General features: G+C 31.0%; 7 protein-coding genes and 1 long non-coding RNA gene across 25 annotated transcripts; 4 read left to right on the top strand and 4 right to left on the bottom strand.

The window, feature by feature from the left end:
• Positions 1–105,955: 105,955 nt before the first annotated feature.
• LOC132943404 (protein-L-histidine N-pros-methyltransferase) lies at positions 105,956–234,672 on the top strand. Of its 6 annotated transcripts, none has more exons than XM_061012379.1 (8): positions 105,957–106,147; positions 112,035–112,202; positions 127,988–128,178; positions 217,957–218,166; positions 220,525–220,545; positions 223,360–223,541; positions 225,585–225,855; positions 234,535–234,672. In XM_061012379.1, the coding sequence occupies exons 2-7, from the start codon at positions 112,113–112,115 to the stop codon at positions 225,809–225,811; spliced, it is 921 nt and encodes a 306-aa protein (XP_060868362.1). In that variant the 5' UTR covers positions 105,957–106,147; positions 112,035–112,112; the 3' UTR covers positions 225,812–225,855; positions 234,535–234,672. The 6 variants fall into 6 exon arrangements, with proteins under 6 accessions (XP_060868364.1, XP_060868362.1, XP_060868361.1 ...); XM_061012378.1 differs by lacking the exon at positions 234,535–234,672 and adding an exon at positions 230,516–230,661; XM_061012380.1 differs by lacking the exon at positions 234,535–234,672 and adding an exon at positions 110,412–110,449 and having other exon boundaries at positions 225,585–227,018.
• On the bottom strand, positions 229,790–234,518 carry LOC132943403 (uncharacterized). Of its 2 annotated transcripts, none has more exons than XM_061012375.1 (8): positions 234,269–234,518; positions 233,989–234,210; positions 232,885–233,047; positions 232,048–232,213; positions 231,612–231,962; positions 230,743–230,865; positions 230,492–230,588; positions 229,790–230,397 (listed from the first exon to the last, which is right to left on the bottom strand). In XM_061012375.1, the coding sequence occupies exons 2-8, from the start codon at positions 234,198–234,200 to the stop codon at positions 230,301–230,303; spliced, it is 1,209 nt and encodes a 402-aa protein (XP_060868358.1). In that variant the 5' UTR covers positions 234,201–234,210; positions 234,269–234,518; the 3' UTR covers positions 229,790–230,300. The 2 variants fall into 2 exon arrangements, with proteins under 2 accessions (XP_060868358.1, XP_060868357.1); XM_061012374.1 differs by having other exon boundaries at positions 234,293–234,518.
• LOC132943406 (large ribosomal subunit protein uL29) lies at positions 234,567–236,645 on the top strand. The gene is made up of 4 exons (XM_061012385.1): positions 234,567–234,704; positions 234,867–235,003; positions 235,177–235,258; positions 236,452–236,645. The coding sequence occupies exons 1-4, from the start codon at positions 234,702–234,704 to the stop codon at positions 236,599–236,601; spliced, it is 372 nt and encodes a 123-aa protein (XP_060868368.1). The 5' UTR covers positions 234,567–234,701; the 3' UTR covers positions 236,602–236,645.
• Positions 236,646–238,577: 1,932 nt separating this feature from the next.
• Positions 238,578–240,190, bottom strand: LOC132943405 (N-terminal Xaa-Pro-Lys N-methyltransferase 1). 2 transcript variants are annotated; one of them, XM_061012384.1, is made up of 4 exons: positions 240,072–240,190; positions 239,554–239,915; positions 239,369–239,480; positions 238,578–239,254 (listed from the first exon to the last, which is right to left on the bottom strand). In XM_061012384.1, exons 2-4 carry the CDS (start codon positions 239,876–239,878, stop codon positions 239,029–239,031), a joined length of 663 nt encoding a protein of 220 aa, XP_060868367.1. In that variant the 5' UTR covers positions 239,879–239,915; positions 240,072–240,190; the 3' UTR covers positions 238,578–239,028. The 2 variants fall into 2 exon arrangements, with proteins under 2 accessions (XP_060868367.1, XP_060868366.1); XM_061012383.1 differs by having other exon boundaries at positions 239,554–240,149.
• A 2,759-nt stretch (positions 240,191–242,949) lies between these two features.
• LOC132942697 (BOS complex subunit TMEM147) lies at positions 242,950–244,513 on the top strand. Its single transcript, XM_061011315.1, has 4 exons — positions 242,950–243,255; positions 243,315–243,447; positions 243,574–243,795; positions 244,207–244,513. The coding sequence occupies exons 1-4, from the start codon at positions 243,179–243,181 to the stop codon at positions 244,471–244,473; spliced, it is 699 nt and encodes a 232-aa protein (XP_060867298.1). The 5' UTR covers positions 242,950–243,178; the 3' UTR covers positions 244,474–244,513.
• Positions 244,514–250,805: 6,292 nt separating this feature from the next.
• Positions 250,806–259,379, bottom strand: LOC132942696 (DDB1- and CUL4-associated factor 8-like protein 2). Of its 6 annotated transcripts, none has more exons than XM_061011310.1 (11): positions 258,639–259,372; positions 258,353–258,528; positions 256,923–257,121; positions 256,684–256,862; positions 256,378–256,627; positions 255,169–255,419; positions 254,677–254,866; positions 254,258–254,594; positions 252,830–252,960; positions 252,652–252,774; positions 250,806–251,805 (listed from the first exon to the last, which is right to left on the bottom strand). In XM_061011310.1, the coding sequence occupies exons 3-10, from the start codon at positions 257,115–257,117 to the stop codon at positions 252,655–252,657; spliced, it is 1,653 nt and encodes a 550-aa protein (XP_060867293.1). In that variant the 5' UTR covers positions 257,118–257,121; positions 258,353–258,528; positions 258,639–259,372; the 3' UTR covers positions 250,806–251,805; positions 252,652–252,654. The 6 variants fall into 6 exon arrangements, with proteins under 6 accessions (XP_060867293.1, XP_060867292.1, XP_060867294.1 ...); XM_061011309.1 differs by having other exon boundaries at positions 258,353–258,510; XM_061011311.1 differs by lacking the exon at positions 258,639–259,372 and adding an exon at positions 258,596–258,611 and having other exon boundaries at positions 258,353–258,510.
• Positions 259,380–264,331: 4,952 nt separating this feature from the next.
• Positions 264,332–265,699, bottom strand: LOC132942281 (uncharacterized). Of its 2 annotated transcripts, XR_009664271.1 has the most exons (3): positions 265,381–265,699; positions 264,817–265,047; positions 264,332–264,643 (listed from the first exon to the last, which is right to left on the bottom strand). It is a non-coding gene; the product is annotated as an uncharacterized LOC132942281 (long non-coding RNA). The 2 variants fall into 2 exon arrangements; XR_009664270.1 differs by lacking the exon at positions 264,332–264,643 and having other exon boundaries at positions 264,717–265,047.
• Positions 265,700–265,785: 86 nt separating this feature from the next.
• Positions 265,786–285,055, top strand: LOC132942280 (ATP-dependent 6-phosphofructokinase). 5 transcript variants are annotated; one of them, XM_061010552.1, is made up of 17 exons: positions 265,786–266,235; positions 266,310–266,403; positions 267,753–267,904; positions 268,888–269,288; positions 271,720–271,828; positions 277,118–277,306; positions 277,913–278,103; positions 281,457–281,544; positions 281,654–281,665; positions 281,761–281,781; positions 282,108–282,254; positions 282,318–282,476; positions 282,546–282,698; positions 282,803–283,029; positions 283,103–283,200; positions 283,328–283,550; positions 283,984–285,055. In XM_061010552.1, the coding sequence occupies exons 2-17, from the start codon at positions 266,316–266,318 to the stop codon at positions 284,123–284,125; spliced, it is 2,400 nt and encodes a 799-aa protein (XP_060866535.1). In that variant the 5' UTR covers positions 265,786–266,235; positions 266,310–266,315; the 3' UTR covers positions 284,126–285,055. The 5 variants fall into 5 exon arrangements, with proteins under 5 accessions (XP_060866535.1, XP_060866536.1, XP_060866538.1 ...); XM_061010553.1 differs by lacking the exon at positions 271,720–271,828 and adding an exon at positions 272,694–272,802 and having other exon boundaries at positions 265,787–266,235; XM_061010555.1 differs by lacking the exons at positions 281,654–281,665; positions 281,761–281,781 and having other exon boundaries at positions 265,788–266,235.
• The last annotated feature ends 3,303 nt before the right edge of the window (positions 285,056–288,358 follow it).

Here is a 288,358-nt window from a genome sequence, read left to right as displayed (position 1 = left end):
AGTCGTTACAGTGGAAGGTAGGTAGGTAGGTCGGTATAATACTGTAATATACTGTAACTGGTATAATGGTAAAAAAAAATAATAATAATGACGGCGTACTTATAACGATCGAAAAACACGCACTAATTAACCCGCGCGAAATAACGCCGTATTACATTTTAATATGTAGGTAAGTATATAGGTACATTATACGTATCGGGCATATTATACCTAATATGTATCAAAATATTATATCATTTGTCCGGTAAAAAATAATAATATATTAATGACCGTGGTGGCGGTGGTGGTTACCGTTGACCTTAGGAAACAAAATAATATAATTGCAGGTATATATTATTTTAGAAATTATAACTGTTGGTGTTGTATTATAATGCGAATACTACCTCCAGGGGCAGATTACTGACTAGCTGCGGTCTGACTCGCTCAATGTTGGTGTTAGAATAAATGCACATTACAAAATTAAAAGATGACAATATTTTATGGGTCAAGACGTTGAGTTTTTTTTAAAAAAAATTTAAATTTTGAAAAGTTGATGGTATTTTAAAAATGTTGAAATTTTTACTATTTCTAAACGATATAATGAACGTTATATTGGGTATAATGGAAAAAACGCAACGACTTGCCCTCAGAAATATTGTCACGATTCAATTTTATAATAGGTATTTTTCCTCTAGAACCAAAATTGAGTGATTTATACTCTGACAGCGTAAACGCGTTTTGTCTATATTGTAGGTACATGTGTAAGACGGAGACAACACATGTGGATGTGACATCCTCTTAATATACCACCCAGCAGTCTTATACCTATAATCGGCATTTCCTTCATATGAGCAAATTTTATTAATCCATAAACCTCGATAAAAGTTTATCATATTTTGTATTTTATTTTATTTGTTTAAATGCCCTTTCCCTATAGCTGATATTCCATCTCTGGATTCATGCTGTGATATTGCGGGCATGTGTTCATCTGTCATCACCAAACTACTTAACTGCGCTATACTCTCGATGACTCCGACTTATTATATCCTCAGTCTCCTTCCGTGCTCCTTCCACCCCACAAGAAACCAATCCTTATTTTCTATTTCATCTCACCTCTTATGGACATAATCAGGCACTTCAGATAATGTTACGCTGACTTAACCAAACTTAGTCTCATGATTCATCATGACACTTCACTTATCAGATATTCAGATACATTGGCTTGTAGTATATATTTTCGTTGCAAACTTATGTAACCACTTTCCCTCGGGGCGTCTAATCATCAAATAAATGAATATTTGATTATATTTGATAGTTGTATAATTACTTTGAAAACAAACTTGGCGGGTGTTAAAGTAGGTTGTCTGTACGGCATTAAGTGCAATAGGTTTTATCCCACAGCTGATCACAGCTAATGCCTTCGCGGTCTTGTCCTACGCCACGCTCCTTGCGATAATATAGCAACTTGGACATAAGAATTTTGCATCGATACAATTGAAGACAATTATATTGCCATAGGTATGCATTTAATCTTTTCTAGCCGTGGATTCGTGTTACATCCTTATTCATACGATTCAATCAACGCAGACGTCAGACGTAGCTTAACTGATCATAATAGGTAGCATTAGAATTTTTACATATAATATATGTATACATAAGACAGTAGCTATATCGGTTCTGGTTGCTCTATAGTTCGATATTCAGCTTTTATAACATTCATGTGGAGAAAATGCGATATCACACAAATAGGTAAATTTGAAATATGCATATAACTGTATCTTCAAAATATATAACAATCAGTTATAAATTATAATAAATAGGGATCGACTTTGAAACTGTCTAAGATCGACCGTTTGGCTGCCCCTTATATAATATAATTTATACAACATATTAATATTAAACGAAAGTTAAATAAGTTTAAAAGTTTATATTTTGTTCAAGCATATTACGTATTATTATTATTATTATTATAACTTGGGTGACATAACCGTATACAGTATAATACACTATACACAAATATTATATTTAAAAACTTACATCTTGGTGATTTTTTACCGACGTGGTGGAAGTTTCACAAGATTGTGGTGGGGGTGATGATTGAAAAAAATACTCACATCCGTGACATATAGGTCTTTTATTATATATGGCCTCTCCCTCTCTCTTTGTGTATCCTCTTACACCCACCCACACACACAAATATACATTTTACAGGCTAATTTGTGTTATCTTGAACCAGTCAACTTTCTTATAGTAAATAAACCTACTATATTTTTTATTTTCGTTTATTTTAAAATTATAAAACAAATTTGAAACGGATACCTATATCTATATACCTATTTTCTTACTTCTTAAACGTTAAAGTTTTAAATTCCATATACATATCTACTTTCTGAGATATTACATGTACGTTCACTAACATAAAAATCACACTATATACATATGTATTATATGCTTATATGAATATACCTACGTATATTACATGCGGTTTAGGCGCCGTGGGCACTGAACGAAATATTATTATTAAAAGTTACCGGAGCGAAATCTCTGCAAACCGTCGTGCGCTAATATAATATTTGTGTGTTTGTGTGTGTGGGTGTGTGCACTTGTGAGTATGTGGTAGAACGTATAATATTGCGTTATAGGATAATAGTAATAACTATAATGGAACTTACTCTAGTCCTCACATGTTAAGGCACATTGTGTACCTAATATTAAATAAAGTTCATTCAAAGTTTTAAATATAGATCAAGTCGGTATGAATAGAATAATATAATAGACGATCAGAGGCAACATATTATGTGTGAAAAAAGGATATGTTATAACTTATAACTTATAAGCGATTATCGGCCTGCGGGGAAGACGAAAACGAGAGACTACCTACTGCAGAATCTTAAGTCTAAACCGACGGAGATAAACTGCTGCAAAAGGCACCTATATAGAAATATAATATTATATTAAATAGCAGCTTTTTACGCTCAGATTATGTTATATTTAATTCGACTGCATGTAATAATTACAAAATTACCTGTGAGTTGTGACCGGCGACCGCGTCCACTCGATTCTAAGAAATTTAATAACTTGTCCATATATCCAATATTGGATATTGATGTTTACTTAATGTCAACAATGCCACCTTATATTGTGCAAATAGTAACGTAGGCGGGAATATTTTTTTATATAATCGCTAATGTTTTTATATTTTTAGAAATTAGAAGACGCCCACGTGATATGCACATTCAACGCATATTCTTGCTATATTTTAAATGTGTCCCTCACGTATCTTAAATACTTATTTTCTTTTTCTTTTATAATATGTTTTTGATAGTAGATGAGATGATCTAATGCTTCGAAAAATTATATAGATCGTAATGCCAATTCAGATCACAGAAATGGATAATGTTTTTAAGGTCAAATATACTTACGAAATCGTTTTGTTACACAGCTGATTAACGCAACTTAATCGTCGAAACGTTACAACTTGAAAACATGTTTTTTTTCTTATACAATAATTATTATATACTAGGTAAGTGCTACCTAGATACTACCATCCTGTAAAGCATCAAATTAACGAACTACGCGTAAAAATAATACTTTGGATTAATGAGTGGTAATTTTATAACATTAAATATTTCTTTTTTTTTTATGTGGCAAATGTGTTTTTATAGGATTTATATTTAAAAAAATTAAAACTCGCTAACGACATTAATGAATTTATACGAATAACATTTCTATGAAACTCGAATATCGAGTTGGATTATAATGGTCATTATTTAATAATTTTTTTTTACTCCGTATATATGTTATTATGAAGGGTAACAAAAAAAAAATCAATATATGAATACCAAGTACCTATTACTAAATATATATGTGAGATTAAAACAGATAGACGTCGATCACGAATTACTTGATTAACTTAATAATTTATGCAATGTGTATAATTAAAGAAACCATAAAACGACTCGTATTTTGGGATGTTTTAAAAAATATTTTACATGCAAATGGACAAATGAAATGTTTACTAAACTCAAGTGGGTACTCAACTCAATTTAATAATCAGATTGCAATCACAGGAAGTGATAGGGTTACGGCGTAAGTACTTACCTAAAATAGATATAGATATGCCTCATATAGAACTTTTGACCATCGGAAAAAAGCAAACATTTACAGCGATTACATACAAATCGATTACCTATAGAATATTTTATGAAAATAATAAACAAAATAGACGGTGACAGGTGCGGACCTCCCCGAGACACCGTCGAAACAACATCAATAAACTGAATTACCTCGACTCGTTGTCTAAAACAATACATTTATTACACGGCCAATAATATTGTAGGTATAGGACATTGGTTATACACGTTCGTACGAATTAGCAGAAACTCTGCCAAAACACGTATAATTTCGTAATAATATTAGACAAACTAAAAAACAATTTAATAAAATCCACAGTCGTCGTAACTCGTATAAATAGGTACAGTAAGCCATTTTCCAGTTGCAAGTTAAATTAAAGACGCGCGGATATTCACAAGAAGCAAAATTAAAATTTACTACTTTATTGGGTAATGCAGTAGTAATGTGAATAAATGTGCCGAGAACATATTATTAGTTTATTATAAATACACGTTTATTTGGTAGGTAGATAACCAATACATATTATATAAGCTGTAAAAAGCAACTGTTACGGTTATAAATGTATACAGAGCTCGGCATGGCAACGTGTTAAATCGTGTGACTTAATTAAAAAAAAAAATAAATTATATCATTTATGTGATACGGATTAAAGTAGAAATGGAAATTATATACTTATTTGACCGTCCGGTGATATTAATAGTTGTTATCATATTATTAGTTACCCATTTATCGTTCCACCGTTAGTCCTTGCGTATTGTATAATACGCCTATCTATATTATTAAAAAGCAATGTTCGTTATTATGTGTGTGAGTACGATCCACAGCAAAGTCTATCTCACTCATGGTTCTGAAATTTGGTACATACGAACATACGTCATCCTATGTCCGAGGATGTGCAAATGGAAGCCAATTTTTTAAATTTTGCATAACAAAAGTGGAGGTAACGCTCTTACGCCTCACAAAGAGACTTTTTGGTTCACAATAAAACAATATTTTTTCGTTATAGGGTTGTCGTATTATATTGGTTAGATGATATAAAATAGTTATTCCTATTTATTTTAATTGGATATAATTTTAGCCTTTAGGCCTGTATTTTATACTTGGTCAAAGCCACCCATATAACTGTGTTATAAATCGGTGCAGTTTACATTTAACAAAGTTAAAAAGAGGGGTTAATCCACGGTCAACGCCGTCCAGGAGCAAGTAATATACAAGGTGTAACAAAAAGACTTGACGAAAACAAAATAAATGATGCTACTTAAACGTATGACAAAAATTGTTAAAATGATCTGATTAGTAAATAATTTAAGAAATATACTTGTCAGCTAATTCCCCAAAAAAATATCTTGAAAAAAGTCATTACATATTACATTCCAAATTCATTAGATAAATGTTTTTACTATCAAAATTGTTCTTATGATCAGATTCACAGATTGGCTATTTTGAATACCTCCAAAACAATTTAAATCGAATCTTAAATTTTTATTTTCAGCGTTAAGAAATAAAAATAATTTTTTGAATGATATAATATGTGTAGCGCAATAATGACCATAAATTATATGTAAAAAAAAAATTTTAATATTGATTAAAACAAAAGTAATTCCAAAAGTCAGTGCTATCTGTTACATCCTGTATAATATTGTAATATACATAATTATATTATAATGTTCCTAGGCATCACACCATTGCAACGGCGATCGAAAAACACGGGTAACCACGCCGTGGATACGTTTGTACTTCTAAATAATTACATATTACACGCATTGTATACACACACACTAAAAATTAGTTCTCATAAACTTGATATTATTATACGTCATCGTGTCTTCATGTCTGCAAGTTTTACGGGACATCCATCGACCGCTGTAGCAGCAGGAGCACCGGCAGTCCGCGGCTACCGGTTTTATTACAGCGCGAGTCGTTTTGAAAAATCGCGCGAGATCACCTGTCAGCATTAGAGCCGAATTATCGGCTTAGGTTCTTAACGTATGCCGTCATCGGTGAAACACGTTTTCCGTCAGAATACACACGTATATGTATATAATATTATACCATACATATTATAGGTGGGTACCTACTAGGTACCTACTCTCTGCGGTAATTCGTGTATAGAGACCGCGGTTAACGATTATAAAGTTTATACCTTCGAATATAATAATATTATAATATTATAAATAAATTATGTATGATTTAATTTTGCTGGTCCGTACGAGTAAACGGCAATGTCCATGCTGCGAGATATTTTGTTCTATTATTATATTATTGTCGTTTTAACGATATTATAATTTATAACCCCGCCTGGACGCTGTCTGCGGCTGCTGTGACAAGATGCACGGCCTATTGTTTCGGATTTGTCCGAAAATCTTACAGTCGCCCGACCGGACCATAATAATTTACTCGTCGTTATTCCTTCCTTTGCCTTATGTACATAGGAATCGCCGTGAGAAGGATACCGTGTTCGAGCGCTTGTGGCAACCGCGAGTGTTGATGAAAACAGAGAGAGAGAGAGAGAGAGAGAGAGAGAGAGAGAGAGAGAGAGAGAGAGAGAGAGTGTGAGTGAGAGAGGAATTTAACGCGTGTTTTGTTCTCCAAAGCATTGTACGTTACAAACAATTATTATTAATACTATTTTTTATCATCGTTACACGTCTTTTCATAAAATTTGATCACACATGGACGGCGGACGGTTTGCCAGGGGAAAAAAATAAAGAATAAATACAACAAATACCGCGATATCGATGATTTCATGAATTGTGCCTTGAGAAAATCAACCGGCACGAAATTACCGATTGGTCACGGGTTTTTGAATGTACATTGGGAATACGTCGAAGTAATAAGGATTTTATATATAAGAAAATAATTATAATAAATGTGAAAAAAAATTATATACCTATATATAGGTACATCGGATTATCGTCCTTCCTACGTAACACGCCGGCGCGTATTAGGTACACGTCAAACCAAAAAATGTCATTGTATGTTATATACGCATTGTTCTTCAAATTTTCCGCCAACTCGTATATGTATATAATTTATAATAGCAACAATAATTGATATCGAACATTGTCAAAGAGAATATTTCTCGAGTTTATAGAAATTGTGCACCGCTGGCGAAGAAGTGTAACGATTGTATCTCGTAATACCTTTATAATAATACCAGAGTCGCGAATAAATTGAGATACCACGTTTGGTTGTATATAATATATAATATCATATACATACGTTTGCCGAAAATAATACACATTAGGTACACGTGACGACGATGACGACCAGTGTATCGTGGCAATTTTTCCCCTGTGTTAATAAATTAAAATTCCGTTACGGTCGACGATAAAATTGTCGATCATACGCGGACATAGGTATCTATATATTATGAAACGCGTTGTAATGACGTTTATTTTAAATACGAATTCGCACTCTAAATCGCAGGGTGACAAAACAGAGGAATAAAAATATTTGCTTACGTCGATGACCTAAAATTTAGGTGCACACCTAAATCTCGAGTACGGTTTTATTTCCATTGCCACATCCGCTTGTTCTTTTTTGTCCGCGAACTATGAAATAATAATTACGTCGCGTACGACCTATAGGTAGTAGGTGCTTATACCTATATTGGTACTATACAATATATATAGTGCGTTTGATCAATCTCTGCGAATGATTATCGTATAGATAGAAGTGTATAAATCAAATTGCGGCAGAGTTCACAAGAGATTATTATACTATTATAATCATGATGTTATTACAATCGCATAAATATATATACGCAAGAACAGGAGAGAAAAATCATTAACTCGTAATATTGTTCATGGGCAGCATACACAGTTTATTTGTCAACTACAATTTATTTTAATGGCGTTATTAAACGGTTTTTTTTATTATTTTTATTAATTCATTTATTTCAACCGCTCTCAAAGCTTATAACCAACATCAAAAACCGTTATTGTATACTATAATAACATATAAACCGTAAAAGACATTCATTCACTTCATGTATTATTCATGTTTCTAGCCTCATAATTAATAATATTCATAATTGTTGTGATTCCATAAAATTATATATATCGGAGTCCGTTGACATTTCGGGCACAGTTTCTGGTTATTATTAATAATTAATAACCACGTACAGAAACATATGTATATATACATATGTAGACATTCGGTAATTTAAAGTATTAAAAATAAAAAATATTGTTATTGCGAAATGTCAAAAAAAATACATTACTAAAACTTGTCTGGCGAACAACACAATAATAATTAATACCATCGAATAGGGTCAGATGCGTGTGTACCTACGTATATATACCGTACACCTTTCTATACATCGCGGTTCACGGTAAGACACAGCCAGTTACTCGTTTGTGCTGTATAATATTATGTGCTAGCTCAAATACCATAGTAAATTCACCTATTATCAAACTTGAAGGTAAGAACAATATTTGCAGTGATCTCTCGTTGTTTTTTCACGATATTTTAGCTTTTGAGCGCAAGTTATACGACCGTGTTAAATATTGTAATTTAAGATTACACAAAACTAGCTTATAAAATTAATGCATTGCAAAAAACAAACGAGAGAACACTTACCTTTAAGACGTTTGATAATAGCAGTCAATTCGCTCTGATATTAAATTTAACAGCACACAATGATCGGAACTGATGATTGCGAACTTGCTATGTTGTCCACGTGTATGACAGATGCTACGTCATATATTATACACGTATGCACGTTCTTCTTATGTGTAGGTACAATATCATAGGTAACAACTAATAACAATAATAATAATAATATACAGTTGGCCAGCACACACGCAAGCGTATCAGCGCCAACACACGACGGGGAAATGCATTTCGGTGTGTGGTGTGATGGTCGTAAAATAGAGACAATAGTTTTAAGGCAGTCCTTTTGCCCGGGTCGTGAAAAACAATCCATATAAATCATTGCATTGTAATAAATTAATATAAACTGTATAAGTTTTGAACTACGAGTGCGTATATTTATAACAGTTTTTTACTGTATATGGTTCGACTGCGGTTTCGAAACAATAATAATATATAATATTTGTAACAGCTGTTTAGCAGCATGCGCGTATACATACATTATATAAAATATATTATATTCATCATTTGAGGTATTCTCGATCTTTTAAGACGACTATTATTATTATTATACTATACGCTGACCTAAATAACGTTATACGCGTCTCACGTCTGAATGCCGTCCATTGTTCGTGTAGGGTTGGGGTGGTTTTTTTCCTTCTCTTTTTGTGTGCATATTTCAGTTTCCGGAACTCTCGATAATATTCCGTTCATTCGATTCATTAAAATATAATATCATTAACATCGGGGGTATACAGTATAAGAGTATATTATTATACCATCTGTTCGATAAATTTGTATTAACGCGTTGTATCCAAAATTTAATAATATTATAATATTATATCGCTTATATCATAATATAATATAATACATATTGTACTATGTAAAATTTGTAGTTTCGGGGTACGGTTATGGCGATACTGTATTATGTGTTAAATATTTATCGGTCATGTCCACGCCAAGTCCGCGAAATTGCGACCATTCTAAAGATGACTGATCTTTGGAAAACAGAATACATTTTCATGAAATGCGAAAATATTGTATAGTAATTATTCTTATATTATCACCTGAATTATTTCCCGAAGGCAGGACAATACACTAGCACACCACACATTATAATAATATATGATATCGTCGGATGACGTTATAATATTGTAATACCATCACAGTATTACAATAATAATAATATTATGTATAATATACTGTTCGTAAGGCTCTCGGAAACCAGTTTTCATTAAATCACGTCTGCTGACTTTTGGAGAGATTTCACCGTGTTTATAGACCAGGCCGGACTAGGATTTTTCTCGAATAATAATATTGTATAATACCAGCAATGGTATTATGGTTTATATCTGAGAGACGTTCGTCCGCCGGCCGGTCGCACTCATATAATATGCGATTGTAAAATAATAAAACTGCAGCCTGCCACACGACGAATGCAAAACTACGTTTCCGAGAACGACAGTCACGGGCCGCCGGCGTAAAAAGCAATAAGTCTCGGACAACGGTTTATCTTTTTATAATTTATATTATTACGTAGGTACTCACATATTATAAGCACCATAACTTTGGACCGTTTAATTAGCGTTTTGTTCGGAAACGCATTAGGTATACGTACGCAGGTATTATACACTGCAGTGAACGTTTGCTCTAAATTTGATTGCATTTCGTTGTTATTATATGTATAAACATTCGGGGATTCACTGCCGCCGTAAAAGGATTGCGTAATAATATAATCGCGATTCACTATTGAGCGTATCATATTTGGATCGTGTACAATATGGAGATGGAGGCAAAAGCGTCTTATTTTTTCGGTTTATGGTGGTCTACATCGCGGCGGAGGGTCGCCATAACGAGAAGACCCGTTTTCGGGGTCTCGTCTCTTCGGTTCTGCGGGAAGACTATAGGTGGCTCGTCTAAATTATTTTATATTATATATTGGTGGTGGCGGAGAATTTTTATCATTTTACGACCGTTAACGGTCGCGCAGTACAGCGCCCGGCGTGGTAATGTGTGCCGCCGCCAGCAACGTACTAAACAACACACATACAATGATACTAATAATAATGGTAACGGCGGCGGATAACGACTCCGATGCGAGTTTAATAAAAATGGATCCCGTTTTTAAAAGCGGGGTGTACGAGGCACGTTTTTAATTTCGACCGGTCCGCAGCGTTTAATGTGTGCGGTCGCTAACACGCGAACACGAAATTTCGGACCTTTGCGGCGTCTCCCCGCCCCCGCCACGGTCAGTCGGTCCGGACGTCCGTCCGCGGGCAATAATTCAAGTTAAATACTCTGGTATACGCGGTGTTCGTGGTCCGAGTAAAACCAGATCACGTCTCATCTACCTCATCCTCCTCCACCTCCTACTCTTCATCCGCCGACACCATCGCCGTCGCTTATTCGAATTCCCGACGCCAACAGGGTTTTATGCTATTATATTTTGATATATATATATGTAATATGATAATATATAATATCGTTATATTGCGTTATTGCGTTATAAAATATAAATTGTACGAATAGTACCTATATTATACGTATAGGTAAATGATCGGTTGTTTTTATTTTTTATACGTTTTCGAAGACGAATCGGTGCGAACACGTCGCCGTTGGGCTTTAAATACGGACGAGAAACAACGACCGCAATGATGATAGTATATAATATTGTAATAAGCAATAATAATAATATGTAAACTCGAGAGTTATTATACACGATCTTATTATAATATTAAGATCACGTGCGGTGTATAGCCGCTTTCCTTTTTTTCGCAACAATATATTGGAGGTGTACAATTAGACTAGGTATTCGCAATGTGCCATATTCAAATGACGTATGTAGTAGAATTTTGGTGGTTTATCAGAGTTTTATTTGAATTGCTTGCTGTCATTAATGGCAATGGGTTTTTTAATTTTGTTTTCAACTTGAAAATTGTATTCAGTCCACTGCAGTGCGATAGCGACATGTGTTTGAAATTGTGACATCAATATTTGCATCATAGTCCTGGCAGAATAAATAGATGACAGTCATCTAACATTCTAGGCTCTAGCTATACTTTTTTTTACATGATGAGCATACAAATTCTTTACGTTTTATTATCTGTATTATAGTTTTACAAATAATATACAAGTTTATCAAAATATTAAAAAGTTGATTTGACTTGTAATAATTTATAACAAAATTACATGTAATCATGTTACTATGTATTATAGTATCAGTGAAATAGCTAGAAGGGGGGAGTACCAGGGAGCAGCAGCCCCTCCAAAATTACAAGAAAATAAAAATAATATTTCTAGGTATATGGTCTAGGAAAGTTACTGCAAAAGTCATAAATATTGTATACTACTGATATTTAATTGTTATCATTATTTTTTAGCGTCGACATGAAATACAGAAACCTCAAAAAAACGACGATTAATTGAATCTAAGTTGAAAATATATTGTTGGTTGTAACGGTACTCGGCTGATGGCCGATAAGAAAACAATACTTAAATGCCGCATATTTTGGAAACCATACTGTAGATTTTAGACAGAACATATTTGAATAGAAAATTGTACAATTTTGATAAAACTAATTTTTACATTGATACACAGTATATTTTTAAAATCCGTAGCTATGCACAACTATTATATTCCAGGGATGTCTTTCAAGGGGGGGGGGGCGATTGGGCCCACAGTCGCCCACCCCAATACTTTGAACTTTTTAAAATGGTGTCTTGGTTTTTATAGTTAAACTTTCTATAACTGAACTGTTCTGATTAAATTAATATTAATGTAACTTTAACAAAAGTTATGAGCATTTTAAAATTGTATATTTTACAAAGTTTTTGAATTGTAGTCATACGTCATTTCACTATAATATTGAAAATAACAGAGAAAAATGTTAGTTATAATGTTAAATTATTATAAATCTAAAATGTGTTATGATATATTGTATTAGTAAGACAGAGATAACACACGTGGGTGCGAAATCCTCTTAAATATATATATATATATATATTATAAAACCCAATTGAAAACTTAACAGTACGTATCTACAGATTGACTGAGCTTATATAAAAAAATGTTTGCCCCCAGACAAATGGATCCATAGGGACGACCTAGAATTAGTCACCAAATACCCGAATACCACTCCTTGTCTATACACGTATAGGGGTAGCAAAATAATTTATATCGGGTCGTGAAAATTCTGAATACGTCTCTGTCTGCGGTAAATACGAATACGGAATAATACACCTAAGCTTTGCTTGATAGTAATAATAATCGTTTTTTGGTGTCGAAAGACCATCCGTCGGCCATAATACGCAGATATGTATTTATATATATATTAAAGATTATATATCTACGAGTCTACGAGCATTGATTATAAGCAATATAATATATAACATTTATAATCAACGATGACGTAATAGTCGTGTGACCGAAATAATTACAAATAGAAACGATCGTTACCCAACATAATTATACGAGCGTTTGACTTTTTAGCAATAGGTAATTGTTAGTATTTTAATTCATTAACGTCAATTTTATAAAGTTTAATGATATTTGTCTACACGATAATGGTATAGGTCAGACGAAGGTCTATAATAAAATGTGACAGCGGCTCGCTACAGTGATGATTATCTGCAGGGCAGGGAGAGATGGATTCCCCCTTCCCTTGGGCTTTTTCATCTTCTCTAACTATTATATAAACACGACACGCTTTTTTTGTTTCAAAATTTGTTATAACATTTTAGAAATATTTATCGGTGTGAATATAATATATTGTACGTGTAATTTGGACACCGATACGCTTGTTACGAAAGCACGAGCGACGTGCATAGCTATTTATTTATGGAATACAAAATGTATGAAATTGTCGAAAAAAAATTGTTTTCTTCACAGACCAGCAATTATAATTTTGAAAAAAAAAAACACAGTTTTGTAATAATATTAATAAAGTTCTACGTAGGCACCTACATATAATATAAGTAAGCATAAATTAATCATTTATTATAATTTATAGAATATTAATATATTTACTTGGACGAGTCTACCCTAATAAGTAATAAGTCTTATATTGCTTACAATTTGAACTACTTATCCATTTCAAAATCAATTTACGAGTGAATTAATAGAATATTTATACTCCTTAACTTAAAAATAATATATTGTTCCTATTTGCTACAGCTTAAGATGAAGATGTGTGGTAGTGTATAGTAATATAGTGTGTCATCGACATATCAGCAGTCTTACTACTTCAGAAAATTTATTTTCCGTCCTTTACTCCAAGATATTATAATTGCATAAATATACGTTAACATAAATCTGTGACTGTATTATCTTAAATATATCAGTGTGTACGAGTATTGTTATTTGTTACATTAGTACCAATTATTAAAAAATTGGTTACAAATAAACGTAAAGCTATTAAAAAAACTTAAGCACTTAAATCTTTTTTGTTCTTATATTATTATTTATTATATATATATTTTTAATTTTATTAGCTTTTAACAAAAAGTTATTATAGCTCAACAGTTCATTGTGTTTACATATTACATACTCTTAATGAATAATACATAAATTATTATACAAATAAGTGTAAAAATTTAAAAAATAATTTTTTTTTTTACTGACTGGATGGTGTTTATCGTAGTAATACCGAAGTCCATTTAATGTATAATCTCTAATCTAAACAGGACACCAATTAGGATATATCGTAGTTATCTCGTCCACGTCCAAAAAGTGTTTCATTATATTTTAAAAGACCTCAGGACTGTCTTTAGTTTCAACGGACATGTTTATGCTACATTTATAAAGTTTTTAAATACTAAAAACTTGTTAACGTTGAAATCAATAAGAGACTAAAAAAATGTAGAATATCATTAAGTAATGAATATTTTATGCACATTACATTATATACATGAAAGGATGACCACGTCATAATAATCGTAAAGTATTGTATTATGGTGAAAAAACACCAGTGGAAACTGATTGGGTTGTATGCTTTTAAATAAAATCGGACGTTGGATTTTTTGGCATTGAGCCAATTTGGAAACCCCGGAGTATCCCAATTCCATGCCACGTCCCACCCTTGTCAAATATCCCACTTTTTCCGAGAACTCTGGTTGTACTACCAACACTTCCTGACCAGTTGACGTAAACACAAAAGAAACTTAAATTTGGACCGCACACGGTTAATCGACCTGCAGTGGTCCGTGTGTCTATATATATATGTATTGGTACACTGTATATATTATGTATAGTGCATAAATACTGCGTCTTTCATCATTGATAAGGGAAAACGGTGCATTCTTATAACAAGTGTGGATCAATAAGCGACTTTCGTGCACTAGACAACTGCCAAAATACGTGCACTTTATTTTATTGAAATAAAGTTTTATGCAACATTTTTTTAATTAATTTACATCTTTACCATCCACATTTTTTAATACGTCGTTTCTAAATCCATATACAATAATTTATTGTCATGTATTCATCAGTTTTATAAAACGAGTAATAAACTCGTACCGATTATAAAATATGAGTTGTATAAGTACCTAATACAAGTTATTTTTATTGCCGGGAAACGTTTACAGTAGCTATTGGTAATATCTCTTTAGGTACATTCGATGTTTTTTTACTTTGACTTAGTTATTCCTTATAGTTTTGTATTAAATTATATTTTTTCGAACACCTGCTTTTAAAATATCAGTTTTATTAGAGGTTATATATTATTTTGATACAATTGTATTAGAGGGAAACGTGTAACTGTAATTTATGTGAATATAATTTTTTGTTTGAGTATTATTATTATATTATTATATTTGATTTTTCTTAGGATATACTGGATATAGAATATACTACTTATATAGATTTATAGTTTATTTGGAAATTAGTGTCATTGGAACCTGAAAAACTAAATTGATAATAAGACGTACTAAATTCATTTTTATTCACATGTTTTGTACTCAAAGAATTAAAATAATAATAATATAATTACAAATTTTAAAACTTTAAATAGTCAGTGCGCTAGGATAACATGTTTTATATTTTATTGAATTGATCATTGGTATGCTAAAGCTAAGTATCAGGAATGCCATTAACGGGGTCACATTTTTGATCTCGGGCCGAATGACTGACCGAGACGAATTATTGTTAGTAGCTTAAGACCTAAGTACCTCTGTATGGATGTTTAGAAATGTTTACGCTATAGGAAAAACGTGTAAATATTTGTCTTTCGTGAACAGAATTTACCTATAATATTTTGTAAATTTCTGAAATATTTTCGGTATAAACGTAACATTCTAACAGTCTAACAACTACTATTTGTAGCTATAATATATATTGTATAGTTTCGGTTAAAATTTGCAGGGAAAAGCGGTAGCCATTATCCCAACCGATAATTATTATTATCGTCGGTGAAATCCATGGGACCTATCTAGTCATTTAAACTACATTTGTAAAGTAACCTACAATGCGTCCGATTACTTTTTTTCTTAACTATACCTATCGTATTTTGTTACCGACGATTCTCAATAATTTAGTCCGGTGTCTCTAAATCGTTTTTTTTTTTTTTTTTTTTAAATATTTTCCCGACAATTTGGTTAACGATAGTGTTTAAATATTTGAATACACAACAGGCCACGCTGAAAAAAAAGTCGGTTCTCGCCGTCGTTACCGCAACAAATTCTCCCGTTCTCTTATTCAATTAATCCGCCCGACGATTAACATGATTATAGTATTATCTCTTACCTATCTGCCGCTTGTAATTGTATATATCATATCGATATCTAATCGTTGGTTTCGTCATTTTTTAATTAGCGAATGGTCTCGCTGTAACTATACGTACGTGCACGTTGCGGCGTGGCGCGAAATATTGAATTATATTTTATGAAAATTAATTCGCGTTTGAAAGTATACTACGGCCGTGTCTACGTATAATATAATAAGTTCAATTCATGATGAACCGTATGCGAGTAAACGGTCGGTGGTGTCATGATAACATAGCCAAAACATGTAGGTGTGTGCGCGTGTGTGCGTATAACGAAAAAAATTGCAACAAAAAAAATCGTTCGACCGCTTGCTGCCGTGTCTGCGGAATTCATCTCGTATATATATAATATAACTTATAAGTGAATAAAAATAATACATATTATATTATTATTATTATTATTATTATTATTATTATGTGTTTAAAGCCCGTCAGATTCCCCGTTTGCTGAAACACCCATAGATCCCACGCTCGTGTATCTATATAATATACTGTATATATATATGTATTATATTATATTTATACGACGGAGACCCGTTCGATCCGATAATCTGAACCATCCCATTGTCTGATCGTTTTACAGTTAGAAACCGTGGGGTTTCGTGGCATTTTTATTGCTGACAATTTCTGGAGCGTCTATTATACGCGCGTATACATGTGTTACGCAACGTGCAGTACTCTCTCACACACACACACACGTGCGCGGTCAGCACAATATTATAATATATTATTATTATTATTATAACGTAACATGTCATACTGTATAACATAATTTATATACACACATTATAACATAATATATATATGCGCCACAAGTGCGGGGCGATTTTGTTACATAAATGATAAATATATAATAATGATATATATATATTGGACGTTAGTTTTGGCACCCGAACAATATTCGGACGACATACGTGTACACTGCACAGGATCTCAGATTAATCCCGACCGATCCTCAAACCGACCGCTCACACAGTATTGTACATTATTATTATTCGGTATGGATAATATAATATAATAGTATAATACTATTGAGCATTGACGCGGATGCTGATTTCCTAGTCGAGATTCAAACTTTTACAATAATATACGAGTTTAAGTAGCCGTTATATATACCATATGTGCAGTGCTGCCCGCTGTTAAGGTATACCATTCATACCCTCTTCCAATGATTTACGGTTTTGGTGTTCGAAAACATAACTATTATACATTTATCGCTTCAGCGCCAGCGACGGGCGGCCGACGTACGAGTATACCTATTCTATTTTTTCGTCGAGATTTTCAGACGACACGCGCCTGCATTGTTGATGCTTTTTCCTGTATCCCACCGAATTCGACTATAGTATAATATAATAATTAAAGATATCATAATATAAAAACGCTCGTTCGGGTCTTATAGTGCAGCGCGAACAACAAAGTAAAATAATATTATTGTGTTGTATGAAACAGACGACAGATAACGAGGGATTTACACCGACGACTGTGGATCGGGTTCCAATGTTTAGTGTTTTCGAGACCGACAAACAAAGAGTTAAACAGGCCGATGATGTATATATATACCTGCAGGCTGCAGCAGCAGCAATAGCCGTCATTCGGATGGAAAATTCGATACACATAATTACGTTTTCGTATGTGTTTTTCAATTAGTCTAAAGCGTTTATCAAATAAGCGTCGTCGTTTAGAGGTTTTGTCCGATTTTAAACGGTTTTCTTCGTGTCGCGTTATATTTCAGTCAACTGACGATAATTCGCGGAGACAAGTGGGGACTCGCAAAAACATAATAATATGGTGTATATAATATCATTTTTTTGAACGAAAAAGAAATTAGGTTACTATACTCATCGCTTTTCGTTTACCATCTCTTCGTCACATCGCCAAACGAACACGACTTAGGGTCCCCCAAACGATACGATATTGATAATATACCAATAAGTATAACACATATAGGTAACAAAAGTATAGTAAAGTACCGATATCAGTATGATAGTATCAGTATATTAGTATGATTAAGCTAGGATAATTAGTTAGTACAATATATAAATGCCACTCGATCAGTTGATCGGGTTCTCGTTCACCTGTGATCTGAAGTCTGAGGAACATATTATATGGAAACGAGCCTTCGCACCACTCCCCATCATGTTTGTTTACCCGAATTACGGTAACGTTTGCACACACCACCGTGGTGGGGAACATCGTGTTCTAGGGCTCAAGGCCACAATCGGCCGACTCAACAATAATGATCAACACAGTGTCGTTGGCCTATAGCAGGTATTAGGGTGTACTTCCTATGCTACTATATTATATTCTCGTCCATCGGCCTGTCGGATGTATCGATTTGAATAATTCATACACCTAAGTCAAACGTGCGCGTGCGTTACAGTAGAGTAATTATTATTACATAATTGATTAGAAGACCTATATCTATCCGCGTATCTAGAATATATTATACCTCATGTAGTAGAGATTCTAGGATAATTAGAGCCGAAGGGTATGTGTAATAGTATATGCTAATATAATACTGCGTATATATATATACGACACGACTACAATATAATATAATTCCCTCGTCGTATGTTCGTAGGTATGCAAAGACTTCTAACCGACCGATGCTCCAAAAAAAAAAATTTTTTTATTGTGCTCCGATCGACCGCCGCCGTTGTCGTCGTGTAATAATAATCACCTATTATTATTATTATTTTATACTTCGGCTGTTTATTTTTTCGGAATAATAATTATCGTCGTTTCTCCCTGGAAATAAAGGCGGACTCGATCACGTTTTTTTCCTTCTTCCTATATATAGCGTACACATTATATAAGCGCGTTCGTAAAAGTGCAAACGGCTAATTATCGCACAGGACGAATTACGGATAATTATTGCTATCATTGTTTCGAGACATTGAATAGTGGAATATCCGGTTAATCATTTGTCCGTGTGCGTTTATAATTTCAGTAATTAAATGTGATTTAAAATACACTCAAAATAGAATATTCGGTATTGATAATAATTACAGGGGTGGCGCTTAAACGAACGTGTTCTAGTGCACATTATAATACCTATATACTGGAGCGATTGTGTCGGCGGCGCGACTGCGATGTGTGTAATATACGCCTAGCCTTAGCTAGGGAGCGTAAGAGCTGACGATAATAATATTATATATTATGCATTACCATTATCATTATATCCATCATTATTATCCCACACAACATACATATATTTATTTTGTGTACAATAAATATTTGATAAAAAATCTTGATGAATAATAAATATTTAATTTTTATTGATTAAAAATTTTTAAATATTTTATCAATATTTAATAAACTACGTTTGAACCATTTGGAGTTTTGCAATAAATATTTCTAAACAAATATTTAATTGTTATTATCGACTAATGTTCATTAAAAATTAAAAATTAAACAATTAATAGAGATTTATTTTTAATCAACAATAACTATATTATTCCAAATTAATAAAAATAAAAAAATAATTTTCTTGAAGCTACTATACTTTTATTATTAAAATCTAAAATTTTAACTATATCATATAAATTATCTACATGGTCAAATATATAATAGGCAAAATATTAGGTAAAATAAAATGAAGTCATTTAACACATTTTATGTATGTGAAACTATTTATTTTCATACAAATATTAGTATAACTAGGTATATTGTTATTATGTATAGTACATAATAATATAAATAGGTATTATGATATAAATAAACATAATATATTATAATATATCATTTACCTTTTTTTAAGTCATATGAATCATTATAAATAATATATATATTAATTTGAATTATATAAAACAAAATATTATTAACTTTAATCATAGCAAGCTTGTGCGAATTTGATTACATAATACATTACATATCAAAACAAAAAAAAATTTCAACTATTAAAAAAGCAAATTTAAAATATTTTTAAATTTATCACAGCTTGTGAGAATGTGTAATACTACATACATAATATATATATACTTGTATATTAATTTAAATTATACAAACAAAATAGTTTTAAATTTAATCATAGCTTATGAGAATCTTATTACATAAATAACACATACATATTGTATATAATATATATTATTATATATTATTTATAATATTATAGGTATAAAACAAAATATTTTTAAATTTAATCACATCTTGTGAGAATATGTTACTACCTAAATAATATATATGTTATATTAATTTAAATTATATAAAATAAAATATTTTTAAATTTTATCACAGCTTGTGAGAATTTTATTAAATAATATATTAAGTAGATATATATCAAAACAAAAAAAAAAAAATTAAATTCTTCAACTATTAAAAAAAGCAATTTAAGAAGAGAAATTATTCTTATCAGAAATTCTTTTTAAATTAAACGGGGCTTGAGCGAGAACATATTTGATGATATCCTCCATTTCATTTTGAGATGAATGTTTAAATTTATTTTGCTTCTTGACAGCATCTAAAAAATATTTAAAATGAATAATTATGGGTACCAAATATATTTAGGATGTTTGGGTATTTTAGCTCTATAAAGCTGCAAAATCTCATTATTTCTGATTATAATAATATTAATAACTATATTATATAATAGTAATACAATTATATCATACCGAAAATCACAGAAGTACAACCCAGACTGCAAAATTTTTTTTTGCCTTTTTTACCGGTGTATGAGAAATCTTTTAATAATTCGTCTTTAAATAATTTTCCCATCACCCGTTTGACCATTGCCTTGACATGTTTACCGCCGATGTATGAAAGTTCATTTACCTAAAAAATTAGTATACATACAAATAAAAGGAACATTTTCTTTATACATAGTACATTAGTACTAAATACATTAAAATACCGGTTACCCAACAGCATATTATATAATTTCTTACCAACTGAGTACGAAATTCCTTACTGCCAGAAATTTTTTCTTCAAAGATTTCAAGATCAATTATATTGTCAAGAGGTATATTGAAATCTTTATCAATTAAAGAAGATGATTCATTGTTGTTAATATTGGAAATGTCATATGATGGAATATTTTCAAGTCTAGTTTCTATTATCTCCAGTCTTTGGGCCATATCTCTTTGGTTATTTACTGCTCGCTTTAATTCAAATTTTAAAAATGAAAGCCTATGAAGCACTTCTTTTTCAAATTCTGTAGTTCCTGATATAATATTATAACTATTAAAAACTATATTATAATATACGCGTTGCCCAGCCCGTGACCGTTTTTATACTGAAATCTACCTATGGCTCGCTGTAGGTCCATCGTGCGTGGGTACGATGCTGAATGCCTTAATGCACCTATATATATATATATATATATACTACGGGCATATGTTATTATTTATCAATATATTGTAATAAACAAACTGTACATGATATTATTATTACCTAAAGATACGCGTACTTTAAATGTCTCGCTTACGAGTTAATTTTTATTAGGTATATTTTTTTCCCCGTAGGTACCTATATATGTATATGTATAAATTATACGTTATATTTTTATTATTATGCCTACGCTGATATTAATTAATTCGGTAATTTTCGGAATTTCGGGTTTTTTATTTTAAATGATCTCATTATTTTTTAATTCCAAAACCATTAGAACATCGATTTGATGAATAATATTTTATCGTCTCGCCTTGTACATGTACACATTATTATAAAGGCGTAATATACATGCAATGTTGTAGGTATAGCTTGTAGGTACCTTAGCGTTCGTCGAATAAATGGACTTTCTTGTTATTACGGTTCCTACGTAATTTTTTTTTTTTATGATTATACTCTCAAGGTTCGTTCAATTTAAATTATTATTATTATTTTTATTAACTTTTGAGTACGAACTGCTGTATTCATAAATATTAACTTTTTAACATTTTCATTATTTACATAAAACTTTTCTCCTTTTTCATTAGTTTTAAATTCATTAAAACAGAAAAGTTTCAGTTGTATTCTCTAGATTGCCATTTTTTTTTTGTTTAAAAGGTTATTTTAAAAAGTAATGGCTAAAAATAAATTAAAATCCCTCTTAAAATATATTACATGGTGTAAGTCTGCGAACAACGGGATCAATATAAATCAAATTAAATATCCATCACGTTTATTTAAAAAAAAAATTAAATAAAACTAATATAATATGTACCTATTATAAGTACTTATATAGATTTACAGCAGTGTGTCAACTATTATTTGGAGTAAGTAAAACCAGTAACTACCATTCGCGTTACGGGCAATGTAAAATATCTTTTATTGAAATAAATCCATTTCATTTTTAATTGCTAAAATGAAGGTAATGACTGAAAACATGGAACGATTTCAGTATACTCTCTTTATGCATATATTAACGTTACAATAATGTACCGATTTTAATTGCATCGCGTGATAATATTGGATTAAAACGAACTCTAATGATTAATGAATAATAATTATCCTTTATAACTATATACCTACATGTTATAAACTATTTGTACTTTGTTTCATGGTGAAAATGTTCATGTTACCTTAGTAATTATTTATAACGATTTATATGTATAATATTATGCCCTACAACTTCAAGAGTCTAGAACCTGTATATTATACTATATAGGTATGAGTATATTACATACATTAAACAATATGATTTTGTCGTAAATCAGTATATATACCTGACGTAGAATATTATACGACGGATATTATATCAGAACCCCTACAAGACTAATTGGGACGGATGTGCCGGTTGACTCGCACAAGGGGCACAAGTTTATTTTAAAAACGAATTTTGAGTGTGGTGTAGGACATAGGACATGACTGTGTAAGTCGTATACCTGTATGGTTATATACGCGTGTATAACTTGTTATACCTACAACGGAATCACACAGATTAGGCATATATAATAATAAATATTGCACCTATCTGGCTTGGACGTTTTAAATTGCGTCTCGCGGTTTTCTAGGTCTCGCAGAAGTCCTGCACGATGGTTGCACTCCACGGACATAACATTTATTATACCTACTTGTGTCTAGGTATATATACTCGCTCGGACAGAAATTACTGCTAGAGCGGGACAGAGCTGAGGTGCCGGCACGACGGCAGGCTCGTACACCTGGTTATGGGTAATATATATTATAACGTAATACTGCAGGAACCTATATAGACGCGCGTTAACCGTATATACCCGGTTATAAGTAGTATATATTATTACAATGTAGGTATACCTATATATATATATATATACACGCACGCCTATATAATAATGCGTGTACCCGCGGCTTTTAATATATATTATATACATGACTATACGCCGTGCGTCGTACGGGTATTATATATTGATGCGTTTATGTGCGCGAGAGGAAAAGCGGATTTTTTCCTCGTGAATTTCGCGCGATCGAGAAACGATAACCCTTTATATAATTAGCCGATAAACCCAGAGGATCGAAGATTGTTCCCATTCATTACGCCGCGACGACGACGGCGGCGGCACAGCATTCTTCGGTGCCAAAGCCCGGTGCAGATGACGGTTTGCCTGTCGCATTGTCTTCCGCACACACACACACACACACACATACACACACACACACACACACACACACACACACACACACACACACACACACAACACACAACACACTATTCTCGTCGCGGTCTCACGTTTTTCCACACACATATTATCATTATTATGTACACACACACACACATATATATATATAGGTCTCATTTTGTCATTATACACGTACGAGTATTCGTATATAACGCGCGTATTATATTCGCGTTTATTAAATCGGATTTTCATTCAATACGTTTGCCAATCCGAGTCATGTCCGACGACTGTTTTTTAACACTCGCCTGCGACCGAGTGTACAGACTTGCCTCCTCCGCGCGTACCTACACCAACCATCACCACTGCAGAACGTCCCCCCGCAACGATCTTTGTTATTATTATCATTATATATATATACCTATACTTATATATTATATTATATATGAGGCTGCATGTTTGAAATCTCTGTCAGCCGGCGATGTACACGCACGATGCACACGAGGTAGTGAGTAAGTGTTGAATGTTTAAAATAACATGTTTTATTAATTTATTTTTCTCGTACGTCGAAAACTATTCTTCCCGTATTGCACTATTATAGATGCGTGACATTTACTGGTTATTAAAATATAAAACACTACTACAGTTTCGAGTTTGTCCCACCGTGCGCTCGAATTACCAACTCGATTATTGATTTTCGAAAAGTTAAAAAAAAAAAATAACACCACCCGCCTATACCATTCTATAACCACGCAATACCACGACTAAAACCATAGTATATAATATTATATCTCGATTCTTTAAATTATATAGTTGTCTATAATTATACGTATAAGTAATATACCTATACCTGCATAGATAATACCTATCAAAGAAAAGGAAAATAGTTGTTTTCAATATTGATGTTTATTATTTTGACGAATCAATAGCCAATAGACATACATAATAACTATAGCCTACAGGCGTAGAGTGTGTATGGACTGATAAAGGCATTATCAGCTGGACATTTATTTGTAAAATATGTCATATTTCTATACTTGTTGTAATAAGGGTAAAATCGGTCGAAAACAATAAACGTCGTACAATAATAATTGTTGTCGGCCGCCGCCGCCGTACTTTCTGACAAAACATAAAATATAATATATAATGCCTATATAGTCACTTATCCAAATTGCCAAGGGTATCGCCGTTTTTCCCATAGTTTCCCGTTGCATTTTCGCTTTCGTCCCAATTGCACGAGATTTTCGTTTAAAACTTAAATCGTTTCTCGCACGAAACTCTGCTATTGTATTATTTTATACGCTAATATGTATAATACCGTCTATAAAATATACCTACTCGAGCGTAAGCGTTTTTTTTATAGCAAACGAATTAAAAATGTCGAGTCGGTACATTGTTTATGAATTAAAATTTTTTTAATTAAAAGGGAAACTTATTTCGGCTATATACGCATGTATTATACCAGATACCAACTACCTATACCCATGTCCATGTTTAATATACCTATAATACCTTAACTATATACAGGTGCTATACCTACATATATTTTATACCCGCGTGTATATTATTATGTACTATAATGTAGATACGCGAGTTTTACACGACCTTATAGAAAACAATGTACTCACGGACGACAATATTATATTCGAAGTCGAGTGTTCGAAGTAAAACCATACAATATTATATCGTAACAAAGGCACATTGTATATTACAAGTTACAGTTTTTATCGACACCGGTGCAAGCGCGCGCGTACATTTATATATATATGTATATAATATAATATATGTAAGGTTTTTGATTTATGTATATCGAAAATAACGCCGCACTATATAGTATGTGGACTGCAAACAGAAAACGGTTTTCTTCTTCTTTTATTCTAGTAAAATATTAAAATATGATTACTTAAATCGTTGACATTTCGAAAAGTTCGTGAATTACAATACAATATAATAATACATTATTATATAAAATGTATATAGTCCGCGTATATACGAGCGCTGCGCAGTCAAAAGACAAGGGTGGGTCGGGCGACGACGCCGTGAACCATGATGGTGTATGTTTATATCTACACGACTATATATATATATATCTACACGCAGAGAGAGCGAGAGAGAAGGGGAGGATAGACCCTTTGAACTATTTGCTCATTTCCACCCAAATCCATTGGATTATATTTTTATGCGAGTACATACACACGCACACACACATACCTATTGTATATGCATATATGCCCGTGACGCATATCGTTATTGGACCGAACGTAATATGTACACTCGTATAATATGTATGTAGAGTAGATATATTATAAGCGTTAAGTTTCAAACGCTTAGAATGATAATATATTATTGTGATCATATTGTTATCATTTTTACTTTGATTTATTAAAAAAAAAAAAAAAAATTAAAATTAAAAAATACAAACCCTGCGGCCCGTTTTTTTTTTGTGTTCGCAGTTCGTTTTTTTTCCGCTCTTTACACACGTATTATAATAGTCGAGTCGATACTTTTTTTACGGAAACGCGTTTCGGCTCATTAGAATATTACACAGACCGCTCGGGTCGGGTTATTCGATATCACAAAGGGTTCAAAACAAACAAAACGATATTGGTGTACTATGTACATATTGTAATATTATAGACGATATACTATTATGTAACACGCGCGCGTATAACTTTACCGTACATATATATATATATATTGGTTTTGTATTATGTCGATAAAACGAGTGATAAATTCGAACGTGTTAAAAACGAAAATTAATTTATTTTATTATAGTTTAATGGGATTATGTATAATTTTTTTTTACGTATTTGTGCGGGGAACGATATAATAATAAAATATAATATCCTGCGTATGAGTCACGCCCATTCGTGACGTCATGTGAGAGGAACCATTTGCGGTTATACATATTATTATATGATGTATACGTCTTGTACCTATTGACAAAAATAATATCATAATTTATTCATGTTGTTTATTTAATCTACACATATTTTTTTTATTAATAATTATTTACAATTTAAAAGTATATTTGAAATAATTGCATTTATTCACGTTTCATTACATTTATCATTATGTAATATCCTATTATAATAGTTTAATACATATTATAATATTATGTACACCGATAAACCGGAATAAAGTACATATTGTGTATAATATGTGAATAATACTTAATTCATTTCACTTTAAACGGCCATGTATTTCAGTATAATAATAATATAAGGAATATATAAAATTATAACTGTATTTTCCAACGATGAATTAAGTTGATTATTATTGTCTGTAGAAAGGATTGTTGAAAACAAATGTTATGTAAGCCGGAAATGTATCGAAAAATGTATACGTAACAAATTTAATTTACAAATTACAGCGTCATATTATCAAGGGTCGTTAAAAAACAAAATACTAATAATAATAGAACGTTTTTAATACGATCGGCCCTACTCATTTTACGTTCATTTAAAAATATTCTGTTTGTACACAAACCAGTGAAATACAAAAATAAGTATTATGTTAGGCGCATTATATTTTATATGTTATATACATAATATACCAATAATCTATATGTACTGAAATGGGATAATATTAACGTATACTACAGTTTCCATTTGTACAAACGTGTTGCAGACGATGGTTAATTGTTTCGTGTTTGTAGCGACGGGCAATATAATATATTATGATAACACACCGAACGTTATTATTTAGTTTCAATTCGTTTTAGATAACATCAGCCGGCGTCCGATGACTAAACGAAAAAGGTACCTATAACGTCGCAAGTCTCTGCGCAAACACTATAATATGCGCGTATAATATATGGGTACAAGGTATGGGTATTGGGTGACTGTACATAGATGCGATTCCTCAAAAGTGGATGGTAAATATTAAATTATTTTAAGCGTGTGCCGTCGGGTCGTGCGTCTCTTCTTTCCGTTTTTGATCTCTCTACGTAGTCTTAGCTACATACATTATATGTTTACGGAATTTCGTTTGGTTCGTCGTTCTTTTCGACCTCGTTGCAGTGCACCTGCCGAGAATATAGCACGTGATATCACGCACACGAAATACGTCGATGGCCCTTTCGTTTCACACCACGCGACTTCACATAGTTCCTGACCTTAAGCTTTTACGGACACCTACAACAGGTGTACGAGATATAATGTACGTCGTATTAAAGTAGGTTATAGACAGCGCAGCGATGAAATCTAAATGCATATTTTGTCAGTGCTTGAATTGAAAAAAAAATTTAGAATAGGGGTTGTAATGTAAAAAAAAATATGCATGCCTACTTGAAGATGTAAATTTCTTATTGTTTAAGATATAATTAGAATGGGTGTGCTCAAATACTTATTCTTTTGAGAGGAGGGATTTCGTCCCTCCCGTTTCTCCCTTAATTCAAGCACTGGATTGCATAATGAACGACTCTGGTGACGATGACTACACGAATATTACGTGTATACACGGTGACGTTTAAAAACCAGTTTTTTTCTCTAATGGAATTCGTTCGGAACCGATCATGTCCGAAAGCGGGAAAGGCTTTAACGGCGAACGTTAGGGTGGGCGTGTGTTGAGGGTTGGAATGATGAAGGGTGGATGCTGGAAACGTAGAGCCCGTGGTGACGTGCGGAAAATCGGACACAAATATATGTAATATATTGTATAGGTAGTATATGGGTAGGTTAGACGTGTGTGCGTTTGTGTTTACGACGCGGGCGCCGCAAGAGATCAGGTATTCAGGGTCCGACTGACAATCGGATTCGTGTTTGCGTGCAGGAATAAACGTCGAACCGTCATCGTCGTCGGGTGACCGAGAAAAAACTAATTATACCGTACATTATGTATGTTATACAAGTGACGATGCTCTGGAGGGGGCGTGCATGGATATGCAGGCGGAGAACGCGTCCCACGGCGAAGGACATAATGGGCATTAAAGTCAAAGGGATTCCAATGCGCGTTGCTGCACCTGGTCGTCGGAAGGTGAAATTTATAGTACACATTTTTTTCCTTCTCTTTTCCTCTTTTTTTCCGTCCCCCTTCGCGACATAAATAAAAACCGCTTCGGTTTTAAGTACACGCGATACGGATTTTACGATTTTTAAAACTCCGGTCGTTCGCATATATAAAATTCGAGCCATAAAACACACCCGATCGCCGAGCAGCAGAAGAGAAATATACTGCCTGGGCCCGGACCAGAATAATATACACCGCGGTATATATTACTATATATTTTTGTTCTTTGCTCGCATGTAATAATATAAATATATAATATAATATAATATGATTTCTTTTCTTTCTTTCCAGGTTTTTTTTCTGCTCATTTTATACGATTTTTGATCAATCATTTTCCATCCCCGGGTATGTCCGCCTATTGTATTGGCCGAAAATTATTGTTCGCGGTGTGCGCAGCTGGTCCTCGGGACTCCCACCTTTTGTATATTAAAATCGTTAATCGCCAAAACGGTAGAGTTTGGCCTGTCGTAAAAATCTGAAAAACATAATCCCCCGGAGGACCGAGTTAATCCCCAGAAAAGATGGAGATGAAAAAAAAAATATATATAATAAAGAAGAATCGAAACCATCACATGCAGTGACAGAAATTTGTAATTCTTTGTTGTCCACAGATCGTGGGTATACGAAACTAAAAGTAGACTTTGCCCGAAATGCATCATAAAAGTAAACGATGCACATACAATATAATATATAGCAATAAAAAAAAAGAGCGCTTTGCCGTTAAAATGAATACTTTAATGATATTATATCATATACAGTACTCGGGAGGAGAAGCATTATTCGAACAAATTCAATGAATTAAAACGCAGGATGTACGTTTTTTTCCACAATATTTCCAATGTACAGCCTCATATATAGAGGTACACAATATATTTTGTATTGTATTTTGAACAGAGAATCGTTGGGAAAAAACACACATGGACATTTAAATGACCGATTTTTGGAGCATGCATATAATAAATATATACATCATTATTATAAGTACCTATGTACCATGTACACGCACACATATATATGTATGTTTCTGTGTATTTTACATTTAACTCGTGTGTTTAAACCACGCGGGGAGTCTTGTAGTTGTCTTTTCTGTTTCAAACCGATATCCAAAAACGAATATCGTTTCTTTTTTCGAAGTCCGACGATGATCACAATACCAAAGTCGTATTGTTGTAAACGTCATGCCATTGAGGTGTTCTTATTTTCCCGAACCCCCGCGCCGACGTACACTATTTTAACCATTATATATATATATACCGTGTACCCGGTACCGATATTCTATTCGATTCGATTTGTACACATATAAATTATAATAGGTATCAGGTATTCAGGTATATATTGTTTTTGTTTTGTGCCTATTATATATATATATATATATTCAATTATATACTACCGTCTTACTGAACCGTATACGTTTATATTGTTTAAAAAGATTTAAAAATATCATAAATTGCTGAATAGAAGCACTGGGGGATATTTTTATTATATCCTATTTGTATATTATTATATTTTATTTACGGTTTTCAATTGTCGTTATCTTGGCTCCTCCGTATGGACTATAAGTTATAATAATAGCACACCTTTGACAAGCAGAGTGATTCACAATATATGCTCACCCTCATTTCCTTTAATAATGAATTTATTCAAAATAATAAAATCTGATTTTTTTAGTTTATAAATATTCTTAAAGACAATATTTTTACATTCTTGAGACTGTTTGTAATGTTTGAGGAGTGTCATGTGAAGATACAAACTACTGATTTTTATATCAGAATACCTCTTTTCTACTGTAAATTATTTAGCAGATAATTTTTCTGAAAATGTTGACATATTTGTTTTTGAGTTATTCAACTTTGTATATACTATGGATAATAGGTATATATTATAATAATAGGTTGAAAGATAATATAGGAAATATGGTGATTTAAAAAAGTTATCTATCAATATTCTTAATTTGTAAAAATAACCCAATTATAATAAATATTAGATCCAATGTAATATCTGTTTTTATTTTTGAAAAATCATTTTTAATGCCTATAAATTATAAATATTATAATCACAGAAAAATAACTTGTTCAAATTTTGAACAACAAAGAAAATGTATCCATTAAATAATTTACAGTACAAATATGGGTAGTAGTTCTTATTTGAAAAAAATAAGTTTGTATCGCCATAGTAGGACAAAAATCAGAGTTTTAAAAAACGGCCTTTAAGTGTATAAAAAAATTAAAAATATCAATAATTATAATTTTAACTAATTCAATATTAAAGGAAAATACACGGGTGAGCATGCCTGGCGAATCGTCTTGTACCTATATATATATGTATTGTTTTTACAACATTGATCCGTCTTAGTAGACTGGTCTGGCCGTTTTTATCTACTTTTGTGTGTGCCAGATAGCCGTATGTGTGTCCAGATGTGTTTCCGTCAGAAATTAAAAACGCATACGCCTTCTCGGAGTGCACGGAAAAGAAACGCGCGTCGTTATAAACGCGGCACCGCACTATAATTGTAACAGTCATAATATTATTACACATATTATATTATACGTCTCGTCTCTCTCTCTCTCTCTCTATACGTCATATAGGACATAGGTGTATATTATATGTATACTGTACAGTGCAGTACATCTCGATGCATATAATATCATACTGCATATTATATTATTATACACTCGAGGAAATGATAATATATAATAACGGTCAACGAGTATAATATAAAAGTTCACATTGCGGAAATGAAGAGGATAGCGTGTGTGAGGGAGAGAGATGTTCAGAGAGAAAAGAGATCAGAACCACTCCAAAATGTAACCGACGTATTCTACCTTTTATAAAATATATAATTTATAATAATGGAAATCGAAACGGTCCGGTTTTTCACCTGAAACGCCGCGCATCAGCTGCTGTGTTATGCGAAGTGCGTATTGTAGGTACATTATATTATATTATTATCTTAGTATTGTTATTATTTTATCATGTACCCATGTACATTTAGATTTGTAAATTCCGAGAAAAGGTCCTTTCGGTTCGATTGTAGACTCGGACGGGTCTGATAGATTCACTTCGCGGATTTTGCAATAATGATCAGGATTTTGTAATTGTCTCACCGTGCAACGAAAAACGTCATTGTCCTCGATCCCTGCAGATGCGCATGCTCGACGCTCGTTGGTCGTTATACACTGCAGTTTTTGAATTTGCGCACGACCCCCTCCCTATAGCATATATTCGCAGCTACGATTCACGAGTTTTGCGCCCTGTTTTAACAATATAGGAATGTGCCTATAATATGCAGCATCTATACAAAACACGCATTATATTTATATGGGCAGTAACAGAACGAGAGAAACGTAATTATGTCTGTTTACGTTTTATCGAGATTGGTGGGCTGCATCACCATGACTCGGACAGGCCACATTTTGAAACGCCAATTTCGTCGACACGACTCATAAACAAACAAACAGAAAAAAAAATCCATTTTTATTAATATATAAATAAATGTATTCGAGTACAAATACTTTTATACAAATACAAGAAATATATAATATAATAAGAAGGTATATAAAACCGACATACATACGTATATAGTGGGATGGGTATGTATTATAATCGCACACCTTGCGTTGAAGTTAAGCCGTCGTTATAAACGTTTTAAATGGAATTCTTCACCTGGAGTTTCTATACTATGCCTATTGTGTTTTATTTTCTTTATTTTTCTAACAGAATAGACGTGGGTTGTCAAAGGTCCTGAAAAAATGTAATTAAAATTGTCAGAATAAGATTCACGAAAAAAAAAATGTTTATAAAAGAAAAGATATTTTCCCAAGAAAAGATATTAATACAAACATATTTTGTACGTTCTAATGAATAAAGAAAGAAGAAATAATATTATTTAGGGCTTGTATACAATAATAATTGTATACACCGTAGTCCCAATAAAACAATAAAATACTATGTAAAAATTATATTTATTAGATGGATATTTTTTTAAGTCAACATTTCAAATAAAACAACACAAATATTTTTCTTATTAAAAAAAATCATAATAAAATGGTCGATATAAAAGTTTTGAAAGTCAAAATTTAAATAATTATTTTTAAGAGAATTGTATTTTAAGAAAATTATTGTAAAATACAAATATCAAAAAATCGTTTCGACCACAAATGTTATGTTATGCACATTTAATTGAATATATAATTATAGAAATATATATTTTAATTTAAAATTAATTTGGAATGATGTCAATAATAATGTTGTTTCCATATTAAGAAGTGAGGGAAAAGCGAATAGGAATTTTAACTAACAACATGATGTAAAATATAAAAATGATAAATTAGTAGGTATAAGTCATATTTATTTGCGTAATACGGCGGTAATATATTTGTATTCAAGTTGAGGTATTTTAATTTTTGTTTTTGAAGGTTTCTACGTGCTATTATTTGACTTACCTATCATATATTAAATATTATTATTATGTAAACTGTTACAACATTATATAATTTATATACTAAAATTATTATGAATAAAGTGTTACTGCATATTTTAGTATAATATACAAATTATAAATACACTAAATTATAATTTATAATCAAGCTTCTCGAGCACAAAGAGACGTATAATTTTCATATCGTTTTTACTAATCTACGAAATAATATTATTTTAAATTCGTACTCTGTGAATACAGTAAATTATCATAATGTGGTTAGTAGTCATTTTAAAATTGTAAATATATAATATACAGAGAGGAATTATGCTTTTGTCAGGCGCTGATTGATGAGAATAAACGAGTTGCTAATTTATTTTTCACATTACAAACTAATACACACTACATCACTAACACATATTTTCGTAGGTACCCATACAACTTTTATTTTAAATTAATTTATTATTATATGTATAATTTATATTATAATATAATATTCGGAAACAAACTACCCTACGCATAAAACTACACAACCTACCTATATAACAATAATAATAATAATAATAATTTATAAAATATACACTGCAGCAACCCACGCATTGTTTGCGTGCGTGTACAATGCATTATTTTGCAGGATTCGAAACTATAACAATGGGCCATGGCGTATGGTCGGAGGGTGCGTGGAGGTGCGGAGATTTAAATGGACGGCGATCGTTTTGGAGGGTTTTCGCGTATTTCGGTCGATTTACCAGTGGAGACTGCCACAGTTTTCGAGATTCGCGGACGTTGAATAATATCGTACCTGGCACCGGAGCTGGAGGATCCATTGTACTGCCTTTGATGTATGCCAGTAATTACACAGGTCCAAGGCGGCAACACTATGCCAACACCTTATCTTCGGATTTACTGACAGCCCTCTCTACACGCTGCCTATCATTATTATATATTATATAATAATATAGGAAACCGACACGTGACGTTTCGACCAAACAAATTTCGTAGGGTATAATCAGGGATACGACACTCTCCGAAATCTTAATGCTATTTGAAAAAGTGGTGACATGCGGCCTTGAATTCGTGGGCACCGCCGTTTCGATATTTATCAGAATCAACTGACGGCCCATATTATCATAATTTTCAATATGTAATTGATACCGTTATCAAAACAAATAAGATATATTATAATAATATTAACTTCAAAAATGTTTTTTCTTTTAATTTCTTTGTTTCTATATGTAATTGTTCATATTATGGTAGTTGATAACATCATTATAATATTACATATGGTTTTTGATAGATAATCACACATTAATAGGAATTTTTTTATTTAACAATTCATACATTTTTACAGCTTATTTTATAAAAATATCATTCATAACAACACACGAAAACCTCCAATTAAACGCTAGACCTCCAGTGATTCGGCTATCAAGCAGAGCGTCGCTTCTATATTGCTCTGTAGTATAATTTAGGCGTAGTATTTTGTAGAACTGCACGTTTCTATCATATTATGTTAATATGTTATTACTTATTAGTTATTACCTTGGTATAATATATATAAGTTTCGCAAAAAGTAAACCTGTGCGTGTATGTGTGTGTGCGTGCGCGCATATGCAGCACGTGGGCACGTGGCGATCCGTATTCTTTCTTCAATTTTTACCATGAAATCGTCATAGGATATTATACCATATTCTCAAATGTTTATATACTCGACAAGTCGTCAATAACAAACGTACCTGCATAATACATGCATATTTATAATAGTATAAGTACCCACACTGAAAACGGTCGTATTGCAATGTACTTGAACGCAAACATGTCCAGATTTTTTTTGTTAAATATCGATTTTAATATCTTGTAAGTATATACTGTACGCCAACATGAAGACGATCTATATTGATTTTTGACACTTTATAGTTTATACATCGATTGACTATTCTAATATATAAATATAAAATATAACTAACTACTCACAAATAATTGTGGGAATTATCGGGAGATATTAAATTAATATATGTCTTACAAATGTATCGATTATCGAAATCGAAATCGATGGTGTCGCCTCTGTTTATTATTATATCACCGAATAGGATAACCAAGAAAACAAAGACATTTTTTCTATAGGTATTAATTACATTATATTATTATAATCAAACACTCAAATTTCAAACCCGACCACGGTATCCCACGAACATTGTACCTGGCGAAACCAGGCAGTACAAGCAACAACTGATGCATCCTCCTATGTGATTCTTGGCGTTTAAGTTCAAACGCATCACATTTAGAAAAAATTACATCGAAATTTGTTATTAGATGATATTAGCATGATATCGAATGAAAAAAATTATTTCACTCTCTTGTATGTTTTGGTATATGTAATTTTAGTAAAGACACGCACCGCATGAACGCGGTGGGGTTTCTGAACGGAGTAGTGTATTATTTAGAAAATGTTTGTGAAATAAAAAAAATAACCAATAATTTATAGTAAAATTGCAATGATGTCGACGACGAGGACAATATTATTATCGAACTAGTTATAAAACATTGGTAAATAATCATTTTTAAAAACGCTATATTATATACCTACTTACATATTTTAAAAACGAAAACAATTTTCAGATATTTATACAATGTAGAGTGCGACAATCACGCTGTACCTATATACTTGTGTCTTGTCGTATATTATAATATACGATATTAACACGGGCAATAATATTTATATTCGCGTTGGAATAAAGGGAATTTTCGCAGGCCGACCAAATGTTATTATCGTCGTCAAAAACCACGCCGCCAACGGCTATCCATCAATATTGTATATTATTGACCGCGGCCAAACGTACCGTGAATGTATAATAATAACGTGTACCCAACATATATAGGTACCGACATTATATACATACTCCCAGCTATATGTATATATATATAGGTATATTATATATAGGTACATAGTCACCTCTGCTGCCGGCCGTTTCGGGGATGCACTTAAAAAACATGAAAAATTACTCCGTTTCGGTCGGCGCGGGGATTTTTTCCGCCCCCGCCCAAGGCTGCGGGCTACGTGCGTATGCGATATATTATATGCTTATGTAACATCATCGTGGCCAGAACTATATAAGTATAATACGTACACTGTATGGTGTACAATATAATATGTATAGGTAGCTATATATTATATTATATACACATAACATTATAGGTGTATTCGCACAGCCACATACAGAACAAGAAATGACGAAGCTTCCGACCGGATTTTTTGTATCCTGTATGACGATGTTAATGCCTATTGGCATAGATTTTATTTCTAATTTCACTTACCACCTTTATGTATGATAATTGATAATAATATAATAATGGTTAAGTATGGCGTGGTAATTAGAATAATAAAATCGAAGTACAAAAGTTTGAATGTTTAAGAGTTAGACAAAAAAAATCACTAAGCAATAATAATTGATATTACTTATTCTTAAAACTAAATCAGTGATTATTAATTAAGACACATTTTTTATTTAAAATTACTATATTGTGTTGTCGATTAAAGTTAAAAGTAAATAAATTTACATTTTACACAATTTCACATATTGTGTTGATGTTCTACAAAATTGAATAATTTTCATAATATTATAATTAACACATTCAGTTTGACCTATTAATTTGCAATTAATATTTAGTTTCATACATAGGTATCTAGCGCAAAAAATACTTACTAATACAGTACTAAAATATCTGTAAGTATGACTTATACAACTTTTGTCTGCGACCTATAAACTATGTGGGTGAGAGGGGGGCAAAGCAGTTTTGATTATATATCTCAAATGTGTTCCCCCTGGGCTCAAGCCAAGGGGTTGGATACCCATGTAGGAATAAATTATACTTCACTTCATGACGAGAAGGTGTTATTGTTGAGGGGGGGGGGGGGTTGCTAATAAGATGAGATGATTTTGAACTAACCTTATTTTATATTTTGTCGTTAGACAATATACTATATGTATACATATTTCAATTCACTTAATAAATAGATATGTAGATAATATTATATATATTATGTTAAATATTAGTAGTTTTTGTACATCTATTTTTTTTATCTTATTTCTAAACGTGTATTATTTCTATCAAATCTAAAACTGACTATATTAGTTATTGTAATTTTATTAAATTATTTCGGTCTCTTAAGCCATGCTTGCCATGTTTAGCCATGTTTATCATCAACGCTCATTGATTTTATTTATTTTTTCTGCTGCTAAATTCTGGTGTTGTACGCGTTTTACTTTAAATAGTTGGACGAAAGTGTGCAATGCCACCGGTGACTTTCTTTAAAGCAATTATTTTGTTTAAAGACTGAGTAATTACTACTTGCGAGAATGGTGAACAACGTAAGTATAGTTATACAAAGTTATACAAATAGTGTTTTGTAAAGTGTTACCTAGTAAAAATAATTAACACCACGCGACACGCAAAAAAAAAATTGGTCAATTATTCATCGACATGTAAATTAAAATTAATGTGTACTTATAATATTCGGTTATTTATTCAGTACTATAGTGGTTTCAAAACATGTTATTTTTAGGCAATTTTATATACAGACATAAATTTGGCAGTTTCTTGTGTGAACGCGCAAGTGATCATTAATGTGTGAGAGTTATAGTAATAGTTTTCTTAATAATCGACACGCTCACACGCACATGTTGATAAAATTGAAAACGCTTTAACTTTTAAGGTTGAGTCCAAGAATTTTCACCGAAATGAGCATATATATTACTATATAAATATATTTCAGCAATCTGATCGATCTATTTGAAGCATAAATAGTATGAAAGCAAATTTGAATTGACGATAAAGTCTACTGTCTAGTGTCTACGGTCAGACAGGACACTTTTTAAAATTAAAATTATTTTTTTGTAAGTTGTGATAAAAACTCATTGTTTTTGAAGATTCAAATTAAAGTTATGTGATTTATATAAGAACAATTCGGATTTGAAAATTGGTCAGATCAATCTCGATGATCTTACTTTGAAACTTGAGCCAAATATAAATCTGTTTTTAGATCGATAATATTGATTACACCGATTGAAGTAATTGTGGAAAGATACAAAGTTCATTTCATAATTTTCAGCCAATGATCAGTTGATACCAATTTCCTTAATTTTGCATGATTAATTATAGTTATGAGATTATTCATGTCGTGATACCTATAATAAATAAAATTAATATGAAGAAATAAGTGGTGGTAAAACATGCAGTGTTATTGGAATAAAAATACGAACATTTTATTGAAATTCGACGGATTTTCTTGATCACAATCCATTTCAGACATGATGGGCTCAAAATATATGTATAAAAATACATACTTAAAAATAACAAACAACCTACTGGCTTACCAGTAGGAACAAGCGTTAATGCCAACCACGCTGTATAGATGTCTCTTATTGTAGGCAGTTAAGTATATGGAGTCACCATTTGCAGGTGTTATATTATGGTGCCTAGCTGTTTCAGTGCAGTCGGACTTGGTTAACTTGAAGTTGAAGGGACTGGCTAACAGTTTGAGTAATCCAAGAATTTGAGTTATCCAAAGATAATAGAATAATATAAAATTCTAGTGGCCGGGAAAAAGTTTGAGCTACTGAAAATTTCGAGTTAACTGCCGAACTGGTTATTAAGTACGGCGAAGTCTTATTTAGCTCTGTGGCAGTTATGATAAGTTTTAGAAAGCTATAAATCATAAAATATTCTCAAGCATGCAACATATTATTATTATGCGTATCTCTATAACTAATTATTTAACTTATAAATTGAAGAATTTCCAGAAAATCGCATTTCATCAAGCTGAGGTGCTTTTTTAATCCACCATAAATCCAGAGCTCCGTCCGACAAAAAAAATAAATGCAATCCAATCTCTATTACGATGCACTCCGGCGGCACGGCGTGGTGCATCTGTGCAGTTTACACGGCATATATACTATACTATGCGGCGTGCTCGGTGGCCGGACACGAAGACGGGCTGTATCATCAGTGGCGGGGAAGTGCACGCTATTATATTATTATTATTGTGTGTGTTATTACGTGGCGGTAGTGGCGATCGGGAGCGTATTATTGTAGTTATAGATACCGCACGGATAGCAGGAGGCCCGAGAGAGTCGCGACTCGGCGTCATTGTTCGCGCGGCGTCCTTATAAATGTGCGCACCTGATAACCACCGCGGCCTGCCGCAAATCGCAATGATGATAATGATAATAATAATAAATGGCAACGACGAAGGGGCTATTAGCTACATATGGGTTCGGACGCATTTTATATATTATTTTATTTTACCCGCTCGGACTCGTATGTTTGTATGATAACAATAATAGTAATATAATTTATGCGCTGTTCACTGCGTAGCACCATACTATCTCTATACAGTATTGTTGTTATTATAATATATTTGTATCACTATCACGGTAGGGTTAGCGCTCTCCCGTAACGATTTCACGAGCATGCAACCGCCCGTGAGCTTTTGTCGAGGAGTGAAAATACCCGAGCGCGATGGAGGTAGATGCCTCCGCCACGAGTCAAAGTATTTATTATTTTTTAAAAATATTTTCAATATCCAATCAAAATAATATCGTATTATTATGTATTTTTTTTTCTTATTGTAAGACAGCTTCAACTGTGGTTATTGGTTACTGGCGTGGAAATCACTCAGTGTTGAACACGTATGGTAACCTCAAACTGCAATCAAACACACAATGTAATTTAAGCGGTAAAGCACAATTGAGCATAATACGATTGAGCATAGACTATTTTATGCGATTTTGCCACATCATGCTATTTTTTTTAATTCATACCATATTTTGATTTTATTATTTTCATAACTATTATTAATATTTTATTATTGTTACAGATTTATGAAATGCGATTATTATTGACTACGTAATCATGTTATTTTCTTAATTTGTACCATATTTTGGATTTATTATTATAATTTTTTAAATAAATATGTTTTGTATAATATAGTTCAAAATTGAAAATGGCAACGTTGGAGAGTTTCTTATGCTCAATATTGTATTTTTGATATTGTATTTCTATATCCTTCGATACCCAGACAAATTTGATCAACCGTGTCGCAAAAAAGGTGTTTAATGCTCAATTGTTTCGTAGCCAGTTTAAGTGCCAGAATATTATTATTATTATGTTTTTTTTGTTAGACATTATTGTTATTATTAATGCCATTATTAAGAATGACTAATTGAAAACTGTTGTGGTATTTTTATGTTTAACCTAATCGCATAGATCAATATATATATATATATATATATATATATATAAGTGGTTATATATAATATGGTTTAATATAACTACATCCATGATTTTGGGTAAGGATAAGTTTCAAATATATTGTAGCCTCACCTCAAGATCGTAGATTAAAAATATTCCAAAGGATGTCTGGACTCCTGGAACCTACAGCTACAGTCTTACAGTCTGAACACCCCTGACAAGAGGAGGCCGGGAACGTGTACTTATATTATGTAACTATAATAATATACAATATATGTCATGCTTTTAATGTATAAAATGCCTATAGGCATCCATCAAGAGTTTCCTTGTCTTAAAACGTGCTGTCGTCGTTACATGCTTTATTCCGTTATTACTTATTAATTTATTATACGAAGTTTTTTTTTTTACAAAAAATAAAACTATTTTTCAGTTTTGAGACAAAAGTTTATAAAAATATATGTAATGTGCCTTTTAAGCCTTGAAATATAACTGAAATGGAATCGTCTTCTTTTGGAAACACCATATTGATGAGTTTGGTCTTTGATTTAGTAAAGTGACAACAATTGGCAGTGAATTTAATGATCCAGACGATGTGTCAACAGGAATTTAGCCATTATCAATCTCAAGCAATTGTTTTGAAAAACGTTCTCGCGATAGGTCATTCTGCAATTACGACTGGCATTTTCGTATTTAATTTTAGTGTTTTTACGTATTTTCATAAGATCGACGGCTTCAAACATACATCAAATTCGTCTGCTGGCGTTAATCATGGAATTGCTGGCAATGTTTGTCGAAAATCACCTGCTAAACCGCTTATGTTGTTTCGTAAATCTTGCATCGTACGGTCCAATGCCCACAAAGATGATTTGTGTGCCATCGCAAATTCATTTCAAACGATAAATTTCATTTGCTGCAACACTTCGGCCATCGCAAAATTCCTCGAAAGGTTGTCAGTTGGAGTTTCATTAGTTTGAACGTTCAACGCAACTTGAATGCTGAATGAGCTGTTTGACCGACTCCCAACAACGTAGCTTCAATACCTGATGAAGCAAGTGCAAGTGCGATTCCATTTTACGATCGAATCGCTGCCAAAATCAATGATATTAAAAACGTTTTTTCAATTCCTTCGGTATCATAATTCGTAGGCAACGATCTTCGCGATTTTCAACGTATTCGCATTTTAATTATTATTATTTAATGTATTTTCTCGCTGGACAGATGGCGCCACTGTTGTATTTTTTCCATCAAGATTTCCTTCTCTTTCGTTGGATTTTCCCATGGACTAAGATATAATGGACTGGGAACGAGCAGCTTATCATTGGCCTTGAAAGTATATACAAGATGTATGTATACGAGGGGTCGCAATCATAATTGAGGGTTTACAGCGCCATCTGTATAAAACACGGACTGAGATACAAAATGTAACGCTAAATAAAACCACTGGTAGCTCTGAAAACATTCAATTATGAGTGTTGATGATAACAGAGGAACCTTTTGCGGGCTGTCCTCCGTCATCCGCCCGCCTTGTCGTTTCCAGTCCATTATATCTTAGTCCGTGGATTTGCCTAAAAATGTTTTGATAAAAACCTTGTCCAGAAAATTACGAACACAACAGAAAAAAAACCAACCAAATCGGTAAAGACGTTCTCAAGTTATCACGTTACCAGAGGAAACAGGGATTCGTTTTTATATAATACTAGCTGATCCCATGCTCATCGTTGCCCGTTAAATGTACCAACTCTATATGACTCAAACTTTGTTCAATCCGTTATTTAATATTCGGTGTATGGTGTTCTAAATTTATCTTAACTTTTCCGTTGCCTGAAATAAAATTTTTGATGTGGTAGATCGCGGACCCCGGGCTGTTTGTACTTAACTGTATGTTTCAACTCTAAAGTATCAAAGTTATACCAAGATTGTCTTTTTTACTTAATTCCACCTACAGTGGATTAATATAAACAATTTATACAAAATCCTAACCTAACCTAACCGTACTAAAATCCAATGAATAAAAAAACCAAATTTAACCCTTTTAAAATTAGCCTATCTTCTTCCCAAAAGGTCTAATCTACACACAAACATTCATTTATATATATATATATATAAACTGACAAAAAATAATAATAAAAATCAACAAACATGCCCGATTAACCAATAGCAACCAATATGATATAATACACTATTATTATTTTAATCTGCAACAATAAACTAAATTTTTATTATTTTCTGGACAGATGTCACCACTGTTGTATTTTTGACATCCAGATTTCCTACTTTTCCGGTGAATTTTCCTAAATTTTTCTATCATAAGAACTTTCTCCGTGATGTACTCTTTCGTTAAAAAAAAAAATCAAGAAGATCTGATAAGTAGTTCCAGAGTTTAGCCTGCAGAAAGATTTTCATTTCACATTTATATAGTTAGATAAATATAGATTTTATACTACATAGGTTATTATAAATGAGTTTTTATCATTAATTTTCATTAGTTTTAAACTTAAAAACTATATGTTGGACCATCTTTCATTGCCAAAATATGACAAGTTCTTAAAATTTTAAAATTTACAGATTACGTAAGTGGAGATAAATGCTGGCGACGACCGCGTTTTCCTCGGACTGACTGGTCGGTGTCCGACGGTTACGGTTATTCAGTTATAACGTATACAACGTGAACCATTTATATGGTTTACGTTACTCCCGAGCGAGTAGCCATGATATTTTCCGTAGGCAATTTTCAGATTTTCTTAATTGACAAGCCACCGCGTCACCCGATTCTCAATAATTCTATTGACACTATGACTGATGGAAAATATAAATTGTCGTTCTGTACAGTCGAATCCGGTATGTATATCCTAAAAATTTTTATCGTATATTATATAATATCCATCTGGTACCATGGCCACCGGTCGCTTACGACAATGCATCATTTCAAATTGTCTATTATTTTATACGAGTTTTTATGCAACAGTTGTGAGCTGTTTCACAAGCGGAAAAATTCTAGAAATTTCTTGTTCCAAACCGGTGTAAAATTATCCCGCACCGATAATAATAATTATAGTACGTACGTATGTATACGTCCCTGTAGTGCGTTTTTTTCACACTAGTTTGGGTGAATGAATTTCTTGAATATATAGAATTGTGTCGACAATTTTTTTAGATTATTGTCATGACAAATTTGATTTTATACGTTAATGGTAAAATACTTAAATCTGGGTCCTCGATGAGGTATCTATTTTACCTACAGTTGAAACACCTATTTGAGAAACGACGTAAGTCAATAAAAGGTAATTCGGAGAAAACAAGAAATAAATGTTTTTACGCTACCAGTGAATAGTACATACATGAACCGAGAGGTCTAATGGAAATAACTCGGCTATAGATACACATAATAAAATTTTATTAAAAAATAAAAAACTATGTTTTAGCCTTAGAGAGGGGGGGGGAGGTTGTGCACATACAGATTCTGGACTTACGTATTATTTCTACAATACACGATTCTCCGTGGTTTAAATGTTTCGCCGAATATAGGTTCATACTGCACTTATACGTTTATTCTCAAATAGTCGTATTCGGCCTAATTACAACAATAAAATATTATTAAAATTTTCCAAGTCCAGGACTTACGTTATTTCTCTTCCATGCTGATTATTTACAGTGGTGCTACAATCTTAAAATTAAATATTTTTGCAAATGTTCACACATGATCCGTCCATCGTTTAATATCACATTACACATTCCACGCATTATCTCAATTTGTGACATTTTGTGACTTACGTCGTTTTTCAAATAGGTGATTCAGTCTGTTGGTAGTAGCGGTCAGTGGCGCTGACGTAAAGTTTGATTTCTTGGGGCTAACTATAAAAATTAATTACTACATCCAACACCCAGTTTGGGTAGGTATAAATTGGAATGCTCTAAAAACTAAAAATTAAATTATGCTAATATATGGTGTACTATTTTTCCAATAGTATCTTTTTGTTTTTTTGTTTAAATATAAACATTTGTTGAAAAATAAAATAAAATCCTCATAAATAAATAATTTTACTTACGGTAAAATCATAAATACACATAAAGAAACAATCTCAGTTCTTACTTTATCCGTTTTTTCGATATTTTAATTTTGAAGCGAGTTCCGGTTGTTTGTTTCAGCCGTCGGGCCTAAATGGGTAAGATATTAAAATTTAAAAATTCTCGTAACTCACTCCAAAATTAAAATATCGAAAAAACATCTATACCAAAACTCCCAGAAAATGTTGTTACTTTTAAGTTTAACGATGAGTAAATACACTCTAATATTAAAGCTAACGATGCTAAATGAGAACTGATGAACCGTGAACGTTTTATTTGGAATGTTCGCACTTGGACGGAGGCAACACAGCCGGTCAGACATCCTCTTGAAATAACATTGCTACACAACACCATAATAATATATTTAAGCTGAATAATTAGAAGTAAAAAAAAGGGTTACCTGTTTATAAAACTGAAGTTTGTATCGTCACAGGATCATCCTTATGTGGTACAACAAATTTCAAGTTTTCGATAATATGCGGTTTACAAGTGTACGGTTTACAATTCCAAAAATCAAAATTGGAATTTATGCATTATTTGAGCATGCTTAAAAAATCCCCACGGACAATATATTGTTACTGCATTATAATACGCATATTAGATATAATATTATGTTTATAGTATTAAGTGCTGTACGTATATTAGGTACGCGTGCGATTCGCCTCTCGCGTCGATCTTCTGATCGGTAAATTAGTTACTTCCTACGTTTGTTCGTTTACCGTTCGAAATAGGCATACTCTATTACAGGGGTCACCAATTAATATTTTCCGCGGGCCACATTAAGAATTCGGAAAATTCTCGCGGGCCATAAAAATTCAAATTTCATAATAATTATTATAATATGCCGGTTGGTCAAAAATACTTTATTTCTAAAAAAAAAATATGTACACTTATTAATTATTATGTAACTAAAACTAATGCAAATATAATTAAATTTAATAAATATATGAAACAATTATCAATTAATATTTTCAATGAGAAAAATGGCAGATCTTGCTTTCAACTAGCTGCTTTAAGTCGGGGTTATGGTTTGTGGTAGCTATCTTCATCATCATTTCAAGGTGTTCGTTGGTGAGTCGGGATCGGAATTTGTTTTTGATATAATTCATTTTTGAAAAATATATATACTGATATTGCTCAAGTATCTCACGTGAATTATTAGCTGAGATGTATCTGTGATATCACAAGATTCATCCAAGGCTATAGAATAAAAATCAGCAGTAGATAGATCTTGTTTCAACTGATTGTGATTATCTTTGGCCAGTACTTCAGTATTTCTCGTGTTAGTGGATGCTGATATTGGGATATGACGAAAAGTTTCGACAATTTCCTTTTTATTTTCAAACAGTATATTTACAGATTGAAGCATACATTCTTTAACAATATCAGCATCTGTAAATGGCTTCATATGTTTACCGAGTATCCACGAAATTTGTAAAGATGCCTGTGCACATTTCTGTTGTTCAGTCATTGCATGGCTCAAAATTTGAGTTGCCGATTTATATTTCATTTTTAGATTTTCAATTTTTGTTTTACGAATGCCAGTACCCAATGGGAATTTTTCGGCAAATGACTTGTGTGTCTCATAATGACGTTTGATATTAAACACTTTCATAACAGCCACTGTTTGATTACAAATTAAACAAACAGGTAAGGCACCTACTCTATCTGGTAAAATAAAACAATATAAGTCCATCCATTCAGGACAAAACTGTCTATTTTCATTTTCTACTTTTCTTCTGTTTCTATCCATAGTCAAATTAAAACAAAGAATAATATATTATTTAATTACGAAAATTAATAAACAAAACGGAACGGACGAACAAAAATTACGTCGCAGCGAACACCACCGTCTCACCGATAACTGACGGACTGACGTGTAGTACGTATATTAATATGTGTGACTTAACGAGTTGTCGACTTGTCGTAATGAAATTTCAAATAAATAATAAAACAGATAAGATAAGATATGCTTCACGGCTAGTATAATATTTGTTGCAGCCGAAAAAACCTAATAATGCAGTAATAATGTACAAAGATAAGAAATTACCTGCAACATTTATTATTACAACAGTCGCGCTTTATAATAAGTACGTATTAAATTATTGGATTTTCCTCTCAGTCTGCGGGCCGGTTAAAATGCATTCGCGGGCCGGATGCGGCCCGCGGGCCGCCATTTGGTGACCCCTGCTCTATTATGTTTGGATGTTGCTTTTTGTTTTATTTTCTGGTTGTTGTTCCGAGTATTGTTATCTGCGTCTTCCCCTTTGGCGATTTTTCCCTTTTCTACGACAGACCGTGTAATTATTTACTATAAGAATTAATTAAAACCCGAATTAATCGCTGTAATTACACATATTACGCATATTATGCAGTCGATTGATACGAGAGATAAAAATATGATAAAAAAATTAACTGTTTATTATGATAGATTTCAGTTTTGTAATACTCACGTATTATGCATAATATTATACATTTTATAATATATACCAATTATATAGACTTCGTTTTTGTAGAATAATTACGTATGGAAAATAAAATATCATAACAGCTTATAGTTATGTATTATTTAGGATTCAATTTCGCGTTGGTCTTAAATATTTTTGCGTGACATTGTCGACAAATTATACACGTCATTGTGTTATTGTCGTACGAAACAATGTCAAAAAAAAAATGTGCACCATTGATGTAAGGTCTTATATAATCCGAGAACAAAGCAGAGCAATGACAATTTTTCGACAATAAAATAAAAGTTATAGACAGAAATTTTACTAAAAATAATATTTATAAGGCACGTAGGCGTTCAATAATTCTCCTTTCGCCCGTCAGTAAGTATAATGCGTAAGTAACAATATTTTCGTCATTAGGTAGACAAAAAAAGAAAACCGTTGTCCGTCATCTATACACATTATATTATATTATAATATACATATATAAACAATATAGAGACGACGACGACAAATCCTTGGGCGTGATTCACGCCGAAGGTTAATTCAATTATTACTTTATTATATTTTACTATCATAATAATATCATCGTTGTTATATTATTATTCGGCTACAGAGATATACACATTAATACATTATCAGAGCGGCGTTTGACGCGCAGACGGTTTGATTTGCATTGCATCTCGTACAAATATTTAGCATTGTATGTAATTTATTATTATAAATACAGTCGACTCTCGGTAACTCGAACCTTGATAACTCGAAATTAACGATATATCGAACGAATTAAATTCCCCTCCAAAAAACATTATAAAACACATTAAGATCTTGATAACTCAAACTTTTTAGTAAGTAGAATTTTTTTTTTCCCCCGTGAACTCCGAGTTGCCGAGAGTCTACTGCATATTCATTTTAGTTTTATTGCAATACGGACCGTGGTCCAAAGAATAGATAACTTATGAAACATAATATAATATTACGATACAAAATTAATGAGTTGCCGGCGTACCTATATAATAATATAACTAAATAAAAAATAAAAATTTGGATCTTTGTTGGCAATGCACATCATTGGCCGGAGTTCTTATATACAGTTCGTAGTAAAAAGTTATGAAGAGAATGGTCAAAGACACCAGGACTAGGTGCCCGGAATTTTGAAATAACATGTGGCAAAGTTGCTCGGAGGAATCAACCGACCCTCCAATAAGTTTTCGCAAGAAAACCTTGTTCACGGAACTATCGGCAATCAGCTATAAAGACTCAATATAGCCATATATAGATACTGGTTAATAATCATGAAGTATATAATAATATGATGGATTTTCAACTTACGGGCAGCAAAGCTTAAAGTGTTGTGCCCTTCCATGCTGATTCCTATGTACATAACTTGCTGCACTTCGAAGGTCCCAATCAAACGATAACTCCAAAATCGATCTTAATATGTATATAATACGCACACTGCACAGTATACAAAAACTTTAAGGACAAGGAGTTTACCGTTTACAGCATTAATAATAGGTAATTTACAAACCAGTTTCGGAAATCCGAGTGTTTTTTAGAGTCTTATTATTACAACGCGATGATTCAATATAACATGAGCGTGCGAAAACTCGAATTACGATCGTCTGTGGCTCGCCTGGATCGTTGACCATATAACATATTACCTTCATTATCAATTATGTAAATATACATTTTAAACACAACAAATTATTGTGTTACGATTCTCTGGTTTATAATACTATAATATAGTGTGCACACGATGATATAATAATTGTTACGCACACGCGAAACGATGACAGCATCAGATTCGTCGAAACAAAAATATATTGTACGGTTGTTATACGGTCGTGCTATATAATAATATGGGCAAAAGGCACTCGGCTGTCTATCGCGCTGTCCCGCTCATTGGCAAGACGACATTATATTATAATAATATTAAAATTATTATTATTTCATACGGTGGTTGAGGTGGTTCGCTTTAACGGGGACGTGCATCAGTGGCATCACCTCCGAGTTGAATATTCTTCGAGTTTACTTGTCATATTATTATACCCACGTGGTAGGTGTTGTAGTTATACACTGCTGCTAATATGCCTAATCGTTCGCAGCCGCACTTGTACGTCGTATGATAACAATGATAGTGCATATTATTGAATCGCATAATATTATAATATCGTTTCCGACGGCGTATCTACAAAACAATATTATCGTATACCTACCTACATAATAATAAACGTTGCGATGACCACGGTTGAGGTCGACCGTGCGCGACTCGTTATCGCGCCCGTCACATAATATTTTGCCTATACATCTAATATTATGGACAAACGTAAATTGCGCCCAACAAAGGGAAAATATTGTACATTTCGCCCAGTATTTTTCAGGTACAAATTTCTATGTAGTAAATTGTGCCCAATAGAAATATTATTTTTATTATTATCATTTAGCATTACCCAGAGGACACCACGATTAGGCGACTATCACTGTCCTCCAAAAATGATTTTTTTGGTTTACTTGAAATAAACAATTAAAATAATTCGGGATTAATAAGTTGTTTTAAATATTTTTTATTAAGTAAATTTATGCAGTAAATAACAATAAAAAATTAGGTCAATTATATAATATATATATATTAGTATTATAGGATTAATAGTAATACAGTTATAAGTTAAATATCAGCATAGCGCCTACCTAATGAGACATAATCTTAACATATTCACCAATAAATGAACAACAGTATACGTATTTAAAAAATATATAATAAATATTGATGAATTCAAGGTCACTTAGATACTATGGATGCAATTTACTATACCGACCCATTTTAGAAACTGAAAAATCCCGGGCGCAATTTACTGTACTATTTTTACTTCCAGTTCAATGTGGACGCAATTTACAAGCGTCCAAAATTATACGGAGTGATCCGTTTTTCATCAGACTACACCATGGTTTTCTAGTAGATTTTTAAAAAGAATAAAATATATTTTTAAATAGTCTTAATGGTATTTAGGAAAACCGCCATACAAAAAAAAAATTCTTACGACTTTTTTATCATAATGGTTTATTAGGTTGTTTGATGGTAAACTGGTTAATGACCATATTATTATATTATATTATGTCTTGTGATTTCTCTAAAACTTAATTATTTTCTAAAAATATTGATGAGTAAACGTGTGGTATTTGTTCAACAAATATCGGATACTGAACAAACCGTTTTTGATTAATAAGCACTTAGTGCGTTTGTAGATGAGTATACGGAGTATTCTAATATTGAACCTGCACTGCAACACTCGTGCGGGGTACCCCTCGTCGCTATTTTACACCGCTCGTCCGCGAGCCTTGAACGATTATCGACAGTAAAAAAGCTATTCGTTCGACATTTTTCACAAAACTCCGAAATCGTCTAGACAAAATTATATTACAACGTCGCCGGTGTTAAAATATGCGGATCGCTCCTTGTAGGTACAGAGTATCAAAAACCAGCTAGATAGTACACCACGCGAGTGGAATATTTTCGGGAATAAAACTTAAATTCGAAAAACGAACGACATCGATGTACCTACTGTTACTGACTGAAAACTGTTTTGCAACAATTATTATCATTATACTGTTCTCGGCAAAACATATCAATTTATATATATATACTATTCGTTTGGCCCGGTCGTGTTTGTTTCCGTTCGGCGCCCTCGTGACATTGTCCTAGATTTCGAATTCCACGTGCAGGAGAAAAAGCCCACTTGGAATAATATAATAATCGTGCGCCGGGCGCGCGGCGGCGGCGGCGGTAATGGTTGTCTTACGGGGCCCGACGACGGTGGGCGAATCTGACTAATTACCGGGCATTAGTCATCTCTGATACGTTTTCTCCGCGTCTTTTTCGTTTATTGTAATTAACCGCGCGCGCAGTTGTGACGGCCTCGGGGCCACTCGGCTCCGGTGCGGCCGGCTCGACCGAATCAGACCAATAATTAACGCTAATTATTGGTCAGGGCAATCTTTTGTTTTTGTTTTTTTCTAATATAATAACATATAATAGTATAATACACGTTTCACTATATCGTACTATTATGTTTGTGTTGTACCCATACAATATTCTCCTCAGTCCTCGCCGCCCCTGTACACGTATTATTACTATACACGTGTGTTGTATACGCCGTGCAGTGTATACTATATACATGTGGATTATAATGCTAAGGTCATTATAATAATGTGTACACGTGGAGGTGACCAGACGTCCCGTCCACCGTTTTGAACGATACGCTCCGGTCGGTTTGGTCCTCGCGGTCCCGTTGTCCCCGAGGGAATCTTCGGGATACTTAAGCTTGGCGCTTGCAGAGAGCGAGTAGGTAATATATAGGCTAAGAAAATAATGAAAATCAATTTTCGTTAACAAATTATTTTCACTGTCTATAAAATAAATATTTTCCGATTTTTACACTCTTGTATGGTGCGCTGGGACATAATAATATAACGATGCAATAATAAAATATAATATAGTTATTATTAGAGTTGTGGTGGACGACATATAACACTTCGATATCAGCATTTAGCGCCAAAATTGGATCAACACGGTCGACTGTTAATAACATTTAATGTATTGAACATTAATTTAACAAAATAATAAAAACAACTTCGGCCATGCACTGTTTTACATAACAATGATAAACATCAATCTTATAGGCTTATAGGTAGCTACACAGATCATTTTCCATTTATCTTTTATAATAATTATTGTAGTGCCTACCTAACCATCATGGTTTTATTTTAAGTCTATATGAGAACTTTCTAATACTAAAAGTATTGAGAATAAATTATGACTTTGAAATTACGAATCTGTTTTGATGTTTGAAATTGTTTGAGTCGTTTAGAAACTACTTATACATTTTTTGACCTGACGTTACAGGGATAGGCATCCGTTACCTACTACTATAGACTCTTTTCGTATACAATAAAATGTAGTGTACCTGCAACGTTGGGAGGCAACTGATATATTATAGTCGGGAGGCAATTTGTATAAAAATGATCGACCTTTTTGACTTCAGCCAGTAACTAGTGGCTGGTACCTAAATTAACAACTAATTTTTAAGAGTGAGTAAAATTTAAGACTGCAGGGACTGCCGCACGTCTGTAGGGATATGGAAGTGGAAGTCGGCAAACCGTGAGAGTGTTGACCAGTTTCCCTTAAGGCTATTTTTGGTATTAAAAAAATGTACCAGTTGTCAATTCCCTTTTATCAAATACGTACCAGTTGCCCTCAAAAGAATGTACCAATTACCCTCAACGTAAAATAGCGCATCTGGTACAAACAGAAACATTTTGCCAACATGAGTAATTTTCGACGTGCTAATTTTTATTTTTACTAATCACAACGTTTGACGCTTATTTTTATCATTTTTATTGAGTTGGTATAAAAAAAAGCAATTTTGAGGGCAACTGATATACGTCCGACCATGATTGGTGAATGCGGTTTAAACAACGATCACCGATGCCATACATTACTATTACCATCATATGTATATTTATTAGTATTAACATAACGATACGAATAATATTTGACACTGTATTAAGCTCTGCTGTACAAAGTAGTCCGGTGCAGCAGAGCAGGACGCACATAATAATAAATTATACCTTCGTCAAATTAAAATTGATCGACGCCTCCAGGGTTTGTAAGTCCTGCGATCACTAACAGTTTATATTATTATACCTACGCGATATAATACAAAACCGCGTGCAGGCGAGTTTGTACAAACAATTACTAAGCAATATAGCAATAAGGTATAAATATGATGATAAAATATCATAATAATATACCAATATATTGTTGTTTTGCACATTTTATACGTAAAAGGTACCTATACCTATACCTATATTGTGTTTTTGAAAACGTTTTACGATTTTTGAAATTTTACTCATTTATGATGATATTATGATATCGTATACTATTGTTGCATGTATATATACCTACAACTGCTTAAGTATAATAGTACCTATACTCACATAATATAATATCGAAGAATCCAACCGCGAAGACCGATATGGACCAGATACCCGTATTTCATTCGTATACTGTATTATATAATATTATACATGACTATACAAACTTAAATGGTTTTTATAGTTCATTGCGGATGTTTTTTATTAACAATAATTATTATCTAACCGGTTGAAAAATTCCAATTGAACACGTTCACCATGCACATATTATTTTCTAAAAACCAATTAAAATTAAAATGGCCCTTTTCGGTTGATCATTTAAACGCTATTTTTTAAACAGGTGTTTGATACATCTACGTACATTTAATAATATAATATATATATAATATTGCAGTCTATTATAAATTATAATAATAGTCGTTGTTGCTGTTGCTCGGACGATGTAAACTTTTAATGTAACATATTCATTAATGTATACGCGTTGACCTACTATGTGAAGTTTCAAGTTATACTAATTACAAAATATTTAAACACTAATGGCACACTGCACATATATATTCGTGTATATTATTATTATTATTATTATTATTATTATGTATATTATGCACCTATTTCAACTCGATGCGTTTTTGGTTAATTAAAATCGCGTACACACAATATGACTTAGTTCATGTGTTATGTGTATAATATATAATGGCCGAGTTAATAATTATAGTTGTGTCATTTTAGTGTTTTGTATTATTACCCCCGGGCTAATTATTACGACACTGATGGTAGCTTATAGTAGTAGGTACGTGTACACCTATAATATTATAATTGCAGTTCAATTCGAATTAGTAGTTATTTTTAAATGTATTTTACAGGCGCGGCAGCGGTGGTGGAGGCATCTGCGAGTGTAATATATATATATATCATCATCATCATCATCATATTATATTATAATATATAGGCCGACACATATATACAGTATATAGTTGGAAACACTCAATATCTCATCGTGGAGTTGTGGAGTTTTTTATTATGGATGTTCGTTAAGTTATGTATATATTAAAAAATAAATAACATATAAAACTGTATACTATTTCTATATATACCTATACAAAAATAAATCATTTAGGTTAGCTATTCCATTTTGAATGTCAGATATTATTCTTATATGATGCAACCGCTGTGAAATTATTTTTATTAATCGATCATTTTTGAGCCGTGAGAGATAGGCCCCGCACTAATTTTACAATAGCGCGTATTTCAGTTTTTTCTAAAAAATCAAATAAAAATGGTATAGGTATTAATAAGATATTAGTAAGAGACCCATGATATCACTCAACTATCAAGAACGATCGATTAATAAAAAATAATTAAACACGTCAAGCAGGCAAATAACATCTAAAATTCGAAATACTATTAGGATATTTTTAGCTGATATTATAGTATATATACATTATACGCACTGTTATTTTTTTTTTATAGGTATACCTAGGTCTACCTATTATATTATCTTGGCATACCTGTTTGGCTGTGCACACGGTAAACTCATCATATTGAATAAATCGTACAAAATATATGATGTATACATAGAGTTTCGTAACGGGGTATAAAAAATAACTCTGCTTTGCGTCGGAGGCACGTATTCGCGAGCAGTTTGAAGTGACTCGCGCCAATCCGAATATGGTTCAAAAATTACACCACGGATAAAACTGGAGTTTTCTTTGCATATAATGTATATGTCATATGTGTATATCATAAAAGATAAGGATAGAGATAGGAATAGGAGAGAAAGAGATAGAGAGGAGAAGGAAATCCTTTCATTTCGTCAAACACGTCGTTCGTTCGTTTCCCCGGCGGTTTTAAACGAATTTCCTCTCGCGCTGACGATGGCGGCGCGTTAAACCGCGTTGACTGCGAAATTCAATTTTGAGACTGAAATCGCCGTTGTGTAATGTCATTTACAAACTGCGATCGTTTTTTTGAAAAAATTAAAAACAAAATATACGTTTCCGCGTCGTTTTGTAAGATATCATACATTATTCTCGGAACTCGCGCACGACGAATATAATATATTATAGCATCGACTAATTTATATTATAATAATTGCTTATGCTGTATACGCTGCCGATATTTGTAAAAAGTCAAACTTGCGTGCGCAATAGCTGTTCGATCTTCGGCAGGTGGTCGCGGTGGATTATATAAAATCCTCGTCCCAGAAATCCTGAGCCGCAGTAAGTGCAAAGCAAACTGCAAAGTATCGTTTCAAAAATAATTTTTACTCAACTATATGCTCCCATCCCAAACCTACGCGTCTGCTCCCTCTCGCCAGAGCGCATAATATACCCCCAAGTATTTGCTCCGAATCCCGCCACTGCTTCAGCACGCATGTTATAATATTCCGGAATGCGCCGCGACAAGTGATGTATGCAATTTATAGTGGAATCCTCAGATTATAATATTTTAATAGTAAATGTATTTATTGTACTAGCATAATAATATATGGTATTATGTGTGTTATACGTATGTAACTCTACTACAGCAGAATAATATAATATGTGCGTGTGTATTATAATATGCGCACCAACATTTGTACCCATCACGACTGCAGTTTATGCGAGACGACGTTTTTATTACAGCTCCAACAATAGCACAATATAATAATAATATAATATAGAATACCTATATGCACATAAATACCTAATAACGTGACGTGTACAGCTCGTACCTATATGTGTAATATTATATGAGTAGAAAACTGAATATTATCATATTATTTGTTATGCTATTTGTCGTGTCTGCAGCGTTTAATATATTTACGCGACGTATCATGCCATATAGTATTAATCGCAACACTCCGCAAGCACATAATGCGTGTAATCACGGTAAACGCGAGTGGTAAAATTTTTTTTTAAAATAATTTTTTACCCCAAATCTAATATCCTCCTCCGCGCCGACGGGCTACTGCGACACACGCGTCGTTATAATATTATTATTTCACGTTTTCCCATTATCCCGCGCGCGCAGCAGCTGCAGTCGCTGCCGTTTGTCTCTTTGGTCGTCTTGGGTAGGTATAGTGTGAGTGTGTGTGTGATCGCGCGCAGTTTTTTATTTCATTATCATCCCGTATACACCTATTATATTATATTATGTATAGTCGTTATTATTTCGGTTCACATTTGATTATTAACGCCACGGGCGCGGGCAACAATGAGCGTCGTCGTTGTCGTCGTCTTCGTAATTTGTCCATGTACAGGGTGTACGTGTGGTAGGTACTTCGACGACGACGACGACGACATACCTGACTTGATACCTGATTTGATGTTATGGTATGTAGTCGTAACAGTGTAGATAGGCAGTAGGTACCTACAGCAGCGGGTGCAGACGGTAGTCGCCAAACATTCGAATGGGAAACGTCGATAGACTTATTATTATATACCTATACGTTTATTAATATTATTATATTATTATTATTATCGCCGCCGTTGTTATTATTATTTTTTACTTTTCAATCCTCAGCTTCTCGCGCGATGTGTCATTAAACCCGCGCGACCAGATATCGTCGTCATTGTCCGTCTCGCGCAGCGTCCGTTGTTGTTCGTCGTCCGTCTATAATACATGTACGCACTTACGACGTTTTTCCACCTCGCCTCGTCGACGCTACCGACGATTTTCCGACACGCTGCGCTACTAATAAGTACCTATAATAATAATGACTGTAATAATACGCGTGCACGACGGTAATAATATAATATTATGTCGTACAGAGCAATGCTATTATAACAGCAGTGTCGTATTTAGCCAAACTCCGGTGTGGCGTGTACGTGACGCGTGTGTGCGAGTTTACGAGGCGATATTATGTACCTTTATATAATATTATATTATATTATACACACAACTGCAGCATTACCTCCACGCAGATTTAATTAGGCCCAGTCATCTGCGCGCGAGGCCAACGTACCGAAATCAGCCGATTGTGTGACTTTATATACTTATATAATATTATATAATATTATATAGTTGTGTACATGCTATGCGCATATAATTATTATTACCTACATTAGATTGTTATATTTTTCAAAGCGCATTCGACGAACGGGAATCGTTATCAAAACAAATGTCGTCGCAGAGTGTTTTTTTTTATATATACATATATTCGTTAGACTTTAATTCGATCTCGTGCGAGGACACAACCGAACGGTACGCGCGTGTCGGACGCATTATCGGACGTACGACATCTCAGTTTTTATTTATGGCGGCAACGTCTCTCGTTCGGAACGCGTGGTAATAATAAGCTCGGACAGCGTCGGCGACAATAACGCGGTGCACAGAATATTGCACCTTAAAGTGCCGTCCACTGGTACACGCGATAAACCGGTTGTCGACTTTACGCCGTCGTATAGGTTTTTAACGTAACAACGCACAATTAAACCCCACTGTTGATAAATAAATTATTTTTAATTAATTTTTAAACTGCAGTATAACCGACGATAATGTCGTTATTACAGGGTACACGAGTGTCCAACCGTAAACGATATGTATAACTAACTAGGTATCAAGCACGGCAGCACTACCAGGGCCACACGATGCGTGTTTTCTGCGTTGGAACCTTGCTAAATTATACATATCTTCGATAAGACGGACGTTTTACGGGTAACTATAGCACACATAATATACGCCCTGTAAAGGTGTATTCTGAACAAAACCTTTTAACAATATAGGTACGTTATATACTCGTATACCTACTACGTTACAGAACAGAGGATGATGAGTGCAGCAATGGTGGAACGCTAAGGTGGATGTGTGCGGAGTGACTTAGGGGGATAGGATAAGAGATGATTATTAATTAGGGGTAATGTAGGAGTGGCCCAAATTTTAGACAACACGAGGGAGAACAGGTTGAGAAGACAGTTCGGTCATGTAATGAGGATAAGTGACTCGGGTGCAGCGAGAGTGGCTATGGAAATTAATGTAGAATGAGAGGAAGACCGAAGAAGAGAGATGCATAGACAGAATAGAGAGTGACACGAAAATAGATACAGGTGTGAATAAATTAGAGGGGGGAACAGAGCCCAACGGAGGAGTAAGACCAAGGGTTGCAGTCCCCACATATTGACGAGGACAAATGGTGAATTTCGCCTTCGTCGTGCGTATACTTATGGCAAATGGCTGTGACCGCTGTCCGGTGTACAGTTGAGTAGTTGACCAAACGTTTTGCACTTGTGCATGTTTTTGTGTAAATTATTCGTAACATTCCATATTGTTAAAGTGATAACGACAAAAACAAAAATGGGTCGAAGAAGTTTTCAACTTCAAACGTCATAATTTTAAAATAATTTATTCTACCCAGCTCTGTAATCAATTATTTACTGCAGACACCATACATAATTACATACCGACATTTATTATTAAGTCATAATTAAATGTTTATTTATCCGTGTACGGTGAGAAAAATGGCCGCCTATTTAACGAAACCAATTTAACTTAGTACATATTTTAATAGATGCGATCAACGTATTTCTACGAACATACGGAAATACATTAAATTGAACTGGTATAATCATGGTGATAATTAAATTGGTATACTCATGGCGATAATTACATTTTTATGTAGCAGAAAATCGTATATTATATTATATTGTACACCATAACCGTACCTTTAAGATAATAACAAAACCAATATTATATATATTCTAATATTCCATCAAAACAAAATGTAATTTATTGAACATTTACCGTTTTATTAGTAAAAATTGCATAATGATATTATAATATATTATTTATTGTTCATATATTATATGCATTTGTTAATAGATTTTGCCTAAAGCCTAAAGGACTTGACAACTGACCATCACCTGTGACGACTGACAATACAATAATAGAGTTGAAAGTATTATTTTTTTCCGAATTGGCGGTGTTCTATTAATAATTGTGAGTGATTTATTAACTCAAGCCAACTACGGAGAATATTATAAAGTCACCTACAAGTGTCTACAACTTCTTTTGGAGTATTAAAAAATAATATTATCGCAATGCATAAAATCAAATAAAATAACATTGACTATTATAACCAAATATTTGAGAAAAAAAAACTCAACTTTATATAGGTAAAACTAACAACAAAGGCTATGGAATGCTTCATAATATACACGTAAATAATTAAATTAACATATTATTCGGAGTGTATATCACTTCGACTACAACTTTCACTATACATTTTTTTATTATTATTATTCGTTACAATACCAATGTAAAATATTTTAATATGCGTTGTTCATTTATTAATTTATTCTATGTAGGCGTGCAGCTAATAAGATGAGTAATGATATAAGAAACATAATATATTTATATAAATAAGAAAATAATAAGTTTTCCCGATATACATTATATTATAGATTTGTATTCAAGTTAATATATTTTAGTGCATGTTCAAAAACTATAATATGTTATACGTACCTAACTATAAGTGGGTTTTAACTATTATTTTGATAATTATTGAATACATTTTGCCAAGGATCTTTCAGTATATTATAAATCGCCTTAGTCATTAATCATTATATTTATCAAAACATTATTATATGGCAATTTTCCCAGTCGTGTGCAACTATGTGTTTTACATTATGAATATTAAATACTATTTAGTTGAAATAGTTGAACTATAGGTAGGCATTATTGCTAAAAGTTAATGGTTACTCAATGTTAGAAGTTGAAAATTGAAATTAAAGATATTTATAATAGCCAATAGGCATATGCATTTAAGTGTAACTACGCAGGAAACGGAGAAATTAAAAACCGGTTCATTCGATAATAATTAATTCAAGTTGAAAAATTAAATAATTAATAATAAATAATTGATTTTTATTTTTTAAGTTTGAGACTTAAAGACATAGATATATTATAATTTCTACACAACTACACAATCACCTACCTATGTATAATACTGAATAACACATACCTATATTTTGTTTTTAAAATATTCTGAGTTTTATTATAATCTGTCTGGTTGAATTATGAGATTTGCTCTTGGTAATTATCATTATTACTATTATTATTAATTACTATCATTATTATTAGTTAAATTATTTTAATCGTCAAAACTTAGATACATTAATACGTCGAACGGTTTAAGGTCACAACACTAAATCAAAAATGATCCATTAATTACAGTGTGCGAAGGATGTATATTAAAAGCATTACTACATTTATTCATTTTAAAATGATATTTGAAGGACATAATATTATTATTATGTTTGGCCAGTCTAGATATCATTTTTTACTGAAGTATATACATTTTAAACACGCCTGATTATTAAATCACGTTTACTCGTGTAATAATAATAATAGTAATAGTAATAATATAATAACAGGTATATGTCGTCGTGTAGAAATGCGTTTTTTTTTTTTTTACAACACGAGCTTATAACGATATTTGCTTGACGAATATAGCCGGCATCCGGAAAGACGTCATGTATGTCTGCAGTACGTGCACCTACAATTTAGTATTTACGTATATATGGCGTAATGCCCGCAAACCTAACACTAATAGTGTTATATTATTAATAATTATCATTGCCGGAATCGGTTCGAAGTTGTTGTGAAGCGTGAGCTTTGCGATTAAAAAACACAGTTCCCGTTCGTGGACGACGTTCGACTTACTCGTGTGTGTGTGTGTGTGTGTGTAATATCATATTATATTATCCTGTATAATATTATAATGTTATATTATACGAGGTGTACAAGGAGCACAGTCACTGCGTTACAATATTGTAGTGCGTCGCGTGCGACCGGGGGTCGTGGCTTGTTGGGGGGATGGGGTTGGTGGTAATTTCTGGGGATCCGGCGAGCCTATTTATAACCAAAGGACGGAAAAGGGTGGTGGCCGCGTTAAATTCGAAAGGACATTTTTTCGGTCCCGATCTTTGTTAGAACGCGCGCACGCTGGTTTTTTCTTAGGTTTTTTTCTGCGTTATGTGTATGTATATATATTATATACATATACATAATATACTCTGTATTATTAATGCCCGGGCACGTTGCCATGACGACCGTGTCTCCAGCGAAAATGAGAGGAAAAAATTTGCGTTTCCTCCCCACGTCATTTCCATTCCACGCCACCGACACTGCCGCCTACATCCCGCCCGCCTTCTAGCCCGCGCACTACCCCTCACACCCTCTCATCATTTTACCCTCTCTTTCATTCCTCCTCGCCCACCATCACATCGTAGTTTGCCGCGCCGGTATATATAATATTATAATGGAACTTTGATAAATAAGAGATGCAAGGCCGGAGGGTCGTTCGTGCGAGTCGGCCTTGGTGAGGGGTAGGGAGCGTCGTGAGTGGGGTGTGTGGGTCGGGCAAGTGGAGGCGAACTTTTGATAAATAAAAACTTGGAAAGTTTCTCACACAGAATATAATGCGGTCCGGCCGGGGCTCGAGACCTGTTAAAAAATACACGCGCTGCGGCGGATACGGGGGTGGGAACGAATGGGCGGGGGTGAGATGAAAACCCCAAGGGGGGGATACCCGAACTCGTATTGATTTTTACATTAGCTTTTTAGCTTAGCCTCATACCGTTTATTAAATTACCCCGGGGCTCTGCAAGCGATGGACCTTCAACCCTCTTCTCTACGAAATTACGTCATTTAAAAAAATATATATGTGCAGCATGTATACACGCATTATGAAAAAAGTAATAATTTTTTTTTTCTTAGAGAAGGGAAAAACAAGAACGTTTTTCTGATGCACTCGTACGTCAATGAGTATAATAATATATTATAATATCATATACATATCATAATATAGGTGTAGATGTACACGTACAATCAGAATTATATTTATATAACGCAAATACGTAATACCGAAGGTCGCACTATACAGCATACGTACCCATGTACAGATATTTTTGCAGTTCATAATTTCCAAACGATATTAGTATATTATTTTAATATGATGTACCGTCGTCCGTCGAATTTTATTATCATTATTATTATAATGGGTACACTTGTACCAGTGTAGTATACTACAACTGTATATTGGCCACTAGTGACTAGTTGTATATAATAGGTAAATACAGTTGGAGTACTTATATGTACAATGTACATAGTATCATTTTATTGTGCACAGTACATGCAGACGGTCGTACCAATAACCTAGCTACTATGTATACGGAAATTCGATTGAATTAACCCTATAATATATACAATATCTAATAAAATGTCCGATATTGACGATATAAATTTCAAATTAACTGCAGTCGTTGATTTTTTTATACGCTAAGTGTTCGCTGTACGATTTGTAGACATTTAAAATTATTTAGACGCGTCATAAATAATAATTATTAACAAACGTGAAACGCGTATATTATATTATAATTACCTATATATAATATTAAAAGGGCCTTGCCAGCGTTACCTTCTCATTTTTACAATCGTACGACGAGGTTCTGTTTAATTAATTATATATATTTTTGTTATGTCTTATGTCTGATGCTATGCATATAAGTATAAAACCTACATTACGATATTATTCACCTCTATTTCCACGTTTATAAATTATATAATCGTTATATGTTCATGCGCATTAACATGATGGCTTATATCATGCATCTATAGTGTTCTAGGAGTTATTTCGTATGACGTTTATTATTATATGATCTGTATATCCATTATATCATACATATTCCTCATTATCAAACCAATATTTTGAAGTGATGCGTTATTGATAATATAGATATTATTATATTGTTATAATTTGATGTTTTAAAATTGGTTATCGGCAATAATCTGTTTGTGTGCATTTTTTAAGGAGTCGATTAGATTTCATCAATCGAATTAAATAAGCAACAACGCTCGTTAGCCTATTGCGAATGAAAAAAAAAGGTAATATATTATGATGCACCTAACTCTTGAATTAACTTAATGCTCATCGACGATCGCATATAAACGTGGTATATAGTATACTAATATATATTATATCGATACATTAATATTATTATCATGCTTGCGTCGAAGTTGCAGTACCTATATAATATTATATTATGGATTACGCGTATACTTCAGCAGACGGATATATACTTAGAAGAGCATTAAAATGCGACTTCTTAGTTCTTAGACGCGGACGATAAACTACACTTATACGAGAAAAAACACTAACTTATGCTGTGCCTATACATAAATATATACTTGTCACAGGTTCAAATGCTTGATGGTCTTTTATTCAAATATTTAATAAGCAGCGTACAGTCGTCGTGTCCTCTGTACACATATATTATGTGCCTATTCGGAAAGGCAGTTCACGCTGCATTCGATCAACACTTCTATATACGTCGGATCTGTTCGATATAAATCCCCCACGCGTACTTATATGGCTATATAGGATTTATATATATATAATGAATACGGCATATATATTCTATTCTATTATTGTCCGTTTGATTTTAACTACGGTTGATCGATTGTTCGTTTATTATTACTATTACAACTAACCCGTGGGGAAGGCAACTATTTATTTTATTCGCTGCGTATTTATATATAGGTGTACATAATATATATATTTAGTTCACTTCTCCTGCAGGAAATCGTTATTATATTACAAAACATAATATATCATCTTTCGTTTGCACTGTATATAGGTATGTTGTTTGAACAATGCGTTTCACTAAAACGCATAAGCATCTTGAACTCTTATCCTGATTTTCTATTATATATACCTACCTACCTGCGTAGGTATATATCAATACGACGTATTTTTTTTTTATTAATTTAAGTCCGATCACAACTGATCCATCGAAACCACGTGAGGATAAAATTATCTATATTTTTTTTTCATACATACCTAGTATCAATAATAGTTTGAATAAATTTCAGTTAATGGTTGTCATAGAGTCGTTTTGTATATTATATACCTACGTATATATACAGGTAGCTAAAACAAACGCAAAGTCGTTATTTTAAATGTACGACTGACTGACAGCTGTTGGTACTTAATAGATTAATTTTAGATATTTAGAGCGGAGCGTGGGAGCTATTTAATGTAATATATTATTGTATACCGGTAAATGCGAGGGAGGGGTTCGTTCAGTTCGATGTTTTAATGACGGGGTGACGGAATTACCGTACACCTATAGGCTTCAACCTCACTGTAAAAGTCGGAAACGCCTAATGAACCGTCCCCGCCGTGTGTAGGTATCAACCAATATAATATATATATATACGAGTACACATGTGTATTAAGTTTAAGTTTGAGTGTATAGTAATTCGGTTAAAAGAAGTTTTTTTAACTTTGTCAATTGCGAATATATACTTGTCACAGACTAAATCAATTTAATTTTAAAAAAGTTCGGTGTGAAGTTGTTGGACGTAGAAACTATAGAAAGTTGATAGTCTATATCTATCTCGTATAGGAAAATGTGAAATTTGTAAATAATATGATTAGGCTTTCTTTCATCCGAAAATCCATTTGATGTGATACGTTTATATATATATATATATAATATATATACCTATTATACCTATACATAGGTATTACATTTACAATTTACATCCATGAATTATATTTGACGAACGTATTTAAATATTTATAATATTATACTATGTATCTCATTCCCCCTTGTCCAATAATACTGAATAATATTATTACATCAAATAATAGGTATGCAAGTATATAGTTTCATATATGTAGGTTATTCTACGTTTGGTGCAATTTAACTGAATTATGTACCTAAAAGCTAAATGGTTATAAACTAAACGTAGGTATACAGTAAGTATACACTGTACACTTATTTTTATTCGACGGTAATGGACACTTACAAACCATAATATTAGCATTCTCATTTCTTGTTTCACATTATTTGCTAAAATATTTTATACATGCAGGTTATTGCCGTCATTTCATATTATTATATTTAGTTTATGTCTACATATAATATATAACATGTACGTATACCTAAAGCTTGGTAATTAACAACATAATTCTTATAAATTAAGCAAACGTGTTTATGTTATGTTCATGTTATTTATTGCTCGAAATCTGCGTATAGATGTCCACCATAATATTCATCGATCGTTTATATAATCTTCGAGTTTCTTTTTTGTATTTTACTGATCTTCGCTGTGAACAGTATTATATAGGTACACACCTTTACCGTTTGACTTTGCCGTAGTTGCTCCACGTCGTTCAACTAATACGTCAAAAACGGACCGAAACACAATAGAGCACGAAGCTCAACGACAGTACATAACACATACAATATGACATGTATAGTTAGTGATAGTAATAATAATATAATGGTATATAATATTATTTTATAGAAAATACCTACGATGAGTTTCGAAAACATTACATAATATTGAGCGGACGACCGGTTGGCCTTTAATAGACGCGGTGGTAGATTTGTATTAATTAACTTGTCACTTGTTACTTGTATTATTATTATTACTTGGATCGCGACTCTGGGTTCCACCGGATGTCTTCTATTGCTATACGTCGGCATGTACACCTAACCTATACGTATTGCACGCGCGGCCGTATACTATTCAGGTGACAGTTTCATTCGCTATTAAAAAATACAACTATATTATTATTATACCTATTAGGAACCTGTTGTTTAGTGTTTAATTCGAAATACCGGTGTGGTAATTAAACGCGCACACTACGACAATTTATTGTAACAATAATCATTTATTATTACTGTAACATTATAATTATTATTATTATAATAAACAAATTGCAGTCGGTTCGCTTTTGTTGCGGGTGACACTCCCGCGAGCGACGCTGCGGTTTTTCTCGAATTCCTAGCACGATGCCATCATGGGTATGCATAGCAGTGGAATTTGGCGCCGAAGCAGTACACATAATGTACAATTATTTTTATTTTACGTACCTATAGTTGTCACGTGTTTGATTATATTACATTTCGTACAAACAGTAGAACATCCCAAACGGTCCTACTTCCGACGTTGTTTTTCCGCCTCCACGCTGTCCTCCACGATCCGTCTTATAATAGGTAATAAAAAAAGTAAAGTAATTATTTTATATAATATATTGTAGTCCATATACATAACGCGTAAACCATCACGTCTTGAAGCCAATATATTATTATCATGCTGGTTACTCGAGACGTGAAATGTTGAAGAGCCTATTGTATTTTATGCACTGTACGCAATACTATGGTATAATGTGCACGATAAGTTGATATGTTTCACCGTCAGGAAACGATATCGTTTGAAATTTTAACGGTTTCTGTTTAGGGTCGGTGAACGATTTTTGAAATTTTTTTTAGAATTTAATTCGAGTAACATTCTTAGGTTTTATTTTCAGTTTTTTAACGAGGGTTTGGAAGCTCTTGGTTCCGGTCATATTATGGTACGGTGTTGAAAAATTCTTTTGTTGAAAGAAAAACCCAAGATTTTAACAGTTATTCAAAAAACTGTTTTCGATTCGCGATCTTTGGTAACTGCATTAACGCAGTGGCGCCTCTACTATACATCATCACGAAACTTCTTCGCTCGATATTTCGTATTATTTTGTATAATAATTTTAAACGTCTCTCTTTTTGTCGAGATCCTATCTGATTATTCCGCGAATTTCGTTTCACAGAGGACTCGATATCATAATATACGTATCTCTATCACAAAGATATGCGATCGATTGATCACTGTCAAGATATTAATATTGTGTGATGCCAGACCGTTTCGAGTTTCCTTCCATATAATACAACAATATTACAAACGATCCGAAGGAGGACGTTGGTAGCATGGCGCAGATATATAGAGCCATAGAGGTATAGATAATATAGAGATTCGTACATAGGTTTACACCGAGGCACCTACATACGAAATCACTTTATTCAAAGAAGACGAGTATCCTCGATAAAAATAACGATAATAATACGAATTATGAAAACCGTACGTCAAAGTTGTTCTATTTAATTAACGATTATTTATATTGCCAAGGTAACCGGCTCGGCTCGAGTATATTTGAATTATTCAGGTTGCCATGATACGACGTAGTTCTAGACGTACTTAATGTTTTATAACATGTCATATATAAATATATATATATATATATATATATGAAGTCTCCGTGTTATATAACACATCAGTCGTTCTTATAATGATATATACGCGTAGGTAGGTATGTTTATATATTTATATATTGTTATAAACGTACGAATTACGATCAAAGCGAATGGCAGAAGTCGAACTCGGCCTCATCCGGGGGGCCTCGGCGCGCGACGGTTATAGCAATAATAAAAACCCGAAAATCACTGGGAGAGTTCTATAAATTATAATGTATACCATAATGTTATTATACGACGTATACTGTATAGGACATACTATAGAATGTTTTTACATATTATGTGCGTTTGATATGTACGTGTATAAAAATAACGATCGCGGCGAGCTGCAGACTAAACCTGCAGTTAGCCACAATAATATTATAATAACATTATATTATTGAACGTATATGATTTGTATTATTATATTGTGTGTCGCGCGCGCACCAAAACGCGCGGTTTACGTGATTTTGGTTCGAATTCCGATCGAGGCGAGTGACATATGAAACCCTTTCACGGAGGGAACATTTTCGAAATATTTAACGACGACGACGACATCAATGACGGACCCCACCGCGGTACGATTTCGTGAACTACCTAATAAAAATTATCGTAATTTTTTACGATCGGCCGTCGTACGAAAAATAAACTTATATAGCATACGAGCACACATATTATTATTGTGAGTGCCTTATAACACCGTGAGAGGGGGTGGGGTGGTTACGCGGAATTCACACTCTACGAGCACAATGTACCATATATACACGAAATCCGTGCGCTCCGTATAAGGCGTATAGCGTGTACTTGCGTCGGTTTTTCGCGGGGCGGGGCGGGGAGGGGGGGGGACAAAAAGGACGAGATAAAAAATAAAATAACAAATCGTGATGTTGCGGTCATCCGCGTGAGCGGTAATAACAATTATTATCATTACGGTCCGGGCCGGAGGATCATTATAATATGTGAGTCGGTCGTCGTCTCGCGGCACACACATACACACACACACACTCACGTGTGTAGGTATACCGAAAAGTTTAAGAATAATAATAATTCTTCTCGGTTGGTCGGATGTCGTTATTAAAGACCGTATGTTTTTGTCTCTGTCCGTGTGTGTGTGTGTCTCACACAGTCTCTCGCCATCTCTGTTTGACGCGTTATTATTATTATTTTATTACTCTCAAGTGTGTGTGTGTGTGTGTGTGTGTGTGTGTGTGTGTGTGTGTGTGTGTGTGTGTGTGTGTGTGTGTGTGTGTGTGTCCATGTGCGTGCGTGCGCGTGTACGTGGCCAATTATTATTTACGGGCGCAGGGAAAACGATAATGGAAAAATATTTGTGGTCGACATCGGTCGCGCACCAACAAATGATAATTAAACCCGGTACGCTCCTCCAGCCACCGGGTGACCACCGCCGCCCGTTCATTTCTCGCGCAGCCGTTCGTTCATTACACATTATATTATTATATTACAATAACGTGTGTGTGTGTGTCAGATTGCGTGTGCATCGACGGGACTCGTAGGATACTATAGGCGAGCACCGTAGACGAGTCTTTTATGTCGTCAGCTGCGTATTTCCAAAAAAATTGTCGTGATCGTCATGACGTAGGGGACCCCCGACCCGACATGATATTATAATATATATTATTATCATCGTGCAAATTTTTAGCCACAGAGTAACGATAATTACCCGAGGTGGAAGCCGTTTTTAGGTGACGATCTATATTATAGGGTACCTATATATTGCAATGTATTCCGATGGCGAAGTAACACCCTGGACACGGTCTTTACTCGCACCTCATCCGGCATACTAGGTGATTTGATTTTCAGATTGTTTGGGAGAGTAATAGAGTATTCGACATGTCTACAGACTCCGTGAACAATTTAGTGTACCACAATATAGTATAATAGGTTGTGTAAAAAACATTTTCAAAAGTATTAATTGTTTTGAAATAATGTGAGAGATAATTAGAGTCTTATGTTAAATGGATTACCCCAGGTCTATAATATTATATATTATAGAAATTATTGTTCAGTATACAGTATATTCACCTATACTATCGTTCATCGTACATAATAATCTGTCAATTTTGTGTAGGATAGTACCTAGGTATAATATAAATATGCCCGATATGGTGAATACCCGCACTAAAAATGGATGATGATTGATTACAGCCTCCGCTAGATATTCCTCGCTTGCGAGTTGCGATTACTATTGTAATACGCTAACTATTATAATTTACAATCATACACGGAAACAATATTTTACAATACCTACGTAGTGTTGATGTGTGTTTGTCTCAATATATTGTCTTATTTGGTATATTGTAGTCACGTAGACTATAGTGCGTGCACCGAGCATCTGTACTGCAGACAGTTTTCTTCAAAACACTGTCGATGTGTTTTTTGATATTTTTTCAATCTATTTCAAACGGCGTGGCGGTCGGTGGTGTAAAACTATATTATTCTATCCCGACAAATCTATATAATGATGCGACATACCTGCTTTATTCGTCGGGACATAGGCGAAAAATACAATGACTGTACGTTTTCTATTTAACGTATATCAATGTACCTACTCGGAAACATTTAAATACAGTCATGAACGCGATATACATAAATAAAATTTAAAAAAAAAAATAATACTACGCATAATATTATACGGGACGTATATATTCACACTTTACAATGGTATCTACGTATAATCGATATTGCCGGGAACGTCTGAAAAAATTTGACAAGGTTGAACGGTTTTAAAACCGTATCGTTAAAAATGACGAAATGTTAAATGAAAATGCAATAATTGTAATTTATTGTTAAAACATTTTCGTTTAAAACGAATCTTTTTTTCTTATACGCATAATATACAACACGTGATCTATATACACGCGTATTACTAAAATAATTCTGTTTAGCGCGCCATTTGTAATTTTTTTTTTAATCAAGTTTATACGTGCGTTTATTCAAGAAACACAATATGTGTATATAAATTAGATAAATTACCTGCGAGGTATGCTCTTTTCCGATAGTTCAACGTTAATCATCACAGTTTCAGTATTGGCATTATAGTCTAAGTTTACTTTTAGATTCTAAACGGAGCGATGAATGAATTGATTTTACAATGATGTGTGTTTGTATTTTTTATCTGACATCACCTTTTGGGACAGTATAAAAGCTCTTCGATTTTCTTCAACAGCATCTTTTATGATAGAAAAGTGAATATAGTTTGGTACTTTGAGGGATCAAAAATAAAATATTTTTTAATAGTTTTAAAAATCGTTAGGAAAAACAAACAACAAATTAAGGAAAAACTAAGCTTTTACAAAAAAGTAGGTACCTACTGGTTTTGGAAAAAAAAATCAATTTTATTTTTTATTATAACTAAAAAAATTACAGTAGATGTATGATATTTTCACCGAATGTTTATATTATCAACTTCTACAGGCATTTAATTTCTAGTTTTATTAGTTTTTTATAAATAATGTCGATAAAAAAAATGTTTCCTGGTCAAAAAACTTGAAAGTGTAATACAACGGTCCTCATAAGTCCTTGTTAATGGAAATAAAAAAAACAACTGAGCGTAAATCAACATTATTTTTTTATGAGCGTCTGTAGTCAAAGTTTTGACAAAATTCATAAAAATCACGAAAATTGCCTAATTATTTTGAGTAAGAAATTCATAGACATTTTCTATGTATATCTAAGGTTAGCAATTGTTACACAGGATTTCCTTAAAGATTTCCTTAAAAATGTCCTACATTTAACAAAAAAAAAGTTTTATTATTTATATAATACGCTATCGAGTGAACTGCTGTATGTCTGAAATTGGTATAATATTTCGTATATATTATACATACAACATAATAGGTATATATTGTGTATATAGTTGTAGATTTGCACATAATACTCCATATAATATACGTTAGGAATTGTCTTTGAGCAATACTCTTCGTCATAAATTACTTCAAGTTAGGGTATTGCTGCAGGACTATAATAGTAGTGGCGTTTCATATACGCCATTAGGTCTTACATTTTCACCCCAAAAAGTATACAAACGTGCATATTATATCCAACCCCTGGCAGTTGTTTTTGTATCTATATTCTGCAGTAGGGTTCGTTCTCGGTGGGGGGGGGATGGCATATTCAACCTCCTGCCCCCTTGATAATTTTTTATGTAAAATGTACATTATATTGAATGGGTATTCATTGGCGACTGCTATGTGCTGTAACGAAGGACAAAATTATCAAGAGTGCAATTTAAATGGTCGGCTGCCGACTACGATGTCTTGTATCAATTATACCACGTGTACACAAAATATAATTGAAAATATTAATGTTTTCAGTTTAAATCAAATACGTTATAAACGTTTTCGTGTTTAGGTACTTCGTTATACCAAAGGACTACCGCGTATTAATAATATTTCCAGTATATTACTCTGAATCCGAATGAATGAAAAGAAATGACATTAAAACACGTTTCTTGTATAGTTTAACCGTTATTTTTCATTTTTTTTTTTACATGAGTGGTTTGTTATTATTGAAAGAGAAAAGCTAATTTAAATTTTGGTTACACTAGGGGATTTGTATAATATTTATTTGATATATACCAAAATCGTACGTCAAATTCCGGTTCCTCGTTTAGATACTGCGGCCATCTGGTTGATTTTAAAATTATTATTATTTTTTTTTTTTTTATCTTAATATGTTTACAAAAAGTTAGGAGTTCCTTAATATTCACTATTTGATTTAAAAGCAATCGTATTTATAAATTAATATCGTCTGTCCGCAGCTATGTGTATAATATAGGTACATACATAATATATTTATGTAAATACCGTATAGGTAAGTTTATTTAATTTATAATGTATATAATTAAAAGTAATTTAAAAATATAATATTTTAACGTGTGTAAAATACTCGAAAAAGTTGGTTTGACGCTAATACGATGTGTTCGACTGGCAAGGAGCTGAAGGAGCACACGTCACGTGTCAGAGGGGAGATAATAAGACAGCCTCGTTCGGCGATATATATTATATGTATATGAACATTTGAGTATCCGGCTACATATTATTATTATAATACATAATATTATACCTACTACGCACATTTTAGTAACTATAGTAAGTGCAGCTAAATATGGCAATACTCTTTCGATTCGTTGCAATTCGGAATGTGATTATAGGTAGCTCTTTAAGAGATTTAAATGACGCGATTCCGATGCCACCTGACATGTAATTTTGTAATATTATTAATATAATTCATTTTTGAATCCCGCGTGATAGGTATTTGTAGAGGGAGGTTATAAGATCCAAATAATTGGTTATTGTTCACCCACCCAACTGTTTTCTTATCGATTCACTCCCGAAAAGGGGAGGATGGTGGTAGCCTGCTCGTGGCCTTCCCCGCTTGCACCAAGTTACAAATCGACAGCTAAGTTCCAATAGTAGATTTACTTAGTGCAACTATAATAATAATATACCACCAACAAAGCGCTGTTACCCATCCTAATGAGTTAAATGCGAAAAAAAGGTCCTTCTCAGGACCAGGTGACGCTGAGAGTAGGACCTGTCTTGGCTATCAGTGTAAAAAAAAAATCCCCTGAAAATATAATATCAATATGTATAGTAATAAATTACATGACGATTTAATGACGATAAAATAATAATAATTGTATTGTGTGCAGTATAATTCGCGACAATACATTTGGAATATAATGTATGGAAATGGAGACAATCCGCTTGCATATTATACAGTGTGCGTGTATCGATCGGAGTTGAGAAAAAAAATTCCACCATTATTCTATATACGTAGGTGGTAGTGTGGTACATATTATTTTTATATACCTAGATATAAGTAAAATCACATTACCGCACCGTCGTCGGTCGTATCGTATCGTAACGGTGCTGGTTATACACAGTGTTCGTAATTTGTGTTCGATAGCAATATTATAATAACGTGCGCGCGCGCCCGGACGATAATAATATGGTAATTTCTGGTGATTTTTTTTCGTAGTCGTCTTTTCTCAATCCGGACGCGTCGCGTTATATCGCGATCGCGCGCGTACAATGATAATAATAATAATAGGTAATATGTAAAACGTTTTATTATTTTCAATTTTATTATATTATATTGTTTTTCCATAATATTCTTCTTTTTTTGTCGAACGTCGCCGCCGCCGCCGCTTACAATTTCAGAGCTTCGCGTGCACAGTAGTAGTTGTTCAGCACACAACGACTATTAAAACCGTACAAACAGCACATATAGGTACGGCGTAATTGTACACGCGCATAATATATATTATGTGCCTACCGGGGCAACAGCCCATTTATCTCTTCGTACGCGCTTGCTGCTGCGGAGATCGCCAATCGTCGATAATATTCAAACGTTGAAAAGCGCGTAACTGCGTGTGTGTGTATGTGTGTGTGTGTGTGTGTGTGCGGGTGTGTGTTTGTGTGATATGAACGCGTGCAACAACACACGTAATTAGTTTTGGATTTGCCGCGTGCAGTAAAGGGACCTTCGTACGGCGGCGTTTACAATAAGCTGCACATTATAATAATATTACATTATATTATTATATACCTGCACTGCGTGCACCTATACTATACCTAACTGGCTAACTATAATATGATATAATAGAATAATATTATGTACACAACGCGCACATAATGAAGGCGATCGCGTATATAATAGCCGATATCTGCACCGCGCAGAAGACAAAACGACAAAAATTTTGAAATTTTCCACGCCGAACCGTAGGTACGTATATACCTATACATAATGATAACAGTAACAATAATATTATATATATTATATATAATATAAGCGTGGCAAATGAATACAATGTCGGGGCGGATTGAATGCGAAATCAAATAAATAAATATATATTTATGGTACTTTTAAAATAATAATATAATGCGCGACGGCGCGTTTGTGCGCGTATACCTACTTATGCCATTCAAGGTTACGGACCATACAATATCACCGTAGGTCTACGCGCATTATATAATATAATATAATAATATATATTATTATATTATGGGTACGCGCACATACGCATGGGTGATGGGTCTATATATATATGATGTATTATAATAATTCATATGAATAATATTAAACGCCACACACGCAAATGTGCGTTCGCGATCGCTCCGACGACGATCATTAGCTTATAAATTATAATATATAGATTATAGACGCCAATATATATAATAGAAGATTTACCTGTACCCAGCGGCCTGCTTGATTAATCGAATTATAGGTATATAATTATTATAGGTATCACATTCTATACTCTATCCCATGTATTTAGTATATATTATAGTTGCTTGATTTTCATACATATCCTTCGAAATTAAATTACACATACATAACGTAGGTATATAATATAATATATACTATAAAAATTTCATATTATAATATTAGTACCTATATATGATTATTATAAACCTAATACACTTATATTGGATCGGTCACAGCCTCTATATAGAATCGAACTTAAAATATTCAAAAATAGTCCGTATAAACGTGCAGGTATAAACGCGTATCATCATCTGTCGTCAACTGCGGCTGCCGGGTGGGTATATTCACTCAAACCCATATTGATATACGCAATAAAAACTAAAAAAAAACGATAAATCGAAGATTTTGGAGACAACGTGCGATACGATCTATTCATTTTGTGATATGTTACAATCAGTATGTATATACCTGGTCCCCCCCTCTCCCACATGACACTACAGTGTCGGAAATCCGAATTGCCAATGTTTTAAAATTTAAACTTTTAACTGGATATTACGAAATATCGTTGTATGTGTTCTTAAAACATTTCTTGTAAAATATATTATAATAAACAAAAACAGTGATTTATTCTAAAAAAGCACATTACATATTATTATCGTTTTGTGTGCAGTGTTTTTATATTCGAAACTTTGAAAGCAATGATAAATCTTCACTCATTCATATATAACGATTCTGAGCGATTGTCGCATTACCCACGAAAGTGGACTGGATATTTTAGTTTAATACACAATTTCTATTATAATAAAATAAAATATTGGCCTAAAAGAATGCTATTTTTCAAGATCAGATTTTATCAAAAACTATTAAGTACTGCAAAGTGTAAACGAATAAAATTTGAATAATCTCCACTCCACTCCATCTCTATCTCCACTCCACCCCATCTCCACTCCACTCACAAGTTATTTTTCACGTTAAATTTCTGATATGGCCATTTTTTTATTTTTGTTTTTATTTTACTGTCAAAAAAAGTGTTTGGTGAAACACTTTCAAAAATATTAAAACGAACACATTAATGTATCACATGTATCACATCATGCATCCTGCATTCTTGTACATCATAAATAACTATATATATATATGTATAATGTAGGTATATAATATCATTGCTGTAAAAACCGATATATTTATCTATCCACTAGCGGTGTCCAAAAAGAATGAACCAACTCCTGTATCACTCGCAGCAGTACACATACTTGTGTACCTACAATATGTTTTGGATTTTCCGTATTATACACGTTCTTATTATCTGTGTATTGACCGCTTTCTATTTTTTACAAACGGGATAATATGTGTTTAATTGGCGCACGTATAATTTTGCGACTCTGTGTATTTCGGAAGTTATTACGCCGGAACCTATGTACACGCGAAAAGAATAAAAATATCAAATACATACGATTTAATTGGTTTTGTTATAAAATAACATTTCACACGATTAAATAGGATTGCTTTCGTTCCGTAAAGTGAAAAACAGTTTGTCGATTACTGCGTCTGTCACAGTATATAAACTATATACAGTATATAGTTGTGTGTGTGTATATACGATTTTTATCGCTATCCGCGGGAAACCTATTTGTCGGATTCGTGTGTGTATATATATTATATATACGTCTATACTGACGTTGTCGATGGAATCGATTTTTTTTTTTTTGGGAGAATTGCAATTACATATACTCGTGCTGAGAGAGTGGCGGAGAGCGAGATAGAGAGAGAGAGAAAGAACGAGTGAGGGAGATACACAAACACAATAATAACAGAGTATATGAATAGTGTGTATACACACGCACGCACAAACACTTTTGGCTGTGAGTCGTGTAAATTGAAAACAGTAAATATATAATAAGTGTAGACAATCACTCACGTATATAATATAATTACGCAGGTATGGTATATATATTTTCTTAGTAAAAACGAACTCTTATCTGTGCTGTGTGGCCGACAGGATTGACTCGAACGCTTTTATTTAGAGTTTTTACTACCTACCTATTATTATTATTATTTTTTACTTTCTAATTATTGGTGTCTTATTTTTTTTCTTAGAGAAGTTTACGACCTAACGCTTTTCCGAAATACGTATAATTATTGTTATATTAATATAATGCCTATGTATATATGTATATTGTAATAATATTTACATTTTAATGTACCTAATACCTATACTTTTTATTGATTTCATTAATGTAAATTCTCGTGCATAATCGTTCTTTACCACGTCGGCGACGGCCCACTCGCATACACCCATCCACACGGTATATTATTTTCGTCCGTTTATGGTTTGATTATAAACACAAATCGGTCAGATGGATAAAATAAATATTCGATTTCCGATAAAACCTATATAGTATAATACCTATAACGGAGTCTTTACTCAAGAATCGAGCTATGTGGCGCAGTTTATTATACCGCAGATAAACCGTATATGCATTAGGTAATAATATATATATTGTATTATGTATTATTATTCATCACATATACTATACATACGGTCGTGTATTAACGGTAAACCACCGCGACCAATATACGTACATATGGTAGGTCGTAGCCCGTAATAGGTAAGCTCGTTTATATATATAATATACCTCTATAGTCTATAGGACATAGGTGTTGTCAGTGTTATTATTATTATTCGTATGCTACGCGTAGGTATACATATTACAATACGTATATTCACGTATATAGCTGAGCTGCAGCCACCGAGTCACATCGACGCTCGCGGGCGGGTTGCATCCTCGAGCTTCTATAATTGATACGTATAATATAAAGGAAATAATAATAACAATGATTCGAAACGCGGATCGGCATCATCTGCTGCAGCAGCAGCAGCAGCTGGACCGATGTGCCGAATGTCCTTTAGATCGAGCCGACGGTCCCGAGTCGTTTGAGAGAATGAAATAATGTACCGTCTCCGCATGCCTAAACGGCGCGTATTCGAATATGATATTATAATAGTACGCGAGTCCGCACTCGCGTATACCTTATATTCACTTACACAAACACACACACACACACACATACACACATACGACATACTCATATATATATATATATATAGGTGCACGTATATTATAATATAGCCAGCCGCGCAGGGGCGTCGGTCGTAACAAGGTATATAACAAGGTAATCGACACCTGCTGACGGTGCGGGCCGGCACCCCATTTACCACACCCACCCGCCGCCGTCCGAGCACCGCCGCAATGGTCGTCTTCTGCTTAACCGTGGTCACGTACGAGTATAGTACATAATATTATACATATAATATTACGCTCATGTTATATATACATATAGGTCACTACCTGTACTAACCTAACCTGTATGATGTATAAAATATATAGTACTAAATAGTAAATAGTAATGCGATCGAGGACAGAGGATACAGAGTCCCACGTTTTCGGGTATATCGGGTTCGGGGTACATAAATAGGTACTTATATAGTTGGCCGTATATATTACATACTACATACAACACGAGTATACACGCCATGTATATGTCGTATTCCGTGTAAACATACCGACTTGATCCATCGCTAAGCACTTTTCAAATTTTGAATTAACCACGCACTATAACACCACGTCTAACATCTTTATAATATTATATATTATACAGTTATAACAGCTATTATAACCTAATCACTTTTTCACCTAACACCAATATTAATATAGGAACTAAATATTAATTATATATTCTGCAGTACCTATAGGTTCATAGGCCATGCATAACAATTTAAGATGCATTGATTTATGATAATTACTATGGACAAAATATCGCAATCGTTATTAATAATCTTGAGATTTTAAAACACAATTTAGGAAAATGGTATAGTTTTATTATTTATATTACATTTTTTTCATAACTCAGGTATTAATTATTTGCATGTGATTTAATAATAATTTAAATTAATTTAGTTACTAATTTAAATTTTAATGTGGGACATCATAATGAAGTACCTACTTGCATTTAGTTGGATGCAACTAGTTTATGTATCCCTCTGAGGACGCAACTTGCCCACAACAATGATAATGGGGCACAAGATGAGCTCTCCCACACACGTACCCATATAGTGCGTGTTATACACAGCTGCTCGTTTATACACATATTACACAGGGTGTTTCACATAATATATATTTCTCATATATATAGACGCATTCGCTTAACGACTATACATATTAATATTATGTATTGTAAAAAGTATTTATCTATAGTCGTGTCACTGCGTAATCTTAAAAACTTAAAACCGCTTAAGTATGAGACAGTAATTGATGGGAATGGCCGATTGGACTTTTAAAATATTTCGAGTTCGAGTGGACAAACAACTATATTATAAATTGCCACTACTATAAACTTCGACGGGTCGCTTTCGTGGGGGTCTCTGATGTTGCAGTAACAATTCTAATATATTATGTTATCGAAAATCGTAGAAATATCGATTGGAACAAAAATTAGGTATTCGGTATCGTCGACTGCAGTGCCCGAACGCTGCGCCGTGCACCCTGTATAATATACGATACGAGTATTATTATTGTTTACGTCGTCCAGGTGTCTCGCGAGCTCGCTGCAGGTCTTGCGCGAGCAGCAAACGCGTACGCGTAGGAGATTTGAACGAAGCAGCGACAACAGCAGCAGCAGCAGCAGCAACATCTCATATAGGTCCGGTACCGCGACGGCTCGCATTCCATTACCATTGTTCGTCCGCGCGCGCGCGCACACACACACGCGGTCCGATCCAGTCCCCGGCAGACTCACCGGTACCTGTTTGACCGCCCGCCCTGCCCCGTCATCGCATTTTATACCTGTACTCATATACGTATAAAGCGTGTGTGTGTGTGTGTGTGTGTGTGTGTATGTGTGTGTGTGCGTGCGTGTGTGTGTGTGTGTGTGTGTGTGTGTGTGTGTGTGTGTGTGTGTGTGTGTGTATGTGTGTGTGTGCGTGCGTGCGTGTATTCTAATGTATATCAGATGCAACAGTGTCCTCTCACCCGTTTTCCCAAGTCGAAGTCGTCGTCGTCGTCGTCGTCGTCGTCGTCGTAGTCCGTACCCCCTACGGTTTGGGTCAAGTGTGTTTCGCCCACACGTGAAACCGATTGGCATTCCAATACATATTATAGGTACACACACACGGACAAATTTACGTTCCTCCGGTATCTCTCTCTCTCTATTATAATATATATATATATTATAAACGTTGTACATATAAGCACTTATATAAAAAATGATGTATAAAATATATATATATATATTTATGTATTAAATGTGTGTGAGTGTAAATGAACGACGTTATGATGAAAAATGGTCTTCGAAACACTAGTAGCAGCGTCGCGTATATAATATATGTATATAAATGAGTACAGGTACCTAGGTCCAAATTACGTAATATATTATTGTAATAGACGCAAAAGTCTCGTCGACTCGCTAGACGTATGGAACGCGCGTCCATTGATTGGATGTATATATTATTATACCAAAATACGTACATTATTATATATTCGTATTGTTGTTGCGGTCACGTTATAATAGTGTATACCTTCGTCGGAGCTTATTTATATTACAACTACTCCGAGAATATATTAAGTACATTAAAATATGTGGGAAGAACTTATGTATACATAATATTTTTATATTATAATATGTATTATTATGGGCCTGCTTGATTTTTGATTTTTATTCCACACTCGGTGTTTAACCACGGCTCCTGCCGCCGCCTGCTTTGAAAACTATTATCGGCAGCATCCGTGGCTTTTGTCTTTTCATTAGTTCACGCATTATCGTTGATACAACACTGCAATCGCCGAATCGCCGAAACAACGCGTAGACTGATCGAAACTGTGCAGATATTTTCATTCGATCGTCCTGCAAAGAAATTTTTCACCAATTTTGCTCGACAGCTCTTCGCCGTACGCTTAATATCGACTATATATCAATCTATATTAACCTATTGGCTATGGCGGTTTATTTTTAAATTATTGTTGTCACTGCGCAAGCCACGACGTTACAGCATCCCTCGGCACTAAAGTTTGAGATGTAGTGCTAAGGTAGTACTGAAATCCAAAGTCGATGTTACGAACGATTTCTAAAAGACTTTAACGAAACAGAAAATGATGTTAAATTCCCGCAGGTGGCACTCTTCTCGCCATATCGTATAGGTTTATCGGTCCGTCGCCGCAGCCGCGGCTGCAGGTGCACCGAAAACGGTACGCGCGTAGCCGGAAGTGGATCGCGCGAGCTTATTAGTATTGTACAAGTAAATGCGCGTTTAAAAGGAAACGGTAATAATATCCTCCCGATGCCTAATCGTCTGCAACCGCAGCACCGGCGGAGACCTATAGCCGCCGCAGAGGAGACACTTTTCGTCGTATGCCTCCTTCGTTATTATTGCGAGTCGTTTTCGGGAGGGAAAAACCGTCGCGGCGTGTCGGCCGGGGGTTAGCTCAGGACGACGACTTTTTCTAATTGTTTTACGGCCCGGCGGCGATTAGTTCGGCCGTATTATCGCCGACGTTATCATTACACACAATTATTATTATTATTGTCATTATAGATCGTATTGTTCTTTCCGCCGGCGACGCGACCCGGTCAATTAGTACAGTCGCCGGCGTGTACACAGAAAATACGCGCAACTGCAGATACGACCGAGCGTGATATCCTCGCGGCCTTTCGGCGGACGACGGTATTTTCGAGTTCACCGACTGTACCCATAGTTAATTCCGCGTTGCTATATTATATATTATAGAGATATACCTATACCATACGATAGCCAATAATAATAATAATAACAATAATAATAATCGACGAATTCTCACGATTCGGCGCCGATTAAATAAAATAATATTATATTATACGAATTTGCATTTAATTGCACGGCACACGAGTACCGCGCGCGATTATTACCTATTACTCTATATATGTATAATATTGTGTGTGCGGGAGACCTACGTATTATTATATATACACATATATAGCCACTTATAATACGCGCGTGTTGATCAAACCGTGCATTAAATGCGTTGTTTTTTTCGTATTCGTTTCTTTCCATTTAAACGTACCCAAATACAGAGGTATTCTTTGGTTGCGTTTATTATATTATTGATATTTATAATTTCCGTTCGCACAGCACACGGTAGTCGTCGTGTGCGACCCGGCGCAACCGCCCGTCGACAAAGCCGTAGCATATAAATATTATAATCACATAGTGATAGACAAACGGCGGTGCCGTGATCGAACGAAATCTCCCCCCGGGCCCTCCGAGCTTATAATTTTTTAGACTCGCGCGCGCCGCAGCAGTAAAATATACATATTTTTACCGTATATAAAGTATATAATGCACGATATAGGTACGTTTTTCCACCCACCGGAGGAGGAATGGTGATTTCGTGTTTTCCTCCGATGTCGAGTTATTTTTTAATAACGGCCCGGGCGTATCGCGCGTATGGTCATGTGTACGTAATAATATAATTATTTATACGAAAGCCCGCGATTATAATATGGAATAAAACGGTTTACGATTATAAAATACTTTTTACGGACGCGATCGTAATAATAATATCATAGTATTACAATATTATTATGACGGAGTGTGTGCGACGTTTAAATGTATAAATGTGTAGGTATATATGATAATGATGTTCACGTTTCGATTTTTTTTCCCTCCCCGATCGATTCCTTAACGATTTCGTTTTTCACTCGAGGCGCTGCTTCTGTAACCGACCACTGATCACGAAATCACGCGTTTTTTTACCTCCTTTACTCTGTATATATTATATTACTACCTATACACGCGCGTCACTCGACTACCCTCGCATTCTTCGACGATGATGTGATAAAATATTTTCGAAAAAAAAATAACACCGACGAATATAATTGTTTAATTATCGTGCTAAACTATATTATACGGCGGCGCAGCGATCGGCCGTGGGGGCCGAATGGAACCGGAATGTTGTTGGCCCGCCGCGGTGATGTGTGCGCGCATACCATATTATACATATTATATCTCGGCCCGTCCGTACACCGGGGGTCCGTTTTCAATGCGGTTGATTGATTTGAATGTATCCGCCGCCGAAACGATTCATAATAAGAATAACACGTTTCGGATAATAAACGACGTTCTGTGGCGTGTGTGTGTGTGTGCGTGTGTGTTAGAGAGAGAGAGAGAGAGAGAGAGAGAGAGAGATATTTGCTGGTTAAGACATATTTTGTCAGACGTCGTGTAAGGGGTCGATGCGGGGGACGATTTCGGTCATTGTGTTCAGCGAGTGAAGGTACATACACGCCTAAAATAAAACATATACCTAATAATATAATATAATTATTATATTTTACCCATACCTACACACGGGGTTGTGCTGATTTCGAGTCACAAAATTAGTGGGAATTATTTAGAATTAAGTTGTATAAGACGCATCCTCGTGGAATCTCTACCATTTGTAACGAAAAATTTTGACCACCATCCCTCAGTGTGAAAACGACTGTGATATATTTACCACCATTGTCGTAAAATGATGGTTGGGAAATGTTAAAACCGCAAGTATGACAGATTATTTGTCGACGATTCCTCTCGCATCAATCTATACATAATATATAATATATACAGGGTGAGTTTTAAGCATGCTCGCCCCTATTTTTCTATTTAATAGTACATTTATTTAGATTCTGAATTGAGTGACCTGTGCAGGCGGTACAAACTTCTATTTTTCAAATGAAAACCCCCTATTTTTATTGAAAATTGTTATTATCTACATCACAATTCTAATAAGTTATTAAAATGTTTACCTACTGTAGATTATAATGTTTTAGAAAAATATAATCTTTATATACTATTAGATATTTAGATGTAATATTTATTATATTTAGACTGTTTTTAAAAATTATTTATATTGAATATAATATCTATTTAACTCATTACCGTAGTTCATAGACATATTTAATTAAACCTTAGTTATGATTTGGATACATCAAAATTCTCAAAAAAATATCTGCTGAATAATTAAAAGTGAAAAGCCCCCTTTCCTATTTAGAAAACAGAAGTTTGTATTGTTAAGCAGTACGAAAAATCTCAAGTATTCGAAAATATACTCTTCAAGTGTATTCAGTATTTAAATATTCCAAAAATTAGAATTTGAATAAATTCACTGTATGTTTATATATATTGTGTATACATGCATCATATAATGTATACCTTTACATAACAGCAGACATGTGCATTCAATTATAATATTACAATTCTATAATACAATCAACACATGTAACCACCTTGCCAACAGTTAACCGTTTATCAACCGATCAAAGGACATGGAAACTCCAAAATCGTACGACTAACATTATATTATAATGATTGTATATTTGTTAATCATATAGTACAATTTTTTGAAATTGTAATAATAATATGTAGCTATGTGGTACTGTGGTTTGATTTGACATTGGTATCACTGCTTATATAACCTGGCAAGGCCACAAAATATGTGTTTATTATACGCTCGACATAAAAACACAAAAATGACAATCAAGTGTGTAAATTGTATACAAAACACAATAATATCATATACCTACATAATATTATGTACATATAACGATACGTTTATTTAATATTATATATATATACACGTACATAATATACGCTTTTTAATAATATTTAAATCAAATCACATTTACTATATTTACCGTAACGTGTTAAATGTAACGCGTGATTTAAACGACTTATTCGTTTCTGTTACTCGGCGTCGAGAAATATTTTCGAAAATAACTTCTACACACCACGCCGGTGTCGTATACATTTTATTATTTATAAATATATATTATATTATACACACACAATAACATAACGCGTACGACGTGCGGTTAGTATATGCGTTTAATTAAAACGTTTACTATGATTTATAAATGTTTACTCGTAAACTATATAATATATATCTATATATATACATAAATATTGGTACATACATACATATAATATGTGCATGTAGAATAGCCTTTTAAACAAAGCAAATTAAAAAATGTTCACTATATGTAGATTCGTTACGGACCGTCGACGCGCGGACCGAGAGCGTCGAAGAATTCAATCTATCTGTTTAATTAGGTAGGTACCTACTCATATTTTTTTTTCATCGACCGCATAAATTACAGACATTCTTCCATTGGGTTTTGTTCAGGTATTTTAGTGACTAACGCATATCATTAATAAAAAAAAAGCATAAGTTTTGGTCTTCTTCGTTTTTTTTTCCACTCAAATGTTCATATTTAAGCGCGTAACTGTCGGATCACGGCCATACGGGGACGCGTACCTATAGTTAAGATTTTTTTAAGGGTATATTTTAATTTTTATTCAAATGTAACTTTATGGGGTTTTACATCACTTCCCCGCTGTAGTCATCAATTTATCTTCATATTAATAATGTCAAATATGAAACTTTTAGAACCGTATTATGACAACATATTTTTTAGAGATTTTGAGAGGACTTCACGCCCACATATTTTGTTGTCTCCATTTAACAAATGTACAACATAGCAAAAACTGTTTTGCGCGGGACAAATTTACTTCCTCCGTATTTATAATAGAGTTACCAAAATTCCACAACGCATAGGCAAGAACTGTATCTGTGTCATAGTGTTTGTATTATTTGGATAACATAAAAACACTTAAACTTATCAGTTTGAGAACATTAGCTTTTTTGTTTGTTTGTTCAGCATTCAACACCCAAAACATACTCCCCTGCCTACACACAATATAAAATTGCATTATTAAATTTACATAATGGAAGGTGTCGACCAAAAATGCAGCAGTCACAGTTATTTGTTTATACAAAGAATACAATTATTTAAAACAATTATAACTTGTTCGGCACAACTATAAAGATATAGTTTTTAGTTTTGAATATTCCAATAATATTTTAGTAACGTTTGTTATTACCGGACAACTATAATAGATATTATAACATAAAATGAATTTTGTTTGTTTATCCGCAATTCCAAATTCTTTCAATAAATTGTATTTTTAAATATTTTTGATCTAGCTATTTTAAAAACTCTAGCACACTGTGCACATTACTCCACAGTAAATTATTTTTGATCAGTGTTTACTCTGTGACTAAAACAAGAATGCATTAAATATTTAAATATGACGTGAATACGATGGCAAAACCATAGTTTTTCGCAATTGTTTTGTATATTATTGCATAGTATATAACTACGCCCTCACCCAAGTTCCAATCCATTTAGGACCCCCCCCCCCCCAGCCACCCCCAATCAAATGCATGACTATAATTTTGAGAAGAAAATTTGCAGGAAGTCGATAGGAATCCAAAAAACTTACACTTGAACCGCGTATAACATAATATTAACATTAAAGTCGGTGTATATATATGTTATATATTGCGTTATATCCATACTGCAGGTAGGTATAAAATAACAAGTGAGAAAGTATTTCGTTTATTAAAAATGAATATGATAAAAATGCGCTCTCTTATAGGTGTTGTTTAAATATTCAAAGAATGGTAAATTGTAGTGATTTTATTTCTTTGTTATACGAATAACAACACACACACATGAGCACATATGTATATTATTATTATTACTATTACCTCGGTACTTATAGGCATACTATGTGCGTATACAATATACACATACCTATAAATGTGTGTAACCATTTTGTTCTATGATTATAGTCCGTACGGTCAAAATCGTCAGTACGCATTATATTATTTTTGTGATTGATGTACATAAAATATTACAATTTATACACATATATAGGTATACATATGCATGGATTCTCGTATGCGCATAAAACGCTCGCGCGTGTTAATACACGTCATAATATACTCGAATTATTAGTATTTTTTTTTCCCATCGAATTCTTCGCGTTTATAGACTCCGTTCGTATACGCGGTATATGCGGTTACTACTATCGTCGTCGACCGGTAAACATATAACTTATTATCCGCAGTATAGCTGAGTTGTTAGTACATACTACGCCACTCGTACACATGACTGTCCGCGAAACTCAAAAACTGCACTCAAAATAATATAATATTGTGTTATGGAGACGTGGTGGATACAGGGCGTGAGCACTAAAATATTCTCGAAAACAATATTATTTTATTATGTACCAACCATTATAATTTACAGGGGTAGTGCCACATCAGTTGGTATATTAGAGCTGCCCGCAGCGTACACGACTACTGTCCAAAAGGACTACGCGCGTACCTATATACCAGTTATACCTCTTAAATAGTTTTGATGAGTTAGGGCAGTTGCTGGTGTATGTTTCGAACATATCATCCGGACGACATTTAAAATGAAAGATTAAGATTATATTTATATATATAGGTAATAGAAATAACCATTTGAGCACTAAAATGATCGGCTCTGAGTTTGAACTTAGAATATGAAATGGGGGTTCTGGCGTATAGTGATAATGCCAACTATGTCTTCCAATGCTGAATTTTGGTCCGTATCAAAAGAAAAACACAAACAAAAATTGAAAAATCATTCATTTAAAATAATAATTAGGTAAAAAACTGAACGAATCATTATGAATAAAAAAATCATCAGGTACATTTTATATAATGACTTACCTATACACAATATAACATACAACAGAACTTCAAAGCTGAACTGTCACGCGTGTTTAAACGATGAATCAGGCGGATCTTTCAATGAAAAATTATAAGACCAAAGTTTCCTATCCCGAAATATCGTCAACGACCACCGCCAATGCAGAGACAGCCGCTCGAGAAACCTAACGTCATAATATTATTATATTAAGCCCGCGGTCCCATTGGGAACTGGCCGACCTCGCTTGCCGAATCGACGAACACCGCATCGAATCAAAAACATATCATATTATAGATCTTAGGCGTGCACAGTATTGTAGACTCGCAAATTTAACCAAACTTATTTCTAGGAGCTTGTAGATATGTTTATTTTTGAAATAAACATGTCTGTCAGCAGCGCAAGATGTTACCAAAAACAACAACATAAATCAATTTATCTTAAAAATCTTGTACATTGATATATTATAAATAATAGTTAATGGCTTTGCAATCCGGACGACCTGCACAATATTCATTGCCTCTCAAAGCGTGAACAACGTTCCAAGTATTTGCATTTATGAAAACAACATTCACCTACTAAAATAACAAATACTATAATTGATTTGTGAATTGACGAATTCTAATCAATCGAACAATTTTCTTAGTTTGTTATGATTGACAAATTAATAACCGTAAATATTTTCAACAAATATTTATTTTATCGTTTTCTATACATGATACAATTTTAAAAATACGAATAGACATTTTAAGTAAAATTTTTTTTTAGTCTTTTCTCTGGATGTCAATAAAATTGTTTCTATTGGGTAAAAAACTTGAAAATTCGCAAATGATTTTGTAATTACAAATTGATAACATTTTCAGTTTTATAGCTAAAGATAGAAAATTAAAACAAAGTATCTCATAAGTAGTTTATACTGTCAACAAAAAATCTAAAAATATATTAACACAATTTTTTTTTATTGCTATTTTAATTTCAAATTTGGACGAAATTAGATATTTGAAACTATCTTAGTTATTTTGTTGTAATTTAAAAATATTATTTTAAAATAGGCTGACTTACAGATCATCTCTGCTCAGAATGGTTTTTCGTATGCAATGATATTACCATTCAAATTTAAATGAATTCAAATTTAACACCTTCCAATACAGTGACTCACTTGTAACCTACTATAGTAGGTACAGCACAGCGGTTTCCTACTTTTTTAATTATAACCATATGATTAGGTCCCTAGCAAATTAGTCAACGATGCCAATTCACGTTAGTTGAATGCTAAATATTTAGCGTAAAATATTTAAAAACTCGTAATGTGAGGTGTTAGAGGGCTGAACAAATAATTTGGACATAAATATATATAAACTGTGCTTAACTACAATGTACCTAAATTGTATATATTATGATGTTTGGAATTATAATTTGGAGATAAAATTTATACTGTGTCCCATACTTCAAATATTTATTTGGCCCGAGGATGTCTGAAAAAGTTCAGAGACAGCTTAATCATGTTATCCTCGTGCGCACGCCTATGATATGGAATCTATATTATGATGAAGAAATCAGAAACGTGCATAAGGTTGTCGCATGTGATATACATTGGCTTCACAGATAGCTGCTGCACCGACGATCTATTTACCACTTCCGATTGGTTAGTGTGTAGCGTCCAAACTCCAAAAAAATATAGGTAAAAAGATAGGACCCTGCAAGATGCAAGCCCGCTCTGGGCCATAATACGCGTATGTTACGCTATCGTGACGTGTAAGTCAAATACCAGAAGGCAGCGCACTGTGGTATAAATATTATTGTTTTAGCTGGCCAAAAATATAAAACTAAACCATCATAATTAATACAATTAATATAATATATTTAAATATCACAATAATATGTGTCAACTATACTATACAATGTTAAAGTAAATACCTCAATATCGATTATGAAAATTATGCATTAGACCGATAAGTATATGCTATGAAATTTATTTATTTATATTTTGTATATTTAAACGGGCGGGCGTGCCCAGTTATAAGTATTATATACATATGTCTAGAATTTACAAAAATATTATGTTATTCCTTATTATAGCGTGACAATTAATACTTAATCTTAAATATAATACATCAACTTACAAATAGTGATACAATAAGTAAATAGATAGGTTTAAGTACAATATATATATAGGTGATTTTGTGAACATTTATAACCAAAATAATTCACTAAAAACAATATATAACAATTAAAACTTAACTTCAACGTATGACATTGACACATAAATCACTTAAACTTCAGCGGCAGTGGATGACGAACTAGTCCAGCTCGATGTAGCGGTATTATTAGATGACAATCATTAGAAAGTTAACGAAATGTAAATGAGACCGCACCGATGACGTGCGTTACCCCACCCCTCGAAAATCTAACAGTCATTACGAGAGCATTAAATTAACAGATTTTGCAAGGTGGGTGACACATTTTTTTAGGGAGGTTAAGAATGTATTTTCTACGGTATTACTGTATTAGTAGCCAATAACGTAACCGGGATATTCTGAAATTAATTCCTAAGTGATCAAGTAATTAATTGCTTCTCGGTGACCGTTTCGCTGTCATACAACACCGCGCTGCATAGAACTGTTTTCACCATGCGTAGAGGTATGTGTCGTCGCGATAGCGTCGTTGATGACGTTAGGACTTCATATTTTTATCTGAACTTCAAAAAGTAGTTAAGTTTAATTAAACATTAAGTTTTTCGCAAAAAAAATATCCAACATTGATTTATTTATCTGGATAAGTAGCTGGTACATTATGGTTACACAAATATTTTTAAAATTATTTAAGATAAAAGATTTTTGACATATTTTGGTATTCAGCGTCCATAACCATAATATATAGTAGCACCATATACCTATAGAGCCGTTATAGTACAATAACACTATAGGTTTTAATTGTAATAATAATTTTGTCGACGCTGGTTCAGTGTTCGCGGGCATCGGCGTAAATGTATACATAAAAATTTAATAATAATATTATACCGGCGGCGTACTGAATTTCAAAATCGAATCCGTCCTGCCGGCGGCGTGTGCGCCCGATAATCGGTTAGTGCCGCGGCTCCGGCGATCCGATGAAGAGATCGAAACGTACGATAGGTACGCCGTGAGGACAATTTTCTGGTAGATACGCATAAAAATATTATAATATTATCATTATAATATTCGTCGCGTGCTCCTTGTGTCCGGCGACCTGTTGAATTCGTGTGCACGGACGCGTACCTACCTATGCATAATAATGTCATAATAATATTAATAATATTATACTAGTCGATCGTCTGAAAACGAGAAATAAACCACCGCGCGTATCTGGTATCTCTCTACAATATAATATATTATACGTCTTATAACGGGTCTACCGCGATTGACGATGATAATAATGCGTCTTTTTACGACGGACGTGCGACTGTGCGTGCATGTGCAATGCATAAGGTAGGTGGAAAAACACGTGTACCCCCATATAATAATAATGTTATAATATTCATCCGTGGCGCAACAAACCTCTACTCCCGTTGAATATCTAATAGATCTGATAGGTATTATGTTTGATGATAATAATACAATAATATTATTATAATCGTTTTGTTTTCCCGTTTGTTTTCATCGAGCCAACACTCACGAATGCGCACCGTATTTGTGCGCCTAACACACGTCACACACGAGCACTTCTAAATAATATTATATTATATCCTTAACTATTAACCGAGCAACAATTGAGTGTACGCGTGGATCTGTAATATGTACATATTATTTTCACTAAAAAACGGCCGCCCCGGATGTCATTTGCAGAATGTTGTAACTGTATAGAGGTTTTATAATAAAAGGAATTCATTGGTCGAGCCCTCATGACTCCTGGAAAATGGACAGGTTTTTGAATTATACCTACTCGAAATGTTGAAAAATTTACTAAATTCTGAAATTGTATGAAATTAAGTCAATTAAATTTATCTATAGAAGTGATTTTTTAAAATAATTATGGTTCCGTGCGGTATACTGGTATACAGTCGCAATATATAAAGAAGTAAAATAAACATTTTAAAAATATATTGAACCTTAGTAAATAATATTATTATATATTATAAATTATAATACAGCGTCAAAAATATATTATACACGAAACGGGCACGTTACGCCAACGTCAACACGTAACTGACGGTATACCGCAAATTCGGTGGTAGGTTTGCAGTGAACGTGTTTTTAATCCAGGGATAATTTTGATTTCTTGTTTCTGTTTTATTATTATTGAATAAGTTTATTTTATTATTCATTACAGCATATTTTTTTGTCCCATAAGGCCATAAAGCAATGTTTTCAAGAAAATCATGCTTTATTATAATAAGGATAATGTAATGCAACCAGTTAATAGATTAATTATGAGTTATGACAATATACTATAAAAGCTAATATAATTACTGCAGAAAATTTTGAAAAATGTAAACTAATGAAACTCTTTTCTCGAACATTCCAGACAGCGACTTGAAGGATTTCATCTCGAATCAAATTGCCCTGAGATCCCCGATTTCATTAAGCTCGAGCCGAGAACTTAATCTCTGTATAAAACATCTTTATTTTTGTTTGTCATAAGAAAAATACAGAAAATGTAAAAAAAAAAATATTATGAAAACAAATTTTATTCAAACAAATATTTATATAATTTCTGAACCCCGCCGAGCAGCTAAGCTCGGTCGCCCGGTACTATATATATATATATATGTACTACACAATAACAGACACATATGTAATTGTACCTATATATTTATATTATAATATTATCGTGTATTGTTTACATGACGCGTATAACTCGGGGAAACGCGCGTCGCCTATATATGTAGGTACCTGATATCCGTCCGTGTGCTGCAGGTGAGAATGTAATTATGCGTTTTTTTTTTTTACCGCACACGCAGACACAACACACCGCTGCAGCGGCGGAGCGGTGGCGTAAACGTGCAGTGTCGTCGCGCGTATAGTGTAATTACGACGTCATATCGTATTTAAAATAATAATAATAATAATAACAATATAATATTAAATATATATATATATACGAAATAATTACCCGTTGTTGCGTTTTTCTCACGTTGCGGCCAGCAACACTTGTACACGGACGAAAAACAAACAAAGACCGCGTACACTAACTTTATACACATAGTGACGGTTTTGTTTCCATTAGTTCGAATTCATTAAAACGTTCTACGATAAAATCGTCACACTTTATAAAATCTGTAATTTATTTTTAATGTTTTTATTTCGTAACGTTTTACGAGACAAATGCACGTAGGTATACACGCCGTGTAGGAGTTTTGTGACGTTCCATTATAATAATATTTAAAAAAATTAATAAAAATCAAAATAATAAAGTATTTATTCGTGTACACGCTGAGCATCGTGTTCATTAGAGAAACACGACGGTCGAACGTCGAAAAAAATATTATTGAACAATTTTTTTTCCGTATGAAATTTACATAAATTACTTGTAAATTAATTTTATTTTACATTCGTTTTAAATACTTTAATGTTGCGTACTAATTATAAATCAACGAGCCGGACATAAATAACCGAGAGACGCGTGTGAGATTATAATAATATGTATATATAAATATACATGTAATGTTTATTAGAGTGAATTATTCTTTTGCGGCACTAATGCGTGAGTCGTATTGGAAAAGAATTAATGCATTTAAACTAGTATGACTAGATATTATAGCAACACAATTTAAAATTAAAAATATAAGTCGGGGACAGATTGATATCCGTGCAGCTCATTAATATGCATACATGTAAGGAAAATTTTAAAATACATTTTTTAATACAAATCGAACTTCACACTATTTGACGGAAGAATAATTTATGGTCAAAAATATAGGTGCGTAATATTGTAATAATTATTACAAAGTGGTTTTTTTTCAATTTTAAAATCTTTACTGTATATTAGGTACCGTTATGAAATATATATTAATATTTATTATGTGTAGAATACCCACCTACTGGAAAGGTTTAAAACCAAACAAATAAGATTATGACTACCAAATAGGTACCTGCATAACTTTTATTTGATCGACGTCATTACCATTCTTCACTCGAGGAAATTGTATCATGAATTCTTGGATCGTGGTAAATGCTCACGGTCTATTTTCAAAAGATTACAATAGGGAAATAAGTTTAATATGCAAAATACATGTAATTAAATCAATTGTAATTTTTAGTGTATTGTTAAAAATGTAGGCATATCATTTAATATTATTCTTGTTACAAATTTTATATTAGAATATCTATTACACAGAGCACAACCGTATCGAGTACAAACAAAACCAAGTTCAAGGGGCACAAAATTGAGCAATTATTATTTAAAACAAACTGTTTGGTATGTTTTAATTTGTATAAATTTGTAAATTGTGGCTATATTTATGATTAAATTGTTTACATTGTAAAGTTATCAAATGTGTACTTACTTGTCTATTATTGTGTTTAAAAGGCGTTAATTAATAATTTGAAAATTATTCGTTTCATAGATAGGAAGGTGCTTCCTTAAAATGAGACTTTATAAACGTTTTACAAGCAAAAATAGTGCATACATTATAATATTTTAATAAATTATATGCAAATTATATAATTGCTCACATTTTATTGATGAACTATATTATATGATTTTAAATTATGTATAGTAAAGTTCAAGTTCGATGGAGCGGTTTTTATTTTTAGTGTATAAATTAAATTTTAACGAATATTGAATATTATGTTTAACATAAAACTATGTTCGTTTATCGACGAATACTTTTTATAAATAGTTATAAATCACATGAATAGTTGCAAGGTGACACAACTGTAGTCTCAGAAATTATGGCTTTATTATAAATGCATATTGCATATCTAATATAATATTATGTTTCTGCATACTCTAAAACTATTTTTTTTATGTGAACTCTTATTAATAAACACGGCTATCTATAGTAAATGACTGTGTTAATAATATCATTGTATATAAATACCATATAGTACCATAATCCGGTATATTTTATAATCAATATGATAATATAATATAATATATTCCAATTCAATCAGCGGTCGCGGCGAAAATATGATTCGCGCGCCGAAACGTACACGGAACACACACGATGATGATACCTAAATATTAGTCATATATTATTATAGGTATATATAGGTTATATTATACTGTGCAAGCAGTTGTAGATACGGCACAGGGCGGAGTAGGTATATTGTACTTAAACGATTAGAATTATTAAAAACGACGTATAACGGTAAATGTTGAAAACATTTCCCATCACTTACCTATATAGTGTATATAATAATATAATATGCATTCGAGTTAAATACCTAATAACAATAATAATAATGGTTTCGTTTAGTCATTTTCTAAACAAAATCTATCATAATGGCCGTATGAGCGTTGTGCGAATGATAATAATATATAAGCGTTGCGGCGGACCGGGTCGTATATATGCAACTATATATACACATCTATCTATATACAGGTATACTATAGGTACCCGTACCTACATATATAGTTATGTGTGTGCGCATTTTATATATACACATGTATATAAATATAGTGAGTTTATATTGTTATTGTCCTCGACGCCCGTCGTCGGTGTGTACCACTGAATTTTCCCAAGGATCGTTGCAGACGTTTTTCACGGTTTTCAAGACGACGACTACGACGTTATAATAATAATAATAATAATAATAATAATAATATGGTAAAATGGTATAACACGGTAAAATAATAATAATAATAATGGACGCATATTATGTATATACGCTGTAAAAATGGGTCCAGTTGATGCTGCTGGATGCTGAAGCATCGCGCGTGAGATCCGATGGAATGCGCAGAGGCGGCCATGGTGTTATTATTACATTATTTTTTATTAATTATTCCCCCGACTAATAATAAAAATATGTACATGGCGGTGGCAGCGGCGGCGGTGGCGGTGGTGGTGGTGGTGGTGGTGGTGGGTCGTATAATGTGATATGGTATATAATATATCGGTGTAATGCGTACTCTGCTCGATGGGTTGATGGTTTGGGGACGGGGTGTGGTGGCAGCAGAAGAGGTTTACGGAGCACGCGTTTTAGACTTATATACGTGTGAAAGGAAAATTAATAATTAGAGTGTCGTTAATGAGGTACGCACGATAAAACCACCGTGAAGAACAAAGACTCTAAAAAAAAAAAGAATAAAAATTATATACATAAAATGCAGTATAATACAATGGTCATCCGCGCCTGATCTATACACCGAGCGCACCATCGCCGCATATACGCGTACCTGCCTATATTTCTACGGCATGTATGTATATATCTGTTCCTTTCATTATTATATATAATTTTTTTTGGTAGTTATTATATTATATATATTATTGTGGTTTTTCATTGGTCTCTGTGCAGTCTCTGTCTGTGCGCGTATATATGCGCGCGCGCGACCATAAAATAATGATTAATAACGACCGCGAAGACGCGCGACGTACGCGTACCCGTGTATATGTTATATAGGTACCTATTATAATATATATATATATAAATAAAAGAAAAAATAATAAATATACGTATCGTCGGGAAAGATGGAAAAAAAACGTGTATAATAATAATAATAATAATAATATAATAATAATGAAAATCGATTGGTCCGGAGGCTTGTGAAGATCAATTCCAGTAGCCGGACCACGGCCCGCGGCTCCATGTCTAATTGCAGAACAATGCTCGTCGTTGTCGTCGTGTGTACCAACTATATACTGCTTAGGCTATGCGTGTAATGTGTATGTGTGTGTGGACGAGACCAGTCTCCGGCACTGCACTGACGGCAATCAACGTCGTCGTCGTGGACGTTATTATTATTAGAACGCCTGTTGTACCACTATTATAATACCCTGTAGGTAGACCATATCACCTTGTATACGCTAGAGAAAACACTGCTGTGAAAAATTGTAATATACAATATTATCATTATTATTATTATTTTTAGGAACACGAGTATGATGGCTGTATAATACTGCAGCGTTAAGTGATAATAACGCTCCGGAGTGATGTTTGGGCGGCGACCTTGAACAAACGCTCCAATTTTTGTGGCATCATTCGTCTAGCACCGCGGGGTCATGCAAGACATCGTCGTAGGAATATTTAAATTTTTTTGCATTCACCGTGGTGTTTATAGTCCAGCCCAAAGTTCTTGACGTTGACCGGCCCCAACAGAACAATATTGTGGTCATTTAAAAATGCCAACACATATTATTATGCTCATTTCTTCGAATGTAATCGAATCCAACGTCGTTTAATATTTTAATTCTGTCAGGGAACAAGTATATAATATTATATTTAATACACATAACACATAAATAGGTATATTACATTATTGTTTAAAATTTACCTGCACGTATTCAGTATTGTTAGAATATTTATTATGCATCACACTTTCTAATCCTACAACATAAGCTCCATAAACTATTCATCATTCAAAACTTATAATTGTATTATTACATTCGACATAAATATTACCATACCCATATAATTCTTTTTTAATAAACTACTCATTGGTGCGATGATAATACTAGGGTATAATAGAATATATTTAGATTGAAAACACCATTATTAAAAATAAAATTTCCTATAAGTATAATATTATATGAAAGTATACTATTTTATGTATATGTATACAGAATGATTGAGGAAGCATGTTCACCACCATTTTTAGGTATTCTTATGAAACAAATATTATGTCATAGTTTTAATTACCTATTTATATTTTGTATTCCATTGAAGGAGTATCGGGTAGCTTCTTTTTTTCAAATGAGAACCACTCTTTTTTATTGTAAATTGTTAAACATTTTTTTTTCGTGATAGGATACTCTTGAAATGGTATAAAATATGGTTCTTATGTTTAAATATATTCCAAAAATCAGAAATAGAATAAATACATTTTCAAAGAATACAAGGGGGTTTGGTATGCTTGGCGAATCACTCTGTATAATGTATATGTGTTAATAATATTTGTGAATGGAACATAATAGGTGTTAAAAATTTTACTATAACAATATTGATAACTGATAAGCTCAGGAATTTTGTACATCAAGATATATTTTTTATTTATGACCTACATAATATTTTGTAATTACTGCAGTATATATAACTAGATGCAATATGTATTATGTATGTTAGCTTAAATAACTTTACTATATTTACTGTTTATTATGATTTCATATGTGAAATGCAATATATTTATTATGTTTTATTTTCAGGTTACATTATTTAATACAAAAAATATTATTAGGGAAATTTATTGTTATTTATTTAGTTATACAATTCATAATATTAAAAATAATGATGAGGATGAATCATTTTTAGAACACTAACCAATGAGAAACTTTGTAATTTGTTACGCATACATATAAGTATATAACCTATAATCCTATCAGGATAAAATTTGAATAGTTATGTAACAAGAATAAATATGAATATAATTGTATGGATAATTAATTTATACTTCGTCTTATTATTTTAATAATTATTTTAGCTACCTAATGTCCTAATCGATTAATTAATATAAGTACGCAGTAGAAAACTAAAATCATTTAATTTTTATAAATGTAATCTTCATATTATTATACAATTAAGTTAATTCAACATAAAATGATGGATGTATAATACGGTCATTTTTATTTTATGTACACGTGTACCTACACCATAATAAATACACATAGGTAGTAATAGTGCATTGAAACTTCCGTACTACGAAGTCCCATGGAAAACAAAATAAATTCATAGCATAGAGAAATAAATAATTCGTTGAGTAGAATTAAATAAATTTGATTCTAATTTGGCTTGACTCTCAAAAGTATTTCGTTAAGCAGACAATTTTGTTAAATGGAAGTTTTTATATGAAAGTTTCACTATATTAAATTGACATTCACACACTTTATAGAACCCCACTTATACGTGGGTATATACTACCTATGCAAATAAAGCTATTTATAATTATTTGTCTATACCAATATTATGTGTAGGTACTTTTCAAAGTCACATTATTATCAACCATTATTGTGTAAGTTATAGCTGTACATAGATTAAAGGTATACTTATATAATACATACAAATTACAATCAAATTTGTTCCTCACAACAACAAAATTAAGACTTTTTCCTATCAATAATTTTTTAACTACTATTTTTAAAATTATTGCAATATTTTAAAATTTTGTCGTTTTTACGCTTTTTTACTTGAATACAAATAAGACATTTTTTGAGTCATAAAATTATAAGTGTTATAACAACATAATTAAAAACCAGTTTTTATCACAATTATCTGGTTGTGTTCGATAATACATTTTATTACTATATAATAATAATATATTAGTATGTATAGTATAAGCAGTACTAATAAAAATAATAGTCTGTACTATAAATGATAATATACTGCTCTTTACAGTTTTTACTATAATGTGGTTACAGCAATACCCGTAGTATTTCATATTCACGTTTTATATTGTAATCATATTTTAATATTATATATTGTACCTATACATATAAGTCTACCTATATGTATATTAATATATTTTTATTTTAATAATAATAAATTATTAACATTTTAGTGTTATACTTATTATTGTTGTGGGGTAATTTTAATTTATGTCTCATAAGTAATAAACATTATGACGTTACAAATGTTATAATATATTGTTTCTTTATGAATATTATTATAATTAATATACTATTTGATATATTTTTATCAACGAAAAAGTCCGCTACGTTCTATATACTTTCATAATATATATTTATGATTTGTACCTTCATTTGTATTTAATATTTATATAATAATAAACTTACAATATAATATATTAAATAGGCATATGATTAATTAAACTATTGAATGTTATTATATTCTAAGCGGAGCGAGGAAGCTAATGGTTTTACAATGGTGTTTATTTATTTATTTTTATTTTTTATATCCTGTATACGAAATTTCTACCGGAATGAGTGCTTTGATTTCATCATATAGTACCTTATCTTTTAGCAAATTGTATCAAGATGGTAATTTAGAAAGGTCATTTTTTGATTTTCTCAATAGTTATTTAATTCCACGGGAAAAACTACTGACAAATTACGAAAAACCGCTTAAAATGGGATTTTAATTTCTAACGATTTGTGTATCATCGTAGCAATGAATAAGAAATTATAATATTATAATATTAATTCAACTTAAAGGCTATAGTAAATAATAAAAATTTAAAAAATCCAGACTGATAAACCGTCTCCGCTCAGAATCGTTTTTCATATACAACGATATTATATCATTGAATTCAAGTTTAATACAATCCATTATACATTGTCCCACTTGTAACCTACTGTACAGCAGAGCAACATCCACTTATCCACTTTTTTTAATTAATTATTGTGGTTACTGATTTACATATCTTTAAATAGTTATTAATATAAAATGTTGTGTGCAATATCATTTATCGTAAAAATCAACTCTTTTTTTAAGAATCAAAATTGTAATTACACAAAACTGTAAATATATTAATGAATAAATACAACGCTCAATATTAATTTAAAGTCAAAGTTTACAAAAAATATTAAAGTAACTTCTAAAATAAAGCCGTTGTGTGCCTATATATATACGTTTCCTAAACCAAGTCATCATCTGTTTAATTATTATTATAGATCATTTTTATAATCGTGTGGCATGCTCATTAGGCAAATAAATGTGTATGCGAATACATATGATTAAATGTAAAACCTAGTTACCTACATTATTGAGTGATTCATATTTTTATCATAAACCGGACTGCCGGAGCAAAAAGCCGATTAGTATTGTACATTTTACGGTAAGGCGGTAACAGAGGAATAAGATGACTGAAGAATGGGATGAAAACGGAGTTGGCCGGTGGTAGACTGATCTATACGGACATTATACACGGCAGGAATATTATCATTATTATTATTGTTATTACTAAGGTAGACAGTACAATTAAATTTTGACTCATTGGATGAATAACAAGTGCGTAATAATAAATTACATCCGTACAATGAGGTTTTCATTATGCCTACGACAACGTTATTACCCTATTTTTTTTTATTTTTTTTATTTTATTCTTTTAAATATATTTTTAATGTTTGTTTCTTCCGCTGGATGCCATGTCTATATGTCATCGTTGGTATAAAAACTCATTGTGCTGTATCCTATTGCTTCTTGGAGATCCGCCGTGCATACAATACATCGTCGGATGAAAATTAAAATAATTACCTTTCGGTAATCGTTGTATACCTATTCTGCAGAGGTAATAACAATTTAGGATATTTAAAAAAACAATCTTCCAAATAAAGAATAATACTAAAAAAAAAATACACTTGAAAAATTCCAATTGACGATACGATAAAAAAAGACAACATATGTTAATATTTTGCGCATAATCGAAATAGGAAGTTTAATTATAGAATTAAATGATGTAATTAACCAAGTATAATTGTAACAAAGAATATTTTTTAAGCGTATTTTGGAATTTGATCGGAGCGATGAGTATATTGGTTTTATAATGATGTGCGTGTTATTTTTAATATTTATTTTTTTGTGTCTGACTTAATTTTTAGGGTAATTATGAATTTTTCAATCTCTAACTTTGAGTTTGATGGTTGGTTAAGTAGATAATTTGTTCTAGATAGTAAATTAAGAGTCAAAAGAAGAAAATTCTTAGTTATTTTCAAAATAATTGAGAAATCCAAAACAAATTATTAAAGGTAAATGTGAATTTTTACTCAAAACCCGTTTATGACAAAATTGACTTTGTTTTTTTGTTGTACCTCAAAAATAATGTATGATGACACTAAGTTTTCACCCAATATTTATTTTATCTTTGTGAGTTTTATACTTGTTGTGTTTTTTTCCATTTGTGTATGATATTATAATTCTTGATTGAGAGTATAGCAAAGCTTGCTAATTCAATACAAGGATCCTCAGAAGTGCTTTTCACAGCAAGTAAAAAATATAGAAATTTCAATAGTTACAATATTGGTTTTATAAGCCTCAGAAGTTAAATTTTTACAAAATTTCTCAAAATTACGAAAATATGTAAATTATTTTGTAATTTAAAATAGTTTAAAATGTAGTTTCCATTTTGACATCTAAGGCTTGAAAATGTAAGACAAGATTTCTCATGAGTTTTTTAGAATTTAAAAAAAAGTTTAGTTTTAAGTTTCAAAATACTTGTCTAATGGTATGCCATTTATATTTTATACCATGAATCTATTAACACCGCGTGTTTTACGGTACGTAGGTATTGACTCATAAGTTAATATAACAGCTCGTAATATAGATATATAGTACGACAAATTATTAAGTATAATAATAGATATATAATATATTTATATAAGTACCCTACTACCCTCTGTATTATACTAATAGAAAAATAAGTTACAAATATTTTTGTATATTGCTTATGTAAATATAGGTATTTTTATAATAACACATCTTTTTAGATATAATATATGTTGACTGACCGTCTACGCTCAGTATATATTTTTTTATCGTGATTTATCATTGAATTCAAATTTACCACATCCATTCTGAACTCATAATGATGAATTACACAGTGTACACTCAAAACCCACAATATACAACAGTCAGCAGAGCGACTTCCCTGTATATTTTTGTATTAAAACAATGAAAACAATAAAATAGTAACTAAATCAATAATACTATCAATAATATAATACGATCAACGGGAATAAATAAATAATAATTAATTATATATTATGTTATTAATGCGTGTTGTACATTTGTACAGTTATATTACCAATTAGCAAGTCTCAAGGTGGCCATAAAAATAATTATTGTGAAATACACTATTTGTTCAGATCGATATTTGTATAATTCAATGTTATTCGGTACTCCACATAAATAACGAGTGGGTACCTAATGGCTAATATAACTACCTCCTAATGTAATAAATCATTGATTCTGGCGTTCTGATGTTTCGTATTTATCCCACTATTACTACAATACTACAGTTAGAGATCAGCTGCAAATAACTAACAAACAATGAAATTTAAAAAACTATTCTTAAGTTGAACTTTAAAAATTGATACTGGATGCATTCTAAAGGTAAAAAACCGGAAAACTAACTCGTGGCGGAAACTTATAGTAAAATCAACCTCCCGTGCAAGGCGCCAACACAGAGTAATAAAAATCATGAGAATATAATAGTATTATTAGAATGTGTTCTAATTAAAGTGATTAAACGTGCCTCCACCGGGGTCAGCCACCATAGATTAATATTTAATATATTAATTGACTATACGTTTTTTTTTATTATTATTATACATAATGTTATTTCTCTTGGGTACCTATACAGTGTTATTCCGTAAAATCTAGTTTTCCATGAAAACGATTAAATCATATTTTTAGTTACGGGCTTCACCAAACGCTGTCAAACGATAAATCATAATTTTTCATTCGTTTTCTGCCGTAATACTACAGCGCCACAGTGGCTTCAAAACGTCCGGTAACGAGAGGAAGGTAAACGTTAATTTCATTATAGTTAGGCTTAAGCAGTTATAGACTTTAATAGATATATATAAGTACCCACACAATATTATTCAGGACAGACGTCTTTACTCGACATAATAATATTATTATTGCGGGTAGGTATACACTTAATGGCTCAATATAATAAATAGTCGCCTTAACAAAGTCGTTAAATGTATAGCTAAATAAGAATAGGTAAATTCAATTAAATAAATAAAAATAATATTTTGTGCGTATCTGCAGCGTGGTATAACAACGTGTCGGTATAATAGGTAGGTATCAATAATACGGTTTGGTGGGCTTATTGCTTAAGCATGACTCCCGCACAAGTTTACATATTAATAAGTACCTACCAACTATATAATAATTAGACAACCACTATTTATTTAAAGGTATATACCTACTCAATTAAATTAATAGTTTCAAAGTGTCAAGGATCTCATTGAGGAAACGTATTTTTCCTATTGATTAACACGGTGAGTTATTCAGTTGAATAGGTAAGAATTATTTTAATCGTAAAAATAAATTGCGGTATTACACACGTACATTATACGTCCATAAATAATTATATATTCCTCGATACTCAGATTTACCGACACCAGTTTATTTTATGTGGATTTGCACTTTTTCTGAAAATAATATTCAGATTGCATTTAACTATGGCTAACAATTTGAGGACGTAGATTATTGATAATGATCAATTTACGAATGAAACGTCGATTTTAAAGTTGACAACATTTTGAAAAAAATGTATATTTATTTTTTATAAATATTGATCAATGATCATGTATTCATGTATAATGAATGTATAATGTATAATGAATTAGGAAATCTATACAAAATCATAAGTTATTTAATGTTTAATTAAAAACACACTGAGAAAGTTGATTCAACAATAATTTGTATGTTACTTGATTTGAGGGTTGATTTCTAACCGGGATAAGCTATTGGTGTTGGAATTAGATTAGCTGATAGGTGATAGCCAAAACAAAATAATAATAATTTATAATTTATCATGTTTTATAGGGTGGTTCATTTTTTTTAACTATATGATTATTCAACAGTAGTTTATTTATAGTACTTAGGTATATAAATATATTTATATATATATATATGTATACTGTGCAAATCTACACAAAAATAAACAGCGTGTATAACACGTTAATTTAATCACTATTTACCATGCATTTGATTCAACATCTGTATAATTACCTATGACTTATGCATTTATAATTTCTTTACATATTATAAAATAGGTAATAGCTGAAGTTTAAATATTATATTAAAAAAAAATTAATATTTACTTTGGATTCAGCTGCTGTTAAATTTTAATATTTTGGATATCAGTTTAAGAATATCCTGTAATGACCCATTATATTCTGCAGATCCTGCTGATTAACTCAAGTTCAGACGGCACACCTGCAATTTAAGCCTCCAAAAATGAAGGGTTCCGCAGGGCAAACTACCTTATTCTCCATGCCCCTAATTGTTCTTCGTATTAATTATAATATAAAATACAATATTTATACCTATATAGTATGTTATTTTTAAGTGACATAAATACTGCAATGTTATCACTGTTATCTATTATATACTTACTAGTAGTATGAACCACATAATTAAAATCCGATACCGATAATTGGATTTTGTTCAGCTGATAGTACCTAATTGATAAACTGAAAAATGAGAGTATTGTATATTAAACTGAAATAGTACAGTCCGCAGTCCGTAGAATTCTTTATCATGTTTTTTCAATGCCTACTTATACTTTTTTTGTCTGTCCTTTATATATTATGAATTATGATAATTATTTATGTCCATATCTTAATAAAATATAACGACGTCAAGACCATATTTAAGCAATGATAGCTATATACTCAAACTTCAAAAAGAAAACAAATTGGTGAGGTCATTGAACATATTTTTAGAGAAAAAACTAGGTAAATTATAATTCGAATACAGAAGGTATTCCCTTATAGTATAAAACATTCTATACATTGTACGATTGTACAACAGCTTAATATGCTCTATAAATTGTAATATACTGAATTCTTGAGTTATGTGCGTATCACAATAATATATGGAAATTCAATAATACACGTAATACATACATAATATACCGCGGTACCAAAATGTGATTTGTACTATTTATTTCACCATTTTTGTTTTAACGGATTATATTAAGATTTTAAATAGGGTGAATAACTAATAGTTATTTCTGTGAAAGTAAATAGTAATATAAATAAAAACTAGAAAAGTAGGGGTCTAGATAAGTATAATTTTTGCTATGTTAAGAATTGTTCTATGATAGAAGAGGAGTTCAAGAAAGTACTTTCAAATTATGTATATGCATATGGAATAGGGCTCCGAATTGAATCGTGCACCCTAATTGTAATTATAATGAGGCCTTAAATATAATCACTATTTAAATGAATTAAATAGTTCCTTTTCTTCTTGAAACTATCTACCTACTCTATTTCCAAATTAACAAATTGGTAGGTACTCATAATTATTTTAAAATTAAGTACAGACTACAAACTCGACAGGACAAATGTAAAATGATCATAATGATGATGATGACGATGATGATTGATGATAATAATAATTAAGGGTAATATTCAGTTAAATAGAATTAATAATTATAATACAATAATATTATACGTCTAATATAGTATAGGTATATTTGTAATAGCTGTAAGTTCTCGTTAAAAAAATATCTAAACATTAACCTCAATTTGACTCAAATTGACAGCAGATAATAATACAAAAATTAAATTTTTTAACTTAAAATTGTAATAACATTATTATTTATGTTAATAATTGGTATAATGAGAACTAATAAGTTTCATATGCTATAATAATATACATATATGGTAATTTTAATTTATTTAGTTTGGTGGTTAAATATTTTTTTTTTATTGACTATTGTGGTAACTGGCGAATGGTAACTATACAATGCATTTACCAAATAATAAAAAATGATTTTTTTATTCAGTTTATCTATACAGCCAATCGATATAGTTGATTTATTATCCTGTACATAATATAGCATATAATATTATAAACATTGTATTAACGTATTTCAGACAAAACAAGACACTATGTCGTGTAATATTATTTTAAGATTTTCACTATATTTCTTACCTACATACACTAATTTATTTTATAAATAATATTGTACAGGAGCGTGATTGCGCGAACACAATATATAATAATTCGAGACAGAGCAGCTGGAGTAAAAACTGTTCGGCGGCAAAAGAACGCCAATGCCAATGCCAATGCCGGTAATTATTGTATGATAAAAAATACCGTATCAAAAATTATTGTACACTCGGCGCGCCTAGAACCTGCACGGTCATCAGCCCGGCCGCCACCGACCGCCCAACCAAGTACCAATAACAAACAGCCGGTTATTCTTATCATAACTCGCGTCTTATCAGTTCCAAAATATTGAAAACAAACTAATTGTTGATCGAGAGTTCACGTTTTGTTTATTATATTTAAAAAACAATCTCTACACCAATGTGTCGAAGACGTTCTTCTTTTTTAGTTTTTCATTGTTAATTCACTGATTGCAAGTACACGTCGTATACGCCCTGATATGAAATATTAAATACGTAAGTACATTTATTATACGTAATATTGACATCTTTCGTTTGTTATGACTGTTTTGGTTATTGAAGAATTATTATTCGTTTAATATGGTTTGACAGTACAACGTTTTTCTTCTAACGCATTCGAATTCTGATATCGTTATCTCTTACGATGAAATTGTTTAAATTAAATTCCAGTTTATCGATTTTTGTATTTGTACAACAATACAATATCATCAGTTACCTATTATAATTTATATAATTCATAATATTATTGTTATTTGTATTTGACAATTGACACAATATGTTATTTTCAAAATATAATGTATATCGTATTTGGATATTTGTCACCATTCGTTTAGCGAACTACAGTATTAATTTATTACAAATCATTATTTAAGATTGTGAAATGCTGTATATAATTTTGTATGTGAGATTATAATCTTTGTACGTATAAAAAAATATGTAGTTGCTCATAGACATTCCGTGGCGGGAATGTTTCGTTTTGAATAATACACCAGTCGACACTAGGTCAGTGTTACCACACTCGTCCCCTTATTACTAGAAACATTAATTAAAAAAAATTTCGATGTGCTTTATTGATAAAAATTGAATCCTACACAGTTACTCATTTAATATAAAATTAAATCGTATAAACTTGGTAAGCTTATTTAATTATAATATTTTCATCTTATGACTTGTTATGAGCGATAATATTCACGTTTATATTTATGATGAAACATTAATATTATTTTATTATTTTTACAATGTACCTAAACATATTACACGCTTATTGATAACTGCATACTTTCATATTAAATAAATTATTATATCTCTAATAACTAATAGGTAATAAACAATAATAAGTAACAAACATAATACGTAGGTACCCTTTGATCGGAGTATTTAATAATGCCTTAAATTTAAATAATATTTGTTTAATGTGCGGATACAGTAGGTTTAGAATAAAATTGTTTGAGTTTATTTTTATTTAATTTTTAATGTTTTATATTAATGAAGTGTAGATATTTTGGAAATGTTCTGTGTATACTATTGGCACTTTGTATATCTAAAAGGAAATCATTAGCCACTTAATTATAATACAGACACATAGTACCTGTGTGTGTTTTAGGATTAATAGGCAATATATATTATAAATGATAAAGTATTATTGATAAACACTTTTTTAATTAATAGTAATTGATTTTTTTTAGTATTAAAAACATTCTCGTATTAAGTGCAGTATTATTTATCATATCGCTACTTTCTATACAATTCGGGATCCTAAATTATACATAGGTACATAATTAATTCCTATATTAAAAATATGAAATTGAAAACTTTAATGTTTAGAATTCATATTTATTAAAACCTAGTAAAGTACTGCAGTAAGTCAATGTCACAGTAGTACACTATAGTACATAGTCACTAGTCAGTGTGTGTATAGTTTATATTTGTTGGTCATGCCTGAATTTTCACTTTCCTTACTAGTAAATAATCTATTTTTGTTATAAGTACTTGAAATGTAAATATTAGGTTTATGAACCGAATAGGTAATTATCATAAACCCGAGAATATTCACATTAATCACCCACTTAAAAACGGTTTGTTCAAATTGAAATAAAAATGTTAAAAATATTGAGAAAACTATCAATAACACTTTAATATATGTTAACTAGATACGATGGACATACTTTTTAAATTTGTTGAATATTAGTTGTTGAAAATTCTAATCTGCTATAATTGTATTTATATGCAATTTAAAATAAGTAAAAATAAAAAAATAAGATTTAGCTAAAAGGCTTATAAGTATAGCAATACATATTTTGATACCTTATGAAAGTCGGGTAAAATAAAACTGTTCAACACTAATGAAATTCTTTTCCATAGTAATTGCAAAGATTTACTTGTTGTTGAAAACAGTAATTATTATGCAAGTCCAAAGACTTCTGTTTCTAGATTTATCTAAAAAAATAGATTTTTATGTACAATAATTTGTCACTTTATTATTCAAAATATTTTTTAGCTCAAAAAGAACATTTTAAAATAAAAAAAAAAATAGAATACGAGTACTGAGTAGTTATAATATGTTATGGTTTTGATTATATTTTTTTGCATGAACAATGAAACCTGTAAGTATACGTATAAGAATAAAATCCCAGGCATTATTTTTAAAATTAATTTTAAACTTAAGATGATATCATCATTATTTGATTTCTTTCTTTCACCCACGCATAAAATGCAAACTTGCGTTCAGCAGAACCAACTATGTATGTTTAGCTTTAATAATAGAGTGAATCAGCTTATTAACAAACTTAAAGTTAAGAAAATTATCTTTGTTCTTACGTTGGCCTCTTTATTATATTTCAATCTTTATGGGAGTTACGGTTATGTAAAATGTTACAGTTAAAAAATTCACATATCATATTGAAATATTACAAAATAGACAACGCAAAACACAGATAATGTTCTTAATTTTAAGTTTTATGATAGGTCATTTCATTCTTATACTAAAGCTAACAACACAGGTTGGTTCTGCTGAACGCAAATTTTCCATGTTGCGTGTGGGTCAGAGAGAGAAAATAAATATTGCACTGACATCCTCTTAACATTTTTGATTTTATTTAGATACTTTTGTACAAAATAGCAAATATAGTTTAATCTTTAATCTTCATGCAATTATAGTATAATTGTAGATAAGATGTTTATTGATGGGTTTTCTTTTACACAATTGAACTAGATTAGGTATTTACTCCTAGCAAAATAATTGCTTTAGATTATCGCCATTGAACTTGTTTTTTTTAATCTTTTTCATCCGCATTACGAGTGTGAATTAGTCTCAAATGCAAATGCATAACTTCCGTTAAATGTTTTATTTATCATTATTTCCAGTGCTTTTCACGTGCTAATGTTTCGCATGAGCAGTTTTATATAATATTTTATAAAGTATGATATCCGTTAAATAAAATAACTCGAGATGATCATTGGCTACACAGTCAATGATCATGTGGAGGAAGTTATTTTTCTACTACCACTCAAAAAAATGTTTTTATTTCTTTTTTTTTTGAATATGCTTTCGTTTGCTGAGACTTAGACGGAGTGCTTCCGTTGCAAGTCACCGCGCACTTACCAACCAAAAAAAGCTAAACAGAATAAGTGTATTGACCTGAACAAACACCTGGTAACAATGATTTAATCACATCGGGCCTAAGTAAACATACAACATTCAAATTAATAAGTATCTATCTATACACGGAGGAGAGGGCTGAGTGGCATTGAAGAAAAAGGGCTTAAGTCATTTCTCCCTCAACAATCGGTTGGTTGTTTTTTTTGTACTCACACCTAGTGTAAATATCTCTTTTGGGGTTCTGACTAATGATTTATTATTACAATATAACTGCTGTGTGTGCTTTTAATTTTTATTATTTATATTGTATTTGCATTTCTTCTATGTGGTGCCATTTGTTGGAGAAATTAATTTATTCATCTATATAAAATAAAATATACCTATAGGTGCCTAATAAGTAATAACAAATAATTTTGATAAATTGGTTTGCATTTATCATTGAACTCAAATTTATAAAATAAAACTTTAGAATAAAACAAAAATTATAATATTCGTTCATTTAAAAATATTATTAAATTAAATTATTAAATATTTATTGCTTCTCGGTGATTACTAGTTTTATAATTTAAGAAAAATAATTAACGAAGTTTATAATATAATCCTAGACACTCAGGCACTCAGACGTAAAAACATGTAGATATCGTGACAAAGTATAAGATAAGCTAAAAGTCTGAACTATAAAACAATACCTATAGTTACAAAAATAAACTAAATATCTAATTCAGTTGTATATAATTATCTATTTATCTGTGATAACCTGGTCCACCAGCAATCTTGATAAAGTGAGTAAACATATTGCTTTGATTACTTCAATACTTAAAAACGTATAAAAAAAACGTATTAAAATGAATCTTTGACCAACGTATCTGAAATACCTCACATTGTACATAATGTATTAATATTATATAAAATAATGTTCTTAATTTCAGATATATATTGTACATACTTTTTTATTGACATAGTGTTGTCTGTAACCCCGTAGAGTGCATATATTATTTTTAAATTTTAAATATATTTAATATGTTTGTCATGTATTTATTAACACGAATGAAAAAAACAAATACATATATAATGTTGAAGCAACGATCCCATGGTTGTTTAGTATTCTTCTTGATAGTCCATTGTTTTTTTTTTTGTTTCCATCATATCGGGTGGTCATAGCACCAAGATATATTGTCCAGACGTCCACTACGTGACAGGTAAATGCTTCTAGATTATTATTCTTTACGTTTTTTAATTGACATATTTATTACATTACCTATTGAAACATCGCAAAAGAAATAATGAGATATATTTTTGAATTACAATATTACATTAAGTCTTCCTATAGACAGTAAATAATCAGTGCATATTAACTTAATATCAACTGAAGTTGAAGGATATTTCACTTTATTTTGCTATGGATTTCATGAATATATTATACATTTTATAAACTGATATGTTTAATAGACAACGTACATTTCAACAATTCAACGTTTAATTTAAAATAATATATCTATATGGTAGCATGATATATTGATGTGTTATTAAAGTAACACACATACAATTTTTAATTTATTGTTATTGAATTATTGATTGCACTATAAAATAAATTACGCTAGGATTATAATATGTGATATTATTTGTACCAATATTTTCCTTTAACTGTGAGCTAGTTTTAATTGATATTTGATAACGCTGACTTTCATAAGTTATTTACCTATCTAAGTAGGTATATTATAATATAATAGGAAATAATAATGCCTATACCTACTTTATGATATTGTATAACAGCATTACGGCTAGAAAAATATTTGCTTAAAGTATATTATTTTTAAATTATAGGTAATAGGTATGAGTATGTTGAATTAATTTTTGATAAAAGTTTAAATACATTTTAATTAAATAAACAAATAAATTATACATATTATTATCATATCTGTTTCTTACAGTGTAATATGTTCTGTAATGCTAGTAATTTACATAGTCTTACAAATAGTACAAATATAACGTCTTTAGAATAAGCAATTTATTTATATATTTGCTGTAGGTATTATAATATTTATTTATTTATCCTAGCATATAATTTATCTAAGAGAAAACAAAAACATTTACATGTTCTGTTTAGTATTCTCAAATTGTACGCATCTTAAAGCCGATAAGTAAATTTATAATTTTTTTATTAGAATAATTATTTTATTTTATTCAAAAAGTATTCACTTTACGTTTTTTAGCCTATTTGTATGTTACAATAACGTACTATTTTTATATTTAAAATAATTTCTAACTATTTTTTTTTTTCAAATTATTAAGTATTTGGTATTTATATGGTGGAAAAGGCAGGTTAGAAGTTTAAATAATTAGATAATACATTACAATTTTAAATAATCAAATAAATTCAAAATATTTGTATTGGTCTTAAAAGAAACTAATTCAATAATTTTGATACAACTGAGAGGAAGAAAAAAAAACTTTATAGTCTGGTATTTTACAGTCAACTATAGCAGGATTTTTTTTAAATGTATATTCATGAATAATCACTTAAAATTAGAATTTAATTACATATACTCGTATAATTTATGTAAAATGTATAAATGTGCTCTTTTGTATTCATTTTTACTTCATCGCGTAGGACCTACATTACATTTTCATACTTTTTTTTTTAGGTTTTGTTTAGATAACATTGCACCTCAATTATTTTCATACTTAAATTTAATAATTTATGATTTAATATTTATAATATTCCATGGCTATTATTTTAATTTTTAATCACTACTAAATATATGTTTATATTGTATGTTTAAGATGTATGCAATTGATTCTTACAAGTGTGCTGCGAATTTATACTGTTACACGACACATTTCTTATAGTAAGCTGGGACCATGAATACATACCGCAGACGTGGATTAGCCAAGGTAATAGCTGAAAAGGCGTTACTCAGCGAGTCCTTGAGAAACTTAAACAAAGCTACCGTAAGTGATTATTTAATTCGTAAATTATATAATGGTCAGTTATTTATAAGTGTAAGTAGATATATGTAAACACATAAGTGTAAGACATAATTCCGTTGTTTGTTGTCAGTCACAAACTCTTCTGACTTCTGAGTATAAAATATATGCCTGATATAATATTTAATAATATTTCTATTATAAAGACCATATAAATAGACAAAATACCTGGTATGATGATGATTATTATATTATGTATTCCTTTCAAATCTTTGACACGTTATACGCGTATTATAATATACGTTCAGGCAGTGATAATGTTTTTCGATGTATCGTTTTAGCTGTACCTACATAAAATCGTTCTCGCAAACACATACAAATATAACCAGGCATAGCGAAATATTTCGTGAATTGCTTTATGTCATAAATAAAATGAAACTCATTGTTTTGTAAGCCAATGGAAAATAGCGTTTGTTAAATTATGGATGAATATTTTTCCTATTAGCATACAAAATCGATTTGGGCTATAAAAACAACCTGGTTAGAATAAATCTTTTCCGAAGTTCTAACATTAATGTCTAAACGGCTGGAAAAATGAATCATTAAAACTCTATGGACTTTTGTATTGATGAAATGGCTAAAAACTGTTACTGAGTCAAACCCATTAATTTCATTTTATTGCTTAATTTTTTTTCAATACTATTATTGTGTTTATAATAACTATGTGGCGTTTGGCAATTTATTTAAATTAATTCGACATTAAATGTAGTCAATGTTCGATTATATATTACAGACTGCTGTACAACTAGGAACTTAATAGCACCTATATATACTAATATACGATATACATTTGATTATATTATATACCAATAAAATATCAATGTAATTGTATCGTTTAATATTATAACATCGTAACTTATAAAATTATTTTGGTATCATCAAGATTATGTACATTATACATTTATTCAATATTTCATACATTTTTATTTTTTGTTACAATTTTACCCGAGGTTTTGTAAATTACTATTTGGTAACAAGTATTGTAAGATAGCATATTTTGTGATATAAAAAATTTATCTACGGCTTCAACTGCAGTTGTGTATTTAATGGGTTGTATTTTTGATAATCGAATCTTTATTAATCAAACGTATGATTAAGTTATAAGTTTATAACTTATACTAATTGGGTATTATTATAAAAATCAAAATCGATTTACAACTTTAAAATTAATATAAAAAGTTTTTACCCTCGAAGGTTTTATAGTAGGTATACTTATATATCTACTTTTAGATGTCGGTACTTATAGTTCTATTAGAATGTGTGATTAATTATTATTACTTTTTAACTTAAGTTATATATTTAATAGTACCTATAGATATATTTCATCATACTAAATTTTTTTTAGTAAAATCATTTTGTTCTATTCCAACTCATACTTAATATGTAAACTAATATTTTTGAATAGGTATGTATAATTTTTCTTCTTTTACGTTTTTACATAATCTATTTTCTACGTTTTAATTCGTATGATGACATTTTGTTTGAGGGTATCAAGTATATATAATTGAAATCGTACTGCAATACAAAAAAAAAGTTGTCACCTAGTAACTGTGGAAATACCCTCTAACCAAAAGGACAAATTCTACTGTCGATTTTAGGGAAACTCTCTGGGGTGATTTTGGTTCAATTACACGTGTATCATCTAATCTTGTGTACGTTTAACCTATTAAGTTACATTCACTACTTGACCATTTGATTTTATCATCGGATTTTTTTCTGCTGAAAAGAGGGTCGTCGTTTTAGTTTCAATCCCTATTTCTAGCAAAGGGGCTTGTAAAGGAATATTTAGTTGGGTGAGTGAAACCTGCCGAACACACGTTAATGCGTATACATTGTTTACTACTATGATACTATGGTAATATTATAATATTGTGGTAATAACTATAATAGCTAATATTTTATGAGTCTTTATTAATTAGACTTAAAATTATAATAACTCGGTGCAATATATAAACAGAATTATACAATTTATGTTGGAAACGTTTTAATTAAGTTAATTTTATTTTTATTTTTTAACAATAGTGTAAGTAATTTGATTTCTTGGTATAGTTGAATATAGATCAAATGATTTTATTTTCGTCAGTTATCCAGATTTCACGGTTTATGTTTCTAATATCAATAATTTATATTAATAGGTAATAATGCCTGATACTTACCTACCTAATAATAAATATATAAATATATAATTTTCCATGTTTCATAATTTTATCGTTTTAGTCATGTTTAAAATCATTTTAATTGATTAGTAAATCAAAAGAATAAACTTTCCTAATTGAAGCATCTGAAATACCTATATCTGTGATCAAACTTTTAAATTAATTTTTTAAGTTAAAAATGTACACTGTCGAATTATTGATGATTTCGCGCTATATAGTGCAGATGAGTTAAGTTGTAATATAAGTAATACAAATCAACCCTAATAATAAAAAATTACATGTTACTTTAATAACTTTTTGTCATAATAGTTAGATTCTGATCAAATCAGTATTATCAACTGTGTAAAATTTAGTTTTGCTAAATTAGTAAATATGGACATTTATGTAACGTATAGTGAATAATAAATTCTAAGACTTAATAAGTTAATTTAACGACTATTCACAGCAAAACCCCCACAAATTGTAGAGTATAATCGCCTCAGTACTAAAAAATCTCGAGTTTATTTTAATTTTCTTGGTTACGTAATAATTTGAAATGCATTTTAATAATTAAATTTATGCTTATATATCATAGTATACTATTATCCAGACAGTTTTGTTAATATGTCTTAAAATGTTTTATTAATAAGTAATAATAGTAATAATATACGCATCCACTGTTTTACACATAACATTTACATTTATCAAAGCAGTATATTAATACATATTATAAACGATTGTTATTCGCTGTAGATTATGTCATATATTTGAATAAACACCTCATTATTGAATATATAATTTTTATATCGTCTAGACTTCCAAATTACATTTTACCATCAAAATATATATTACGTCACTTAAATTTTTGTTAAAATATATGCTATAATATTAACTACCTAGCTATTCATATTTTGATTAGAAAATACTATTCTTGTTTTGATCATTTAACTTCAACAAGTTACACCACAATATTAAAAAAAATGTAAACCTAAACAACAATTTACAACATAATTAGAATATTATTTAAAATTGATTTTATCTTGTTGTGATTATAATACTAGTTGTTCTATAGTACGGTGATTTTATAGATGTTTGAAATACATTATTTATTTAGTTACAAATAGTTTTTTTTTATATATTTATGTATATAAATGATCAGTATACCACATTAACGTGTATTCAAAAAAATATATTTTAGTATAATGTATAATTTTATTTAATAAATTATCATGGTGTATACTGTATATTGTAATGTACATACTAGTTACTACATTGAATTTTGTCTATTATACACATTTCGGTGCATTTTTGATGATTATTATTTATTAGATATTCATTATCGTTTTTCTTAATAAAAATAATATTAGTAGGTATATATTGAAATAATTTAAAAGGTATTTTGCACTCTTACTATTTATCAAAGAATAAACCATAAGCAATCACAATATTTAATAACGTGTTAAAAAAAATTGGATATTTAAATATTTATTACAATTCTACGAATTATCTTAGTGTGTCATAGATACGTTTTGATTGAAATATTAATTTTAAGACTAATAATTAGGTTTTCGATTATTGTCTTTTTTTCCCCGTGGTATCGAGGACCGGAGAAGGAACCATAGTCCCAATATTTCTCCTCCGGCCCCATCGTTTATTGAAATAAATCAATTACAACACAATTAGCAGTGGTGGTTCCATTATGGTCTATAATATGTAACATTTTTAAATTTACACAAAAATAGATAAAAAAAAATATAGATATTTTCCTTACATAATATTATAGTGGGTTTGTTATACGTCAACGCAAAGCTTGACGTTTATTATGGATACCCTGTGTAGTATATGTATATGAGGAAATGAATACATACACACATATGTATATATAACGTTCATAGAAAGCGGCGGCCCACTTGTCCAAAATTGATTCCAACGTGTTCTTTAGTGTGTGCGTGTGTATATGGGTATAGGTATATACGACCTGTGCAGTAGCGGATGCACTGTAAACTGCCTCCTCCGCTATACCTTCTCTTCCGAGCCACGGCGGTGGACAGGATAAGTTCGAGTGGTAGAGGGAGAGGGGTTAAGAATAATTCAACCGTGGTTCGGTGACTGAGAAATTGAAACGAGATCCCTCCTCGAAGAGACCGCGACTGGCGGTGCGCGCGAGTGCGAGCGACCGGGAATTTGCGATTGTGCATGTGCGAAATGAGATTTGATATGTGTAGTGGAGAGGTAATATTCGCGCGCATTCTCCTCGCATATACGTATATATAAGTATATACAGGCGGCAGCGGGAGCGTTCATCAGGGCCGCCGCCGTTCGGTTTTTTCTTCAACCTCCCCTCCGCCCTTAACCATCCCCTTACCAACCCCCCTCCCCCCACCCCCGACACATACACCCGCCAACCGTCTCCCGCACGCTATATTCTTCGCTTTGCCGTCGCCCTCGCTCTTGATACGACCCGTATGTGTGCATGACGTCTGAGCCCCGTTAGAAAATTGCCGAGGAAAAACTCATTTTCGCATTTTCTTCCTTTACACACAATCCGCTTGTACACATACACACATACACACACACATGCGAACGCGCGCGCTCGCTCACACTCTCCGCCCACTCGAGCGTGTGTTTGTATATGTGTGTACGTTCTACTTCTTTTTTATCCGTAATTCCTTTTCGCCGTTAGAGATCCAATCAGCTCTCTGGTTCCTCCGCCCCTTCCGGGCTTTTTTTAACTTTGAATTCCCCACCGCTGCCGCCTAACGTTCTTTTCCATCGGTGTGTTAGCGTGTGCATGTGTGTATATACCACATATATATATACATATACATATGTGTGTATGTATTCGGGCAACGAGATTTTGGATTTTTCCGCTTCGGGGATCCCGCAATTTCCAAGTCGCCTGATAGCGAAGAGGAAAGAAACAGCGACGGTGCTGTGTGGTGGTGGTGGAATGGCGAAAAGGAATATACGCCAAGCAGGCGGGCAGGGTGGTTTCTTATATGTGTATATACATATACATTCAGATGAGAGCGTGTGTGTCCCCTTTACCACCCCGCCCCGTCATCGGTTTAAGTCGACTGTTGCATACATTATAAACGTTCAGCTACCCGCCTGCCTATCATACCACCACTATCACCGCCACCGTCATTTTGTTTGTTTTTACCGCCTTCGGAGTCCTTTTTATCCTTTTCTCTCTCTCTCTTCTTGCTCCTATTCGCCCACGACGTCTATCCCGCAGGATCGATGTGTGCCTTTTAATATCCATCCGCTCGACATATACGCATATTGTTCTCGGAGACCTAACCCGCCGTGCCTCGGGCACCCCCTCCCGGACACGCCCGCCTGCAACAATAAGGGGAATATATGCGCATACCGTTTTTTGTACTACCAAAACCGTTTCTTTTATTTCTATTTTTTCATATTCTAATAGTTAAAAAGCATCGTGACCCGTGACCCGTGTATAGAAATATATATGAAAATCAATCTTATAGTCTCTATAAAAATTGAGATTTGTGTGGATATTATAAAACAAAAAATAAATTATTATTAATATTTATATTCTTATATATATAGAGAATATAAAATGTTTGTAAAAACAGAATAGGTACCTTATGCATATCAAATTTTGCAACTAAATATCACTATTTACTTATTGGCATTATTTATCCATTATTATGCAGTTTACATACTGCATAGGTATAATATCGGTATATATGTTTGTATTCTATATAGTCTATATTATACAAAATAAAATATTGTTTTTTAAATTGAATAATATTGTAATGATTATCAAATAATTATGCAACATTCTCATTTAACTTTGTTTGCGTAAAATAGTAAATACTTTTATCGTTTTCCAAAACAATATTATCCATAAAAGATACCATACGTATCTTTATAATGTATTTTATGTAGACAAGTATAAGTGGTCATAAATCGGGACCTTTGAAAAAAAATATTAGAGGGCAACAAAAAGATAATCGTAACGTAAAATCGATTTTTTCTTTAAATGTAGATATACACTGTGTTAAAAAAACCAAATTTGTATTGTTTGATAATTTTCATTTGGTATAATAGATACTTAATACGTATATTATATTCTAATTTAAAAAAATTATTTCTTCTTTTTAGAAGTATTGAAAATTTTTTACTCGATGATATAGCGCTGTTGATGATATTATATTGAACACTGACGTCTAACATTTATTTTATAACCAGTTAGCCATGCAATCGTGCAAAATATCTAAGAACAGTAATTTCCATCGTCTCGAAGATCACGATTGTGAATCTTACGGGGATGGTAATAGTAATTTGAGTTTCAATTGTTCTCAATGGATTTTACGAAGAGAGCGATGGTAATTATTTTAATTATTATCCTATGCAATCGAAACGTCGTGTACATGCTAAATTATTATAAATGTAGGGGGCCATTGAGGAGAGCAGATGTTTTTATTATTTAGTATCATAGAATAATGACTAATAATGTACAATAATTATTGTTGATTGGTCATACGTTTGCGTAAATGGAAAAATGGGCATGGCCTTTTCTATGTCAAAATTATTTCCGGTCTCATTATAAGTATTACCCTTTTAGGCAAATAATGAAGGTTTCATTCTTGTTTCCTATAAAATATTAATAGTACTTTATTAGAATATTCGCAAAGTATAATTTGAGAACACTGCTGTAATGGTATTTTGACGTATTCGGTTTTCATTTCTTTTTTAAGGCTATTTTTTAGACTAATTAATCAAATGTAACTTTATGAAAGTTCTTTAAATTCAATCATGTATATTTACGTAAGTAATCTTTAGGTATTTTTTAATAACTTGAAAAACATTCTTTTAAAATAACTTTAATAAGCTATTGAAATTTTTCTTACTATAATTATTTTTGCTTGGTTATTCATTATTATATTTATTCATAATTTGTTTGTGTATATTGTATAATATATGTAATTAATAATAATTAGATACGAAATATATATTTGAATATTCATACGGACGGTGACGGGTGAATATTAATATCAAACAATAACAAAATCTAACCTATTATTTTATTTCTGACATTTATAATATTTTAGAACATGTCTATACATGAATTCGAATATTTTTGTGATACTTAACAACGAAATACTATTTATGAAAATACAGGACACTCGATATTGTCGATATTTGATGGCAACCTTATAAGTTCTGCCTTTATTGTAAATATGGTTGCCCGATTACATTTTAGATTCTTGGAGGCGCGATGAATGTATTGGATTTTCAATGACGTACTATTTTTTTTTGTGCCTGTCATCACTGGTGAAAATGATTCAATCTTAAAATTTGAGGATAAAATAAGAAAACCGGATTCAGTTGGTATTTTGGAAAAAAGTTCGATATTCCCAATATTTTTCAAATGAATCTGGAATATCAAAAAAAAAAAATATATTAAAAAAAGGGAATACTTACGCAATTCTAGTTTTTGTCATAATCTATTTTGCTATGTTGTTGTAATTCAAAAATAAATAACCGTAGATACTTCACAAAATATTTATATTAGTTATTTCTAATTGTGATATAATTTTCAAAATAATTTAACTTTTTGTGTTATTTATTCGTATTTACAATTTTTACTTTTAAATTCTGAGCGGAACGATGAATGTATTGATCTTATAATGATGAATGTTTTATTTTTAAACTGTACTTTTTGTGATATAATTAGTAAAATAATACTTTCATAGGTTAATATACATTTATCTAGTATAATTGCGGTTCTTAAGTCATTTTTGGACATTTTCAGTTTATACATTAATGCTGTGTGAAATTTCAAGCCACGCTGAATGGTATCACTGTAGATTCCATGGGTTAACGAAATAAAATAGAATGCGTATGGTAATAAGTCATTATACAGAATTTTCTTTGAGAAAAGGCCTAAGTCACTAATTATAACTTATTTTAATGACAAAGGGCATAAGTCTTATAAAATTACATGCAATAGGTCTTAAGTCATGATGCAAAAGGGCTCAAGTCAAACAGATATAATATGCAATAGGTCATAAGTCATTATAATTTGAAGAAAATAAATAAATACTACAGAATAATATTTAATAGCAAAATAACAAAAAAGCAAAATATACACCTATATATTAAACATAATTATGAACACAAAATTTAAAAACATTAAAAATTTACAAAGTTATAATGTTTTTTGTGTCTCCTGAAAAGTATCAATTTTTTACTTAAGCCCTTTCTCTTAAAAACCGTCCAATTATAGGCTGACAGACCGTCTTTGCTCAGAATCGTTTTTCGTATACTATATAAATATATAATAATTTAATATCATTGAGTTCCAATTAACACATCCACTACAGTGAGCGAAGCAACACCTATAATGTACAGCAGGCAATGTACTCACTTGCCCACCTTTCTTAGTTTATTTTTTATTAAATTTTTTTTATCTATGTCAACATGTTTTAATACAAAGTTCTTCATAAGTTTTTCAAACAGAAATTAAAATAATTATTATATATTTATATAATATATATACTATAACATACTCAAAGTGACATTTTTTTATAAGCGTTTTAAGTTTAAATTTGAAAAAGTTAAATATTTTAATGAAAAATAACGAATTTTCCTCTAATGGTAGGTATAGTTTTAATCATTTTTATCGTGTTATAGTTCATAAAGTATTAATTGTTTATACTATACGGACTTAAGAATTTTCGCAATTACATAAATAATTATTTTCTTTATAAGTACAATAAATGTTTAGAATTGTTTTAAAATAATTTTAAGCAAATTTATTCCATACGAACACCTATTAATACCGTTCTACGGTACCGTCGTTATTAAGTATTATATATGTATATGTGAATGAATAAGTAGGTACCTATAATATGATTATGATTATAATTTATAGTTAAAACTAAACATTCTTTTTAATTATTAACAATTTATTCTGTTTCTCGCATTTATTTGATATTTCATATAGACATCACAGTTAGTAAATTTTATTTTTATTTATATTATTAATACATACATTATAATTATTGTTTATTATCATATAAAAGTGAAAATAAAATTTACTATTAATATTATTTTAGACAAGATATTTTCTTATAATATTAAAATGCCAATATGTATAAAAAAAGCAAAATCGTTTCAATATCTTCTGAAAATTTCGAGAAAAACGCTTTTCTTTTCCATACCAAATCATATTATGATTATAAATATATAAAATATAATATATAATAAAACTGATCGACGTTTTCCTTGAAAAAAAAATGATTATAATAATAAAAATCAAGAACTAAAAAATTTTTTACAGTGGAAAATTATTTTTGATGAATATTCACAATAAAATACGATTACTCACTGAACCGATGATGACGTCTCATATATTTTCTTTTCAACTTCGTATTTATGCTGTTGTCAATTAACCGGTCTTTAGGTGCTGCAACGGCAGGCACATATCTTCGTAGTTTTTGCTCACTGCCGTGCTACGGTCTTGTGAGATTGGTTGGATGGATGCCGACGAAAAGATGATTAACTATATTATACGCAAGGAATGTGTGATGTGTGTACGCATAAAGGTACTCCCAATGTGTTCTGGGTAATTAAACAATGTACTGAGAAATGCCGAAAAGCTGTTTTTTGTGTTATTCATTGAATAATACTCTCGGTGTTTGTGTTATTGAAAACGCATGATAATTCCTTTCACTCAGAAAAATAACGATCTACAATACGACCCATTCGTTAACACGCGTTTGTGCGCTCATTCCGATTCGGCGGCTCATACAATATAAACACACACACACACACACAAATAAATATATTATAATATACATGTGCGGGTGTGAGTGTATATAGTGTACATATGTGTTATATTTTTTTTATTATTTCCATTCTTTTTATTTCTAAATTCGCCCAAGTCATCGTTAATGACATAAAAAACAAGATTGTACTAATGAAGGGCCGCCCTCTATTTCTCGGCTCTCCCTCCCCCACCCCTCAATTGTTTACGACATTGCCAAGTCATTGCCGTGCAACCGAAAAGGTAACACGCACGAAAAAGAAAAATTAAAAAAAAAAAAATACCGCCAAGAATATTTATATATTTGGATTACAATAAAGTTTTGATTATTTATTAGTGAGGACCTCGTGTCGCCGAGAATGTAGCCGCCATACCTATTGCATAAGCTCATTTGGACAGCGTGCTGTGTATGCACGTGTAAATATTATAATAGTGTGTGTTGTGTGTGTACGCCTGTGTGAAACCAGCGAATATTTGTATGGATTCAAAAATACGCACGCGAACAATGAAGTAATTTACGAATGATAAAAATTGATTTATAATATATATATATATATATATATATATATTAATTGTATATACACATTTTTCAACGGTATATAAATTAGGGAACAGAGTTAACGTGCGCATAATTATTATCGCGACGACCGAGCAAATTAGACGGTCCGAAAAATATATATAGGTTAACGGGTGTTACATACAGGTCGCAATCAATAGTTACGGCGCATTCAAATAATATAATATAATGTAGGTAGGTACTCAATACTCTTTTAAAATATTTATATTATAATATTATAATCGTATAAATAACAAAGATAATAATAATACATAATTAATGATTTATCATGTCTCAATAGTGTTTAATTAACGAATCGGTAAACTCATGTCGAAATTCCTCCAGTGGAAGAATATTCATTCTGTGAAACATATTATCTTTTTCTTCGTTATAGGTTTCATACTCTCTTATTGTTTTTATAAATTGTAACAAATTGTGAAACAAAAATTTAACTTAAAAATAATAATATATTATACATTATAATATTCAGAATATTATGTTTAAACACGATTTTTAGGTTGGCGTTAGTCATACATTATAAAATATAAAATGCAATATGTTTTATAATTAGTAATTACTTACCATATTTTTATTGTTATTTTTCGAATTGCTTTTAATGTACCTTAACTAATAATGGTGTGATTAACAATAATTATAGTTGGTCAACGACAATTGCAAAAATGATTATATAAAAATCAAACTCTACTTTCTCATTTTTCAGTCCGTCAGTTTTGTACATTTATATAATTGGTATTATCTTATTGTTAATGACTTTTCTTCAATTTCAATGATAACTTCTTTCTTAAAAGAAAAATATGTAATTCTACTATTAAAAAAATTATAAATCAGATAATTACCGTCATAATGTTATTAATTACACAATAATTTAGATATGAACTTTAAATAATGGTTATTTTCTAAAATAAAAATTACCTATACTATTGTTAATTTTAATAATTTTTACTGTTGACTAAAAAATAATAAATACTTAGTACTAGTATTATTTAAAGGTTAAACAATGTTTATAGGTACCATCACTATAATGACACACGTATAATACATTAATAAATTATGGTTATTGTTGGTTATGCAATTTCTAAAGAATAATATTTTGTAAATATTTTTTGTTTTATGTTCATATTTTAAAATATTTGTAAATATAATGTTAAGTCCCTTAAGTGTTCTATATGCATGCAACTATATTCATTGTTTGACATATCTGTATCTATTTTGCCTATCTCGGAGCCGTGGTAAATTATATATATTTTTTATCAATTTTCTGAAAGTAATAGTTGTTGGTAAGTTGGTTAATAACATTATATTTACATTTATATTATTTAAATTAAACTATTATTATCTTCTACTATAATATTATATGTTTTTGATAAATTTATAATAAATGTACGGTTTATAAGTATCTTATAATAATAACTAATAATAATAATAATAATAATTATAATAATAATAATAATAATAATAATAATAATAATAATAATAATAATAGGCTTGCAAGGAAATAATGTAACAATAGTAAAAGGAAACTGTGACAACTTACAGTGCATTTTATGTTTTGTTTACAAATTATTTTTTCATTCAAATTATGAATTTAACAAAATTATTTATCCAATTAGTTTTATGATCGTACAATATGAAATAATGATTACTGATACTTATTATATACCAGCTATTTTAGGTATTTATTTTATTTTATTGCACGTGTGTTGACTACTCTAATATTGGGATACAAATATGAAATAATTAAAATATTATTTATACTTATCACAAATTTATTTTATTTATATAATTACTAATTTTTACTCTCAATCTCAAATTTTAGGTTAGAATTAAAATACCTAATTCCGTTATATATTTATTTTCAAGTAAGGACACACTCTTAGGTACAGTTTTAATCTACTTTTAAATTAATGGTTTGACTTTAGATAACTTACAACTTTCAAGTTCATATTAATACATATATATATATAGTTATTTTGTTTATCTATGTATTAATATAACTAATTTACGATTATAATATTTGAAGCTATTACATAAGATTTGTAGAATAGGTGAGAGCAGGGGAAAAGATAATTTAAAATTCCAACCTACTGTCCTTCAATTATATCAAACCATAATTCACTGTTTTAAGCCGCCATTAATATTTATTGTTGACGGTTGTTGTTTTGGCATAAAGTTGTATTGTTAAAAAAACCTATTCATTTATTGCCAATAATGTTGTGCCGGTATCAATTATTATTTGTCCTTAACGAGTTCAGGACTGACTGACTGACTGACATTAATGAGAGTGTAGGTACCTATATAATATAATATATACATATATATGTGTGTGTGTGCGTCTTTTATTTCTTTTTCATTTGTCGTCGACTCGATTTTTTTCTCGGAAAATTAAATGTTTAAGCAACCACTGGTCATATTTCCCACATGTTACATAATATGATGCCCGGCGGCCGATCAATTATTAAAACTAATAATAATTCGTATTAAAGTTGATATAGGGTTTTTTTCCCATTTCTCCCCTATAGTTCTGTGCCATTGAATAAATAATAACCTTTTCGTTTCGTCCATGTTTTCTAAAGTTTGATTTATAATTAAAATCCCCCACCTATACTCCGTCTATAATATACCAAACCAACTCTACATAATGACACATTATACATTGTTCGTATTCGCAACAGATATATTTAATTGTTTTCCGTACGTTTCTAGAACAAAACTCAGTTTTTGAGTACATAATCAACTGAGTAGCCGCGACCTAAGTGTCCGCGATAATATTCTCTTCTTTTATATTTTACTCAGTGAAAACTATACAATATTATACTCGATTTTGTTCTGTGATCACTAAGTGGATTTCGTAACGATATTGAATGTTATAGGAGAAAAAAATTAAAAAGTTAATTTCCAATATGGCCGCAAGACATGTCCATTTTTAATGTTCACCACAGATATCGCTAATAAATTATCATTATTATTATTATTATTATTATTATTATTATTATTATTGTATATCGAGGGTATATTAATGGTATTATATTATTATATTGTCCATCCGAATGGTTTATGGACATCGTAAAAATTCTTTGGCCTTATACGTGCCAACACATCATGATTAACCCTTATCCGCTTTAAGTGACATTTAGATCGTGGGTATATGTGTATGAGAGTATTTGGATAAAAGCCAGGCCGCTGGCATTACTATACTGCAAAAGAGGACTCGCGAGTTTTAGGAAATACTTACCTCGTATAGGGTGATTCATCGGGTCAGTTTATCATATACGATCCCTCATGCTCGTAAATATTTGAAAAATGATTTCCTATAACTCAGCGGACAACTTAAAACCTATAGGAATAAGTATATAATATTCGAGTATTCATGTGGCGTTTTGTCACTAGTCATCATGAGTGTCAAATAATCATTCTTATCCTGCTGCAGTGGTGTTGCCGTTACGTGTCAAAAATGAAAGCATAATAGAGATCTGATGATTTGTGTTTATATTGTTTTAAATTGGAAAAAAAATTAAATTATTTTATGTTTATTTTAATAACACGTACAATGTATAAGGTAGAACGAACAACGATGTTTGTGCTTTCATAATTTACATCACGTATTTTTTACAGTTAAAATATTTCAATTTGAGTTTGTGTGTTTATTGTAATATAGTTTTGAATTGAGAACGCTGCTTAGATATTGTCATAAATCTTAACCCAACAACTCGTATTGAATTTTAAACAAACTTTTTATGTGTTTACTTATTATTTTAATAATAATAAAATATAGGTAGGTACGTACGAACTGATAGTTTAAACAAACTCTTGTATAATAATAATAATAATAATAATATAGTATTGTTTTTAACATATTATCATAGGTGCAACTATATAAATCAATAAATAATAAATTTAGAGGGGCTAAATCGTATAGTCAGGGGCGAGCACCCATTTAGCCCCCTACCTTCTAATTGCGCCACTGCATATTATATTATGGTAGGTACATTTGCCATATATTTCTATATTTTTTCACTTTGTTTAGGACATCGCGCAGAAATTATGTACTTAAAAAATATATCAAAATAATATTATCTCTTGCGTTCATTTAATTAAATCAAAATGCCCACACGGTGTAGTTGTGGTCCTAAGCTTTTTCTTCGTTAGAGTTTTGTTACAAAATGTACGAATAAATTGAAAATAAATGCAGTGTTTTTACAAATCATATCAATATGACTGTTGCAAATACTCACAACATTATTGAGATATTAGTTTGTCAATTGGTCTAACATATTCAATCTGTTACAGCTAATGCATATTTATAAGTGTCTTACGGAACAGTGTAAATATTTAGATTGTTGATTATACAAATAATATAAGTACACAATATATCATATTGTATTCCATATAAATATAATTTAGTTCTGAAAAAGAATGGTTGGGTATATAATTATTGATTAAATTTGCATTAAAAACAAACAAACACGACGTATCGTTTTACAAAAAAAATGGTCTTTTCGTGTGTGTACATACAAGCACAGTTTTTTTTTAAACCAGAGTAAGGTGTTAAACAAAAGAATTCGAAGAAGAGGGAAATACATAGAAACAAATAATATACATTTAGATACAAAGTATGAGTACATAACGTTCTTTTTCGCCATGTGTTGTTTCGTGTATAATTACACACACTACGTGGTCTAATTAGTCGTATTATACGTGACAGTAGATTACAATGGACATAATAATATGATCGGTGGTCGTAAAAAATGGCTTGTCGTCATCCCCATTATATATAGTCCAGCTTGTATGCATTTTATCGTTTCAGCTATTATTAATATATTATGTAACTACCCCGAGTTCCAACGGAAAATAAGGAAATGGTAAATACCATTATAATATATAATTACTGCACGGGTATATACAGCAGTCATGATGTATGCGTACCTACTGCGTATTAAATTTTAAAAACCATTTTTTTCCATTTTATTATTATTTATATAAATTTATAATAATTACACGTTTTTAGAATACATTTTTTTGCTATTGTGAGGCGGTACAATATAGCATAAAAAAACCTCTTGTTTATTTAAAGGATATATTATTATAATAACCGTCTCAATATCCCCCCAAGCCAGGTCAAACCGTATATAGTCTCGACTATAGGTATAATGATACACCCATATACATATAACCCTTTATCATATGCCTATGGTATATTATACTATAACACGAGTCGTTTTTTGTTTTCCGTTTATAGTGGTACTCAGTGGACAAATCCCAATTGGACAACGACGTGTTTTCGAGTTTTGTGCAGATGAACGCGGACGCGGACACCGAACGGTTCTTGGACGATTCGATCGAACAGAGCGACAGGCTATTGCCGCAAGTGTGGAAATCGATGGTGTCATCCGTGCTGAACGTGTTCATGACGAAGACTTCCATCAACGGGTAAGAACAACGTGGCCGCCGCGCCGTATTGTAATATAATATCACGATAAATAACCGTCACGACGATTATATTATATTATTACACACACACATAATACCCTGCAGTCGGATTGTGCGCTCGTTGTCGAAAATATTATTATATATACACAGCAGTTGAGCCAAGTACTGCAAAATATTATACCGCAGCTCTACGAGTAGGTATATAATATGTATGCCGCCTACATCCAGCGCACAGTGTTTCCCAAACTTTATGTTATTGACTCTTCCTTGTAGATTTTAAAAAAACATCATTCCCCTATTAATCAAACAAAACAGAGATGACTTTTTTAGCAAGTAAGGTACTTGATTTGAGATTAAAAACGTCGTATTGAACCGTATCACGTGTTCAATTTAATCAATTATTCGAGTATTGCTTGATCGGTCGTCGGTTGGTTGTTGTTTTATTTTTATTTTTATGTATTAAATCTCACCCTCTTCCGCCACACCTAAGAAGAACGCTTCTTATAAGTTAGGAAACACTGATCTAGTGTAATGCGTACATCACATTATACATTATACAGGGTGTATCGCTTAGATTAGGCTCGTTTATGCAAATGCGATTTTTGAAGCAATATTATAGACTCGGATTAGCGCGTTTACACGTTTTCTATTCCTTTTAAGGTACAACGAAGATTCTTCCATAGTAGGTATAATAAATTATATATAAATATACACACTCTTCGTGCCGTATTCGTCACTCGTCTACACCCCATTGGCCGGTACGCTAGCATCGTCCGATTGGTCGGTAATAAAATATTATGTTTTTCATTCGGTTTTTTTTTTCTTTTCGTTTTGACTGTCCGCGTAATTAAGCTCGACGACGACGACGACGACGACGACAACAACGACGACTGCCGCCGCCGCCGCCGTCACAGCAACCGGTCCGCCGTCGTCGTCGTCGCGGTCGTCTCATGCATATTGCATGCCGCGTACGCGCCCGTCAAACCGAATGCGCGCGCGCCGCCGACAGCCCGGCCGGGTCGAACACCGCAGCAGAAGAAAACCGCGCAAAAACGCATCCGTGGGATTTTTTCTTTTAGGATTTTTTCTCGTTCCTCCGCCACCGCCGCCACACACTACCGACGGGCAAAAATTTTAATCCGGTTTTGCCATCGTCGGTGTATAATAAATAATATATTATATTATTATTATTATCATTATTATTGTTTTTATTATTCGTCCAACGCGACAATTTATTCTTCTTCTCCCTATATTTTATATTTTATGAGTGGTGGTAAACAGTACTATAAATTATTGCGCACAACTGAACTAATCAGCTAACATTTGAAGTTACTTCAATTAAATGTTGTGGTTAGAATATAGTCTTAACTAAATTAAACATTTAATTTTTTTTTTTTTGATTACACTAATCATTATTTTACTTACTAATACGGCATTATCAAAATCATAATCTAAATCTCGACAACCAGACGACACCCCCCCCCCCTCCCTTCTAGTATTACGCCATAAATCATAATGCTATGTATTGAACAACATAGTGCCATCACGGTTTAGAAATTAATTAGTATTGGAAACAGATTGTAACGAAATTGTTATTCACCGTCAGCTGATTTGAAACATTGGTATTCCAGCATAAACGTCCGTTGATTTTTGCTCGGTTACGCGAGTTTGTGTTTTGCGACTTTTCCATATCGTGCAGAGATTGATATTTCATGAACGACTTTATTACGCGCGTACATGGTAAAAGTAACAATATAATTTATCTGATAAAACCGTAAACACCGTGTTTAGTAAGACATTTAAAAAACAAGATTTGTACTTGTAAATTCTAATGTTCTTCTCTTACACTTATATAATTATATCCATATTATATTGAACTCATTATTATAATATTATGTCTTCAGATTTGAGATACCTATATTGAGTCATACAATATAGCGTGTATAATAATATGTTCCAGTTTATATATTTTGTAAATAATTGCATGGTGTATTTCATAAAGAAGTTTAATGTTACATTAATTTTATATTTGTCGTATTTTAATTATTAACGGTCTTTTAATTTCTAATCAGATCATTATATTCTAAGTTATAACATGGTATTATAATAACGTTGTCTGTCTGCGTATATAAGTTATATTAACCCGGTGTCCCTATAGTAATATACATATAATCGTCTACTGACAAATGATAATGTTACTATATATATAAAGACATGAATTGTGAAATAAATAACATAATAAGGTAATTTATTGCATAGATTAAATGGAAATAATTAAAAGCCTCACGGCTAGTTTTTAAACCATTCTATAAATCTATTTCCGTAAATTAATTAGAAAAGGATACTGAACATAGTACGATGTATACCTATACGTCTTATAATGCCCCGGGCAATAATTTGTGCACAATTGTCCGCGTTACAAGCAATAAATATATTTATATTTCTTATTGCCTTGATATAAATGATTTAATGTACGTGCACTTATGAAATATTCTATTATATATTTTATCGATTAGGTAGTGATTTAATAAAAAAAAAATCGTAAAACCGCTGTGGCGGCGATATACGCTGCTTATATACATTTTAAATTCTAAACGTCTATGCTATTACATAATAATATATTCGTATAGTTCACATCTGACGTCGGCCATTAGTCTTTACGTATTATTATTATTATAATCTACAAATATTCGGATAGGCTTCCGATACCGACCAACGCTTCGTACTTCATAATAATAATAATAATGATAATAATAACATTACAAATCGGATATCGAGCTCGCGACGGCGACACCTGCGCCCGCGCAGTTTCGGCTTCTCGTAGAGGTTAAGAGCGGTTATATGGTCTGATATATAACTACCGTTGTTGTAAGTATCTATCTCATCCACCCCTCAATCGGTAGTATACATCGCAAATGACTCTCTTCGACCCACCGCCGTTGTATATAAGCACACATTATATTATATTATACAACACAGCCGCCCGAGGTTTCTAACGTGTCGAGATATTGTTGGCATCGATTCCCGTTTATTATTACTACTACTACTGCTACTACGCTATTATACTATAGACACACGCACACCGTCGTAACCTAAGGGAAGATGGCTGGATTTACCCCGGACGTATAAAAACCACCCCCGCGAGAGCCGCATTCAAACCGTCAGCAAGGGGGGGGAGGGGGAGCGGGGAGCAGCGGCGCGATGTTCTCGTACAATGCACGCGCGTCTAAATCGTTGCGTATTAAAAACGTCGGCGTCGTGGAGGGCTCGGGGGCCCCCGGGTAATCTCGCTAATGACATTTTGATTACGCGCCCACGGTGGTACCTATAATATACACCGCCACCACTACCACCACCTCCACCACTACCAACACCGTTTCGGGGATAAATATTCACGTTTTCACCGCGTTTATAGGTACATAAAAGGATACGCGTGTGTGTAAGGACTGCAGCAAGCGACTTCGGAATAATCTTTATAGAGATACGAATACAAAATAAAAGGAAAACTGTTATTTTTTCCCCTTTTTTGTATATATATATTATATATATATACTTATACCACCCTCGACCTAGGGGCTAGTTTCTTTCTTTTTTTTTAATTTAATTTTTAGTTTTAAGGGCTCCCCGCCGAAGGCAACAACATATGCAGGTATATTGTGAAACGTATATAGATATGTAATAATTGTAATAAGTATGTATTTCTTTAAAACTATTAAAATGGTACCGTGCATATGTCGTGTGTTTTATTTTGTGATGTGAATTTCCATCGCACGCAATTTTTCACGAAAACGATTATTGTTTAACGTTAATACTAAATTATAAATACCGTTTCTAGTTATATCTTGTTGTTATTCATTTTTCTTGTATTAATTTGCTTTAGTTTCTTTTTACTGTTTAATTCGTGTAGTATAATGTTATACGCGTTCCCACCGGAAATCGGCATCCAACAATCTCGACTATACCTATTGGAGAGAAATAATAATTATAGAATCTATACAGTTGTTATTAAACCATCGTCGAAGTGTGAGAAAATGCGGTCGACATCAGAAAGCCCGTCAAACAGCAGTTGTAAATTAAATATTACTCGTCATCCTTGACGTGGTCTTTTAATCGTACATCGTGGTTTTTCTTAAATTATCGCATCATTATCAAAACGTTTTTATATAGATTGTCTGAAATTTTTCCCTTTACACAAAATATTCTCATTTTCAGATCATATATATATATATATATATATATCTTGAAATCGAATAACAGTTAAAATAGAATATAATATGATATAGTTCTGCTGCAATTAAAAGTCACCGATTTTAAAAATTAAAATTTTTTTTATCTTAGTATAGGTACCTAGTGCTTTATATTTTTTTTATTCTCGTCCACCTAGCTACTTTACCGGTATTTATTTAAATCGCTATGATATAGTGCGCGTATTATAAGTTTTTGTCATCACATTTTTATGTCACATATTATTTTATTATGATTTAGGTATACAACCGGATTAGTTCGTTACAAGCAAATTAATAATAAATAATAACTGAACTTTGAATCACCGTCGGGCTTGTTATATTGCCGCTGCGCAGTACACCCGTAGTTTGGGATGGGTGGGTGGGTGGGGGGGGGAGTAAAACTATAAATTATACTCATCGCTATTTGATTCTGCAGTGGGTATAGAGCCAGTAAAACGGTGCAGCGTGTTCGTGTTTTTCAACGAGCTGGCTTATAAGATTTCCATACATCATTGTATTAGCGTATTGCCTGCAACAATTATTATGGAAGTCAACGGTAGCGGCGGCGCGTCTTAAGTGTATACGCGATAACTGCTGCATGCCGACCGTGCCACCCGTTTTTTCCATATATACGCGGCGGCGGCGGTGGTGCTACCGACGTATATAATAATAATGTATAGGTAGTATCTAGCTGCGTGGTAATGCTGTACAACCGCACAATATATACATACGCTATATATATACATACGCTATATATATACATATTGGTACAAGTGCGAGTAGTCTCGAAAATGTTATTAAAGTTGATTAAATTAAACCAGCCAGAATATGGTTGATTAATGATGATGACGGCTCGGAATCGGCTTCCTGGCCAGTAGCTCGGGATCTTTATTTTAGTAGACTACACACAAACACACTCGCGCGCGCGGACACTGTACACAATACATATATAATATTATGTACCCGAGACCCATTGTCTATGCGCTGTTTGGTCATTAAACAACCGGAGGCCTGATGATTACTATACAATGCCTTAATTATTGCCCGGGTCTTGTGAATCGAGATGCTATATCCTATATATAAACACATGCATGTTATAATGTATATACACAATATAATATAGTCTCATTCTTTTCGTATGTCGCCTCCCACCGCCACCACCGCCGACGCCGCGCCGTCGATTCGATTTCATTCATTATTGTAGTAAAAATCCTCGGCGTAAAAAATATGATCATCAACGAGAGGAGGAGAGTGTATATAGCGTATACACAGTACATAGTAAACCGTGTATAAAGCAGAAGGTGAGTGATAGAGACAGCCACACGTACCTACATATACGGATACCTCGTAAATACCTATATAGGATATATTATGATGAAGAACGGGGGTAGGGGAGGGGGGGGCCGAATGGGAGACGCAACCTTTCACGGTCCGTGATCGAAGTCCTTGAGACAGAATAAGCCAACGGCCCGACGAACAGCATCTCCTCACTCGGTTCTTCTCCTCGTTACGTACGATATTCACCACCAATATGGCGCGTACTCGTCGATTACACTGCACGCGTACAATATAATATATAATATGTGTTTATGCATGTATATACCCGAGCACCTCCGCCGTAGTAACGCTCGGTGTCGTCGTATATATACGCATCACGCCTCTGATATCTCGTTAGCCCGTCACTGAATATTACCATGTGCATAAGACACATTCATGCGCACCTATATATAGTACAGTAGTAGTATACGTACAAGTAAACTTGTCGACTTCCACCGCCGGCTAATTGTGCCCGACGGCGTTTATGCTACCGGTTAAAAATACGTACAGGTACCTGCAGTGCGAGTGCGCGCGTGTTACTTATTATTCTATCGTCAAATCGATTTCTATATATAGATATAGGTATATAACATATTAAGATACATAATCATACTTGTGTGTGTGCGTGTTAGAAAAACGCTTTTGGGGCTGCTGCAGCCCAAAAATGAGTGCAGGTGAGACGTGACTGGTGAGGAATTGCTAACTTGCAGATTTTGGGAAGAAACTGACAATAACATTTTGATATAAATAATGCATTAGGTATGGTTTTTTTTTTTATGTTTTAATCACCTTTAATCACCAAGATGAATAAAGCGTAAACCCCCCCCCCCCCCCATTACTATTGGTTTGTCTATGAAAAGAGATGATTCAGTATATTTTATTAAAATGTCGAGAATCGTATAATAAATAATAATACGATTCTGTACGAATAAATGCACTCTTCTGTTTTTAAACGTCCAAAATCGCAATATAACGATTACAATCCTATTATTTCTGCAATTCTATTCCGAGAATATAACGTTTTAAGCTTTCTCTAGTTGTTTCACTCAAATAACAATATAACGCGGTTTTTATAGGTACTTTTGTTGAAGCTTGGTTTTTTTTAATCTCAAAAAACGTGAACGTATTTATTGAAAATTATCGATTGCCCAACGATATAAATTAAAATAAATGCATTATACATTTTAGATTATAATATATATATATTTTCGATTGTTTTTAAATTTCTTCGGGTTGTTCACGTTTTTCATCTTTAGCTGTTATTTGATTTTAGTGCTCTATATAAAATATTAGAATGATACAAATACATTTTTCATAAAAATGTATCACATCATCACCATCACAATTTTCGATACGATATAAAGTCACTCCGATGATGGCTTGTTTTTAGTATTCAATATGGATGCCACGTTTTTTGTCTCTCCTCCGGTTGTTTGGAGTGGAAAAATAAGTTTTAGTGAAACTTTAAGTTTCAATAATAGAAATACGCTGGAATTCGAAGAGTGTTTTATGCATTGACAATAAATAAGGCCCGATATGAAGTAACGTCAGCTTCTATCATAGTTGAAACGATACATTTTTGTGTATATAGTCTTTTACTGTGTTGTATATTATATCTTTATCTTGGGGTTTTAGGTTATATAGAGTTATATGTATTTATATATATCACAAACAGTTATTTTTAATTTCGTATGGGTATAATAGTTAGTATTTTTACTTTAAATAGTATCTAAACTTATTAATTATCCATGTTTATATTTCTATTGTCTTATAGTTGATTATTTTCATGGTTGGACATTTTTTAATCATGAATAAAATTTGGTCTTTCTGAAGTGTAAAATGATGAATTATTTTTAATTTCATTTAGAAAATGTACAATAAGTACACCGTACGACGGGCGAATGAATAAAATAAAAACACTTGAATTTGTTCAAATATTAGTTTTAAATAATTATAACATTTATGCGAGTAATAATTTATATAATTTTTCTAAATTAGTATTTTACTAATATTATGTAGTTATAGCTGTATAGGTTATACATGCCTAATTTATATTATAGGCACATTTCATTTTATTGTTATAGGTACCTAGTGCACTGAACAATTTCCTTAATTTTTATTGGTATTATTTTATATAGGTAATTGATTTTATAAATATACCGAATATTATTATGTATTTCAATTGAAATTAATACATTTAACGAAAATTGTTTTATTCAACAACAACTTACTTGTATAACTGGATGGATTGCATCAATTGGAAATATAGATTTGTTTTTTTCATCGTCTTTACCGAATATCCGTGAAACAACAAAATAATATAATTTCCTTAGAACCCACGCTAAATGAACGCGTTCCAAAGATGGTAACGGAGCAGTGTATTGGTTGTTTTTCGTACAATATAACACAAACGGTGCTTTACACTATTATATTTTATATTATAATAGAAAAGAAACACGTTGTGCGCTATATAGTTGACACGGAATTGACACCCACATTTTTATTTTTTTTTAATTTCAAGCAATTTATAATGGATGCATATTGCATACAATATATATATATATACATATATGTGTGTGTGTCTTAAACAGTCGTTGCTATTCAAATAGGTATTTTTGCATTAGTTTTGAAACGCATTATATTTTCCCAGCATCGTCACCATCACCACCCCACCCCACCACCTCCACCACCATCATTACTACCGTGTGTTGCTCATATTTGGACGATACACAAAAACGACACAACATTATATAATATAATAAAGTAATTTTTTCTCTTCTCGCCCGACTTGTGCGTCGCGTTATTATTATTATTGTTATTTTTTTTTTCTTTTTCGGATTTACGATTTAGTACGGATAGTTATTAATTTATTATTATATATTATCCATCGCAGTGGTGCCGTGGAGGACGATGACGCTTCGGAATCTCGTTTCCTCTTTTCTTACCGTCAATAATGTGAAACCGAAAAATATAATATAATAAAAATGTTCTAATTGTAGTGGCCATCTTAAATGTCTGTAAAAAAAATGAATAGACATTTTGTGTACACAACGACAGTTATTGTTGTGATAACGATGGATTAAACTGCCTACGTACCTAAGTATTACTGCAGTACTGCACATGCAGAGCACATAGCTATAGGTAAACTTTCTACCTATATGTATATTATGCATATATTATTATGGTATTAATTATAATATTATGTACTTTGTACTATGATAGTCTGATCGATTGTTGTAAAATAATATAAACGTGTTATACGTTCGCGCCGTCGCAACTCATTAATAGTTTTATAGATTTTTTTCGTAAACGTGGTTTGCTTTTATAAAAAAAATAAAATACTAAATTTAACAACTTTTCAAATCCTATTTATATAATGATGCAATTATTGAAACTGTCGTATTTAATTACCACCGTATATATTTAATAAAAATATTTCACGGTAATCATAAATTAGAAAATAGAATCACATTATTTATTATGCAATTTCTTTATAAAACAGAATTATCACGAAAAGAAAGGACGAAGTATTGGATAATAATTGGATTGTGAATAGAAATCGTTATCCTTCAAGCATCTACGATAGCTATTACTGAAATTATCTCACTAACCTTTTACCTCTTTTGCAATTTATCAATTCAATAATTACACCTTTATTACAGTGTATACATTAAATAACATATACCATTTTCAAAACAACAATTTCTCAAATTCAAATATTTTAAAGCAAATTCAAATAGTGTTGTAAAGTTTATAAATTATTATATACCTTAGCCTTATGGTTTATCGTATAAAATGTATAAAAAAAGAAATCATTCTATACCTATCGATAATTTATACCCTATAATTACTATAGTTAATTTATAATTTAAATCTGACGTGCGGCGCACGCATATAGAGCGTAAATCATAATATAAAACAAAAATGTTGAAATTAACTTAATTCTGATTTTAAAGAGAACTAATTATGTTTCAAGGGAAAATTTTGTATTGAAAAAGTTGTATATTTTGATACTCATAAGTCATAGGTCATATTATAATATAAATATAGTATGATATAATATGACCCATGATGTCATTGTATTCTGGAAGTTTTAAAATACATTTTTTATTTATTCATTAGAATCTATTTGGTTTTATAATTAAAATTCCAATCGAAATTATCTATAGTATATATACTTAATGATTTTTTTAACCGTTAACACTCATTATTTTTGAAAGTATTTACGGTTTTTTTAATGCATAATTCAATCATTGAAAACTAACATTATAGATTCTGAGCGGAGAATTCTATAAATACTCTGATCATCAATTTTGATGGAGGTTGCTTATCAGTAAATTGGATCTAATTGGAACTTTTGGGAGGTAAAAATTGAAAATTCTCAATGTTTTTTTTAATAATCGAGAAAAACAATAAAAAAGGTTGGAAATGTGGTTACCGCTCTGCTATACAATTGTGGGTATTGAGTGTTTCCCGTCCTTGAGTAAGTCACTGTAATGTTTGTGTTGGATTTGAATTCCATTTTTATTATTATAAATGTGTAAACTATAAACCATTTGTTACGAATAACGATTCTGAGTGAAGACTTCAACTAATTCTGTCTTTCAACCTATATTTTTGCTATTAAAATAATATATGTTACTATTAGTAATGGTATGTCGATTTAACAATTATATTGTCGAATCATTAATAATAATATAAGCGTAGGTAGGTATGTCCATTATATAAATTCGTCTAAATTCTGTTTTCAAACACTCATAAAATATTGTGGATTTACGCTCAATTGGTTTTTAAATCCACAATACGATACCTAGTATAAAAACTTATAAGAATATTATATTACATTTTTAAGCTTTTTGACTGATCAAACCTTTTTTATCGACATGAATAGAAAAAACCTAAACAAATCAATTGACGGTCTACCTTTTTGTTAACTAGGGTTACCAACAATTTGTTTTAATTATTATATTAAAATGTTAACTTACTTATAAATTCTTTTATGTTTTTCCCGAATGTTTAGAAAAACACTGACCATTTTTTGACCTCCTAAAAATACCAACTAGTTCCAATTCGCTGCTAGCAACCTCCATCAAAGTTGATGATCCGAGCATTTTTTCATCTAAGAAAAGTGTCTTCAGATATAAAAAAAAACACACACACCATTGTAAAGTTAAAACATTTATCGCTCGCTCAGAATCTCATAAGAACATTGGTTAAAAATGTTAATAATATTATTCAAATAATAATTGTTTGGTAACCTTAAATACCAAAATGTAAGATTATTTTCGCCCAAAATTATTTTTCATCGTGTACACGATGATTTATATCATTGAATACAAACACTTCTATTAGTGTACCTATCTACACACAATGACAAAGTATCAACGCCTACTGCATAGCAGAGTGATTGCCTAATGTTCCTCTTTTATTTATTTTTTATAATTATCATTAGTTCAGATTTTTACTTTTTTGAATAATAGCATACTCTGATTTCATATTTCTACAAAAAATATTTTCTAAGAATTTTGATGTTTAAAAATTGAATTTTGAATGAGTTCCTAGTTCATTTGTAGTATTTCTCGTATTTATGCTTTTAATGATTGGACTAGTGTCAACGATTTGGCGGGGTACCTCATACTTGTCTAGATTAGGTAGGTCACAACACATGGCTCACTGAAAATGTAAATACTTATAACTTATAAATATACCTACTCGATATTTGTATGCTTACATTTAGATTATCTAAAAGATAAATTGTTCTACGGGAAATAAAATGAAATATATATGTTGTTATTCAAAAAAGTAAACAACTTAAAAAATGATAATGATAAAAATAGTATTAATTTAACTTTTATTCAAATTATTGTTTTTATTTCTAAAAATTATCGTAAAAAATGTTTTGTGCCGTTCATACTTTTGAGATAACGAATGTTCACTATTAAAATAATCATTCTGTATATTGTGTACTTATATGAATAATACATAATATTATTACCCCGTCGTTCGTATTTTTAATTTGATTAATAATACCTATTTGATTTAATAGAAATGTATAAATAATAAATCTGATAACTTAATAATATATATGTGTACCTATATAGGTTATAGCTATACGCAGCGAGACAAAAATTAATTCACCGACAGGAAATGGAAAATGGTATTGGTTGATTACCACGCGTGTACCGATATAGATAGAATTTATGTAAATCACATTATATTATGTCATGTTTTTACATACCTGCAGGTTTTCAGCATTTGCATTGTTTATTTTGATCGATATTCATACGATTCCTATTTTCGATTTACATTATTCTTGTACTCGATTGTACTGCGTGTACCATATAGTACCACTGAATGACATTTTTATACCAATTACTTGTGATGGATGGAGTATAGCCTCATAATACCCTCCGTATGAAAATATTCAATATTATGTATAGGGAGGTACATTTTTCGATTTATGTTGATAATATTTTTGTTTGTTTCTCGGTTAAAAAGCTTAAAAATATAATAGGTACAAGATTCCTCGCGAGTTGTACTGTAAACAAATCAAAAATACAGTATCACTATTTTTTTATATGAATTTTAAGTTCAGATTTTGACAAACATTATTAGATATTCTAACATAAAATAATGATTTTAGTTATTCCATTGACATTTAAAAAGTATTATGCCACGAACCAATAATATTCACACTAAATACTACAGTACATCGGTTGGTATATTGGTATATGTATATGACTACAGTCATGTCGTATTTGCAACATTGTTGGCAAAAACATATTCAACCAAGAGAATTAAGAAATAATAATATAGCATATAATATTTATAGAAAATAATAGAAATAAATACTGATACCGAGATACGCTCAATTTCTTTTGCTCAGAATTGTGTTTGGCATTCGCATACAATAATTTTAAGTCGAATTTACATTTAATACGTCCATCACAACAGCGGTCTATATACTGAATGACGATTTAGACTCAAACACTAACTTACAGCAGGGAAAGTTTCCTGGTTTTTAAATATGGCTTGTAAAAAAAAAAAAATTTGAATTTAAAACCCTGAACCACCCTATTTGTGTTATAATTTTCCTTGATATATAAAAACAAATAAAAATAGGTGGGTACTTGGGAATAATATATAATATACATTTATAACTAATTAACTCCATAATACCGATCAGTGCAACACTCATATTCTATTAGCCATTATATAAATAGCACGCGATTATCACTGATAGTCTGGAGACCGTCGACAAATGAAAGCCATAGGTGGCGTAATCCGCGTTCAAACTCGTGTACGATTTTTTTCCTCTCTTACGCTGTACACAAACACTACATAATAGTAATATAGATGATTGTACGATACATATATGATGTGGGTAGGTATTATACACTTGTATACCAGTAGTGAGTACACTGGAAAACAACACAACAGAGCATTATTTTTACAACACTCGCACCCCGTTGGCCACATAACATAATACCTATACGGACAATTTTTTTTTCGTAATTCGTATTTTTTTTTTTGACGACGACGACGATTTTAATCTCGACGATGATTTATAAAGTCTACCGGCACGCGGCCGCTGCGGTGGCGGTTTTTGCGCTCTTCCGCCGTTCCGCGACGTGTCGGCGGCGAGTATATACATCGCATATACACATATATAATATAATAATATTATGTATAATTTGTATCGGTCCTATTGCTGGTGGGTATATCGGCGGGGCGGGCTGGACCGCACAGACAACAATGATTGCAGCCTTCCCCTGTTGTGCATAGTATATAATAATACTCTCCGCCGACCAGCTCGGGCCGGTGCGCGCGGAATTTTAATAAGACGCGCTACCGTGTGCGGTGTGCGAGGTTTATGCACCCGCCGCCGCCGCTGTTGCTGATGCTGCAACACGCACGGGCCGTGAACAGAGGCACAGAGCTATAAGTATGTATACACACTATATATGTATATCGCGTCTGTATAACGAGCAAAATCTGAAATAAAAACCTTGCGAGGGAATTAACGAACGGACGAGTAAAAACCAAAGGAAAAAAAAAAAATACTTTCGAAAACAATGATAAACACCATGAAAAATGTGTGAGAAAAAAAATGCATTGTATACAAGATGCATAATATTATAACACAAGCCACAGGGTCGTGATGGTATATTATCACTAAACAGTCAATTTATGTGTTTTTAACAACCTTTTTTACTAAAAATTTTACCTTAGGTAGTTTTAGTTATGGTGAAGGGGAGTGTTTGGAGATATCCCCATGGACGAAACTAAGAACATTTTTCTGTGGGGGGGGGGGGGGGGGTAAAATTGCATCAGCAGCACAAATCCTGATAATCCTGATTAAATAACTGGGGGTTACGGATAAAACTGGGGGCCTTAGCCCCACAAGCCCCCAACCCACATTGCAACTATGGGTACCCCACAAAATATTTGGTGCACAACTCATCCACTCGTCTATATTATAAGTTTTATTAACACTAATAATGTATAATATATAATTACGAACTAACTATACTGGTTTGAAATTTGATTTTTATATTATAGGGAAATCCTCAGAAAAATATTCCTGTTTGAAATATGAAATTAAAAATGTTTGCAGTGGTCATTAAAAAATTATAACTATAAAAAAATATGGATTTAAAATATTATGTTGTGTTATACCTAATGACTTCAAATTATTTAAAAAAAATATTTTAAATAAATTTACCGATTAGAAGTCTGTCGAGCGTTAAAATAAATAATAGAATCACCTCGTGTTTATTTTATATTATATTATATTACTTGCGAAAAGTCTTGCGTCGTCGCAGCGGTGGCACATCAATAATATAATATAATAATCGGATACCTAATAAAACGGTTGTAAAATCTATACATTATACGAAGTTGTACCTATACATAAAAACACACACGCGGCGGCGGTTCACTGGAAATGTGAATAATAATAATAATAATAATAATAACTACAATAATAATCGAACACGCATTTGGCGTATGTACTACCTACATACCGTGAATAAATAACGAGGGTGTTATGCTTAAACGCGCGTTTCCAAAACGAATCGCCGCCGCGAATACGATTTCGTTCCCGCCGCCGTCATTATTTTTCTGCCCGATTGTATCATTTAATTTCGGGCCCGGAGACGTCTTTTAGTTTTTGAGTGTGTGTGTGTGTGTGTGTGTGTGTGTGTGTGTTTTATAAAACACATTATAATGTGTGAATATCGGCGGCGACGGTGGCAAAGCGCCTATAGGTATACATTATTATTAGGTATTACTATTATATGTAATTTTTTTATTTTTTTACTCGTCAAATAATGTTTATCGCGTTTGACCATGCGGTTTTTACAGCTCATGCTCATGAAAAATTTAATTTCGATGAAAAAAAAAGTAAAAACACACAATATACTTTGCGATACGTAAACGTATTTATGTATAGTATGTATCATATTATATTTTATTTTATACACAATGTGTATGCGTATATATTATAATATTATACAAGTTCAATTAACTGATCTATTGTGTGCAATCACGAATCGTTTACACGGCAAAAGACCGAAGGCGATAACGATATAACGACCTATTCTTGGTGCACTATATAAATATATGTATATTATATTATATTATATACGTTCACTCGATAACTCGAATGTTCACTAAAGACGCTCTAAACGTGTGGGAGAAAATCTTTGTTGTTCGCGAATATCGTCTACAAAAGGCTCAAAAAAATTTAGTACGTATTTGTATACATATATATATATATATATGTATAGTTATTTTTCACGCGTACCTATCTATGTAAAAACCAGCCACCGTTTAATTTATAAAATATTTAAAATATTCGTATTATTACTCTACCACAAAATCAAAATCAATACATCCTTTTTTCATAATTAATTGTACTATGGGGTATGCATTTATTGCAGTTAAATCCCGCAGAAAATTATGAGGTAGATCATATTATTATACAATCCGTAAACTATATACATAATATACAATATACAGCCTATATATAGACTATAGCTATAGTTGAATCGGATTTTTTATTGGATCTCTTCGATTTTTTAAGAGAAAAGGGGTTTCAACATATGATGTTATATTAGTCTTCATCGAATTTCTGTATAGGTACCCACGAGGTTTTAATTTTTGTCTGAAATGTGTTTATTCCTGAAATTTTAAATTTGTAATATTATTTTAATTCATCTTTTATTTTTGTATGAATTACAACCGATGAGCAAAATTTTTTTTTAAATAAATACAATCTGTCAAAAAAGTATTGAATTACGTTTCTAGTATAAAAAAATATAATAATATTATATCTACAGCATTACTATATGGCAGTGCAATGGACGGGTTCCACCCAGTACTTGGCAACTGTGTCTATAATAGGTTTGAGAACGGGAATGATATGTGAAAAATGTGCAGGGAGGGCAGTACTCTTGAGTCCGAAACAATGGTCAACTGGTCAAGTAGATACTTATTTGCAGTACATAAATTATGATTCTTCAAGTGTCGATAAAATTAACTTGAGAAATGTTATATTATATTATATATTATAGTTGCACGTCAGTGCCTATACTATTCTGAATCTTCCGCAAAACGTCGGGAATTATTACACTAGTATAGCACAGTAATTTCAACTGCATAGTAGACAATTCGCTGCTCAAGTACCATAATATAGGTAGTTATAATATTATTACATACTGCGCAGTATACAACGCCGTCGGACGGAAGAGAATAGGCAATAGAAATGATCTTTTATGTTGTTATTTATATTAGTAGGTGCTAGGTAGGTAGGTAGGTACCCACAATGAGTTTGCACCTCATAATAATATACAATATATATTTATTGGAACACGTCCACTTGCTGCACAGGTGCTTTATATAGTAGGTAGGTAACATATAATATAATATAATGAGAATTATTTCTGTGACTGCCGTTTTTAAATTGATTTACTATACGCATTAAACTATTTTACTATCCTTTCTCTTCTGTATTAGATATGCCCGTATTAAATAAAAATAAAAATGTGGTGTGTCTGTGTAAAGGTAAAAGGTATAATATTATGTATATTTACGTTGAATGATTATACTGGAACGGTTTAGTATTTGGGTATTTTTACTCGTATATGTCTAAAAAAAATATCGTATATTTCTCGGCGATGAGGATATTTTTCCGCATATTATTTCTAAGAAATAAATCTATAAAAATGTATCAGGTTAGACGGAAAACAGGGTTTGTTATAATAATCGGTGGTTTATATTTGCATTTCGGTAGAAAACACAGCGACAAATATAATTTAGTTATTTTTTTTGTATAACAGTAGGCACCTACTTTTTATTCCTTCGCAATTACCGAACACACTATATGACTACCTATATGGAACATTTTTCTGGAGAACAACGACTAACTTGATATTTGTTTTCTTCAACCATTAAATAACGAACTGTTACCAAGTCCCTGAATAAATGATTGATGGTGAAAACTTTTTCGAAACTAAATAAATTGTTTAAGAAAACATTCTCTTGTCACATGCCTACTATGTCATGTTTTGACTAAATTGCAAGTTTGAAAATATATATTTCCCCTGTATTATTATTTTATTGTTGGTTTTTGTTTCTCACAGTGAGCTTATTAATATCTAAATATAATTATATATTATAATATATTTATATATTTACATATACTTTAATCTATGTCGTATTATGTTTTAGATTCTGAGTGGAACGATAAATGTATTGATTTTACAATGATGTGTGTTTTTTATTTTTGTGTCATTTATATTTGCATTTTCTATATACGATAAAATTTTCAAAATATTTTGATTTGTTTTGAACTAATTAGGAACATTTTCAGTTTCCAATTTTATTAGACTTTTTTTCTAAATATGTCAATAAAACTTTATTTGTTGGGTAAAAAAGTTTGAAAATTTAATACAAGGCTCCTACTATATTGTTACAATGATATTTGAAAAATATTAAAAATCCTTAGTCACAGTTTTTATTTATAAGCATTTAAAGTTCAAATCTTGACAAAATACGGAAAAATCACGAAAATAACAAATTATTTTGAGTTGAGAATTCATGAATATTTTTCTTTTTAAATCTAAGATTTGAAAATGTAATACAAGATTATCCATAAGCTTGTCTACCTTTATCAAAAAAAAAATGTCTACAAGAAAATCAAATTAAATTTAAAAAACGTATGACTGTAGGTACTTAAAAATTACACTGAATGTTTATGTTAGCATTTTCTATACACGATAAAATTTTGAAAATAATTTGACTCTTTTTGAGCTGTTTACATTGTCATGACTGCAGTTTTCAATTTTTTTAGTTTTTTTTTCAATAAATATCAATAAAATTTTATTCGTTGGGTAAAAAAGCGTGACAATTTAATACAAGGCTCATGATATATCGTTCCAATAGCAGTTGAAAAATATTAAAAATACATAGGCACAATTTTTTTTTATAAGCATTTAAAGTTCAAATTTTGACAAAATTTATCAAATTTATAGTTTAATAATTATTTTGTAGTTAAAAATTTATAAAATGTTCAACTTTTATAGCTAAAGATTGAAAATTGAAAACAAGGTTCCACGTAAATAGGTTATATTATATAAATTACTTTATTCACAATAATATCATCAAGTATACTTGGTAATATCATAGGTAATACCATTTTCGCTCAGAATCGTTTTTCTTATACAATGATATTATATCATTGAATTCAAATTTAACTCCATCCATTACAGTGACCCACTTGTAACCTACTGTACAGCAGAGCGACATCCACTTACCCACCTTTTTTAGATATACACCTTGTATATAGTTATATCAAATGTATTTATGTATTTTCACGTGGGTACAAAATATTAAATAGTATAATATATGGTATTATAATATAAATATGCATATAAAGGTAGGTAGGTAATAATACAATTATTTGAAAGTTCGTATTTATTTTTTTAACGTTGACTAATTTAAGAAAAATAGAAAACTGTTTGCATATTCATTGTAACAATCTATTTTTAAATTATTTGTGAAATACAAAAATACGAATTTAAAAAAAAAAATAGCACTGTAAAATAGTGTAGTTGAGATTGTTTCTTACTCATATTATTATTTTGTTTCATGTAGGTAGGTACCTAATGCTTGAATTATAATGGATGAATAAAAAATATAAATTGTCATGAACGAAAATAACAAATGTTTACGTTCGTACGACTATAGTATAATATTAGTAATGCTGTTTATTCTGTTTATAGAATTGGTCCTAAATCACTGATTTCAGTTATAGTCAAATATCCCAAATGCGTGAAATTTCTTTGTTTGCGTTGCATTTCAGTGTATATGTACTTTATAGTTTATACTATATTCAATTGTTTCAAATTACATTAAAAATTTGACATGTTCGCACTACATAAATATTGATGCACGAAATAAGCATTGCATATTTGTGTTTATGCATGATTACATAAATATTATCGAATTTCTAAAATATTATAATTATTCACTATGCGGTTTCCCAGCAAGTAAATTCAACGTTAATCATACATAATGTTTCAAGAAATCCCACTATTCATATTTTATTTCCAATTACGGGGTATTATGTACTTAAATAAATTGTATACGCATTACGTACGTATAGTTTTTAATGTTAGGTCTTCTGAATTTGGTCGGATGATTACTATTATAAATGTATAATAGTAGCACCTATTAAATCAAAGCATAATGAATAGGTACTAATATATATGTCATAATTTAAATAATCCTGCAGGCTTCTTGTGGTCTCTCAACGTTTGCACGTTTAATGCAAAAAAATGCCTTATATGGTAATAACTGGGAATTATTGGGGAATTTCAGTAACAGTTTTCACTTATTTACAATTACATTTATATTTACCGTAATCGTATTTATTTTTGAAATTCTACCACTTATAAACCTATTCAGCTTACAGTCGGAATATCGTCAATTAAACTGCGATTAACAAATGAAAAAAGTATTTTATAGAACTTTTAAAATTTTAAAAATACATTATTGTATAGCTTTAGTTTTGGCGATACATGCTGCAATGTAATAGTTTATTTTCTAGAACTTATACATATACGAGTACCTATGTAGAAACTATAGAAACTATATTATATAGGTACCTACTTTTTGTCTATTTGTGAATTCAGAATCGTGTTTAAATATAATGTAGGTATGTCAAGTACACATAAGTATTATATTTGTGTTGGAAAGTATAACAATTTACCGAAATATAATATATGTATACCTAACTCTTGTATGTATAACTATAATTAATAGTTATTATTCAAAAATTGTATTTTGTAACCATCATGATTATAGCTTTCATGTTATTATAACCCATATCTCATAAATACTGTTTATCTGTGCACACTATACAGTGTACAACAATATAATTCCTATTTTACGATTAATTAATAGCCGATAAAAATGCAATAAATTAAACTCAAGATACTATGAGTATTAAGTCGGAATATTCCGATTCCAAATTACTAAAGTTATAAAGAGATTAAAACATTAGCCATATTAGTTTCTATAAGAACCCCATAATAATTAGCAAGTCCCATTTTGAAAATAATAATTTATTACCCCTCCGTACCTATAACGTGGCGTGGGCCGTGGCTATATATCGTGTATCGGTTGTCCGGCCTGGTATCGATCGTAACCTTAATTTTTATAACCGCACATTTACACCGGAACGGGTCATGAATACAAAGAGGGAGGAGGTGTATTTAATATGCACGTATAATTGGACTTTCGTTCGATTATTATTGGCGATCGGGCTGATGATGGAGGCATATAATACACCGAGGAGAGAGAAAGACAACGAGTGGTGCATGTTTGTGTGTGTAGAGAAAAAAAATAGTAAGAGGGTTTGAGGGTTGAGCGTGAAGGGTGGTCGACGCCGAAGACTATATGAAAACAATAAGTCCGAAACCAGCCGTGTAATTACTCAATTCATTATTCACGGCGATTAATTATTCAATCTCAAATGTAGTATATAGTCATATAGATATATATATACACCCCCCCCCCCCACCACACACACACAAGGGTATAAAGTTCGGCGTGTATGTGTGTGTGTATGTGCGTGTTATGTATACTGTATGTATATATGAATCGCGTGAACGAATGGCTAAAACTCATTCGACGGATACACGCAAAAATTAAAAGCCCCAACGATAAATTATATAATCCCTTTTTGTCCAATAACCGTAATTACACCACCGCCGCGCCGTCGAGGGGTATTGGCCGGTCGAAGTTTCGAGGAATATAAAACAAAGTGCTCGGCATATTGGTTTTTTTTTTTTTTAATAAGTAATTATTCCGACCATTACATAATACGGTCGCTGCGAGGTTGAAATTTTAATTTCGATTATACCCTGCTTGTATTACAACATGTACCTACTACCTATGTTGCATTATACTTCATAGACGCAATTATAGGTGATGGCTAGGGGGGCTTTGCACCCCCCCCCCCCAAATAACTTGATTAATTATGCAGGTACTAGTGTATTAATTTCTATAATTTCTATCATGACACAAGAACAATTTTCAAATTTATTACTGTTAAATATTGAAAAAAAATTAAAAACTAAATATATTGTTGTCTAATCAATTTGCAATCGGAGACAAGAAAATTTCATTAATATAGATAGCTTGTTAATTTATCCCTTATTTGAGTAATTAATTATTATATTATTGTTACAATTACTGTGAAATCGGAATAAAATAATAAAGTAGTTTGTATGATTTTAGCATCCACAAATTGTAAGGTCCAGCGCCTAGCGTGTAATTATACACATCCAGAGGAATATTGGTATTTAGAAAATAGTACAACTAATACTCATCGAGTACTGCAGAAATGTCGGAAATGTTTTTTTTAGATTTTATCATTATATATCTTTAAAACGACTACCTTTTGAATGTTTTGATATCGTGGCTCCCTAATATCTCTACTTATCATTAAGTCGTCATCCGTACGAGTTTATGTATGTATATATTATAATATGTAATACGACGAGTTAGTAGTAATCGTCATAAAAATATTAGACGTCATTTTGAGATAGATTAACAATACACGTCCGGGCGAACGTTGTGTTGTATTGCCGCGCTGTTTAAATTACAAAACGAGTTCGACAAAGTATCTCGTACAGCAAATCGTCCCGTGTATAATATTATGTTCTTGTAGATTAAACACAATATTTATATGACAGTTATAGAAGTTAGAACCGACAAAAAAGAATTTATTTACGTGTAGTTGGTGTGAGTTACATATACAGTAAACACATTAAACTAACTATATAAAGTTGAAGTATTTTTTTTACGATATCCAATTGAAATGTAACGACAAATCATTCGGTGATAATATCAACCATATACGGTGTAACCAACTAACCTGTTGGCGGTATAGATGTATATAGGTACCGTCGCACAATATTATGATACTAACGCTGTTACGGTATTGCATTTTCTAAACATTTTTTCAATCTTAAACCTTATAGCTCTGCAATTACAATGTATACTATAGTATGTAGATCTGCATAAATGGAAACTATTTATGTTTACGATGTGACCATTTATCTATACAACATGATTGACCATGGATTTCAATGTATTCAAATTCTGATTTTCAGAATTTTTTAGTATACGACCATGATTTCATATAGGTGTACGTGTAGTATACCTATAAGTATACTTAGATTTTTACACCATTTAAGGAATGTTTTATAGCGATGAGAACCCTTTTTCCAGTAAATTGTTAAACAGATGAATTTTTTCATGATAATATAGATCTATGATAGTAGATTTGGAAGATTTGAAGAAAATCAAAAGTGGCCATTGTTGACTTGTTAAAAAATTTAAGTTAAGTTAAAAAGTTATTTTTTTTTAAACTTTTTAACTTAATTACCTAGTTAGTTATTTTTGTTTTTAATTTATTAACTTTTTAGATAAAATGTTTATTGTTGTAACTTAACTTATTATAGTCAATTATTATTGTCGTGCAGGTAAGTTAATTTTCTTTTAATGTCATGCTGAACCACCTAGACAATACTAATTCGATGACTTTTTCGATTTTAGTAATTTTTTTCAAATTATATATAATAATAATCTAATTTTTTACAGTGTTAAACGTCTTGATAAATATTTGTGTAAATCAAAATACTAAGACAAGTAAAAATAGTTAAGCAGAGTTAAGTTCGAAAATGTTGTAAATTGAAAAAAAATTGAAAAAAAATTTTTTAAGCGAGTTATGTGTATTTTGTATCTCAACTTTAAACTTATCTAGTTAAATTTTTTTTGTTAACTTTTAATTTAAGAAGGCAATTTAATTTAATTAACTTAATTTGCCTCAGTTAATTATTTTCAGTAACTTATATCACCTTTGTTGAAAATTATAGTTACCATTAATCAATGATTTCAAGCCATGAGATTTATAACCACAAAAAGACATCGGTTTATGAATTGTACAGTGAAAAAAAGGTGATTCTAATTTTAAAAGAAGTATGTATCACTAAATGACACTCATAACAATCTAGTTATTTAAAAATAATTTAAAATCGCAATTTGAATGAAATTATAATTAAAAGAAAAGTAGAGATGTGCACACATGATGAACCATTCTGTACATTCTTATAAAAATTATTGTATACTTGTATGACGTATAATTCACAAAATGGGCATATTAGGTATAAGGTTTTCTATATTATTTTTAAATGAAAAATCCCCGCGTAAATATAATTAAATCATAGAATTTCTGTCAATTATTTTTATAATTTGTAATTATATTTTTATCGATTACGCGTAAAAGATGTGTCTAATAATTATTCATTGTGCAGTTATTGATATATTATATATAGGTAGTATATATACACTATACATGCCGTATAATTTAGATAAAAACAAATAAAACGGACATTTTTAAAAATATACAATTTTGACCTTTGACTTTCGTTATCCTATAGGTGCACGTCATAATTTAATTAATAATATTATTTTTAATGATGTACTATTAATTAAAACAATCATTATAAAAAAATGTTTATTCAAATATATAATTTAAGTGCACATTAATATATTTTGATAAATAATGTTGATAAAAATCACAGTCATATTTCATTCTTAACTTCTTTTTAACTGTAAATCATTTTTTTTACTGTTTCATAAAGAATTCCATTTAATTTCTTAGTGACCGTGATTTAGTCACCCTAAAGATATTAACATTTAAAAATGCCCTCACACGAACACGGTAAAGATAAAATGAACAATCATAAAAAATCCCCATTTACAATTCTTATTACGGAAATTAAAGCACAAAACGATCACATCATTTACTAATCCTTTTTTACTGCTCTTCGGGTCTTTGTGCTGTTTTTATTGTCGTTGACGGAGATATTTTTTACGATTAATAACACACTATATGCCCTAATGACGCTATAGTAGTTTTGACGAAAAAAAAGTAATTTGAACTCAAGTTATGACGAGAACCACTAATATTGTATATATATAACATTATGTATGTAATATATTTATACAGTGCATATTAAACATGTTTTTGACACTTAAAAGTTAACAAAAATACCCAATAATCTAAATTATATATGTACTAATTCTATATATTTTTTTATTATCTCTATTATCGTTAGATTAAAATATAAAACCTCATCTATATATCTACTTCTATATAAAAAAAAGATAAATTCATTAGTTTCCATGACTCCAAAATGTTAATTAACACATTGACCTGCATTTTTACTTTTTTATCAAATTAAATCAAGTGTTCATAATATAACTGATCGTATTACCAATTGTGTTTTAAAAATGTTTCTACGAAAATAAAATAATAAATGCCAAATCGGAAACCCATGTAAACAGAGTAAAATAGTGATACTCTTTGCAAAATATATACAATGTATATCATTAAAACCTAATCTTTGCGTTTGAAAAATATTATGTTAAACTAAGATAGCTGTTATTATATTTGCTTTGAAAAACTACTGAAAAAATCCAAAAATAGCCCATTCAAAGTATATAATATGTACCAACATTATCAACTATACCTCTATATTTTTAATCGATACATGACAAATTGGGAGCATTTATACTTTAGCCTTAATAGTGTAAAGGGTAAGAAATCATAAACATCACAGTAAAATAAATTCATTTATTTAAAACAACTTTTTAAATGTCATGCGTATTGCACCTACATATCTAGGTACTTATTATTTTTTTTTGGAGGAAATAATAATTAAAACATATGCGACTGTTTCAAAAAAATTATATAGTAAGTAAATAATAATAATGTAGTACTGATTCATGATAACTGACATTATAGGTAATCTAGCGTGATGAAAGTGGTAAAAACGTTTAAAATTAAAAATTACAAAATTGCTTTCATTACTGACGTAAACGAGATGTATTCTGATACATGGGTATAACAACATAATATTATGTATATGATTAAAAAAAATTGATTATCCACTTTATAGAACTATAGATAGGTAATAATTGATTATACGCACCAGTTAACTAAAATATATGTTCTGCAACATACCTACGTCAACCCTGCCGGTTTTTAACGATCATAACGTGAAATCGTAATAGCATAATTTTATACTTTGTGGCGGACGACGTTGCCGTCCCCCTATATAATACGCGTACTTATTACATATATATTTTAAACAGGTATATACCGCATATACCAGACATCTACGTATATTATATGTGCGTGCGGCGTGCCTAATACACAGTCTGGTTTTTTTTTTCTACCGATGCATAAATCAAGGTTGAAAAGGTATAAAGTACGAGGGGAGAGGGACATTTTTAATTACTCGGCCGTATACTATACATACGAACACGTGTAGCACTCTACAGCGCGTGGTGGTACCGCAATGATATTATTATTTTGCCAAGTTTTTATTATTATCATTATTATTTTTATTTTTTACGACCTACTGGTAATTATTATTCGGGCCTTTAGAAGACGTGGCGAATGGCCGGCCGTGCTTCCCCTTACCCTCCTCGGCCGTCTCCAGTAAATATCCGACAGGTGGTTTTTATTTCACGCAGGACTTTAACGACCGCGTAACGATAAATCTTCAGGACAGTCCACTACAGCGCGGCGGCGTCGGCGGCCACCCGGACCGGAGCTGGAGATGTCATGTCCTTCGCATTGGACACGCCGAAAAATAAAATGAGAAATTAATTTTTGAAATCCAATCGATATCTCACCTTATTTTGTTGGTACCTGGTACGACCAATACAGATAATAAAATAATGTCCATTATCGTTACATGTATAAAATACATCGTTTATCCGTTTATGGTCAGAGAAGATATTTTATTGGACTCCACGACTGGAGCAATATATTATATAATTTATAATATGTGTGCTATGAGCACATAAAACTGTTTGTTTTTAACTTCGGTATAATATACGTGAAAAGAGAAATACTTACAATATTTAAGAATGCATAGGTTGGTAATATTATCATTATTTTAACGTAACATACTGCGGCAGGGCCTTGTCCTTGTGCCTTAAAAAGTTGTATTAGTTTTTAGGTAATTTTCATGAAAAAATATTAACAGCTGTATAGCTCTATAGTAGCAAATCCGGCAAATGTACTATAATAAAACGCTTCATTACATGTTTCTCTTGTATTTTTTCAGTTGAATTGAAGACAAGCCAATTCCAACTAATTTCATTTTCCATGTTATAATTAAAATTATTAATTAATAATTATATTGGAAATGTGAAAGTTAAATTCAATATGACCGAAAATTGTACATATACTAGGCTATGCGTATAATAATAGTATGCACGTGGTTATTATTTATTACTCATATTTTTTTTTTATTAAATGTGTATATGTAGTTATAGGAGGTTATTCTGGTTGACCTTATAGGTCCGACTTCGGGTTGAAAATTCGTATATAACCTGGGAGTTGAATACATTTTTATTACACCTAGGACCTAGGTATATTATAATATACGACCAAAAAACTAATCTTAACGTGAAAATGAAATAAAACATAGTAGCTATACGGTTTACGCATGTAATAATGTAATATGCACTATTATAATGTATACCGTATGAGGTTTTCCCTTCTTATTATAATATTATTATTATACGTCGTAAGTGCACATAATAGACGGTAGTATATTATGATAGTATACAATACAGGATGTAACAGAAATACCGGATAAAACGCCAATAAATCATAATTTATTTAAATCATATTATATAGCTTTTCCGTAATGAACTTCAGAATAAAAAAATTACAATTTCTAGGAAATAGACTTGTTAGCGATTATTGACTAAAAAAATACACAAAGATCGAATCCAATTGACAAAACAATTTGAAAATAATAACAAATCGTTTATATATTTTAATAATAAAAAGCTATATAAGTAATTATACTCGTAGAAAGTGGATATTTTTGGAGAACTTTGGAATTATTAGCAAGTCTTCAACTCGATAAAGCACCCCCTTCCCACCACTTCTATGAAGGTGACTTATCGTGGCACGTGACGGTGGAGAAATATTATATTATTATTGGATTGTCAACAGGCCCTTTGTGAATGGCACTTGGAGGATGTAAGTCGAGTCTTACACAATGTCCGTATATAATATATTTATGATATATATATATGATTTTCATGGTTTATTTTAATATATTGGCATATTACCTATATGGTTTACTCTTGTCTCTCTTACTCATATACTTACCAGTTACTTACAACCAACCTATTTATACCTGCATGCCTAGTATATATTATATTTGCTTGTACATACAATATACACCTCACGCTTCGAATTGGATTGGCATTCATTTTGTTTGGGATTTTTTTTTTGTCTTTCGTTCGTCTACAATATGCTATTAGATTGTTTATTATTTATTTCATTTTTTTCCACTGCGTATAGCTCGGTGGCGGTCGATTATTCTTAGTCAATAAATCCAAGCACATGTCCGGCAGAATCCGAGGAATGTGGTCGTCGATCGTCAGCAGTGATCGGCAACGGTCAAGAGGTTTAGCCGTATAGGTATATATTAGTGTGGTTATATATATATATATATATATATATATAATATGTTAGGTATAAGTTACGCGCGCATTTGCGATGGCAGCTATTTAACGTGATCTATGGAGCGTCGCAATTATTCTGCTCCTAAAAGAGATTAAATAGCACATTTCTTCGCGACACTGACGACGACAACGACGTGTGTCGTCCAAGCGTGTGTAATAAAATATTACCTACACGTGAGTCGTGTGAAACTAGCATATTGTCGCGATCGCAGACTCTTTATTAATATAATAATATAATAATATAATATAATATAATAGGTACTATTACTACATAATGTCCGGTGTATGACGGAGGTACCTACTTTTTACTATATAGCTATTACGGTGTGATGATAATTTTTATACGCTCATACGACTTACCTGATGATGGTCTCGTAAATCTATGTGCACAAAGTGGACTGTATATAGCGTATAGTACATGAAATAGGAATAGGTATGCATTATATAATTTATAGTGTATACCATACATGACTTCGTAAGACATAATATACTGTATTTATTTTATCTTGGGTATTTTAGATTTTTTTTTCATTTTTTATTATACTCGATTCGATATACTTATTTTTCTGATTATTTTGTTATGTAGCGTACCTACCTATTATGATTAGGCTCTTTTTTTTAACCATATAGCATATTGTTATAGGTACATAAGTATTTAAAGTTTAGATAAGAAATAATAACAGTGTGTATAGGCACTGCATAATCATTCTATTGAATAATTTATACTTATTTATTATTTGGTTTTACTGTTTTAGACATCAGCTGATTTTCAGTAAAATCACCTCGTGGTGCAAGCCGGTAATAATTGGTATCATAACTGCACTAAAGTCAGTTGTCGTTTGTTATTTTTTAGGGATACATTGGAAATAGTCGTGGTGATCGGCTTAGCGACATTTATTGTGAGTAGTGTTTCCTCTAAAATGTCGACTAGTTATTTCTTACACGTTGCTATGAGGATTTTTCATTTTTTATTATTTTGATTGAAAAATTAAAAGACTAAACCACGCGTTCTCGAATAACTATCGTACCGTGAATATTAAATAACATTCACAGAATCTCATCGCTATAATAAACTATGTAGGTATTATGAATGATATTATAATATTATATTATATTATATTCAATTGCGCTTTACAGACATCAAACGTTGATAATATAATTGGAGATTTCTAGTTTTCTTTTACCTCCTGTGTCTTAACAAACTGACAGAGATTATTATTAAGTATACGGGTCTTATCTCTTGGTTCTAAAATTGAATGAGAAGAAGATTACAAGCCACTAGGTTTTAATTTTATTACGTTCAAAAGTAACATAAATACATTAATTTTGTTTTTCTTAAAAAAAATACTCGAGCAACGACGTACGCTGTAGATTCGGTACTTATTATACTATGTTATAATATAGCTGGTAAAATATTTTCAAAACCACGGCAATACGGTATAACATCAAAACATAATATTATACATAATCTGTCTCGTGGTGGAAAAATTAACGTCACATCGCGTATAGCCGCATCATTTTATATATTTTATAAACTTATAAATTATAATACATAACATATTATAAATTGCACTCCAACGTTACAAACCCACTCATTAACCCGCACTGTTACCGCGTCCTATTACTTCCATTGTATGCTTGTAATCTGTAATAGTCGAACTTGCTTCGATATTTTGTTGGCAAAATCGCATCCGTCCGCGCGCGTCGTTCGTACCTATGAATTTTCTGCGACCGAAGCGGCCAATGACTACGAAAATACCAAAGCAATGACGAAAAAGACAAAGAATAAATGTATATATATATATTAGACATAGGGAGAAAGAGAGTGAGCGAGAGAGAAAGAAAAGCGAAACACGGGCGAAATAGTAGGCGGCGCTTCGAGACCCTCGGCGCCCGTCGCATTAATTAAAACCACGATCAGAGCAGGCGCGCAATTAACAGCGTAGGTCCTTTGTGTGTGCACATAATATATCCGTTATTCTCTCTCTCTTGCTCTCTCTTTTTTTTTTTAATTACTACTACGGGTGGTTGCCGCCGTCGCGATGGGTTGTCCTTAGGCTCACCAACCCGCGGTGCATACGACGACAAAAACTTCCTCTGGTCTCCTCGTTTCCCCTCCATATTGCCCGCTCCTGCAGCGATTTCCCGTTTCTCGCGATGATTGCTAAATAGATAAATAACGTGACGCGCGGAGAGGGAGGGGCTCTCCTTGCGCTGCACGTCAAGTGCGCAACGCCACAGCGTTTTTTCCGGTTTTCTGTACACGGATTTTTGCGTTTTAAATCGTTATACTCACACGCCTCGTAGTCGCTTCGTAGTAGCTCAGTTTATTGAACTAGGTATGTATTTTAAGGCCCCACGTAATGTCGTCAATCGTGTTTCAAATTTTGTAAAAAAATAAAAATACTTTACGAATATACTGATATAATGAATAACGTATAACTTTTACGTCCGAAAATCAATGTTGCTGCAGTAGACCACTGCTGTCTAGTTTCAATACCACCAAAATAATAAATGATATATTATATTATAAGTTTACATTAAGGAGGGGGGGGGGGGACTCCAGTCGGTCGTGTTTTAAGGAGATTAATATAGGCAATTTAACATGATGAAATTAAATAATGACTTGTAAGTGTGTGCAAAGTAAATGAATATTAGTATGTGTGAGTTTAATCTGTAATCGTTTTCGATCAATATTTTTTAGAAATGTCATGAATTATAACAGTAGGCCCGCCTGGTATATCGGTCGTAATATTTTATAATCGACGTCACTCAACTTCCGTACGCTCAGACATTGGCAATGATATTAAATTAGATAAGTTTTTTTTTAAAAAAAAGTTGTTTTTGACCAAATTGCCAGACAAAACTAAAGGAGTTCAGTTTGACGGATTTAAATTTTCAAAACTGATTTTCATTGATTACCAGATTTACTAGGTTTCGGTCTAAACGATTTTGAATATCTATTTTTCAGCTGTGATATTTATGATGAATAAAAGTATGATATTTTTGTATTTATATTATTCATTATAAAAAATTTAAACTTTGTTTAAACTGTTGTAAACTTGTTAAATATTAATCAATCATAATCCGTTTTCAAAATTAAAATCCATCAAACCAAATTTCTCTAGTGTTGTCTGGATTTTTGGTCTAAAAGTCATTTTTTTTCTATATACTGCTAATATACTTTTCATGAAAGGGAAAATGTATATGTCAAGTGTCAACTGCTCTACAGCCTACAGGTTTTACTTATATATATAAAGCATAGGTACCTATATTATATGTATACCGCGAACGCTTATATAACTTCGAAACCAGAAGGTGTTAGCTCACACCCCACTTGGCTTATTCACTCAAACTCTATATGATAAGTTTCCATTTTATTTACACTCTTGCAGTCAACAGTCGTGTTAAGTATATGTTTTAGATTCTGAATGGCGAGGCGAAACTATTGGTTTTATTACCTTTATAGTATATATTATATATAGTATACCTATTACCTACTATATATTATATATTCCTATATTATAGGAACAATATGTTTTTTTATAAAACATTTCCTTACACTTTGGTATAATATTTTATTATTTTCCAGAATTGTGTATAATTAATAAATAAATATATAAATAATGTTTTATTCATCTCTTGTTACCTACTCGTCCATTTTGAATTTTTCATATGATTTCAAATAGTTAAGATACAAGCTACAATTATAAAATAATAAAATAAAAATGTTACTAATATATAGGTACATATTATGGCCACGTTTGTGGACACTAGGACATTTTGACCCTTTAGGCTATAGTGGGTTGGCCAGTTGCAACTGCAATGATACTTATATACGTACACATATATATATATATATATATATATATATTAAAAGACAACTTTTATATACATACTCATTAATTTTAACCCCTCCCTCTCCCACGTACAGTATGCGTGCGCGTTAATAATACAGTACGTATTTGGGTTAGGTAAAAATTGCCAATAAGGGTCGTTTCCTTCGATTCTTGCGCTCGTTAGTGGTAAGACATAATTTATGTCTAGATTATAGAGACTATATTGTATAATATAATATAATTATTATTGTACAATTCTCGATCGATTTCTCACTACTACCGGTATAATACCTGAATTTTGCTCGAGCAGAATATAATATAATGTTATGCACACACACACACACACACACACACACACACACCACGGACTCTGGTCGAGAGAACAATGGGACACGCGATACCCACTACGCGGGGCAGCGAGACGCGATGCTCTGGCCCGACCGCGAACCGAAGACCGTCATCGTCATCGTTGTCCTCCGCGAAGACAGCGGTTAGACGACGGACATGCGACTGCTGCTGATTGACGTCCGTCGCCGGGTTCGGATGCAAATGACGAAATTAAACATTGCGATCATGTGCACACGCGGTGTATTTTTATATTATAAATTATGCCGCTGGTCGGCGAATAATACGCGTACATATATTATACATCGAAATACTTTAATGTATACGCCAGTCGACCGCTTGGGAACGAGCCCAATCAGCGGAGGACGACTGAAGTTGCGCGACTGCCGGACGCGTATGCTGCGTATATTATTAATATATATATAAATATAGGTACGAGTGCGGGTATCATAATATATATAGGTACACACATAGCGTACATACATTATATATATAGAGGATATAATAATAATTGCTGGCCGGTACACACATATATATATATATGTGTGTGTGTATAGGTGTACACTGCGTATATTATATATATATATATATGATGGCCGAGGATATAGATGGTCCGGGCAGGTATAATAATATAATATAATATAATATAAATAAATAAATGCGAGCTGCTTGTATATTATATATATATATATGTACTTAGGTAGCTGCCGATGATGTCCGTCGACCGCTCTTATAAATATATTATTATATATATAGAGCGTGTGCGTGTGCAAGACCATATAATATAATAACATCGCGTTTGTATGTATAAATAGGAACTTGTGTGTGTGTGTGTGTGTGTGTGTGTGTGTGTACATAGTGTATATATGTATGCCTATACTGCAGCTATCGTCCTGTAGGTATAATAATAATTGTATAATACGTCGAGACGAGCCGAACTTGTCCGGTTGCCGTGGACGGAAACGCTTTCGATACCCGCAAGTCGCGACTACTACCTATACTATATTATAGCCGAGTGCAGCAATGATATACAATAATAATAATATAAATGGACGTAAGGGGGGGAGGGAGGGGCGTACCTTCGTGAGAATTTGAAAAATGCGTTGATCCGGCCGCACGTCCTGCAACTACTACCTACTATATACTATCCTGACCGTATCGACAGCCCTTGCATAGTCAATTCGCATGCGATTCCAAACCGATTTTCCTAATATACATATTAATATATAATATTATGTATAACATCGTATATAGATGGTATATAGCACACGCTATTATACAGACTAAACGCATTATTCGTCATTTCTTTATTAATAGTAGTATGTTGAAAAAATTGTTACTTTCTTGTTTTTTAGTTTATTTCTATATTATGTTATTTCGAATCATTTTTGTTATAAATTTATAATACAATATACTGTGCCTTGTGGGCGTAACCTTCAATAAATAAATAAAATGATTGCATTTTTTCGTTCGCGAAGCTTATAATGATATGCGCCGGAAACCATATCGTTTCGACGGTCGATCGATTTAGGAGGACGACCAAAACTTTAGCGAAACACTTTGTATATAGTTATATTATTATAATATTTTAATAATAACAATAATATTATGCGTCTATTGTATATGGCGTTGTATACACGAGGTCATTAATTTATCGTGATTTTTACCGGAATGCATCTAATAAGTTTGTGCTTTACTTTTTTAAACTTTATTGGAAAACATGAAATTTTTTTCAAAAAAGTGTACTTTCACAATAGTATAATCATGTTATATTTTAGTTTACTTCTTATAATTATGTGTGAGCATATCATTACAAATTACAATAGTTAAATCTCATAACGTATTACGTAATATATCAGTTGACGCATGCATAGTATATTGTGTTAGGGCCTCGGCAAAGAATCATTGGCGACGATTCGGTCGGATTTTAGAAAGGGGGGTGGGCTTAATTTTTATTTTTTAATATAACTAATATTAAATAGGATGACAAATTCGCATTACCCCAACCATATTGCAATATTATATTTTAAACATTGTTGTTTGCTTATTGTCATAAATAATACGTAAATAAAACGTCAAAAAAATACAGTTCATTAATACTTTACATAATCAAACGTAATAAAAATATAATAATAAATCGTTCCAGTGCCATCAAAATATAATAATACTCGTCAAACGTTAGCATTTTTTTTTAAAGTGTAACGAAACTATTTGAGAGTTTGCAGGGCTTTGGAGCTTTATTGCCTATGTAATCCAACACCCTGATCTACGAGTGTATTTTTTACATTGACCCACAACGCAGCGCATGATATGTACGAGCACTGCACTGGCGTATTCGACGTTTATTATAGGAATAATCGATAGATGACAATAATAATATTATTATTAAGTGTATCACTGAAATTAAATATTATAATAATAGGTAAGCTACTATTAAAATATTAATAACGATTCGGAGAAACTTGGAATGTCGAGTAGCGTAGGCGGGCTTAACGCGCGTTACTATATAGGTCCTTTTAATTTCTGAGAAATTACGTTATTGCGTGTGTGGCGACTGGCAATTAGCAGCGAAACATTAAACTTGCATAGTACCAGTACGGTACAATTTTTAAATATTTTAACTCGCATATAATTATTGTATTTATTATTTAATCGCATACCTATAATATCTTATTATAGTTTGTTGTTGTCATAATAAAAACGGCTACAACAAATGTGTGGTTTGATGAAGGTTTTATATTTTTTCAATATAATACTAATACGTATCTAAAATGTATGGGTATTCGTTATTATAGTTTCAAAGCATTTCGAAAAGAGTGGTCAAGGCATAGTAGTACAACCACTATCGAAAACGCTATTAAGAAATTGTGGAAAGAAGAAACCCTCTACAAAAACAATCAATGGATGTATACATGCCTTATATGCGCTTAATATACCGAAATGGATACGCGATGGACAGTAGAAATTATAGAGGAAGATTATTAGGTACTTTGCACAGTACGCAAGTATTATTGAATATCCTACTAAACAGACTAATGTCTTATACAAAAGAAATTATGAGAAAAATCATGAAAGGAAAATCTATGAATTCCGTTGAGATTTAATTCTTTTATTTATTAGTACACTATAAATAGGCATACGACTAGTTACAAGAAAATATTTATGATCTGTAATGCTAAAATTTTAAATACCCAAGACATTAGTTACTAATAAGAGCACGCGTAAAATAGTTTCGAAGTGCAACTACACGTTAGATAAAAATAACAGACATCAGATGAATTATGTGTTAATTTTGGATTAGCTCAAAGCGATTGGACTAGAAAGTCTGAAAACAAATATAAACCTACTGTGGTTAAAGTCAAAGAAAACTCATATACGAAAATAACATTTTGTTTGCAAGAGAGTCGGAAGCAGACTTAAAAGCAACAATATTGAATCTGATGTAAAAAATAAAAATAATATGTGTTTAATATTCAACGAAAGTGAAACAAAATACATGATATCATGACGTGAATAATATACAACCTGCAATGCCCAAAAGGAACTTACAATAGGAAAATTTAGATTTGAGAGGGTGGAAACTCTCTGAGGAGGGTGGCTTATCTTAAAGTTGAACTGGATACAACCAGTTGTGGACATGAGGAATTCCAAAAGAGTTTAAGTGCAGGAAATAGATGCTTTGAAATGTGGATACCAGTGATACCACTTTTCAAATACAAAAGTCTATAAAAAAAAAAAATCATATACAAAGTTCTCAATCGACCAACCACAATGTATCAAGCCTGAGTAAAAGGGCGTTATTTATTTTTTAGTTTGAAAAGTTTTTTCAAATACAATTTAAAACATAATTAATATTAACAATAAATATTTGTTTTTAACCGAGTAGATTTTCACTAAACCATTTTTTAATATTAGTTTGTATTCATATTATTACATAGTTTAATTTTTTTAGAACTCTCTAGCCTGAATTTAAATGTTAAATTGTATTTACTCTAATGTTGTTATACAAACATAATAAGTGAATTATTGTCGGATATTATCATTCCTTTATCGTGAATTATTTATGTTGAATAATATGTAATAGCTAAAATCTACCACCAAAAAATAAACTTATCAATTTAGTTAAGAATTTTGATTAAAAATGTTTAAATTTTTGAAACTGTACTTAATTTAGTTACCGCATACTGAATATTAAATAAATATTATAAATTCAAAAATGATGAAAATTACATCATTGTCATGTACATTAATATAAATATTGAATTTGTAAAAAAAACTTTTTTATGTAGTTTTCTTATTATTATAAATAGTGTAATTGTATTTAGATATTCATTAAATCTAAAAACCAAATTTAATGCAGTCGCTTATGATACGATTCATATAAATTAAATAAAAACTAATTACAGTTAAATGTATAATACTAAAAAAATATTTTATCGCACACTAGAAACTAAATTAATATTCAAGCTGTAAGGTATTTAGATAGTACCTATCTAAATTAAAAAATGAACTGATTCAGTTCAATAATATATTATAATGCATAATGAATTGTTATAATTAATTATTTACCCTTCACAAATGAAATAAGTAATAACACATTTCCTGGTAATCATTATACCAAAAAAACTTCGTCTATATAAATATTGATAAAATAGATCAATAATTAATTAGGTAGGTTACCTCAATGTCATAATTAGTAAGTTATAATATTGATTTGCTATACTAATATTATTATTATATTTTATTTGAACACGAGTAAACGACATTTTAACCATATTATATGAATGCGTTTAATGCTACAATGTAGTCTCTATAATTATATTTATTAGTGTTAAGTTTTTTAAAATATCATATTATTGTTACCTATTGTTGGTTTAAAATTAAAGATTTCATTATTAATGACGCATAGGCACTTTGGTTTAAAATATTTTACTGACTATAGAAGTATTACTCACCCATCCATTCATCAAGTCTTGTGATTTTTCTTTTATATTCACACTTCGTGTTTATTCTTCTTTTACTTTGATCGATCACCATTCTTTAATATCAAAATCCCTTTATTATCTGAACAGCGAATTTACCTTTTTTTATAGACATAGACATATACGTATTATAAATGTATTATTTACTGTTTAAAATTACCTTTTATAATATGATTCTTGGCCGGATCATATTTACAATAATAATAATATAATAAGTATATATAGGTATTTAATATATTATTGTATTGCTTGTGAGGGTCCATATATAATTGACAATTATGGTTAGGAATGGAATATTACACCGGGTATCCGAGACTACGTTGATTTGTTGCAAACACACATTAATTTTTTTCAATTATATAATATAATATATATAATTGATATTATCATACATACGATATTAATAAAATAAAAAAAACTAGTAAGAGTTATTAGTTAATTATAATGCAAATCGAGTAAACTTTATTAACGTTAAACGTACCTGTTTTAAACTTTGAGATAATATTATATGAAATTTACTATTGCGGCTTGTAGTAGTAGAGTTGTAGTGATATTTAACTTGCCCTGAGGGAACAAACACAAATTGTTTTATTTTCTATGATAATATATAGGCATTGTATTTTTTGAAATATGTTTGAAATTAATTTTTATTTTCTTATTTGTTACAATGTAACATTACAGCTTATAGGTTAAATTGATCCCATTTTTGGTTTATTTTTCCAAACAGTTTTAAATGCAAAATAATAAATTACATATAAATAATCACTATATTATAGTGAAATATATACATATATTAGAACAATTTTAAAATTTCATTCATTCTAAATTCATATATTAAGCAAAACCAACCCGATCTAATTGTATGATTTAACCTGTATTTTATACAAATACCTACTATATAGTTTATAATGTATCTACTTATTATTATTTTTGAAACTTATTAATTAATAATTATCCCGTTTAACATCCAATATCATGAATTTACCAATATGAACTAAATAAAATATTATAAGACTTTAGTTTCTTTGATTAGTTAAATATGGTTTACATACAGAGTGATCCATGAGAAACCGGTTAGTTTAAAAGCTATAAACATTACAATTTTTTCAGAAATCATTTTTTTGGTGAACCAATCTGTATATAGTATTATAATATACTTTTAGTTTATAGGTAGTGTTTAAAATATTGTATTTGGTGCATGTGGATCTATTTTATTTTGATAATATATACTTGAGATTCTAAAAAGACTGATTATACAACCATTTATTTTGCTTTTTACAAAATATTTGGATGACGGGGATTTAAAAATATCATAATAAAATAATTAATAACATCATAATATAAAAGCTAATAGCACGCGCCACGCAGAACAGATGGTATATTTGTTTAACGAATAATCTAGATTTTCAACGAGTTTTTTTCCTAATAATAAATTTAGCTATCATAGACTATTTGCTCGATACATATATATTTTGTTTTTACTTAATTAAATGACTATCGTTGCTGACAAATAAAAAATGTTTGTACTGCATGGACTGGATCAAGTTTTTCGATGAAAAAAATTCATAAAATATGAAAATGAGATTTGTTTTTTTCATTTATGCCAAGTTTTTACTTTAGATTTTTTTTTATTTGTATTATATTTTCCAAAGTTTAATGCTGCCTTTATGAATTCAGTTCATTCGCGAATATATTATACACGCAATGATCTTCATTTCTCCGCGGGTAAACCATTTGAATAATTTAAATCTCCATCTCGTTTTTGAAAAGTCCAATGTTATAATATCGAGTTGTCAAGTCCCGTGTATACTTAGCATACTTTTACATTTTCCCATGGCTAATTTCTTAATATTTTTCAAACGAGTGTACGATTCGAGTTGATAAACTTGAAGCGCCAATATGACAATGTTAATTTCTTTTTCCTCTCTGAATATTATGCGTAACAGTCTACTGTTGTATATTTTACGGTGCAACGTTTTTTTTTTTATACGTTAAATAATCTTTATTTTTTCATATCATATCCGAGGACAAAATTCGTTGGTTTTTTCATTTTTGGAGTTTATATGTATGTATATAATATTAATAGTCTGAGGAATAAATAAACAAAAAAAAAAAACCTCGTTGCGCGACGCTCGAATAGAACTTAGGACGTCGTTGGAGATTTCAAATGTTTTATCGACGTCGCATTATTTCGGCATTGTAAATACCATTCGCAGTTGCGGTTCATCTGCTCGCGTCGTATTATTAATCCCGACCATATCGACGTGTATCGATTACGACGTGCTCAAATCTACGGAAAGCCCAGGGTTCATCCCTTTCACTGTGCCGCACCCTTTTCCCCGAAAAAGGTATTATTAGCGGACCGCATTGTCTACCGATATACGCACACGGCACACACAATATACATAGGTACCTATATATAATGTAATAAATATATATTTATATCTTTTACCTCCATGTATTATATATATAAACACATAGATGGATGAGCTGCTGGCTCCGTATATACGCGCTCACGTGGCGGCGACTTATATCCATTTTCACGGTCTGCTTAAAGTCTAGTGTACAATACAGAAATGATCAGTTTATCCTGTACCGCTTTTCACATGAAACCTGTGTGTGTGTGTGTTGTCAAGTATTATTTATATATATATATATATTTATATGACGTAAACACTGTTGTGGAGGCGCTTTATTATTACGCCGCACCTACCTTATATATATATTATTATACGCTTACGCTTAATCAGGCGTTCGTTCGTACATATACATACCTATTTATTTATAGTAGAATTTGCCACGAACGTGGTGTGCGAAATAATAAAATTTGATTAATCGCGTGAAGAAATATAAAGTGTTGTTGATTAGCTGCTTGTGTGCCGCTAAAGTTTGACTACACTATATTATACGGGTTGATCGGCGCTTTCCATTACCGTACAAGCATGACCCAATATATCCAATAATATATGATATACCGTACAGATTTATAAAAATATATAGCCTAATCCCGCTCACAATATAACAGTATATACGATACCACACAAATGTATTAAAACCGTGGTATTTGCAAGACAAATTTAAATATAAAAATATTACATAGAATTAAATTCAAATTCCATAAAATCAAATACATAATCCAAATTAGAAGATTAAAAATGTGTAGTTTCAACAAAACAGTTAAAAATAGCATCTTTATAGTAGTGAGTCACTACTATAATATTATGACGTATGGTGGTCATTCGTATTGACTATACGTCCCGTTTTGAATGAGACAGTCCCGTTTTTCGTACCTCTATCCCGTTGTTCACTAGGGAATTTTAGTTTTCAGAAGGTAGAATTAACAATCATCAAAAAAAAAAAAAAAATGCGAGGAGGCTGTAACTGAGTACCTGATATTACTGGGTTACAGTAAAACCAGATGGCTCGCCCTAATGCCTGTTGTCGAAAGAGTTTTGTAGTTATATAATGTACCACTGAAAGATATTACATCTTAAGCATAAAAAAGTGTCCAACAGTTTTAGAGAATTACTTCGATTGCCCAAATTCTGAGTTATGGCGTTTTTTGTCATGTGAATAATATACGACTAATTTCATATCCAGTATTTTAAAATCTGTGCGTGGTAATGAGCCACGCCTGATTTAATAATTTTTTTCAATCATATTGTTTACTAACGCTTGTTAACTAATTTCTCGGCTCATATTTTAAGTGGCCCGACCGAAATTTTCTCTGTATCTCGAAGGCCCGCAAGCCCCAAAGTTGCAGGACTCCGGTTGGGTCCTTTAATTCCGATCGGTTTTGTTTGCGACTATTGGCCGTGGTTTTCTTTTTTCCGAGTTATCCTCGGTAGTGTACCTGTTTAATAATATATAAATATAATTTCACAGCGGCCGTGGAGGTGCACATCATCACAACCGTCGCCGTCGCTGCTGCTGCTGCAGGACTCGTCCGCCCCAACATCGATTATTTTATTTTTCAGCATAATTTTCGTCCACGGTTTTTATCGCTTTATGCTAATTTTCCCACACGAACGGAACTAATGACACGCGATCGTTTCCGGCGCGAGCCATCTGCGCATACGAGCGCAAAATAAACCTCGCGCGCGCGCGCACACACAATGGCATCCCCGACAATAATAATTCCCGATGATAATAATAATTATTGTCGGGAACCGATGAACCGTACATCATGTAATATTATAAGCGTGTATATAGGTGGAAAAATGGTTAAGCAGTTTTCGTCCCTCGGCCGGGACACTATAATATGTTATATAATATTATAAATAATAATTGCATGTACAATATAGTAGATAATATTATGTATAATATATGCGTACGTACAGTGCGTTTGTTGCACGACATATTATGAGCACAATACGCGTATAGGTATACATTATAATACGAACCGTGCCGACACTGTATGATATTATATATTTTAGGTGGTGTTAATTATTAATTTTACAATCGCCGATTTCGTCGATATATATTATGCCGTTCCGTATGCATATATTGTACATAGGTATACTATAATATACGGCAGAGTCTATGTGTGTACGCTGCGAGTGTGTGGGGTCCGTACCTTTATTCATGTGCGGTGCATTATATTATTATTATTATTATAATATTCACCGCGTCCATAACCATTTATCAGACACATTCGCCACGTCGTGTCGGATACGCGGTAAGAGAAAAAAAAAAACTTGCATTATTATATTAATATAATACTTGTGCTGTGTGCGTTTGCGAGCGCAGTGGGTATTATATTTGGGCGCGATATACTATATTATACACATCAAGCATATATGTGCGCTCGGTCGAAAACAATGAGACGCGTCGATCAAGTCGATCGGGGATTTATTCATGGTCCGTGTAAATCGATAAAAACGTCCCCGTACAATATATGCATGTGTGTCTGTACACGCGCCTGTGTATGGCGTATAGAACATAATATAATATAGTGTTCGTATGTATAGAGAAAATCTCCGGCGGTGCAGGAAATTCCCGGTGGCATATATTATAATGACGGGTGACCTGCAGCTATACCGGAGGTGTTCAAACTTTTTCATCCCGTGGCTCTTTTGAGTCTTCACAATATATGTTGACGGCTTCCAATTTGCTGGCGAGTTTTTAGTCGACGGCGACGGCCATATAGTCCATATAGACGACTGCAATATACAGACGATAACTAAAACGACTTTAGTACGTATTGTAGAAATATAAGTTCACACGTTCACAATCGGTATAATGATTAAAAATAATATTTATCTTAAATATATATATATACATCTATTCTGTCCGTGTGTAAGTATTCAAACTCCTCCTAAACGCGGCTGCACCGATTTTGATGACATTTCTTTGTGAGTGCTCGAGCGGGTTCTTGAATGGTTTAGATTAACGAGCAACTCGGCGCCCAACCCGGGGAGGTGCTCAAACGGCGGTTTTAAGATTTACGGTGGACATTTTTGATTATAAATGGTTGCTATCGGTTATAGGAGAAATAATTAGAAGACATTATTATAGTATAGGTCCTAGGTATATATTCATGTTGAAGTACCTCCGATGGGAGGTCTCTCCCCTCAGTCTCTTCTGTCTGTTTTTTTTTTTTTTGTTATTATCACTTAAGCTTATTGTTCTAATTGTAACAGATAGCGTAATAAAGAATTTTGTTAAAAAAAAAAAAAAAAAGGTCCTAGGTATATGATAATAAAGTGTATAGTATATATTATGTTCGACGGTATATGCGTCGTCATATTAAACGTTTGTTTTTAATAATGCAATTATTTTGGGTTAGGTTTATACTTTATGTATAATGTAAAATACTTTGAGTTTTGAATGATTCGAGGATATCGCGGTAGATCTTCGGATCGGTATGTGCTCGTGGGTATATCATGTATTATGATCATCAATCGTGTTGGATGTTTACGACGAAATTGCCATCGTTTTTGCGGATGTTTTTACCGCCATCACCTGATTCAAATCGCACTGCCGCTGCGTAAATACAAATATCACTACATGTATATCACCTGTATAATACCATCTATATCGCTTATAATTCGATACAGTCGGCATATCTATTTTTGCCATGACGTCAGAATATATAACAATCGTTGATCTAAAAACTGTTCGGCCTTCGATAGTGTACGCGTGTCCGCGATCCGAATCGTATATTTAAATCGTATGGATGGGTTTTTTTTTTTTAAAAGTTATGCCCTGTAATATAATAATATATTCCCGTAAAAAGAAAAAAAATAATAGTAATAATAATACTAATAACAAATAACAATGAATAATAGATACATTTGATGATATTATAGTTGATGTATAAATATTACATAAATATATATATATGTATAGATAGTATCGTTTTTCGGCGCATATATATACCTATACGCTTTCAGTTCACAGTCATACGAATAATGATTATTAAAATAATATATTCCTTACATTATGTAAGACAAAAAGTGTATTAAAAACGCGCAGTATATATAGATATAGTAGTCATCGGCAGGTATACATATACTCCGAGAAGAACCGTATTGTTGCATAATTTATGAATTTTGTTATGAAATCGACTAATATACATCTACGCTGCTGCTGATATAGCTAACATCGACGTATAGATATAGTCAGCGATGGGTTTAGAGTTATTACCCCCTAAGTAACGCATTGATGACACTATTAGCTATCCCACCCATTAGAGAAATGAAACACCACACACCAATAATTTAAGTACAAAAAGTTCGCGATAATATGATATACATACACTCAATAATTGATGCACACATGTCAAATCTTCATAAAATAATTACTTTCTAATAGAAATTTAGGGATTTTAAAAATAACAAGTTACCTACATGCATTTTTTATGGCTATTTTTTAGAATAGCTGCACCACTCAGAAGATTAAATACACAACACTTGTTCATATAATAGAGAGGTCATTATTGTTATATTAGCTTATAATAGTCAATACCGCCATGCCGTAGGATGTATGATTGAAAAGTGTAAAGGTAACAGATTGGCGGTATAAATAAGTTGAAATAAGGGTAAATATTTTGAAAATAGTAAATACAATTGTGTAGAGAAAATATTAATATACGTAATGATGAAATGTCTCAAGTCTACGAATAATTAATTTTGAGTTACAACGTATAATAAATTAGAGGAAAAGTCGTTATTTTTCATTTAAATATCCAATTTTGACGAAATGTGGACTTTAAAATATGTCTATAAAAAAAAACTGATGTATTTTCGATGTTTTTAATTCGGTTTAAAATAATATAATCTGCACATTTTCGGATGTTAGGTGTATAAAATTATGGCAGAGGCGTAGTTATGAGAGCCGGGGTGACGGGAATAGATCTCCAGGACTATAAGATTCTGAACGGAACGATGTATGTATATTGTTACGTTGATGTGTTTTTTAATTTTTTTAGAAAATGTTTCTCATAATTAGTTCATTCAAAGTATTTGACATTTATCTAAAAATGTATTCATCTCCATCTAGAATAAATTCAAAACTCCGCCATGCCACTGAATCATTGTGTAATATTTTATTTTTGTTTATTGTTATTTAAATTAATATCATGAATATATATATATAACTGGGCCTCACTGAGAAAAACTCGTGTGGAGGCCCAGGGTTATCTTGGTTTACAAATATTCTTAATGGATATATCACATATTACTTATACAATGTTATTTAGTATTTATTTTTAGTCGCATCATATTCGTATCGGAGCTAATGAGAAATTGTTTTTTATAGTAAAGTATTTACTTTACTTTTTTAAGTATTTTATAGTTTAATATAGTGGCCTAACGACAATATCCATCAACCCTCTACCCCCCCTCCCCCTCAACGTCATCCCCTGTGGACTTATTTCATATTATTATTATTATTATTAATGTATTGTCAGTTGATACTACTTCAGACCTCTGGTGTTGTCGGTGCAATACGTTGAACTCTAAGTAAATAATAATAAACAAAAACAAGGAAGTAAAAATAATTGATATTGTAATAACAATATATTGTCGATGTTCGATGCGCGCTGACGAGATACATAGATGTATTATACGAGTATTTCGACGTGTTAAAGGTAACCTATAGGTACGCGTAATACATAGGTATATCCGTGTATAGGTACACAATGCGCGGTAGCTAAAAAATAAAAGAAAATAGTGCCTAATGACAGTAAATAATATTACAGAAATATTGTTTAAACGAAAATATTATCGATCTGAACCTTGCAGTGTATATTTTATTAATAAAACATGCCGTCGGAATTGTTTTTTATTCCCTGTAGGTATATATATAAATATATGTGAGTGTGTGTGTATCGTTAATGAATAACTATCGTCTATCGTTAATGAGACACAATGACGATGGATATCGATGATGGACAGCTGTCCGATTGTATTAATTAACTATACAACATTTGCGTGAAAAATACAGACCGTTGAAATATTCTAACAAAGAAAAATGCATTTTTCATTTTTAATACTCGTGTATTTTATCAGGAACAATCTATAAAAAGTACTGTTAAAAAAAAAAATCACGATCATTAAGAACATTACAATAAAGTTACGACATTCATTATATCCAGTATTGTTGTTTCTATGTACGTATACATACTCAACAACAACAACGGTGTTTTTTAAATTATTGTCATTTTATAATTTTTAAATTATTGTTCGTTACATGACTCAACGATCATTATTTTCAAAGCCGTGTACTTAAATTATTGTGCGATTGCTCGTACAATATATATTATATTTACTGGTCGATTGTAATATAAATTGAATGTAGTTTTTTTTTTTATGTACACACTTTGAAATCAAATTTTATGTCTGACATTATTGTATAATATATTCTAATAATGAAGGCAAATTATTTTTAGATAATAAGTATATTAACTATAATACTGGATACAGAATTGTAAATACTCTTTTTTGGCAAATCAACGAGTTATTGGAAAAAAATGATCTTATAAAAATGTAGAAGTTTTGTAAATTACACAAACTAATCATGATAATTATTTATAATAACATGCATCGTTATACAAATCATACGATGGAATATCATTGACATCAAGTGTGGTGTAATCTGATTTATTTTAAATTCATATCCTGTAGGTAAATGTATTATTTATGTGTAGAACTGTAGAACGAAATATTATATAGGCTTAGACGATATTAATTTAAAAACGTTTCCTTTCATTCTAATGTGGCTCGATATACATAGTATTATATGTAAATCATAAATGCGTATTTTAATATGCTGAATACTCAAACCGCCCATAAATGTTTGCTTGATCACTTTGGCTAATATAAATATCCGCAGAGGGCAGGAGACTGAGCTGCGTGTAAGCATAATCGTGTAATAAAAAAATTCGATAAACACCACATATTATAACCTGTGCATATAATATATGTATATAAGTCACAAGGTTTACGATCGTGAAAAATCTCTCGTACCTATTCCCGAACGGTGACTTTTCCGATCGCAACGAGTCACTGCGCACTGCTCTGTAATAATATTATCATAATGTTTATTATATATAACCTAACCCAGGTATAGACGCGATCGACCGTTAAAATCGCCGTTGGCGACGTCGATAAATGATCGATTTAAAATAATAATAATAAGAATATGCGCGTATATATTATAATGTGCCGGTCGTCGACGGCGGCGTCGCGATTTATGACCTAGCAAAAGCCCGTCGTGCTTTACTATATTTTCACCATAATATTATTATTATTATTATTATAATATATTATATTGGTACACACACTATAATAATATAGGTAATACCTACTCGGGCGATATGGAATTAAAATAATATTTTTTTCTAAAAAAAAAAAATACAAAATATACGCGTCGTGTCGCAGTGTTGGCGTGTAATTATAACGTGACCGACGTACTATAATATAATATAATAATGTTGTTGGCGTGTAATTTGCTTATATTATATTGACTCGTAAAAGTCCGTCTCTCGGTCTGTCCTGCACTGCGCTGCAGCACCACATTATGCGTGCCCCACTCCAGGGGGATTTTTATGGAGGTTTATTTATGCGCTATACATAGTTACTTTATGCATAAATGGATAATATATATGTTATATAAAAATAACCGTATTATTCAATATGGAAACAATATAATAATATGTAGGTATTAAATTTTTAATGATTTTTTTCCAAAATAAAACCGCACTCTTAATAAAAAAAAATAGGTATTAATATATGTGTCGAAAGGGGAACGCTTAGGCTATTATTATTATTATTATTATTATTATTATTACAAGAGTATAGCTCTGAAATAATACAATACGACGGATAATGACATAACTGTACAAATTTCTCATTATTTCAGCAGTCCGCAGACATTTAATACAAATTCAGCAGTACCTATATTATGCGGATTAAATGAACGAGAGAAGAGCGTGTCAGTCCGTCGTTGAATAATTTAAAGTGTAATATATCGTTTTACATGAAAGAAAACTAAATATGGATGGAAGAAAACGGATTAATTGACGTTCGCCATAGCTGCTTATATTATAGTGTCTGAGAATATCGAACGATGAACTGTTGGGAATAAAGCGTATCATATAATAATAATATGAAAAACTGCGAACGTTGAATAATACAAACAAGGTGAAATATTGACAAAAGAATACGAGAAAGATTATACTGTAAAATGCGTGTTCCAGATATTTGACGCGCTACATAGGTATGTATATACACAGATCAGCTATCGAGCGCAGGAAAAAAACCGACGTGATAATCTTAAACGCGATGAAGGCGAAATAATAAAGTCCTATATATATAATATTTATATATATATATATACTATACAACTATATATAATATGACATGTATATGTGGAATCTAAAATAGCGATTTGCGAACGTCCGGAAAATGACTTGGCGGTGTACAAACATTTGTTAGACGAACTCGCGCCGCTATATATAATCGACATGGGCTGATGATAAATCAAATCAGTTTAGACGCTATATACTGACAGAGTTATATTATATAAAGAACTTTCGGCATCGAATGAATCGAAGGAACAAGACGTGTGTGCAGGCCGCTGTGTCTATCCGAAACCGCAAAGCAGCGCGTACAGGAATTGAATCAGAATTTGACTACGTTTAGAAAATTGGGAATTTTGATTTGAACATTTTTTTTCATACGTAAACTTGATAAAAACCGCATTAGTTTCGACGCAGTTAAAATTTTAAATATAAACAAATTATCTAATATATAGGTACGTAATAAATTAAACTATTAAATTGGAAAAACAGTTAAATTTTAAATCCTAAGCATGATAGAATAGATTAATTGTGAACAATATAAAATATGACAAAGAGGACATTTTAGAGAAAAAGATGGAATTATGTAATCAGCCATGGATATTTAAAGATTGATTTAAGCGAGAAAACTTCAGCATCAAAAAACCGTTAAACAAATGTAATATCGTATGTAACAAACTCTACAGCCGGTAAAATAACAATTTCAATTAATTTTTCACTCCGACCGATAAAGTAGGTATATTATTTATTTTTTACTTGTGGGTCGATTCACCGCCTTAATTGAATAATTCATAAATAAACAATAAATGTATTGATATTTACCGACTGTTGCAAGTGTTGAAATTCATAAAAAGGTCAATAAACATCATTACAGTTATCTTGATCAGTTATATCAGTGCACCGTGTTCACCATTCAATTCATATACGAGCTGAAAAGTGACGGACATATTATTAATTTGGTTTTTTATTATTAATTTTGAAGCCACAACAACAGTGGTCAGTGATTATTGGCTTTTGACATTTCAAAAGTATTTACTCGGTGAAGGTGATTAATACTATGTACAAAGAAAGAAAACAAGAGGGAACAATATTATACTGTGCAATTTTATTTCGATACATAGTATGTAAGTGATTAAATTATAAGTTGTATAATTTAGTTGATTTTAGGACATATTATTACTTCTTTACAATATCTATTTTTTATAATAATATGCCACACTACGAGTTCATTGTTTAAGAGGTTGTAAAAACATAAACATATGCGATAAATCGCTATTTTGTGGCTTAGCGCGGCGCGTTGACTGAGAGTAAGTAACGATCACTGCTACTAGTTCTCGGATGGGTGACCACCCGGGCTCGTAGTAGTAAAAACCTTGTCACACATACACGTGTTTGTTTACCTATCGTACCAATCAAACCACAGTTCATAACCCTTACAACAGCTAATGACCATAGTCGCCGGGCTCAAGTTCAATATTTTAAAACGATATAAGAATATTTATTGTAACGACGGTCATATCATCATAATTAATTATCATTTGCAAATGTCAATGATGGGCATTAAATTATTTCTTAAGGTGGTTTTCTTTTTTTGATGTTGATAAGTTTACATCAATTTCTAGCCAGTTGATATTATTTTGATGTCGGTCTACGATACGGTTTATCGGTACGGGATTGACATTGACGGGTTTTTAACGACGAGTTTATTTAACTTTTACTATAATAGTTTGTGGTAAACAGTTTTTATTTTTAACATTAAACTTCACTGTGGTGTACTCAAACTTTGAGTCTTGACGTAACGATGAGAAGTATTCTATCTGTATGATTGCATGAATACAATTTAGACAACATAAAAGTATTCACTGTTCACGTGACGTTGTTCGCTGTAAAAACGTAAACAAAATATCAAGTCTTGTCAAATTGTCATTATATTTTTAAAAGCAATTAAATATTAACTATTATAGTTGCAAAGTTAATTATTACTGGAGTCGAAATATTATAATATTGTTACTAAAAACAAATTACATGAATAGTATATTATGGTTTGACGTTTAATTACACGTAAAATTCATAAACTAGGAGAATAATAATAATTATTAACTACTCGGAGAGTTCATTCCAATTATAATAGCCCGCCGTACGAAACGTTTAAAAGAACAGCCATCAAATATGCAAAACATATTAATAATATTCGTACTTATATAGTAGTTGTACGATTTTAATTGACTTCGTTTAAATTGGCAATACAGAAGATATATTATATAGGCTAATATAGCTGACTTATTTCTCGTACGTTATAATAGTATATATAGTTTTTTACGTGTAGACGACGAATTTCACGGTGTATAACATAATATACAAAGACTGCAGAGTATAATATAGTGACATTATAATAATATAATCCTATGCTATTATAATAATATACTCGCGTAAAAAATTGACTAGGTATGAGTTAAATAATTATGAAGTGATAAAAAATTTTAAATTTAAAAATAAAATCTTAATCATTTTTACTGGAACACTTTTACATGACGGTGACGATATATTGTGTGTATAGGACGAGCCTTTCTCTGTCTCTCACAACGACCAAAAGTTTAAATAGGTAGGTAACCAATTGTATTTTTAAATTTTTAACCTAATTTAAAATGTTGTTAAACAATAATATATTAATTGTTATAGGTGTATGGACTGGTGGGTCCCCTTGACTACGCCTTTGTACAGCATCCCTCGCCCTTAAATATATTTAACCCTGCTATCTCCATAAAAATGTGCCATATTCATATTATATTTAGTAGTTTTATTGTCTTTACAAATTATACATAATACAAAGTACCTATATATGATGCAGATTGTAGGTACATCATATAATTTTTACTTTTATTTTGTATGAATAAATATGTTTATTCAGAACGGTAGTATTGCAACACTGTGTTGAGATGATGTCAACGCACTAATTGATTTGTCCCTCTGACCCACTCGCATTTCGCAATATAGAAAATTTAAAACTTCTTAAACATTCTCTAACATTTTTGTTATAAACCCTGAAATTATGTAGCGTCCGTGGCCCTTTTTTACCAGTCCGCGCCTGTTCATACTATGGCGTATTATAATATTGTATACCTGCAGTAGACTTTTTACCGACTCTTTATCGTTTTTCGAAATATTAACGATTTATTGGTGACTTATTTTTGTATCGGTTTCGATAATATAATATGATAATACATGCGCAACGAAATGTATAATAATAATAATAATATGTACTTATACTGCACTGCAGCTCGTATAGAGCTGTCAATAACGCATCCGCCGTCTGCCAGTTAAAAAATGGACCGTATAAGGTAACCGCCACCGTACGCGAGTATAATACAACCGTATGCGTACTATGTATACCTACCCGCATAATATTTAATTCACTTACGAACATTATTTTGAATAACGGAAGTACCCTCGGCTGAATTAAATATCGATGAATACCGATTAGAGGATGGCGGCGGCGGCGGCGGAGGAGAGAGAGAGAGAGAGAGAGACAAAATCAAAAAACCTGCAAAGACTGGTTCCGAGTTTTATTTTTTCATTATTAATCGAACGATCGATCGCCGCCGCCGCTGATATAAATTTTTCGTCGCTCGAATTTATTTCATTATTATATTTCTCCCCCTCCCTTCAGTAACATATGTAATACATCAACAATTTGTTAACAATGGCGAAAATAACCTTTTTTTATATTTTCATTATACGTGGTGTATGTACACTGCAATATGTAAATATATATAGGTACTCTGTTCGAAACGTTATAATCAAAGACCGTGAAAATGTGCCCATATATAGACGTACACATTATATAGGCACCTCCGGGAAGCACAAAAGCTAGACCTAATGATCCGTGTGCGGGTTAAATTTTAATATTGAAATAATAAAATGTACGCTCATAACCACGGTATAGGTAACACGAGTAGGTAAGCATTTAATAATATGCCATCACTACATAATATGTCTATATATTATATATAATAGTATACGATCAAGGAATACCGACGCTCGACGTTTCTCCGTTTATACGAGATAATTCAACCGGCGAGTATCGTCTTTAACCCGAACACTTCACTTTTCTGGGTCAAGTACAGGATTACCTACATTATATTATTATATGATATATTCTACACGACGTACCGTGTTCACAAAGGCATGGTATACATAGGTATACTATGGTTTTTAGTCGAGAGCGTTTGAAAGCATATAATCAACCAAAAATGGTTATTGTATTCATTTCTTCTGTGGAAAAATCCGTTAACCGCGGGTGATATATACAGCAGCAGTACACATATTATGAAAATATAATATCATATTGCTAACAGTTATGGGTATGTTTTGTTACTATGGTTATCATGGGTTTCGTGCGTATAGGTGCATGTACCTTTATTTTGCCGTCTTTACCTCTTTAGTGAAACGTAAAACACTTTAAAATAGACGATAGGTAACGGATATTATTATATTAATATTATTATGTATAATATAATATGTATAGAAATTCTAAAAAATAAGTGCAATCATTATCAAAAGTAATTAATATTTTTTTAATCATCAATATTTTAAATTTAATCTAGGCTATAAAATATATTAAATAATATATATACACATATATTTTATATGTATGTTTATTTTAATTATTCACATTGCACAGTCCAATATTATATTTACTACTATTAGTGATATAATTTCTGACTAAATACAGTACCTATATTATACTGCTATGTATCATAATTATACCTAATCTACAACGTCTATTAAAGTCGACGTGGTCGTAGGTAATCTAAGTTTATAATTTTATCTATTTTATTCGATGTGTGCTTGTAAAAATATCTCTCCAAACATTTCACTATATAACATAGGCACAATACAGATTCACGCCGTACTGTAACACCGAAGCGTGTCCTGACACCATATAGGTGTGTTGTATAAAGTTTGAGAATTTGAGATACAACTTCGTTTATTGCAAAAACCAAATTTATATCCGCTGATTGATGACCGATTTTTTTTTTATTGTAATGTGCAGCAGCAGAATATTCCTATATTTTTCATTTATGATTTCAGAAACACATGTGCTAAAGGTGCAATGTCATTTAAGTTTGGAACATTCTATCCGTCACTCAAAATATATTCGATGTTTTCACCACAATATTCTCGCATCTGAGACGTCGAATTTACAAATTTTTCCATTACCATAAAATCTTGAAAAAAAACCTATACGCGCGCGTGCACACTCGTACGACGCGATAACAATATTTATTATTTATTCTTCAGCGGAAATACGCCGAATTCGATTTTACGCCACGAGTACAGGGTGATTTTGTGCTTTCAGAGGCGAATCAAATAACCGACGGAAGTCAATTTGTTTTTATTTTATATACCTATACGTATATATGACCTGATTAAATAGTCATTCTTATCAGCTCGATATCGTATGTATATTAAATATTATAATATTTAAACGTTTAGTGTAACCGAAATATATACATTATTTGTTTACCCATACTAATACAACGGTCGTGGAAAGTCGACGAAAGCTGCAGTTGATATACAATTTATAATATATAATATTTACGGTGCGCATAATATATAAAGGTGCGTTCTGCGTAACTTAAGATAGATATATATGATATATTTTATGACGTGTTTTGACTTTGGACCAATAATCCTAAAACGCCAAACTGTGATAGCACTGTTAGGGTGAGTCTTAAAAAGAAAAAAGTCAATAAGACCCTGTAACGGCATGTACATATTTTATAAAATATATATTCATATAATATATGGTTATGATGTTTTTAATGATTTTGGCTTTCATTCCCCCGTCACCACACCAGTCTCGTTTGCACTCCTTGCGTGTATATAATATATACCTCTCATCCGTGGTATACCTCTAAACGACAGTTTTGTAACCATGACGACCGAGTAAGTGGTTATTGTGACGACAACGACGATGACGAAGACGCGCGCGGTCTCTCAACTTCCGTGTCCCGCAACCTATATATAAACACGACCGCCGACGTTTGGGGGTGAATAGGTATTAGGTAGTGATTAAATAAGTATATATATTTATATTTTAATATGTGTGTGTGTATGTGTAAATACTTATATTTTAATAGGTTCGTGTGTGTGTGTGTGTGTGTGTGTGTGTGTGTGTGTGTGTGTGTAAATACTTATATTTTAATAGGAGCGTGTGTGTATATGTGTATATACTTATGCTTTAGGCGTGCGCGCGCGTCTGCTCACACATCCATTCTATATTATATTTGCATGCCGTCTCGCTCCTCATCTATTCTGTCTCTTCTAAAACTATTAAGTGATCAAAAGTTGACGCACCGCACCGGTGGTGGGGAGTACAATAATATAACTGATGCACACGAGATACGAACCTGAGCGTGCGTGTGTATATGTATATACCTGTATTATAATATTATGTCTATGTATAAGCGCGTTTGAGAGCGGTGCGTGCGTGTGCGGTGCAGGCGCGGCGGCAGCGGACGGAAAAAAAACTACTGTGGCGGCCGCGAGTATATACATGTGCAGCGTTATATATATATATATATACATATGGATATAATATGTGTATGGTGTGTACACGTTAGGTGTTTTTTTTTCCCGCCTTTTTTTACACCACCGCCGCGTGACGTATTGATTTTATCCCCGGTCTTTTTAGAGCCCGGGAAATTCTTTTTTTCTCATCCCTTCGGTTTGTCCCACCTCTCGTCCGCTCCCGTACACCGGCCCCGTCGTCGCCGTCTTCGTCTTATTTTCCTTCTTCTCCTCCACCCACAACTCCCGTCGCAACACCTTTTTCCGCCGCCACAGCATCCGCCTATATATATATACATTATATACACCTACGCGCCGTTGTCACCGCGGCGTCGCCTGTTTTGTATATTATTATACGCACACGCTCCTGCGGTCTTAGGCGGTTTGCATTCGCTTCCGCCGGTTTCATACGTCGCGTACGCGGAAAAAAAATGTATCAGCGTCTCCTGCTCGCCGGTTCTCGACGCAGGAGATGACGTAGGTAGGCGAAAAAATGATACACACATATATATATATACACACACAACCACAATAAAATAATATGAATAACAGTCCCGTTCGACAACGTTATAGTGGTTACGACTATAAGTACAGTAGGTACTATACACAGTTGATTATATTAAATACTAGTATTATACCTAATTATATAAACAATACTACTGTACATACCGGCTACAGTATAATAATATATATACTTACTATTTGACATTCATCGCACGTTAATTGCGCGAAAAAACACAATGTCCACCTGCACAATTAGTATACAGTTGTGCTATCTGCGGCAGACGATATCTATTATTATAATTATTATTATGAACGCGCGGGCGATAGATCATCGTGGACTTCGGTGAAGCGGTGACCAGGGCAATAATACACGAACGGCGGATGTGATGCGGATGTGATGATGATGTGCAAAAAGAAATGCTTATTTTTTCATCCGCACGCCATTATATATATATAAATATTGTGCTTACGTACCTATCGTCGAGAAAACGAGAAACGAAAATGACAAAACAAAAACCAGAAAAAGGTTCGGACCAATGCCTGTCGTCGGGGGGTCGAAAAGCGGAAAGAATACAGTAAAGCGGGGTCTGCGGGCGCGCAAGCGTCGGCCACACACCCCAATTAACGGGGTCGATTTTAATTAGTGGACCGCGTGGGAGGGATCTCGAGGGATTATCGCGTCCGTTCGCTGCGCCTTCTCCCGCCGCCGCCGCCGTTTCCGCGCCCGCGTTTGACCTCCTCTCTCGGACTCGGCGGCGGCCCCCTAAGTACGTCCGCTGCCGACGCTCTCGTAATAAACGCCGTACAGTCGCCATTTCTACAATATTTTTTTTTATTATTATTGTATTATTTTTCCACCACTTTTCTCTTTTTAACATTTCCAACAGTGCGAGGAGTTAACTGACTTTTACTCTCCCCCTCGCCCTCGCGTTATTATATTTCATATCATCACCGTAACAGCAGCACTCTCGCGCGTATATAGGCGCGTTTAGTACGAAGTTTTCTGAAAATATATTACTGCCGCGTATAGGGTTTTCTGTGTAAAAAAATCTCTATTCGCCGACAGTATAGTTATGCGACGTATATACACGTATAGGTATGTATTTATACAGCCAGACAGGTTATGACGATTAGACGTATTATGATTCGTGTTCAGTTATTCGACGCTCATATTCGTGCGTGCGTGCGATTAAAATAATTTAAATCGGATTAATCTGTAAAGAGCGTTTTTCATAAGCTGTATAGGTTATAGGTTAGATTAGATATGGGAATTAATGTTTCTCTAATGGTTGTAGATCAATATTCACGCGCTGATCATAAAAAACAGTAAATTACGTAGTTGAATGATATCGAGTTTTTTTTATTTCCGCCGGCCACTGCAGTTATGCGGTACATTATATTGTGTACCCGACATATATATATATATATATATATAGTGTGTCCACGACTTTTTTTTTATTTTTTGATGCTATCGAAACGGATGGAACGATGTATAGTTTGTAATTGTGTAACGTATGATTTGTGTTCAGATATAATATCATCATAACCTCAAAAAATTAACTTGATCCGTGTAAAGGTTAAGTAAATCACGTCGTGCAATCGGCATAATATTATATGTTTACCCAATGTCTATATGTCTGACCAATAATAATGTATTAAACATGATAATATTATACTCACCGAAAAGGTCGTTTCACCGAATGACGTATAAATTAATTTTGATGGATAATACTTCCGTCTGTGTGACAGCAAAATATTACTGGATTATAACGGAATGGCGTGTTGAGGGAAAAAAATCGGTCGGCATAAAAAATAATATCTTTATTCGGTCCGTTTTATTTGAAAACAAATTTGAAATTGAATAAAGGCGCTATTCTCCTTTGTCACTGCGAATTTAATATTATAGTACCTATCTCTATATTATAATATTATGTAATATTGAAGGTTGACGTGGCCTTTTTTTAAAGATTAATAGATAGGTACATCTTATATACCATCATGTGTGTGTTGATACGATTAAGATATATGTATATTTGATTTTTAATTTATTGTTTAGAGTGTGTATTTAACGATAGTAGAAATTTAATAAAATGTATTTGTTTTCATTTAATCAATTTCGCTAAGTGAAAAAAAATTGTCTAAGGAGTACTTACTATAAAATAGTTGCATAATCTATAAGTTTACAGATTTTTAAACATAAATGTAGTTTTGAACAACTACATACACAAGTAATATATGTATTATGTATTACTTATCAACGATTTGTATGTAAGTGTATTTTTATGTTATATAATGTAGTATAGGTATTACCTAATATTATAATACAGGCGAGCATTATAGATAAATATTAATTTGAGCCTTAAAATCATATGATAATACGCATTTTAATTGTTTTTACAAATTACGGTATGCTCTATGAATATAGGTATAATATACAATTTTATTATATCTTAGCTGCCACCTAATACATGGAGCAATCTTGAAAACGGCTGATGTTACAGTTTCATTCATACTATAATATTATATGATATATAATCATATATGTGTAAATTACTTTTAAAATTGCACCTACTTAAATCAGATGGATATTTTTTGAATCTTTCAATTTCTAGTCCTGCAGTTTCAGTGCTATATTATTTCATTAAAATATTCTAGTTCCTGTTTTGGTTTTTGAAAAATATTAATAAAGTGTTCAAAATGAAAATAAACATTCCCACCTTTGATCCACTTAATTTTTCTTGTTACCTATTAATATCCATTATTTGTACCCTCCTTAAAAAAAATTTGTATCACTTCAGGTTCGGATCCAGGGGTGGCTTTAGAAATGTCTTATAGTATATAGTTCATTTGTCTTAAATTCCACGGTAAATTTTAAATATAAAGAAAATTGTTAATTATATTGCTATACAATTTTATATACTTATAATGTTACCTAAATAACTATCATGTAGACACTAAAATGAAGCCCCCTCATTTTAGATTTTTAGTCGGGCCTGTAAGCTCTTTGTCGCAAAACCAAATCTTGAATCCGGTGCTGCCGTGTTGGATTTTGTCTTGCGGCGTCGTTCTCTAAATGTTTTCTCTTCGATACCCTCAGTAGGTACCGACGCCCCTGCGGAAACGGTTGGCAAAATTAATTTTATTGTTTGTTCGGTGTACAATGCACAGCTCATAATAACTAATGTCCAATAGAATCGGTTTTTGTTTATGTCGTTCGGCAACAGTAAAGCTGACTAGGTAGCTACCTACATATTATATACCTATAGGTACATATCCTATATATATACGCGTCCCGGTCGATGAACATAATATATTATATACAGAATACGCGTGGCTTCTCCCTTATGGCACGCACACATCGTATATATTTATATATATTATAACATAACATAATAATATTATACACCTGCGTACAATAATTAATATAGCCGAAAGAGTTAAAAACGGTAATTAACCATTTCAGTTTAGCCGCTTTTATGCCGGATTGTTATAATAATAGTATAATAATATATAGGCACGCCAATAATAATTTCGCAATCAAACACGTTCGCTGCAGTATTTTAGCTCCTCGTTGTTCCACGTTAATTGTTATAACTTGCGATGTTATTATTATACCTCGGTATAATATAACATGTTGCCAAGATGCGTGCTATAATGACGTCTTTAACAACGGACAATAGAGGATATATTATATGAGACGGATGGATGGGCGTGTCGATATACGCGCGGGTGCTTACTTATATTATGTATTATAATTAAATATTTAAGAACAAAACGCGTTTTATATACGTACACATTATAATGTTATTACACTCGTGTGTGTATTATAATATTGTATGGTTTAGTAGTCATATTATAGTATGTTTGCATACTGCTTATAATAATTATGTATAAACTGCAGTATATATAGGTAGGTAGGTACTTACCTACATTTAGTGGCTGATAGACGTATATAGGCACGCCATCTGCACCGCGTTTCCCAACACACGAGACCAACTGGCGACCGACTTGGCTCTGGCCACAGTATAATACAAGTGTTAAGTACATAAGTATAAACATGCATCGTGAAGACTTGGACATTTTTAACTTTAAATTTGTTACATTTTGTCGACTATATAACATGGTCAATAATTCTAAAACTGTGTCAAAATGTTGCTATGAATTTCCGCTATACGCGTTTCTATTTATGCCGGTTTTTAAATTTTTATTCGGCATCTATAATACATCCATGAGTTTTTGGCTGCGCCCCGGAAACGAACAGACCGAACTTCTAAGCCAAAAACTTCTCAATAATTGGATTAGCAAAAATGGAAAAATATGTGGGTATAAATATCATACCCGGCTCCAAAAAATCATAAGTCAGGCCCTATAGATAACGATAATTTTATAATCGCGTTATATCGGGTTAATTATTATCTCATATTATATACTTATATAGTTTGTTTTTCAGTCGTCGCACCGTGTTATTGGAAATTGCACGTGAGTACAAATAAGTAATAACACATATCAATACCTATACCGTTATAACAATATTATTATTGTGCTTCGTGCAATATGTATACCTATACTAATTATACACCTATATAGTATATATGATGGACGAATAAAGTGTTACGTTCGTTTTATATCAATGTATGTGTAGTGCGTACTTGCTAGTTTATTTTATACAATATGTACAGAGACACAGAGTGTATCTCAGTGTTTGACCATGTGCATATAGGATGCTCTATAGGATTTTCATCCTTGGTTCATTGTTTGTGTATCGTTAGTTTTTTGTCGATATGAATTCTCCATGCATCTAATTCCTTGTCTATATGTGTGTATCCCTAAGTATTTCATTCAGTCATTCTTGCTATTCCACTTAGATTTCTTGGTTGCTAATTTGTACTAAGGTTGAATTTGTGTATTTTCTAACGGCCAATATATCTTGGATTCACTTTTGGCGGGGTTTAGGGTAAGTTTCTGTATTGAGAACCACATGGATAATATTCATCAAGGGAATATAGTTGTAGATCTTTTATTGACAGTTCTATAGGATTTCGTTTTGAGTTATAACTATTGCGGTGATCGTTCACAATTTCACATATACAAGTATATAACCCATCACCGGTTTAAAAGCTTTGAAACGTGCACAAAACTATATCGTAATATACTATAGTATGTTGAACAATAATAACTAACGGAAATCGGTTATTTTACTTTTCAACATATTATGTTTACACGGATCGATTCGATAAATGATCGGCTTACAAATATTAAAAACTTGTCACCGACTCGGACCATAACCACGCGAGACACTCTGTAGAAGCGTGTGTACTCCCTGCAGGCTGGGTACCTATATTATGCGCAGTGCAACCATTGCAACATGTATCTATCTAATAATAATTTAACGTCCGCTCGCGACATTTTGACGTATCGATCAATTATTATTATAATGTAACGGCGGCGCGAGGTCGTCGATTCCACTCGTTAAGACAACGGTAATTATATCAGCGATTTAAAGTTCGAAAATTAATTACCCGGTCGTTTGACACGGCCGTCGTGGTCGTCGCACAGATACTCAACTCGTAATAAATCATTTCATCAGACACGCGTAACATTGACCCGTCTGTGTGCATAATATAAACGTCGAAAAACAACCAATATCATCACACTTATTATTATTATTATTATTTCACTCGCGTATTATTGTAGGTAGCACGATGTATCGCGACGAGCGCCCGGAGCGTGGCCGCCGAGTTGATTATACCGCCGCCACTTCACCATCGTGTCGGATTCGTGAAGACTTTTTAAATTTTCATCAATTGGCGCGCACTTATTTGGGCGTACTTATCGACTTTTCGTGGTAGACGCGTATCTACTATATATAAGTACCTAACACATTATTTTACTCTGCAGCCTAAACAAAAACGTACCTATACACCTTAACCTAAAAATACTTTTAAAATACGTTTCTGAGGCACTATTATACCTTAGGTATTATATACCTACTGTTTGCTTATGTATACTACCTTATAGGCTCAAAGCTTTAATAAACTACTTCCAATTTCCGCAATAAAACTATTTTTATTGCTAGGGTTAAGAAACGTTAAGTTTTAGCTTGTTTACACATTATAATATATTGTTAATTTTTTCTATAGCTTGGTAAAGTTATCAAAATGATGTGATGCTATATAACTTGACTTACTTTTTTCCCGTGTTATAAAATCATTGACTCAACGAGCTTAGAACAATCGGTTTGCTCGACCACTCTCGTGTATCTAAAAACTATTATACTCTATAGATTTTTACCTATAATAAGTTTTTTTTATTTAAAACTAATCGGGTTTACACGCTATATCTTATATTTGCTGAGCATTTCTTTAAGCGCTTTTAACGGTCATAATGTTAATATATATATATATATATTATATGTGCACGCATTTCACCCATATGTACCACTGACTCAAATTCCATTCAAGTGGTTATAACTGGGTTCTCCTCACCTGCATACGCATTAGTTTTCAGTGCACACTTGTGCGAGAGAGAATGGTATATCGGGGAAGCAATATTGTATTGCAGGAAGAAAACAATATTTACAATTAACATACCATAGCATATACAAGGTGTAACACAAAGACCTGACCAAAAAAATAAAATAAAAATTATGCTACTTAAACGTATGACAAAAATTGTTAAAATTATTTGATCAGTAAATAATTTAAGAAATATACAGCAAATTACCAAAAAAAATATTTAGAAAATTTAAAATTTTTAGTGTTAAAATTGTTTGTATAATATATGTGTAGTGCAAGTGACTATAAATTATATATATAAAAAAAAATTAAATATTGATTAGAACAAAAGTTATTCCAAAAGTCAGTTTTATCTGTTACACCCTGCAGTATACATAACATCGTTAGGTACGTATTTAAATAAGCTGATAGGAGTTTATAAATAATAGAAGAAACGAATAGTATCTTTATTTTCTTTGATCATGTCGCCCTCAAGCAATGACCATCTCTTTCAGTCAACATCAAAATTACGCTTTCTTTCTGTATAAGCGTGATCCAATAATATTATATATTTTAATGTGCGATCGAGGAGACTTGCCCGACTATAGTAATATCAACTGTATAATATACAAAACCGAATTACCATTGCTGATAATAATTCCGGAAATATGATTTCCCAATTGCTTTCACGACAAGTGCCGCGGGTGTACCTACCTATTATATATATATATACGTCCGCTGAAAGCTTTATCTCGTACCATTATACCTATATATACCAGATAATCCATACAAAGATGCCGTTCGATAAATTATCTATAGTATATAGGTACTATATAATTCGTATACGAATCTCGATCGTGCTTGTCTGCAGGTACAATACGTCGATGCGATCACACGTGATGCAGCGAACTTCGATGTAGACGGGACGGCACAAAACAAATAAACACGAGAAGTACACACATAGGTACCTATGTATTATTACGCGCGTAATCATAGTCCATCGTAGACGAAAATCTGATTGTTTTTTCGTCGGTGTCGGATAACGGATCTGTAATAATATTACCTATATATATATATATATACGTAAAATACGCGCATATTAAAGAAATAAATAAAAAGAAGATGGTAGAGATTGCAATCGGTGAAAAAAACAACATTAATAATAATAGATTTCCATGTGCGCGCTGCGTGTTATTCCCTTCGACGACACTACCATACGTATGTATTACATTATATTACCTATACCATACTCTGTATAGGTATCTATAGTTGATCAGCTCGAAATCCGATGGACGAAGAACACAGACGATATAAATAACGCACGTGTACGTAGGGTAATTTATGCATAATATACACTTAGGTTCGGTGCATGTGTATTCGCGCATATCATCATAACGCGTGTGTGCAGTATCTATCTATATTTACTATAATATACACTGTCGATTCAACATAATTATGACGGCAGCACAGCACCTCCGCTGCGGTTATAATGTATTACAGACGTGTTCGCGTCTGCAGGTATAGGTATTAAGGTACCCACACATATTATTATTAATGTATAATTACCTATGTATGTGAGCATTCGTGTAATACATTCCCACAGTGCAATAATGTTATATTTGAACGAAGACCTATTTCGAATATGCCTCAACACGACGAGACGATACGTCTGCATAGATTATAATATATATATATATATGTATATGATGGATAAATCGCTCTGAAACAGTGTTATATATCAGCTCAATTTTTATATGGAAAACTGAAACATTATAATATTTTTAAAGTGAGTTTAATACATTGTTTTAATTAAAATTTAAAACTTGAATATTTTATCGACTAAATACAATTATTATAAAAATGTGCCTCGTCCATGTTATGAAAAATCTAAATATTTTGCCAGAATGGAAATCGAGGTATTCGTTGCGACGTATCTATTGTTGGAATTCGAGATGTCTGTTTGAGTGAAATATAAACGTATAATATGTTTCTTGGTTACCAGCTAGGTATTGTTTTTCTGCATTATTATCGCTTTACTATTGAATGTTAGCATTATTCGACAGTCGACAACCATCCAGTAAAGTTCGACTTTAGTATTTTAATTCCAATCAAAGTTAAAAATGAATTTGAGTATTCACTTCTACCGTGTTTACTGATACACACATGTATTTTTTTTTTATTTCAAACTTAAATATTGAATTAACTAAATACAGTTATAAAAATGTGCATCGATCGATTCTATCAATACCTAAGTATAGTTACTTCAGATACGCGAAGTCCACTTCTATTAGACATTAAAATATCTGTAGTATAGTGTAAATATATATATGTGTGTGTGTGAGTGTGAGTGTGAATGTATGTGTAGGACGTAGTTACAAGGCCTATCGCGAATATCTGGCATGTTAAAATGTTGAAATCACTTGAATATAAGATTGTCAGATCTTCCTCAGCCTAAAAACCAGGTATATATATTGTTATATATGTGAAACAACTTCTATTATCCTAGAATCGCTGTCAATAATAGTTATTTATATATATTATTATATTAATTATTATCGTTTACAAGACTCTGGCGATGTAGAGAGAGGAATAGCGCGTGTAACAGGATAATATATAGACAGTCCTAGTCCGCCTGTCGCATCGTCTCGCCGAATGATGGTAATAGGCAATATTATATTTTATAAGTTTGCAGATATATAGGTATATATTATATATAACATGTACTGTATATATATCGTGTGCCTATCGTTTGTTTATTTACTTTAATATTTATATATTATATTGTTATTAAATAACTCGACTTGCAGGTGTACGATGCGCACTACCTACATAGTATAATATATATATATATATTTATATTACATTATAATAATGGTACAGCCGGTGCGCGTGAGTCCGGCGAACGGAAAGCAAAATCGAATTATATATATAGTATATACATATACGGATATGCCTATATAATTATTATACTATTGCTGCGGACTAAAAGCACGGCGACGTCTGTCCGGAACGCGCGAGACGTCGTCGTCGTCGTCGTCGTATTGTCGTCGAGGATTGATCGGTCGTATTGATTTTTATACATATATTATGGTATATACCTGTACATAATATATGTCTGTGCACGCACACAAAGGCTCGAGCCCTCGTATATATTTCTTGTACGGATGTGCATGTGTGTGTGTGTGTGTGTGTGTGTGTGTGTGTGTGCGCGCGCGCGCCCGCCTGGACCGCGGTCGCGGTTCGTTAAACCCATGACTTGAATAGATAATGCGTCTCCGATACGTATGTGCGTGTATATATATTACATAAGATACCTATATGCTATGATATATGATATACATAATATGCATATATATATATACACGCGAGTTTTTATTTTAATAGAATAATGTACTGTCTGTACGTGTGTATGTGAGTGAGGAAACGCCCACGAGTCTACATAAACATATTTATATATATATATATATTACATTATATAATATTATGTATTATTCGATAAAAAAATATCCAATAATAATAATGAAAAAAAACGCGTTAATGTCGTCCGATCGATTATAATATGATTATGTAATGCGCCCGTTGTGCTCGACGACGGACCGACCGCGCGTAGATTATATTATATTATAATATATATATTATACCTAGGTATATCATTGTGTGCGTTGAAACAGCGTACGTATGTATCGGTACCGAATTGCCGACCGGAAGCAGCGTGTGTGTGTGTGCAGTGCCTCTGCGACTTTGACTTTTTACTTCCGGATACCGCACCCTCTGGGAAATCGCCATTATTATTCGTACATGTGATATACAATATAATATGTATGCGCAAGCGCAGTGTATTTGAATTTTCCATCCACGCGAGTTATATTTTTATCGATTTAAAATAAAACGTAATTATTTATATCCTCGATTATAATAATATCCTAGCACCGCGCGTATAATGATCGTAGGTAGGTATGTTAAGTACTCGTGAGTCGTGATGTGCCTATAATATACGTATAAGTATTGTCTGCGATGGTTACAGCGCGTCTCGTGTCTTACGGCCGTTTCAACTCTTTTCCCGCAGTGTACAATATGTACATAGGTAGGCACCGATACATACTACATAATAATAGTATAATTTAATATAGGTAATATAATATAAGGGCACTTTACAGGGGGATTTCTTTTATCGTGAACTACTCAACTAAACGATAATAATATAATATTGATGTCCCGGTAAGGATTATATATACAATACACCTCGTATACTGCAGTTTTACATATTCCCATAATTATTGTAATGTTTTATCAGTGTTAAGTTATTTTTTTTCAAACTCATTTCACTTCTCGAGATATTCTCGCCCTGTCGACGACCAAACAATCATCCTATATATAATATAATATATAATTTTATTGTATCGACAGGCGTACAGACGATTTTACGTGTCCGTATATGTACACAAGTTGTTTGTAAATACATATAGTTACTATATTCTGCTGTTTGAGACTATTTAATAACATGCAACGGTGTGCTACAAACGGATGTCGATCGATTTTCGATTATTAATCGGCTCTCTGCAGTACGCGTTTCGGATACAGCGGCAGCACAGCTCAATGTTTTTTTTTTTTTTGTTATTAATTCCGTTCGTATTCAAAGTATTAATATTGTTGAAAGCATATATGGGATCAGGACGATGGAGATTCGCGAACATTCTGCAATTATGTGTATACCTATATGTAGATATATATTCCTGCGAAAATAATTATGATTTGAATAGGATCAGGAATCAGCCAATCCACGATCGCACCATTACCGCCAAGCCGTATATATGTATAGACATTATATTTATTATATATTATAATATTGGTACGTGCAGTAAGTCTAATTACGAATAATATGTTCTGCCAATTACGTGCAATGTGCAGATCAGCTTATAACAATTTTATTTTCATTTTAATTTAACTAACTGTACAGGTAAAGATATAGGCCTATAGATTAATATTATGTTCTGGGTGAATACGTTATAATGAGAAAACAGTCCTGCAATTAGGCGATTACGAAAATGACCTGGATTACAAACATGCTCGATGCGTATACATTGTACAAAACGTTATTATTACCTGGCTAATTTTTATTTTAATGTTTATTTATTAAAATGTATTATTTTATATTATTATAATCTTAAGTCACGTCTCACGCCACCACATTTTTGTAGAAATATAATCATTATCGTACTGAAGATTGTAAAAAATTGTCATCACAGCAATACTTGGTGCAAAACGTTTTCGAATACATTATATATTATAATTATAATATGCAGATTGACATTTTATCTATAGGTATACACTACAGCATAGATCTTCATTCTTCAACCCTCGGGCTGCACTGCTGTCTTTATTTGAGTCCCGCGAACACATTTTAAGCTTAGCGCATGTATTTTTTATCTTTATTAATACGTCGTTTTTTTTTATTACGAATGCGACACTCGAGATTTTTAAAATATAATAGGTGGCCAGTTGCCTAATAGGTTGAACCCCCCACACTACAGGGTGCAGTATTGTTCTTATTATGAACCGCAGGCGTATAACCGATTGTAAGACATTGTACAGTCATAGTATTATTATAACGTCTCGTCAGATACGTACACAAAGTTCGAAACTCCTCCAGTCGGGAAACAATAATAGTTTTTCCTGGAAAATAATACGCTAATCTATGGCTGATAAAAAAAATTGGGCAAACAGAAAATAAAATACGATTGCGCGTTATGTCGATATCCGTCATCGTACTTGCATAAATTTCATTACATCGTAGAGTGTGAATTGTACGAATTCACACAGTAATAGATGCGTATCTGTAATGATATATTATATTGTATTGATTGAAAATAAGAAGTACAAAGCAGCATTTATTGAGGTTTTTTTTTTATGTTAAGCTCGCTTTTCTGTTCAGAACTCGTATAGGTATATGATTATTATATATATATTCATATGTAAATATATATACTATATAGGTATAAACTGGTATAGACTGTGCAATGGTATATTTTCGACATTTTTTCGGTGGTGGTACGGGAGGGGACTCCTAAATAGTGCCCATATACCAGACTTCACAAAATTCCAACCGTGTTTTATCCGTTTCAACGTTTCGAAATCTAATATTTAAATTTTAAAATATAATTTAAACGAACAGTAATCCTTGTATACCTATATAGGTAAATATCATATAATATTATCATACGTTGCGGGACAACCCAACCCTTCGTAAATACGTCACTGCAACGATAACGATATATATGTATAGAAGGCGACGATAGCGTATATAGGTATAATGACTGTAGGAACCTACAATTATTTCGAATTTTTTTCCCCCGTTATCGGGTAATTATATTTTATAATACCTACTCTTGTTAATATATTTTTATTATTTTAATTTTTTTAGCCGTTCTATGCCTTAACGATAATAGCTGTTAATCGCTGCTTGCTGCCGCCGCCGCAGATAATATAATTATGTACGCTTTGATCTTTGACTATTAAAATATTTTTGTTGGTCTAACTACGTAATGTAACACGCCTGTGTATAATATTATTATATTTTTTGGTGTACCTACACGACAAACACGTCTCTAGATCGTTTTTATTTTTTTATGTAAAACTCGTTTCGGGAGAAAAAAAAACCCTATTGTACATAATATTATTATGTTTCTATATTTACAAATGCAAAAATATCAATTTGTATGCAATGAATAAGTATCCGCAAATAATTCATATCAATAAACGTATATATGCGTTTCATTCACAGTGTAAATATTTATCATCCAATCACTTTAAAAGTATAAAATAAAACACTATCCGTTCGAAAATCAATTATTTTATGACACCGTACCTATATGTTTTCTAAATGCGTTAGTTTTTCTACTAATCTCCCAATACTGGTTTTTGTTTTTATAGAAATCAGACATTGCAATAATACTCTGAAGATATTAATTGTTGTTTGGTCGATGAAATTGTTGATTATACTTACATTGCTCGTATTAAGTATTTTTCGTCACCAAACAATATTATTTCAATTTATTTTTTCATGACCACTGATATTTTAACATAGAAAAATCAATACATATCGTACAGTTAAACGTACCATATATACCATAATAATTATTATCATCGTATTGCAAATAAAACTGTATTTTATTGTAAATCGCATTTATACAATAATTTATCAAATCACATTGCACGAAATAAATAAATAAAAATACCATTTTTAAAACTATCTAATATATTGATATTATATTACATAGTAACTTTTCGAAGATATTTACGGTAGGTAAAAACAAATATTGCCCCGGAGACTTTATTTGTATATGCGTATTTATATGTACGTGGCCCACTGTCCCTTATTTCACATAAATTATACGAATCCAATTCGAATGGCTGTTTTAATAAATATATATTATACATACAGGCCGTATCAGTATGTGTATATAATATAATTGGTTATTGCGGTTGAATATATATAGGGTTTCAGTTTCATCAGAAACATGTTATAAACCTATATATATATAGGATTTAATTATGCTAACAAAATATTATAAAATAAAAATTATACTTGCCCTTATACTGGCGCGGTCCGTAAAAAACAAACAACGATTTTTGAGCTTTATATATTACGTTATTATTATTATTATTATTGTTGTTGTTGTACTTTATCGATTTTTCATCATTCGCGCGTGTATCGTTCGGAATGGTATCGCCGTGGGTATATAATGTCGTAGGTATAAATTTTATTTTCTCACGATTAAAAAATAAAAATATATACAATTTACTAACCGTAAAACTTTAGACGTTTCATACATATATTATACTTAAATAATAGCGTAGAGACGTCGAACAAAGTTGTTGAACTAAAACTCGCGTATAATAATATATTATATATCATATTATGTATGCATAAGTTAGGTCTGTCGGGTATGCACGTGCATCGTGCTGCAGTTGTACGCAAATATACGGTCGCTCATCGTATATTATATTATGTATAAACGTAGGACATAATAATCACCGTGTGTGCGTATATATTATATATATATATACAATTACTAGAGTTACAACAGCGGACATTTTTCCATCGCAGTCCAGGTATATCATATTATATTCTGGTCATTATGGTATATAAGAATGTGAGGTGCCTATACATGCGACTGTTTGTAATGACAATACTCTCCTAGACAACGATAAAAAAATAATATTACCAAACCATTTTCTAAACTAAAATAAACGTCGAAACGCATCAATCAATAGAAGGTTATCCGCAGCAAACACGCGAATTTATTCAGAATAATATATTTCATAATATTCAAAAATATAATAACGGTTTGATCAATTGAGCGCTCAAGTCTCCTCGTAATCACCCCCTCCCCCTCCCTTGACCCTCACCCATATGGACACGTCTGAAAATTCAGTATGTTATTCTATAACTATAAATAATTTAAAAATCTCTGTGACTCCTATTTTTCAACAAAAGTCTTGATGATCATTTGTCTGATACCCAAGTATGTAAAGAGGAGCCAGCTCCACATTTGGTTTCTCTCCCGGACCGCCGGACCCACTCCTATACGTACAATTTACGCATTCAAGTATAATCGTTTTTTATGATTTTTGAGTACCTATAATCTTAGAGTAAAATCTTTTATGTTTCAAAAATAAAATGGATATTAAAACATTGTTTTGGCACAGTATACTCAGACGAATCGATATGTCCTCAAAAATAATATTCTCATTAATTTTTGTAACAAGTGATTTTACTCCAAGATCAGTAAAAAATCGCAAAAAATGATTTCGCGTGAATTCCTCATTTTATATCTATATTTATGTTGGACGCGGGCCACAGAGGAAAAAAATACAGCTTCTCGTCCATCTTAAGCGCTCGATTCCAAAACTCTAATATGTTATTGTATAATTCTTGTATCAAGCATTCAAACACATCATAATAATTATATAACATACATAGGCATTGCGTATTAAATCAAAACACTCGTGGGCGTATACACTGTGTGTATTAATTAACTTCGTGTTGATCGGTGTAATCGATGTAAATTAATACGTTATATTATATTGGGGCGTGCTCGCATATTAACACTATAGCAATATGTAAAATTACTATTTTAATATATCGTACATCGCTTCAGCGCCTTTGAAATAAAATTCGATTCCCGTGCGAGGATATATTATCATGGGTATATAACATTATTACGATTACTTTTCGAGACGCATTCGACCGCGTTTACGGTATAATATATTGTAACATAGGTAATATTATAATATATGCACGTAGATAATAATGTGTAGTATGTACGTATATTTTGTATAAACGTTACACTCGTATTATAGGCATACATTCGCGCGGTGACAGATGACTTTGATTATTAATATAATACATCTATACAATTATTATTACCACCATACTCGTGTACACCTTACACTGTAATATTGTATTGTGTAAATTAATTCGTGAAATATGTTGCTCGCCTATATACATATGTAGGTATGCACGTGAAGGTACCTAAACATAATATTATGTACTATAATATAATATGAATGGAAAATAGATCAATTGGACGAATACTATACGAATAGTAGGTATAATATAATAATAAGAATATTAACTATACGCCGCCGGTGCTGATATAATATAGCTACACACACACACGCACATGCCATTATACAATATAATATGTGTTATGTGTATGAGAATCTATATTGGTGGACCACCACGAAGGACCTGATTGAAGTGCTAATCATACATTCATCGAGGGTCAAATACTGAAATATACTGTCAGTGTTTTTGTAGCTGCAATAAATATAATATTATTATAATGAATGAATAATAAAATTAGATGCTTCTATTTTATTTCGATTTTACGTTGTGTCGCTGTATATAATATATATAGTATATGCGTGTATGATAATATTATAATAATATTCAATATATCTCACCGTTCACTCGCATTTCGTTTAAACTTGAGCTCGAACAATAATTAATATAAAACTAATAATATTGTATGGGTGTGCCGTAAGATCTTCCAGTGAAGTATTTTATGCGTTACGTTATAGTAATAATAGTATATAATATTATAATACTGTAATTTATGTACGCGGCACACGTCAATGTTCTATTGTACTGTATTTTCTTTATTTATTCTACCGGTTTTTACGTTTAAATTAAAGCTCCTGATAAAACGGTTATAATATATAGGTACGTGAATGACGTAGGTATATGAATGTGAACAGAAAGTTCTTCTGTCACGAGATTATATTTGTTCTACATTAGGTAATGATGAAAAAGCAATTTTCGTGTTTATTCTGTCATCACAACCACGACTTGTAGATAATGATTTTTTATAATTAAATATTCTGTATTATTTTCATAGTTTCGTGTATAATCATTCGTGTCATCTGCTGTCAGCACCTAGGACTCTCACATAATATTATGTAGAAACAAAAGTGTGAAGTTTAAAGTCTTGTTTTTTTCATACTTTAAGAGTTTTTTTTTTAAATTCGTATTTATTTATGTAGTTAAGAATTTACAATTTTATTTTGAACTGATCTCCCATATTGTGTCGACTTCTTATCTAATTGATAAATAATTTATCCAATCCCAATATTTTTTTACAGAAATTCAAACTTTAGTTAACACTCGGCAATCAACCGTTTTGGTCATATTTTCTCATTGTATTGCTTATTTCACTATATTCACTTCTCAGGATTATTTTATATTTATACTTTTTAGGAGGTAAATTTATTGTAATAATTATTTTCTTAATTAGCCCATTCTAAGTTAAAAATTCATAAAAAAAAATTGTTGGCGATTTTTTTTCTTGTAGACGTCTATAGTATAGGTACATAGTAAACTTAGAACTCATATAGGTATACCACCCCAAACCGGCCAAATTAATTTTTACTGAGGACACTGTGAAATCTTTTTCTGCTAATAATGATCCGATAATCCTATATTATGCTTTTAACTTTTAAACAAATTGATATCGTGAACACTTATCGAGATATCAAAAAATATATCTTATTATACAATATTAAGTGGTGTCAGTATTCTGCAGCATTGCACCGAGAATGTCGACTAAATAATATCTGCTGTCAATTTAAACGAAGTCAATTAACAATTACACAATCACGTTTTACATTCACAACAACGCTTTTGATCATATATTTATCTGAACAGTTATTACTTATTAGAATGAACTCTTTAAAGTAGTTTCTAATTATACCTACTTGGCTGCTACTCGTTTAATGGAATCTATAATTAAATGTCAAGATCTATTCTTCAAGTATTATATAGTAAGAATAATACATTCAAAATAATTGCAACAATTTATTATTCACAATTATTAATGACTTTGAGAAATTTAATTAGGTAATAACTGTTTGAAAAGTTGAGACTTTTAACTTTTAAAGTATACCTATAATTATATAATAGTATTTCGTGATAGTTTATATTTAAATTTACTAGAAAATTAATAACATAACTACCTAAGTAACATAAATTATATTGAAAATATTTTAAAAAGTAGTATAATTAGGCAAAAAATTGAAGCATACAAATAAGTAATTACATTTTCAAATCTTGTAATACATTGTTATATTGCTTACAATTCATATCAAAGTTAAATTGTTTTATTATTTTATATTTTACAAGGTCAGTGTCTTAAATTCTGATCAAACCTAGAAATGTTATGATTTTACAATAACGTGTGTTTTTTATTCGCGTGCCATTACGTGTGGAACAGAAAATTAGCTTCAACCTTCAACTTTGAAGGTGGTTTCTGGTAAGAAAATTGATATAGTTGTTACTATGGGAGGTTAAAAGTAGGTTAATCCTATCAATTTTCTTTTTAATTATTTAAATACTGAACTAACAAAAATCAGCAGGAAAATTTTTGTCATTATCCAAACTTTGGAACTATGTAGAGACTTGACATTTTCACATCTAGGATTAATATTTTCTATACACAATATAATTTTCAAAATATATTAACTCTTTTTGAACTATTTATAAACATATTCAATTTTAGAATTTTCTAGTTTTTTTAAATTTTTTATAATAAAAAGCTCGGAAACGTAAATTTTAATAGAAGGTAGTCCTCATAAGTTGTTCTTAACGATATTTTGAAATATCAATTGAAAGTACCAATAAAATTTCCAAGTCATCATATCCTCCATAATTTCTTCCAAATTCAGTATCACAATGGACCAATAGTACACAAATTTAAATAACTCAAAAGCTACTCCTTTATTCCTTTGCATTTCGATTTAGATAAATCAACCTTTTCAAAAAAGTAATCTGCATAACATTGTACAAGAATCAGGAGTTTTTTTCTCATTTGAAAAAACCTGCTATCGTCACAGGACACACTCTTTAAGTAGTATAAAAATCTAAGGATTTGAAAATATGTAATAGGTACCCTAATATAAGATTATTATATTAAGTAGGTATAAATAAAACTTAAAAAATCTGAATTGGGCTTCATTCATTATCTATTAAAGAGAAAATTGGGATTAGCATGCTATCAGAGAATCGTTCTAATATTTAAAACTGTATGATCACTCAACTCCTAACCTAATCACCGTGTGTGAGTGATGTGTTTAAGGACTGCCTACATAATAATAGTTAAGTAGATGCATATGTATCAAAATAGTTTTCGATAGTGTAGTCATTGAAAACGTATAAATGTGTACATATTACATACAGATATTGAAGTGAAAAATAAAAAATGAACGTGTGAAGATCGCGTCGAGCAAAGCGTGTATAATTAAAACCGTCGTACGCATCATATTATATATATTATGAGAAAAAAATTAATTAAGCATGCATTGTGTCCGCGTCGTTAACAATAACAATAACAATAATAATAATAATAATAATAATAATAATAATAATAATAATAATAATAATGATAATAATAATAATAATAATAATAATAATAATAATAATAATAGTAATAATAATGAAAATATTGTGCGTGGACAACAGAGAATATAAAACATAGATGACGGACATGCCGTATACGTGTCATAATCATATTATATATATATGTGTGTGTTGTATACCTACTTCGCCTGTACGCGTATATAATATGCTTACAAATAATATATGTATACGCCAACGCGCTTGTGTATCAGGTGTACATGGAGTATATAATATATGTATATATATTATTATATTTCACCACGACTGAATGAATGAAACGCGATGAACTCGCTGTGTATATATCATATATATATATATATATATATATATACGTTATACGTGTATAAATATACGTATAGGTACGCGTCTCTCGCGATTTCATTGAAGAGACTCGGACAGACTTCTTCGGTACGAGAGGTATAAATTATCATTATATGCGAAGAACGGAAACGGCGAAAAGTATCCTTTGTCGTCGCGCCTGCAGTATATATATATATAAGCGTATGTAACGACGATATATTATTATACTACAGTATAATGCACAGTGCGTGTACCTATATATATATTCAAATAAATAAGCGTTGTCTCGGTAGGATAGGATACTATATATACATGTACAGCGAGATTGACGTGATTGACATCTGTGATGGGTCCACTATGGCTTCTGCTGCTGCTGCTGCTGCTTCACCTCCTGTGTGCAATCGTAGTTTGTCGAGATTATTATTATAAAAGAAAAACTGCACGTATATAGCTACAGTATATACAATACAATAAGTATGTAATATTATAATATGTGTAGTATAAATTACGCGTCGTATTCGATACAATCATAAACTAGTGTGCATGTGTGTATTTGTGTGTGTAAGCGGAATCAGTGGTGTAATTATTAGTGCTTGTTTGGAGGATAGTGCAGGGGGTGAATGGTAGAGGAGGGTGTAAGAATATACGTTTTTAAAAATGTTTTATTCTCATCGAACTTATAAGCAGCTACAACATACATTTTCATATATTATAGGTATATCTAATATTATGTCATCTTCATAGGTATGGACATTTGGTCAAATTGTTGGGAGGGGTGTAAATAAATGTAGGTACATGCAATTTAATTACGGGGGAGAGGGGTATATTGACATTTCTGGGGGGCTCAGTCTCCGATATCTCCAACCTATGTCCGCCTATACAGTATTCATGTTTCAAAAAATTGTTATAAATCATTTACTATGATTAAATCGCCACGTTGAGTAATTTCTGCGTCAAAGCAGCGATCAATTTTTAATTATAGCAAATCTACTGCGATGTGATTGATACAATATTATACTGTTATGTATTTTTATGATCTATTGTAGTCGGTTCTACAATATTTTTTGAACGATAAAAAAACTCATGTCAAAACGAAAAGTTTCATGCGAAATGTCCTATACCTTATTGTGTAGACTGGAAATTGTAGGTAGCTACTCCAGAGAATTAGTTTTTCCAATTTCGGTGATGAAAATTCGAGATTGCACACGTGATTTTTTTTATCGAAATCTTTAACCCACACACGGGTTTAACCGTTTAGAATCGTTTTTCGTGTGCAACAATTATCGCGTTCAAATTAAAAATTAATAACACCCCAGCGTCTTGCACCATCGTAATAATATTCGGGTTTGAATGGCCGCGTCTTTATACCTATTTAATATTGCAGCGCGTTCCACAATCCACATAATTATTCCGTTTCGACGTCAGTGCTAGAATCGTGTATAATAATAATATGTAGGTAAGTGTAGTAATATAATTAAAATACCTACCTGAATCCATCGGTACTTGGGGTTTGTTGTTTACTAAATTACCGTAAAATCGATTTTTGTGGATACATGTAGCTGCCGATTATTATACTTAATCATAATAATTATCGATTATAAAAGAGAATTAATGTAGCACTCATTTGCTCGCATAGTCTTTGTAATCGACAAACCCATTCGGTAGTCCCGTTTAATGTTTATATATTGTAGTCCATTTCGGGTCTCTCTCGTCGCTGTATACACAGATTAATCACCGGTCGAATTTCGTTTTAATTAAAACAAGGTTGTTATATAGCTTGTTGTGAGCTTAATCTCCGTTTAACGCACCGAAGGCCATAATGGAACGTAAATTCGGATGATATTATATACAGTTTCGGCCGTATGCGTGAATATAATGTTTTTGTGCAAGTATAGACAGATTGAAATTTGAAAATAATAATATATATAGAAGCTATAATAATTATAATTATTACCTATATAATATTATGACGCGCAATAATTATAAAATATGCGTTGTTGTTGTTGTTAAGACTGAAGTTCTGGGAAATGTATTTACATTAAAAGTACACCATTATTTACTATATATTACGCCTATGATGCAGGTATATATTGTTAATAGCTGACCTGAGATGAATCGATATGAAAATAAAAATGCATTCACTGGGCGATTCGTCTAAAAGTGAACATTCAGTAAGAGAACATCGTACGCATATGTTGTTTCCGTCATACTAACGCATAATACACCAAATGTCCAGCAGTTTAAATTTTGTATTATTAGCTTAAATATTGTGAATACAGTGAATTCACATATTATCAAACTTAAATTTAAGAACATAGTTTGTGTTTTCTCGTTGGTTTTTACGATGTTTAAAATTATATGCGAATTATGAATACTTAGATATAAGACAGTCATAAGCTCATAACACATAACTGATGAAAATATCGTAAAATATCAACTAGAGAACGCAGATAATGTTTCTTACATTTAAGTTTGATTATGGGATTATTGATCCGTCATCATTTTATAAAAATTAACCTCTAAATAATTTACAAAAAATAAGGGGGGTTCTCATTTGAAAAACAGGAGTTTGTAATTTGTATCACTACAGGACACTCTTTAAGTAGTACCAAAAAGCCCAAGAATTTGAAAATATGGTCTTCATGTAGTTATATTTAAAAATTCCAAAAATCAGAATTTGAATAAGTTCAATATTAAATGAAAAAATAGGGGTGAGCATGCTAGGGAAACCACCCTATATATAATATAGTTATACATATATTATATTTAATATGACGTATAGAAAAATTTTCTTTGTTCTATTTTGTAGTAGGTATATATAGGTAGGTAGTATGTGTATAAAATATTGCAATTGTCTACATAATATGAGTTCAAGTCGTATTATAATATGCATTATTTCCAACAGATTTCGTATTTTTTTATATCTATATAGATATGTATTATATGTATATAATTATATGTGCAGATATCATATTGTTACATTTCATACGGTCGTTGGACGATAATATTATGTCAATTGTTTCTATATTTTTATCATTTACTCCAGTTCGAGAAAGTCTTTATTTTTATTGCGAACTTTAAAGTGCATAAAATTCTATACATATTCGTTTGCAAAGCCAACGTTTTTACCGACATACGGACTATAAAATATATTATATTCAGAGTACAATATACGTGCACATTTATGTATGTATAAAATGTGACTTGGTTTTTAAACGGTCGTATACAAAATAATATTACAATGTCATATTGTGTGCGTTTTGCGAAGATTTTTCGTTCGGTTAGCTCCGTCGATTTCAGTTTTTCGACTTGTGTTGCTAAGCCGATTTAACTACGATAGACCTCTAACGAAATGGACTGATAGGAGAAGTGATAACCGAACAGGTTTTCTAGCAGAAAGAGAGAAATATAGGTCCAGGGGTCCACGTTGTTAGAAAAAGATAACATACAACTTAGTTCACCTATATATCTATATATTCATTCATAGTAAAAGGGAAAAAGAAAGAAATGAGACAAAAAAAAATAACATTTTTAGAAAAAGATAGCATACAACTTAGTCCATTTATATACCCATAAATAGCGAAAGAGAGAGAGAAAGAGAAAGAAGTTGGACAATAAAATAACAAAATTTTTCGAAATAGATACCATATTAGTTATTAGTTATTACAAACTTTTGGTGCCATCATTATATGCACAGGTATTTACTATCTCTAGCTACCAACCTTAGCATTTAACTACGTATAACAGGGTATGGGGGACGCGCTGCAGTCCATATATTAATATAAGTATTACCTATCTATGGGTTTGACTATGGGTAGGTACACTGTATAGATACGTAGGTAATAGGTATCTGGTATATACAGTGGCGTATATACAAATTATTTTCACTATGGGCAAATTTTGGCAATTTATCACTATTCAAGCATAGCACGACTGACATAGCCATAACTATACATATCTTAGGGAGCTGGTTATAATTATGACATAAATAATACAAATAACAACTGCGCAATTAAATTCTATAATTATAATGTAAAATTAATTTTTTAATTTTTTTTTAAAAAATATTGACAATTTCATATATATATTTTAATGTTATCTTACTGTGAATTTAACATTCAGTCATCAAAGCAAGTCCTGACGAATCATTTTCTTTTTGATTTCTCAAAAACGATTTTAATCAATCGGCTAAATAAATCATGGTGAAAAACTGTAAACAGTGTAGATATACATGAAATGCTTTAATTGAACCTGCAATTTCACTATGGACTCTGGCCTAGGGGGGCTCCCTCTTATATACGCCACTGGGTATATACAGACTTTCGTCAGTATAGAGTGATAGGACGAGCTCAGCGTATTTATAATAAAATATTATAGATATATAATTATAGATATTTATTTATAATTATTAGATATATTTATACATATTATAGCCATATTATATAATATTATAGCCATATTATATAATATATATTTGATTGGCGTATATCGCGCGCAAATTAAATGTAAAATAAAAAAAAAAAGTTCTCCCATAAATTTAGGTACCTAGGTATTAATGTATTATATGTCGGTTCAATTTTATTTATTTCCAATATTAACCTACAGCTCTCACCCACTGGACAGGCGTATTACGACGGCAAACATCATAGCTATAATTCTTCAGACCGCGATATAGCTACCTAGAACCATTTGACTGATTTTCCGATTTTCAGATGTGTATAATAATATATAATATTTATGTGTGTACACTGTACACATTAAAGAGAGAGATTAGATGGATGCATGCGAGCGCGTTTGTTGGTTTTTTTTTATTATTCGTATACCGACTTAATTAAAGTGCCACGTGCGCTTTATACGTTATAATGTATACAACACTACGACTAACTGATACTACTACTACTACTACTACTAATGATAATAATAATAATAATAATAATAAAATTAGCATAAATCGGATGACCGTTTATTTCTCGTACCTCTATCATAGGTATATGCAAACTACATATACATATGTACACTACAATAGAATACCTATATGTGTAGGTATTGTATATTTCTGTGTATATACAATATATAGGTATGTATATATTAATATTGTAAATCCAACGTGCAGGAGTACACACACGGTGCAGAACGCGGTTACATGACGACGACGATGTGAAATAACTTGAAAAAATACCTGCCGTTCGCGCGCGTCAACAATAAGGGTAAACTCGCGTGGGTCCGCGCCTCCCCTCTCGCTCACTTACCATAATAATAATATATAACGTACAGGTATACGTACAACACACAGGCATATACTTACTTTATATTTGTATACACATTGTGTCGCGGCGCGATGCTGCTATTGTGTGCGAATATATAATAATAATAATAATAATATTACTCGTTAGCCGTATATATATTTATCATTATCATTTTACTCGACTTTAACGGCGGCGCCTAATTGTATATAAAAACTGCTGGTGTTGCACAGAAGCGTTCCTTTGGACAAACAAACATCAACGCCGCATATATATATAGTATAATGATATTATAGTCACTTGTTGTCGTTGTTGTTTTTATTGTTATTTTTTTCCGAACGCATTTCGTCCTCAATAAACAGTTGTCGCATTTCTGTGCTTTCGCGTCATGTGCAACTATACACAGAGAAAAAAAACGAGGGGTTATTATTATTAAGTAATTATTTTGAATTTTAAACAACTTTTATTAAATGCAAACATTATACTTTATAGATACTTTTTTTCGCGATTTTTTCACGCGCGTTTAATCGAACCAGCTCGTATTAATTGATTAATTAGTTTGGATTTTTCTGCTCTTCTGCGATTTTGTATAATATATTGCGCGTTTGTTCGAGAGACTGCAAAGTGTAAAATTGTATACAATTAATGTAAATCGTCGGATCAGGTTTTTCTCGCCGTACCATGTGACGTTTATGAAATGAAGCGTTTTACGATAAAAAAGAATATATACATATAAATATATACCTATATAATAATACGTATATAATGGAAATAAGTTAAAAATGAACTCGGCGGCTCTCATCCGTTTCACGTGGGCAAAAACGTTTCGGAACATATACTTAAATTAGACTATTTAGTAGATATATAAATTCTGTGTGTAATGTATTATTGAAATTTGCATGCGTATAACAGCTATAAAGAACGCGTAGTCGAATCATCACCCGTAGTAATTATCACATGATTCATACATAGGTTTGTATATAACGTGTACATATTATATAGCCTATGTATAAATATATTATTATTCTAGTAATACGCGCAAGTAATAATAATATAACGTGTGTGTAGTTTTATGCAGACAATTAAATGCGCGAACATAATGCAATACAAAACGCCTGAGAAACGTTCTTTTTTTTTAAATGCATATTTTTTTTTTTGCGTTTTCTCATTACGCGCTATATATATCTAGCCGGCTGCAGCTGCTTAAAATAATTAATATGTAGAATCGTGTAATAAACATACATAATATTGTATTGTATGTAGGTACACGTAATAACGCCTCGCTCGTCCGCCACGAAGTCATATTATGTTAACTCGTTTATATCACTTTTGTAATGACGCGTGGCCCTTTAGGGAAAACTGCAGCAATGCAATCGCGTGGTGCAGTCGACGTGTTGAAAAATAAAAATACACATAATTATACGTGCAAATTGAGTACCGATTGAAATACCGATCAGCTGGTAAAATTTGGCAGTCATTCGAACGTTGAATGACTATAGGGCGGTCCATTAAAACACGACACGACAATTTGTTTGAAGTTTTCCGCAGTGATGACGTAAAAACAACACAATATAACAATATAACGCACTAAAATATACTCGACAGTGCCATCATCAGCAATAGCCAATAATACATTGAGTACATTTCAGTTTGGTAAACTGTTATCATATAATCAGTGGGTAACTAATACGGTAAATACCCGTAACGTTTTTTTGTATAGTTAACATTTTACATTAAACACCGACGAAGTAGCGGTACAAGTATGAAGTATAGCATACTATACGAGTATCCATATCATTATTTAATAATGTGTGATATATACGACGATGATCATTCGTACACATACGATAACAGCGACCGTTTAAAAGGCGATCGGCAATGACCGACAACGGCCAATTGGAGATGAAAACGCGTCTCGTCCGATCACGTAATTATGGACACATTATTATTGTTCAATAGTTTGGTTTGGCGAAAAACTGGAACAAACCAACACACGACGTGCACGCGATAGTGATTTAAATATTATTCATACATAGGTTTATACCACAATCATAGTTGCGTATAAGTTTATGTCTACATTGTACAACTTAACTGCCTTCGATGCGTCCATAGGTGAACCGCGATAACCTGATCGGCGCGCCGTTTTGATTACGGACTGCATTAAATAATTATTACTATATTGACCGTCGAAAGAGTGTATACATTTCACCTGTGCACAATCATTATGAGTAGGAACATTTAAATAATATTATATACAATAATCAACGTAATTTTTATACTCACAATAATTGTTATAATGTCTACACAGGCGCATATTAATTAGATTATAATAATATCACAATATTAATAACACCGTTCGGCGTACGATATATACTATATAATATTATATTACTATGTACAATATTCATCTACATAAAATATTAAAGCCGTTTTTATATATTACTATAATATGTATAATATAAACATGTTAATACACATACTTCACGTGGTTTCGTGAACCTCGTATTATTTGACTTAGTTAAATTTTTTATCGGGAAAATCATTAATCTTTAATGTACTTTCTGTGAATTAAAGCTAATAGTTGTTGAACCGTTCATCGTCGTTTCTCATCTAGTACCAATATTTTATTATACCTACACATGGCCCATTGAAATTAAAATTGTAAATAAAACAACAAATTTATTAAAAAAAAAGAAACGTGTATCAGCGGATACCCCGCATAATGTATCATAATATTATATACACACACACACTGCGCCGATATGACTGTAATGATTATAATACAAATATAATTAGCAATTCAAATGATATGACATCGAAGGTTTGTAGATTTTTTTTTATTACAGCAATGTCAAAAGCCATTGGACGGTAGAATTGAACTTATAAATATTTAAACAAATATTGTAGTTTACATTCGGTTTACATTTATTACAGTAGGTATATATGCATTACCCATCTACAAAACATCAGATTAAAATACCTTAAAATAAGTACTTTATATTATTATTTTCTTGAGAAGGTTTGCACTTAATAAGAAATCGTGTTTGAAATTATATGATTATGAAATATTTTATCAGTGCCTGCAGGTGCAGTGACAATTATACCCATTATTAATTATACGTTTACAATGTCGTGCTCGTGTAGTTATAAAATATATTTTATAACATATTTGTTTGTATGGTATGTGCATTCATTTTTCGCGTTACAACTTACAATCAGTGGTGGTCGGTGGTTGCCTGCAGCCGCAAGGGAGAGGTCTTATGATGGATAAAATAAATACTGAAATGCCTTTCGGCAGAAGGTTGTTAAACGTATAATCACATTTTTATTTTATTGTCTTTATTATTACACAACATGGAAATATATGTACAATATGCGTAAGTGCGGTGTGCGACAAATGTTAAACATACGTCTATTAATTTGCTTTATTCGACTAAAAAAAATTAATTAGTAAAGAAGTATTTAAGTGGATTAATTTTTTCTACTTTTTAGTATACTCAATGACACTTTCAATAGGTATATTAAGATTCATTTTAACTTTTAAAAGTTTTTATACCACGAACCTAGTCAAACCGTTCTATTTCTACGGTATGTTGACAGTTGACTTAGAATTTAATAACAGCAAGAAATATAATATTATAATTAGTATTAGATAATGTATGCAATTTGTTGTTGCATAGACGTAATTTCAGTTTTTGACTTGGAGGGGCCTTACATATTTAAATGAAACAGACCCTTGGGGGGCTCTACCTGTTCAAATACCTATAAAATATATTACTTTATGTAATATAATATAGGCGACTATAAAGATTTTCATCATTATTTTCTTCACTCACCTTTCAACTTTAAATATAAAATATTATAATACATCTGCCCATTACTAAAATTAAAAATATATTTACTAAAACAAATTATAACATTTAGGTACTTATATATTATAATTGTAGCTGTCGATTTGAAAACGCAAATTTATAAAAAAAAATATTACTACTTTAGAGTATTGACTATATTCTAGACAAATTTAAATGTTATCAGTAATGTATTATAATAAATTACTAATTTGTAATACTATTATATTAAACCTATATTATTATGTTCTTTGGGTGGATCCGATATCTACTCCAACGTTTACTGAATTCTATAGATTATATAATTGATGAAAGATTTAATACAAATTTTTGGAGTAGCTAAACCCTCCATATCCCTCACCCAAATTGCACCTATATATTGTTGCCTAAATTTAGTAAACTATTTTATTACTTAAAAAAATACTAACAGAGCAATATAAGACATAGGTATATACTAAATATCCTATTATCTACTCAATGACGAGTACCGAGGTACACTCAACGCCTACTATACAGCAGAGTGACTTCTCCGGTTTAATTAGCTTTCGTCTTCATTCCCGTTCTAAAATAGACTATGGTAACTATAGTCTATATACTAAATATACCTTTTTTCCTCAGCAAACACTCTATATTTTAATATAATGTTAGAACTTTTAAGTTGTATTATTTACTTCACATTTCTAGAACGTCAGAACATGACAGATTTTTCTTAAAATATTTTTGTGACAAATTTACTTAAGATAATCCTACAACTTTTTTCCATTTCTAAATGCAATTACAAATTCACATCACGATTCTATCTTTTTCGAGTTAGTATTTTTATAATCTGACGGACTTTCAAAGATTTGCAAATGTTTACGTTAAAACAGAAGTTTTTCGAAATCCTTTAAAAAGTCTATAATTTGTTTTGTTCAAGTGGCTGCGGTAAAAGAAAATTATAATAAAATACCGAAAATAGTGTCGCTTAATTTTCACGATTCAGCACGGCAGTGTGGATTAAAAGTGATGGATGTATATTTTATGCATGCACGACCTTCTATATATAATATAGCCTATAGGTGGTACATATATATTATATTATGTAAAACGGGCTCAGGCGGCGATGACGTCTATATACATACTGCCGGGAGCGTGTAGCATCGTCGACTGCAACGACTAGGGAATATTGATAGGCTAAAAAGAGGAAAAAAAGTAAATAAATAAGCAAAAAAAATAATAATAATAATAACATACATGTATAAAACGCCTTTGAATCTGTGCTCGGCGGGTATATACCGTCTTGATTGGCAATTTGCGGGCCTTTGAACCGCTGCCGTCGTATAGTCGTCGTCGTTTGTCTCGTCGGCAGTGGCAGCGGCAGCAGGGGGATGAAAAAAGCTACAGAACGCGCGCAAGATGAAGAGCTGCTGTAAAATAAGAGCGACGGGGTGCAAGAGCAGAGTGAGAGAGAGGAGAGCGACTATAGTTCTCCTCTCCGGATAAATGCGACCTTTTTTCTCTCTCTCCTCTCTCTCTCTCCCTCTCTCTCTCTTTCTATTTCTATTTCTTTCTTTCTCTTTTTTTTTGTTAGCGCCTTTTTGTCTACCCCGCTGCCGACTTTGCTCGCCTTCCCACCGCCCAGCCCTCATCCGATACCAAAGCTCGTAATTTATTTCCCCCTTCTACGCCTTTCTTCTTCCGTCGTCGTCAACCCCGGTACCCATATATATATTATATGTGTATGCGTGTGTGGATGTGTGTCGTATATGTGTGGGTGTGTGTGTGTATGTTTACGTATATATATATATATACGTGCGTATATATAATATGGAAATGCGCGTGACGCGAAATAACGAACCCGGAGCACACCGACGACTTGAGGAGCCGGGGGGGGGGGGGGAGGGGAGTAAAAGAAAAAACACACGCATGCAGCATCCGTATACGTGAAGAAAGAACAATATTATTCTTTTTTGGCCGCCGCCGTCGTTACCGCCTCCTCTCGCCAGGTCTCCTATTCTCTCGCGAATCCTCCTGACGCGCGCGCACGTCTCCGCATATTTATACACACATATATATATACAAGACGCTATGTACATACATACAATTTCCTTCGCGATCGCACGCGCGGGCCTATGTGTGTGAGTGTATACAGCTGTATGTGCACACGTAAATATAGTGTTATTTGCGTGTCTACATATATATGGGACGTGTGTGTGTATGAGTGTGTGAGGCCGCTCTAGAGGAAACTACCGATCGATCTCTCGTTAACTCCCGGTTCCTGCCGCCGTCTTTTGCCCCGTTTTGCACACACGCGCGACAGGCGATTAATCGGCCCGACCGGATATACGCATATATAGTATTATAATATATACCTATATAGACGCACTATTAATGCACATCCGAGTTGCCACTTTGAGTTCCACACGAATATATACGCGTGTTATATACATGCCGACGATTTCCCGGCTGGCCACCCGCCTTGCGCCGTGTCCGCATTGCTTTCGAATTTTTAAAAGAAACGCCAATATAAACAATGTATAAGGTTGACCGGCACGATAGTGTGTTTCCGCGATGAGGTCATACACTATATGATACATCGACGCAACAAAAAATAATTAATTATATATTGTTTGCTGTTTACCTATATAAAATTATAATTTCCTATTGGTATATATTATTATAGATTATTTCTATTCACTAGATTATGCACTATGAAGTTAACATTGTTTTCAGTCTGAACATTTTTTATATTGTATGTCTAGCTCTGTCGATGTTCTTTCATACATTTACTAAAAGTAACCTACATTGTATAGGTATAGTAATGCCATCACTTCACAGTGTTCAATTATGTTCGTGATATAATTAAGTATATTTATTATCATATTATGAAAGTGTGCATTTTTCTTAGGACCAAAAAGACTATCAGGTACCTATTACGTAAAAACTTTGAAAACACTATACTTGAAACTTTTGCGTCATAAGCAAGCACATTCAAAGGCTTTGGTTTTAGTTTCGGAATTCCATATACAGAGAGTGGGACGTGATCGCGTACCAAAGTATCCCTATATAAAAAAAAATACCTAGTGCTTATTATATATATCGTAAACTTTAAAAGTACAAAAGTCGAGGACCAAAAACTCTGGGTTTCGTTCTATATTTAAAAGTAATAGGGACTGAGGGTTGTCGGGGAAATAGACATTATCTCGGTGATTTTTAACTTGCTATACATTCCTACACAGTAGGTAGATTGCCAACAATTATATGAATCTATACTCTGTCCAGCGAGAGAACGCGTTGATTCTACGCATCCCCCCGCGTCCCCTTGCTATCGAAACCGGCTCCCTTATGGCATGGTGTTGCGTGGGGGAACCTGCAGTTTTGGTCGGTGCGCGGTGCGTTTTTTCGCTGAACTGCAGACCATATAGGTATGGGTATATACTTAAGAAAATACTAATCAGTAATCATAATTTAAATATAAGATATGATAAACTACCCTATTAGTGATAGATATACTGCCCGTCTCCTTTGCTCAGAATCGATTTTTCATATATTATAATGCTTTAATATCTACCTATATATCATTGTATTCAAATTTAACCCATCCATTATTAAAGCGTGATCTACTCAATCAAAAGTTACAGCAGAAGCTACCCTCCTTCTGTTTTTTTTGTTTGCAATTCATTTCCCGGGTTTGCAAATATTTGGCAATACATATACAAGATAAAGTTAGGGAGGGGGTAAAATATAAGTTCCATGATTATGGTTCCAGCAGGAGTGCGTGTGATGAGTGATCGAAGAAAATGACACATTTTCAGCAGATTGTCTTATTAGCAGCGTGCCAGCGTTCCATAATATAATAGTTATACTCGTAAATCTTTAAGCTTCGTCCCCGAACAATTAATACATTATACACCGGTGCATTAAATCTCGTTGAAACTGCTTATTATTTAAATCATTATAAATATTATAATTTGATGACTATAGCGATGGCTTTCAGAAACAAAAGTTAGTATCCATATGTATTATGTATACATAGGAGGGGGAGGTAGGGGGTAAGTGCAATATACGAATTTTGTATAGAGTACAACTCTAAGCCGAAACCACGCGATGATACTACCTATGATGAGTGATGACACAATATGGTTGCGATTTTGCATACATTCATGCGATATAGTTTAAAGAGACAGTGGCCGAGAGGACAGTACATAATACGCAGTAGAATAATATTGCTGTTATAGTGTTATAATTATCATGACTAGTGTACAGATAGTTGTATATACATATAGGTATTATAATCTCAATAGGTCGTTTAAATGAGCTTTTGAATTCCTAGGACTTGAGTCTCACCTAAAATAATATAATTTTTCATGCACTATAACCGACTTTCTTTATTATACACAGTTCTCGGACCTATGCATAAAAAATCGTAGTTAACAGTTTTGAGTTTAGATTGCTAACGAGAACCGACTGCTAGCTAAACACAATATATACCTACTTAAAAGGCCACGTCATATTATAATGATATGTCATTAGATGTTTGTTTTCGAAAATTACGTTGTTTTACGCATAATATTTAATTTTGATAAGTATACCTACGTCGTTCTGCACACAGTACCCATATAACAATATGCATATTGTATGATTCTGAGAGTTCCGGGGTAGTTTTTATATCGTTACCATATTATATACAATTATAATATTATTATTATACGAGTGCATATAAGTTCCGTGAATTATTTCATTATTAATTCCCATCGTATATAATTTCTCGTTCTCGGAGTTGATGCGTATTATAAGTTTTACGCGGAAAATTATAAAAAGTCCCGCACCGTTGTGCCCTCTTTACTGTTTTCAGCGAATCGCATAAACAACAACAAACTACACGTCATTATAATTTATTGCCATATAGTCAATGTGCGCTTCCCGAAGTTTTCGTTAATTAAATTTGTACGACACGACGGCGCGCGAGTCGCGTTTCAAAGCGTATACAAACTTCGTGAAACGTTGCAGTTACATAATATTATAAATCACTCGATTTTCTTTTGACCGCCGACACACAATATATTTAATCTACAGATATCCTGCGTACATTTATGGCGCGAATTTCCGAAAAATAAAAAAATAAAACTTGTTTTAACCCCTACAAACAGTCGCGGAAAAAGTCTGCGGCGATCGGTCGCCTTCCCCGCGCGCCCCGTCGTCGTCGTTTCGCGCGCAACAGCAAAGCAATATCAATTTTTTAGTTGTTTATCGAGTTGGCCTTTTCTTTTTTAACATTCAGACCGAAGTACGTGTGCAGAACGGGTGGGGGTGTAGTGGGTTTTTATTTATGACGCGGTGTCCGTCCGGTCCTAGGGGCATTATTTAGAACGACCAAAAAAGAAATCCCTCGAGCGCTTAAGTCGTTGACGTATATATATACACTATATAATATATTATTATATAGGGTGTTGAATTTAACTTTGTGCGCGACAATTATTTACACTACGGCGAGGCGTGGATGGCGTTTGTAAAAACAAATAACAAAACTAGTACAAAAAGAATAAAAATAAATAAATATGGATCATAATTATGTCAGACCCAGACGATGTGTATTGCAAAACGTCAAAAATTGTCTGAAATGTTGACAGTTAAAGTACAGATAATATATAATAACTATATGAACTATTTTCAAATCCTCTAGATACGCACTGTGTATATTATTTGTTATAACTTTATATGTAATGATTAATATTATTAAAATATAACAATAACGATGTGAATAGGTACTGAATAGGTTATAACAATGTGTAAACTATTCCAGCGTTTCTCAAACTGTGGTAAGCGTACCACTGGTGGACAGTGGTACAAAAAACTGCAAAAGGCTATATTGTGGTACGCAAATGACCACGTGTGTATAGGAGGAAAAATTGATAAATTAATACTTTTACTTATGTTTGGAACGGATCTAATATTATTTTATGTTTTGTGTAAATAGGTAGGGTTGTACTAAATTAATAATTATACACCTAAATTATTATTTTTATTATTATTTGTTAAACATGTGTTGAAATTGTATTAAAGTTCTATTTTATTCATTAATGATACATGACCAATCCAATTTAATAATACACCAGAGTGGTACCTACCCGAAAATAGATTTGAGAATCTCTGTGCAGTACATTTTCTGTGGTCTATACACTTTACACTGCGTGTCTTTAATTTTATCTCTTCGCTGCTTATTATGTTACAGATTGTTGCGGAGAGGATCCATGTTCGTGTTTTCCACCGACCAAATCAGACGACTGCTGAATATGACATTTTTTGACAGCGGCTCAACTCTGATCGATTTGGGCGCCGGTGACGGAGCCACTACCGAAAAGTACTTGCCGCTGATCCGTGAGATCTACACAACCGAAAAATCGGGGCCGATGATCCGGATTTTGGCTGAAAAGGGTTTCAGGTGAAATTTTGCTCTGCTGTCCGCCTATTGGCTATTAATATAAATTATAATATATATAATGTGAATATTAAATACCTGCAGCCCCCGGCCATCAGAACGATGGCGATGGTGTGGGGAGTTTGATGTAAATGTGTAATGCACTCCAAGATTAGATTACCTAAAGGTAATACGTTATAATAAATAGATTTCATCTACAGAAACTATCTTCATTATTTTTGATGTCAGCATTTTCGCATCTCTAATACCCCTCCCCCCCCCCCTCAAAATCACACATACACACAAACACTAATTTGTTCTATACGTATGTTGTATATTATGTATAATATTATGTTAGTTTATTAAATCCAAACAAGAATTAATATTGCATGTAGTATAAAACTATGTCCCCGCCCTTCCCCACTTTGGAATTTCAAAATCAAATTAACTCTATTCGTTTGTGCTTTTAATCCCGTCGATTGTGCTCAACTTCTTCCAAAGTTATTCAACTTTTAAAGTGGGGGGGGGGGGGGGCTGGAGACATGCTTAGCCTCCCACTTTGGAATTTCAATACAAAATAAACTCCATTCGTTTATGCTGGTTTGTGCTTTTTTAGTGTCAGGTTCAGTATTTTTCATTCAATATTAATTTATGGTTAAAAATAAAACTTCATCTTAGATAAGTTTCAAAATATTAGGAACCCTTATAATAATTTAAAAATTTATTTTTTTATACCACTTATATAACACAAGATAAATTTTTAGTAGCCAGCCCACCGACACAAAAATGTTTGGTGGGGTAATCTAAGCACTTGCACCCTTGTTCGACTACAAAAATGGGTTTGGTTTCCAAAATACATAGAATAGATTTCAAGTACCACCTGTATCACAATCACATCTTTAGTGTTGGGATGTAAGTCCATTTGTTGAGTCTCAAATATGTTTTTTATAACTAAAAATGGTGCAAACTTAAAAAAATAAAAACTATTTTCTAATCCGTAAGGGTATGGGTTTTCTGGCAAACCAAATATTATAAGACCATAAAGCTAAAAATGATTATTTAGATAGCTATCACCAGATTCGCCAAATGAAAATATTTTTTTTACAAAGGGTAGTAGCTGGGGCCTGGGACTATACATTTCAACCACCAAATTTCAAAGTTGTATGTCTCAGGAATGGATAAAGCACAAATGACAGAACTAAAAGCACAAACAACGCACAAACGAATGGAGTTAATTTGGTTTTGAAATTTCAAAGTGGGGTGGGATATGGAACTATGGCGTTGCAAGCTTAAGACTGCAGGAGTATACCCAAGTTTACGGCTCTCGCTTACAGTGTCGTGGACCATATGTTAGCGAAGTGCCCTAGTCACGAGCCGTGGGGAAACAGGTGGGACTGAATCGTGTCCGACCCCAACCTGAGTCGTCTGAGGACCACCAGCACTGAGCTCTCAGGCCTAGGAGGACAGAGAGACTTGGAGTTTTAGTTGTTTTTCCGGATGGTCCTAGTGGTGGCTAATATCCAAAAAGAAGAAGAAGTTTACCATATTTTTTGATTAATATTCATTGTTATAATTTTCTCGAACTGCTGAAGTAAATGTATTATTTTTATCTGCGTATAATTTTGCATGTTATATTCTTGTTACACATCTCCAACGGGTATAAAGTGGTCTTTTTTGTTACCTATTCGATCCAAAATTGTACTTAAAATTACAATAAAGAACCATACAGCCACCCATTTTGGTTTCTAAGAATTCATTTTTTTTTATAAAATCTAATCACTAGTCACTATCTTCAATACAATTAGGTATCACAATTTATCTCAATGAAACAACGCAAAGAAAAAACGTAATACCAATAACTATTTAGCACGAAAGTGGACGACTTACTAATATTAATATAACTTGATGATATTATTTGGAGTGGATGAATAGAGGAAACTACTTTATCTTATTTAGTAAAAAAGAGGACATGGGCAAAATGGGAGAAAATATTTTTTGGACGAAGGTACAGTCAGAAAATTTGAAGACTGAGCACAAATGGAAACCTGTAGATATAATTAAAGATATACAAATATGAAAAACTTAGTTGGGTCAAAATTGCAGTTTTTATTTTCAAGAATTATTTAACATTAATCAAGAGTTACCACGATATATGTATATCATTATATGTAAATAATATTAGTACCTAGGAATATATAAGTAATAAAAATGTTTTGATTTTTTTTTCATTTCATACCATTATTGAATAGTATTCTATTATATAGTATATATAAATTTCCAGTTGGGTAAAATATTAACGATTGGATATGTAAATATAATTTGTTTATTTTTTGTTTCAAAATGACAGCTATTTTTACTATAAAAATATTTATTTTTAAATAGTAATCCGTGTGTATATTATACGTAAGTATTCAATATTTCATAGTTTGCTATCTTGTATTTTTAAGTGTGTTTGCCAGATGCAGCACAATTGCGCACTTTTTCCATTTAGATTCTGAGCGGAGCAATGAATGTATTGATTTTATAATCATGTGTGTCTGTAATCAGTAATCACACCTAATGGAACAACACAAATTTTCGAAATTTAAATTTTATTTTTAACTATTGTCGATTGGTCAAAAACCTTGGACATTTAATTCAAAGTTTCTCATCATAAGTTATATAATTGTAATGAAAAAAAAAATAAACGTTAATCCAAAATAATTGTTTATATAAGTGTCTGAAGAAAGAATTTGAACATCATTTGTCAAAATCACAAAAGTTGAAAATTATTTTGAATTAGAAATTCATAAAAAATTTTCTTTTTGTGTACCTATCGAAGATTTGAAAATTCAAATAAAGTTAACTTATAAGATTTTCTACTTTCAACTAAAAAAAGAGTTTGGTTGAAAATCACATAATTTATTTTATTATAGTTTGAAGTTCTATCTCTTACGAAATTGGATATTCACCCGCAAATTAACAATTTCTTATCGAACTATTTCTTATTTTGCTGTAATACAAAAAAAAATAACCGTAATTTTCTCAAAATATTTATTTTATCATTTTATATATTTCATAACATTTTCAATATATTTTGACTCTTTTTGTGCTACTTAGTATTTGTTGAAATTTCTAATTTAAAAATTTTTTTTAATTTTTTTTATATATTACAATAAAAAAATATTCAGTAGATCAAAAAGCTTGAAAATTTAGTACAAGATTTCTCTTAATTTTTTATAATAGGAGATCAAAAAAAATTAAAGATACATAAGCATTTAAAATTCAAATTTGTTTAAATTAATCAAATTCATGAATATTTTCAAATCATTTTGTAATTAAATATGTATAAGATGTTCAATATCTTCATAGCTAAGAATTGAATTTTAAAACAAGGTTTCCTATAAGAAGTTCAAAGTTCAAACTATAACCTAAAAATCTAAAAAATATATTATCACAGTTTCTCTTATAGATATATTTCAAAGTTTCTTCTTTTCAGCTAAATTTTAAGTTGATTCTTGAAGCTTTTAAAGTATATTATTATATTTTATACACACAATTATGGTATTTTGGAATACAATGTTTTCAGCAAAAAATAATTCTACCTACTATACTACCTAGGTACTAATGTCTAATAGTAAAATAAATTATCTTAATAACAATAATATCATAAATTATATTTAGTAATAGGTATAATAGCAGGCTGAAAGACCGTCTAGACTTCGCTCAGAATCGTTTTTCGTATAGGTATGATTTTAGGTGTATCATTGAATACAAATTGTACACATCCATTACAGTGACCCACTTTAAAGACCTAATGTACAGCAAAGCGGTACCCACTTGTCCATCTTTTTTGTGTGTAGTTGTCATACTAATTTGGTGCACAATCATGTTATAATTTTTCAAATCAAAGAATGAAAATGTGCGCAATCGTGCTGTATCCGTGTTTTCCTGCAGCTTTTACATATATTAGATCGAGTTGTCTTATGCTGTGTATGTAATTTTTTTACGAATCGACCTTTTTACGAACTGCTATTCTCCAGCCGCTTAGGACCACCATTTATCAATATATTTTTACTAAATAGTTTTGTCATTGAATAAAATAATAGGTAATATAAGTATGCTAAATTTTTAAATAGATGAAGGTGCACTTGATTATTCTTAAGGATTAAAGTATGTATAGTCGTATGGATTTTGTATCATGCTGTTCATGCTGTTCATGCTGTTCATGCTGTTCATGCTTATTCATTAAATAACAATACTGAATACGTTTTAACTTGTAATAACTGTTTACATAGTTCAGTATTAAAAACTCAAAACGATTGAGCAAATAAAATAAAACACAAACAAATTGGTTTTTAGGTACCTACAAAATTCAAATTGAACATAATTTTCTTTCACTTTTAGAAAATATAGAGCATTACCTAGAGCTACCTAATAAGAACATCGTATTAATATTTATTTACTCTTTAAAAATTAAATATTTGTTGTTTTTTATTTATTACTATAGCTTACAAGTAGTAACATACATTAAATACAACTCTTAAAAAAATGATGATTGTTCAACTCTTGTGGGGTGTAACTTGCTGCAGTAAGTGCAACTCAGCCACCCTGGTAGGCAATATGCAAAAATTCGATTTGATGCAAGCTTTTACCTTAACTGCCCGATTAACAAATGGCAACCAATAAAATAATAAATATTTATTTCTACTAATTATTTCTCATATATCCAATAGCACCAATTTATAAACAAAAATGTCTATAGTAAATTTCAAAATCCCTGTTTGAGCACCTCCCGGGTAGGACCTACCGTGTCCAATTGTGAATCTAAATCATCCCGGGAACCACTCAAACACACACAAACGATTTCATCAAAATCGGTCCGGCCATTTAGGAATGCATAAAGGACAGACAAACATTAATTTATACATATATTATCTACGAATACCTACACTCGTGGCTCGTACTAACCTTATCAATTTATTAAAATCAATTTTCCTATAATTTTAAAAACATTGTAGTTAGCCAGCATTTGCAGATGGTGCTATATATTTATTTACATAGACGATTGCATCGCCTTTGCCCATTACCTATTAAAGTATATAAGTACATAATTTCGTTTATATTGATCTTTATACTATCTGTATACCTATGATATATCAATATATGAATGTTAGTATGTATTTATATAGTAGTATAGGTTCCTACTTTATCTAAGTAATGATGTGTTGTAAGCAGATTGTTGGACGTCGACACGTGGTGGACTCGTGAAGAGAAATTCGATGTGGTATCGTGTCTGAACCTGTTGGACCGTTGCAGCAATCCGGCGAAGCTCTTGGAAGAAATGAAAAAAGCCTTGAAACCCAACGGCAGGATCGTAGTGGCGCTGGTGTTGCCGTACAAACCCTACGACGAATTCAGTGAGTACAGCAGCCCTGCTATTGTAATAAAATATAATAATATAAGTCTATAATGCCGGGTTGCATAAAAAATGTGTTATGATCTAATAAAATGTAATGCTTCAATTGTAAATATTATGGATCAATCGTGGGATACTAAATAATGGTTAAGGAACCTTAGATACTATTGATACTTAGATACCTACTATTGATTCGTTAAATGTTTAGTGATTGTGCATGCATTGTAAAAGTATAAATATTAAGTACCTATATATATGAGTATTTTATTTACTCGAACCTAGTGGCGTAGGTATATAGGTAAGATTTAATTTCGAGAGTAGGGGGAGGGCTAGGAAAGTTGATCCCACTGTGTTTTACGCCATTGCTCGAGCCAGTCTCTTTACGATGTGCTACGTTTGCTGCAGCGCATGTAGCACGCGCTATTGCAGTTGAAACGAGCGACTTCATCAAAACACTTATCGAAATGGATTTAACGTGCATTTCAGCATTTGTATTATGTTCCCATACTTTATACGAAAACGTCCGAAAAATCTTGAAATATAAACTTGTATAGCCTAAATACAGTAGTTAAAAATCTGGACCGTTAAATCGTTTTCAATACACAATAATCTGATATTATATTATGATAGTATATAACGAGAGTATCGCATCGAACCGTTTTAACCACCATTCGTACTTCTATAAGTTATAACAGATGCGCGTATACCGGTATAAATCGTATAATATAATATAGGTAGTTTGGTAGTTACTAGTTAGTATATTGTGTATCATAATATATTAGAAATATAAATTAAAACAATGTCGACAGGCTATTGTAACTTGTAAGAGATGCCATATTGACATCTCATATAATATTCATATATTCTTCTACAGTTTTACCGTTTTACACTCATTATAAGTCATAGTACCTATATGTGATGGGAATCCTCTCTAGTTTCTGGTTTATAAAATCGTTAAACGGGATGAGGTGGGATTGTGGGAAGTTTCTTATATGCCATTCGGTTATGCTCTCTCAACATAATATAAATAAATTATTTGCACACGTGATTATGAAAAATAAAAATGTTTATTTACGTCTTATTCTCGGTACGCAGGTATATGATATTGGTATCTAAGGGTTGATTGCTGTAGGCACTCGAGTGGGGGTGTCAGATACCAGAGTAGCAGGAATAGCAGCCATCGCATGGCTTATGATATATAGGTGCACCGTACGGCGTACACAGTAAAAATGAAATTAAAATTGAAATTTATAATGACTAACAAATATATTTTAATACTTTTTAGTGCATAAAAATCCGTGCTCTAAATGCATTATCCTTTAGGTACTGTACCTATAGGCTAATGCATTTAGAATTATAAAATAATAAAATACAATTGTATATAATCCGTGGTAATAAACATTATTTAATTATACAACACTATTAATTACTATTTAAATTTTCTCACCAAATTTATATTTGATTCTAAACACTTTTGTGTGTACTAACTGTGCCTCTTGCACCTACCCATAACTCATCGATTCAACATAGAAATCGTGTCAACAATATTTCAGCACCAGCCCAGCTAATGCCAGCCTTGGCATGCTCCTTGCCAGGTATGATTTGAAATATAACAAATATTCCAGCAATATCTGCTATAACAACGGCGCTTTTGAAATAATCCTAAAAAAAAAATGTAGGTATTGTGGTAAAATGACGAGCAATTATTAGTCGATTCATTTTGTACACATACTCATTTTATATGTAAAAAATGCGAATGGGACATTAATGCATTTATTAGTTGCATGTTATTACCGATTAAGTCAATGTGGTTATAGATGCCTTGTTGGCCGGAAAGAATAATCTAACTAACATCTTGCACACAGTGGCGGATTTACAGATTTATCATGTTATATTATATAAACTATGATAATTTATTACATTAATATACCTGGGTTTATTTATATACCTATCTCAAATATTATACTGAAATAATATACTGTTAAATATTTATTTTTTAATTTTTCAACAATCATACGTTCATAATGTATTATTTTGTAAACAGATTCCGCGGAACCGGAACAAAAGTTGCCCATCACTGGCGTAACGTTCGAGGAACAGGTGTGTTCGGCGGTGCACGACGTGTTTGAACCGTCTGGACTGGAAGTTCTATGCTGGACAAGACTCCCATACCTTTGCGAGGGTGACCTGAGCCAGGATTACTATTGGCTGCACGACGCCGTCTTCGTGATGTCCTCGAAAACACCGCCGCAAGTCGTCGAGAACGCATAGCACTCCCCAAACAATGTACAGAGTGATTCTCTTGTTATCGCCATGTTAGTATATATTACCACAGATTATAAACAATTTTATATATCCCTGTGATGTTACAGTTATTTTCTCGGTGAATTTATGTGTTTTTGAATACATTTTCTTGCTTACAATAAAAGTAACCAGCTGAAGCGAATACAACACACATTATCGTGTTTGTTTTTTATTTTCTGAAACTATACATAATAAGTATTATAGATACATTTTTTATTTAATATTACAAAGTTAAATATTTCCCTAAGAAGTTTAAAATGAAAAAAATATCTCTAATTTTGAACCTGTGTTATTAATCAGTGACGTTTCTAGTGTATACTAATATTACACTCTGAGGAGGGATGTAAAACTATTTCTGTACAAAATATGCACAGCATTCATATACAAATGGGTATTACCTACCTATGTCCTATATACAGGGTTTTATTTTATAATACAAAATCTAATGTTCTACGACTCTACATGTAAAATAATATCAATTACTTCTTTTGTATTGTGATGTTGGTTTTGTGCACATTTGTACAAACCTGCTTTTTTATGGCCAGGAAAGGATACGACCATTCGCTTATTGGGACGTCCTACCCACAACTGTAGTCTCATCGCAAATTTCACCTATTCTGTGGTCCAATGACTAGTCCGTTGTATTTATGTTTCGCACGACGCACTGTACCCATACTACTATAGGTACTTAATCAATTACCTATATGATTTTAAGCTTTGATGAACCATGAACGGAGTAGTGAACCAAAGTTTTGTGGACTTCCTATCCTATGCCATATTGCAGTACTCATCTGATCTTAAATTGAAATGTTTTCAAGTCTTAACCAACTAACCACTAGTTGGATATTCTATTTTTATACGTTAAAACTATCAGAAAAATATTCTGTTCCAGGATTGTAAATTTAAAATTTACCACCATTTAAGTTAATATTCAAAAGCCGACTACGATAAAGAAAATTTTAAAAAATGTTGTGTTTTAATGACTAAATTATGTTAGAAAAATATTTTCCCCAACATAAATTTACTGAGAAAATGGCAGTACCTACTTATATTAATAAAAAAAATCACCCAGTACATAATATAATATAATATACGAATTCACCCGCAGCGATCATGTCTTCGGGTAAAATTAATTGATGGAAAGGTATAATAAAAACTCATTTGTGTATGTTTAGTATTAAGTTTAATTTTTTTTCTTTCGAATATAATAACATTACGAACTACAATATAATTAAATCACACATATTTTTTTTTATACATCGGATTTAAAACTTCTTAAGAGTACATAATAATATTATGTCGCAAATACATAATCATTATCATAATATAACAATAAGTGTAGTCTACCTATGGGCTATATTTATGTAATAATATATACGTACAACACTATAAGGCATCGTTCAAATGTCGGGTTACGAAATTGGCAGGGATGGCATGAAAACCTTAATACCTTATAATATGGAAGTCCCCACCAAATTTGGTAGAGCAAAATTTGGACGACCTTTCGGTCTACAGTAGGTACACATAATGCACTTTACACAAATAGGAAAATAAAGTCGAAAACTATGCATCAAATTTTGGATTTTGGTAAAAATTAAAGAATGGATTAGGAAAGATCACAGATACGTTTTTTCTTCAAATAAAGACAACTAATATATTACCATACTATTAAAATAATAGTATTGAAAATACATTACATTTTAAAACACAAATCACATTTTTACTGTAATAATATTGACTCATTTTTGTAGCTCAACGTTAACATTTTTGTTTACAACTGCCCAGGGGCGAACTGGGAATAAAAATTAGCCTTTTGGAAACAGAAAACTCAGACCAATTTTGTGCTAATAATAAAATGTCAGCCCAAATTTTCGCCAGGCACAGGCAGGGATTGCTCACCCACCACCCTAGTCCATCCACCCGCCCCTGGCCCCTGCAATTGACACTCTCTTAATAAATGAATATTTATTTTAACCACACATTTACACAATCAAATCTATACTATCATTTTTAAACATGGTAATTTTAAAAAATAAATCATGATTACCGTGTTTCTAAATAATATAGTTACAAATATGTAAAAATGTTCACAGAAAATAACTGTTATGATGTTGTTGTTTAAACATTGAGCTTTAATATTTTATTGTGCAAGTTTGAACAAATAACACAAACTAAATCCACAAGAAAAGAAGTTTTGATTAAATTATTCAAATCAAATGTATGATGGAATATAAGAACATAGCAAAATTCATTTATAATCATATAAAATAAATATCTTTTGTACATTAGCCATTAGGATAACTTAAAACTTTGTTTTAGATGTTTAAACAACCAACAATCATTGAGCTTATAACTGGAAATCATTATAATATTATACAATATATAGGACTTAGACAACTATGTTGGAACACTTAATATTGACATTATTAAAAAAAAAATTACATAAAAATTAAAACATAATAAATTATAATATCATATGATTTTGTAAAATTACACATTTGCACACTTAAATACCATTTTACGTATATTGTGTATATAAAATTATAATAATAAAAATCAAACATACAGGCATCATTAACTATTTTAAGATCACCAATTAGTATGAAAGATATTATTGTTGACTAGCGTAGTATAAATGTTTAGGTATATCATAATATTATAATTCAGCAAATGAAGTGATGTATTTCCCTTCAGTTTAGTCTAAAAGGTCATGGACTTAAGGTTTGACAATCAAATAACTCACTTCATTTGTTGAACCAAGTATACATTTTATGACAGTTATTCTGAGAATAAATTTAACTGTACCTACCTACTAATAAAATAGATAACAAAATTCCTAACCACAAAAAATAAAAATAATTTTAGATCAGTGCACACTTTAAGGCGCCCGATGCTGATGCCATTTTGTCCTCAAAAATACTCTGCAGGAATAACAATACCGCCATGTAGAATCAACCAAATTTCATAATTTTTTTTTTAATTGCTAGAGAGAAATATTCTACAGCCCACATCGATCTCTGGTTTTCAATATTTTATTCTCAAACTTTATAATATGTTTAGATGTCTAAAAAAATACAAGATAAAAAGCATTTTTTACACATTTTTTAATACATTTAATTGAAATAAAATACAAAATTGGAGATTGATGCAAGCTGTAGGAAGTCTTCTTCTTTCAGATAAAAAATAGTCATCAAAATCTGACAATTCTACAAAGCCTGAGAGTTATTCCTGTGAGGTCATTTTTCGATATAATACACCCTATCAACCTTTCCTAAATAGGTATCGAGTAGTAGATTAGTGGAAAATTATATTTTATATTTTTATTATAATTGAAATGGCAACTAAAATATAATTATATTTTCAAATTTTATTGAATTTCGGAATATTTAAAAAACTGGCACCGGGCCCCTTAAATAAAATAATAATAGAGTAGATTCCCAGTAACTTGTACCTTGATAATAATAAAGTATTGATATCTTAAATTGGGTTCCTTCCCTCAGAGCCTTAAATTTAAGTTACTGAGAGTTGACTGTACTTAAAATCTTCTAGTTTTATACCCAGTAAACACTTATGTAATATTTATCCATAAGAAGTTCATATGGTAAAAAAAATCCTACTGTTACTTATACATTTATAGTACAAATTGTATCAAGCAAAAACTCTATCATTATTATTACTGTCTATTAAATGCTTAAGACGGTTAAAACAAGTAATATATATATAGACAGCTTTTGATACAAAAAATGAAAATAATAGTTCAAATTATATTGCTTATGTACTAGGCTATTGTAAATATAAATTACTAATTTGCTACCTAATTAAATTAAAAGCAAAATGTTTCTTGTCAAAATAAAAAAAAATTGGGAAATAATAAATGAATGCTTAAGTGCTTACAGGTTAAATTAATTGGCAATTAAAATAAATTAATAAAATATCAATACAACATAAACATTAAACAGTCAATGTATTATTCTTAAAATAAGCGTTCACTTATAATAATTTTATAATTAGTAAATTATGTAATAGTATTCAAAAAAATGAATTAGTTATTTAATGCATACTTAGGTTACTATTATGGCATGAAATGTTTTGAAAGTTGAAACTAAACAAAACATAGACATTTGGCAACATACATTTTGATATCATGTTGACATGTATACAAAAAAAAAATTGTAATAGTTGTTGAATTATAATTATTGAACAAGAAGTTAAATTTAAAATAAATAAATATAGGTAAAAACCTCAAACTAGAAGACACTCATATGGAGACATTAATAAGATTTAATTTAAATAAAATGGTAAGATCCCTCCAAGTAAACAAACAGATTTTCCCATTCATTTCGGGAAAAAAGGGAATTTTGACTAGATGTAAAAATAAAATAAAAGTAACATGATTTTTGAAAGTTGATAAAATAGTTGAAAAAAATTTTACTTTTAGCGAGTTTCGTACAAACTCTCAATTTTGCTTGTTACGAGACATTGCATCACAGAGATCTTTAAAATTGGCAGCTGAAACTGTTTGATTAGAATTGTCTAAAACAGTTTTTCTCAATCTAAAAAATATTTTAAAATGTAGTTACATTTTTTATGAATTATTCAATTTCATTATTAAATTCAATAAAAATGTATTTAAATGTTATATGTTACCCATGTTTATCTTCATTTTTCCAGCTACTGACTGCAATATGTGGTGGCGGAAGAAACGATCTTAATGACTGAACAAGCTGAATTGTATCAATCAAAGCTGAAAATTTTTTTAACAAAAAAACATTAATTTAAATTAAACCAGAAAATTCTATAAGCATGGTTTTCACAATAAAATTTAATTTGTTGAGTTAAAATATTAATATTGTTAAGAAAAGCTGCATTAACAGTATTTTATTTTTAATAAACTTTACTTTTTTGTAATGATTCTGATTGTTTTCCATAAGGCTTACACATAGCTGGTCTCACACATGCTTTCATTCTATTCATATTCTTCATTATTTCTGAAAATGCTCTGATAATTTTTTCTTGGCCAGCTAAAATTAAATATAAACAGTCATAATATGTTGTACTCTGTCACCTAGGGTTTGAAAACCAGTTGTTAGAAAAACAGTTAAACCCTGGTTAGATTTTTTATTAGGTAATCTAACTAAAACCTAAGAATTTCAAAAACCATTCACAAAACTTAAAATACCTGAAAATTTAAAAATTGTTCTCAACACCCTTAATGTTTTAAATAGTTTTGAGCCCTAGTCTATCCAAACATTAATATAATTATTATTTTAATAATTACAACATTACTTCATAACAATTAAACCAAAAATATTATTTAAAATTTCTAAAAGTGGTTAAATAAGACGGCTAGATGATTTAATGAAGGAGATTGAATATCACAAGAAGGATAATACTATAGACATGAGAGTTGAAAGAAGAGTGATTTTGGCAAAGGATAGAGGGGACAATAAAAGAGAATGTGTTCAAAATCACAACTATCTTCCTAGGGATAAAAATTCAAAGAAAGAAATGTTTGAGAGAAGAATGTGTCTAAGTCAAAGAGACAACAACTTAAAAAAATAATACCTTATCTACACATAATTAACAGTATGTTATAGGAGTAAATATCAATAATATCATTCAAGTGCCTTACTAGAATAACAACCAATTAGGCCGGCTAAATATTACTCACAGTAAGCTATACAAATAAGATATTATTACAGGCAACAAAACGGGCTTTTAATTGATACATTATTAAAATCAGAATGAAAATTATAGTTATTCTTACCATCTAAATGACCTTTACGGTTGTCTGAAACTTCAGGCCAAGTTGTGTCATGAGCAGCCATTAGATCTTTATTGTCTAGATTTTCAAGATTGGCCTTTAAAAAATCTGCCAACTTATTGTGCTGTGCTTGTCGTGCACTAACAGTTTTTGGAACTTGCGGTACGTGTATAGGCATTGGATTCGGTATTTCAGGGGCTGGATGTGGGGATGGACCAGTTAGATCGACAGGTGCTGAATGTGGTTGTTGGGATTGAGTACTAGAAGGTGCCAAACCATGAGCACTTAATTGCTGACTAATCATTTGACTCATTGATATACTTGGACTTTCACGACCAACTGGAATATTTACACCTAATAAATAAAATTCAAAAATTAATATTCTAATTGACTAAGTCATAGGATTTACCAATGTAGTGTTAAGATGACAATATCCTACCAGAATTTGAAGAATTCATGTAATTTGACTGTTTAGTATGTTGAGATAAATCTAATTGAGTCTTGTAATAGCGACATGCTGGGTTTGGACAGTTTTGTACAACTTCAATAATAAACTCTTTTTCCATACCAAAGTTTTCACGGCCAATTGTATATGAATCCATAACCTATGAATTTGATAAAACAAATATTAGTACAAAATGGTCACTGTTTATACTGTACATACTATAATTTAGATATATTGCAAAAAAAATAGAATCAGGTTCACTAAAAAATATATTATAAAAAACAATGGAACTTTTCTGTTTTACAGTTACCATTTCTGAGGTTTAAATGTACCTATGTAGTTAGGCATAATGAAAACAATGATGAAGTCAAAATTTGGAAGTCGGACTTTGTTTCAAAGTTATAGCTAATTGTTATATACAGTATTTTCATATAGACCCGGCGTAGTCACTCACTCGGACAATTAAAATCAAAAACATTCCTCCGCAGCTGTTATGTAAAACCACCTTGGATGGGTCTCAAACTTCATATAGCTATAAATTCAAACCTAAGTAAAACCTCCAAATTCTGACTTCACCATTATTTTCAGCATGCTTAACTACATACGTTTAAAACAAAAAATTGAAATATCGGTATCCGGTTAAACAGAAATATACCAAAACAATAAACCAAAATAAAATAAAAATTACAAACATAATCTATAAAAATTAAACGATTAGGTAATTATACTCTGTCTCAGAGGGTTTAGTTAACACGTACAAAATGTTGTATTACTAAAACAGAATTCACAATATTATTATTATTTTTTGTACAAAATATAAACTTTTATTACCGCTCGAACAGTTCCTTCAACACCCAAATGTAGTCCATGTGGGCCATTCATATGCTTTAACATTACCGCATTTGCAAAATGTTCATAAGGTAAAATAATTTTACCATTCTCTCGAAGGATTAATCTTGCTTGACTATCTAATGACACTCTCGAAGCCATCATTCTGAAAAAATATTTAAAATGAATAAGAGAATAATGTTGGTATATAACTTTTACAATTACATAAATGTATGTATACTTATATATGGAAAACTATGGTATTTATAATTAATGCACATAAAAAGACATTTATTTTATCACATTACATAATAATTATAAAATACATATATCATACATCTATTTACATAATAATATGTTATTGTCTTATTGACAAAATATACAAACACCTATTGACATGATGAATAACATCAGTGCCCGGTGGAAAGGCCAACTGATATAAGTATATAACTTTCAATAACTGAATGTTATAGGGGATAAATCATAATTTTATTCCAAATTAAGCTTTTTGTTTATTTAGGTTATTTTCGAACATCATAACATCATAATATCTAATTCTTATTTAAATTTTATTAAAATTATGCACCAGTCATTTAATTGCCTATCAAGGTAGAGGTATAAGTGGGTTACTCTTCAAGTAACCGACTGTTATTGGTTATATTATCACATTTAAGGATACCTGAGAAATACACTAATATTCTCTGTTAGGTTATATTATTTGTCTGGTAAAAATTAGGTTTTCAGTTTCAATACGAAGGATTGCGTTGAAGCATACATTACATGACTGTAATAAAATAAATTGTTTCATTATTGTGAGATATGGTGAAGCTTACGTTAATTGTTAACATTTACTTATGAGTTATGAGGCAGAAAAAATCAATTTTGTACCAGAAAAACTCGTTCTACTTGGCCAGAAATTTGTATCTTAAATACTGTTATCCATTATCCATTATCTAATAGATATGCATTTCCACTAATGATAATATTAAATAATTACTATGAAAGAAGTGAGTTTTAAGTTGTATAGGTTTCAAGTGTTGATGAATTAAAATTAGGATACACAAAATCAACACAATGAAAATAATAAAAAATAAAAAGTTGACTTACTGCAAGTAGGAAGCACTAGGTAATACAGATGAATCTTTCATTTCAGAGAATATTTTCAACAATTCTATGCTGTTCCATCCTTTATTTTGCAGGTACAGTTGTAGCAACATGTACAGTTTCTCCGTCACATAACCGCTAAACGCCGAATTAATGTCGGCCGGAAGTCCTTTAGGAACTATATTTTTCATCGCTTCGGTCAGTGCGATGTCCATTTGATTCGTTCTGAAACAAATAAATAAATAAACGTTCACATAGTGTCTTTTTTCGAATATTCGACAACCGTCGTAGATTATGCTGTCCGTACAAAATTAATCGGCGTTAGGAAAGTACGCCCCGATATTCACTGATGATAAGCAGTAGATAATAAATAAAGTTTAGAGTACATCACGTATGGCGGAGCATTATAAAAAGTGCATGGCAAATTAAATTAATAGTCTAATAATCTATTACAAGAACCACAAAAAAAAAAAATACGACAGAAGACTGATGACTGATTGAAGAGCGATTGTTTTAACTTTTATTTTCATTTTTTACTTTTATCAATAGAGATAACGAAAACGATCGAAACGTCGGCCGACTGTTCCATGCAAATGGATTTTTCCATGACCTTTTAGGTTATGATCACATCTTGACGTTCTCGCGTAAACACAAAATTTGTTAGCAGGCACTCTTTTCATTCGGTTGTAGCACTTTGTGTAAATTAACACGACAAAATGGTAAGTTTTATCCTTTTCAATCCTAGTCTATTTCAATGGCTTTTCTATTTAAGTTTCACCAATATGAAATCCGAAAGATTGCCTAACGAAATATGCATCGATCGTTTTGATATTTCACATTAAATCGGTACTAAAAATTTTGTGTTGTTTTTTTTGTCGTAGACGAAAGTCAAGTGCTCAGATTTGCGTCTTAAGGACAAGGAATCTTTGTTGAAACAACTCGAAGAGTTGAAACAGGAACTGGCCAATTTGAGGGTTTCTAAAGTTACTGGAGGTACAGCGTCGAAACTTTCCCGGATGTAAGTATTCGCATTTATATTATATTTTATGATATTGTACTCGCGTTAGAATCAATTTGGTAATGCCGATTTGAAAAGACCTCTGGTTATTATACTTTTTATATGAAATTCCAATTATTGAAAATCATTCAACTCTATATAATTTTAAATTAACAATATTTTTTGATTTTTAGTCGTGTTGTCCGCAAAGCAATCCTACGTTGTTATGTCGTGATCCATCAGAAACAAAAGGAAGCACTACGAAAAATCTTCAAGGTATGTTTAAATATTTTAAATTGATTGTAAAGTTTTTATAAATTACATTTTTTAAATATTTATCTTTGCATGAGATAGTTGTTCATACTAATGTACTATTGTAACGAACAAAAATACTATATTTCCTTCTTGTGTATGCTGTAACTTATAGTATATATACGTCTCACTCTACATTTTATAGTCAATTTTTCTTTATCTGGCTAGTTTTGTTAAATTAGGTTAAATGTTATTCAATATGGTCTTGTTATAATTTTAATAAAAATTATTGCTTTGAATAACACGTAAACAGACAGTCCATATTTAGTTTTTCTGAAAAGTTCCCTGATAAACATAACTTTTTTAATTAATGCTACAGCTATGCATTTTTGTATATGGAAAAACTGGATGAGAATATTCAATACATTAATTTATTTTGTCAGTGACAGTACCCCATCTGCATCATATAGGACTGGGGAAAACTCCTGATCAATCATTAATGCCATCTTTAGATTACTGCTATAGCAATATTATTTGAAAATTTCCTCGTAGTCAATTTTTGAGTTCATTGCTGCGGCATTATCAATGTGTTAACCATAGATCCTTGCATGCCAATATAAAATAATAATTAGTAAATAATTAGTCTATTTGTTAAATGTTAAAAAATTATTTAGTTGACTATTGATGGTCAAATCATAATGATAGTATAACAATGTAGCTTGATTCCTTGTTCACAGTGTGCCCAGCAAAAGCCACTATAATTATTTCTTAGTGTCATAGGCTATATGAAAAATATTTCTTTGAAAAGAAAGGAACTCTTTTCAATGGGAGAACATTGTTAAGGAATACTAAGTTAGTTATCCAATCATAATATCAGCTCCTTGGGTAGAGCAAAGTAGAGCTAACAACAGTTATTTAAAAATGTATAAAATATAATACATTTTTAAAAATACTTTCTACTAACTTATAGTGTTAATTTTTTACTACGGGTAGTTTTTGTAGCATTTTGAGATGAATAAGTACAACATTTTTTTTAGTTTTGCACACCAACTATCTGCTTATTATGAGTTAATCGTTCCAAATCGTGTGGCAATTATATTGCTATATTTTGAATATGAACTGATATTTGGAATGAATTATATTATAGTTATAAGACCGATACTTTTTTTTTTATATTTTCAATAGGTACTTAGTGTTAATACATTATTTTTTTTCAGAACCGTAAGTACAAGCCTTTGGATTTGAGGCCAAAACTTACCAGGGCAAAGAGGCGTGCATTGACTAAGAAGGAACTTAGTGTTAAGACAATGAAAGAAATTAAGAAGAAGAACAAGTTCCCCCCTAGGATGTACGCAGTTAAAGCTTAAGTTCTGTTATACTGACCTTAAATAAAAAAAAATTAAAAAAATTATGTTTGATAAACATCTCTTTCATTTATGCCTCATAATTTCTGCACAAAAAATTACTGCTATATTCTACGCATCCCTGTGCAAGACCTTTCCATATTGAAACCAGTATCTGTAGCTGGTGGTCATACCGATGAATCAATTATTGTCAGGCTTAAGACAACTTTAAACTGTCTCGTTTATTTTGGTTTCCTGGGAAAAAATCGGAATCTGAATATAGCGGTATAATACAATATTCCCTTATTATATTTTATACCAGTCACCACTAACCATTTAATTACATTAATATGATCACTTGACACTTGAATCACTTCATCACATTAATAAATTACTGTAAATTAAAAATTTATTTTTCCATAGATTATAGTAGTGTGTAGTCTCCTTTAGTGATCACTGATCTGTAATGCAGGATTAAATTATACATTATTTTATAGTTAAATTGATAGCAGCATAATAGTATAGTTAACCCTAGAGCACACGCTTCAAGGTTAATAAGACTGGGCTTTTAGAATTTTGTTCATTGTTTAAAAAATAATAAATATTAACCTAGTCCAACCTAGGTACCTTCTAATTAGGTGACTAAAATTAGATACTATTCCCGACTATATTTTTATCTCTACATTGAGTAAACCATTTGAATAAACATACCTCTACATTTGGATATTCGGCTGGTTCTGACCTTTTATTATCACCTTTATTGTCTTCAAATTTTTTTTAAATATCCGCCTTATTTTTTAAAAATGTTGACAGCGTGTATTTGGTGGAATATTAAATTCTTTCGCGATATCTTGTTTTTTCCGGTTACCTTTTTCCACCAATTGTATCACATGCACTTTGTCAGCTATAGTTAAATGATTTAATTTTCGTTTTTGAGACATGTCTAAAAATACGCACAATCGACACAACAGGTAGACACATACTAACATTATTAACCATACATACTTACTGTTATTGTAATGCGCTAATAATCAGTTTCTATATCTACTCATTTTATCTTAAAGTAGATAAAACAAAATATTATGAGATACCCATATATCACAGATATAAATCATATACTTCCACTAAGCTATTCATTACAATTTTATATTCGAATTAACAAGACTACATTGAGTGTTATGCGAATTTCTAAGGGAATAAAAAATAAATCGAGTTGTCAAGTTTTTCTAGTTATCGCGACTCGACTGTATATACTATCTGATGTCAGTAATATAGACATTTTTGGAGCCCCAAATAAAAAAGTAAAGTAATGTGACAAAACTAATGTCAGGTAATGTGAATGTAATTTAAATACAAATATTTTACGTAATTGTATTACTTTTCAAAAATAATTTAACCAACACTGCTAGTCTGGTTCTTAAATGAATTTTATTATATGGTACAATGCAGCATTAATGAACATTGTTTATTTTAAGTATTTTCACCAAAACTTGAAGACCAATTTATTGACCCCTAGTAAATTACAATCAATGTTTGAAAATATAATGAAAGTTGCTGTATTCCTTATACATTGGTTAATATTATACTCTACGTAAATATATATATTTATTTTATTTCTAAAAAAAATTCTAAATAATTAGTGATAGATAACTTTCAAATTTTGAACTATTCCGGTAACTTATTTATTTAGTTCAATTAATGTGATTTAATCTCAAAAAAAATACAATTTAAGTAATTGCAAATATCTAATATGAACAATGAATGTATTTTTTAAAGATAATGTATCATTAATTTTATTTGCACATTATTTATATTATACATAAAAAAATAATTAAATCAGCTATTACACCTTGTTTAGTTTTTTAATGAATTAACAAACTGGCAGTCTTAACAAATGTAATATAAATTCATGTTATATTGAGTTGACAAATAATTGCAATTTAAGTTTTGTTCGTTAGTCAATATATACATTTATAAAGTTCATCTTATTTACACAAATATAGATATATAGATATGACCTTTATTAATTCATACAAAATTCTGTTGTAGTACCAAATACATAACAATGGAACCCATACATATATACATACATACATAGGCGCAAATAGGGGGGAATTTCCCACATTTTGTTTTAAGCATATTCAACATTATAAAAGTAAGGCTTTAGCCCGCCCCCCCCTCCAAATGCTATTTGCGTCTATGCATACATATGAAGTTATACTAAGTTGTACTTAGCATTATAAATATTTTATGACTAGATAGAATGGATGTTTAGATGCTTTAGTGACCAAAATAAATAATTTGTTAATAATTAAAAATATATGCAAGTACTCGATTGTCCACACACGTGTGGTTAATGATAACCGGCGATTTAAAAGTCTGAAAGGATCATGAATTACATATTTTGTAAGTATTACACATATATATAATATATATTTATCAAGAATTTGATTAGTCATTAGCTGGTTTTAATGCAAACATTTTAACTTTGTACAATACTGATGGGAAATTTTTTTGGATTCTGCTTGCTTTACATATTAAATTTGCTTGCTGGAATATAATACAAAATTGTATGAAGCTCCTCGTTATTGAACTGTCTACTGAATCTATTTCTCCTTCATCGTCTCGAGAAATATTTTCTTTAACGACTATAACGCCATTTGTGTTTAATAATTTACTAAAACAATAAACAAACATAATTATTACTTGAGCCAAAAAAATAAGACAAATGTGTAAACGTCAATTTCTCAGTTGCTATTATTAAAAAAAAAAAAAAATATGGTTTTCTTACCTACACTTTTTCAAGAATTCGACCAAATCATCATCTGTAAGGTAACCAAGAACCCACTGGATCCATATGACGTCATATTTTTGATTGTCGGTGGGCGTGAATTCTTGTAATCCTGAGCAATGTGATTGTAGGTATTATTTAATATATATTCCATAATCCTTCTATGATAACAAATTGTCACTTACCAGAACAGTAAAAGTTTTCTACATTAGCACCTCGACATTTCAGTTTGGCTTTCTCCAAAAACTTTTCGTCCTGTTCCAGCATATCAACACATTTGAAGTGTTTGCACAAGAGGTTCTCGGATATTCTGCCGATGCCGGCACCGCAGTCTAACACTCGACCATTGGACGGACCGTCTTTCATTTGGAACAATTTTCTAAGGAAGAGATCAGAATCCTTGATGTCCATAATCGTCAAATTGGAGAACCCGCCAAGCATGCCATTCACCGAAGCAGGGACATTAGACCAATAGTTTTTACTCTTCTCGTAATCCAATCGTTTATCCATACTTTCTATCCACCAACGTCAGAATCGTATAAGTAAACTAGGAAATAATATTTTTAGTAACAAATTCGACTAAAAATCAAACAACTTATATAAATCGGTCATCCCATTGATTGGATATCATTTTATATTTACAACACTACAATTACGGCTCAAGCACATTCAAAATTTCAAACAGCACAATTTTGATACCTACCATTATTCTACAAGTTACAACTATAAATTCAAAATAAATTAGTATGGAACATGAAGATTAGAGACATAGTACATTATGATTAGAGATAAGGAGACCAAACTCCGTATCACGATTCTTATCTTAAATCGTGCTCCGTATATAAAATATGGCCCGACAAAAGTCGCAAGGTTATTCTGCCACCAGGTGCGCGTCGTTCGATAGCAGGGCTACGTTTTACCACACGTCCACACATTATAATATGTACTTTACTATAAATGTACGTTCTTTTTGATTTTTTTGAATTCAAATGAAATATAAATTATAATATTTTATTCATTACCTGGTAATGTTAAAGTATACCTAAACATACAATTTAAGTTCAAAAGGTGTTTGCTATAAAAAAAGTTTAAAATTCAAAATATTCTATACCTAGTGACTACGAATAATGATAAATGAAACATGGTTACGTCTTTAAATAATACCACAAAATATAACAATTCCTTTTTTTTGTAGTCTCATTGTAATTTAAATGTCTTACAATAAAATGCATACACATTGTAATAAAAAAGCGTACAATACTTTTTGTTAAATCCATATTGTGTTCTTCACAAATCACAACTAACAATAAGTTTGAAGTTATAGAAAAAATTGTATCTACATTAATACTTCAGAAATTGAAGTCTGTAATATTATTTTTTCTACAGATGATATGAGAACAAAAATACAATCTGATGGACGTATCAAAAATCCCTTGGAGCGTATATCAATAAGTTTGTCTTTAGATGAAATTAAGTTCATTTTTAAAGTTAAAAGACATCTTTGACATTTGGTAAATCTGGCTGATTTTCAAGCAATGTATCCAGCTAAGCAAAACAAAACTAAACTTAATGTATCAGGCAAACCATAATCATGAACATGAATATATAATACAAATTCAATTTTTTCAGAATGTCCTTTTTCTAAAATTTGATCTAGTTATTGATTTATTCTTTGGGGTTGTTCATTAGTGTTGGTTATGTCTTTGATATTCAAAAGAGTATTTATCATATCTCCACCGGAAACCTTTGAAGGCTTTACAAGTGCTTAGTAACCTAAATATTTGAATAAAAAGAATGGCATCCGTATGACCATTAGAACCACAAGCTGAACGCATCATTCCAAAAAATCTCTAAAAATAATGTGACATAGATTTAGTATATTTGCTTAAAAATAAAATACTATACTTTTTTATATATAGACTGATTAAAATTCAATTTTAGCAACTAATATGAATCATTAAAATCAAAATATATATAATTATTTAAGTATACCTATGGTAATGCACTTAATGTTGTATGGTGAAAGTAATTTTGATAATAACAGAAGATTTCACAATTACAAATACTGTACATCTGTAAATCACATTATGGGGGACGGAGTGGCCGAGCGGACTAAGGCAGTCGACCCGAGTTCGATACCTTGGCCGCGGGCGGCATTTTTCTTCGGGCGAGTCACGGTGTCCGGAGAACAATGCCGCCATCCCCTCACCCGGGGCACGGCAGAAACCTACGGGTGCCCCATTAGAAATTCTGCCAAAAACACACACGTGTACCAACCTACCCAATTTAAAAACCTACAGTGCCCTCCCCCACACCCAATGGCCTATGTTGCCGCGGGTTACCCAATAAAAAAAAAAAAAATCACATTATGTGTATTGTGTATTAGTAATTTATATATTATGGAAACATAAATATACGTATGAAACGTCATTCAATAACTAAATTAATACCTATTACTATTTATTTTTGTATAAAATATATTATATAATATATTAGGTAAATTAGAAAAATGATAATTACATATCACATTTTTTACCTGGTAATGTTATTAGCTGATGTCATCTTTTTGCATGCTATTAAAATATATTGTAAATATTTCAATTACTCATTTGTATCATTTATACTCAATAAGATTGTATTAATAATGTTGCACTAAAATAAAATTTCAATTCCATTAAAAAAAAATTGGTTTAAATCTCTTTATATCAATATTTATAAACCTTTCAAGAGGAGGTTTTATCTTAATTGTATGCTCTGTTAAATAAAATGGTAAGTTTGGAAATATAGACGGAACTGCCCCTGCTTTTAATATGGATCTAATTCTTTTAATTGCATTTACCGTTCCAACATTTAAAATATAGTTTCGTCAAAAAGTAGAATATCAGTCTCTTCAAAATGCAATTCACACACAACACCTTTCTGTGGACATTTTATCTTTTATGTGTATAGTTCTATGCCTTCTTGCTAAAAACTCTGTATTTTAAATAACATAATATGTAACAAATAATTAAATAGGAAAATGATTGTTCATAAATAAGGTTAATATATTTTGTTTTTTTACTTTGGGTGCTTTAAACAAACTTTTATTTTTTAATCCGATTCGCTTTTATTGTTTGACATCTAGAGCATAAACAGTATTACACCCTGGTACAAAAAAACACTTAACCATTTTTAATGTGTAGGTGCAAAAATATAAAACACAAATTACCGTCATTGTGTTTAAAAGCTAATAATTATAATATATATTTTGTTTTTATTATTGAAACCAATTTTAACCGAGATCCCCCTACTCCTGTATATATGTTTTGGGTCTGATACAGATCATAAATTATTTGTAAGGAATAATAAATCAAGTTTAATTCGAAAATCCTACTATATAAATCGTACATAATCCATAGACATTATACAATATCTATAACATAATCATTATTACTGAATACTAATACACATTGACTATACATTGACATGCTATAACTATAATTGTAAAACGTAGCACTGCTATCGAACGACGCGCTCTTGGTGGCAGAATAAACGTGCGACTTTTGTCGAGGGGGCCACTTTATGAACGGGCGGCATTATTTTTATCAACGGAGCACTATTTTGAACACTAAAATTTCATCTATTCTGTGAAAGGAGTTTGGTCTCCTTATCTCTAATCTTCATGGTTGGCATATTAATAAATATTTAATTGATGCGGCTGCCGGTTAGATTCACTTTTTTCACTTACGTCTGCAATGTATAATATCTTTTAAATTAACTTCGGCCTGCGATTTTCGTATTGATTTGCAAATTCTATTGATTTCACCAAAAATGACTTTGTATCATTTTGGTAATTGTGTCACTCTATTGTACGTGCCACACTATTTAACGTACAAATACGCAAATCTGTGAGTAAACAAGATATTGTGCTTCTGCTGCCGGTGGTTTTCATTAGCTTTTTTTTCAGTTCTGAATATGGAGCATTTTGGAAGTGCATACAAGGTGGCATTATCTATGCGTTTACCCAACTGTGCAAGATGTTAATATTAGCAACGTTCTTTCCGGCCAACGAGGCGTCTATAACGACATTGAGTTTATCGGTAATGACATGCAATTATCAAATGCATTAACACCCATACCCTTTTTTCACATACATAATGAGTATGTAAAAAAAGTGAATCGACTAATAATTGATTGTCATTTTACCATGATAAATTTGTTTTTAGAATTTTTTCAAAAGCTCCGTTGATTTAGCAGATATTGCTGGAATATATGTTATATTGCAAAGCATACCTGGCAAAGGGCATGCGAAGGTAATGACGGCTGGCATTGGCTGGGCCGGTGCTGAAATATTGTTGACACGATTTCTACTCTTATGGGTAGGTGCAAGAGGCACTGAATTTGATTGGAAGTATACACAAAAATGTTTAGAATCAAATATAAATTTGGTGAGAAAATTTAAATAGTAATTAATAGTTTAAAAGTTTATGGAAATTAAGATTACTGAAAAACGAACCTTATATTTGATGTCAATGTATCAACGTTTATTTTTATTATTGAAGTTATGTATATAAATAGATGCATTTTGTTATTAAGAAGCTGTCTTACCGTTGCATATTTGGGTGTAAAAACTGTTTTGTTTCATTAAAGGGTGCTGAGCGTAAAATTTGGTATGTTGCGTACTTGTAAGACGGAGACAACACATGCGGGTATCACATCCTCTTAAAACACGACTGACTACAGCCCCCTTATATATTGAACTTGTAAATAATAAATTGTAAAATCTATTTTATGTTTAGGTCTTTTTTCATAATTATAAATATTATGTAAAATGTTAATTGTATATTAATTATTTTTAGATGCATCATATAATGACTGCTGCATTAGTTTGGTTATGGTCCAGGCATGACTTAAATAAACTACAATCAAAATTTTCGCCATTTGCTGCTGTCAGCATTCTTCTGTTACTGTCTGTTTACCGTTCAGTGGTTATAGACTCTCTAGCTGCTTGGCTTTTAATTGATCCCTGGTCTATAATCGCTATCAAAGGAGTTTACACAATTGTTCTAGGTTTAATTATGTTAAAATATTACACTAGACTTTCAACATTAATTGGAATGTATTAAAGAGAAATTAAAAATAATTATACAAATATCTACAAACTTATTTTTATTCTATTTTTATTTTATATCATACATATTTTACAATGATAAAAATAACATATTTAATATTGATAATTTTGTATGTACTATGTATACATAATTCTTCAAATACTTGCAAGTATCTGGGTGATAAGCGGCGGCTTAGTCAACTTAAATCATAAATCATCTGTAATTTTGAAATTAAATTTGAAATTTCATCAAAACTATAAATTTACTATCAAATATAATTTAGAAAAAGTCAATGGTATCAAATCTTAGAAAAGATGAAGACAGAAAAGCTTATATGTACATTCTCTTTAAACATTTATTGTATACTATCATGTATCAAAACAGGTCTTAGCTGGTCACCTAAGTATTCATATTTTTAACATAACTAACATTCATATTATACAAAAAGTATTGTAGTAAGCAGCGAAAGGAATTAATATTAGTCCATAATTAATGTACCTATCTGTCTTGAGGGAGCTCCAGGCTTCAGTATGTTATATACTGAAGCCATCATTCTCTCTAATAATTTCATTCATATACAAGGATTTTAAATTTAAATTTCACAACTTTTATAATTATTATTTATTATAAACGGAACTTTTAAATTTGTAGCACTAACAAGAACTATACTATAACATAATAAATCTTGAACAAGCACTATACATTATAATATACCATACAAATATAGAAAATTGCAACAAACAACATTATGTTGGAATCTGATATATAGCTAATTCTACTATTTTTATCTGTATTTCATAATAATTAACAAATTATATAAAATCCAAGGTCTGGTTATTAATTAAAAAATAATGGATTGGCCCATGTTAAATTATAAAAATCCGTATGTTGCATGCAGTGGGATTGTGTGATGACCTTGTGTACAAATTTGTACGCAAAATCTGTTTTCTTGGTTTTTGGTGCAACCCTTAAAAAAATGACCGTAGGTACATGAAATAAAGTTGTTACAAAAACATGAAGCGATATCAAAATAAATTGAAGTTAACTTGGGCGCTAAAATGCCATGCATACTTAGTGGATAAAACTCGGATAAACAAAGTATTTTTGAACAATTTAGTAACATATTAAAGAAGTTTGTAGTAATACCAGTCACAAGCTGTACACGCATGTGAACGATTATTTTCAAAATTAACTTTAATGTAAACGATTAAAAGATGAAAAGCGGGTAAGTGGAAGTCGCTCTACTGCACAGTAGCCATTAGGCTACAATTAGTCCCTGTGATGGATAGTTTTAAATTTGATTTCAATTATATAAAATCATATTGTGTACGAAAAACAATTCTATGCGCAGACGGTAATAATAATATGTATATTTGAAGATATTATTGTGATTAAAGTAAATTATTTTACTATTAGACATTAGTACATAAATTTAACAATAGGTTAAATTTAATTTTGTCAAAAATAATACATTTGAAAATATCAATTTGTGTATAAAATATTAAAATATAATAATGTACTTTAAAAGTTTCATTTACCCACAAATAATATTTTTAAAATTCAACAAAATAACTAAAATCATTATTCTTGTTTTTAATATGTAATTTTGTCCAAATTTGAACTTATAAGGACTGTAAAAAAGAACAGTGTTTATAGATTTTTGGTTACAGTATGAACTATTTATGAGAACCCGTTTTAAATTTTCAATCCTTACCCATAAAAATTGAACATTTTATTATTATTTAAAAAAGGATAAATTAAAATATTTTCTAGAGTTTGATACATTTTGTCAAAATTTTAACTTAAATTATAAAAATAACAATTTTGTTAACGGACATTGTCAGTTTTTAATTAAATTTTTTTTTTTCTATAAATATCAATAAAATTTTATTTGTTGGGTAAAAAAGCGTGAAAATTTAATATAAGGCTCCTGACATATCGTTCTAATAGCAGTTAAAAAATGTTAAAAATATATAGGCACAATTTTTTTTTATAAGCATTTAAAGTTCGAATTTTGACAAAATTTATCAAATTTAAAATGTGGTAATTATTATGTAGTTAAAAATTTATAAAATATTCAACTTTTATTGCTAAGGATTGAAAATTTAAAACAAGTTTCCACGTAAATAGTTAATATTTAAATTACTCTATACTTAGTAATATCATAGGCACAAATTTTTTTTATAAGCATTGAAAGTTCAAATTTTGAAAACATTTATCAAATTTATAGTTTTATTTTGTAGTTAAAAATTTATAAAATGTTTAACTTTTATAGCTAAAGATTGAAAATTGAAAACAAGGTTCTACGTAAATAGTTTATATTTAAATTACTTTATTCTTAAATATACTTAGTAATATCATAGGCTGACTGACCGTTTTCGCTCAGAATCGTTTTTCTTATACAATGATATTATATCATTGAATTCAAATGTAACACCATCCATAACAGTGACCCACTTGTAACCTACTGTACAGAGCTACATCCACTTAACCAACTTTTTTTTTTTTAGTTTTTAACGAAAATTTAATTTGTTTTTGTTATATTTCTAGAAAAAGATCAAAAATTACAAAGAACATCAAAAGCATGAAAAAGGCAAATAAATAGTTGTGTTCTAGTATGCACTTATGACACAATTTATAACTTGATTGTGTTGAACATTGTCAGGCATTGAAATAAAAGAACTGAACTCTAATTTTCATAATTAAATAATGTAGTGTACAACGAAAATGTTGAATTATAAAAAATTTTAATAAATTATTTTTCATTTTATAAAAATGTATACAGGTTGTAACGGGAAGACCAGACTTTTGACCTAAACTTTAGTTCTAATGAATATTTATAAACTTTTTTGTATGCATAATTTATAGTCACTTGCACTACAAGTTTAAAATAAAAAAGGTGGATAAGTGGATGTCGCTTTGCTGTACAGTAGGTTACAAGTGGGTTACTGTAATGGATGGTGTTAAATTTGAATTCAATGATATAATATCATTGTATAAGAAAAACGATTCTGAGCGAAAACGGTCAGTCAGCCTATGATATTACCAAGTATATTTGATGATATTATTGTGAATAAAGTAATTTATATATAACTTATTTACATGGAGCCTTGTTTTAAATGTTCAATCCTTAGCCATAAAAGTTAAACATTTTATAAATTTTTAACAACAAAATAATTATTAAAATATAAATTTGATAAATGTTGTCAAAATTTGAACTTTAAATGTTTATAAAAAAAAATTGTGCCTATGTATTTATAAATTAACTGCTATTAGAACGATATATCAGGAGCCTTATATTAAATTTTCACGCTTTTTTACCCAACAAAAAATTTTTTATTGATATTTATAGATTTAAATATAGAAAATTTAAAACTGACAATGTCCGTAAACAGCTCAAAATAAGTCAAAATATTTTCAACATTTTATGGTGTATAGAAAATGCTAATATAAACATTCAGTGAAATTTTCAAGTACCTACGGTCATTCGTTTTTCAATTACAATAAAATAAGAAAATTGTTACATGAGAAATCAAGTGAATATCAAATGTTGTAAAAATATAAATTTCAGACCTTCATAAAAATTTAATTTAAGTTTCTTGTAGACATTTTTTTTTTGATAAAGGTAGACATACTTATGAGTAATCTTATATTACATTTAAAAATCTTAGATTTAAAAAGAAAAATTTTTATGAATTCTCAACTCAAAATAATTTGCTAATTTTCGTGATTTTTCCGTATTTTGTCAAAATTTGAACTTTATAAATAAAAACTGTGACTAAGGATTTTTAATTTTTTTCATCTGCCTTTGAAACAATAATTTAGGAGCCTTCTATTAAATTTTCAAGCTTTTTTACTCAACAGATAAAATTGTATTGATATTTATAGAAAAAAAAACTAAAAAAATTGAAAACTGACAATGTCCGTAAACAGCTCAAAAAGAGTCAAAATATTTTCAAAATTTTATGGTGTATAGAAAATGCTAATATAAACATTCAGTCAAAATGTCATATCCCTACGGTCATTTGTTTTCCAGTTACACCAAAAACCAAAATCGATTTTCTTGAAAACAGATTTTGCGTAAAAATTCCCGTTTTTCCTTAATTTTTCTTTTGTTTTTCACGTCGCTTTTGAAAACTACTGGGACCTTCTACTTGACCCTCCAAAGTACCAACTAGATTCACTTTCCTATCAAAAAAGTTACTGTTGAAGAAAATCCTAGCACTTTTACTGTCCTAAAAGGTAATGACACACAAAAATAAAAAATTTAAAAAAATTAAAAAAAATTAAAAATAAAAAAAAAACACACATCATTGTAAAATCAATACATTCACCGCTTTGCTCAGAATCTAAAAATTATAATTTTTTATATTTTAATACTGAAACTAAAAAAACTTAAATTTTATGTACATTTTTTTGGAAAAAATCAAAGTAGCCAATTTAAAAATCTGATTATAAAAACAATTCTAATGGTAAAAACATTTATCTAAGTCAAGAAGTTTTTTTCTAGTTTTTTTTTATATATATAAATATGTTTTTGAGTAAATTAATTTAGAACGTGATATCTTTTTTCAAATTATTATTTTTGGGAATTTTCTGACAAGAGTATATTTCTTAAATTAATTACCAACCATATTATGATATAATTTTCACAATTTTCGTCATAGGTTTTAGTATTTATTTTTTTATTATCTTGTGTTACACCTGTATATTAGGATAGGCTATGATGTTTTGATTCTATACACAATTTAAGATATATATACATCTATATATCTATATATCTATATATCTTAAATCGTGATTCTAAATAACATTGTTATCTATTTTAAAAACTTGACAATTCTTTTATAATTTTGGTTTCACTGGTTTTTAATACTTAAATCAGGTATACAAATACTAAGAACTCACATGATTCAAATGTTGTTGTCCTATCCTAAAAATTATACCACCTATAAATACTGTTCTATGGTAGGTCAATATTGACTCAAAAGTTAATAACAATAATATATAATATAATAGCAGGGGTGAGGGAGCGACTATATGTTGTGAGCTGTTCTTTTTTTGCTAATATATAAATAAATTTTATAAATTTTGTTAATTATTTCTATACTGATTATACACTATACGGACATCAAGTATATAGATTATAATATAAGCATATACATTTTAAGTTTTTGTTTAGCAAAGCTGTATACAAGAGTAAATTGTGTTTGCCCCTCTTCCATCCCCATGGAATTGATTTGAAGACACCCCTATATAATAATTAATGGTATAATAAATACGATATTTTAGGTAAAAATTAATTTAACTATCAATATTACTAATAGTAAATGAAATTTATATGAAAACCAAATAAATATTTAATATATAATAAAATATACTTAGTATAAGCTGACAGACTGTGTCCACTCAGAATTATTTTTTGCATGCAGCGATTCATCATTGATTTCTAATTTAACACATCCATTACAGTGATCTAAATACCTCAATGACAATACTCTACATCTACTGTACAGCAGAGCAGTTACTTAATTCCTAACTTTTTTTACTTTAAAATTTCAGTATAATATATAAAATAGTAATATAATAAATAAAATGTGTTTTTCATATTTATAAATTTTTATTTTTGTGCCTTAGATTTTACATGATAGGGAAACTCCTTTTTAAAATGGATAACATGTAAATGTGACATTACATATTATGTACAATAAATACATATATATTCAATGTATAAAACAGTATTAAATTAAATATTTAGTTTATAGTATTTAAATTAATAATATTGGGGCTTGGTTGTTGGCCTCAGTTAGTGTGTGCGCTGAGGTCAAAAATTGCTGACTCCCAAATAGGTGACCATTTGGGTTATTGGGGACAAATCCTTGCCCCACATAATCAAGTGTTGCTCAACGAGTCGTAACCCCCAACTATTTAACGATGTGAATGGGTTTGCTGTATAAATTAAAATCAGTCGAATATTTTAGAAATTTCATTTTAATTAGAAAATAATATTAGATGTAATATTGAACAGTTTTGAGCCTGTACAATTCATGAAAATCATGAGGAACCTTGGATTAAATGTTGAAGATTTTTGACATAGATCAGAAAGGGTTATGCACGACGAGCTGAATCAACTAATGAGCTAAATTTATTAGTCTGAATCCATAGTGCCGAAATCTATTAAGCGATATCACTGTTAGCCAACATCAATATATGGGGGCAGAAACAAACAAATGAAGGAAAATTAGAATCAACTTACTGAATAGTGAATACTGATTGTTAAATTGGTAATAAATATTACGTTGAAAAAAGGTTATAAGGTAATAATGCCTGATATGTACTATTTCGTCTTATAGAAAGATTAGATTATATTATGATACAATTTTGATTTTCAAACAATAATAAATACAGGTAAAAATTAGTACTTAAGACATTATGAGTCATATAACACACGACTTTATGGTATAATGATTCATGACCAATATTGACCATCTATACATGTGTGATAATTTCATAAAATATAAATTTAAGAGGACGCCACACGGACATTTGTTGTCTCCGTCCTACAAATGGGTAACATACCAAATTTACATTTAGCAGATAACATTCAACTCTGTTAGTTTAATAATTAGAGTGATTCGATCTATTATTAAACTTGATGGTAAGAACATTATCTGTGTTCGTATGTTGGTTTTTTAAGATAGTTAAATTTTTTAGAAAGTTATGCGTATATAATATAGTGTTAATTAAAAATGTTCATAACCCACTTAAAAACTGTAGAATTGTAAAAAACCAACATACAAACACAGACAATAATCTCATAATAGGCCGATTCACTCTAATTTTTAAACTAACAGAGCTAAACGTAAATTTGCTATGTTACACACTTGTAAGACGGAGATAACAAATGTCTGTGTGGCATCCTCTTAAGTATATAATAAATTATTGACGAATAAAAAAAAATTTAATTTAAATATTTTTTTAAGGTGAATTAATTAATAAATTTTTTTTTATTTTAAATTCATATATAAATGTAATTAATTTTATAAAATAAATAATTAATTTCTTATTATCATTTATACAGTTATACTATGTATTATTATATAGTACAAATATCTAAAAAAAATAATTAGAATAACAATTTTCTTAAAAGTAAACATAAAATTGCTAAATGTAATTTCAGTCCTTTATGATGGTTAATTATATGAAATTCGGCTTAATAGAGTCTGTATGGTATTTGGCCAAGTGGGAATTGGCTCACCATACCGGCCAGAAAGGTGTGCACAAACAAGTCTTTTAAGGTATGAACAAACCTTAGTAGTCCTTAGAGTTAGATTATAACAATTATAACTAAAACATAAGATTTTTAATTATTTAATTAATAATGAAATATTTATTAAAATACTCAATAGTCAATATATAGAATGTAATACAGGAATACCAGACAAATTAAATAACTTTTGTTCTAATCAATATTGTTTCATTTTTTTTTAAATTTATAATTTATAACTTGTTAAACTAAAAATAAAAAAAATTATAGCTGCTTAAAATTTTGTTTTGAAAATTTGAAAATAATTCATTTGTAAATCTAGTTTTTAGAAAACTTTTGATTGTAAAAACAATCATCTAAGTCAAGTGGTTTATTTTTTATTATTTTTTTAAATTCCAAATTATTATGAAGTAACTAATTAATTTGAAAAGTAATAACTATTTAAAAAAAAATATTTAGATTTTAACAAATACCTATTTCCGATTTTACATAAAATGTAAAACATGTATATACAACTGGATAAAATTTACTTAACATAAATAATGAAATTTCAACTAAACTAAATGACTTGAATAAATCAACATTATTTTAAAACCAAATTTACAAATTAGCTATTTTAAATTTTTCAAAAAAAGTTTATATCACATTTAAATTTTTTTACTTTCAATGTCATACTATATGTATAGTGGAAGCATTTGGAGAAAAAAATAATAATGTTATTTAGAATATAAATGGTTTAAAATGTCAGGTCTTCCTGTTATGCACTGTATGTAGAAATTCGCTAGACTAAACCGGTGTGAAAAATAATGCACCGGGATGTTTGGACCATATCATTTACATGGTTCATTATCCCGGTGCGGGATAATGTGGGATAATTTTAAACCGGTTTAGTCTAGCGAATTTCTACTATAAGTACATCAATTTACCAATTAGGTCTTTTTTTTATTCAGCCGATGAGATGTATTTAAAGGTTCCCATATTTTAATGGTCTTATCTAAACCACTAGATGCCAGGGTTGGCATATGTGGGTGTCCTTCCAATACATTAACCTAAAAACAAAAAAATGATAAGGAACATAATTTTGAAGTTAAATATCAAACTTACAGTTCCTTTTTTATCAGCACGTTTTTTTAGGACAATAGCTTCAGTTTTTTTATCCCATATAAACAAGTATCCACAGTCTGATCCAGATACCACGTAATCACTTCTTGGTCCATAGAAATTGACACCTTTGACTAGAACCAAAATTAATTATACTATAGTAATATAAGTACAACTAATATGTATGAAGCATTGAAGCATCTATATAATAAGTCACTAAAATTATAAAAGGAAAAGCCGTTAATAAGAGAAACTAATATTATAAGTATAAAACTTAACTAATAAAAGCCACGCATGTTTGTTTTCTATCTCAGACCCACATGCAACATAAATAAAATGCATTTGTGTAAAATGGTTTTTTTGTTTGAGTAGTGGTAGAGCAAATTACCTATTACAAAAATGATAGAGGATGATGTTTTCGAGGGTTTGACATATTGATTATGTAACGAACCCAATAATATGCATGATATATTATTGTGATCGTTTCGCCTTCGGCTACATTTGGCAACATAAAGATTATATAAATATCAGCACATAGAAATTCGACTAAATTAATCAAAATCATATAGGTATACGATTAGAAAACCTATGGGAATATAACGAGAGGGCAATGCGATCTTGAACTCGCATTACAATAGGTTCTACAACCTCGCCTTAATCATAAATCATAAATGTATGAATATAATATTTACAAATTGCTTACAAAATATACATATATATTATATATATATAATGCACAGTATCTAAATATTGAGGGATGTCGTATAACATATATTGCAAACACAACAGGACACGATTCTCGGATTAATCAGGCGTCGGAATATATCGATAATTAATTAAACAACGTCCTGTGAAGTCCACAGATAAGTCGATAGACTAGGGGGAAATGGGAGAGCAGTAAGCCCTATAAAACCAGACCCGAAACGGCCTGTAGATTAGACGTGTGACATCATAGTACAGACGAGCACTTTCACGAAAGACAACATAACAACTTTGTCAAATTAGACTTAAAATATTTTATGCAGAAGAATTCAATAAACAACTTAAACTTTCAACCAGTCTAATTATTTCGTCAACTCTACCTAAGAAATCCTCTACCAACAGTCTTGCTACCTGCAACTTATAAACTAAGCAGTTATCCCAATTGCTAGTTTATAACAATTATATATTTTATAATCATTTGACTTAATCTTCAACTCTAAAAATATAATTGTTTTTTGTAATTTTATATGGATATTAAATTGTTTTTAAAAAAAGTTTAGACAAATCGACATTTCATACTCATAGCCTCAAAAATATTGATATTTGAATAATTTTAGAGTAAATTTACTCAAATGATTTTGCGTAAATGCACTTTATCTAAGTTACATGTGGGCGTGGGGAAAAATACAAACGCAGCGCTGATACCATAAAATAAATTAAATTAAATACCAGTCATTCTATTCATATGGCCACCATAATTGTGTAGTACGGAATTGGATCGACCATTAGCATCAAATAGATAAATGTCATCTTCACTATAAGAAGCTAAAATTTCAGTTCCACAATAACTGTACACAGCAGATGTAATGTGTCGATAGTGAGGATGTGAACTTAAATTCTCTTCCTCGTCATCAATGTCAGAATCAACATTGCTTGGACTAGAATTAGAATTAGAATTGTCAGCCACATCATCATCACTATGATCAGTGTCATCAAGATCACTATTATCACTGCCATCAATAACATTATCATCAGTTCTATTATTACGAATAGCAATATGATCCATCTGTAAACATTTATTACAAAAATTACAAAATACTGAAAAATTTAGTTAAAACGTGTTAAGTATAGCTGTATAATCTATTTACTTTTTTTAATTTGGTATGCTTAAGCTCACGATGGAATACTTTAATTGGATCCTCAATTAGTTGTCTTTTATCGTACATTCTTATATATTCATCATTACCATTTACAATAAACTCATATGGCTTCAAAGGATTAATGTCAATACCATATAGATGCATAGGAGTACCATGAACACTTTTGACATGTAGTATACTAATCAACAAAATAATAGATACCTACATAAACTATATTTTCTAGCAAAACCTTATCAGAATTTAATTAATTTTTAAATACCAATTAATAATTGTTTATCAATGATTATTAATTATATTGTTCAATGTTTAGACAAAAAAAAATTTGGTGGATTCGCCAATAAACACAAGGAAGCACAATTAAAGATTAAAAAATGCTAGAATTGCATGTATTTTAAAAAATTTTAAAAAGATTATTTCATAAAAATATTGTAGGTACTTTTTGAATTATTAATGATGTAAAAAAAAAATTTTATTACTTACTTGGTTACTCTTTCATTTTCATTAATAGGAGATTCACGAATATCTATATTTTTAACAATTCCGTCATCTCCACAACTGAGAACCACATATGGTGTTTCGTGATGTACACAAACTTTGTTGCAAGAGCGATCATGGTGTCCTATTATTTTACTATATATACAATCAGAATCACTTACAGCAGACAATACAACTAAGCCATCCCGTCCACTTGATACAACGTGGGCATCTCCATGTGTAGTGAGAAATTTAGTCTATAGAAATAATAATTAACAATGAGTTAATACCATTTTAAGACATAGAACGTAAATACAAGGCGTGTCCAGAAAATAAGTGTACTCAATTTTTGTAAGCTTCAAAAAAATGTATTAAAAAAAAAAATTACGTGGTTACATAATAAGCCTGCCTCGAAAAACTCTGCCGCTACCTCCTTTGTCCACATGTCGACCACTCCCTTCACTTCCTCATCAGTTGAAAATTTTTTCCACCCATGTGCTTCTTTGGGGAAATGAACAAATGGTAATCTGAAGGCGCCTGGTCGGGGGAATACTGGGGAGTTCAAAACATCCTATCCAAATGAGTCCAACAATTGCTTCGTGACATTGGCCGTGTGGGGTCTGGCATTATCGTGCAGCAGTCAGACTCCACTCGTTAATAGACATTTTTATTTTGAATAGCTCTCCTCAATTTTTTTAGGGTCTCACAATACCTTGCTACGTTGATGGTCTCCCCTGAGGTAAATATTCAATCAAAATGATGCCTTTGTGGTCCCAAGACACTGTTGCCATGATTTTATTTTGGCTGAAATGGTGGTTTTGAACTTTTTGGTTGAGGGTAAAGTGGTGTGACGCCACTGTTCGGACTGTCTCTTGGTTTCAGGTGTATAGTGTGCAACCCAAGTTTCATATCCAGTAACAATAGACTTGAGAAAATTATCACAGTCCAGTTCATAGCGTTCCAAAAGGTAACGTATATAACGGCATGGATTTCGCACTTGGCGGCAGACTCGATCGACATGTTTAACAAGAAAAATTTGTGCAGCCACAGTTTTTAACGTACCAAACTCGTTTCTGGTCTTGTTTTAAAGGTTAGGAGTAAAGCTATACAGCTGTGTAGCCAACATAGTAAAAAAATATTCCCTATGGCCGTGAGAGCCTCAGTACACTTACTTTCTGGACACGCCTCGTATAATACACTGAAAATAAAATTTACTTGAAATATATTTCTAGTATGAATACTTTTATAATTAAGTAAACATTTATCATTTGACCAATCCCATAAACATATTTTAAAATCATCTGATCCACTTGCTATTATGTTACCAGTTTTATTAAAGTCTAGTGAATTTACACATCCTTCATGGCCTGTTAAGAGTTTACTCAATTTGAGTTTATGTACAGCAACCGCTGATTGATAGAACTTATAACCCCACTGAGCACGGGTGTTATACTGGCCGATTTCTCTAAGAAAAAATCTTAATTATTTTACTAACTTAATATACAAAATTTAACTATAAACCTGTTATATAATTCTTTAGGAAGACACCAATAACTGGACTTTGAAAGAGTGGTTTTGATTTTTTTAACTTGTTCTTGTTTATATGTTTTAAATACATATGCATTTCTTGAACTAAAAGATGGGGCATTGTCTATATAATCTATTTCGTCTGAATTAGAGCTGTCAAAAAATCTTTCAATCTAAAATGATAAAATTAAAATAAAAATAAAATAAATTAGGTACGGACTTTGAAAACTTACATCGCTAGATGGAGGACGCGTACGATCTATTAAACTATTTTCACTTTCTGAAGAACTATCTGTATAAAAAGGTAGAGTTTCAATAGTAACAGGCTCATAATCGAATCCTCGAGGATTACCCAAATAATGGTCGAAAAAAGGAGACACATTGTTATTGTCACCATCTGTTGATAAGTCTGAGTCAGCGTCAGACATATTTCTATGGACATAATAAATAATGTATAACACTGGTAAAACAATTTGATATTTTATTTATAATTAGAAATATAAAGGTATATAGATTCAAGTTAAGTTGAAACCGGTTTCACTTTTGTTACTATATGATTCCCTTATAAAACTACGATTTAATAAACACATAAAATAAATCAGATTGTATAAGCAAATTGGCACAAATATCACTTAAAATCTAAAATGCTTATAACATGCTACATAAATTGATATTTGAAATCTTTGATATATGTAATAAATAATAAACATATACCAAACTTTGCTAATTTTAATTGTTTTCTATAATAATAAATGAATGCTAAACAATTTGACCCCTTCTGATATCCATGATTAAAACATTACAACGTACCAACTAATAAGAAACTAGAAAACTATCTTTTTATTATATTATTTATAGAAATTAAATAAATTAATATCTACAAAATAATAGTATTAAAATAAAAAAATTATGTCTGGATTTAATGACTAACCCTGTGCATGTTACAAGTCGTTACAAGTTAAAACATTTGTTAATCTCTTTTAAATAACTTTACTAACAAACTATAATTATTGAATTTATCGACCTCTGGACTTATAAGTATATCTAATATTCAACTTATGTATCATTTGTTTAGTATTTCCAATAAGTTGTTTTAAAAATTAAGCTTAATTTTCTACAATAGTAGGTAGGTACTTAAAAAAATAGGAATCAATTAATGTAAAAAATGTTTGGGAAGACCATTTATACCTATAAGTATACCTATTAATTTATTTTGATATTAATCAAAACCTAACCTAACCTAAATATAATATTTTTTTCTTATATTAGTACATTACAATGGAAATATGCAATTAAAATGGTAAAATAAGCTCTTATATGTAGATAAATGTCGAAATATTAAAAAATATGCACTAAAAAAGTTTCATTTTTTACATTATTATGTCATGAAACTAATTTTGTGCAAACTTAGTATATCATACGATCAACCAGAATAAATATGCAAATGCATACAAATCCGCGCTCTAGCAATAACAATAATTATCTACATATACCCACAACTAAACACAAGCAGTAACATTATATTATGATATAAATTTCACATTTTTTATTCACAAAACAACTATTTTAATACACAGTATGCAGACAAATTAAACCAACATGTCAAATGAATAATATTGTAAAATAATAAAATACAATTTAAATTAACAATAATATTACTTACAAGATGATAAATGATAATAAGGGGTACAATTGTAAAAGTTGTTATTTGAGGCCGTACTCAACTGTGGTCTGTGGTAGAGGCGAATTGAATTAGGTACTCTCAAGTCAATAGAGCATAAAATTTCTCTCAACAATTATGGAGATCAAAATCATAACACACTGCAAGATCAATAGTACCTATATTATATTATTAACATACATGATACACCAACAAGCGAATACGTTTAAAATGTAATTTATGCACACGGTATGAAAACATAATATTATGTATGTGCCCACTATCTCACCAATCCTTCATCGCCGACTATAGTAGAGAATTAGATTAGAGCTAACAAATTAATTTCAATTCTTCATTTCACAGTTCTTTCGTGGCCGAGCTCAGGGTAGTTGTGGTCAGTAGTCACGGTCACAAAACACGGATTACGGACTATGCTAAAAGACTAAAAATAAGTAAATAATAATAATTAACTCATAAGTTATAACTGTTAAGAAGTCTGAAATTTATGATGTCTTTATCCGTTATCGTTATTAACTTTAAGTGCAGCTGAATTTAAATTATTACATTATTATTATGATCTCATTGCGGACCACGATTATTATAAAGTGCTTTGTAATGGTGTTCCGGACTAAAGCCGGGTTCAAACCATAGAGTATCACTATATTACTATACGGTTCACACTTCACACTTCACACTACACCGTGAGGGAATTCTGTAGCGGGAAACGTTTTATAGAACTAACCAGCGTTGCCAATGTTTGTTGATAGTCAGCGGGACGGGTACAGTTTTCCCGATTTTGATAACAATTGATAACAGCGAACTTGATAAGAAAAAAAAATAATGCTTATGCCAACCTACAAAAGTTAGAAAAAATCCCAATTCCCGCGGCGTTGACCAGCGAATAAATCAAAAATATAAAAATCTTTTTCATATGATTGAAAAAATGTATAGCGAGAAATTTTGCCTTCTATAAAATAAAACCCTGTTTAGTTAGCTTTTAATCGGTGAAGTTAGGTTTTTATCATTTATTGATCAATGATCATTAATCATCATATATAATATTCATATTTTAAATTTTAATTTTAATACTTTTAACTTTATACTTTATACCAATACTTTAACCTCTATTCTATGCTTTATACTTCACACTTTCACAGTAGGTACATACTCATGATTACTAATATTATTATTTAAATTTTTGGAGTTAAATGCAGCTTTAATATTAGTGAAAGTATACTTACTGTGCTATAAGAAATAAATTTAATATATAATAATATGTTAAATGTGCCAAACAAACCTAACTATATTTATTGAAAAGGTATGAATGTATGATGCCTATAATTATTGATTATTCTCAGATTTAAATACTACTTTGGATATTATTGTAGTAAATTTTTAGTAGATATTGATAAAATAAATTTAATTTGATTATTTTTAACTTTACAATTCCACAATTCATATTGACGCAAGAAACTAATCTATTTATTTATATAATATTCAGCGGGGAAAATATGACAAAATTACTGTACTTTGAACAATATTACCGTACTTATTGATTTTTTTTTTAGGTAAGAATTCGAACTATTGATTAAGATTATCAGTTATAATTTTTTATCACTGGTCCGAATTCTTATCAAATTCTTATTAAATATTTATAAAATATTGTTATAATTAACCTAATTAACAAATAACAATTAAAAATCTAAAATCTTCAGGTAAAAACTTATTATGGGTTATGGATATATTATAAAATGTAAATCACACTTTTATGCACATATTATCATTGTAAAATCAATACATTCATCGTTCTGCTTAGAATCTAAAATAATTAAATGGTTCAAGCGATGAATAATAAAACATAAATTTACAAATACACATATTATATAAAAAAAGTTAGCTTGACCAGAAATACAGGACGCTCATCACAATCACTTGAGTCATTGTCACTCATAATTTAAAAAAAAATGTAATTTTTGTTAAGCACTATACTTTAGATATATAATACTGTAAGGCCCGATTTCACCAACACAGTTAATCACGGTTAACGCTTAATCGGCTGATAACAGATATTTAACCAGCCAAATTCGGCCGATTAAAACTCCGGTTAACTTTAACCGTGATTAACTGTGTTGGTGAAATCGGCCCTAAGTAACTAATATAATATCAGCTTAGATATTATATTCCCTGGTTTATTGTATCAATGTCCCTTTATAGTTTATTAGGATAATATCCTAACCTAACCTAACCTATCCTAAGGATATTGTAAAATACCAGTTTTTTCAACAATAGTTACATTTTATATTTATATGTATATATATTATTTATAACACCTTCTACTTCTCTAGTATTATCTTAATATCACTCCAATAAAGATCTTAGCACCCTTATGTTAAGATGTACTTTTATATTATGTAAAGCTAAATACCTATAAAATGTATCAGATAAACTCTGTTTTCTTTTATGGGAAATTCTATGGTTTTTAACTAGAGAGAAACTGAGCACCATCTTAGTCCAGCTCACATATCATGATTAAAAGTCTGGGTCAGGTTCGAAGTTCAATATTTTATATTATTAATACAAAAATAAAATCAAATACAAAATAATTATTTAGATAATTTTGTGTATGTATTTTGTTTAACCGTGGTCGTGGTGTATATCATAAACACGATTTAAGATAAATATATTTAGATATATATTTATGTATATCTTAAATCGTGGTCATAAAAGAATAATATGAATAGTGATAACGATCGGCAAAAGCCATAGATAATAATATAAGATAAGGTTGAAAAGCTATACCACGGTCTTAGATGGTATCTGAGGGTGAACTATACATAATACTATATATTGGGAAGACAGATTAACACTGGGAGCGCTGTCGACGCCTATCGTACGGATTGTTGGGCGGGTTCCCCCCTACGTTGAGCCAGGACTCAAGTCGGAAGGTTGTATGTATTTTCCTGACATTTCGCAATTTCGCATATATTTTCCTCTAAGTGAAGTATATTTGAATGTATTTGATAGTATTAATAGAAATTGTACTAACCAACGTATACAGTTAGCTATAAAAGCGTATAAAGTTTCGATACCAAAATTAATTTATTATAAAAAGTAAAATAACCAATATAAAACTATACACCCCGCCGAATCGGAAGGTACAAATTGTTTCTACAAGAGCTCGTTTTGTTAATCTGTTTCCCCAATACTATAATCAGCATTCGGCTTAGTGAGGCAAATCCAATTCAAATTTTAGCCATGGCTGTACTATTGGAAGATTTATAGATTATAATAATAATCTATAAACCTTGGTTCTATTGAGTATTGAGCGCTGCCCTGCAGACTTTTTTTGAGGTTATGGCATTATGGTATTATACTAGTTTAAAATAACCTTCGACTAAACTAGCTTAGTTTATTATAAACCAACTAGTTTATATGGTTCGAGACACGGACCAAGATAATTTAATAATTATGTCTTAGTCCGTGGTTGGAGAAAATAATATAATAATATAGTCAATAAAAATAACCCCGAATGCCATATAAATATTATTCTTAACCTCGAAATAAAACTAACCGGCAGCGCTTTTGCGGCAACTTGGTAAATGTTTTTGCCTCATTAAACGGAAATATTGCAATAGGCGGGAGGATGGAAAGTTGTCCGACCTTATCAGGTCTTATTCTTCTAAAGACCGTGGGCAAAAGTATAAACAAACCAACAGACTACAGACCAAACGCTAGATCACGGAGTTTGCGAGCTTCGTTTAGCAAACAGACGTTTCGAATTTCTCCGTGTCGTGTAAAATAATCACGGTTACCAAACGATACCGCATAGTTGAACATATTCAACTTTTGACCGTGTGGTTACATTTATGTGATGATAAAGTCGGGGGGGGGGGGGGGGGGGGGTCGAATTGCACTTATTTTACTCGAACTACGCTTGGGTGTAAATTAAAAAAGGCGGGTAAGTGGATGTCGCTCTGCCATACAGTAGGTTACAAGTGGGTCACTATAATGGATGGTGTTAAATTTGAATTCAATGATATAATATCATTTTATAAGAAAAACGATTCTGAGTGAAAATGGTCAGTTAGCCTATGATATTACTAAGTATAGAGTAATTTAAATATAAGCTATTTACGTGGAAACTTGTTTTAAATTTTCAATCCTTAGCAATAAAAGTTGAATATTTTATAAATTTTTAACTACATAATAATTACTACATTTTAAATTTGATAAATTTTGTCAAAATTCGAACTTTAAATGCTTATAAAAAAAAATTGTGCCTATATATTTTTAACATTTTTTAACTGCTATTAGAACGATATATCAGGAGCCTTATATTAAATTTTCACGCTTTTTTAACCAACAAATAAAATTTTATTGATATTTATAGAAAAAAAATTTAAAACTGACAATGTCCGTAAACAGCTCAAAAAGAGTCAAATTATTTTCAAAATTGTATGGTGTATAGAAAGTGCTAATATAAACATTCAGTTAAATTTTCAGGTATCTACGGTCATTTGTTTTTTAATTACAATAAAATAAGATAATCGTTACATGAGAATTCGAGTGAATATCAAATATTGTAAAAATATGAATTTCAAACGCTCATAAAAATGTAATTTGAGTTTCTTGTAGACATTATTTTTGATAAAGGTAGACAAACTTATGAGAAATCTTGTATTACATTTTCAAATATTAGGTTTAAAATGAAATTTTTTTATGAATTTCTAACCCAAAATAGTTTGTAAATTTTCGTAATTTTTACGTATTTTGTCAATATTTGAACTTTAAATGATTATAAAAAAAATGACTGGATTTTTAATTTTTTAACCAACAAATAAAATTTTATTGATATTTATAGAAAAAAAAATGGAAACTGAAAATGTTCGTAAAGAGCTCAAAATAAGTCAATATATTTGGAAAATGTTATGGTGTATAGAAAATGCTAGTATAAATAACATTCAGTCAAAATTGCATGTACCTACTACCTACCGTAATTTTTTTAAGAGTTGCACTAAAAACCAAAATCAATTTTAACAAAAACACAAAAAATTGTTATTTTTATAATTTAAGTTAAAATTTTGACAATATGTATCAAACTAGAAAATATTTTAATTTATCCTTTTTTAAATAATAATAAAATGTTCAATTTTTATGGGTAAGGATTGAAAATTTAAAACGGGTTCTCATAAATAGTTCATACTGTAACCAAAAATCTATAAACACTGTTCTTTTTTACAGTCCTTATAAGTTCAAATTTGGACAAAATTACATATTAAAAACAAGAATAATGATTTTAGTTATTTTGTTGAATTTTAAAAATATTATTTGTGGGTAAATGAAACTTTTAAAGTACATTATTATATTTTAATATTTTATACACAAATTGATATTTTCAAATGTATTATTTTTGACAAAATTAAATTTAACCTATTGTTAAATTTATGTACTAATGTCTAATAGTAAAATAATTTACTTTAATCACAATAATATCTTCAAATATACATATTATTATTACCGTCTGCGCATAGAATTGTTTTTCGTACACAATATGATTTTATATAATTGAAATCAAATTTAAAACTATCCATCACAGGGACTAATTGTAGCCTAATGGCTACTGTGCAGTAGAGCGACTTCCACTTACCCGCTTTTCATCTTTTAATCGTTTACATTAAAGTTAATTTTGAAAATAATCGTTCACATGCGTGTACAGCTTGTGACTGGTATTACTACAAACTTCTTTAATATGTTACTAAATTGTTCAAAAATACTTTGTTTATCCGAGTTTTATCCACTAAGTATGCATGGCATTTTAGCGCCCAAGTTAACTTCAATTTATTTTGATATCGCTTCATGTTTTTGTAACAACTTTATTTCAACTACTAATTCATCTTCATTGCATTTAATGTTAAACATGTTATAAATATTTTTAATTTAATTTAATGTTTATGTGTTTAGTGCTATTAATGTTTAACCAAATATAGTTATGATTTTTTATTTATTTTTGGCATGTCCATACTGTTTTCCATCTTAGAGTGAACCGCTTTCGCGCAAGCAGACTGAGGTACTGAACAGTGTATAGCCCCCATGCGATGGCTATGCGTTCCGTGATTGGCAGACCATCATCGGTTGTCGGGTGCCTGAGCTAATGATCTCACCGATGTCTGGATTATGGTGAGGATGCACGGTAAAAACGTGTTTTGGTCTGCCGAGTGGTTCACTCTTAGATGGAACAGAGTGTAGAAACAAGGTTCTTTGTTCAGGATTTGCAGCTGCATACCCCGCGCACATCTATGATATGAGATAAGTATCTATAACTGAATGGTACAGTAAAAGGACTAAGAAGGTAAACAGTATAACATAGTTAATAAATAAAATCATTTAATATTTTAATAATTTTAGCATTAAATGCATAAAAGTAATAAATAAAAATACTTAGAATAAAAAATCAGACAGTTGAGTACTTTCTTTCATTGTGATGAATGTCTGGGCCTTGGGATAAATCCTATTCTTTCTTGTACAGCTTCTTGTTTGGTTTTTGAAGTGTTGCTATTTAGAAGAGGACCATATAGATTTTTTTGTTTTTCTTCTTTAGTTTTTTTAATAGCTTCATAATGATTTTTGATATCTGCAAATTCGCTTAGATCTTCAATCCTTAGCTCTATCCTTGTAGGATTTAATCTTATCATTATTACCTAAAGTAATTAGAAGCATTAGTTATTTTGAAGGTTTTTACACTTAAAGAAACGTTATAGTGACATCTCTGTCTCCGTTTTAAAAGTGCATAACAGAGCAAATTTTTAGCACAGCAGATCACGTTCATATCTAATAGTTTAAAAATTACGGTGAATTTATCCCTTATAAAATTTAAAGGTAAGATTATTATCTAGGCAATGACTTGGGCTTTTTATTATATTTTCATTTTAAAGCGAGTTACAAGTATTTTAAAATATACAAACAATTTACAGTTTTTACATATTACTAAAATTAAGTAAAACATATAACAAAAGAGATTCGTGTGTACTTACACAGTAAATTAGATGCTGACCGCTGTTGGAACTTGGATAATATTGATTATTCACTGATCACTATGAGGATTTGGCTTAGATCATATACAATAATGTAATATATTATGTATGTTGTATATATAATATGTTTATGATCTAAGTGATTTGGACATTAATTGGTATCTGCACAATATATTACGTTATCAATCGTAAGGTTATTATGAGATAACAACGGCGGGGTGTTAAATTTTGAGTTCTTCTCTTATCAGTATTATTGTTTATCGCGTAATTGATAATATATATTTGTATACACCGCATCTACTACTTGCACTTGCGCGTGGTTGTCGTCGTACGAGTTACATCAATTGTACTACTATATATACTACTGTTGTCATTCAACCGTACAAGCACACTACCACACTATAGCAGTTAGCACACTTTTCGTTGCCTTTGCGTCTTGCACGTCCCGCTGCTCCTCTGTTGACCTTGTTTGCCTTCGTCGCTCCCTTCTTTCCACGTAATAGAGTGAAATAAGTAATAACAATTAAAAATAAAATTGAACTGAAAAAAAATAACTTATCGTATTTCGTCTATTCGTTGACCGTGATCCGTGACCTCTAAGAGGTCGTTTCGTAGGTACTATCTTCAGACCCACGGTTTTAAAATAGAGCTCTACAGCAGACACTCGCGAGTCGCGGTTGCTCAATTGATAGCGGGACGTACTACTGTCAATACGTTACCGTTCGTCGCCAATTGCCAGGGCTGAACATGATCGACTAGTAACGTTAATATTTTATACGTATATATTTTAAACACCGTCCTCGTCTTGAGCACAAAAGCTCACAATTTTATAAGTTTTAGTTAGTTTGTACAAAGGTAAGCATTTTTTTTTATATCAATATACTAGTAATAACTTGTTACTAATATTATGCATAATTTCTAATTTTAAGAACAACATGGAGGAAGATCAAAAGAGATTCATTGAACGGGGTTCACACAAAGGAAAAGGACTTGCTGTTTTCACCAGTGGTGGTGATTCACAAGGTATCTACGAAATAATTTACTAAGTTTTTTAATTTATTAACAATTTATTATGACGTTTATAAACAAGAAAATAGCTATTTATTTATACCCAGAGACTGAAGGTTGGGTTTTGGGGCATAGTGGTACTTGCATTTAGTTTTTATTTAGAGAATTGGAATAGTTATTAAGTGAATCTACTTAATTTACTTAATTTTTAATAACATTTAAAATTAAGTTATTGCTTAGTATTTTAATTGTATATTAATTACTCGGTACCTAGCTACTATTTTTAAAATTCACAATTATTAGAACACACATTTTTATATTTTTGTGTATATTTACTTGTATTAATTATATTCACATATTTTATTTTATTTTATCCTATTTAATAAAACTTGATAATATTTCTTCTCTCTAATACGTTTTAGTGCCCTGTCTTTTAGAATTATATTTAGTTGTCATATACAAAAGTAAAAGTAAAGTTGATCTCAAGCATTGAACTTTATAGTTATAGTTAAATAATTTAGTTATTTAAAGAGAAATTATTTTACCAATCAAAACAAAGATCAATTAATTAATTTTTAAAACAATATTATGCTAACAGTAGCAAATCTTTAAAAGTTAATTTGTTGCTATATAAAATAAGACTACAAATATATACTTAAATTTCTGAAAATACTTAATATTACAAATTCTCAAGAGTATAACTCTATTTTTTCATATTGCCGGTCATTACCTACTTTTATTTTTATCAAATTGAAATAATATATGAATAATATTATAATTGTATACAATAAATCCTATTTTCTTCATTTAATATTGATAAATTAGTAACAGAAATTCTTCACAATGGAAATACATTTTTATTATTTCATTATTTTCAAAATTAAACTAAAATCGTCAACAATTATGTATGCCTATTTGATATTAAATATAAATTAAAAATTATACACTTATAAGTTATAACTATTTCATTAATTCTCATGACTTATAACTTTTTTTCTAAACACATTTGCTGTGTCATATACAGGTCCGTCATAAAATTATTTACATAATTATATGTAGAAAACATCAAAATAAAGATAACTTTATACAGAAATTTGTGTCTAAAAATCAAACATATTTAGTAATGTGTTATTGTTTTAGAACACATTTAATGTAATACCATCGATGTTAATTGTGCCTACAGCTAAAATGTGTTGGCTAGGCATAGCAAATATATAATTTTTTCAGAAACCCAGCCCCATATTACTAATATTATTTTTGCTTTTATTCAATAATTCTTTAATTAATTTTGAATTACTATTTTATATCCTATTTAGGTTGTATTATAATTTTTAAAATAATCTTAATGATTTGTATTTTGACAGGTATGAATGCTGCTGTCCGTGCAGTTGTTCGTATGGCTATATACCTTGGTTGCAAGGTGTTTTTCATTAAAGAGGGTTATCAAGGTATGGTGGATGGCGGGGATAACATAGAAGAAGCTAACTGGTCATCGGTGTCATCTATAATACATAAGGTGTGTTGAGTGAAATTCACATAATTTATTAACTTTTTTGTTAGGTATGTTTATACAACTAATAAAAAAATGTCAATAGATATGTTCTCATAAATATGTATTATTGTTGGTTCGTGCAGTGTATTTTAAATGAACTACACGTTTTGAATTTTTATGAAGTAGTTATGTAGTATTAGCTAGTCACATAAGTGGACCAAAAAGGATTTACTATTGCAATTTAATAAAAACAATAGTTGTCTGAAATAAATATGCTTACATGCAATAGGCCAAGGAATTCTAGTTTTTAAATTATAGACATTTTAATTCATAGTAGTTTTTACAATATGAAATAAGTTAAATGATAAATATTATCAAATTATTCATATTTATATATTTTAAAACAATAATCTGCTCTAATATATATCAATTCATGTTGTAATATAATACATTTAATTGCTGTTAAATAAATATACTCCTTGCACTGTTCAGAATTAATTTTTGAATCTCCCTTTGTAATATTTTAATTTCAATAAAATATTGACCTTTGTTTAACCTACTTATATGGTGATTCTTTATGATCATTTTATAAAACATATATTGGTTTATTTGTTGTTATAAAAAATAACTACATTTATGGCTACTCTTATGGCATGACCTTAGTAGACTAAGTAAGGCAGAGTTTTATTACAACTTTGATAATCAATAAAATTTATTAAGAAAGTGACATTATTTAGTCATAACTTGGACTAATTTTTATTATGTGCCTATTTTTATTTATTAAAATGTAGTTCTATATTATTACGGTTAATAATGTAAAACTGTACTGTAAACAATCACATTTTAAAATTATTCTTATACTGTTGCCTGATTTATTGATCTAATTGATATGTTCTTTACCGTATTGAGTTCTATTATTTTTGACCTTCAAATAACCCCTAGTTCAGCTTACAAAATACATGTACATATTCATTAATAATTACAGTTTTTATTATGTTATAATTTAGGGTGGTACTGTAATTGGTTCAGCGCGATGTATGGATTTCAAAGAACGTGTCGGGCGGCTAAAGGCTGCTTGCAACCTGGTAAAACGTGGAATTACAAATTTGGTAGTAATTGGAGGTGATGGTTCTCTCACAGGAGCCAACCTATTTAGACAAGAATGGTCTAGTCTTCTTGATGAGCTATTGCAGACTTCACAGATTAATAAGGCAGAACGTGAAAAATATAAACAGTTGAATATTGTCGGAATGGTTGGTTCTATTGATAATGATTTTTGTGGTACTGATATGACAATTGGTACGGATTCCGCATTACATCGCATCATGGATGCAATTGATGCTATTGTGTCAACAGCCTATTCACATCAGAGAACATTTATTATGGAAGTAATGGGACGCCATTGCGGGTATGATTGTTTATTCTAATTATTATATAGTTTTAAAAAATTTTAATTTATAAGAAAATTGAGAAAACTCCAAGAAATCGGGTGATTCTATGACCTTAATATGATTTGGTAGATAGTAGTAACCACATAGAAATTTCAAGGAATATTGTATATTTTGTTTTTAGAAAGAAATGTATTTCTTTGAAATTTCTCACTTTGGTAAATATTTTATAAAATGCTTATATAAATTGTTGTTATTCATTTTTATTTTTTTTAAATGAATTGACTTTATTTGAAAAATTACAATTTATTGAGTATGTACAATAAGTAATAATTATTGCTATATGCAAATAAAAAAATTAGTAATTGTAATAATTTATAGACAGTTGACAGGTATATAAATACATGAGGAGGAAATCATACATTTGTGACACCTCTTAATATTATTAAGTTTTAAGTCTTAAGTTTTCAAGTCCCGGCACCAGTTTCTTTTGAGGCGTCTGGTTTGGATTTTAAATTTAAAAAAAAAACAAAAAAATTTAGCATTACCACTCGTGTTCATTACATTTTTATAATATTTTTTTTATCTTAGATTCTTAGGTATACAATATCTTGGGTAGGTGATTTATTGATCAAACATTTAAATTGATCATTGAAAATGATAATTATTGACCAAAATAATTAGTTTATTGTGATATCTGGTAATTTTGGTGGCTCATTTATTTATATAAACCTATTTAAAAATATCCAGTCATCGTATAACATTTGCTTAAGGTTGAAATTAAATGAAATGTTATCAATATATATTTTTTTAATATAACATAAATAATTGATACAATAATTATATGTTATAATAAGCAAGCAATAAAATAGCTTGAAAACATTATATTATTACAGTTAGGTTTTGCATTTGTTTTAATTAGGTTAATAAAATTATTATTTTTATCTTGGTAAACAAGACTTTCAATTTATTTTATAATTTGTAGTAGATTGATTTATTATTTTTATAACATGGCTTCAGGCTATTCTAAATAGCTGTTAATCAAAATGTTGTGCTGTAAGATTTTAGACTTGATTTTTATTTGTAATAATTAATAACCGTTGATTTATTATGTTTTAAATAATTTAAATAATAACTATTCAGACAAATGATTAATTTCTTAATTCAGACATTTTTTAGATGCCAAAATTTAGTTTATTTATTTAACTTAGCAACACATATCTTTTGATCCCTGTTTTAATAACTGTGTATCGTCTATGTAAATACTTATGTTAGATAATGTAATATTGAACTTGAATTATGTTTACATTATTTATGTAATTTGTCGAGCCATTATATTTTATTTTAAATAATATTCTATGATATTTCAAGTGTTATTTGAGAATATTTTTAAACACATTTAAGTTATTCTGATCCAATTTTAATGATAATATAATATTTTTTATTTTATTTAACAAGTCAAAAATAATACTTTTAAAGTTCTTAAAATCAATAAGTAGATAGTATTTTTAAAAATTGATATGTGTGCATTAGTCATCAAGTATACATTTTTGTTAGGTTACCCTATAAGTCTATTAATATCTCTAGTTTAATGTTTTTAGATTTGAATAGTTGAATTTATGTTTGTAATAACTTAATTAATTTTCTTATGAAATGTGAAGGTTATACAATAATACCAACAAAAAAATCTATATTTTTTTAAAATAAATCATATAAAAACTGATTATATTCAGAAAACATTTTAATTTTTCAATATGACATAATTATTTTGTATTAGTTGATAGTTTTATTTATTAAACAAAATGTGTTATAGGTATATGATAACCTGATAAATAACTTGAACAGTCATAGAATCACCTAAAACGGGTTAATTTTCTTCTTTTGATTTTTAAACCTTATAAATATATTAGGGAAATAAAATTATAGCTGAGTCAATTATTGTATTCCAATAATGATAAAAGGTAATAAAAATGTATTATTGAATATGTTGTTTATTGTTAAGTGGTTTATATCTAATTTGAGTTACCTAGCTATAGTTTCTAAGTATTAATTTGAAAGATTATATTATGAATGGGACTTTTACGTTTTACTAATTTTACGAATAATACATTATTTTTAATTAGTACATTCTAGTGTTTTACTAGGTAATTGTTTTTCAAATCAATAAACTGGTAAAATCTACTAAATAGATAAAAAGAAGGCATGCATACATATTATTAATGTACTAATGTATACAAAATACTGTACAAATATTTACATTAGAAACAATACGTAATTGACTTGGCTTCGATTTTCAATCTTTTGTCTATTAAAAATGTAAAACTAAATTACATGATAAATAATAACATTTCTCCGTATTAAAACTTGGTCTATCTCTTCTTTTTATAACAAAATAAAAGTGATTGAAGTGTTCTTGTTTCAAGTTTAATAACGCCGCTGTTGCATATAAAGGTACCTTGCACTTGTCACAGCCCTCACTAGTGAAGCTGACTACGTGTTTATACCAGAGATGCCACCACCACGTGATTGGCCGACCAAACTTTGCACCAAATTAGAGCAGGCAAGGACTATATTATAGAAAGAAAAACAATACATGATCGATACCTTAACCTGAAAATCTTGTTAACTTCTTCTCGGACACATCTTTACCAACACACCTTTAAATCCATTAACAAACGCTCGCACATTTTGAATTTATAATTTATATATATTTTACTAAAGCATGATAATCCCTGTGTTTTATTTTATTTGTCTTAGCGCTTAACTATTATACATTTTACGTTTTGTTCTCGCCTCCTTGGTAGATAAGGTCATAGGATGCTCATCGCGCGAATTCATTATGTTTATAGAATATATATTATAGAGGAAACTGGTCTGATTTGTTTGTGGCTATGTCGCAGGGTGCAGTTGTACTACAGTAGTGGCAATACCGTAATAATAATAATAATAATAATAATAATATAGTATTAATTTTCATTTATTTATTAATAACAATTATAATATCCATACGCCTATCTGTACATGGTGATTATTGATTAGCGTAAGGCACTAGTTTTCCTGTTTTGTTTTAAAAATAACCTATTACAAATTACAATAATATTATAATATCCGTTTAATTTTTAGTAGCACTATAGAAATTAGCAATTAATTATTTATGTTCTTTTTATCCTATTTTTATTTAATATTCTGATAATAATATAATATAATATTGTTCTATGATAATGTAAAAGCGTTGACAAAAAATTAGTGTCTTACATTAAAAAAAAAATCGCACTGTATAACTCATTTGTGTATAATATATTTATATACATCATTGTATATAGTATAATAATATGTATACATGTATTATTGTCGTATTATACTATTGAATTAGTGGATATTTAGAAATGTATGGTGGGAGTGTGCTATATTAAAAAAATGTGCAGGTATTTAGCTTTGGTTACGGCATTGGCGGCAGAAGCCGATTTTGTGTTCATTCCAGAATGGCCGCCTCACCAAGATTGGGCGTCGAAAATGTGTAAAAAATTGCTACAGGCAAGACCGACTTCTGTTTTACAGCATAAACATATGATGCATGAGTTGTATTAGTCCGCCAGTGTGTTATATATTATCCTTATACATTGCATTAACTATTATATTATGTTATATACTTGGGTTTTAGCTATATTGTATTATTATTATTAATCAGTATAATTCTTTTGAATTTGGTTTCGAACATTTCACATTATAAAGTGTTACAAAACAATGAAAGGAAATACATTTTGATTTTTAAAAGTATTTGGTTATAAATTATTTTGAACCGCTACTGTAAGTTTGACAATTTTGAGGTTTTAATATTAGTTTATTATAGTTATTTTTTCTGTAACCTTAGTTTGTTGTCCTTAAAATGAGAAATCCATAAATATTTTATTTTAGATTAAAATTTCTTGTTGATCTACCTAATTTACCTTGAGTAGTATTTAAAATATTATTTTCATATTTAAATAATTTAAACTATTGTTTAAAAATGTAATTTATGTTAGATTTTTGCCATATCAAATTGAAAAGTTCATCTAACTAATTTAGTATTTGACAATTATTTTGACCCAACTTTTATGAACCATTTTATAATGACTATTATAATGAATAATGATCATTGGATATTGATCATAATAAATCCATAAGTTATTTTATGTAACAATGAATTGTATAAATGACTGGTATTGATTATGGTGCGTTTTGTCTGTAGAGAATGGCTTTAGATATATTGCGTATGATTGTATGAGGAGAAGTAATAAATATTTTAAGTGTTCGATATGTGCATGCATTAATTTGAACTCTAAAACAAGGATGGCAAACGTTAGATAATTTAGTTGCAGCTTGTGTATTAGCTATGTACAAAATTCAGTTGTTATACAAATACATATTTTTAAATACGTATACATATTTTATTTTATACATGTAGTATCAAATATCATATTTATATCAAATAATTTAGTTAAACAAACTGTTTGGTGAATGATCAATTTACAGTTTTTGTTAATTTATAAATATTTTTATTTAAAGTTAAACAAAAAAATATCATCATTGTTCGAAATCTTAAATTATAACATAATAATAAGGCTCGTGTGTCATATCTAAAATGTTTGCCATCCCTGGTCTAGAATTATTATTTTACTAACTAGGAGTATTTTTGCTTTAAAACTAATTTATATTTATTAATATCTCTTCTTAATCCCAATAGTTAAAAGGATTGAAAGGAGTGATGTTCTATCTGTGTTAAACAAAGCCTCGCTACATAGTAGTACATACTAATTTAGTAATTTAGATGTTGTGTTCTATTTCCAACGTACCTACTTACTCTAAAACAAGGCAATAAGAATTTCTGATAACAAATTTTACTTTATATCAACATTCCCCAGTTATCTCTCTAAATCATAAAAAAGTAGAAATTAAAAAAAAATCATATTTCAATTTGTTGAGAAAAATGTTTTAAAGAAAATCTCGAGTAAACTTGACAGCAATTTAAAATATGTTCTTCTGAATTCTTATCGTTTAACTAGATCAATACGTTGGAAATACAAATTCCTGTGTAGTAGGTATACGTGTTAAACAAAAACAGACAATTACCACTTTCAATCACCTTACAGTATAATAGGTAATCTTATTGTTGACAATAGGTACTAGTCCATTGGCACAAATCACTCAAAAATATTAGGGGGTTAAGTACCCAACCAATTTTTGAGAAAACAAAATCGTGAGAGGCCTTGTTCCTCACACTCCTCATTTATCCATTATATTTGATATCTTTATTAATAAAATAATATAATTTATAGATTTAAATCAGTATTATCACTATTATCTATAGGGCTGTGAATTTGTAGGAAAATTCGTTCTTTTTAGCTTTTGGTAAAACATATAGTTTTTTTAAAACAAAATTTGAATTAGGTACAAACAAACTCCATTTTTAATCATAATTTTGTATTTTATAAACATTTTTAAATTTTAAGTTTTTTTAGCTTTTATATGTGGATTTTTTATTTTTGATAATTTTTTACAATTCCCGTTATTAAAACTTTTTATACACATTTTATGAACTATTTTTTAATTTTTATAAACTGATAAAAATAATTTAAAATATACTTTTATTTCAATACACCTTGATGGATTTTCATACGTTTTTTATTTTGAAGTTTTATTGCATTTTTCTGGTTTTATAGTGCAATTAATTGTGAATTTGTTTGAGATTTTAAATTCGTTTTTTAAGTTTTTACTGCATTTTTTCCTGCATAATTATAACATTTTATGAAAAAAAAATTATTTTATTTTTATTAATACGTTATAGGTAGGTAGATTACCCATGTACAGTGAAACTTCCATATTATGAAGTCTCATGGCCCACGGTCAACAAAATAAATTCGTATTATTAATAATTTAATTATAGATATAATTAAACAAATTGTGTTTTAATTTGGTCTGATCCTCAAAAATATTTTGTTTTATAGAACATTTTGTCAAATGAAATAGTTCGTTATATAATATAACTATGGAAGTATTACTGTAATTTTACTAGACATCTTATTACAGTGATCACTTGTTTTCCAGCATGTTTAATTATTAACCCATATCTCTGTCTATGTGGATAATTGATAGTACGGTAGTTCATCTTTTCCCATGATAAAGGTACGTGCAAAAGATTTGTTTTTTTATTTAGGATAATGAGATTCAGGGTGCTAATTATCCATAGTGCCACTGCGCTTTGTGCCAATGGTACTAACATTGATTTTATAATACTACTACCTACCTACGACTATTTATTTATTTCCATTTAGACGTTTAAAGGTAATAGATCACTATAATGATGATCAAGACCGTCATAAGATTATACGAACTTCTAAATAATATATTACATTTCTGGAATTAATATTTATTAATTTAATACAATGACCACATTATAATTTTTATGGATTTAATTTGTTTTTATATTTTCACGCGTTCACGTATTTATACCTATATTTTTAGTTAGCTCATGTCTGAAGTCGGCGCTATCCATAACCATATAAAATAACATGATTATAAACGACAGCTACTGTAAATTGTAATTAATAAATACATAATCTATACAATTTGTTTAACGAACAAAAACAAAAGTATTACATTGACCATTATCCATGACTATGAATCTCAAACATTGATTTTGTTTAAAATTTACACACGACGGCTATTCAAGAAAGATAATATATTAAGTTCACCATATGACAATTAATAAATAAATTGAATAAGTCAATGTAAATTGTTGATTAAAATATTGTGTAATGGTGTACTTAATAAATAATAATTCAATTGGCCTAAACTACGCAAATAATTATATAAATAAAATAATTAACAATTATAAATAGTTGGCTGCTGTCAGTCACCGCAACGTGACCAAGAGTAAGTAACGTCCGGGATGGGACAACTTTACCATATCAACCCTACCAACCATAGTCCATAATCCCTACAATAGCCATAGTCGCCGGGCTCAAGTTCAAAAAAAAATAATGAATACATTTTTTTATACTAATTTTACCTATGGTTTTATCTGCTATGTCCCCTGCCCCGTATAGGAACTTACCATAATGTCCCGTATTTGTAATGCCTGACGTGTGAAGTTTCATTTTATCGATTCCGAAAATTTATTAAAGTGTATTAAGCTAATTTTAAATCATTTTCTTCATTTTTAAAGTTACCAGCTATAACTTTAAGACTGTCTTATAATGTGCATTTAATTGTATTCTTATTTCATTATTAGGTACATAATTTTGGTCTAATTGATTAAGGAAATTCTAATAAATCTTATTTGTTTGAGTTTATTTTCGTTAGCCATATATGACAATAGTAAAAAATCTTTCTCGCGATGACAGTGTTGTCATAATACGTTCTACTTTCTACAGACTTCAGTATTCATTACAATAATAATATAATGTAATATAATCAATAATCACTTTCGCTGCTGTTCATCATCATCTTTGTAGTCAGTTGTTGCATTGGAGCTTTATGTAGACTTTTCCGCTTTGTTGTTGTATTGTGTGACGAAATTGTTTGAATTATTACTAAGTTTTGTATGTGTATAGACGTTAAACTATTGTTATCAAAAAGTGATAACCATTCGATTTTTGAAAATGTAATAAATAATATTTTTTATGCGTATCGATGGATGAGTTGACTATTGAGTGAGTGTATGCATTAAAATATAAGCACTGTGGTGGATGAAAATCTTATTATCTTCGAGCTTTGCGAACGAGCTTTTTGGGATATGACGTGCGTCGTTTAGCCGGTTTCAATTATTACTCATAATATGTTAAATATAATATGCTTTATGTATATTTAGGAACGGACGGCGGGCCAGCGTTTAAACATCATCATCGTGTCCGAAGGTGCCATCGACCGTGACGGACAGCCGATCACTGCCGAGATGGTGAAACAAGTGGTAGTCGACAACTTGAAACAGGACACGCGGATTACGGTCTTGGGTCACGTCCAGAGAGGAGGCGCCCCATCGGCTTTCGATAGAGTTTTGGTAAATATATTTCTCTATAGGATATTTATATTATAACGTTATTTAAATTTGGGTGATAACGATGACCTAGGGCAACTATAGTCTATAGGTCAACCTACATGAATAGTTTCATATTGTTTATATTAGCAGTGTTCATGTTTGAAATACCAGCAATCTAATAAAAAAAAACGATGTGAAGGATTGTATAAGTTATGGGTTGTAATTATTATTCAGAAGTTCGCCATCTTTCGTTTCGTCAACTTAGGTCCCAGGATATAATATGGAATTCGAATGTGATGACTATCGCGTTTCACACTTCCAAAGTTAGGTTGTTTAGATTTGGAATATTTGGATATTTCCCCGAAAAGTGATTTTTGTAAATTTATATTTTAACAACGATGGAGTCATCGTCATCAACCTGTAGTCATCGTGCCGTTAATTAAATTCAGTATTTCCTAGACTTCCTTATCCCCTCTAATGAACTACCAAACTATAAAAATGCAAAAGCTCATTGTGGTAATTAATCATGATGTTACGGAATAATAGTCACGTAATTCGTGCAGTATTATATACGTTAAGGTTAAGTTATATATTATGTCTATCCTTATTGTGATTTTTTCGTCGTAGGGGTGCAGAATGGGAGCCGAAGCTGTAATGGCCTTGATGGAAGCTACACCGGAAACCGAGGCTTGTGTCGTGTCATTGGATGGAAACCAGGCGGTCCGTCTGCCACTTATGGAATGTGTTGAAAAGACTAAAGCCGTGGCCAAAGCGATGGCGGACAAAGAATGGGAATTAGCCGTACAACTCAGAGGAAGGTAAAAACATCAAATGCAGTACTGATTTACTGCAGTGACAAAAGAGCTTTAATTTTTTTTTAATCTTTAATCTTTGACGAGAAGTAAACAAGTAGGTGCTCAAAATACCACGAGTACCTTTCTGTAAGCCAGCTTAACGGTTTTAGAAAAGTAAATAACTGTTGTTCTTGTTGTATCGTTGTATAGACTATTTGTATAGTAATTATTAAGTACACTAGAAATAACGCAGGTAAATATTGTCGTTTGATAAAAAAAAAATATTAAATTTTTGGCGTCTTGGTTGTTTGTCTGTTTACGGGGTCGTTGATATAATAATATCGAAATTCACAGTGCCAAATAAATTAAAAATATAAACAATTTTCAAGTAGGTAATTGTTCTGATGTACATTAGGTGTTGAGTTAACCTAACTTCGTCACTGAGTAGGTCACTAAATAAATTCTGAGTGGAGTGATAATGTATTGGTTTTACAACAAAAGATTTTTTTGGGTGTATCCGATGACTTTTTCTAGTAGAACAAATGCTCTAGTCGTCAATTACAAGAAAAGTTTCTGGTAGAAAATGGGATCTAGTTTGAACTTTTTATCAAAAGTAGAAATTTTACAATACTAAAAAAATACTAAAATAATTATTGAAAAAAAGTGGGCAAGTGTGTGTCGCTCTGCTGTACAGTAATAGGTGGCCACTGTTATAGGTGGTGTTAAATTTGAATTCAATGATATAATATCATTGTACAAAAACAAAACGATTCTGAGCGAGGGCCGAAGACGGTCAGTCAGCCTATATAACCTATTTGCGTGGAACCTCGTTTTAAATTTTCAATCCTTAACTATAAAAGTTGAACATTTTAAAAATTGTTAACTACAAAACAATAATTACATTTTAAATTTGATAAATTTGATAAAATTCGAACTTTAAATGTTATAAAAAAAAAATTGTGCCAATGTATTTTTAATATTTTTCAACTGCTATTGTGACAATATATCAGGAGCCTTGAATTAAATTTTCACGCTTTTTTGCTCTTAAAATAAAATTGATATTTGTAGAAAAAAAAAAACTAAAAAAATTGAAAACTGAAAATGTCCGTAAATAGCTCAAAAGATTCAAAATATTTTTTAAATTTTATGCTTTATAGAAAATAAAAATATAAACATTCAGTGACATTTTCATGTATCTACAGTTATTTATTTTGTTTTTGAATTACAACAAAATTAGGAAATCGCTATATGAGAAATCAAGTGAATATCCAATGTTGTAAAAATATGAACTTCAGACGCTCATAAAAATTTAATTTGACTTTCTTGTAGACATTTTTTTTCTTTATAAAGGTAGACGAACTTATGTGGAATCTTGTAATACATTTTCAAATTTAAGATTTAAAAAAAAATTTTTTTATGAATTTTTAACTCAAAATAATTTGTAAATTTTCGTCATTTTTACGTATTTTGTCAATATATTTAACTTTATATATTTAACTAATATATTTAACTTTAAATGCTTATAAAAAAAAATTGTGACTGGATTATTAATATTTTTTAAATATCATTGTAACAATAAATTAGGGGCCTTGACGCCTTGTATTAAATTTTCAAGCTTTTTTATCCAACAAATAAATATTTATTGACATAAATAGAACAAAAATTTGAAACTGAATAAGTCCGTAAACGATTCAGAACAAATCAAAGTATGTTGAAAATGTTACCGTGTATAGGAAATGCTAATATAAACAACCAGTGAAAATATCATGTATATACGATAATTTGTTTTAGAGTTACACTAAAAACCAAAAACTGATTTTGCGTAAATATTCTCGTTTTTCCTTAATTTTAGATTCTGAGCGGAGCGAGGATGTAATGGTTTTACAATGATGTTTATTTCTTTTTTATTCTGTAAATACTTTTTCTCCCTCTAAACTTGCTCAAAAGTATCAAGTATCTTTTCTGAAAGGTAATGTTTTCGAGCTGGTACTTTAGAGAGGTCATTTTTCGATTTTCGAAACGCTATTCGAAATAAAAGCGGTTAAAAGAGAAAAAACGTACGATTTCACGATTTTATAATATTAAATAATTACGGACGACGTTTTCTACCAGAAATATTGCTTCAAATGAAAAATGACAAGTGATATTTTTTGTTGTATTTTGGATTTTGTTCCTTACGGTTTAAAGTTCGGAAAATTTTAGCCATTTTTGAGCTATTTATAGACATTTATTTTTTTTTGTAATTTGGTTAAAAACATTCGTAAAAACTTGAAATTTGGGTTATTTACTTACCTAGAAATGGTAATTTGAGCAACTTATGAGCTTTTTCTTTTCTTTTATATTTTTTTTCATTTTTATGATGTTTCTTAATTATAAATAACCTATTTAAATAAATCGTTCTTAAGCTGTTCTTAAAACGCTTTGTTTATCACCATAGAAACGAATGAAATTAAATAAAAAAGATTCCCTCGTCCGCTCAGAATCGTTTTTTATCGAATGCAATCATTACATTCAAATCGAATACAGTAAAATTACACTATCATGTCCGAGGCCCGAAGGGACGATGGACAAACATCAACAACCGAAATGCGTTGACCTACTTTTTTATGTTGTTTTTCCCGGCGCTTATAATAACTATTAAGAATTTTAAATTTTGACCTCCCGAATGCACCAACTAGATTTACTTTCCCATCAAACAAGAACACAAAATTCCGTTGAAGAAAATCGAAGCCAAACACTGATGACAGACACATAAAAAAAAAAACACACATCATTGTAAAATCAATACATTCATCGCTCCACCCAGAATTTAAAAAATTACGAAAATTGTTTTATAAATTGTAATATTATTGTTAAAATAACTGTTTTGTAATATTGGTTACCAAAAAATCAAATTGTTTCCGGTCAGAATTGTATTTCATTGTATACAAATATACAATGATTTATCATTGAATTTAAACTTAACTCATCCATTACAATGATCTACTCAATGACAATGTACATTTGACACCTATCACCTACTGTACAGCAAAGTGGTTATACCTATACAGTATACATGTCGGTTTTTATTTTTCCCGATTTAAATTATTTTAAAAAGTACTTTTATACTTGTGATCACCCCCCCCCCCCCCCCCAAATACAAACTATAGAAATATAACACATTGTATAACGGATACATACATCTCTTCGCTCAGAATCTTAATTGTATGTAAATATGTAATAATAATTAATAAGTAGCTATGAACATTCCTCTGTTATTGAACAATACCAATTTGCGTAAGTTCACTTCTCATAATGTGTTAGGAATACCAGATAAACCGCATGACGTTTTGTCCAATAAATCAATTATTCATTAAAAGCTTAATTTTTGTTTGCAGGAGTTTTGCGAGAAACTTGGAAACATACAAAATGTTGACACGTTTGAAGCCACCGCGTTCGGCATTCGATGAATTGGGACGTGGATTGGTAAGTTGATGATTTAATTAAAATATTTATTTTTTCTCAATGATATTCCCGTATTTCTTTATATTAATTTAAATGATATTGTTTGATATTTTTTCCATGAATCCCTTAGAGTCTAAATCGAGTAAGTAAATTGATATTCCAATTTGTTGTGCAATATATTATTATTGCAAATACCAAACAAAAAAAATCACATTAAAATTATTGTTTTTATAACAGCAAGACACACTGTGGGGTCAGGTAAGATGACTGGTGGAGTAATGATATTTTGGAGTATTTCGATTTTTAAGCTTCATAACGCTTATAATGCGTGATTTTAAATTAAAAATTAATGACAAATACAATAATATTATTTAAACATTTTATCAAATTATAGTAGGCATTGTATTTAAAATAGGTATAATAGTTGTATTAGTGTTAACTATTTATTTGAGTGTGTTTTGATTGGGCTTATGTTATATTGTAATGCAGATTCTTTTTCTACAGAGATTATATTGGTAGTTTTAATTTTATAAATGAAACTCAATAATCGCACATTAATAATTTGAAGTCATTGGCAATTATAGGAAGGTTATACTCTTGCTGTAATGCACATTGGAGCTCCTGCATGTGGTATGAATTCTGCTGTACGTTCATTTGTACGGAATTGCATCTACAGAGGAGACACTGTTTACGGCATTCATGACGGCGTGGAAGGTTTAGTTGCTGGAAATGTAAGTATTTTATTATGTAATTTAAGGTTAGCTATAGCGTTAAATAACTTTTTGGTTCTTTAGATTCAAGTAATGCAATGGTCTGACGTTACTGGATGGGTCGGCCAAGGCGGTGCTATGTTGGGAACAAAGCGTACTCTTCCAGAAAAAAGAATGCCAGAAATTGCTGCAAGGCTCAAAGAGTTCAACATCCAAGCACTTTTGATAATTGGAGGCTTTGAGGTTGGTAACATTCTCTATATATATATATTAGTAAATTGTTTGACATTTATATTAACTTAATTATTTTAGGCGTACCAAGCTGGAATTCAGTTAGTTCAGAACCGTAACAATTTCCCGGAATTCTGCATACCAATGGTTATAATACCATCAACCATTAGTAACAACGTGCCTGGTACAGAATTTTCGTTAGGTTGTGATACCGCTCTAAATGAAATCACGGAGGTTTGTAATTTTACTAAACATTATTGTATCACAAATACATTTTATTTATTATTGCCTTTTATACATTTGTATGGCCTATATGTGGTTACAATTTTTTATTATAGATTTGTGATAGAATTAGACAGTCCGCTCAAGGTACTAAGCGACGTGTATTTGTTATTGAAACTATGGGTGGTTACTGTGGATATTTAGCTACCGTTGCTGGTCTGGCTGGTGGTGCTGATGCAGCTTATATATACGAAGAGAAATTTACCATAAAAGATCTGCAAAACGATGTTTATCATATGGCTTCAAAGATGGCAGAAGGTGTTCAACGTGGTTTGATATTGAGGTTAATTTCTAAATAAAACCAAAAACTTAATATTAGTATCTAACAAGTCTAAAAATTGTGTTTTTACTTTTAGGAATGAAAAATGTAGCGAGAATTACAACACTGACTTTATATTCAGACTTTACACTGAAGAAGGGAAAGGATTATTCAGTACTCGTATGAATGTTTTAGGTAAAGCTTTTATTTATAGTTTGTTAAATTGTCTAATCTAATGAAATAGCTAGAAACAAAAAGTAACTTGTTAGTTGATTTGTCATTTCATAGTAAATTGTTCATTATTATAAATTTATGTTTCTAGGTCATATGCAACAAGGTGGTTCACCTACTCCATTTGATCGTAATATGGGTACAAAGCAAGCAGCAAAATGTGTGGAATGGTTAGTTGAAAAATTGAGAGAATCTACTAGACCAGATGGAACAATTTATACAGATAATCCAGATACAGCAGCAATGATGGGTGTAATAAGACGGCAGTATCGTTTTACACCTTTAACTGATTTATTGCCTCTTACCAATTTTGAGTAAGGAAATTATTTTAATATATATTTCATTTCATTTAAAATGATTGCAGATGATTTTAATTTATGTACTGATTAGAAAATTAGTGGTTGTAAGAAGAAATTTTCATTTTTTAAATTTCCATATGTCTAAAATATATTTATATTACATACCAATTAAATAAATAAATAATTTGTTATAATATTGAGTGGAAATTTCAAAAAGTGGAAATAGTGTAAATTTGTAAATTAATAGATAGTGACCACTACAATAGAAATAGCTTTAAAAGGTCACTGTAACTGACATTTAAACCATGGAATTTTGAGTTGAGAATATTTCATTCTGAAAAAGAAAAATCTAGGATTTTTCTAGGGTTGTTTGAATGTTAAATTATTTATATTGAATACAAATTTAAAATTACATAGTTTTTAATTGATAAATTATTTTAATTTACAGGCAGCGTATAGCTAAGACTCAGTGGTGGTTGAAATTGAGACCACTCTTACGCATACTCGCTAAACACGATAGTGCTTATGAAGAGGAAGGTATGTACATAACAGTTGAGGAAGGACTTGAAGCGGATACACTGTTGGCTTAAATAAACACTTTACTGATTGTATGTTTTACTGAAACTCTGTTATTTTTATCCGAAGAGTGTGCAAATATATTATTAATAATAATGACTAGGTACATTTAAATTGAAAAAAAAAATTCACCTAATTAATAATTATTATAGTTTATACATTAGTAAACACTCTAGTCATAAAGTGTAAAGTAGATAATACTTATATCCTCGACAAATTATTTACCAATATTGAAACTATTATAATAACGTTTGTTAACTACGTTTAGACTGTTTTTTAAATAATTGTGTTTACCAGTACAATACTGTCTAGTTTATTGTTTGAACGAGATTAAAAATATTAAAAAAATGTATTTAATGTGACCAATTAATTTGTTGTTAAAGTAACTAATCATTTTCCAAATATTTCTTATTATATACATTTGTATATCTGACATCTACTACTTAACATAAAATAAGTGTTAGCTATTTTAGACTAGGAATTTTTTTTATTGTTTAAATGAAACCATATCAATTTGAAAATTCAAGTTTTAAATAAAAATATTATTCAATAGTTTGAAATTGAGGGAGAACTCAATTAATAACCATAATAAAAATTATACAGTCAATGCAAACCAAATGTGGTTTCAAATTTCTTCCATTGTCCTTCAACTATCCTTCCAATAGAACAATAAGTTATAAACTGTTGAATAATAATGTGTACGAAACTATACACCAAAAATAATGATTGTACAAATTTGTATTGTTATTAAAACTTAATAAGTTATACTTATACATTGTGTGTAGTTAGAAAATAATTGTTGACAAATACTATTAACTGTAGTGTATTATACTGTTGTTTATTATAAATTAAAAATTGTGTATGTTCAATACATATAATATAATATAGTATCACTTGAAAATTTGATTTATGAGAGAAATAATAAATATTAATTTTAAATGTTATATACATAACTTTGTATTCCAACTTCCAAGCAAAATTTACATAATATATTAATTAAATATTATCAAAACAAAACTTTGTTAATTACATTTTGAAACATCAAGATTAACAATAATACTATGTATATTGTGTAAAGTGTATATTTATTATTTCACAAAGATATACCTTCTGGGGCTTATACAGTTATACTCATATACCACAGAATAGATTAAATACAGTATACTTATACTCGAATAAATCATTATTGAGATCTAATATGCCACCATTTATTTTTATAGGTACAATGTTCAAATATTATAAAATTTACTGTATAGTATATGTATATTAATAATGTACATGCCTATACTACTTGACATAACTCATTGTTTGATATAGAGTAAAATAGTTGTGTTTCAGTTGTAGTTTATACACCCAAATCTCATTGTGCAGTAATTAAATATTTGCAAACTCGCCACTTGAGAGTTTTAATAATTTGGATTTTTCAAATAAAAAATAAAATATTAAAATTCCTTCTCTGTTAATTTTTAATTTTAAATTTATGACCATGATTATGCCCAATATAGTAAACACCTATTCTAAGAAACCGTCTTCTGTTGCACTTTAGTGCTGGGTAACAACCACATATATATATATATACAGGGTGAACCATTTAACGTAAGACACTTATTAGTTATTATACGAAAAGTAGATGGTTAAACGATAAAGTGTCTATTAATACGTTTATTTTATCACTATAGTCTATTCAGAATAAGGTTTACACACCAGAATTACGTAGCAAAACCGGTTTTCACCGTGGCCGCCTGGTGTCGTCCTATTCTGAATAGAGTATAATATTAATGATATTATTAATTTCGTTAAGGGGGCTGAGCATACCACGTTTTAAGGAGTAGTGTTTAGGCATTTAATATTACATGTACATTATGGCTGTATCAATGTGTGAGAAGTAAATGAATATTGTTGTGTGTAATCCGTTATTGCACTTTTCGCGACCAAATTTAATTTCCCGTATTTACGATAATAATCAAATATATTCTTTTTAATTATATATTCTTCGCCGTCAACGTACGCGCAGGCATTGGCATTGATATTAAATCAGATAAACTTTTTTCAATTTAAAGAAGTGGTTTTAACACTAAGAATCCAGACCAGTGTTTATTTCAGGGGGGTGACCGGGGGGTTATACCCCCCCCTGGATAAAAATGTATACCCCCCCGAAAAAAAAGTATGACTTTATTACGTAAATAGTATATTATGGTGCGATTATATATAAAACGAGTTATCGATGAATTGTCAGTTATTTCGTGTGAAGATTATATTATAATAAATAAATATTTAATATAATAATATCTTGGGTATTACTTTTTCGTACATCAATATAGTCAATTAATGTGTACCGATAATAATCGTAATCTATATATTATTAAATTGTTCGTCAATATAATCGATTTTAGATAAGTACCTATCGCATGTGGGTAATTTTTAAAGCGTGCTGTTGTCTGTCGACTGTCAGTGTAGTGGATTACGCATTTAATGAAAATAAAATAAAAAGTCTAAAAGAAGCTAAAAAATTTGTTGATACAATGATAGAACAAATGCAATTACGTTTTAATGAAAAATCACTAGAAATAATTAAATTAAGTGCTTTATTTGAATCATTTGAATCTTTAATTACAATCACTGAAGAAGATGTATTGAAAATATGTTTATATTTTCCTAGTCTTGAACCAGTCGATGTTTGTATAGGCTTGAATTCATTTAAGTATGTTGCAAATAGTTTGGTAGATAAAAACGTAAACAATCCATTGTTATATATTTATAAAGCAAATTTTGGGTATAAAAATTTGAAAAAACTTGCGGAATGTTTAATGTGTGTATCAGTTTCAACGGCCACTGCGGAGCGCTCTTTCAGTACAATGAATAGGATTATGAACAAAATAAGAAATAGAATGGGACAAGAAACTTTGCAATCCTGCATGAAAATTAGCACAGAAGGACTCTCAGAACTGGTATTGTCCGAGTTGCGGTCGCAATAGACGAATTGCGGTCTTAATAATATTGAAGGTAAAATTAACGTCTTAATTGCGGTCAGTATCCGGTTATCGATTATCCGATGAGCTCTTATCCAATTTTGTGCATCGTTTGTGCAGAAATGTGCACCAGATCCCGACGTTTGTGCACAAAAACTCCCAGCGCTATCCAAAAAACAAAGTGAGGGGTATTAACACGAGGGTCCCCCTTTTTTGAAATTTTAAATATTTGTCATATTAATAAATCTTGTTTACGTACCTAATAGGTTTAATAGAATTTTACTATTGCCATGTAAACGTATGACAAATAAAATCTTCAAATATTTTTAATTTATCAAGAAAGCATTATAATCTTGTTCTAATGTTTTTGATTTCAAAATTGTATGAATAAATACAGTTTTTTCTTTATGCATTTCTTTACTTTATATTTTATATTCAAAATTTGTATTTTGACCGTTTCATTTTTGTATTTAGCATAATAATATGTAACTATGTCAATATTTAAAACATAGTATTTTGATATTTAACCTGTTTTGATCCCGACCGCAACTCAGATTTTTTTTTTTACCTGTTATAATTTCGACCGCAACTCGGTATCAACCTCAGAACTCGATGAAGATACTGTATATGAGGTAATTGATTTGTATGCACGTCAAAAGCAGCGCCGGATTCGTTTAATTTAATTTAATAAACATAATAAATATTAAAATGCATATGACTTAAGCTCATATTGGTGTATTATTAATAATATAGTATAATGTATAAGTAATGTATGTATAGTAAATGTGTGTTAATTTTGTTATATTTTTTTTCCCATATAATTAATCAAAATTAGATAATTAATTATTTATGTACCTATTCTTAGAAAAAAAATAATACCTTTATAACTTAAATTATTAAGTATCAATCTGATACCAATAAATTGAGCTTAAAATAATATTTTTACTTCTCTTAATTATTTACTTCTAAGACATACCCCCTTCACAATTTACGATACCCCCCCGGGATAGAAGGTCTAAAATAAACACTGATCCAGACAAAACTGAAGGAATTTGGTTTGGCAGATTTCAATTTTCAAAACTGATTTTCGTTGATTCTCAAGTTAAAAGTTTACTAGCAGCTTTCGGTCAAGGCGATTTTAATTATTTATTTTTTCAGCTGTGATATCCTAATGGTTTAAAATATGATATTTTGTATTTATATTATTCATTATTATTTATGAGTTATGGCACTAAAAAGTAACAACTAACAATAATTGGAATATTAAAAATCGCCTAT

The sequence above is a fragment of the Metopolophium dirhodum genome, chromosome 4 (genome assembly GCF_019925205.1).
Source record: "Metopolophium dirhodum isolate CAU chromosome 4, ASM1992520v1, whole genome shotgun sequence".
In the NCBI taxonomy this organism is placed as follows: Eukaryota; Metazoa; Arthropoda; class Insecta; order Hemiptera; family Aphididae; genus Metopolophium; species Metopolophium dirhodum.
The sequence above is the reverse complement of the archived record's forward strand: the minus strand, read 5'-3'. Positions and strand labels throughout refer to the sequence as shown.

Bases quoted from the DNA above. Each gene is read 5' to 3' on its own strand.
- LOC132943404 (XM_061012379.1), top strand. From the start codon at position 112,113: ATGAATACATACCGCAGACGTGGATTAGCCAAGGTAATAGCTGAAAAG. The intron at 218,167-220,524 runs GTGAAATTTTGC...ATTTTTAAATAG, and splicing joins TTGGCTGAAAAGGGTTTCAG to TAATCCGTGTGTATATTATA. The intron at 223,542-225,584 runs GTGAGTACAGCA...TTTTGTAAACAG, and splicing joins CAAACCCTACGACGAATTCA to ATTCCGCGGAACCGGAACAA.
- LOC132943403 (XM_061012375.1), bottom strand. From the start codon at position 234,200: ATGGACATCGCACTGACCGAAGCGATGAAAAATATAGTTCCTAAAGGA. The intron at 232,214-232,884 runs GTAATAAAAGTT...TCAAATTCATAG, and splicing joins TTGAAGGAACTGTTCGAGCG to GTTATGGATTCATATACAAT. The intron at 231,963-232,047 runs GTAGGATATTGT...TTTATTTATTAG, and splicing joins CATGAATTCTTCAAATTCTG to GTGTAAATATTCCAGTTGGT.
- LOC132943406 (XM_061012385.1), top strand. The intron at 235,004-235,176 runs GTAAGTATTCGC...TTTGATTTTTAG, and splicing joins GCGTCGAAACTTTCCCGGAT to TCGTGTTGTCCGCAAAGCAA. The intron at 235,259-236,451 runs GTATGTTTAAAT...ATTTTTTTTCAG, and splicing joins CACTACGAAAAATCTTCAAG to AACCGTAAGTACAAGCCTTT.
- LOC132943405 (XM_061012384.1), bottom strand. From the start codon at position 239,878: ATGGATAAACGATTGGATTACGAGAAGAGTAAAAACTATTGGTCTAAT. The intron at 239,481-239,553 runs GTAAGTGACAAT...CACATTGCTCAG, and splicing joins AGAAAACTTTTACTGTTCTG to GATTACAAGAATTCACGCCC. The intron at 239,255-239,368 runs GTAAGAAAACCA...TTATTGTTTTAG, and splicing joins GAATTCTTGAAAAAGTGTAG to TAAATTATTAAACACAAATG.
- LOC132942697 (XM_061011315.1), top strand. From the start codon at position 243,179: ATGACTTTGTATCATTTTGGTAATTGTGTCACTCTATTGTACGTGCCA. The intron at 243,448-243,573 runs GTAATGACATGC...ATTTGTTTTTAG, and splicing joins TAACGACATTGAGTTTATCG to AATTTTTTCAAAAGCTCCGT. The intron at 243,796-244,206 runs GTGAGAAAATTT...AATTATTTTTAG, and splicing joins TAGAATCAAATATAAATTTG to ATGCATCATATAATGACTGC.
- LOC132942696 (XM_061011312.1), bottom strand. From the start codon at position 257,117: ATGTCTGACGCTGACTCAGACTTATCAACAGATGGTGACAATAACAAT. The intron at 254,867-255,168 runs GTAAGTAATAAA...TTTGTTGATTAG, and splicing joins GAAAATGAAAGAGTAACCAA to TATACTACATGTCAAAAGTG. The intron at 252,961-254,257 runs GTATTTAATTTA...TTTTGGTTCTAG, and splicing joins CCATATGAATAGAATGACTG to TCAAAGGTGTCAATTTCTAT.
- LOC132942280 (XM_061010552.1), top strand. From the start codon at position 266,316: ATGGAGGAAGATCAAAAGAGATTCATTGAACGGGGTTCACACAAAGGA. The intron at 282,699-282,802 runs GTTTGTAATTTT...TTTTTATTATAG, and splicing joins CTCTAAATGAAATCACGGAG to ATTTGTGATAGAATTAGACA. The intron at 283,551-283,983 runs GTAAGGAAATTA...TTTAATTTACAG, and splicing joins TTGCCTCTTACCAATTTTGA to GCAGCGTATAGCTAAGACTC.